At 44.7% G+C, this 282,521-nt stretch overlaps 1 protein-coding gene across 4 annotated transcripts; it reads right to left on the bottom strand.

Moving 5' to 3' along the window:
- Positions 1-39,013: 39,013 nt before the first annotated feature.
- On the bottom strand, positions 39,014-228,634 carry LOC144767955 (cell adhesion molecule CEACAM1-like). 4 transcript variants are annotated; one of them, XR_013598397.1, is made up of 15 exons: positions 228,283-228,634; positions 202,865-203,146; positions 190,125-190,409; positions 184,255-184,497; positions 182,932-183,255; positions 176,375-176,494; positions 171,306-171,330; positions 168,958-168,983; positions 90,937-90,981; positions 79,002-79,037; positions 68,295-68,330; positions 60,640-60,675; positions 45,560-45,604; positions 39,409-39,763; positions 39,014-39,322 (listed from the first exon to the last, which is right to left on the bottom strand). XR_013598397.1 is itself a non-coding variant. In XM_078651306.1 (14 exons), exons 2-14 carry the CDS (start codon positions 203,085-203,087, stop codon positions 39,759-39,761), a joined length of 1,449 nt encoding a protein of 482 aa, XP_078507432.1. In that variant the 5' UTR covers positions 203,088-203,146; positions 228,283-228,634; the 3' UTR covers positions 39,352-39,758. The 4 variants fall into 4 exon arrangements, 2 of the variants coding, with proteins under 2 accessions (XP_078507432.1, XP_078507431.1); XM_078651306.1 differs by lacking the exon at positions 39,014-39,322 and having other exon boundaries at positions 39,352-39,763; XM_078651305.1 differs by lacking the exons at positions 39,014-39,322; positions 39,409-39,763 and having other exon boundaries at positions 43,772-45,604.
- Positions 228,635-282,521: the final 53,887 nt, after the last annotated feature.

The raw sequence follows: 282,521 nt of genomic DNA, 5'->3' as shown, positions 1-282,521 counted from the left end.
ATTTTGCCTTTTTGCGAAGTCAATTTGGCTTGATACATATGGCCCTTAGTCAAGTTGCCTTAGAATGCAGACCACCTCACAACATTCATTCACTGACCAGCACCCCTTCCGGATGGAGACCGAGCTCCACCACCAACCTTACAAAGCTCAAACACACCTCATTGTTTGAACATCTAACAAATGCATGCCAACAAACATACTTCACCACACCCCATACTGGCCTCATTCTGCCTTATGGAATGACAAGTCCATCCGCTTCAAGCCTGCACTCAGTGCTGAGTCTGACCCATTGGACTCTCCCAAACTCCCCCTACTCTTCCCTGCACCATTGAAACATGGAATAACCTTCAACAGCTGAGATTTATAGCCGCGGGACAGGGTCCGTGCATGGACGCCATGCACAGCTGGACCTCCAGCGGTGGACGCTCCTTCACACCTGGAGACCAAAGTCTGGATGAGCCTTCACATCAGGGCCCCCCCCATCACTCAATGACCCAGGAAAGGACCCAAGGCCTGTCTGTTCGAATGAAAAGACCACAACCCAGCAGCTATCACTCTCCAGTGCCTTGAAACCCTCACCAGTGAATAGCCACGCTCTACAAATCCTTGATTGGCTGATAAACTGGTCTACTCACCCCTCTCCCCCCTCCTTGTGTGTCCTACATTTTGTTTTAAATCAGGTATTTTCAGCCAGCCTTTTTAAATAGAGGAGGAAGGCGTGGCACCTGTCGACCAGGTAGAGGCGCCCTTCGCCACACTTACAAACGAGACATTAATTATTCATGCACAACAAGTCATTAAACCCCCTGGTCACTCACCGGCTCCTGGTCCAGTCCCACTGTCTGTAAAGAGTGTGTAAACCCCCTGGTCACTCACCGGCTCCTCGTCCAGTCCCTCTGTCTCTAAAGAGTGAGTAAACCCCCTGGTCACTCACCGGCTCCTGGTCCTGTCCCTCTGTCTGTAAAGAGTGACTGAACCCCCTGGTCACTCACCAGCTCCTGGTCCTGTCCCTCTGTCTGTAAGGAGTGAGTGAACCCCCTGGTCACTCACCGGCTCCCGGTCCTGTCCCTCTGTCTGTAAGGAGTGAGTGAACCCCCTAGTCACTCACCAGCTCCTGGTCCTGTCCCTCTGTCTGTAAGGAGTGAGTGAACCCCCTGGTCACTCACCAGCTCCTGGTCCTGTCCCTCTGTCTGTAAGGAGTGAGTGAACCCCCTGATCACTCACCGGCTCCCGGTCCTGTCCCTCTGTCTGTAAGGAGTGAGTGAACCCCCTAGTCACTCACCAGCTCCTGGTCCTGTCCCTCTGTCTGTAAGGAGTGAGTGAACCCCCTGGTCACTCACCGGCTCCTGGTCCTGTCCCTCTGTCTGTAAGGAGTGAGTGAACCCCCTGGTCACTCACCGGCTCCCGGTCCTGTCCCTCTGTCTGTAAGGAGTGAGTGAACCCCCTAGTCACTCACCAGCTCCTGGTCCTGTCCCTCTGTCTGTAAGGAGTGAGTGAACCCCCTGGTCACTCACCAGCTCCTGGTCCTGTCCCTCTGTCTGTAAGGAGTGAGTGAACCCCCTGATCACTCACCGGCTCCCGGTCCTGTCCCTCTGTCTGTAAGGAGTGAGTGAACCCCCTAGTCACTCACCAGCTCCTGGTCCTGTCCCTCTGTCTGTAAGGAGTGAGTGAACCCCCTGGTCACTCACCGGCTCCTGGTCCTGTCCCTCTGTCTGTAAGGAGTGAGTGAACCCCCTGGTCACTCACCGGCTCCTGGTCCTGTCCCTCTGTCTGTAAGGAGTGAGTGAACCCCCTGGTCACTCACCAGCTCCTGGTCCTGTCCCTCTGTCTGTGATGAGTGAGTGAACCCTCTGGTCACTCACCGGCTCCTGGTCCTGTCCCTCTGTCTGTAAAGAGTGAGTAAATCCCCTGCTCACTCACCCGCTCCTAGTCCGGCCCCTCTGTCTGTGATGAGTGAGTGAACCCCCTGGTCACTCACCGGCTCCTGGTCCTGTCCCTCTGTCTGTGATGAGTGAGTGAACCCCCTGGTCACTCACCGGCTCCCGGTCCTGTCCCTCTGGGCTCCGGTGCTCTCTGTCTCCTCTCTCAGCCTCCGGTGCTCTCTGTCTGTGATGAGTGAGTGAACCCCCTGGTCACTCACCGGCTCCTGGTCCTGTCCCTCTGTCTGTAAGGAGTGAGTGAACCCCCTGGTCACTCACCGGCTCCTGGTCCTGTCCCTCTGTCTGTAAGGAGTGAGTGAACCCCCTGGTCACTCACCAGCTCCTGGTCCTGTCCCTCTGTCTGTGATGAGTGAGTGAACCCTCTGGTCACTCACCGGCTCCTGGTCCTGTCCCTCTGTCTGTAAAGAGTGAGTAAATCCCCTGCTCACTCACCCGCTCCTAGTCCGGCCCCTCTGTCTGTGATGAGTGAGTGAACCCCCTGGTCACTCACCGGCTCCTGGTCCTGTCCCTCTGTCTGTGATGAGTGAGTGAACCCCCTGGTCACTCACCGGCTCCTGGTCCTGTCCCTCGGGGCTCCGGGGCTCGGTGTCTCCTCTCTCAGAGCCTCCGGCTGCTCTCTGCCCTCCACGCCCAGAGCTGGCAGGGAGGCCCCGGGTGAGGGAAGCTGCAGGTTTCTCTCTTCCTTCCTCCTTCACCTTCAGACTTTGACCCACGTGAGCGGCGCTCATGAATCACACACAGAGATACAGACATATATACCTCCTCCCCGGTGCACAGGTGAGTAAGAGTCGCTCATCCCATCCCCTGCCTCCTGACTGACCACCTCCTGACTGGACTGGCGTGTATGCTCTGGCCCTGTGTGGGCACTTTTCCCTGGCCAGGCCCTGTGTGGGCACACCGCCCTGGGTAAGTGCCACTCACTCCTGCCTCCTTATGGACGACCTCCTGCCTGGACTGGCCCTGTGTGGGCAATGCCCTGAGCTGTGAGGGGAACAGGTGGGTGAGAGTCACTCACCCCTGCCTCCTACCGGGTGCTGCCCTGCATGTACGGACCCTGTGTGACCACACTGCCCTGGGCTGTGAGGGGCGCAGGTGGATAAGACTCACTTAGGTACTGATAGAAGTTTAGGAAAACTTGTTTGTATTCTCTTATCTCGTCTCGTGGACTTTTTCCATTCTCTCTCTCTCTCTCTCACTCTCTCTCTTTCGAGCGAGAGAGAGAGAGAGAGAGAGAGTGAGAGAGAGAGAGAGAGAGAGAGAGAGAGGGAGAGAGAGAGAGAGAGAGAGAGAGACTCCAACCATCAGCGCATCACCTGGTTTCACCCACAGTAAGAGTTTCAATCACGTGGTTTTGCTTCCATTCACTTGTATTGAGAAAGAGTGTATATCAATGTGTGTGACGCAGAGCCCTTAGCATTATATACATGTATTATATACTCCAACGGGATGCGGGTGGATGGTCTGGTCCGTTTATTGTCGATTATCGTTTTGCTTTTATGATGGTTGTTTTTGCATGAAGCGCACGTGAGACTTTTTGGCCTCTGAGGCGCTGTGATTTATTTTCCAGCGTAAGTAATTTTGCAATTTTTTAAAGTGGAAACCTCTGCTCAACGCGCTCATCTCAGCCCCTGTGGGTTCTCTGATTCACACTGAAACTTTGAAGTGAGAGAGCTGAGGACTCGGAGTTTCATGATGTGTCTTAAACATATGAGGTTTCTCTATTAATGCCTGGAGCCTGCGATTCCCATTAAACTCACCCTCAAGCTAATGTCTGTAATTTAGAGCAGGCTCCGCCCCTTCCCACAGGATGTTCCAGACACCGGTGCCATTTCTTGCTCTCCTCGTGCACAAAAGACAAACCCAGTGGGAACACCCTCTACGCTGGAACCACAGCCAAACTCCAGAAAAGACTTGAGCGCATACAGAACGCTTCTGCACAACTCATCCTGGACATCCCTCGCCACAGCCACATCTCCGCCCATCTGAGAGACCTGCACTGGCTCCCCGTCAGCAAGAGGATCACGTTCAGACTCCTCACCCACGCACACAAAACTCTCCACGACATGGGCCCGAAATACCTCAACAGCCGCCTCACATTCTACACACCCGCCCGCCAGCTCTGATCCGCCAGCCTCGCCCTCGCCTCCGTCCCACGAATTTGCAAATCCTCTGCCGGAGGAAGATCCTTCTCCTACCTGGCGGCCAAGACATGGAACTTCTTCCCCACCCACCGACTGCTGACCCAGGACCATCTCTCCTTCAGGAAACAACTCAAGACCTGGCTGTTCGAGCAGTAGCAACTCCCCCCCCCCCCCCCCCCCCCCCCCCCCCCCCCCCCCCCCCCCCCCCCCCCCCCCCCCCCCCCCCCCCCCCCCAAGCGCCTTGAGACCCTAGCGGGTGAGTAGCGCGCTTTACAAATTTGACTGATTGATTGGTTTAAACTTTATAAAATGGTTCACTTTGGGGCATACTCTCAAGGAGTTATCACCAAGTTATCGGCACTTTATTGCAGCCAAAGTGTTGATAAATGTATCGCCTTTTAACAAGCTGGTGCTAACAGCCCATATCACCAGTTTACCTGCGATAGCAGCCGCAAAAAACATCGCCACAGATGACACCGGCAACTATCGCTAATCAGATGCAGAGGAGGCGTTCCCGTGCCAAAAGCCACAACAACACTGCTCCGCAACACTCTCAACGACCAGCCAGAAAGGTGATAACAGTCTAATAAATGCGATATGGTGCGTTAGCAGCAAGAAATTAGCATCCGCTCTGACCTGGTGCAAAGTCCGATGACAGCCTGCACCACAAAAGGGAGCCCAGGCCAGAGCCACACCAGAAGAACAACAGATGTCATGGAGCTTTTGAACATGCAGCTCGCACACCCAAGAGGGCTACAACACCCACCACCACCACCTCCAGGACCCCCCCCCCCCAGAACCACCTCAACCCCAGACTACCACAGAGGCAGCACAGACCAAAAAAGCAGACCTATAGAAACGTACCTGCGGCACACACCTACCACCAGAGGGCAACATTGCTCACTACAAGCACAAAAATACACCTATACTCCGCATCCTGACCACCATTGTCCACAAAGGTCCACCTCGGAGAGGTTTATTGTGCATCCTGTTGGTGTTGGAATACACATGATGTGTTAAAATACCCCTCACACACCAAAAGGGCCCTTGGTGTCATGCTTCATCATCGGGGTCTTCCCGCTCGTCTACCGAACCCCAAGGCCGGCAAAGGGGAAGAAACCGAAAAGGCACACAGGTACATTGGAACCAACAAGCAGGGGCACCTCCAGGAGTGTCCACCAGGAGCCAAACGGCATCAACCAGTCGGGGAACCTAGTGGTGAACCTTTCTGATTTACAGCTAACACAAGCCCAAGAAACAGTACTGTCAAAAGGTCTAGGTTTTGTCCCAACCAACAAAATGGACAAATTCAAGATTTGTCAGGAAATGAAGGAGTTCATGAGAAAACTAAAACTGAGGGTCTTTTTTCAGGACTCTGAAAAAGAAAGAACAGACCCTTCAGACACCGGTCTAAAGAAAAAATCAACCTTCACACCTCTTGACTCTACTATACCGACTGAACTTCTCACATTTGAGAAAGCGGTGATGGAGGATCTAGGAAAATTACCCATTGATACAAACACAACCTTCCAAAATATCACAAAATTAGAAAGAGCAGCCCTATTCGAACTTGCAAACAACCAAGACATTGTAATCAAGCCCGCAGACAAAGGCGGAGCAACTGTCATACAGACCTATCATAACTATGACAGGGAATGCAGGAAGTTGCTTGATGATAAACGCAACTATCAAATACTAAGGGAAGACCCCACTGAAGAGGTCAGGATTAGCATCTTGATTATGATCGAGGAGGCCATGGCACACGATTGGCTTTCCAAAAAAGAGAGCGAATTCTTAATTTAGGACAAACCAAAAATTCCATACTTCTACACGATACCCAAGATTCATAAGGAGGCCCCATATCCACCAGGACGCCCCATAGTCTCTGGTATCGAATCAATCTTAGAACCGCTCTCTAAATTCGCGGATGCGTTCCTTAGACCCTTAGTACAGGCTACGAGCACATATTTGAGGGACACTAAGGCTGTTCTCCAATTGATGAAAGACATAACTTTTGACCCAGAACAAGATCTTCTGATGGGTCTAGATGTGGAGAGCCTCTATACAAGCCTCCCCCATCAAGAAACCATCGATATCATAGAGGAGGTTCTTTTCAGCACACCATGGAAGTACCATACACCCAGACAAGTGGTACTAGAGTGTATCTCTCTGACACTGAAAAGAAACTACTTCCAATACGAGGATGCACACTACCTGCAAAGGCACGGCACCAGTATGGGGAGCACTTGTGCCCCCAGTCTAGCCGGACTGTATGTGCATCACCTCGAGACAACCAAGATCCTCAGTGATCATAATCCCTTCAAGAACCACGTAATCACGTGGAAGAGGTACATAGACGATGTACTGGTCATCTGGAGGGGTGATACAAACTCTGTGAATCAGTTCATGGCATGGCTCAACCAACAAGACCAGTTCCTCAAGTTCACGCACACTGTCTCCAAAGAGAACCTGGTGTTTCTTGACCTGAATATCTACCCAGTGGAGGGAAAACTTGAGACGAGCACGCACTTCAAACCAACTGCTAAAAAGAGTCTGCTTCTATTCGACAGCTTCCACCCGCGACATCTTCGAGAGAATTTACCCTATGGGCAATTCCTGAGGCTGAGACGTAATTGCAGCAATATACATGATTTCAAATCCCAGGCAGGGGATTTGGAACAAAAATTGTTGAATAGAAATTACCCGAGAGCGGTTATAAATAAAGGAAAAAAGAGGGCTCGCAATAACTATCGCGAAGCCTTGCTTGAAGAAACTGAGGCAAAGGAACCTGACAAGAGACCGATATGTGTAACAACATATAACACTAACTCCAACCGCATCACCAAGATTGTAAACAAACATTGGAAAATTCTAAACTGTGGTGAACTCGACATTCCAAAACCAATGTTTTCACACAAAAGAGGTAAGAACCTAAAAGACATGTTAGTCCACACGAGACCCCGAAATGCTGGGCTGGCTGCACCCACCAGACTAACATCAGTTGGAGGCCATCATCCATGTGGCTCCTGCATATCCTGCCAGTCCACGCAGAAAAGCCATCTCATCACATTCGCAAACCAAACCACCTGGGCACAACGCCAGTTCACCAATTGCAACAGTCGCAATGTTGTGTATTTAATCACTTGCCCATGTGGTAAAGAGTACGTGGGCATGACCAGCAGACCAGCCAAAATTCGAATGGGGGAACACCGCAGCAACATACGCTGCAAAAAAAACACCACGAAAATGTCTACACACTATCTAAACATGGGGCACAGGGTCGAAGACCTTAAATGGACCATCATAGAGGCCTTTAACAATGACAAAAACCTCCTTGAAAAGGAACAACGTTGGGTGCACAGGCTGGGCACCCATCGATCAGGCCTCAATGACGACATACCATGGTCGCAACTTAATTAAGAAAACCTGTTAACTTAATCCAACAACTCACTAAGCCCCCTTACAACATGAGAACCAAGAACCTTGTATGTGAAAATAATATGATGACACCTTTAACCTATAGATCCTAATTAGATCCTAAGAAGAACCTAAAGGTGTTTGCATCTGCAATTGAACGATGTCTTTATTTCTATATTATTTTTTTGTTCAACCTCAGTGGGGGGTCGCATTTCGATTCCCTTGCAAATGTTATGTCAATATCAGAAAGGTTTCTTTCATCTCCACTATACTAGACAGCGCTATTCGCGCAATTCCGCCTCCTTGATTCTAACACCCATGCGCATGCGCGGACATGACGCCCCCGCGCATGCGCGGATTAACCCGGCCTCCTAGGAGTCAGTTGCGCTTACCGCGCATGCGCGTAAAAGGGACACTTCCTTCGCGCATGCGCGCTCAGCGCTGCGCACACCTCCACTACCTTTGGAGCCACCGATTCCCACCCGTTTACCGACAACATCGCCTCGAACAGAATAAAGGCTTTTGGAGGCATTTCTAATCAATAGCGATCTTCCTTGACACTATACCCCCCACCTAGCGCTCCAGTTTCGGATACTAACCAATGGCCGCCATATTTTCCTTCCGAGCCGCCCTCATTTTTACAAATACACATGTCCCGAGTTAATGGCCATTATTCAATTAAGTTCAGCAATTCATGACCTTCCTCCGACTATAAAAACCTCCGCCCCAGCTCCCTTCCTCACAATCACGGAAGCCACGAACAGAGGAGGAAGCACCACGAGGCTGGAGGTTTAGTAAGTATGGCATAGCCGATCTAGGATAGGCACCAGATCTCTGCTGTCCATACTCATTGCAAAACGAAGGTGTAAATACCTACAGACTCTTTTGTTTCTCTCTCCCCCTTTTTTACTCCCCCACTGCAGTTGGACCTCCAATTACCCATCTGTTCAGTTTTGGCTCATGGGGCATTGATCCCCTACCAACCTAGTATGTATATACCGCTATGCACACTCTTTCCCATGCTGTACTTGATTATGTGTGTAATTGTGTGTTGAACTTAGCTGTGACTGCGTGCCTAGCTAATTTTATCTACAGATTCAATGGATAACCATTCATCTCCCATAGGACATCCAGCAGTATCTGTATGCACTATGTGTATGAGCTTCTTTTTTCCACCATTTCTTTTCACAGGTACCTTTAAGCGAAGCGCTTTGGGATCCGCGCACTAGTAACTCCTGGTTCTTGTTTTTTCAGGCATACAACCAAGCATACCAGTACTAGCTAGGGTGTATAAAATATAAATACACATTGATAAAAATTACTACCTTACAGTTTAGGGTACGTACACGCACTGTGGCAAAACATCTAGTGAGTGACAGGGGGATCTGACCCCGGTCCTGACGAAGGGGCATGGTGCCCCGAAACATGTTGACCCGCACAGGAAAGCTAGCACACTAACCAGCTTAATCTTTCCGACATCACTTTTTTTAATAATACCAGCCAGTGCTTAATAAATACTTTTTCTTTACACTAGGCCAGGTATTTTTTAAATATCACCATATCACCCCTGACCCTACTGACACTCACTCCCACTCACTCACATAGCACCTTCACTCAAAAGGTGCTCCAGCGTAGTCGCTTGTCGCAGCACTGCCCCGTTCGGTAGACGAGCGGGAAGACCCCGATGATGAAGCATGACACCAAGGGCCCTTTTGGTGTGTGAGGGGTATTTTAACACATCATGTGTATTCCAACACCAACAGGATGCACAATAAACCTCTCCGAGGTGGACCTTTGTGATTACTAAAACTTTGACAAGAGGAGGACGTGCCCACCTCGGTGCCTACCAGCACCACCTCTTCCATCCCCTTTTTTGATTTTCTCTCACCATTGTCCACAGGCTGATGGTGCCAACACAGCGGACAACCAACAGCACACCTCAGATAAAGCTGCTGGCTGTGCTGCACCCGTTCGCCACTGGTACCTTCCAAACAACAACTGCCTGAGTCGGATGAGCCACACAGCCAGCCCATCACAGTTCAACACAACTGTCTCGGATGGCAACTTAAGCTTGGTACCCCAGCAACTTCACCTCCCCCGCACTGCGCAGGAAGGGCTGGAGACCAAGAAAGGCATCCACGCCATAGCTGGTTTTCCGCACGTGTTGGTGGCAATTGACTGCACACATGTCCCACTACACTCAACACAATGTTTGCAACAGAACGCACACACACTCCATCAATCAGCAGGCAATAGTGGACCACCAGGGACTCTCCACCAATGTTGTCATCAACTACCCATGCATTGTGCATGATTCCTACATCTTCTGACAGGCCATCATCAACTGGCGCTTCCAGGATGGCACCTACGCAAATGCTCTGCTCGTTGGAATGTACCAAATGAACACACCACACACACCAACTCCACAATCATGCAACTCACAACTCCGGGAATGCACACTTTCCAAAATCATATGCAACATGCCAAACAACATGCCCACCCACCATACACAACAGCGCAACTTACTGTGGGAACCTGGGCCAGCCATGTACATGAGCCATCAACAGCATGGCACCTCAGCCACACAATAGCAGAATGTGGGGAGAGGTGGGAACCAGCCATGTGCAAAGGAAGCAAGTGACCCATGAATGAGAATGTACACAATGCCAAGTGTGGCATTGAGGTGCTGGACAGACTGAAGTATGAGGACCACACACATATCCATGTTGACATGTACTGCTGGTGTTTGGGGTGTACTGGAGAGTGGACGTGACCATGTCACCCCAGCCAGTGGGGAAGCTTGTGGAAATGTAGCTTGTTACGTCCCCACCGTAAGCATGAGCGGAGTGGTCTTGCCCGGTGTACGCCAGGCCAGCGTAGGGGTGTGAATAAAAGGCATGTAACCCTGGGCGTGGTTCTCTTCTGGAATGCCCAACGTCTCTGCCAGGGTGGCGCCTCTCACCCCACCATGAGGCCAATGCCATTGCCGTAAGCAGTGTTGCCTGCTATCCTCTGCGCCTGCTGCACCCCTGGCCGCTGGTACCCGAACCAGTCTTGGCCACCCCTGCGCATACAGGCCTCCCTGCTCACATGCTGACACCGGCGTGTGCCCTAGAGGGCCCACCATGTGCCAGTGCAAGCTCCAGGCCCGAGAGCCTGAGGGATAGGACCAGGTAGCCTCCTCAGACCATCACAGCCTCCGCAACACAGGCCCGCAGTACTCCATTCTCGTTGACGCACTCCAACGGCAGACACTGAGGACTAATAGGTCACACATTTGGAATGAGTCTTGATTACACTATAAAAGAGAAGAATATTATTGATGGATGAGTTTATGTCACTATACTCCCTTTGATGTGGTGCCTCCTAATCTGTGGATAGCATTCCAACCACACGTGTCTGTGGGCCCACGTGGACTACTGCCCTTGGGCCACACTGCGCTCGAGTAGGTCACACATGTGGAACTGGGACTTGATTGCACAATGGCTGAGGACACATTATATGGCAGAGATTAAATCACTATACTCCCTTCGATGTGGTGCCACCAAGTCTGTGCATAGCATTCCAGCCACACATGTATGTGGTCCCTGGCAGACCACTGTCTTGGGTCGACACTGTGGACCAGTAGGTCACACATTTGGAACTGAGTCTTGATTTTCCAATGGCAGAGGTTATATCAATGCAGGCAAGAAGAGGCGTAAGAGGAAGATGCATATCAGTCCGGAGTACAAAAGGATAATCGTTACGGAGGTGATAGAACACTACCAACAACTGCTCTGGTGTCACTAACTCTGTGAATTGCAAGCCAACGACACGTGGCTGTGGGCCATTGCTGACCGTTTCCTCCAGCCTACACAGTGGTCGAGTAGGTCACACAAATGGGACTGAGTCCTGATTTGGCAATGGGCGAGTCTATATCAATTTACCGGCATCAGCACAGACTGCATCTCCTCACAGACCCTGTGCCACTAAGTCTGTTCACGACATCCATGGGCACTCTCTGGTTAAACTTTGGTGGCATCTGAGTCTATGGACTGGGGGTTGTTTTCAACCTCATGCAGCTGATCCCGACTTGGTGGCAGTAACAAGGCAGGACCATTCCACTCCTCCATTTTCCACTTCCGGATAGCTACAGCCCTCTGCATCATGCCCTGGAGTACGCCTTCCACTGTCCTCCGCAACCCTCCGCCACATTCACCTTCAACATCGACGAGGACATCATCTGCCTGATACCCTGCTCAGCACTCCAGGTGCCACTAGCTCAGTGCACCACAACCCATGGACCGTTACTGATTGAGTTTTGTGCTGTGCAGAAGTTACGCAGCAATGTCACCATAGTGAGTGTGGGAGACCTAGAACGATGATGAGGGAGATGATGCAGGTGTACCACACCCCGCTGCTGTTCCATCAGGCATATTCTGAAGGAACACAATCCTAGACAATTCATTCACATGAGCATGCTGAGTTCTGGTGCCCCAAACTCGGTGCACTACAACTCATGGACACTTATGTTTGCATTTTTGTTGACCTCCGTACTTGCCCCGGCTACCACCATGATGCTTCGCAGCTGTTTACGTAATGCTGGTGTTTTCTGTTTCTGTTTTAATTGTGATTACGGTTGAAGTTTTTGGCAGCACCAGGCACTCCGTGCGGGCTGGCTTACACTCACCCCTCACCCATCCAGCACAGGCGTCACTGTACATGTCACCCTAGCAATGAAGGGGCCGGGCGCACATGCCCATAGCCGGTTCCACAAACTATCTGAGTGTGTCTGTGTGGTTAGAATGTATGCATGAGGGCCCTGGGCCCTACAACATTACATTGTGCTGTGTGCAGCAGACGCAACCATGTCACCGCCGGCAATAGGTGTGACCTTGGAAATTTAGCTTTGTCGTCACCCACTCAATGCGTAAGGGGATTGGACTGGGTCGTCGTACCCAGGTCCAGCGTGTGTGTGTGTGTATGATATTAGCGTGGCTCTGTGCGTTTTTCAGACCACAGAAAATGTGCAAATGCCTGTGTCTCTGTTGCAGTGTGGGTATCCTTTGTGGGGTGTAGGTGATCCCTGATGAAAATCAGACACCCACATATGTGTACTATTTCGGATTCCATGAGCTCTGGCGCCACCCACACCTGTTTGGCCACCTCCTTTTGGCATTCTGACACCTGGCATTGGAATGCCATGTGTGCCTTGGTGAGTTGTGAGCTAGGCGTGGTGGCAGGTGCTTGCTGCTAAGTGGTCTCTGCAGGGGCTGGGCTCTCCTCTATGTAGCTTGGCTGCCCTGCTCCTGGGAGTGTGTTGTCTAGGATGTCCATGAGCTGTTGTAGGGTGTCGGTGTTGGAGGTGTGGTGGTCCGCTCCAGCATCATTGATGAGTTGTCTGGTCTGCTCTGGTGGAGTTGTTGTGTGTTCCTCTGCAATGTGAAGGGGTGATGCATGTTGACATTGTGTTGACATGTATGTTGGCACATTGTTTTTGTTTACATGCAGACTGTATGGAAATGTACATTGTGACTGTTTGTGAGGTGCTGGATTTTGATGCGGGACAATGGACATTTGGACTACACGATGGATGTGAGGTTGTACGCGTACATTTCCATCTCACAGTTTCCTGCTATGTTAGATGTTATTGACCTGTTTCTGCTCATGAGCGGAGCCAGTTGTGTCCTCTGTTCTGCATTGTTGGGGTTGCATATTAAACCCCATTGTGGTCAATGTGGATGTGCTGTTCTTGCTATGTGTGTGTGCTGCAGTGTGCCGCGGGTATCAGGGACATGATCCAGAGTCATTGTGGGTGTGCAGTGTGGTACACATCGTTGTGCATGTGTGCCATTGTGCCCATCTCCCCCGTCCCCCCAGTCCCTGGTCTATCCTCACCCTGTTGTTGTTGTGTCAGGTCCTATCGGTCTGTTTCCGGACTCCCAACTCCTTGCACCGTCTCCACACTGTTAACTGTGGCCTCCGTTTCCTCCATCTCCTCCTGTGGCGCTGGACTCCCACCTCTTGTCGCCATTGCTGCCTTCCTGTTGGCAGCCGGCTTGTCCTTGGTTTGGTTTTCACATCATGCCAGCGCCTCTTGGCCTCCTCCATCGACCTCCTCGACAATCTGACAGCATTCACGGTAGTCCAATTGTGGGTCAGTTGATGGTAGTGTGCGGTCATCTCTGTGACACTGGTCTGGTTTGCCTGGGTACTGCGCCCCATCTTCCTCTCCCTCTTCCCCTTGGCCTTCCCTGACCTTGTTGTTCCTTGCTGGTGGTCTCTGGGGCTTGTGGGGTTCGCGTTGGCCTCTGTGCGTGGTCCGGGTGCAGCCATGTTACTACGCACTTTGAAATGTTTTTTGTGTGTTCTTTTTTGTTATTTTTATTGTGCATTTTCCCACCAGACGGGTGGGATTTGCAGGCCTGCTGCTGGTTTTCACTGCTTTTTGTATTGCATTTGGCTTCACCACATCTTTTTTTGTATTCGTATTTTTGCGCCATCGCATTGACTTTATCGCGGACATTTGACGTGTTGTCGAGGGCCTATCGCATGGTGCCTCCGTTTTGTGAATACTTAGTTAACACAGCGTTATTTTTTTACTGCGATAGACTGCGATGTTGAATGTTGCGTTAAGTTAATTTTGCAATGGTTATCACACGTTCTTGAGAATAGTATAGCAACCCTGAACAACCACCAGTCATTTAGTAATAAAAAATGAAGCATGATAAATTGGTGAATGAATAATGCCACAGTGAAATATGGTTGTTGTTTTTAAAGGAATAATGTAATCATAATGAAATGTGTTTAAATATTGTCTTTTATGATTTTGATATCGAAATAAAGACCTTAAAACCTGACCTGAACCTGAAATATGGCACCTTGATGTGGCATTTTAGGTTCTAAACTAAGATTCATTTTCCTGGAGCTGTTTGTAAAGTTGGACACTTTTGAGAGTGTTTCTGAGAGTATGGGACACATTTACTAAGGTTTTGCACCAACAATAACTCACACAAAGTGATGCGAGGCGGCTTAAAGTCTTGCAAACCATTTCCTTCCCAACACAAATGGTATTTTTCACCGTTAAAGTGCCTTTTATCAGGGCACATAGGGCTTTCACGTTTTCCGCCACTTTGCATTAAGGGGGTTCGTTCGGGTGTATCTTGGGCAGAGCAGCACAGCCAGTCATGTGATTTCTCACAAAGGGGTCCATTAGGATGGCGGACGGACAAAGTCCGTCCGCCATCATGTCGGGGGCCGGTACCGTCCGCCACAAGGGCGGAGGAACCGGGCCTCCAATTAGAATGCACCCGCCACAGTGGCGGGTGCATCCCGCATTTTTAACATTGCGGCGGACGGTGCTTAAAGCTCCGGCCGCCGCAATGTAAAAAATGCTTGTTGTGCGTTTCACTGCACAACATGGCAGGCACCACGCGGTGCGGGCCATGTTGTGCTGTGAAACGCATGGGGGTACCATAGGTACCCCCCATGTGCACCCTCCACCCCCCCTTCACCCTGGGGGCCCACAACGGGCCCCCAAAGCAGGAACCGTATGCCTTTTCGGGGCAGCATTGCCGCCTCGGAAAGGCATTCCTCCCAGGCCATCCTAATATGGCTGGTGTCTCTGATAGACACCGCCACCATATCAGGCCTTTTCCACCGCGGTCGCCTTGACCGTGGCGGAAAAGCGGCGGACGGTCTTCCCCTCCGCCACGGTCCCCCCCACCATTGTAATATGGCGGGGGAAGAAAGGTGGCGGACGGGCAAGGATGGCAGACGGATCGCCACCGCCTGCATGGCGGTGGTGATCCGTCCGCCATCCTAATGGACCCCAAAGATTGGTCCAGCAAGACTGGGATTTGCATCAAACAATAATGCCTCCTTGAAGCAGGGGCTACGAGAGGAATATGTTAGTTTCTCCAAGGATTCTACAGATGTTGCCTGTGTGCAGCACAGTGCAGCGCACACACAGTGTGTGGAATGTCTCAGAATGTGTCCAGGCTTAAGACTGTGTACAGGAAGAGTGCACTTCCCGTACAAACAATAATACATCTGCCCCTGTAAATGCGCAAAGAGACATGGGTTTCTGAATCCACAGAGCTCAAAGGTGCACATATATTCCTCAGCATCATCAAGCCTCATTCAGAATCTGCAGAGAACTGTTGAGTCCAGTTATTGAAAGAGCAGGAATGCACGGATTTATCACCTGCCTACTGGCTTGGGCAGGGAGAAGCCTCCCTGGCATTAGGGACTTTTTGTAGTGTGCCCAGAATCCCCTCCCTGTCCACCACTGTGGGGGGTTCTATGTACAGAACAAGAAAGAATGTCAAGCAGACAGCAACAACCTAGTGGTCTCCAATGCATCTGGGGCCTTATTTATGAAGGCCTTGCGCCGCCGGTGCGTCACTTTTAACATGGGAAAAAGTGACGCACCGGCGGCGCAAGGCCTTCATAAATAAGGCCCCTGGTGTTCACAGCTCCAACAACCTGGTGGCCACTCCTGAAACAGCCTGGTGGCCACCGCTGCATCAACCAGGAATCCACCCCTTCAACAACCTGGTGGCCACCGCTGCAACAACTTGGTGGCCACTGCAACAACCTGGTGGCCACTGCAACAACCTGGTGGCCACTGCAACAACCTTGTGGCAACTGCTGTAACAATCTGACGCCGCTTGCAACAAGCTGGTGGAAAATGCTGCACCTGATGGCCACCACTGCATCAATCTGGCGGCCACCACTGCAAAAAGTGCACCCGCCAAACTGGAGATGGCTCTTTTGGCACAGAGATGCCCGGCTAGAGGGTGGGGGGTCGTCATCCGCAGGGGAAGGAGAGGGCCAGTCAGAGCCTGGTGGGCCAGGATGGCGCTCATCAAATGGCTACATGATGCCCTTGTTTGTAGTGTGTGCTAAACAAGTGTGCCAGTTATTCATTATATATTGTGACAATTCGACAATGTGCACCGGTGGGATCTCATCAAAGAAGTCTGGTGAAGGAGATTTAATAAAGTATTTATACCTTCACTCTTCTGCCTTATGTCTGCTTGGACACAACGTAAAGGATATACACTTATGCATTGATCATTTTAAAAACAAATATGTTTTTAGTTCCATAGTAGGGCTCGTAGCTGGTTGTAAGCAGACGTCAGAGCTCACTCAGGGACTGAAAATGTTTTCCTGCAGAGTACCACCATCCTGCCACCGCTTCACTTATTGGTACTGAGGCGTGTGAACATTTACCACTCACACAGACTCCTCTGGTGAAGGAATAATAGACGGATGGTACGTAACAGGTAATCTTGTATTACCACCCCGCGTCCCCTTCAAAGGATCCAGGGGGCATATTATCAAGGGGGGCGATTGGCACTTTACGCCGGTTTAGCGGCTGTTTTCGGCAGCTAAGCGGCGAAAAATCTATCGCCCCATTAACAGCAGTTAGCGACAGCTTGAAGGCGATAGCGAGCGGTTTGGGGCCCGCTTTGCATGTCAGCGCTATTTATCGCTAATGACATGCAAAGTGGGCGTACCCAAACCGTTAGCGACTGAAAGCAGTCAAAAACGTCGCTATCGCCTATTCACAAGGCTGGCCTAGCGATGGAAATATTCCCGCTATCGCCAAAAACTAACGCCTGCTCAGACCAGTTCTTAGCCATGTTATCCAATGGGAGGTGGATAACATGGCTAAGAGCATTTCGTTGCTAATGCGAGAATATCGCTATATTCTCAGAGATATTCTCACATTACGCCGCTATTGCTGGATATTTTAGCTCTATGGAGAAAAACGTTGCTAATAGCATGTTTTCTCCGCTAAAATATCCTGCGATAGGCAGCGATAAAAAAAAGTCGCTAAGCGCATTTTGCGATAATTTTCGCTAGTTGTTGGTAATATGCCCCCAGATTCGCTCTTATTACAGAAGCGAGACCCTCCTTTGCTCCTCTCAGCGTCGCATCCACAGAGATATGACCCACTCCTCCCCTCTCCCCAGCCCCGGTGCGGTATCATACTCCCTAGCGTCACACACACACCTTGGCACTAGAGTTCAAGGGGGTCTCCGTGAGTCTGGCATAGGATTTGCACTGGAAGAATGCTCATTTAGTATAAGATACTATGCTTACACTAACTTTAAAACTTCTTCCCACCTTGTAGGTGTGCTGTACAGTGCAGTACCCATGCAAAGTCAGAAAAGAAAGGAGAAATAAAAGAATTGTTGCCTCGGTCAAAAGGTTGTGATCATTATCACTCTTAAAACACCGCGTCAGCCGGATACAAACCTGCGAATAAACCCAAGATATCTAAACCTGCAAACAGGATTAATTCAGCAATTTTAGCTTCAGTGGAAAACTCCTGAATTATTAACCCCTCCCATGCTCGTGACGGAACCGTTCCGTCACGAACCTTGGGTGGGCTGTGCTGGTGACGGAACGGTTCCGTCACGGCCCGCTCGCCGCACCTGTGGGGCGCGAATTCCGTGCCTGCGCTGAAGGTTCTATTAGGCGGGCGGGGCCGTGACGGAACCGTTCCGTCATAAGCTCAGCTCGCCCGCGGGCCGTGACGGAGCAGTTACATCATGAGCACGGGCATGCCGCGCGGCCCCGCCTCCCCCTTAGCGCTGCGGCGGAATAACCACCGCAGCGAAGGGGTTAAATACCTTTCTGATTTGTATATCCTGGATTATTTGGGCATTTGTGTCTCACTAGTAGAATGCACATTTAATAGTGGGCGAGCCAACAGATTACCCAGACGAGCGAGCCGGAGCAGAGCCGAGGGTCTGGCTCGGCTCGTGGTCCCCGGGCTCGAGCCCAGCTCTGAAAATGTGTGCCATGTAAATCAAACAACAAACGTCATGTACATCATGATAAAGTCTCTTCAAAAATTAGAAGCAAAAAGCCTATTTCTTTGTTGAAGATTTGAAATGAATGCGTCACAATAATGCAATGTACAGAAGTTAGATTAATTCCTGACCAATTCCCCCCACTTCTGGTAGTGCCATTAGTGAACTAAAAGTTAAGGCAGCTGTCATGTGAGCCCTGCATGTCGCCCAGATTATCACAGAGCAACATTATAGTCTAATCCATCAAGCACAAACAGCTGGTATTCCGAACTCATGTATTTCAAAGTGCTTTCGTACCCAATAATGAAAAAATAAGAATGCTAAAATAAAATTATTGCATACAATCACACAATTTATTTGTAGAATCTGTGATAAATCCTGGTTTAATCTCTCACTTTATACAAAGCAGCCTCTTGATGGGTATTTATCTCTTTTTTACATCAAACATGAATACTTACGGGCATATTTACAATGCCCCTGCTGCACTTTTAAGCCACCAAAGTGTCACTTTTGTGATGCTCCAGAGGCGCAGTATGCTGGCCCATATTTACAAGCACACACAAAGCCACCCTGTGTGGCTTTTCATAGCCTTGTAGATATGTAGTAAGGCAATGCCTTACTCTCAGTGGAAGGGTGTTCCATGGGTGATGCTGTGGGTGTTCCACGGGTGTTGCTGTGGGTGTTCCATGGGTGTTGCTGTGGGTGTTCCATGGGTGTTGCTGTGGGTGTTCCACGGGTGTTGCTGTGGGTGTTCCATGGGTGTTGCTGTGGGTGTTCCACGGTTGTTGCTGTGGGTGTTCCATGGCTGTTGCTGTGGGTGTTCCAGGGGTGTTTCTGTGGGTGTTCCATGGGTGTTGCTGTGGGTGTTCCATGGGTGTTGCTGCGGGTGTTCCAGGGTGTTGCTGTGGGTGTTCCATGGGTGTTGCTGTGGGTGTTCCATGGGTGTTGCTGTGGGTGTTCCCACCCAACACTCATGGTTTTTCACGTAGTGTAAACCTGGAGCGGCACCAAAACTAACACCTTACCAAAGCAGTCATAACAAGGAGACATTTTTACATTTCTCCTCATATTTTAGGTTTTGCCTGCACAGCGCTTGAGCTGTGCTCCTGAAATCTATTATGTTTAATATAAATCTTAAAGGGGGCTTTCATCCCACCCTTACTTTTCATTGGTTCATGTGCTTGCCACTTACTTTTCATCCGTTTCTATTAGATGTCGCAAACTATTTCCTGTTGTTCCACATTTGTTTGCTCTTATCCGTTTTTCAAGGTCCAAGTACTTCTTTTCATCTGCGTGACTTCTTTGTGAGACTACTCTCTTAGGTGTGCTTGTACCAGATGTTGAGCCTGCCCCGAGACTCAAACCTGGCTACCCAGCTCCAAGGTGGGCAAATTGTCACCCTTTCTCCACATACTCTGTCCGGCCCCTTCTCTTCTATTTTTGGCACTCTTGATTAGTAATCGTGGCTGGGTCACTTTGCCGCTGGTATTCACAAACCCCCATAAATGTGGCCCCCCTCATAGTCATAGTCATGTTCTGAATGCCCCCCTCGCATCCGTTGCTATTACAATTCACCCTATTGTGTCTTTTGTTGCAGTCTAAAGTTCTCTTTACCATAATTTGTTTTTGAGTGCCACACAAAGTTGTTAAATAAATATATAAACAAATATTAAATATTAAAGCTCATTGTGTCTCATTCTCCGCGGAGGAGGTACAGCCAGCCGCACTCCGGAACCTTACTCAATGCAGCCCCCATTGCTTCAGTAATCGCGGCTGGGTCACTTCACCACCACTTCTCGCGCACCCCCCTTTATGCGGCTCCCCTCTTCATCTCAGCTGCTGGAGGTGTCTTGTTCTCCTCAGAGGAGATACAGCCAGCCGGAGGAGCAGGAGCTGGCAGCTGTGCTGTGGGGCATCGGTCATTGCAAGCGGTTCAACTTCGGTTTCATCTCTATGAACAGTCGCCAAGGCAGCCACCCTCACAACCCTGTTTCATGGTGCAGCAGGTACAATGGCAAAAAGGCCAAAATCTCTAGGAACCCACTGAACGCCTGTTATAGCTCTATGTTGCGTCCAAACAAGCAGTCACAAGCACACTTACCTTGCAGGCACAGGGCTAGTACACAAAATCACATCAGAACAAATCATTGAAATAACTTTAACACCTTAATAATGAATTTACGGGAAACATCCATAACAACGCGGGCATTACCCCGCACTGCTATTACAACGCTGCTATTATAACGCAAGTTGTCACAACGACTTGCGCTGGAGGGCGCTGTAGGATAGGGAATAGTTACATTTTCTATCCAACACCTTCCCTACTGTCAACGTGGGCTGGAGTTGGAATAGAAAATTAAACTATTCCACTATCCAACGCCCCCCAACGCCAGTCGTTGTAACGACTTGCATTGTAAAAACTGCGTTGTAATGGCATGCGGGGTAAAAGCCCGCGTTGTAATGCCGTACAACCTGAATTTACATCTTAATTAATTGCTGTTCGACGTGTTCACACAAAGCAGCACCATGGCTTTTTTATTTTGCGTGCTCAGTAGCACTCCCTTCCTTCTTCATTCACGGCTGGATCACTTTGCCGAAGCTATTTACAAGCCTCCCTCAACATGGATCCCTCTCAATCTATGGCTCATGTTCTCACTGCCCCCCTTGCATTTGCTGCGGTTCCTCCAGATGAACCCTGTTGTATTTTTTGTTGCAGTCTAAAGCTCTCTTATACCTTAATTGTTGCTTGAGTGCCACCCAAAATTGTTAAATAAGTATATAAATAAACAAATATTAAAGCTCATATTGTCTCGTTCTTCTCAGAGGAAGTACAGCCAGCCGCACTGCAGAACCTTCCTCAGTGCGGCACTCCTTTGTTCAGCAATCACGGCTGGGTCACACTTTCAGTCTATGGTGCTGGAGGTGTCTTGTTTTCCTCCTCGGAGGTACGACCAGCAGGAGGAACAGGACCCAGGAGCCGTGCTGTGGGGTACCGGTCATTGCAAGCAGTTCAACTTCGGTTTCATCTCCATGAACAGTCGCCAAGGCAGCCACCTGGATGACCCTGTTGCATGGTGCAACAGGGGCAATGGCACAGGGGCCAAAAGTTTTAGGAAATCCACTGACCACCAATTATAACTATATGTTGCCACTAAGCAAAAAGTCAGAAGCACAGTAACCTTACAGGAACCAGGGCCATGGTTTGAATGGTGCAGCAGGCACGTGCACAGGGGCCAATAGCTCTTGGAAACCACTGAACTCAATTATTGCTATATTTTCCTACTAAACATGGAAGAGGTGTGGCGCCGCGGCCAGGGCGACTGACTCCGGAAGCTGGGGGTCACGGTTCGATCCCTGACACCGGCGGCAGATTAGTCCAGCACCATGTGACTCTGGGCAATAGCTTGCTTAATCTTCCCGACGGCCCCCAGCGCCTAGAGACCCTTACGGGTGATTGTGCGCTTTACAAATGTGGATTATTATTATTAGTCACAAGCGCAGTTACCTTGCAGGCACCAGGGTCATGATTAAAATGGTGCAGCAGGTGCAGTGGCACAGAGGTCAAAAGCTCCAAGAAACCCACTGAACACTGACTATTGCTATGTGTCGCTATTAAACAAGCAGTCACAAGCGCAGGTACCTTGCAGGCATTATGGACATGATTTGAATGGTGCAGCAGGTGCAGTGGAACAGGGGCCAAAAGCTCGGGATGTTTGTCTGCTGAATATTTGTTTTTTTCTTTGTCCCCCCCCCTTTACCTAATCTCCCCAAATTATACGACCAACAGTTACTGCACAATATATTGCCTTGCTCAATAAACAAGGCATGACACTTATAGAGTTGCAGTAACATATACCACAACTGCTCACCAACCTACAATTTACAACATAAAACAGCTTATTAAGAATCACATAAGCGTAACCTAATGCATTTACCAATGCTTGTTTCCCTCTCCACATTTGCTGCATTCTGCAGCACAGATAGAATGAGGGAAACACCGCCTTTGATTGTTTTTATATGGAAAGGTGTCTCTTCCTGCAAAATATAATCATACCAACAACACAGGCATTCTTGAGCCGTGGTGGAATGGTGCCTCCGTTGGCCTTGGCTGCAGTTTGTGCGCGGGCAGAAAGGACAGGACTGCGCTGTATCTTGTAAATATGGTGCATTCCTGCCCTTTTCTTTTGATGTAGGGTAGTGCAGCTAGAAGGCTTGCAGCGCTGCCCAATGCCAAAATATTGGAACTATGCCCCTAAGTTTTAAACTCTTTGTGCACAGATGTGAGAGACGGTCGCAGGCAGAAGCCACCTGCCCGCTTGGCTCGCTATGAGCTTGCGGTTCCAATATGACCGCAGCTGAGTCAGTGCTGGGCCTCAGGTTTGAGCCTGGCTTGAGCTTTCATTGGCTCGTGCGAGCCTGGCTCCTGCTTTCAGTGTCTCGCCCACCTCTATGTCCACTGCTCAGACGCGTTCCCTGGCTCTGGTTAACTGGACTGTTTTTGGAAGATAACGTTCTGTTGTGACGTGGTTCCCTGCATTTTACATTTGAAACAATGCCTGTTTGAGCTCTCAGGAGCCATACCCATAATGCACCGCTCCAGTCAGCCCAGGCCAGGGAAACACCGCTTCACTCCAGTTCCTCATTTCTCTCAGCATCAACTGTCTTCAGACTGTTGTTCTCTGGCGTGAGGCAGATCCTGGGGCCTCATTTATGAAAAGTGACGCATCGCTGCGTGAAAGCAGCGATGCGTCACTTTTCACTGCGCCCTCCTTGCGAGACCAATGATGCGTCATATTTACAGTATGACGCATCATTCCGCAAGGAGTTACAGATACGTCAGTAATTCTGACATATCTGTATGGCGCAAAAGTGACGCATTGCTGGAGTGTGTCACAAAAGTGACGCAACTCCAGCAATGTGTCCTTTCACATAGGGCAAGCCCCATGTGAAAGGGCCTGCGTCAGTCTTACGCCTGCAGTGGGGCAGGCGTAAATTGATGCATTTGTGTCCTAGAAGTGGCGCAGTGAAATCTCATAGATTTCACTGCGTCACTTCAATGACCCTGCCTTGCGTCAGAACGCCCCCCCCTGCATATATTATACTTGGTGCAGGTATAATGTGGCGCAGGGGTTTAAAAAGTGACGCATCTACCTAGATGCGTCACTTTGTAAATATGGTGCAAAAAGGCACATTTTTTACGCGACAGGTGCCTCACAAAAAGTGACGCACCGGCGGCGTAAAAGTGACGCACAGCCTCATAAATTAGGCCCCCGGGATTTGGGTTCCTCTACAGCTCACACTTCAGTTTATAACTCTCTCTTTCCATATAAGGCAGAGTGTTGCCTGTGGGCATTGCCCATGCTTGGTATAATGCTAAAATAAATAGCATTTTGTTATGGTTGGTTGGTGCGCTACTTCCTGTTTCCTGGTGGCTGTGATTGGTGGACACTGCACCCTGGAGGTCTCAATCTTAGGATGGAGGCAGGTGAGGGCCTGTGGAGGGCCTAAATGTAAGACACGGACAGACCTGAGGACAGCTATCAGGCTGTGTCATGTCAGCTCCGAAATGTCCACCCATACTTGGCCTTTAGGTGGCAGGACCTTTCTCCTTCCGGTACTGGAGCTTGCACAAATCTTCAAGATCACCACAAGAGTGCAGTGTGTGTCACCATCTCATCATTTTGCCTGGAGGGGAGAATTACTGCAAAAACTGTTTTATAGAACAATTTTCCCGCAGAATAGTTTTTTGGGGCTTGTATTTTGCAAACCGAATACTGCAGGACATTTTTCCTTAATCTCATTTTCCAAAACTACACAGCCTTGGTAAATTTCATAAGGATTTGTAACTTTACGCACCTTCTTTTGTTTAGCTTCTCTCTTTACACATGTAAAGAGCATGGTTTTTTAAATCCTTGCACCACCACAGAGTGGGAGAAAACAAGAGAACCACAAATGCAGCACCTTTCCCTAAAACTGGGGTCTTGGAATTTGAAAAGCATGAGACAGTGTCTACCCAAGAGAAAGCAGGGGATGCCATTCAAGTCAAGTCAAATAAGTCTTTATTTCGACACATGTCATAAAAGACTAGGGGCCAGATGTAGGTCGGTCGGTAACGGCCGAAAATCGGTATTTTCGGCTGTTACCGACCGGTATTTGAGAAATGGTATGTAGAGCCCTTATTTTACAGAATCGGTAAATTTACCGATCGGTAAATTTACCGATTCTGTAAAATACCGAATCGGTATTTTCACCGATTTGGTAAATTTGAGATGTAGGTGGGACTCTTCTGAGTCCCACAAGCCTTACAGAATCGGTATTTTACCATCAAATTCAATTTGATGGTAAAATACTGATTCCGGTGTGCATGCACATGTGTGCATGCACACCTGTGTCATATGACAGGCAGACCTGCCCTTAGGGCAGGTATGCCTGCCACATGGCACCCGAACCTGTTTTGGGGATGCCAGAGGGTGTCAAAGTGACACCCCCTGCACCCTTGTGAAATTCGGTATTTACCGATTCGGTAAATACCGAATCGGTAATGCCCATTCATTCCTATGGGCTTCAAAACCCATAGGAATGAATGGGCATTACCGGTCGGTATTTACCGAATCGGTAAATACCGACTTTTACAGATTCGGTAAATCCATATCTGGATTTACCTACATCTCCCTCCTTATATTTTACCGATTCATAAATACCGAATCGGTAAAATTCGGTATTTATGAGTCGGTAAAATATATTTACCTACATCTGGCCCTAGACAATTTTAAAAAAAGATACATTTGTTAAAAGCCAGGGACGAGCTGTGTTACACTATGGTATCAAAAACACATTATTCCTACCAAATGGACATGTCTTCTGGTTGTTCCATTACAATTAATTAATTACAAACATTTGACGTCATTGTATTTAAAATAGAAAATATAAAAAATGTAAAATCTAATCAATAATTTAAATTTAAAAGCTTTGAGGTCATTAAACCATTGGCAGCACAGTGATAATAGTACTTACAAAAATTTAAGATGGATATACTTTATTTGTTTAAACGTAACTTTCTCCTTCGTATAGCCCACATCCAATGCAGAAATTTAGAAACGGCAATGCCATTCACTCTGCCTGGCCTTGATAGAGTAGTGTGGCCTCCCTGCTCAACATTAAAGAGAGTACAGAAAGCCACCATCCTTCCTTCCACTCAAGAGAAGAGGAAACCCTCCTACCTTACCTGCCCTGAGAGAATAGCAAAATCAATCCACCCATGCTTTCTGGGGTAAAAGAAGCCAACCCAGCATCCTCTCGTTAAAAACCCAAGCGCAATAGAGGAAGACACTGTACCTTTCCTGCCCTGCGACACCAGCGGACACAATCCACCCGCACCCTCTGTGTTGGGATTAAACCAAACCTCCAACCTCTCTTCCACCCAAGATCAAAAGAGGAGGTCATTCTACCTTACCTGCCCTGAGAGGCTAGCGAGCGCAATCCACAGGTACCCTCTGGGGTGAGAGCAATCCAACCCCTCCTCCTCTCTTCCGCCCAAGAGAAGAGGAAACCATTGGACCTTACCCACCATGAGAGACTAGCAAAGGCTCTGCGCGTGCACCTTCTGAGGATAGAGCAAACCAACCCACCATATATGTCTGGAGCTCTCTGCTATGTGTGGAGAGATCTCCACATACGCTGGTGAATGTTTTTGTAGCACATGTGTGAGATACAAGCAGGAGTGAATGGAAAATGGAGAATAATTATTAATAAATGAATAGTTTAAGTGTCTTATGAGTTAGAAATGATGGAACCCTTTTGACTCGTGGTATGTGTGTGCGCAACATATGTGCACAGATCAATTTCAGGGATGCAACAGGGTGTCCTTTTGACATCCCGGCACCCTTGAAATTGCATTCTCAATTTGCGATTCATTGGGAATCGCAAATTGAGAATGTCTTCTGATTAATTCCTATGGACCTCTAGGCCCATAGGAATGAATGAGTAGGTATTCCTTAATTGCGAGTCGCAATTTGCGAGTCGCAATTAAGAAATATTTAGAAATCGCAATTTTTTTTGCAATTTCTTCATGCATAGCCTTTTGCTATTCCTTATTAGCGAATCCTTATTTTTTGCTAATACGGGAACGCCAATGGCATTGTTGATGCATGTGGGCCTTAGTCCAGAAAATTGAGGTATCAGGGGGACGCAGACCAGCCAGGAGTGCCAAGGATCTGTTGCTGAAACCACCCATCTTTCGGAAGAAGAATACGTATGACAGAGCTTTCTCCGGAGCAGCCCCTAGAATCTGGAACTCACTCCCTCCAAACATTAGGAAAATTCCAAACACTGCAACATTCAAGAGGGAAGCAAAGATCTTCCTAATGAACACGTTCCTTTCTTAGGCAAGACTTTCCATCAGTACTACTCTGGAATCTTGATGTAGATCTTACGGGAAATACACATCGGGACCATTCGGATCGGAATATTGTTACACCTTTGTACACTAAACAGATCCTAAATTTGATATTGTTGAAACTGCTAAGTAAGACATGTACCGGAATCTTATATATATTAACACTGCTATTCCCGTTGCACTCTAACTGTAACTCATGTAACTGTGAAGCGCTCTGATACGCTTGGGTCACGTTCGCGCTATATAAAACTATAAATAAAAATAAGTAAAATACACTGTTTAACTGTTTAGCGGGTGGTGGCTTTATTGTGTAATACCCTTTTTGTGAGGGTGTTGAGCAGTGGTTGTCACTTGAGCATCCTAACAGATGTTGCTGCTTGCAGACAGTATTTCATCAGAGTGCCTCCACGCGTTTTGTTCAGTGAAGAGCTATCTCTCTTCAGGCCGGCGAGTAGAATAACAGGCACTACTAGTGCTGGTAGTTAAAGGAATTGCAGTCCAGAGCTAGGAGGCGCTCATCATGACTTAAATGACCATGCTTCCCTCCAACCCACCACAGTGACAGCTCTCAATAGACAAGCATTGGTAAAAACAAAAAACTTGGTTTGGCCCATGGGTTTAATAATAAGAGTTGTAGGAGCAGTGTATGTGTGCAAGGGCAGTGCCCTCTGTGCATGGTGCGTGGCGCATGAACGGAGGTTGATACATGTCTGAGTGCAGTCATTAAAAGTGGGACACTGCACAGAGGTCTCAGCTGTAAAGCAGTCAGTGACAGGAGATGTGTGAAGAAGACAACAAGGGGTTGAAACAGGAGAGAGGTTTGTGAGTTGCATTGACAGGAGAAAGAGACAGCAGAGAGAAGAGCGGAAGGGGAAACATCCTATACAACAAAACTTTTACAACGCAGTGCTTTTACAACGCAGGTTTTACAACGAAAACCATTACGCTGGGGGGCGCTCTAGGATAGGGAATAGATTTAATTTACTATCCAACACCTTCCCTAGTGTCCACGGGGACTGGAGTTGGAATAGTAAATTAAACTATTCACTATCCAGCACCCCAAAGCACTATGCGTTGTAAAGGTTTGCGTTGTAAAAACTGTGTTGTAACAGCATGCGTGGTAAAAGCATGCGTTGTAACGTCATACATCCGAGCGGAAGACATACATGGCATGAAAACTCTGGAAGGGTGCACTCACCTGATAGAAAAAAGAACAAAAGCAAAGTCAAGTTACTCCATGACAGAATGGGTGCCGCTGGCAGAAAAATGAATTTAAAATGATATTGCAATAAAAAACCCTGTTGAAGGATAAAAACACAATGTAAAGTTCTCCAAAATGTGTTCTGTTTATTGTAAGATAGTTCCGAGAAGGTGCCTGATAGTGAGGAACCAACAAATCACACCAACCATGGGTTGCATGCAATCAAAGGGGAGTGGGGATAACAAGAGGGCAACAAGCAGTGTCAACGCCAATAGTCTTACTCATCATCAATAAAAATGTGTATAAAGTGAAAAGTTTTCACTAATATCTATCAGTATTCAACAGTGTGACATTGATCGTAGAACAGCAGCTATGCCGGGCTTGTCATGGGTCATCTTGGTAAACAATTTACATGTGCTTAATCCGCGTCAGTTGCCCAAAATGTCTGCGGTAGAGAAGCTATCGCTGTGTGTGATGTGTTTTGGCTTGGAAAGACGGGTCGGATTTTTATTGAGGGCGTTGGTTGGCATGGTAATTCTGTGCACAAGAGTGGAGGCATTGTTTTATCTGAAATAATCCACATCAATGACTATTTAATCCTCACAAATAAAACAAAAATGAGGCTGGCTGTATTGGAGAGCGGAGTACACAGGGAAACATGCGATAGGTAACATGAAGGCAGTGAAAGACATATCGAGATTTAGGGATTCAACGTAAAGGAGTACATAACATGTCGGAGCTCAACAGAGCGATTGTGATGCGGCTAGAGCCCCTGGAGCTCTCTGCGTTTCTGAGCCTGTACTATCCAAGTGTGCTGCAAAAGACTAGGGGGCATATTATCAAGGAGGTTTATCTCTGCTTTTTTGGCTTTAAAAGCCAAGAAAGCGGAGATAAGATTATCTCCCTATTACCTAGCTGTCGCTAACACCAGTTAGCGACAGCTAGTTGGAGATAGCGACCATCTCTGGCCCCACTTTGCTTGTCAGTGATATTTATCACTAATGACATGCAAAGTGGGCGTGCCAAGATGTTAGCGACTGGAAACAGTTGCTAACATCGCTATCTCCTATTACCAACTTTTGGGGATATTCGCGCTAAGCGCGAATATCTCCAAAAGCTAACACCTGCCCTGAGCAGTTCTTAGCCATGTTATCCAATGGGAGGTGGATAACATGGCTAAGAGCATTAGCTCGGTAATGCATGAATATCGCGGACTTTTCAGCGATATTCATGCATTGCGCCCGATTTTTATCTCATTTGCGATCAAATACCAAGGTTTATCTGCGATAAAAATCGCCGCAGATCGGCAATACATTTTTGTCTCTAACCAAGCAATGGCGATAATTATCGCTATTGCTTGGTAATATGCCCCTAGATCTGTGCTGAAGCAGCTGTTTTTTTTTAGCATTCATTCAGTGCCATTTTCAAACAATGAGCATTTGATGTTAAAAAATGTAAGAGATGAAGTTTCAGTGACCCAAGAAGTCCTCATTCTGCGAGGTACACAAATTGTTATTCCGGAAAGTCTACGACAATAAGTAATTGATGTACCCCATAAGGGACATCGAGGAATAATTGCCAACAAGAGATCTCTCCGTGTCCGCGTCTATATCCATTTCTCAATGAAAGGGTAAAAAAATAATTAAAGACTTGACAAATATGCAACTGTCTTTCATCTCAAGTCATCCAGGACCCTTTGAATATGCCAGAGTTGCCACATCATGCTTGGGAGAATATTGGTATTGATTTCTTTAGTGATCTTGAGAATGCACATCATATTTCAGTCATTGCCGAAGAATAGTTATAACATACTTTATTTGGTTATTACAACCATCAAAGTGTACATCCAACAAAAAACGGCATCAATTAAAAATAATAAACGCACAGAACATCATTAAGATACTGTATATCGTTTCACAGCCAGTTGGGGGCTGGTAACTGCTTAGCGGGCAGTAATACAAAACAGGTAATACTAAGTGAACCTTTTCTGCAGCACTGCAATTAGAAATTAAGAACTTATCCCAAGACAAATGTCTATAAAACGTAAAATACATAATAACACAATAATGGACTGTGCAATTAAACTAAAAAAATTCAAGAATAAAAACACATGCAAGCAATATTAACAATAATATTAAATTACAGCCCACATTATAGATCATACTAAGAGATAAAGTGACCATGCTTCAGAATCAGTGCAACTGGCCGTACCAGCAGTAAATACTCGCTAAACTGTGAACCACCACCCCTTTGACTGAGTCACTTCAAGGACTAAAGTGATCTGTGCTTCAATATCAATGCAAAGTAAAATCAGCAATGAATGTACATAGATGGTATACAGCAAATTCATGATAAGGTCCTTGCACTAAAACTAATTACAAAAGAATAAAACAATTATTCATAATTGAGGGTGTCGAAGAAAAAAGAGGGCCGTCGAACATTTACACATCGCTTTTTAAGATTACTCTTCATTTGTGACAAACTGCCTCTAAAGATTTGCTGACAGCTAAAATATTTTTAAAAGATGTGTCGGTCCTTAAAATCCTTAGAGCTACCTGATAACGAGAGACCCCCATTTCATGACATAAAGGAATGATCCACACGCGGTGAGGGATAGAACACTCTGGGCAGAAAAAGAGTAGATGTGATTCATTCTCAACACCTGTTCTTTACTCCATTTATGAGTGAATGATCTTAAAGCTACATCCCCATGCGAAATCGTAAAAACAGGCTGTTAGGAAAAGAGGATGGTATAAGAGCTAAATATTCCTAAAAAATTGTAAAAATGTATAACCAAGGAACTTATTGGTCAAGGATCCCATGAGACTTCTAATTATATGATCACCATCAATGTATGCCCAGTAGGTAGTCTATAATACGTTTTTATCCATTTTATTTAACTTTGTTGGATCTACCAAAAATCTAAATAGTTCATTTTTTCTCATCCAGGTGGACACATGTTTGATCTTGGGGAGCGATCTAGCGCCTGGGAGCTTAAAGAACTTTGTCAAGCGAGTCCCTGTAATCAGCAAGGTTTGGAGTACTCAAAAGGCAGACCCAGTAGATGAATTGTTAGTACGGCCACGTTGGTTACTCTTTTTAATCTCAGTTCAAGATACAGCGAGATAAAGGGTGAACTGGATGGGAGGCAGAGTAGATTCATAGCAAAGTTGTTTTCTGCCAGTGTCAGGAGCTGAACACCCATGTAACCCCATATTTCAGCCCCGTATAGTGCAGCCCCTTGTACCTTAGCCGGATATATCACCAGGATTGACGATACTACATGTGACAGCATTCTCTTTTATGTCCTAATAAGGGCTTATCCTATGCTCACTTAGCAGCCTACTTTTGGTAATTTGATCCATCCACTTGAAGCTGTCCTTGAATCGTACCCCTAGGTAGTCAAAGTTATCTACCCCTTCAAGTTCCTCATTCTCTACCTGAATGTCTGATTTTCCAATCTTGATCCCCTTTCCCAATACCATAAACTTAGTCTTGTTAACATTTGATTCAAGGCCTCTGGTCTTGCAAAAGTCTAAAAATGTGTTAACCAAGATGTGCGTGCCGTTGGGTGACTTCGGGTTGAGGAGCGAGTCATCAGCCAACAATAAAATTGGCACCTTTCTATTGTTCAAGGTTGGAGAGTCGTTTACATAGTTTTTTGGAACTTCGACTATATCGTTTAAATACAGGAAGAACAGTGTAGGTGCAAGAACGCAACCTTGACGAACTCCATGTTTGATCGGGATGCGTTCCGTTAGGTTCACCATTTGAACCCCAGCGAACCCGTGTAAAGTTGTACTCAAGCAGTTTACTTAGAAGATGTACAAGATTGCTAGGAACTCCTAAGTTGAGTAGGACCTGCCATAGATTTACAGTTGGGATGAGATCAAAACCAGCTCTAAGATCTATAAAAGCTACATAGAGCTTATCTTCTGTTAGAAGGATACTTTTCCAGTATAATAGCGAACATCTAAAAATCTAATCAATGATGTTAACCTTTGACCTATAGCCAGCCTCGTATGGTGATTTTATTGTATTCATCTCCAACCAGTCAATCAATTTATTCACAATTTGTATGCTAAAGATTTTCTGGGCATTGTCTCTCAGGCTTATCGGCCTGTAGTTAGCTGGGTTGCTACCATCCCCCCTTTTAAATATAGTTATGATCTCAGGCCCCCCTCCAGGATTTGGGTACTCCCCCCCCCCCTGCTGAGTTGGCGTTAGCTAGCAAATTAAAATGAGTTTACCAGATTTGTGGTTCAGTCTTCTTATAGAGGTCTCCCGGGATTTTATCCGGGCCTGGTGCTTTACCCAGTTTAAGCCATTTATTGCACTAACAGTCTCTTCAAGACTGAAGGAAACTGGAGTAGTATCTACTTCAAGCATTGCAAGTTGGGGTACGGTGGGACCAGTCTTAGTATTTGCTCTGCCAAAATCTTTATTCTCATTTACAGAATAAAGAGTGGAAAGGTATGCCACCCATTTTTCAGGAGAAATAATAATGCAGGGGGCTTCACACAACTGGGTTTATTAGCCGCTACTAATTTCCAAAAGGTTCTACTATCCTTGACTTTACAAGCTTCAAGCAGTTCCTACCAGTTGTTATCTTCTCGGTCTCTTTGGCCTGTGTCAGTCGAGCTTTATAAGTACTTCTGGCCATTAACATTTTAGATCTATCACCCTCAAAGGCCAGCCTTAAAGGTCTCTTTGCTATTTTACATGCAGAGTCAAACCATATGTTTTCTTTAGTGTGCGTCTTGTTAGTGACAATCACCTCTTTATAAAAGACCTTTTGCAGCTCACTAAACAGCTGGTTATGCACAGTTAAAAAAGGGATACCAGCTGCTTCGAACCCTTCAAATTGTTCTAAGCAGACAACAAACCGTTTATATAGTTCTGTATATAATTTTTGGTTTGCCAGGTATTTGGCCCATTTAACAGAATGGCGGTTGTTGGTTACAACTGGGGCAGGAACAGCTGTAACCAGAACATTACTCTCTTGTAACAAGGACTCACCAGAGAGAGTCACCTCGAGAGAATTGTGGTCGCTATCACACCTTACATTAACTTCCATATCGGCCAACAGTGGCCACAATCTCACATCAATCAATACATAGTCAATTACACTAGTATTTGTTCCCCTTTTAAAAGTTGGTGGTCTATTAGGATCAGAGATGGTGGGCCTGATTCACAGAACTAACTTAAGACAAAATCCTAAACTTACTACCATTATGGTATTCATAGAAGGCACTTACTCATTGATGAGTAAGTGCCTTCTGTGAATACCAAGATGAGTAAGTGCCTTCTGTGAATACCAAAATGAGTAAGTGCCTTCTGTGAATACCAAAATGAGTAAGTGCCTTCTGTGAATATCAAAATGAGTAAGTGCCTTCTGTGCATACCAAAATGAGTAAGTACCTTCTGTGAATACCAAAATGAGTAAGTGCCTTCTGTGAATATCAAAATGAGTAAGTGCCTTCTGTGCATACCAAAATGAGTAAGTACCTTCTGTGAATACCAAAATGAGTAAGTGCCTTCTGTGCATACCAAAATGAGTAAGTGCCTTCTGTGAATACCAAAATGAGTAAGTGCCTTCTGTGCATACCAAAATGAGTAAGTGCCTTCTGTGAATACCAAAATGAGTAAGTGCCTTCTGTGAATACCAAAATGAGTAAGTGCCTTCTGTGAATACCAAAATGAGTAAGTGCCTTCTGTGAATATCAAAATGAGTAAGTGCCACCAAAATGAGTAAGTGCCTTCTGTGCATACCAAAATGAGTAAGTGCCTTCTGTGAATACCAAAATGAGTAAGTGCCTTCTGTGAATATCAAAATGAGTAAGTGCCACCAAAATGAGTAAGTGCCTTCTGTGCATACCAAAATGAGTAAGTGCCTTCTGTGAATACCAAAATGAGTAAGTGCCTTCTGTGAATATCAAAATGAGTAAGTGCCACCAAAATGAGTAAGTGCCTTCTGTGCATACCAAAATGAGTAAGTGCCTTCTGTGAATACCATAATGATAGTAAGTTTAGGATTTTGTCTTAAGTTAGTTCTGTGAATCGGGCCCGGTGTGCCCATTTAAAGCTTTAAGTCCTCTGCTGGTTATCAACGAGGCTACTTGTCATTCGCTAGTAGAGAGATTTTTCCTCGATGGTACTGTCAATGCAAGAATGCCCCAGTGCTCATCCTCCTCTGTGGTGATCTCTTTTAGAAAAGTACAGGGTTCAAAGGAAGTGTTAAAACACCCCACCACTATTACTTTTGTATCAGGGTGTAAAGTATCCAATGTAATATCTAGCGCTGCTATGATAGGGGATTTATCCTTCGACTGTACTGTTCTAATGTACATGTTAAATAAGGCCAAGGAAAGTCCAGGGGGTCAGCTAACTATACTCCCCATTAAATCCGGGCATTCGATTGCCATAGGAGTTAGGGTGCTAAGTCGACCGCTCTTGACCAAAGTTAGAAGCCCTCCACTTGCTCTTTCAGAATGCTCAGCAGGTTTGGGGTTCACACTGTGGGAGGTAAACCCATTAATATAAGCTTTCTCTGTGACCCATGTTTCTTGGAACATGCACACATTAACATACTTCATAATACACATGAACCAGTCAGGATCATATATTTTTGCATTTAGACCAGCTAGATTCCAAGATAAAAGATTTAAGCTAAGTGGAATAAAAGGATTACCAATGGAGGTAGACTTAAGCCCTGGGCAATCATTCGAACAATAGGACTCATCCGGAATTATAATATGATTGCGCGCCCCCACATTATGTGATTCATTATTACATTCAGCCCCTTCATGCAGGTTATCCCTGTTGTCACTGGAGCATGAGAAGGGCGCTGGACCACATAATGGAGAAATGCCAGATGTGCACTCTAAAGCTCCCTTTGCCAGGTTCTCACCGGTGTGCATGTTGTATTCATTTTGGTGTTACACATCACAAAAGAAGGCCCGGGTTCAATATATATATATTTTTTTTTTTTTGCAGAGTTTTATATAGCGCGAACTAGACCCGAACTGAATCAGGTATCAGAGCGCTTTACATAGCACCAGTTACGTTACATGAGGACACACTATATTGTATCTTTTACCCTATCACGCTATTATCTTCTGTTCGGTGCACTTAGTTTTCACTTTTTTGCAGTAGCTACATGACCGACCCTGACGAAAGCCGTGACACTAATTTAGTTCTACCAGGCACCTGCACTACGAGCATTTTTTGGTTTTAATCCTGACACTAAGCAGCTAAATAAAGGTACTAATATTGCTGACCCCGTAGCCAGTTTTAATCACTTTCAACCACTTGTAACATAGCACTGCACCGTTTTCACTCGCACAGAGCCTTAATGGGGCTTTAGTACACCCACCCTCCCTATCAAAACATCCCTGAGCTCCACCCTCGCAGTGAGGGGGTCGTAGCCCGGGTGAGGACTAGTTCTCTCACGTGAGGAGGTAGCCCCATGATGAAGCATGACACCTCTGGTGTGTGAGGGGAACTGTCCTTAAAAAGGGAACTCCCCAGATATAGACTTAGATACATTGAGTCACATGCTAGACCTCCTTACCAACTTGGACCCGGGACCTCTTTTGTGATGTGAAACTATGAATAGGGAGTTGGCTGCCGCTGGTCCTTAAACCTCCTCTAGCCCCCCTTTGTGATTAATTCATTTTGGTTTTGCTGATGTACAGATGTTATGACCCAAATGAGTACAAGGATATATATATATGCAAAGAATTTCATAGTCAATCAAGTGCCTTCATGGGCAATGAAGGAGCAAAGGAGGAGGTGGTAATGTCCTTGGTCCGCGTGGTGCCTGTCACGTTGTACAGTCAAATGCACAACTTACATTTCTGGTATTGCAATGTTAGAAAATGCAGGATGCCCCCTCCAGTGTGGCGGGCGCATCATATTGGGATGTGCGGGACCGCCGCATGCATTGTGGGTAGTCCCATTTCCCGGGTGTATCGTCCGCCTGCCATGCTAATGACCCCCTTTGTGTTCCAAGCGTGAAAGGAACAGTAAGAACTTCCTGTGGGGAGTCCATGGGCAGAGGAGGTTCTACACAATGGCCAATAGATTGTGTAGGGTCAAAACGATTGTGGCATGGCACATTTGGAATCACGGTAATGGTGGGGTATAGGGAACACAGGGACTTAGTGGGTTGATCTGCAATGCTAGAAGCATTAGAGCTAGAAGGGACAGTTTCATGAGCATTCATACCCTGGATTCTAGAACTTGTCTCACGGGATAAAATAGGAACCTCAGTCAGGGTGGGAGCTCTAGCAGTAGTCAGTGCCTTAAACATGTATGGAATGTTTGGCAATAGGCCATTTCCCCTGGTATTAATTGTAGTGCAAAGCAGCTCTACCTCTACAATTAGGGTGTCAATATCGGCGAGTGTAGTAGATTCGAGTGCTATGACCTTAGGTCTGGTCGACGCTGGTCTTTTCTGTTTTTTAGCATGGAGCCATGAATCACAGTGTCCCCCACCTTACGTTTGCCCATATCTGACTTTAACAAGAGTCAAGAAAATAAATGTGCATTCACAGGAGATGTCTTCATTTAACTTCCGCAGTAGATCACCGATAAAAGAGATGGGGCCCAGCCTCTTCCGGGTGATGACGGGCGAAGATGGGCCGCTCTTGGCCAAACAGGTAAGCAGTGTTGCAGCAGTGTTACAGGGAGCCCTGGGACCGGTAGTCCCACTAGGGCAGTGAGGAGCAGCAACCAGACTGAGAGACCCGCTGGGGCTGTATAGTGATCTGAACATGGAGGGCTTCTCCACAGGGCACACATGCCTAGGGGCGCCTGCGGCCGGCAGGCACTCAGCACCCGTCGGGACTTGAAGGATAGGCTACAAGCAGGGGGCCCTGGGCAAGTCAGGGCTCTGAGGCCAGCACTCCGTCCGCGCACCCAGGAGAGCAGTACAGCAGTAGGCCGAGCTGCAGCCGCAAGTCAGCCGCAAGTCAGCAGAGGAAACTGAGACTCTGGCCAGGGAAGTCATAGGCAGTGTCCTGTTCGACTGCACCACTCCTTGCTCTAACCACCAGCGTGCAGCCTCCAGGATCAATTGCTGCCATGTCAGAAGGCTGGCCAGTCCTCTGTCCATGAGCGGTGAGGCAGGAGGCCCAGGCACCGCTGTGAGTCTGCACAAGATGGCGGGCCAGGAAACATCAGATCTTCCAAGGGGAGCCACAAGCAGCCCCCGGTTCGCCTGCGAGGCTCGCCAGCAGTCAGACTCATCTGTGCATTGCGGTGCACACCACGCTCCCACCCGCAGTCAGGGAGCCACATGGTGGGTGCTACCTGCCCCCGGAAGCAGAATAAGGTTGCCTCCTCTGCCTCATTCGAAAAGGGGCTGTGTCACCAGGCTGCAATCGCCGGACTCCAGGGACCACTGGAGTCACAAGGCAGGCGAGTCAGTTATGGGCCGGAACAGCAAAACAGGTGATAAGAAGCCCCTCTCTCCTCGGCGCCGCTCATGAGAGTCCACCGAACCAATGCAGCACTTGGTGGCCTGCCTCACAGTCTGCTGGCCCACAGTCCAGCACCTCCAGCCACGGTATTCAGCCCCTCCTCTCCTTGACTTTAGAGACAGAGTTTGACCAGTTTCAGACCGTTGCATACTGGAAGAAGTATTCTGGGGGGGCCATTGGTGGAAGAGCTTTCATTCACTAAACATGAAAAGGTCATTCAAAAGCTAGGTGACTTCCTTACGACTTGGTGTGCACCTGCAATCTTGAAATCTGACAACCGACCACCTTTCAGTAGTTGAGAATGTAAAGACTTTCTAAATCACCTCAATATAAAGCATCAAAAAAGCACTTCTCTATGGCCCGAGGCAAATGGCTTGGCAGAATGATTTATGAGTACTCTAAAGAAAGCTGCTTTGGAGAAGCTCGACCTCAAAGATGTTTTAAACCCTACTCTTTGAGCTTATTGTTCAACCCCTCACTCAACGACTGGGGAAAGCCCTGTAAATCTCATGTTCGGAAGAGCCATGATGACTAAGCTGTCCCAATCGACCCAACTTCAGATCTAAGAATGAGGAAGACATTCACACTACATACTTTGGTCGCAATAGAAGATGAAAATATATGCTTACCTGCAACGTTATGCAAAGGACACCGCTTTTACAAGAAGAGATCGAGTGCTGGTTAGACAATGCAGAAGAAGGAAATCTGATTCTCTTTTTGATGTTGAACCCTTTACTATCACCAACACCAAAGGACACATAGTGACTGCCTAGCGTCCTGGAAAGTCTCTCATGAGAGATTCCTCTAACTTTCCACATGTGACCAACATTACTCATCAAACATCAATGTCAATATAAAGGCTGGATCTAAACAGACTGTTGGAGACTGTGTATCTGCTGATAATTCCACCTTAACTGGGCAGATCACTGAGTCCTAGTTCCCGGTTTTCCAGTGAGCGAACAAGACGTGTGATTCAGGTGCCACGGCAATTATTTGAAGAATTGTAATTGCTTGTGTATACAAGTATTTATTCATGTATTTATTCGTATATTTATTTATGTATTTAACTGTTTTTAAAGAGAGACTTTTTTTTTAAAAAGCAGGCTACGTAGTGTCTTGTAATAAAAGAATGCTGGAACTCTTTTGGTTTCCACTGTATACCATAGGCCTTTGACGTAAGCGTTGTAGGCATGAGTTAAAGGCAGGCTTATAATGTTGAGATCTAACTTATACACATTGGGAATAAAGACGTATAAAACAACTCTTTCTGCATGGCGTACTTTTTGGCGAGTGCCTAGGCTGGCAGGATGCTACAGTAATGTACCTTGAGAGACGAGTAATACAAATCTTTCCTACTATGTTACACTACACAACATAACACAACATTACATTATGTTATGTTGATTTTAGTTATGCTATGAGGTTTTGTCTTAAGTACAAACTGCTTATTGCACATAATGCTGCACTAAAGCTGCCACAGGAAGGTTCATCAAGAACCGCCAGAGAAATATATAACATTCTTCTTCTGAGTTTATGCCACTGGGTGTCCATGTGTCTTTCTCAAGAAAACTTCTTCATCACTTCAGCCACCTCTTTCAATTTATTAAAGGACAGGGTTTAAGACTATTTTCATATGCATGTTTTTATTATGTATCTACTGCCATATGTTTGGAAAATGTAGTTCTTCGGTTTTTGAGCTTTTCTTGCATTTATATGTATTGTTTATTTTGCATTTGTCACAGAACATCCATTATGAAGCATAGTGAAAGGGCTGTTTATCTGCCTCTCACTAAGGCTCAAATAATATCTGGGCTCTTGTAAGTGGACAACAAGAGGTGACCAGAGAATATATATATTCATGAAAAAACTAAACCTAGGTGCATCCCATATTCTCATTACCTACAAAGATTTAGTAGAAAAGATAGTTTGTTCTTTCTGTACAAAAGGGTTTGACAAGCAGAAAACATGGAGCCAAAACATAGATTTACAAATTGAGTAGGTCTGTGGCCCAGGTCTTTTACTCTCGAGGTATAACATGATTACAGTCCACAGGAGATACAATGCTGTTTTTCTAAGATTTGATATATAAAGTGTCTATGACAAAGAGTCCCTCATGTCCCATTGGTAAGTTTATGAGGAGAACGATAAGTGTTCCATATCTGGCCCATAATGTGGGTAGTAACCTGCAGTCCCTCATGCTCTCTCGGTGGCAGCACAACGTTCCTTCAGTAGATCGCTACTCTTTTGGTATTCATCAGATGGCACGTAGAAACACACAGTCTGATGATTGGTGAACTTGGATTCTGTGGTAGTCTGGGGACATTATTGCACTGTAGAGGATGGGAATAAGAAGCCTGATCTTCCCCTCTCATCAAGCTGCAGAAAAAACACAAATATCTGTCAGACATGGTTGTAGAAACAGGGTAGACTTTCACAGAACAGTATATGTCACAAATCTCTGTGGACAGTGTAAATTAAAGGTATGGTGAAGTCCATCAGTGGAGTTGAGAAACGTTGCCAACCTTGATGCTGGTTAAGGTAGGAATGGTGTGGTCTTCACATAAATTCACGTCGGATAGGCTTCCCAGAAAATGTATGATTTAGCTGGAGAATTGTCCTGCTATAACATTTTCAAACATCACTTTTTCAATAAAAGATTTATTTGCACAATTGTACAATTTTGCAAAAACTTTGTCAACTATTTCAATTTGCAAAGTTGCTTAAGTTATAAACTGACTTCAGAAATTTGGCCAGCTTTTCACATTACCAACATGTATCAGACATCTTGAAAAATTGGGAGAGATTTAAAGAAATATGTCATACATCTTCATAAAACTAGAGAAATGTTCAAAATCAATATTTATCACACAGCGTCATATAACTGAAGGGATTTTAAAAACCAACATGTATCAAAAACCTTTCTATACCTGCAAGAGATGTTAAATACCAACACATATCACACATCATTAAAAGGTGAGATATGTTAGAAACCAATATGTATCACACCTCTGTTATTCTGTGAGAGATGTTAAAAAATAAAATGTATCACATATCTCCCAGATTCTGTGAGATGTTAGAAAACAATACGTATCACATTTGCCTGTACTACTGAGAGGTACATCACAAATACATGAGTGGATATGTAAACTTCGTTACACGTGTAACACACATCTCTGTATTATTTTAGAAGGACGAATCAGCCATATATATAATATACTGTGATACTGGCCTTTAAAAGCATGAACTAAACATGAAGGATACTTTCTTCTTCGACCCAATTACAGCATATCCCTTAAATAACCCAGATAAACTACATGTATCACACTGTTCAGCTACTACATATGTAAAAGGTTCAGTACTAAACTTTGTAATTTCCAAAAAAGGTATTATTGAGAGCGCTTACATAAGTACACAGATCAGATGGCTATCTTAAACCTTTCTCTGTTGTATGTGCCAAATATTGACCTGTGATTAAAAAAACAAAATGATGATTTGGTGTTAAAGGCTTTAAAGACAGACATCTGTCTCTCCTGGCCAATGAAAAACCCAGCAAAGTGGAAAAAACTTGACCGTGGATATTCTCAGTGCAGTTTTGACAAAGATAGGTGATGAACTTGCTAAACTAAAAACAAAAAACAATTATAAGTATACATAAAAAAACGATTTGAAGAGTAAACAATTCTTACAGTACTCAAATGTGTCTTGTGCGAAAAAAAACATTAAGCTAAATTTAGAAAAATTGCAGAATAAATGTAAAAAATTACAGAAAACAGGTCTTAGAGACCAGCAGGTCCCTGTTTCAGATTGACTTTCCATTAAAAACAGCCAAGGAAACTTTTCAAAATTGGTAAAATACCAACAAACCGTCTAGTCATCCCGGATATTTCTTATAACATGGAAAACTGGGAATTTATCCCAATATTTGGATGACATGATAAAAAACATTGAGCTTATTCTCTTAATTACAAGAACCGTATGAGAAATGGACATATTTCAAGAAGTTACCTCAAACTGACGTGGTGAACATATAGTTTGGCCTTAGTCCATCAGCTAATTTTGTTGCAGCTATCCCTACAAAGTTCATAAATGACAAGTATTTGTTCATTACTCCCTGCCTGACTATCACAACCAACCCTTCAGTAGCCCCTGGCAGCCACAAAATGGGGCAGTTTATCCCCATTCTCAAATGGACATTTATGGTCCACGAAGATCTAAATACCTACTTTTGCCAAGTATCCAACATATCCATCATGGAAAAAGATCTGACAACCCTGTGCTGCAAAGCAGCTTAATAAACCTCAAAGAAAACATCTCCTTGATGATTTTAAATAATGTCTTATGCCACACTGCAGGACTGAGATGACAATGCTCAAATAGTTGATGAGGGACCGTTCATCTAATACAAAGGAGATTTGCTCCTTCTTGTTCCTTCTTACCGGGCAGAAACATTTGAAACAGTCAATGAGTCCTCTCTGCTGCAAGTCTTAAAATATCAGACGGGGATCAGGAGGATAGTTCTGAGATGTTTTAAATCCTATACGTTCAACTGTACCCAATAAATAAATCTGTGCGTGCCATTGAGGGCCTCTCACCTCTTCGAGAAGGAGTCTTCCGTGGATCTTTCCTTCATCTAAAGCTCTTGACTTTGTACATGAATTCCCCTATATCCCTCCTGAGCCAATTAAACATCTCTTTCACCTATCTATGACACATAGTCGTATATCAAACACAGAAAACTGGATGGCAGGAGTGCTTGCACAAATTCTATTGCTCCTTGTCCCATTCCAACCTATTGTTTCCACCACTATGCTTCTACAGACAGACGCCTGCCTTATGGAAACCAGTTCTGACCTTGCTCCTCATGGGACCAGTCCATACCGCACTATTCACTGTAGAAGATCAGATCACATCTTCGCTATCCTTATCACACTAAACTGGCACCCAATAAAGGCCAGAGGTTTATTCAAGCCAATCTACATGGTACGTAAGGCATCCCATGAGGGGGCAGAAGACAATTTGGCACACAAATTAGTCAACACAGGGGTGGTCCTGCTCAACTAACACCCTGACTCTACATCAGGAAACTGCTACTGTTACACTGCTACACTGATATCTGGTTCCGTCACACCGCAGAGGGCATTTACTTCCTCACATGGTGCTTCTAACAATAAGAACCTTTAAGTCTATCCCGATTCTTTTTTTGTTGTTTTGCAGAGATATATTATGTGAACTCGACCCAAAAGTATTGGAGCGGCAGGTACATTATATAAGGACACATTACTTTTTAGTAGTCACGGGGGGATTTAGTGATTTGCCCAGAATCAAGGGATGCTGAGCCGACGCAAAGGCTCAAACCTGCTTCCCTAGATCCAAAGTCGGCAGCTCTGGCCATGAGGCCACATCCCCTCCCCATTCTTGAGATGCATTTTCAGCAAAGGATACTAGGTGGCTACTCTGTATTTGACTGGCAGCCTCAATATAGGTAATGGTGCCCAAGAAACAAAATGGTACTTGTACTCTGTTCAGAACACCACTTATATCCATCCAGGTACGAGTATTCTTTGTAAATTATTGGAAAGCCACTTTTGTGTTTATATACCACTTTAAATATGTTCATAGCTCCAGGCACAGATGAACAGGTATACATGAGGGCTACCTTAAACATTAGGCTTAATCTCCAGCTGTAAATCCCCTCACAGGCAGTCACATATCACCGAAGACCAGCTCACCTCTACCGTCATCAACACCCCACCACCAATTACACAAGGTGCGGCATGCAAACTCCACTACTGGATTATGAACTGTGGAGGCACACTTGCCCCTCTCAAGAAAGCCACAGTACAACAAATCAGGAAAGCAAGCTGGTTCACCCTTGCACTCCAAGAATCCAAGAAGCACTCCTGTCGATGACTTGAAAAGATATGGAGGAACAACAGAACTGCCTACAGAGCAGCCACCACAACATACCACCAACCCATCAAACCACAGAGAAGAAGATCCTCCAGGACAGACTCCTCACCGAATTCCACAACACTAAAGACCTCTTCTCCATCATGAAGGAATTCACCAAACCCAACAGTGAAACAACAGATGTCCCACCTTCCTAAGACCTCTGCACTAGACTCAGCACCTTTTTTTCACATCAAGATTAAGATGATGTACGACAACTTTGACAACCAAGACCTCCGCACCGCTCCAGATCCACCCCCAGGATGCAATACAACAGACCCAGCTCACCTCCACCCCGATAATGACAGAAGACATCCTAAAGACCATGAATACCATCCACTCTGGAGCACCCTCAGACCCCTGCCAACCACACATCTTCCACAGAGCCGCCATGGCCATCACACCTGAATCACGCCAGACTCCCGATATCCCCACATTCCGCAAACATGCTGAAGTCAACCCCCTCCTGAAGGAACCCTCCGCAGACCAGACAGACCTGAAGAACTTGAGGCCCATCTCCCTGTTTCCATTCGCAGCCAAGGTCATTGAAAAGGCCATCAACACCCTGTTAGCAAACTTCACCAAAGCCAACAACGTCCTGGACATCTCCCAATCCGGATTTTGCAGCAACCGCAGCATCAAGATCGCCCTACTCACCACCACTGACGACATCTGTTCCCTCCTCGGCCAGGGCCAAATGGCATCCCTCATCCTCCTGGACCTCTCGGCTGCCTTCGACACCGTCTCCCACCGCACACTATCCACCAGATTCGTCAATGCCGGCATCCACAGAAAGGCCCTCGACTGGATATGCCCGTTTCGCACCAGCAGAACTCAGCGACTCAGATTACCACTATAACTGTCAGAGCCAACATAGACCAACTCTGGAGTGCCCCAGGGATGCTCCCATGGCCCCACCCTCTTCAACATCTAGATGGTGCTCCTCACAACCATCATTAGAAACTATGGGCTCAACATCGTCTCACAGACCGAAGACACCCAGCGCATCCTCTCCCTCATCAACGAATCCAACATCACCAGACACAACTTCCAAGAAGAGAGGAAAGCCGTCACCACTTGGTTGAAGAAGACCTGCCTGAAACTCAACTCTGAGAAAACAGAAGTCCTCTTACTTGGCTTCGCCCCCTCCACATGGGACAACACCTCGTGGCCCCCTCACCCTCGGAAACCCTGCCCACCCCGATGGGCCAAGCACGAAACCTCAGCACCATACTTGACTCATGTCTTACGATGAACAACCAAATCAACGTCGTATTCTCTGCCTGCTTCAACAGCCTCCACACACTCTGAAAAACATTCAGATGGATCCCACCCGAATCCAGAAAAACGGTCATGCACGCCCTCCTCAGTAGCGGACTAAACTACAACAACACCCTCTGCACCGGAATCAAGAAGAAACTACTCCACAAACTTCAGACAATCCAGAATGCGGCAGCCAGACTGATCCTGAACATCCTTTGTCACAACCACATCACCCAACTCCTCTGCGATCTCCACTGGCTCTCCATTGAAAGAAGAATAACCTTCAAGCTCCTCACTCTCACATTCAAGGCCCTCCACAACATCGGACTAGCATACCTAAACAACCGCCTCTCCTTCCATGCACACAGAAGACAACTCCGATCAGCTGACCTCTCTCTGGCCACCACCCCACGCATCTACAAGACCAGAACGGGAGGAAAGTCATTCTCCTACCTCGCAGCCAAGGCCTGGAAAAACATCCCCTCCACCTCCGGCACGTGCCTACACTGCTCCAGTTCAGGAAGGAATTCAAGACCTGGGTCTTTGGATGACTCCAGCACTCAACGGTGCCGCCCTACCCCCTTAATGCTTTGAGACCCTCGCAGGTGAGTAGCTGCGATTCACAATTCCCTGATTGATTGACATGCATTTGTACATCCCCGGACAAACCCCAGCACAAAGTGTCTCAAGCACCAACAACTTACCAAACAAAGGTACTGCCAGAAAAAATAACTCAACAACAAAACTCTGAGCAAGAGGCCCCTAGCATGCAAACCTATTACAGTCTTTATCACACAAGTTCGATAGAGCCAGACTGTAAAGAGGGTGGACATGTTTATCTAGTACTTTGTGAAGCAACCAGCTTGTAAGTAGTAATTAATTTGAACATAATAGAGATTAAAAACAAAGAAGATATGACAAGTTCAAAGTACCCCTTCATGTATACAAAAAAGGCTTTACCTCTGGGTGTCTTCTTCACATTTGTGTTATAATAATCAGACGCAGCTGTAAATAAAAGAGAGAAGCCATCACTAACAAGGCTCCATCATCAAAAACCTAAGCAGTGCCTTGACCCACAGTGCTCTCTAAAGATCTCGGAACTGGATGACATGAGAATGGTTGGGGATGGCCATCTTCATCAACCACACCCGATGTCCTTAACTGATTGTACCATAAGCAATTTCCATTGATTGCGATTGTCATACAACATTGTAAAATACCAAAAGGAACCACACTAACATGAATGTAACACACCGGGGCAATACGATTCTTAAAGCCATGATTGTGACCAGGGTCCTTCTACTTGGACACTGGAAGTGCTGATCAAATGTTTCAGTTGACTACTGGATCACAAATACATCTTCGATTGTCCTACTAAGAAGGAACTTGCTTCGCAGATAGAGAAGACGTGAACAAATATATATGAGGCCCTTACCTGGAACCCTCTAAAATAGACTCTCTTTACAATTCGATACCAAAATTATCTGCATATTAGATGACAGTATTGCCGGTGTTCCTTTTTGTTTTGTAAATCTATCTTCAATCATCTCAATTACAAAGATTTTATTTTAATTTTCATTTTGCTGGATATTCAATCTTTGACATAGAAGCTGTGCAAAGATGGAATACTTTCCACTTCAAGCAGTTTGAGCATTTTCTAGGATTTTGTTTTTTTTATTAAAGAACTTACCGCTATATGTATCAAGCTATTTAGCATTCGCAAAGGCCGAAATTCTGCGAATTTCGGCCTTTGCGAATGCTAATTAGACAAATGGAATGTATCAAACAAGTTTGATGCAAAATAAGGAATAGCAAAATTTGCTAATCCTTATTTTGCGATTGCATTTAAGGAATTGCAAATTTTGCGATTCCTTAAATGCAATGTATCAAACAAATAATATGCCAAAAATGCCATTAAGGATTAGCAAATTACCACCAACTTCTAGTTGGTGGTAATTTGCGAATTCTTATCAAAAAGCTTTTTTGAAAAAAAACAAAGGTGCCATATGACGCCCATACATGCCCTTAGGGCATGTATGTGCGCCATATGCCCCCAAATGTCTTTTTCAGGGGTGCAGCAGGGTGTTCTTGAGACACCCCTGCACCCTTGGAAAAATCCCTAATTTGCGATCAGCAAATTGCTAATTGCAAATTGCACTTTCATTCCTATGGGCCTCCTGGCCCATGGAAATGAAGGGGTAATTTGCGATTGACAATTTGCTAATCTCAAATTAAGGAATGCTAAGGAATCGCTATTGGAAAGCGATTTTGTACATACATACCGTTTTGCATTTCCTAAATAGCGATTCCTTAAAATTCGCTATTTAGGAAATGCAAAATGGTTTGTTGATACATATAGCGGTTACTTAGGAAATCTTTTTTCCATAGAACATTCTCTCTATATAAGTGGACTTTTGCTGCCTGAATCTGATCACTAATTCTTTAGACAGGGTCTTGTGTGCAGCATCAAAGCCATTTATTAAGTTTACTCCTTATGGGCCAGATGTAGGTAATTCTAATTTACCGATTCTTAAATACCGAATTTTACCGATTCGGTATTTATGAATCGGTAAATTAGAAGGAGGGAGATGTAGGTGAATTTATTTTCTGAAATACCGTTTCTGTAAAAATCGGTATTTACCGAATCGGTAAATACCGATTCGGTATTGCCCATTGATTCCTATGGGCCTTGAAGCCCATAGGAATCAATGGGCAATACCGATTCGGTATTTACCGATTCGGTAAATACCGAATCCTGCAAGGGTGCAGGGGGTGTCACTTTGACACCCTCTAGCACCCCCAATACAGGCACATGTAACATGTGGCACACAAACATGCCCTAAGGGCATGTCTGTGTGTCACATTGCACAGGTGTGCATGCACAGATGTGCATGCACACCTGTATTCGGTATTTTACCACCCAATAGGATTGGGTGGTAAAATACCGACTCTTAAGGGCCTGTGGCACTCTTTGAAGTGCCACCTAAATCTCATTTACAGAATCGGTAAATTTACCGAATCGGTATTTTACCGATTCTGTATATTTACCGAATCGGTAAATTTACCGATTCTGTAAATGACATGCCCCCTACATGCCGAATCCAATATACCGGTCGGTAACAGCCAAATTCGGCCGTTAACGACCGGTATTTGCTCTCCTACATCTGGCCCTATATGTGAGTGTTGTTGTCATTTTCCATTTTCTCAGAAGACACATTTTTTTTATAATTCCCAATCCCTACACTATCCCGGGTATCATGTAATATTACTAGTGCAGGTGAGGAGCTGACGGGCGCATCACTTTTCCCATAAATGATCTGCCATATTTGTCACCAGTAGATTTGTATGCTGGAACTGTCAAAACAATATGGAGCACAGTGCCAACAAAATAAGGAGGTGGACGTTTAGACCCTATGCAATTTGTAGGGGCCCAAAGCCAATCCTGAAGAATTTTAAGGGAGTTACATTTAAGGTGTGCTTCCCCAAGGCCTGTGTCTTGAGATCTGACTAGTGTGTGAGTGGCCATCTGTTAAAAAACACAGGGATCTCCTCCTGCCCCCCACCTAGGAGGCTACCTTTCCTTTGGTTTTGAATAATTCCATATACATGGTTATTTGTTATGGAAAACCCTGTGTAGTCCCAGGCAGAGGCAGCAGAGTGAAGAAACATCACTTCCCCTAAGGACTGATGTGTCGAGGACCCTACATGCAACACCTCCATTAACAAGGGACTGTCAAGGTATCTTGCAAACCTGATCCATTTACATTGAGCATGGGTTCCAGTTGCACTTGGTTACTGGTTCCTCTCTTCTTGAATCAAGTCTGGGGTTTCCTAGTTCAGATTCAGATGGTAAACCATCTCAGATAGATGGATTTCCCTATAGTATGTCCCCATCTGTAACGATTGTAACCCTCCAGAATTAGTAGAAGCTTATAGTTTATATGAGTCAAGGCTGGGTTGACTCGATCTCCAGACATATTCTTGTATCAGGTTATCTATTAGCCTTAACATGGAAGCTGGTATCTTAACTGGTGACTTGACAAAGCTTAAGTTCACCCTGGGTGCCAATATCACCTTCATTATTTGGGCCCTACCCGTGGAAACAACGGTAGCATTCCCATTTCACAAATTCAGCTTTCATTGTTCAAGTAGACTTAACAGATTGTCCTTCACTTTAACAGAACAACCCCTACTGATTAGCAGCCCCAGATGTCTCAGTTAGCATGGCAGCAATTTAAAGGGAAAATTGACCAGAGCCCATATAGAGGCATTGGGCATCATAGGCCAGGAGAAGGCATGACTAAGGTCCATCAGGATTGCAATGGTGGCCTCCAGATTACTTATGGTCAGCAGCATATCGTTCAGTTACAGCATGGATTTGAGTTGGTCCCTCATGACCATGCAAATCCTATTGATCTTGGAAGATATTCTGATGGCTATAGCCAAAGCTTCTAATGCCAGCAGATAAAGGAACATGCTCCTACTCATCACAATGTTGTTGGAGATGAACCCACTACAGTGGATCCTTGTTGCAGGTTCTTGGTATAATCAGCATAACATCTCTATACATGTTGGTCCCAAACCAAACTATCTCAGAGTCTGAACAGATACCCCTACTTCACTCGATCAAACGCTTTTTCAACATTGAATAAGAAGATTTTTCTCAACAAGATCTTGTCTTTTTTCCACATAAGAGGTGCAGGAGTGTCCACGCATTATTCCGAGATGAGTAGTTAGGCACAAAACCTACCTGATTGTTTGCAAAAACAGGTGGATAATGATGCCAAGTCATATTGCAATACTGGTGCTAAAATATTTACATCACAAATAAGTAATGATCTTGTAGTAAGCTCCCTTTAGGACCTACTGTGGTTCTCCCTTATTTCAGCCTGTTTACGTGTTTTAGGCCATCTTTGCTTTGCACAGCCACATACATCACATGTATTTTTGTGCCCTGATATGACACTGAGTATGTTATTATCATTCAATCTTCTTGGGATTCAGACTGAACATTTTGTACAAGGTCGAACAACATGATGTCTTGTTTTTCTGTGCTCGGTCAGCAAAACTCCTAACCTTTAGACACAACACAAAGGTACAGCTGCTGTTTTCCAAATGATAGATTTAGGCCCGGATCTCTGTACAGTACCTTTTGTCCATCAATTGTTCTTTTTGCATGTGTCACCCCGAGTGGGACGGATATGCCCAGGCGTTGGTCCTGTGCTCGCCATGAAAGTTTAGTCAAGCTAGCCTGGCTGATGAGGGGTGGTACTCCGAAACCAGTCCCAGGATGCTTGTTTCTGGCCCATGATGAACCTGGCCCGGCAGTTTGGGCTGGACTGCTCCCATGGGGAGCAGGGTCAAGACTGATTTGTATATGGCTGGGTTTAAACTGGAATGGCATGGTGAGCAAACAAAATGATGGATTTAGGCCCAGATCCCTGTATCTCTGTATGTTTAGCATTCTGTCCATCAATTGTCATTTTTGCGTTTTCCAACATGGCATTTCTCTTATCATGTAAACCGTGACTAGCACTTTAGAAAGCAGTGAGGAGAATTCTAGCAGAGAGGAAAGGTATTGGAATAGGCACACCAGCCTTGCGCGAATTGAGATACGGACCACCTAACTACAAATGCCAGGTAAGTGGTCCGGTGCTGTTCCTTTAGATCACCGATACATAGGGTAGGCCAAGACAGTTATATCGTTTACCATATTAGTGATATTCATTGTATACAGCTAGCTAACAATACTGAGTATTTTGCTCAGTTTTATATGTTTTCTAATTGCAGCACAGTTGCTTCATAATTTAGCACATAAGTTTCAATAAAAATAGTTAACTTTCCTTGGGTCTTTCTTTTGTTTATAATAGACATGCATGAGTGAGTGAATGAAAGGTGAGGATCTCTTTCCACGGTTTCCCAATTTACCTATTACTCTTGAAATAATAACAGGGCCAGTAAGTCACTGTGAGCAAGTCTGATGTGGGCCCATTTGTACTGATGTGGTAAAGAGAGTTCGGGGCATATGTATCAAGCCCTTTTCCCATTTGCAAACGGTCGATTCTCAGAATCAGACCATTTGCGAATGGGAAAAGGCCTTTTGGGATGTATCATCCCAAAAGTGCATCACAAATTAGAGAATCGCAAAATGTGTGATTCTGTATTTTGCGATTGCATTTAAGGAATCGCAAATTGCGATTCCTTAAATGCAATGTAGGAAGTACAGAAAAAGTGTGATTCAGCCCTAAGGATTCACAAATGACCACTGTTTCAACTCCATTTTTGTATTCCGTCGCCATTTTGTGTTGCCCTCACTCAGGCAGCTTGGTAAACCGAGTGTTTTTGCCCTTTGTACTTCCACGTGTTAAATAACCTCCCCTTCCTTGTTGTGAAGCCAATTCCAGGAACTAGCCAAACTTACTAAACCTTCTCTAGACTGACTAATCCTTGTCCCAACTATTTGTTGGCCTTCAGTATTCTTTGACCTGCCTTATTTTATCTGTTGGCCTTCGGTATTCCTTCCCCGCATTATCCTATTTTGCAAGTTGACCTTGGAAGCACACAAACATGTCCTGCCATTACTGATTGACCTATAGGTGCTGTCATTGATTGACTTATTGGGTTTGGCAAAAAAACGACTCAAGGGGGACGTTCTGGTTACATGATGCCTTGTTTTGAATGTTTCCCTATTGGCTAATATTTGGTAGGTCTTGCATGTCCATATTAGGCATTTTTCATGCTTGCATGAGCTAGGACTGCCCCTTACTTTTATGCTGAGTTTGTAACCCTCACATATATAAGACCCCAGTGTTCTGTACTCTTTAGACAGCCTCATTCCGTTGCTAAGGCTTCTGTGTGACGTAGTCTCACTCATTTGAGTTTAATAAAGTTGTTATTTTATATTTCAGTTTCTGTGTCAACTTCTTCTTTGTATTAGTGAGACCCCTGAGAAGGAAGATTGATTTCTTTAATTGGCGAGCCAACGTGGACCTCATCAGAGAAGTGACTATTTGAGGGAGTGATCTTGTCAGTAGACTGAAATCTACTGAGGAGGACAGGACAGGACTCTACTAAGAAGGTACTCTGTACACGGAGATTCTGGGGATTCTTTGTCTCTGCAGCCCAGTATATTTCTGATCTTCCTGATTTTGATCCTCCACATGATGTCACTCCTGACTGAGAACCTTTTTGGCGTGGGTATTCTAAAAAAGACCGTTAGGTCATTTAGAACTTGGCAGTTAGAATTTGGACAACCTTTTGATTGGTAAGAGTAAGGTCGTTTAGTAACGCTTACTGTAGCTTTGGAATTTTGGAATTTATGTTGGCCAACTTTGGATATGTATGGATTTGATATGCAAATTGCAATTTGTGTAGGCAGGCAATGAGGAGATTTTTCTCTATCTGATTTTGTTGAACGGTGCACGTACGAAGAGTACCTTGAGCACTACTTTGATTATATTTGCATATTCTGCAATATTTTTGGCATGCCTGTTTTCAAGCTCACATCGAAGAATGTGTTGCTTTTTTGAAAGGTACCATAGTGTGATGTGAAGTAAATTAGCCGGCTCCCCTAGAGGAAATATCTAAATAGGTTTAGGTATAAAAACATATTTCTACCTTGGTGATTTTGTATCCCAGGGAATCAAAATATGACAAAATACAAACAAGGATCCTTTGTTCTGTGAAATATTATGAATGAAGATATGCAGAGCGATTGTTGGTGTTCTGCCAGCCAAAGCTAGTGAATTGAGTGTATTTTGGCTTCTTGGACATACAGCAGTCTGTTGGGCTGTTTTTGCAGTCTTTTGGAACACTATTGAGAAGCGCATCTTGTAAATATGACTTACAACTAGTATTTACAAATGGTTTTGCTTAAGTACAGTCTGTGGGCTGTCCTTTGTTTCAGTCCTAAGCATTGATCTGTGGGTTAAATGTGTGTTTAAATGTCTATGTAGTTTTCCCATTAGTGCAACTTCTGTAAGTAAATAGCGATGGCGCTATTTATGAAATGAATGGCTAAAGTGTGCTGTATTGTGTGTCCTGAGTGTTTGACCCCTTTCTGTTTATGTCTGAAATGAGCTCAATGTGTGTTTGTGGTTTTTCTTGATGTTTTCAGTCTACTAAGAAAAATGTCAGTTGATTAATATTAAGTAGAAATTAAATTAAAATCCAGAAATGAACCATGTGATATGCTAAAATATTTATGCACATGTACAAACTGTTAAATGCTTAAAAAATAAAATTAAAATTCACATTCACTAGGAATAAAAAAGGCCTCACAAACAAAATTGTGTGTTTTGTAGAAAAATAAACTTATAGTATTTTTTACTTACATATATTGTATTAGATATTAACAGGCAAACACTTCAGCTGAAGTAAAATTTTTGCTGAACTCAAACGCATATTATAGAACACGCATTGATATGTCTTAGTTTGAAAAAGACTACTACCGTGCTCATGTTGCAACACTGAGAAGAGCTTTTACTGCCGCTGAGCAAACAGCTGTTGTTTTTGTAGGCTACGAATGGACAGGAATGTTTACTCAGCCAGGACTTCGCCCTCAGTTAAACACGGGTGAAACTTGGAATTTCAGAATAGCGTTTTAAAAAGGTTACAAACATAAGGTTCATTATTTTGTATTACAGGAAGACATTTTATTTAAGGGTTTTCCTCTCTTTAAGCATTTTTGTAAGCATATTCTTGGTTCTGTTGCTAAATAATAATTGTCCCTTTTAAAAAAAAAAAGTGGCGCAACAATTTGTCATGTTTCAAGTTAGGCTTCTGTGCTTAGGCTTATAAATGAATGTGTCTAAAAATGATAGGCAAGGGATGCAGATTGCTTTTATATGTGGAATTATCAAAAATGATTGGGTTTATTAAAAAGAATTATTAACTATGAAAAAGAATTATTAAAAATAATTGCTTTTAAAATTCGTTTTTTACTATTTATAAAGCTTAATATGCATACTGTGACCTCCTAATAATATAATTTCATTTAAGTTGTGTTGTACTGCATAATGAGGACATTAGCATGTGGAATTTCACTTGGCGCAGGCGTAAAAAACTCATTTTTTCTAAGGATTTACATGAGATATGTCTAATGTCCAATCTCTGCAATCTGAAAAGAACATTCCGAGGATGATTAATATGTAACACAATTATAGGATATTTCTTTTTAAGTGCCTCAAATATCTAAGTCGAAATTGGGTAAAAAGGACTATTCAAACATCATTCTTGCCATTTACAATAGCTTTAAAGTGCCTTAGGCTTCAGTAAATGCATACATTTAGGTATAATACAAATTTGTAGGTTGTTCCCATTTGGGGTTGCTTTTAATGGCTCAGTGACCCAATGTGCCCGGTGCAGAGGTTTGAGTTTAATATCACGGTTGAAGGTTCTAACTCTAGCTGGACCTACTGAGACGTTCATTCATTTAAGGTTGATGAACTGAGTACTGTTGCATAGGGTAGTAACACACATTTGTTCTAAAGCTAGTATGTTATGTTATTATGTTCTGCAAATTATTCACAGTAACTGTTTTAATAATCTAAGAATAGAAACAAATTGTAGCCCCTAACAGAAGTAATATATATAACATGTGTTTTTAAATAGGGTTAATTATTGCAGGTTAGAAAGAGTTAGGAAGGCTTTTTGTCTTTGACAGCTGCGGGGTGAGGAGAGAGAGAGGGTTGAGGACGCGAGGCAGATTTTTACCTTGAGGTCAGTAAGGTGGGAGTTAAGAGCGAGTGTAAACAGATGGAGAAATCATTGCTTGGAAAAGCAGGGCCTCAAAGGGGGTGATACATTCGTATTTCTGCTTTTGGAAAATAATGTCCATGTAGTTGCCTTAATTTAAGATGGTTGGTTACAGTTGATATTTTGTGTGTTATGTGAAGTATCAGCAGTATGTTGAAACAAGATGAGTTTTTTGTATAAAAAAAATGTTCGTGTGTTTTTCATGTTTTTGCATTTTGTCCTTCTATGAATTGTTCCTGCTGGTCCTGTGTGTCAGAAGCGACACAGTAAGTTGTATTTGACAGCTGATCACCACTGAGGTGACCTGCTGTCAAAAGGAGGGTGAGGAAAGTAAAAGAAAGTGTAATTTTGATTTTTAAGCCTGACAAATTAAGCAGGCCCGAATATTGGGTTTGGGCTGCAGGTTCACAGTGTATAAAGTACATGACATGGTGTTGTGTGTCACCGTTTATTTACATATGCTATTGTAATTTGTCTATGCTTTTTGTGCTTGGTATAAAGCAAGTATATCTGATGGCTTGACATGTGCGTTTTTTATGCATGTTTTTGTCTTATGTTGTTGCTTCTGATACTATAACAAGTTCTCCTGTGTTGTGAAGGGATGGTCATGACGATGCATATCGCTGCGCAACAGTTGGTTGGACTTAGTCTGATACTAAATTCCACAGATAATGATATTTCATGCTGTGAACATGAGAGACAACACTTCACCAGTGCATGTCTATTTGGCTATAATGGTATTGAAGGAAAATAAAAAGAGATATACAGGATCAAAGTGTGTCACCTGCAGTTAGTCACATTACTGCCCCTTCCCTTAAGGAACAGGCAGCCCTAGATTTATGTATCCTGATTGGACGTAAGGATAAATTATAGATCTGTGACTCTTGTACATGGTGACCTAATTTCTATATTACATTAGTCAGTTTTGTTCTGCTTCCTAAGTAGTGTATGGCTTTGTTCTTTAAAGGAAACCAGGTTTCATTTTTCCCTGAAGAAGAAACTGGAACATTAGCTGAGATTACCGTATATATGGTGTAGCAGCCAGTGGTAGAGTTAAAATTTGTGTACTATTTTGACTTTTGTGTATCACCCATGCTCTTGGTATTGTGTCACAAACTTGACTATCACCCGAGTAATTTCTTGTTCTTCCTATAGATTTTTCTTTTGCCGCTTCTCCCCTGATTGATGTCGCATTGTGCCTAGTTATTGGGGATTTTAGCTGTGTCCTAGTCCCATTTCTCTTTTCCGTATTCCTTTCACCAGTCAGCCCTTTTATTATTGTTGGTGTATTGTTCAGGTTCACACTTCCAGACTGCAGTAATGTACCAGGGACCCCCATATTATGTATAATTCCCTTTTGTATGGCCAGACAGGTTTTTAAGAATTTTCTTTAGGCCTACTACAATGTTTTCCAGTCTGACTGTCAGGGTAGTGATGGACTGGTTAACTGACTCAATACTATGACAAATTTTCAATGACTATTTTAATTTGGTTTTTTACCCTTTTGTTCCTGCTTCTTTAATTTTCAGTGGGATCAGATGTGTTCTAAATCATGGAAATACCAGGACTCTCTAGTTCTTGTCTTTTGTTTCCACATTTTGATCATTAGCCTTTGTATTGCATAGTGCACCTGATGCACAATTATTAAAGGGAGGTATCTACATGTCCCTGATAATCTGTATCATGTGATTTCTCTTTTGAGGTGTTCTAGATAAGGAATTTAGGAACACTTAGACGTAATCATTGAAAAAGAAAAAAAAATGTTTACTCCATTAGACAATGCCACCATGTGTGAGGACATCCATTCAGATAGAATTCCCATGTAACTATCTACCCTTAGATGGCAGAGGATAATGAAGGGTACCCGATTGAAGAGACTAGAAGTACTGCCTTTGAGAATGACAGTGTATTCTAGACCAGAATTGTCCCATGGCGTATGGCCACTCCCTCGCAGATTGCAGGCCACCTGCTTGCAGTCCCATTGTTAAATACAATGAACTGTTTTTGTACTAAATTGAAGGAAACTAACAACTGTGTCACATTTCCTACATCACTAGGTTCTGCGGTGTCAAGTCATAATAACCTGCAGAACATTGATTTAAGCCTAATTCCCATCAGTGACAGCTACAGATGAGGGCCGGACGTCTTGGCCCTACAGTCCCGGCACCCAGAAAGTAGCAAGGCTGGACAACGATCGCCAGCGCGCCGTCAATGGTATCTCCAAAGCATCGTACTTGCTCCATCAGACGGCGTTGGACATCACAAAACCAGAGTTTCAGTGCAAAAGAGCGAAAGAGAAGGATCCCTGTTGTTGATGGCAGGGCTGGTTTGAGGCTTCAGTTTTCTATCTGTCATGTGCTGGTAACCTCTGACAGTGTGCAGTCCCTTGAGCCCCTTGGCTGAGTTTTGGCCACACCCCCCTTTTCTTTGCTCCAAGGGAAGGGCAGTGCACCGGAGGATCCAAGATTGGCAAAAGGCACTACATTGTGGTACCCATGATGAAAGGAAAAATTAAATGAAAGAGCAGCCCAAGCGTCCTCTGACACTAAATAACAAGTGTTGGAGCCTGAAAGTGTTGCTGAGTGTGAAAGTCTGTTGCTCTTTCCCGATTAATAGTACTTGGGTCTGCACGAGATGATCTGTGCCCACGACCAATGAAGAGCACAATATCTGTAGTGTCTGCCGCAGAGGAGAGACACTGGTGCACTGCATTGAGACATTGAGACTTTCGAGTGAGCTGTGAGTGTTTGCCAGGAGGGCACTCCAACGGATACTGAAAAGCACTATTTCCATGGAAGGCCTGAATCAAGAGGCCCAATGCGACAATGGAAGCAGATTTGATGGACGATAGAAGCCTACCAGAGAGGCTTAGAACGGACTTTGGGTATAGTTGTGGTTGTACAAGTGTTTCCAGTGCCACTGTATGAAGTAGGTGTTGGATATGTTCATCCAAAATGGTGCTGAAGTAGTGTTCTGTCTGTACTCTGATAAAGGATATTCCCATTTCACCTAGCAATGAATTAGGATTTGCCTGCGTAATGGCAAAAGGAGGGTCTGAGGTAATTCAGTTTCAACTCCATTTTTGTATTCCGTCGCCATTTTGTGTTGCCCTCACTCAGGCAGCTTGGTAAACCTAGTGTTTTTGCCCTTTGTACTGCCACGTGTTAAATAACCTCCCCTTCCTTGTTGTGAAGCCAATTCCAGGAACTAGCCAAACTGACTAAACCTTATCTAGACTGACTAATCCTTGTCCCAAATATTTGTTGGCCTTCAGTATTCTTTCCCTGCCTTATTTGATCTGTTGGCCTTCGGTATTCCTTCCCCGCATTATCCTATTTTGCAAGTTGTCCTTTGAAGCGCACAAACATGTCCTGCCATTACTGATTGACCTATAGGTGCTGTCATTGATTGACTTATGGGGTTGGGCAAAAACACGACTCAAGGGGGACGTTCTGGTTACATGATGCCTTGTTTTGAATGTTTTCCTATTGGCTAATATTTGGCAGATCTTGCATGTCCATATTAGGCATTTTGCATGCTTGCATGAGCTAGGACTGCCCCTTACTTTTATGCTGAGTTTGTAACCCTCACATATATAAGACCCCAGTGTTCTGTACACTTTAGACTGCCTCATTCAGTTGCTAAGGCTTCTGTGTGATGTAGTCTCACTCATTTGAGTTTAATAAAGATGTTATTTTATATTTCAGTTTCTGTGTCAACTTCTTCTTTGTATTAGTGAGACCCCTGAGAAGGAAGATTGATTTCTTTAATTGGCGCACCAACGTGAACTTCATCAGAGAAGTGACTATCTGAGGGAGTGATCTTGTCAGGAGACTGAAATCTACCGAGGAGGACAGGACAGGACTCTACTAAGGAGGTACTCTGTGCACGGAGATTCTGGGGATTCTTTGTCTCTGCAGCCCAGTATATTTCTGATCTTCCTGATGTCAATCCTGACTGAGAACCTTTTTAGCGTGAGTATTCTAAAAAAGACTGTTAGGTCATTTAGAACTTGGCAGTTAGAATTTGGACAACCTTTTGATTGGTAAGAGTAAGGTAGTTTAGTAACGCTTACTGTAGCTTTGGAATTTTGGAATTTGTGTTGGCCAACTTTGGATATGTATGGATTTGATATGTAAATTGCAATTTGTGTAGGCAGGTGATGGGGAGATTTTTCTCTATCTGATTTTGTTGAACGGTGCACGTACGAAGAGTACCTTAAGCACTACTTTGATTATAATATTTGCATATTCTGCAATATTTTTGGCATGCCTGTTTTCAAGTTCACATCGAAGAATGTGTTGCTTTTTTGAAAGGTACCATAGTGTGATGTGAAGTAAATTAGCCGGCTCCCCTAGAGGAAATATCTAAATAGGTTTAGGTATAAAAACATATTTCTTCCTTGATGATTTTGCATCCCCAGGGAATTAAAATATGACAAAATACAAACAAGGATCCTTTGTTCTGCGCAATGTTATGAATGAAGATATGCAGAGCGAATTTTGGTGTTCTGCCAGCCAAAGCTAGTGAATTGAGTGTATTTTGACTTCTTGGACATACAGCAGTCTGTAGGGCTGTTTTGCAGTCTTTTGGAACACTATTGAGAAGCGCTTCTTGTAACCCTCACATATATAAGACCCCAGTGTTCTGTACTCTTTAGACTGCCTCGTTCAGTTGCTAAGGCTTCTGTGTGACATAGTCTCACTCATTTGAGTTTAATAAAGATGTTATTTTATATTTCAGTTTCTGTGTCAACTTCTTCTTTGTATTAGTGAGACCCCTGAGAAGGAAGATTGATTTCTTCACCACCAACTTCAAGTTGGTGGTAATTTGCGATTTCTTTGAAATATTCACTTTTTTGCATTTTTCAAACGGCCATGTGGCATACATATATGCCCTTAGGGCATGTATGTGTGCCACATGTGCACACATACATATTTCAGGGGTGCAACAGTCTGTCCTTTTGACATTCTGGCACCCTTAAAACTGCATTCTCAATTTGCGATTCTCTATTTGCGAATCGGAAAATGATCATGTCTTCCCATTCATTCTTACAGGCCTCCTAGCCCATTTAAATGAATGGGAAGGAATTCCTTATTTGTGAATCGCAAATAAGGAATATGTTGGATTCACAACATTTTTAGCAAATACTGCATACATTGCATTTTGAGATTCTATAATTGCAATTTGCTAAAAATCGCAATTTGAGAATCGCAAAACTCTTTTTGATACATATGGTCCTTTGTCCCTACATTCTGATGTCCTGCGGTCCCAGGCACAGTATGTTTCCAAACATAATCCCTGCAACAAGATGAGCCATTAGTTGGCAAAATATAGCACATCTCTCCTGAGTTTAGGAATCAGTAAGGTCTATGCCCTGTTAAACTCTGGTAGAAGAGCGCCCTTCTTGCTAGACTGTCCCAAAAAGTGGCACCACAATGGCGCATGTTGCTTTATAAAATTCCAGTGGGAATCTCTCTTCCCCTGGGTGCTGCCCCTCTGTATTCGTTTTATTGTCTCTGATATTTCAGTTTCTGAGAGTTCTTCCTGTTTTTCCCTGTGCTCATAAGTTTTTCTCCTTATGCAGCCAAAGCCTTCTCTGCCAGAGTAGAAGAAATGTCTTTGGTAATCAATGTCTGTAGGTTGTCCTTTGTTGGGATTTGTGTTTACATAGCTGTATGGAGTGTGATTCATTGTCTAGAGCAGTCCTCTTATCTTCAGCCTCCTAGTGTGCCTTGGCTGAGTCTCTCATTAACCTACCTCAAGTGTATACTTTCCCTCCTGCCCACAGTAGTTGTGAGGAAGGAACCCCATTTGAGGTCCAAATATCCACTAAGCATTTCTTGTACCCTCTTCCTCTTGTCTGGGGGCATACATTTCAAGGTGATCTCTCTACTGGTGTGGCTTCAGGAGACACTGATGTCAGGAGAGTTTGGTGTATTTTTTTTTATTGTTGTCTCCCAGTAAGAATACCAATAGGCTAATTGGAAGCGGACATGTTTCTTATTGGTCCACATTAATATAAAAATAACAGGTAATTAGACAAGCTGTACAGAACCCAACAGGAGAGGTCTACGCAAGATGATACTTGTGTCATAAAATGTACCCTCACACCTCCCAAATGTAACCTGCACAGGAACAATTGCAAGACGTAGTCTGTGCATTGTTTGTACTTTGTATCTGTCGACCATTGCTGTCCATATTGAGGTATTCATACATTGAATCATATTGAACTGTCGTCCCCTCAACACCCCGACACCACAACTTCTTGATAGTTGTTTTACCTGTTTTGGGAAACATTGTCTCATATCTGGGCTCAGCTGCAAAAGAAAAAAACACATATTAGAGTACAATCCATTTTAGTGACAGAGAAATCAAGAAGACATTGAAAGAAGACAACATGGCTATTTAAGATGGGGGTGATGAAGGAGAGATAAGTGACATACTTCATATTTTCACTTGGCTTGGATTCCAAAGATTGCCATCATAGTGCTCCAGGGCTGGATGTACTCTTGCGTCAGTGTCCTGAAGATCCACAGGGATACAAGGGATCGTGGTCTTGCCTGAGAAACCAGCCGTCCCTAGTGAATGATCCTTGCTGTGGGTGGATGGAGCAGAAGGTCGTCAGACAAAGGAAGCTTTTATCTCTGTATGAATACCAATGAACTACTTGGACACGGACATGTCTCTTGTTTGGTCTACATGAATCATGTACTCCAGGCTGAATGGTAAAGAAGGTCCAGGCACAAAGGAGGAATTCCAATGGACCTTAGAATTCTATTTTTACTTGCAGTTTTCCGATAGTTGGTGTGGGGACCACCCTGCGATGATAAAATGAGCTTTGAAGATATTGCTTAAGGACTTTTCTTTGTGGTCCCAGTGCTATCAGAATTTGTACAAACAATTAGGAAGCATTTCACACCCGAGGACAAGCCTCCAAGCCAACCTGAAAAGTCACAACCTTGCCGGCCACTTCTTAGAGTCATTTCCCCACTCAGCGCTTTTTATGATAAGTTCAAGACTGCAGCGGTACTGCTCACTGAATGAATCTGATCTCATAGGACCTTTTCAAAGACAAGTTTTAAGCTTGATTGGCCAAAATCTGCAAACTCACAAATATTTCTATTTTTGAAGATAAAAGTTAGATCAACCCTCAACTTACAACTGGACACGGTCCCTAGTGGGTCAACCTCAAGAGAGACATTGAGAATGTTGCTGCTTTCTTGTGTATTTCTCATTGGATAACACTGAGCACATTTCCCAACACTTTCCCATGATACTTTGTGCTCCCCATATCCAGTTTCTTCCATGTTAGTTTTTTGGGGGTATTTTATTTCTAGCTGTGTAACTAACTTAGTCTAGGCCTTCTCACGTTCTTCATTCCTTAAATGAAATATTGTTCGTCTAGCTGTTCCAGTACAGCCATACATTTACTCTGAGATTACATTGCTGCTTTTGACAAGCTAGAAAGGGTGAGCCAGGGATTCCTCTGAGACCACCAGACCCAGCTACACTCTGATGCCTTACACATGTTGGCTTGGAATGAGTGCACTCAGATCTGTGTGGATGGGAGCTTATATATGAGGCTGATGGGGACAAAAGCACAAACCACCAATAATCATTTCCATTTTTAAGTTTACGGGTTCTCTGTTCTCTCACTCAAAAGGGAGAACTCCCGTCAAACAGGGCCAGTTTGACCAAACAAGATCCACTTTTTGCCATCACTAGAAGGTTCTCCCTCCATCTGGCACCCTCAGACACCAATGGACACTAATGCACACCACTTCCAATCTGGAGTCATTTTTGTTCAACACTGGACAGTTAAGTCCAACCCACATTGACGTAAAGTGCCTAAGGTCCGACTCCATCTTATTTAGGCATTGACTCCATCTTGGTTTATGGAGGCTGCCATTTTCCCTCAAACAATGAAAGACACAATTGTTTTCTCCAATTTATGCAGAATGATTGTCATGTCTGCTTGAGGCATATGTCGCCTAACCTTACCTTTCAAAGAACTGTGAAAGTATCAAACCCTTTAATCGATGACACAGATTCAACCTACAAGGCCACATTTATATGGTTCAAATGTCTACTTTCCACTATATCAAGATTGATTACGCACACATACAGACATATAACCAAAATAGTTTAGTCCGAATTGAAGTCCTTTTACCACATATGTTTATACGGAAATGTCTAGGACGTATACCTTGATGTACATTATCTGTGTCAGATATTCTTAAACTTATGTCAGAAATTTCTGATAAGATGGAATATATAATGATGACCACTTGTCAGGGGAGGGTCTTCGCCCAGGTTATTGCCTGAGGTTCTGCCAGAGACGGTCTCATCTACTGCAGGAACACTCACAGATGCTATGTCTAACCTGAAACTGATTCCTGGAGGAAGACTGACTGACTAAGACCGCAGCGTGTGTTCGCCCTTCACAAGGAACCCTGTCTTCGTGCCTCCGCTGATAAAGACAGCCTTTGCTGTCAACGAGGTGTGCAGTGCGTCACTACTCCTAAAGAAACTCTAGAATGCAAGCTGCTCCGCCTTCCATTGTCTCTTTGTAAAGCGCATAGAAACAGACGTTCAGTTGCTAGGCTCTAGATGACATTTTAAAAGACATTTTGAAAATGTTAGAAATATTTGATTCTCATTACATATAACGTGTCTTCTTGCTGTTTTATAATATTCTGTGTAGTTGTTTTAGATGAACTGAGATATAGATTGTTCCCGTAGTAATAAATACTTTTTGCTTAAAAGTGTTCATTCTTCTTAGTACGGTGAGTGTGATACACTGAATAATGAAATAAGGTTTTTCACTGTTGCCATAGTGCCCGGATCCCATTATGGGATTGTTAGTAACCCAAAAACGATACTTATATGTCAATTACACATTGAATAATGTTGTGTGGAGTTACAACTTGTCTTTCACATTCATCGCTGGTGCACTGAACCAAGTTCACCCGTGTCACTCGTGGTGGGAAAGCACACCTTGTAGAGGTACGACAAAGCTGTAATTCATGCAAAGGTGTGACGTTGTGTTGTTTCATTTCACAAAGCACTCATAGTTCTCACATGAACTAATTGTTTGAGGCCTTCCACGCAAGGGTGGATGTCTGAGCTACGCAATAGTGGATGTCTGCATTACCTAAGGGTGATGTCTGCGGTACGCAAGGGTGATGTCTGCATTACCTAAGGGTGATGTCTGCGGTACGCAAGGGTGATGTCTGCATTACCTAAGGGTGATGTCTGCGGTACGCAAGGGTGATGTCTGCATTACCTAAGGGTGATGTCTGCATTACCTAAGGGTGATGTCTGCGGTACGCAAGGGTGATGTCTGCATTACCTAAGGTGTGACGTTGTGTTGTTTAATTTCACAAAGCACTCATAGTTCTCACATGAACTAATTGTTTGAGGCCTTCCACGCAAGGGTGGATGTCTGAGCTACGCAATAGTGGATGTCTGCATTACCTAAGGGTGATGTCTGCGGTACACAAGGGTGATGTCTGCATTACCTAAGGGTGATGTCTGCGGTACGCAAGGGTGATGTCTGCATTACCTAAGGGTGATGTCTGCGGTACGCAAGGGTGATGTCTGCGGAACGCAAGGGTGATGTCTGCGGTACGCAAGGGTGATGTCTGCATTACCTAAGGGTGATGTCTGCGGGACACAAGGGTGATGTCTGCATTACCTAAGGGTGATGTCTGCGGGACACAAGGGTGATGTCTGCATTACCTAAGGGTGATGTCTGCGGTACGCAAGGGTGATGTCTGCATTACCTAAGGGTGATGTCTGCGGTACGCAAGGGTGATGTCTGCGGTACACAAGGGTGATGTCTGCATTACCTAAGGGTGATGTCTGCGGTACGCAAGGGTGATGTCTGCATTACCTAAGGGTGATGTCTGCGGTACGCAAGGGTGATGTCTGCGTTACACAAGGGTGATGTCTGCCTTACCTAAGGGTGATGTCTGCGGTACGCAAGGGTGATGTCTGCATTACCTAAGGGTGATGTCTGCGGTACGCAAGGGTGATGTCTGCGGTACGCAATAGTGGATGTCTGCATTACCTAAGGGTGATGTCTGCGGTACGCAAGGGTGATGTCTGCATTACCTAAGGGTGATGTCTGCGGTACGCAAGGGTGATGTCTGCGGTACGCAAGGGTGATGTCTGCGGTACGCAAGGGTGATGTCTGCGGTACGCAAGGGTGATGTCTGCATTACCTAAGGGTGATGTCTGCGGTACGCAAGGGTGATGTCTGCATTACCTAAGGGCGATGTCTGCGGTACGCAAGGGTGATGGCTGCCTTACCTAAGGGTGATGTCTGCATTACCTAAGGGTGATGTCTGCGGTACGCAAGGGTGATGTCTGCATTACCTAAGGGTGATGTCTGCGGTACGCAAGGGTGATGTCTGCATTACCTAAGGGTGATGTCTGCATTACCTAAGGGTGATGTCTGCAGTACGCAAGGGTGATGTCTGCATTACCTAAGGGTGATGTCTGCGGTACGCAAGGGTGATGTCTGCGGTACGCAAGGGTGATGTCTGCATTACCTAAGGGTGATGTCTGCGGTACGCAAGGGTGATGTCTGCATTACCTAAGGGTTATGTCTGCGGTACGCAAGGGTGATGTCTGCGGTACACAAGGGTGATGTCTGCATTACCTAAGGGTGATGTCTGCGGTGCGCAAGGGTGATGTCTGCATTACCGAAGGGTGATGTCTGCGGTACGCAAGGGTGATGTCTGCATTACCTAAGGGTGATGTCTGCGGTACGCAAGGGTGATGTCTGCATTACCTAAGGGTGATGTCTGCGGTACGCAAGGGTGATGTCTGCGGTACACAAGGGTGATGTCTGCGGAACGCAAGGGTGATGTCTGCGGTACGCAAGGGTGATGTCTGCATTACCTAAGGGTGATGTCTGCGGGACACAAGGGTGATGTCTGCATTACCTAAGGGTGATGTCTGCGGTACGCAAGGGTGATGTCTGCATTACCTAAGGGTGATGTCTGCGGTACGCAAGGGTGATGTCTGCATTACCTAAGGGTGATGTCTGCGGTACGCAAGGGTGATGTCTGCGGTACACAAGGGTGATGTCTGCATTACCTAAGGGTGATGTCTGCGGTACGCAAGGGTGATGTCTGCATTACCTAAGGGTGATGTCTGCGGTACGCAAGGGTGATGTCTGCATTACCTAAGGGTGATGTCTGCGGTACGCAAGGGTGATGTCTGCGGTACACAAGGGTGATGTCTGCCTTACCTAAGGGTGATGTCTGCAGTACGCAAGGGTGATGTCTGCATTACCTAAGGGTGATGTCTGCGGTACGCAAGGGTGATGTCTGCATTACCTAAGGGCGATGTCTGCGGTACGCAAGGGTGATGGCTGCCTTACCTAAGGGTGATGTCTGCATTACCTAAGGGTGATGTCTGCGGTACGCAAGGGTGATGTCTGCATTACCTACGGGTGATGTCTGCGGTACGCAAGGGTGATGTCTGCATTACCTAAGGGTGATGTCTGCATTACCTAAGGGTGATGTCTGCAGTACGCAAGGGTGATGTCTGCATTACCTAAGGGTGATGTCTGCGGTACGCAAGGGTGATGTCTGCGGTACGCAAGGGTGATGTCTGCATTACCTAAGGGTGATGTCTGCGGTACGCAAGGGTGATGTCTGCATTACCTAAGGGTTATGTCTGCGGTACGCAAGGGTGATGTCTGCGGTACACAAGGGTGATGTCTGCATTACCTAAGGGTGATGTCTGCGGTACGCAAGGGTGATGTCTGCATTACCGAAGGGTGATGTCTGCGGTACGCAAGGGTGATGTCTGCATTACCTAAGGGTGATGTCTGTGGTACGCAAGGGTGATGTCTGCATTACCTAAGGGTGATGTCTGCGGTACGCAAGGGTGATGTCTGCGGTACACAAGGGTGATGTCTGCGGAACGCAAGGGTGATGTCTGCGGTACGCAAGGGTGATGTCTGCATTACCTAAGGGTGATGTCTGCGGGACACAAGGGTGATGTCTGCATTACCTAAGGGTGATGTCTGCGGTACGCAAGGGTGATGTCTGCATTACCTAAGGGTGATGTCTGCGGTACGCAAGGGTGATGTCTGCATTACCTAAGGGTGATGTCTGCGGTACGTAAGGGTGATGTCTGCGGTACACAAGGGTGATGTCTGCATTACCTAAGGGTGATGTCTGCGGTACGCAAGGGTGATGTCTGCATTACCTAAGGGTGATGTCTGCGGTACGCAAGGGTGATGTCTGCATTACCTAAGGGTGATGTCTGCGGTACGCAAGGGTGATGTCTGCGGTACACAAGGGTGATGTCTGCCTTACCTAAGGGTGATGTCTGCGGTACGCAAGGGTGATGTCTGCATTACCTAAGGGTGATGTCTGCGGTACGCAAGGGTGATGTCTGCGGTACGCAATAGTGGATGTCTGCATTACCTAAGGGTGATGTCTGCATTACCTAAGGGTGATGTCTGCATTACCTAAGGGTGATGTCTGCGGTACGCAAGGGTGATGTCTGCGGTACGCAAGGGTGATGTCTGCCTTACCTAAGGGTGATGTCTGCGGTACGCAAGGGTGATGTCTGCATTACCTAAGGGTGATGTCTGCGGAACGCAAGGGTGATGTCTGCGGTACGCAAGGGTGATGTCTGCATTACCTAAGGGTGATGTCTGGGGTACGCAAGGGTGATGTCTGCATTACCTAAGGGCGATGTCTGCGGTACGCAAGGGTGATGGCTGCCTTACCTAAGGGTGATGTCTGCATTACCTAAGGGTGATGTCTGCGGTACGCAAGGGTGATGTCTGCATTACCTAAGGGTGATGTCTGCGGTACGCAAGGGTGATGTCTGCATTACCTAAGGGTGATGTCTGCATTACCTAAGGGTGATGTCTGCAGTACGCAAGGGTGATGTCTGCATTACCTAAGGGTGATGTCTGCGGTACGCAAGGGTGATGTCTGCGGTACGCAAGGGTGATGTCTGCATTACCTAAGGGTGATGTCTGCGGTACGCAAGGGTGATGTCTGCGGTACGCAAGGGTGATGTCTGCATTACCTAAGGGTGATGTCTGCGGTACGCAAGGGTGATGTCTGCATTACCTAAGGGTTATGTCTGCGGTACGCAAGGGTGATGTCTGCGGTACACAAGGGTGATGTCTGCATTACCTAAGGGTGATGTCTGCGGTACGCAAGGGTGATGTCTGCATTACCGAAGGGTGATGTCTGCGGTACGCAAGGGTGATGTCTGCGGTACGCAAGGGTGATGTCTGCGGTACGCAAGGGTGATGTCTGCGGTACACAAGGGTGATGTCTGCGGTACACAAGGGTGATGTCTGAGCTACGCAAGGGTGATGTCTGCGCACTAATTAGGATGTTTTCGATGCATTTTATTGCACAAGCTTCATGCTCACCCTCTATCTGCAGGAATCCATCATCTTGTGTACCTTACCCTTGTGACGTTGACCTTCTGGTCTCTGTGAGTTGTGTGGTGAACATTGCTAGTGCTGCGCATGTGGCACACGTGATCACATTCGCACTTCCTGCAAGGTAGGGTTGTGGCTTCCATTGTGCAGCAGGTGCAGTGTGCACCAGTGCTGCAAGGCAGTGGTGTTGAAACTAATGCAGCCACGAGATAAAGCTGCATGATGAGCGCACGTGCAAGAACAGGTAACTAGATGCGCTGCGGATAGGCCAATAAGAGACTGACACAAGATAATGCTTGTGTCATAAAATGTACCCTCACACCTCCCAATAACACCTGCACAGGGACCGTTGCCAGACAAAGTCAGTGCATTTCATTGTGCTTTGTCGCAGACAGTTATTGTCCCCCAAATTAAAGATACTTATGCATTAAATCATACTTAACTGGCCTCCCTTACGACCCCAACACCACAGGTCTTTGATGGTTTTTTTTTCTTTTTTTTTACCTGGCTTTGGAGAGATGGTCTCATATCTGGGCACAGCTGCAAAAGAAAGAGACAGACATCAGTCTACAATCCATTCTTTGTGACAAAGACATCATAAGGACGCTGCTCAGAGGTTTATAGAAGACATCATGGTGGCTGTTTAAGTTAGTGGGGGGGGGGGGTGAAGAAGGAAGGAGAAGTTGGCATTCTTTTACTTTGCACTGTTTCCAAAGATTGCAGTCACGTCACTTCGCCAAACTTAGCAAGATTGCCAGAGAAGATTTTGGCACCAAAAATAACTATTTCAAGAGAATTTCGTCAAACACTTTTTTTTTCTCGAGAGAACTCTCCAAGACTGGCTGTTTGTAAGACTTTCTGCTGCTGGATTACTCCTGGTGGAAGAGGTGTCCGCGCTATCGTATATTGTCAACATTACCAACTTGGGGCATTTCAGAAGTATCACAAAGTGTAAAAACACACAATTATACAGATGTGTCAGGATACTCTTGGTAACGTCACTCATCCCTGCTACTGAGAAAGGAATAAACTGAAATGTAATCTTCAGCTGGGCCGGCTCTCCACCCCCGCACACCCGGGTCCAACCCAGTCGCCTCCTCCCTCCCTCTGCCCTGGCACTGTTCACCCCCACGTGCCAGATACAGCTCCTAGGAGCAGTGAAGCGCTTGAAAGAGGACACAATAGTCCAGCAAACCTCAGATTCTGCACATCGGTTGGCACACGGGTGTGGGGTACAACAGAGAGTAAATGGCACTAGTAATTAATTTCTAATTGTATTTATCCATATTTATTTTATTCTCACTTTTCCTGCATTTCTGCATATTTATTTTTTGAATCTTTAACTCGAGTATTTCCAGTTTTATTTAAGCAATACATATATGCTTGAAAGTCTAAAGGTGTTAGTATTGTAATAACTGTGGTATAAAGAATGGCATAAAATTACCACAAATTATAAAAAATTGCACTTTTCTGAGAATGGCATATTCCATGTGAAGACACCTAAGTATTTGAGGTGTGTTGTGTGTGAATACAGACCTTACAGAGACCTGTGCAGTGTGAAGCACTGAATGAATCTAAGTGGCCAAAGAGAAAGCAGTTGAGACAATGCTGGCCAGTAGTTAGACTGGCAGTGCTGTGAACAAGTGACTCAATACGAAATTGTGTTTATGGAGCAGAGAATGGAGTGAGAACTTGTTAGAGAGTGTGGGTGTATTTCCAGAAACAAAACAAAGCAAAAGAAAAAACAAATAAAACTAAAACTGAGACAGAGTGAGAATAAGAGTGCAGTGGAGAAGGTGAGTTTACGGATGGTTTGCTGATTGAAGCAAGATCACCCCCGTGTAATGAAACTCATGTGTGAGAGGCGGGAGCAGGAGCGCCGGGTGTGAGGAGAGAAGATCTAGAAGATGGTGACGGGTCATGATTATTTGGGAATAAACCTTCTCAATCGAGTCTGCTCATCCAGTGTGAACTAATATTTATAAATACTTACTAATCGTGGGATAAACTAAAATTGTGAAGTTTTTCTGAAAAAGTACAATGTAAAAATGTGCAAAAGCAGTCTAAAAAAATTCAGTTTCTTAAACCAGCGATGAAAAGAAGGCAGAAGAGAAATAAGCTGAAGAAGTAAGAGACGATTTATGTTCTGAGAGAGATTTATCAAATGTATTAAAGAACATGGTGCAAAAGTAAATGCCAAATAGTGTTATAAATTTTGATAATGAGAAATGCTTAAAGTAGATGATTCTTGTTGTGTTTATTTTCAGGCCTCATGAAAAATCATTCTAGAAACATGATCGTTTATGCCTTTAGACTATTGCAAATAGATAAAATGCCTCTAAGTTCAGTTTAAAATTAATGTTTGATTATATCGTTCCAATGTATTCACAATTTCTTCATATAATTTAATAATGCTATGTCTATTCTTTTAAAAATGATGATTTTGTGGCTTTGGAAGCAGCCTTGACACGTGCATTATTTTCTTTTACTAACGAAGGCCTCAAATAATGTATGTTGTCATTTATTTATTCTAAAATGTTGATTTTTTTTTCCCCTATTGCTGAAGTTTCCTTCTGTGATAGAGTATTTCTTTCTATGAATGAGAGCGACAATTTTGTTGCAAATGAGCATGGAAGTGAGCGCGCGGATGTACAAGGTGATAGTGCTTTGAGTTTCAAAGTGCTTCCTATTTCCGGGGTAGTTTAACATTGGTTAAAGGAAACAAAGATGGTTTGTCCGTGGTCCGGATGACTTGGACTGGAGACTGATCATATCACGATCACACCATGAACCCTAACCAATGGAAATGAGTAAACCGTTGAAGATACATTTGAGGTTTTGATTTTAAAACAGTTTCACCTAGATTCATCAAAGACCCGTTTTTCGAGTCTTTAATAGCGATTCATAAGGAATCGCTATTAAGGACTTGCAAAAAGGGATTCATGTAGGAATTGCAAAAAATATTGCGATTCCTACATCTTTCTTATTTGCGATTAGCAAATTGCTAATCGCAAATAAGGATGCGATTTCAAGGGTGCCAGGGGTGTCCAAAGGACACCCTGTAGCACCCCTGAAAAGCAAATGTAGCCAGATGTTGTGCACACACATGTCCAAAGGACATGTGTGTGTGTAACATACCACTCAGAAAAATGCACTAAAGTGCATTTTTCTGAGTTTTCGCTATTTACCACGAAGTCTGACTTCGTGGTAAATAGCGGCAAGAAATAGCGAATTCGCTATTAGAAAATGGTTAATGAATTGCATTTAAGGAATCTCAAATAGAGATTCCTTAAAAGCAATTCCTCGCAAATATGCGATTTCGCAATTAGCGATTTTTGCATTTGGGATGATGAATCCCAAATGCAAAAATTGCACTCGCAAAGGGCCAGATTCTCAGAATCTGGCCCTTTGCGAGCCGTTTTCGGCTTGATGAATCTAGCTGTTTGAAGCATAATTACTCTGTGGAAAGAAACATACAGGGGTTTGGCTCTTTACGTTTTTGCAAGAACTGCTATTGCTGCTGCCGGCTGGCAGGTGATTTTCCTGTGCAAATTTATGGGCGTGACATGCTGTCGGCCAAACCTTTATTCCCCTGACCTGAACTATCCGGATTATTTACAGACTTTGGCCCACTTGCATCAAGGTAAATTGCATTCGCAAACGGTGCGAATCGCAAAATTCGGCCGTTTGCGAATGCAATTCTCAAATTTTGGATGCATCATGCTTTTCGCAATTTTAGGAATTGCAACCATGTTGCGATTTCTAAAATTGCGATTGCATTTAAGAAATCGCAATTTGAGATTTCTTAAATGCAATGCATGATTATTTTTAAATTGCGAATTCGCAATTTGGAAGGGGTAAATTAGCATGAAGTTGACCTTCATGCTAATTTACCGAAAACTTTCAAACATGCACAGTTACATATTTGAAACTTTTAATTTACACACACACACGTCCTTGGGGCATGTGTGTGTGTAAATGGATCTTAAAGTTAAATTTCAGGGGTGCAGGGAGGGGTTCTTTGGACCCCCCCTCCACCCTTGAAATTGCATTCACATTTTGCAATTCGCAAAATGAAATTCGCAAAATGTGAATGCCTTCCCATTCATTCCTATGGGCCTTTTGGCCCATAGGAATCAATGGGAAGGGTTTCCTTAATTGCGATTTGCAAATTGTGAATCGCAATTAAGGAAAAATACCAAATAGCAAAAAAAATTGTGAATTTTTCATGCATTGCCATTTGCGATTTCTAAATTGCGATTCCTTAATTTTCGCAATTTAGGAATCGCAAACGGCAACAATGATGCATGTGGGCCCTAGCTCGCTGTGCATTGATATAGGTTCGTATGAAATCTCAAACTGTATTCTGAATTTGCATATTGTATTTTTCTATTTGTCTCTCTCCTCACGCCATTAATTGATTTGTGATGTATTTTACCTATAACGCATTTGATTGTGATTTTACCTGTATTCATTGAATTAACCAAAGCACTGATGTTCTAATGTATTTGTGTATTGACCATACATGTTCGAAGTTTAGATAAAAGTACCTTGATAAATATACGGAGATTGTCCTTTTTGACGAATGTTTTTTGACATGTTCTTGTTAGACTGATGTCGGTTAGGCATTTTCTTCTTTATAGGTCCTCATGAGGATAATGCATCCGTCTCTATTTATCTGAGTCCCTGTTAGCTCCAATAAAGATCTATCGGAGGACCCCATACGTTCGTAAGTAGTTGTAGAGTTTTTATGGGCCCGAACTCTTTGGGTATAATAGATTTATTTCATAGTTTCGTTCATGGTTCATTCGATGACATTGTGAAAGTATAAAATATTACGACACTTCCGCTGGATCATTGGTCTGTCGTCACAAAGTGCAACGAAAACAGTGGAGATTCTTATTTTATAAACTTCAAGAGGATCTGGATGAAATGGTACAAAGAAGAATTTATAGCCGGATCTGGTAGCTCATTAGACTAATCCATCCAGTTTAGGGCACTGTGTTCAACCTCATTGTCACAGGTTCAAATCCGAACAGGTTCACTCAGCTTTTCATCCTTCTGAGGCCGATAAAATGAGTACCGTTGGGTAGCAAATAACATCTGTTATTCAGCTACAAGACACCCGTTGTAGTGAACGTGCGCATTACAAATACTTATGTTATAATAATAAAATGTCAACGTTTAAGAAAGATGAACTGGGGTTTTTGAGGGCAGAAGCAGGAAAATATGGCATTGTGTATATGAAAAACTTGATGGAAAAAATGAAAAATTGGCTGTGGAAATGAAAGTGGATTTATATAAAAAGAGAATTTGTGAAACTTAGATAAAACTGACTGAATGTGATTTGAAAAAAAACAAAAGGTTACACATTTGCAAGACTATTTAAGAGAATTATTTAATGTGATCAGAGACAGAAAATATAACAAGGTGCAGAGATGATAAGACAAAGGTTTCTGTCAAGTCTGAAAAGTCGAAAAAGAGTAAACGAAAAAGAAATGTGAGTGCGAGTAATTCTGAACATGAGGTAATTTTTAAAAAAGAGTTTCCATTAGGAGAAGCTGTGGGAACTTATGTGCATGTACCCTGGACTCGGCAGGACCTGAGGAACTTAACAAAGACATGTCCAAATCTTAGAGAGGAGACAGAAAGTTGGTCTACGGAAGGAGAGAGGATTGGGACTATCTCGAAGGAACTTTGGGAAGATCCAGAGGGGTTGTTTTTAATTGTAATTTCTCAACATTTGTGGGTTGATTTTAAGACAATAGTACAGTGGCCCGATCACAAACCGCAAAGAGATGCCCCTGTTGAGGTATCAAGCAATCGAGCATTTGAAAAGAAAGATTCCACCGAAACAAGTTCATGGTCTCAAAATGATGAGCGTGACGCAAAAGTCAGATGAGTCAGTACAAGCATATTATGAGAGATTGATGCAGATTTACTGACACCGTAGTGGAGTTGATGATCCAATAAAGAAAGGCATTTTGGGATTTGTTTCAGCTTTTGTGTTGGGATCGCATCCAGAGATCAGAGCGGATATTCAGCAGAGTGTGACGTGCCGGCAAGCTAAATCCGTGAGTCAAGATCCTTGCCTATGTGGAGCGATTGCTGGGATGTGAAAAAGAAAATGACAAAGGAGAAGTTGACAGTGGCTCAGATACAGTTCTTTACCAAAGGTAGTCAAGGAGCATTTATAGTGCCTGGTGATGGTGCCCAATTTGTGTAAATTGGAAATGGCAGAGGTTTTACTAACAATGCTTTTAACACCAATAATATTATGGAAATGAAAACTGGAGCATGTCACTTTTATGGTGATGGAGCGAGGTGGAAAGACAACATTTTGTATACCCCTCGTGAAGTCATTTCCTCATAACTGTAACCTTTATTAATTGTGTGGTGTGGAAAATATTAACCAACATAGTATAGAATGCACACACAAATACACGTGGGAATACTAATCTGCTTGCATGATGAACTATAACTGACTAATTCAGTAATGTCGTCATATTGTTTGCTAATGCAAAGCTTTAAATTAATGAAATGTGGCATAAATGTGCTTTCTGTTTATGTGTTTTGTGGCAAAGATATGGAGATAGGTGCGTATATTACGCATATATGTTGCTTATTTGTTAGGTAATAACTAACAGGGAAATCCTTAGTATGGGGGAGGTAAACAGAAGGGCTATATTTCAATATTTACCATTTATTTGTGTTTGTTTCTAAGATAGTTCCCATTCTGGCTCGTGAGGCCTACTAAAACTTGGAGGCTCTCGATTACTGTGACAGTGAAAGATATTGCGCTGGAACCAAGAATGAATATGAGCTGCCTGCGCCTGAATGGAAGAGATTCAAGGACAGACTACCCTGAAACCCTGTTGACTGCCAAAAAGCTATGGACGTCTTCATTGTTGAACGTGAGAAAGAACGTGAATATAGCAAATTAAGGACATAACTGAGGAAACTTGTACAATGACAAAGGACCATTTAAATTTCGCTGATATGACGGAAGTTTAGGAATGAAATGATGAGGTGATGCTCATCCACCCTCGAATTTGTCCAATCAGAATCTGAGTTCATATTGACAGTTACTTTTTAGATAGATAAAGTTAGTGAAATAGTGTATAAACCCCCCCAACTTTACTTAAGAAAAAACTCCTTTCCGATTTCCTCCTGAGATGCTGTCAGTATGCTGATTTTCCTGAGATGTAAGAATTCTTGAATAAATGTTTGTATTTCTTTGAGTGAGAACTGAGTTTTAGTTGAGGTTATTAGTTAAGGAAGTTAGGAGAAAATGAACTTTGGGAACTATCTGTCTTATGCTAATACTTGTGTCCTGGAACCTAAATAAAAATGTCTATTTCTGAATCTTTGAAATAAATTAATATAACTGTTTGAGATAAAACTTTACTCTTTTAAGGTTATTTTTTTGAATAAAGAAATAAATAAAGCGAATAAACTGTTAGACATACCTAGCGAGGTTTGCAAAATTACAGTGCAACACTCGCTACAAATTCAAACAACTTTGGCGGTTCAGCCCTATCTAACTTACAATCTATCAGGCTACGAAAGATTCTTGCTAACTAGGTTCAGACTAAACATCTTTCATCACTTGGTCACTTTTCGAAAAATTAACACCTGGGAAAAATCGTTAAAACTGTGTCCTTGTGATGAACTTTCTCCTCAAAACGACAATCCATACAACACTGTTTTGTAAATTTTATCAGGATCTGAGGAAACAGTGGTTAATACCGCTTTTAAAAGTCTTTGGCTTACGCAGGTGCCGTCCGGCATTCCTTGCTCTTCAATTTTTAGATGCTGAACCTTTTGCCAAACAGATAGCAAAATTCCGGAAGCTGGTTGTTAAACATAGGCAGAACCTGGAGTAACTGACAATTAGTATAGACTGCTCCTCTTCTATTTTGAGTTTCTTTGTAACCGATAACGCAAGTCCTGGTTGTGTTTTCTACTAATACTGGTGTACTGTACTTTTATCTTGTATTTAACTTGCTGTTTTTTAAGAACAATGTTATTTTTCTGTGTACGCACTTAGCACTTTATACATTTTACATTGTAGCTCTCTTGCTAGGAGTCATACCCTAAGAAAATTAATTGTCTGCTCTTCAAATGATGGAAGCTCAAGAGAACTGTATGGTGCTAATTTTGAATCTGTTATCCTTGTGATATTTTATCATGTTGATCATATCTTTTTAATCGCATTTTTTATGTACATATTGTGCTTTTATGGCTGTCTTTTTACAACCGAATAAACTCTTTGATTGATTGATTGTTTGACATGCTAAGCATTGCTGTTAATAAAAATTAGATAAATGGAGAATTAAGCTGGTCTTGTATTTTCCTACGCCTAATTTTTACTAGCAGATTCATTGACCATAATGGTGGTATGTCTGAATAAAATGTTTTGTCAATAAAACCATGGTAAACTCTTTAAACTACAGGTGTAAATAGTATAAATATTTAGTTTTGATTTAGACACTTCGCTATAATCCAGCAGCTCTCCTTTGAATTTCACCGGTCCTTGAGGTAGAATGGAAGTGTTTTGTGAGTAACTCGCAGTGTTATGGGTCCCACTGATGAGTAAATGTATGATTTGGTACTTCAGGGAACGGTGATATGGTTTTAGAAAATATTTTCCGGAGTAGCGCTGCATCAATGGTAAAGACAACCACTGGAAGGAACTTATGGATTTATTGTTAACCTCTTACGTGCTCATGACGAGCCCAGCTCGTCATGAGTCACAGTGGAGCTGTGCTCTTGACGAGATGAGCTCGTCATAACGGCTGCGCTCCGCCCGCACGCGATTGATTCCCTGCCTGTGCGGGCGAATTAATGAGTGGGCGGAGTCGTGCCGAGCCCAGCTCATCATGAGCACACCTCCACTGTGACTCATGATGAGCTGGGCTCGTCACGAGCACCTCGGCGTTGCGCCCCCTCTCCCCCCTGCGCCGTGGGGGAATTACCCCAGCAGTGAAGGGGTTAATGGATTGCAGCATAAAATGAATCAGATGGTAGAGAATGGAATGATGCTGGCAATGGTCTCAACCCTACTGGCCTCTGTGTGGAACACGCAGAATGTAAGGAAGTCCAAAGTGAATGTAAATTCATCCCTAGTAAAACAACAACTGGTGCAGAATAATATGTTGGGATTTTAGCAAATTTTACAATGCAGCAAAAACATTTAAAAATTCACAATGATTTTCCACAATCTGCAGCTACACTCAGAGCTCTACGGGTGAGTGAGATGCAATGATGGTGCCTGAGAGGGGAGGTGGATTGCATGCTTGGTGCAGTCCTAGAGGTCGACCAGACCGTATATGGATGGTGAGGTGAACACAAACCCTGTATCATTTTTGATTGATACAGGTGCTACCCGATCCACTTTTTGGCTTTGGTGATGATTTTTATTTTGAATAAACCTATAAGCTTTAACTTGGAGCTCTGCTTTGAGTAAGTTCACTTGACGAGCTTGGACTCAGTCTTGTGATGACAGAGATAGTCCTGATCCTACTCAGGGACGCTCTTAATTATTTTAATTAGAGCGCCTGCAATGGTATCTAGTGTTATATTCACCCCACGACATGCATCACTTCAATAAACTCCTATAAACACAGTATCATTTCAATTACAAATAACTGCACATCTGCAGCTGTTTATTAGGACACCTTGTTCCAGTTTTTTATTTTCCTGATTGTCATTCTGTGCAGTTACTGGCCTGGGACTCATCACTGGCCGCACTAAGATCACTCAAAAGAAGACCTTTAAGTTTTTTTAAATAAATACAGAGAAAAGGATGATTTACTACCTGAATTTATCTCTATAAATAAGTAAGAACAGTAAAATTAGAACATTTATTATAGCCTTATAGCCCGCCGTAGCGGGCTATACCGGTTATTAAAGATCCGCTCCTGCGTTTAAAGGCCCGAGCCGAAGGCCAGGGACTTCAACAAAGGACTGGGAATTTAGTAGCCGTTATAGCCCTGCTACGAAGGGCTATAAGGCTATTAGAACATTCTGCCACTAGAGGGCAGAATGTTCTAACAAATAAAACAAAGGCCTCTCGAAGGTCAAGGGGATTTAAATCTCCTTGAGCTCTGAGAGGTCTTTGTAAAACATTGGAATGTTGCTCTGCGGGCCTTTACTGGCCCATGGAAGCATGAAGCGCTCCATTGTCTTCAATGGAGCTCCCAACATTCCAATGTTATAATGTAGCCTTATAGCCCGCCGTAGCGGGTTATACCGGCTATTAAAGGCCCGCTGAATCGTTAAAGGCCCGAGCCGAAGGCGAGGGACTTTAACCAAACAGCGGGACTTTATTAGCCGGTATAGCCCTGCTACGAAGGGCTATAAGGCTATTAGAACATTCTGCCACTAGAGGGCAGAATTCATCTAACAAATTAAACAAAGGGTTCTCGAAGCTCGAGGGGAAATCCCCTCGAGCTTAGAGAAGCCTTTGTAGAACATTGGAATGTTGCTCTGCGGGCCTTTAACGGCCCGTAGAAGCAGGGAGCACTCCATTGTCTGCAATGGAGCTCCCAACATTCCAATGTTCTAATACAATGTAATAAAGGTTCCGTTCTCTTCTCCTCTTCTAATGACAGTGCTCAAGAGGGAGTGAGTGAGAAGACATCTCCACCTTCTGATTTCTGTACTGTGCTCAGTACCAACCATTAGTGGGGCATCCTCTAGAGAAAGGCAATACCTACACGCAGACATTGTACTATCCTAATCACACTTCTGGCCTCTCACGGCAGAGCTCATGTAACACTGCTGTGCCGAAGAACTGACCCTGGATATCCAGGCATCAAAGGTGCAGACAGCGCCCCCACCTTGGCATTAAATCTCCCACGGCACTGAAGTGTCGCACACACTGTACAGTGGGTCATGGGAGGATGTTTCGGCTCACATCTCCAGAGACAACTTGGGCATTCATCTGGATAGGTTCTTAGTCTCCAGTCTCAGGAGGAGCCTGTGTTCATCTGATGTAGCTAGTAATCATACAACAGATTCCCACCACAGTCAATCTCCTTATTGGAACCTGCCCCGGACGGTACCAGCCCTACAGAGAATGATTCTCAGAGGACATGCGCTTCATCAATAGTACTCTGTGATGTCATCACTGCCCCACAAGCCAGATATTGGCCTCAGCCCGTACACAGAGGTACACTCAGGACATAGAAAAGAGCGCCAACTCACCTGTTCTCGTGCCCACGTTGATATAGTAGGGTTCGTCTGTAAAAGAAGGCGTAGTGTTAGACTCTCAAGATGCAACCACGGAATCCAGTGATTAATACCTGAGCTCCGCATCTCATCACAAGGCCTACATCCCATGCAGCAGCATGTTTACAACACATACATGAATCAACTGACCGTATAGGCATTTACCTGTTTTTGCCTCCGAAGGCCAATCACATCAGCCTGAGGCATGTACACGTACACCCCGTGTAACCTTAGGGATGGCTCTGCTGTTTGAGGCTTGCACGAGTAAACCCTGTGTAGCCTTAGGCATAGCTCTGCTGTACGAATAGCTTTGGTATCTGAGACTTGAACCCGTAAGCTCCGTTTAAACTTAAGTATAGCTCTGCTGTCCGAGACTTGCACTAATAAGCCCTGTGTAACCTATGGGATAGCTCTGCTGTCTGAGGCTTGCACCAGTAAGCCCTGTGTAACATTAGCGATAGCCCTGCTGTCTGAGGCTTGAATAAGGAAGCCTTATGTAGCCTTAGGGATAGCTCTGCTGTCTGAGGCTTGCACCAGTAAGCCTTGTGTAACCTTAGGGATAGCTCTGCTGTCTGAGGCTTGCACCAGTAAGCCTTGTGTAACCTTAGGGATAGCTCTGCTGTCTGAGGCTTGCACCAGTAAGCCTTGTGTAACCTTAGGGATAGCTCTGCTGTCTGAGGCTTGCACCAGTAAGCCCTGTGTAACCTTGGGGATAGCTCTGCTGTCTGAGGCTTGCACCAGTAAGCCCTGTGTAACATTAGGGATAGCCCTGCTGTCTGAGGCTTGAATAAGGAAGCCTTATGTAGCCTTGTCTGAGGCTTGCACCAGTAAGCCTTGTGTAACCTTAGGGATAGCTCTGCTGTCTGAGGCTCGCACCAGTAAGCCTTGTGTAACCTTAGGGATAGCTCTGCTGTCTGAGGCTTGCACCAGTAAGCCCTGTGTAAACTTAGGGATAGCTCTGCTGTCTGAGGCTTGCACCAGTAAGCCCTGTTTAGGGATAGCTCTGCTGTCTGAGGCTTGCACCAGTAAGCCCTGTGTAACCTTGGGGATAGCTCTGCTGTCTGAGGCTCGCACCAGTAAGCCTTGTGTAACCTTAGGGATAGCTCTGCTGTCTGAGGCTTGAAGCCTTGTGTAACATTAAGAATACCTCTGCCATCTGAGGCTTGCGCTGTGAGATTTCTGTAGCCCCAGAGACAGATGTGCTGTCTTGTATCCTTGCTCACAAGATCTCTGTAACTGGGAGACATTTGAGAGTTCAGTCAGTAACATCTGAACAACCACAGCAATAGATCCTCTCTCAGAGAACCTACAGAACCTGTGAAACAGATATGATAGCTCTGCTGTCTAGTATCTGAGACCGTAAGGGCGCCTTAACATAAAGGATGGATCCTTAGCTGAGGCGTGGGTCTGATGTCTGAAGCACACGTTGTAAAACAGCTCCCCTCTCTGTGGCAGGAGCCTGTGATATGCCTGTGCCTTCTGAGGCGTGAGCTTCTCAACCTGTCTAACCTACTGAGCAAGTGCTATATTTAAGTTCTGACACCGTGTGTTTTGTATAATGTGATTACAAGCTCTACTGTCTGAACTGGGCAGTCTGTGTCACCTGAGGGAGAGCTGCACTGTCCGAGACTAGAAGATCCCAGTAGGGGGAGCTGTGTTAACTGAGACCTGTTGAATGTCCGAACTCTCAGGCCCAGCCCTGCTCTCTGAGACTTGAGCCTGTAAGACATGTGTTAACACAGGGATTCTGAAACCTGAGCATGTAAGAACTGTGTAAACCAATGGACTATGAGACTTGAGCCTGTAGGATGTGTGTAAACTCAGGGACTCTGAGACTTGAGCTTGAAAGGTGTGTAAACTCAAGGACTCTATGACCTGATGTTTGCAAGATGTGTGTGTAAACTCAGGGACTCTGAGACCTCAACCTATAATGTGTGCAAACTCAGGGACTCTGAGACTTCATGCTGTAAGACCTGTGTAAACTCAGGAACAGCTTATCTGTATATTGAGTCTGTAATATTGGTGTAAACACAGGGAGTCTGGGACTTCAGCCTGTAATATGTATGTAAACTCAGGGACTCTGAAACTTGAGCCTGTAAGACCTGTATTAACTCAGGGCCTCTGAGACTTGAGCCTGTAAGACTTGTGTAAACTCAGGGACTCTGAGACTTGAGCCTGTAAGACCTGTGTAAACTCAGGGACTCTGAGACTTGAGCCTGTAAGACCCGTGTAAAGTCAGAGACTCTGAGACTTGAGCCTGTAAGACCTGTGTAAACACGGGGATTCATTCTCTGTATCCGAAGCCTGTGAAACTAGTAGCATTGCTCCGAACTAGCAAAGTCTGTCTAGTCTCAGAGGTATTTTTGAAGTATGTACCCTCCTATATATGTGTAACCTATACATGTATTCATTTAAAAATAGTCTTTGTTCAATATCGTCAACATTTTGCTTTCTTGACATATATATCACCAACATTATAAAAACAAACATCAACCTTTCCCCTGCTCCATCCAAATATTATCCAGATAGAATTGCTGGCAGAATTTGAGATTGAAAACATTACTCGTCAATCCTTCGTTAATCAAGGAAGAGAGGGGTTTTGTGCAATATGAAATGGGCGGCTGGTGACATTTGAAAGTGGTAGGGCGTAAGTGTTGGATTTAAGTGTTATTTCGTGTTTGGGGAGAAAACCTTCAAGAAACCAGTGGCAAATGGTACATTTTAAAGAAAATTTGAGAAAGAGAGGTTTATTTAGCAATTGTGAAAATGCAGTACTGAAATATTTAAATACATCAAAACCTGCTCCATATCTTACTGCCTTAAATATATTAAACAGTTACTGTAGTGAGCCACTTGTACGATTGGACTTAAGTACTGTGCAAATGAAACGATAAATGTGTTGCACATAAGCAATATGAAGACTCAGCAGCTATAAATAATGAGATCACCATAGTGCAATATATGCCATTGAGAGCAGCTATGCCTCTGCAAAGAATGATTAACAATTAGTTATGGCCAGTGTCCAGGGAATTGAGTTCATTATTGTTGTTGAGTAATAAATGTGGAGTAGTCCTGCAGGAGTGTGTCGACCGAGTGGAAGTAAACATATACAATGAAACACAGCCCCGAAAAATGAAAATCTGGTCTTAAATAATAGATGGTGACATTTACATTAGAAATAATTACATTTGAGTTCCTTAGGATTATAATTGTCAATTAACAATTAAAAACGCACAAAAAGAAACCCCATTTGCTTCATATGTAAATGTCACCATGTAAAATTTAGATCAGCTTTCCGTCTTTTTTTATTTTCGCTCGTCATGCTGCAGCAGGAAGCAGTCACCAGACAAACACATTCCAGCTCACAATTAATGATGTCCACAGTCTTGCCCTTTTATTATCAGAAATGATAAATCGGTTACCAGTTCAAGCACATTTTGTCTAGAAGTGAAAGCATACCGGGGGGAACGGTGTAACTTCACTTCTGGCATGAAACGTCAACTACCGTCTTAAAACAAACATTCAAGGAAAGGCGCGAGGCATTTTTACCAAGGACAAAAGTAATGTGCAAGGGCAGGAGTGCAAATAATAAATATGACGTGAAGACGGATGGTGGCAAAACACCAACACGGCAGCAATGAAACCAAGCGTAGTTGCCAGTGTATATAAGCAGAGCAGTGCAGGACGATATGACTTGGCACACGGCGAAATCCCTATCGCCTCAAAAGAGAGATAAAGATAGCTCCTAACAGAGAAAATATTTATACATCTGCCTTGAGCCGAACTAGTGTTCTAGGAAAAAAAAACACTAAGTGCTGTACAAGTTTCGGCGACCGGCTCCAGTATATCCTGTGATTCTGTGCAAATCACTTATATTGCTGGTGCTTTAAACACATCTGATCTTGATTAATGACCGGTTACTCACCGGTAATATTCATTACTCCGAGTCGTAGCCCTCCCCGTCCCAGTCCTAACTACATGAGCATAGCTCCTCCCACCAGAAACTCCCAAGCAACTTGAAACCCATCCCTTCCCTCCAGGCCACACCCATACCCTGAGGCATATAATCCAGTGACCTGCCAATCAACAACCTGTACCCAACAAGCACAAGAAGCCGAAACAGGGAGGGAGGGATGGGAACCTGGACTGGGACGGGGAGGGCTACGACTCGGAGTAATGAATATTACCGGTGAGTAACCGGTCATTACCTCCTCGTCAGCCCTCCCCGTCCCAGTCCTAACTACATGAGCAGATACCAAAGCAATAATCGGCTTCACTCAGTAGCAAAAAAAACCCAGACTTTATTAAAGCACAGAAAGTCACACCACCGGAGTAGAACGCAACACAGCGTCCCCAAACCCAGCAGAATCAGTCCCCCCAACCACCAAACGATAATGGGACATAAAGGTGTGCGGAGAACTCCAGGTAGCGGCCCTGCAGAATTCAGCCATGGAAGCCCCCTGAAAACAAGCCCAGGAAGCCGCCACCCCCCGAGTCGACCTCCCCTGAACAGACCCAGGAGCCAACACACCACAGGCCTCATATGCAGCACCCACAACCCAACGCAGCCAACGACTGAGGGTAGCCCCAGAAGGCTTAAGACCCTGACCAGCCAGGCCAAAGGTCACAAAAAGGGATTCCACCTTACGAAACGGCCCAGTACGCAACAAATAGATCTCCAGAGCCCTCCGAACGTCCAAACAGTGCAGCCGCACCTCAACTTCTGAAAGAGGATCAGGACAAAAAACAGGCAAAACCCGATCCGCAGAGCAGTGAAAAGAGGAAGGGACCTTGGGAACAAAGGAAGGATCAGGCCGCAGTACCACCCGATCAGGAAAGAAACGTAAAAAAGGGGCCGAACAAAGCAAGGAGCCCAATTCCCCAATCCGCCTAGCCGACGTAATAGCCACCAGGAACAGCACCTTGATCGTCAGAAACCTCAAAGACACCTCCAGCAGAGGTTCAAAGGGAGCCCCCTGCAAAGCCCCCAAAACCAGAGGCAGATCCCAACTAGGAGCAAAGGACCGAATGACAGGCTTCTGAAGGAAGCAACTCCGCAACAAACGGGACACCAGGGGAACCACCGGGTCACAGACCGAACCCCGAAAGGCCCGAACAGCAGCCCACTGAGCCCTCAGGGAGGACACAGCCAGACCCAAGTCAAAGCCGTCCTTCAAAAAGTCCAAGACCAATACCGGATCCACTGCCAACGCAGACCACACACGCGCCGTACACCAAGACTGAAAAGAAACCCAATGCTGGGCATAGGATTTGAGAGTCGAAGGGCGCCTGGACCTCTGAATAAATTCCACCACAGAAGGAGAACACCCCAATGCCACAAGGTTCATCCTCTCAACAGCCAACCCGCCAGCCTCAGGCGGACCAGACACTCCAGAGACAGAGGGGGAAACGACAAGGGACAAGGGACCACTGGCAACCTCCAGCAAGGCCCCACTGCCAACTTCAATAACAGAGGGAACCAAGGCCGCCTGGACCAATCCGGAGCCACCAGGATCACCGAAGCCCGATCCAACTTGACCTTCAGCAGAACACGCGGCAGCAGGGCAATAGGGGGAAAGGCATACATCAGGCCCCCCTCCCACCGGAAGGACAGGGCATCCACCCTCCAAACCTCGGCAGAGCGAACCAGAGAACAAAACGTCTCCCTCAAGGCGTTCCCCGGGGCCGCAAACAGGTCCACCACTGGGACCCCGAACCGGGCCATCAGGCAGCGAAACACATCCTGAGACAGGCACATGTCCGACAGGGAAGGAAACACCCTGCTCAGGCGATCCGCCTCCGAGTTCAAAATCCCAGGCAGATGTAAAGCCCTCAGAGACAACAAGTGAGACTCCGCCCACAGGCCTATACTTTGAGCCAACAAATTGAGGAAAGCCACCCTCGCGCTCCCCTGGCGGTTGATATAACACACCACCACCGTGTTGTCGGACCGCACCATCACATCCCTCTGGAGGACCCAAGGCAGAAAATGAGACAACGCCAACTGAACCGCCTTCAATTCTCGCCAATTCGAGGACATTTCCGCCTCCGGCACAGACCAAAGACCCTGCACAGACTCCTGACCCAAGACCGCACCCCAACCCAGTACGCTGGCGTCGGTTGTCAGGATCAACCTCACCTGGGACACAAAGGGCGAGCCCTGCAAGAGGTTCAGATCCACCAGCCACCAGGACAACTCCCGGGCGATGGACACACCCCCCGGAACCAACAGCTCGTAATCCAGAGAGGCCGGATCCCAATGCTCCAGAAGATGATTCACAAGGGGGTATAAGTGTAAACGGGCCCAAGGAACAATCATCACAGTTGCTGACATCAGCCCCTGAACACGCAACCACTGGCGAGCCGTGGAAGACCGAGCCCCCAACACCTTCTTCAGTTCGTGCACAAGAGTCAGTCTGCGGGGCTCCGACAGGAAGACCTTCCCCAACCTGGTGTTGAACACCCCCCCAATGAACAACAGTTCCTGAGTGGGGTGAAGATGGGATTTCTCCAAGTTCAGAATCCACCCGAACCGTTGAAGGAGACTGCAAACCTCCCGGGATTGTGACTGAGCCTGAAGGAAAGAAGAGGAAGAAATCAACCAATCGTCCAAGTAAGGGAAAACCTGTATACCCTTAGCATGCAACAAACCCACCAAGGGCGCCAACACCTTAGTAAACACCCTCGGAGAGGCAGACAGGCCAAACGGCAATACCTGGAACTGGTAGTGATCCACCCCCACACAGAAACGCAGGAACCTCTGCGAATCCGCGTGCACTGGCACATGAAAATAGGCATCCCGTAGATCGAGAGAAGTCAGGAAATCCCCCACCGACAGGAAGGGAAGAATCAACTGTAGAGTCACCATTTTGAAGGACCGATGAGGGACACACAAGTTCACCGCCTTTAGATCCAGGACCGGACGGAAGTCCCCATTTGGCTTTTGGATCAAAAACAGGATTGAGTACACCCCCCGACCCTGTTGACTCACAGGCACCCTCACCACAGCACCCTTCGACACCAAGTCCCGAACTCCGTCCAATAGAGCACGACATCTTGCCAGAGACCTGGGAACAGGGGTAGCTTTGAACACATCCACCGGAGGAGTCCCAAATTCTATTCTGTAGCCCAGTCATACCACCTGCAGAACCCACAGATCCCGAATGAACTCCTCCCAGACTGGCAAAAAAGAGGTGAGGCGACCCCCAACCGGCACCTTCAAGGAATCCATCACATAGTCACGACTTGGAGGGACCTGCAGAAGAGGAAGCACCTTGTTGACCCCGGGACTTGTGGAAGGAAGGGACACCCCGGCCACGTCCCCTACCACGAAAGGGCTGAGCAGCCATCTTAGATTGAAACGCTTGCCCAAAAGCCCGCTTATAACCCGCAAACTTCCCTTTCTGAGAAGAGCGGACCGGAGCCAACAACTTCTTGTCCTCAGCTGTCTTTTTAATCAAAGCTTCCAACGGCTCCCCAAACAGCTTAGAGCCCGTGAAGGGAATCTTCATCACGGCCGCCTTCTGAGCAGCTTCCGCCTTCCAAGACTTAAGCCACAACTGTCTCCTAGCAGCAACCGATGCACCAGCAGCCGCCGCCGCAGCACTAAGGGAGTCGAAGGACAAGTCAGCCATGAAACGCAATTGTTGTTCCAACATGGACAAAGACTCAGAGGGATCCTCATCCTGCATGAGCTGCGCAGAAATACCCTGACAGTCATTAAGAAGCGACTGAACAAGATAGCTGGTGTAAGCAGCAGACCGAACAGCCAGATTGGAGGCCGCAAAGGACCGCTTCAAGGCCCCCTCAACCCGCTTGTCCCCAGGATCAGAAGGTACCGCATCCTCAGACACCACCAGGCTCTGAGACGCCATACCAGCCAGCAGAGAATCCACTTTCACCACAGCCGGAAACTCCTCCGTGAATCCCTGCAAGGGATACCTCTTAGCCAGAAACCGGGGAAAGGCATGCCTGTCAACATCCTTCCACTCCCCCTCCAGCACCTTCCTCACAGACGTATGAATGGGGAGGCTTTCCGGATCTTTCTTCAGGTAATTGGCGAAGAAGTCTTCAGACTCTCCACCCACCACAGGATCAGGGAATCCCAGATTGTCCCGAACATGCTGCAAAACACAGCGAAGGTCAGCCCCTTGGACAAAACGACCCTTCACCTCCTCATCAGAGTCAACATCCGGATCTACCTCAGCCGAGGCATCCAATTTCTGTCTCTTAGGCCCCTTGGGAACATGAGCCACAAAGGCCGCCGCCACAGCAGCCTCAATCATTTTCTGAATATCCGCCATGGAAGGAGCAGAGGAAGAACCAGCGACCACCTCTCCATCCTCACAGCCGAGCTCACGCACGTCTGCACCTCTACCCTCCATGTTGTAAACAGGAGAACAGAAACCCAGACCCCAAGATATACCCAGACCAATCAAGCAAAAATCCCCAAGGGCCAACCAGGGAACGCCACCTGGACCGGGAGCCAATCCCTACACAGGACCGAAGGCTGTGCTTCAAACCGCCCTATCAGTGAAGACCACCAACCTACAAAAGGAAATGATTGAACAGGGCCCAACTGTAAGGACACGAAGAAACCCAGAAGACCCCGCCCCAGGAACCAGTGAAACCAGAGGTAAGAACTCCCCACCGCCCCAGCAGAACTGCAGGAGAGCAGAGCCTCCAAACCCCACATGACCCCCACAGACAGCAGAGACAGGCCAAGGACAGGGGAAAAACACCATGGGGCCCCACCACAGCACAGCAGGAAGAGGCCAAGACTCGAAATCAAGCCCCATGCAAATCCCTCCAGCAACACAAAAACGGCAATCAGGACCGCCAGTAGAGGGAGCTCCAACTACAAAAACGCGGGGAAGAGAACCTAAGCTAGGTAAGATCAAAGTCGGACTGAACCCTAACATCGGGCCCCCACGGACCAAACAAAGGCAGTCCCCCCCCCCCCCCCTCCCCGCAACCCCAGACACCACCAAGGATTGCAGGAAGCAATAAAAAGGGGGAAAACACGGGCACGAAAGAAACGAGCACCAAGAGTATGGATAGAGACAGAGAAGCCAAACCGGCACGCCCTCGGCGTGCTGAAAAAGCCAGCCACACACCCCCCCTCCCTCCCCGGGAGCACCCGCTAGAGCAGGGAACGAACCCGGAAGAGGGGAGGCTGCAGCAGGGAGACACCACCACCAGGCAGTCCGGACCCCCAACCCCATGGTCCCGCTACAGCAGGGACTCAAAGTAAATGCCCACAAGGTAAAACAAAAACAGGCACAATAGGGGATAAAAACAGGCGCTTAACACCCCGTTTCACACTTACCAGATAGGAGGCCAATTCCAGTGCCCCCCTCGACGAAGTCTGCTCGGAAGTGATTCCGCAGAAAAAACAAACAGGTTGTTGATTGGCAGGTCACTGGATTATATGCCTCAGGGTATGGGTGTGGCCTGGAGGGAAGGGATGGGTTTCAAGTTGCTTGGGAGTTTCTGGTGGGAGGAGCTATGCTCATGTAGTTAGGACTGGGACGGGGAGGGCTGACGAGGAGGTAATGTAGCCCGGGTACTCATGCAATGCGCGCCAATATATTTGGTTCGCGTTTGCTAACTACAAACTCCTGCGTGAACACCATATGGATGCTTAACTGCACGTAAAAATTCCATAAAAAGGTATGTATATTAATGACAGCTTAAAGGGAAAATTCGGCACCTACCAGCCTGTATTCTTTTGGGCCTACGCTGTAACAACACCAATGAAACATGGCTCACTTTCGGCTCCATAACACTTTCAAAAGTGAAAGCACTGGTACCCTTGCTTATGTTCTTGTATTGGATGTAACGACCCAATTGACCAGCTGAAAGGGCAGCGAAAGGACAATATAATATTTATTTACCGTCAGACTCCCGAGGCGAGCTGCGAGCACACAACGACGACGGTCAGGACGACTGGTGGTGGTCACGCGTTTTGTCTTCGTAACTCTCCAGACTCTGCACTTTCACTTTCTTCACTTAAGACTTGAGCTGTTGTTGTGATCTGGCCCGGTTTCACCACGCACGGTGACGTCCCCGACAGCGTAGAAAATGGCCAATCACCTCGATATGGCTGGATAGCCATATCGAGGTGATTGGCAAATTTACAGTGCAGCCGGCAGCCCCTCAGCAGAGCAACCAACGTGCGGACACATCCTGCTGCAGCAGCCAATCCTGGCAACACTGCGCCAGGATTGGGCTACGAGCAGGATACTATCAGCCCATTTATGAGACCGGGGGCCCGGGTCCCTACCTGACTGTGCTTGTGTCTCGAGAAGGGGGGGGAGGGAAGGTCTACTGTGCGCATGCGCGGGCCAGTCAAAGTTTTCACTATTCCTGGATCCCACAAGCGCATTACTGATTTACTGTCCCAGCTATTCTCACTCTGCCTGTGTATGCGCTGCCTGTCACTCTCTCTGCTGCAGCCCCGCCCCCCGGCCACGGCCCACTTCCTACGATGCCCGGATTGTGTCAGGCTTGTCCCGGGGCCGGTAGCGCACAGTGCGCTCGGATTTATTTTTTCATCAGCTGCTGCTGAGCTGACAGCTGCAGACAGCACAGATCAGATCCTTGGCTTTCAATGCAAGTGCGGTCGTCCATGGCTAGTGGGGCAACGCCCGAAAGAGCACATTATCACAGGCATTGGAAGAAGGGTGTTGGGGGTGCTGCTGCAGTACCCCCAGAAATGATCTTCCTGGAGTTCTGAAGGTGAAGGAACCATACAGATGCCTTTATGTTTTGTGTTTATCTTGTCACATTTGCTGCTTGTTCAAAGGCAGAGGTCAGATGTCAGTCTATGTCTTCTGGCAAGTTCCTGCTGATTCAGAAACTGGAGTTTACTTTTATTCCTCTGACTGCAAAGTGAGAGGATTTTGTAAAAGTGACCCAGGGGACAGTGCTGCGGGGCTACAGGGAGGAAAGGAAAGGCTGTAGCGAGTCCATTTATTTCTAACACACATTTAAGGATCAGTTAATGAACCATACACATATTTTAAATTATATCAGCAATTAGGAAAGCGCAAATGAAGCACTTTTTTGTAATCCTGGGGCCTCATTTATGAGGCCTTGCACCAATTTTGCGATTCAGATGCGTCACTTTTTGTGACGCATCGGCGGCGTAAAACATACCTCCTGTTGCGCACTATTTACAAAGTGACGCATCTAAGCAGATGCGTCACTTTGTAAACCCCTGCGCTACATTATACCTGCGTCAGGTATAATGTATGCGGGGGGGCGTTCCCACGCAAAAACCCTCGTAGAAGTGGCGCAGTGAAATCTATAAGATTTCACTGAGTCACTTCTAGGACCCCGTTGCGTCAAAATCTTGCGCCAGCCTCACAGCAGGCGTAAGACTGACGCAGGCCCTTTCACATGGGGCTTGTCCCATGTGAAAGGACACATTGCGTCACTTTTGTGACACACTCCAGCAATGCGCCACTTTTGCGCTTTCAGATACGTCAGAAATACTGACGTATCTGTAACTCCTTGCGACATGATGCGTCATACATTAAATATGACGCATCAGGTATGTCGCAAGGAGTGTGCACTGAGAAGTGACGCATCGCTGCTTACACGCAGCGATGCGTCATTTCTCATAAATGAGGCACCTGAAGTATGATGGGCCACATGTCTCTGAGGAGACAGTCCAATATATCTGCTGACCGCGTGCCTCTGAGGAGATAGTCCGGTTAAAGTGATGGGCCATATGTCTCTCAGATGGAGCACATACACTCCAATGCTTGCCACAGCCTTTTGTTCCATGATTCTCGGATACCACACATCTCTGCTTATGTCAGTGCACTTTGAGAACATGCTAAGAATATTCCAGCTCCATGACAACAGTGAAGGACATGCTGAAAACATGCAAAGTGCTACTTACCTTTGTCACCAACCTTCTCCAAGACCGTTGAATAAAGTGAACCAACTATGAAAACAGAGAAGAAAGTTCAGTTAACATCAGGTCAGACACAACTCCATTGGAGAGCACAGCAGGGGGTGGACAAGGGAATGAAGGGAAAGGGAATCCTGGATTTAGAAAGACATGGAAAAAATGCTACAAAAATACCATGAGATATCTTATGAAGTAAAATCCTTTCTCGGTTGAGTTGACGCATCCATGGTTAGCAGCCCATACAATAGTTGGGTTTAAAAAAATTACTATGGGATTTGTTTAGAGTTGGGTGAACTGAGAGGAATACCATAAGCCGCTGATCCTTCAGCCCCACCAACCTGTGGTTCCCCTGCTCTATTTAGAGTCAGGGAAGTTGCTGAATTACCATCGATGAAGCCTTCACTGGGTGGTAATCCCTCACCCAGAAGTTCATCCGTCACAGAGCTTCTGTGTCACAGCGACACTCATCCTGGCCTATTGAGGGTGACCGGTTATCATTCCCCCTGCCTGTATCAGCTATGCGAGGCATGGCAGACCTGGCCAGGGAAGGTGTCAAATAGCCCAAACATGCAGAAAAAATCTCTCCCCACATGTACTATTTGTTTATAGAAGACAAACCAATAGATTTTTTCTCTGAACCAAAATGTATTGCCATACAGGTGTCTTAAACATGTCATCAGTGCAAAGAGACCCCGGCCAGACAGGTGGGGATCAGTAAATGTGGCGGACGGTCCACCACCAGGGTGACGGGGCTCATGACCTCCATCCCCTGGCGAGACGCTGGGCCGCTCACCAAGGCCCATATAAGGCTCCAAGTCATTGGTGCAAAGAGACCCCGGCCAGACAGGTGGGGATCAGTAAATGTGGCGGGCGGTCCACCACCAGGGTGGCGAGGCTTATGACCTCCATCCCCTGGCGAGAAGCTGGGCCGCTCACCAAGGCCCATATAAGGCTCCAAGTCATTGGTGCAAAGAGACCACTGCTAGACAGGTGGGGATCAGTAAATGTGGCGGGTTGTCCTCCACCAGGGTGGCGGGGCTCATGACCTCCATCCCCTGGCGAGACGCTGGGCCTCTCACCAAGGCCCATATAAAGCTCCATGTCATCATCTACTGCGGTGACAAGAATACAGCTGGATAGCTGAGGAGAAGCACAGCACCGCGGGCAATGGACCCAAACCTCAAGATAGTTATTGATGACCCAGTAACTAATATCAGCACGGCTAACAGGTAGCGGCTGCTTTGTGAAGCTCCATCCGGAAGCTGGGATATCTTCTCTGAAAGTCAGGCTCATCTGTTAAATTATTAGGGATCGGATGACACATTCTTTTTGACTTGTGCTATTTCAAGTCCTTGGTGGTAAGTTAAGGCAGTGCTTGGAAAACAGGATTCCTGAGGTGGTATTTGTGACCAGAACGTTTTGCATGTTTTGTGTGGTCTCTTATTGTGGTGGTACAGGGGTTTTTTTTTCCTTCCAAAAACCTTTATTGGCAACAAATGGGTTAGTACACAGCATGATGTCTACATCCCCGGCAGGGCGGCAGTGCGTAATGTCGTTCATATTCAAGCCCTTAGAGGCTCAGAGGCTTAGAGAAGATACACAGCAGGCCGCCTACAACCACATCGGGCCGGCCACATCAGGGGGGACAATTATCGTAGGTGGTCACAGCAATGGTACTGAACTTTTACATTCTCAATTAACAACAACAGTAACATAGCTTCAATGCCACTCGTTCACCAATACACGCGAGATAAAAACAACTACATTCAACAGTTCCTGCCTCGTAGGTTCCTATATATAATAAGTGGCCCGCTTCCCGCGTCTGTGTTTCAGCAGTCCTGTTCGATCCATCCCAATGACTTCCACTCATAAGTGTTCTCTCTCTCCCAATGTGTCATTCCCAGCGGCGTGGGATTTTGTGGTTCTATCGCTAGTTGTGTCGGGTTAAAGCAGATAGATCTGCAGTGGGGCCCAGATATCGCTTGGGCGAGAAGAGGGCGGTAGCAGTTCAGCGTAGATGTTGAGCTGCTCCTGACAGTATATGAGGTCTCGGAGCCAGTCCTTAAATTTTGGTGCCCTGACCCATCGACAGGCGATTTGATGTTTAGCTAGGAGAAGCGTCAATGAGGTGTAGCGTCGGATTTTTGCAGGTAGTGGTTCCGTGTACCCCAAGAGGGCGGTGAGGGGGTCTTCAGGCACATGTATCCCTGTCATTTGATCTAAGACGAGCATCACTGCTGACCAATACTGGCGAACAGGTGGACAGTCCCAAGCCAAGTGTTTGAAATCTGCCGCCCGTTGTCCACAGCAATCGCAGTGATCATTATCCCTCAGTTGTAGGCGATGTAAACGGGCAGGTGTGAAGTGTAACCGGTGAATGAATTTGTAGTGTATCAGGCGCAGTGGGGAATGCCCCAGTCTGGCGACAACAGAAGGACCACTGTTCCTCGGTAAGTGGATGTCCTAGTTCCCTCTCCCATTTGGATTTAGCTGATGGGGGTGATGTTCACATTCATTTTAAGAAGTGCAATACAATAGTCACACTACATGTGCCGGGGTGGACTGTTGTAAAAGGGCGTGGATGGGGGGCATGTTGGGATGCTCTGATGGAAAACATGAGATGAGGGTCCGCATAACCTGTCTAAGCCTGACATAATAAAACCGATCTAGCGGGGTGGGGGAGGAGGTTCCAAAGAATTCATTGCTGATGCGAAATTTCCCTTTTATATAGAGTTGTCCCCAAGTGAGACTGGATCGTGTGCGTAGTAAGCAACAGCAGCCCCCTTCTTGAGTAACCGGGAGGTCATGTCTCCCTTGGAGGGGCAATAAAGGTGAATATAGCAGGGAGCATTGAGTCCTTCATGCTAGGTCCTTCCAGGCGCTGGTAGTGCATTGAACAGTGGTGGAGGCTAAGTATCTTGGGACTGCGGGGATGCTTAGGTATGCTGAGCATGGTGTGGGGGTCATATAGCCATCTTCCAATGCAAGGTGAGACATATATGGTAGGTAAATAGGCTTTATTCGATAAAATGTTTATCATAAAAGCATTTACAAGATAAAAAGGTTATGAAACACAATTAAAACACAGCTAGAAATTCAACACAGATACTAAAATGCCATACACAGAGAAGAAACCATAAAAGTGCCACATCATATAGTTAAGATAGTCATAGATTTCATGGGTCTAGTGTTCACAATACGCAAGAAAAAGAGATTTCAAGCCAAATATTTCCCCGACAAGGAATAAATACAATAAAACAAAACCATTGTCCCTTGTCCTAAGCGGTTGGGGTCACCTTACGATTTTCCCAGTGCTTTTGTCGGATTAACCAGGCACACCCCAGGTATTTGGCGACACCACTGACTATTGTCAGAGAGGAGGTGTCAGTTTTCAAAATACGTAGGGCCGCAATGTGGCTCATAAAGGCCAGTGCCCTACATACTGGCTTGAGCCACTTTTCTCTCGCATTTTTATAAGCTGGACATGCCAGAAAAAGGTGAGCGATAGACTCCTCAGGGTGACCACAACTCGGGCAAGGTTCCGGGACTCAGTTTGGCCCTTTCCATGATGAGGTTAAGGTGTTAACTTGCAGGGATCCACATCTTATCTTCATATACAGGGACCTGTCCCTTGGTACCTGAATGAAGTCGAGATAGGGTTCCAATCTGCAGATGTTTATGTGCTCGAAAAATCCCTCTGTGAGTTTCCCTGGTTTTTGGGTAAATAGGTCACGTTTCGACACCCATTCCCAGTAAACACGTTTTAGTTCCTGCTTAGAAGGGGGTGTCTGGGAAGCCCAAGCCTCGCTTAGCTCAATAAGGCCAGTAAGGTGTCTGAGGTCAGCCATCCATTTTATCCTACGTCCTGTGTCAATTGCCAACAGTTCGTCAAAAGCCATGGGGTAGTTAGACAGCTCCGTAGACCTCTTTAGGCGAGCCCAAAAAAGCAAGGGACGGAGTCTGGCAATGTCCTGTATATGCCTCCTACCGGTGTCATAAAACAAGGGCTTCAGAGGGGTGGAGGCAGGGAGCGAGGTAAGGGATCTTAAAAATGTATTCTCAGACTTGGATAAATCTCCAAGTGTCTCCATACCCCACAGTTCTGCTCCATAGAGAGCCGAAGGGAGTGCTTTCCCCTCATAAATAGCAAGCGCCGGGGCAACCGGCCTACTCACAGATAGGTTCTGCTCTCTTATGTTAGCCCCGGACATCCGTTTATGGTTTAAGAGCATCTTATCTAAATGGGAAGCCCACTTCATACCTTTCGTAATTCTGATCCCTAAATAACCAAAGGAGTCAACCACATCTAGCGGGACATTGTTTAGGGAGATGTTATTCTCAAAGCGTTTGGAGGGATTGATGGTCATCAGCTTAGTTTTATCGGTGTTGATGGTTAGCCCCTGCTCCTTACAAAATAAGTCAAATCTATTGAGCAGTTTCTGGAGGCCAGCTGGTGACTTGGAAATTAAGAGGGTGTCGTCTGCGAACAAAAGGGTGGGTGTCTTCTCCCCTGCTAGTACGGGGGCATCTGTTGGTTCCTCATTAAGGTGGCCCACCACCCCATTGATGAATAAGGAAAATAGGGTGGGGGCCAACACACATCCTTGGCGTACGCCTCTGTTCACCACGATCCCCTCTGTCAGCTCCCCCTGGGTTCCCCATCTTATCCTTGCATAATTATCGGTGTGGAGTCTTCTTAAAAAATCAAGAATGTAAGGTGGCATGCCCAGGTGCTCAATCACCTTCCAAAGCTTGTCACGCGAGACCAGGTCAAAAGCGGTCCTCAGATCTATGAAAGCCAGGTACAAACTTCCTCTCCCCAAGGTAACTGACTTCCAATAGATCATGAATAATCTGAGGACCTGGTCCATTGTGCCCACTTTCTGCCTGAATCCTGCTTGAAAGTGTGACAGGATATTTCCCTCCTCTCTCCAGGTTCTAATTCTTGAGAGAAGAACCCTGCCAACCACCTTCTGTATCACGTCAATCAAGCTGATTGGCCGGTAGTTCGCAGGGTCCTCTCTGTTCCCCTTTTTAAATATTGGAACTACCTCAGCTCCTTTCCAGGAGTCTGGAACGGCAGCTCCTCTGGCTATCAAGTTCATAACAAGAAGGATGAACTGGGCCCATGGCATGGGGTCGTGCAGAAGCAAGTCCCCGGGAAGACCGTCAGGGCCTGTTGCCTTTCCAGGGGCGATACTATTTATTGCTAACTCGACCTCATGAAGATCAAATCTATCAAGGGCTTCATGTTCTTCGCCAGTTTCAGGGGCAGATTCGGTTATTGGGAGCTCTGGGCAAGCTTCGCCTAGATAGAGGTTCGAAAAGTGCTCATGCCACTGAAGGCAGGTAATGTGGTTTGGCATTGGGTCCTCTAGTTTCCTATCCCTACGAATTATTATGCTCCAGAATAGAATAGGATCCTTCAATAACGATGCTTCCTTCAATTCCTGCTAGTGTGCCTCCTCCCAGATTCGTTTAGCCTCAATCAAGGCCCTCGCATATTTTTTCCTTGCAATCTTGACTGCAGTTGGGTCCTTTAACCTTATGCTGAACCCTATGGCTGCCTGTTTTTCCCTACATTTATTAGAATACCAGGGGTTACTGGGTTTTTTGTGGTCATGTTTCTTGGCAGAATTCCCTTCCAAAATAAAAAACGAACTAAGCCTATCTATCACAACTTGATAAAAGCTCTTAAAATTGGAATTAACCTGCTCCCCCCCCCGGCATCGTAGAATGTCATCAATTCTATATTCTTGGCAACTACTTCCTCTCTAATACTTGATAATTTCTCTTCATGTTGGGAGACTTTGTGACATTTCAAGCGGCGCTTGCAATTGGAGGGAAACACCTCTCTACTTGCCATTATTGGGCGATTGCGTGCCTTGGGTCCAGACTGCTGCCAAATATTATTTAACTGCATGCAGAGTGGATTGTGGTCACTATCTAAAGAGGCTACAACTTCCATATCGATCAGGTCCCGCCATAAGCGAACATCCAGAAAGATGTAGTCTATCCTAGAGGGGGAACACAACCGATTGAAAGTATTTGCGCCATGTTGGTCAGAACGAGTTCTCCCGTTCACGGCCCTTAGGTCATACTCCAACCCAAGGGCATTTATTTGGATAGCACGCTGGGACCTATTTTTAATCAGGTCTATAGTGAGGGGTGGGATATCCCATTTAGCATCCTCTTCAGCGATTCCCTCTAAGTCATCCAAACTCAAGGGTTCAAAGGTTTCATTGAAATCCCAGGTGTTGGACTTGGGCCTTCTGGCAGGGTCACCCCTGAACTTTTTGCCTTGAAATTATAGTGATTTCTGGTCTTTGCGCACTTTGACACTGTGGCGCAGTGTAAAGTGCGTGCTCTCCCTGAGTGCGTGTGTGAGATTGGCCTGCCCTCCCATAGGAATGCATGGGGAATGTCTGTGTCCCTGGTAGTTCCTGGTGCGTGAGGTGTGCATGGTCAAGTTTGGTATGTGTGAACTCGGGGGAGTGAATGCTGCGAGATGGTGTATGCAGCATGTATGTGTCTAGTAGGGAAGCGCCATTTCTAGACATGGCTGTACGTGTGCTGTGAGGGTGCTGGCGTGTGATTGGCTGGAGCTGGCTGGGATGCCAGGCTCCAGGAAGTCTGTGTGGGTCTGCCCCGGTGGTGAGTGGGAGATTAGCGTGATTGATGTGTGGGAAGAGTGTATCTGTGTCCTGGATGGGCTGGGTTTTCCCCACACAATGCTGGCTCCGCCCCCCTGTGGTGTGACTGATGACCCAAGCCCTGCCAGTGAATAGAATGGGTGGTTGGGCCATCAAGAGTGCTCCAGAACCAGCTGCGACTGGTTCTGCCCCCACCCTACACCTAAAGACAAAGGGAAAAGGTGTATAAAAGAGGGGCTGTGACCCCATGAAAATGTTCTTGTTTGCTGCTTGAATCTGCCAGGGGCGTGCTGCTGCTTGGGCCCAGGGGAAGGCTTGCCCCCCCTGGGTCCTGCCCAGCCCCTGGCTTGCTGATGGACCCCTGAAGGACTTTTGTTGCTCTCTGTGCCTGCCTAGCACCTGGGAGCGCTTTGTTGGCCCCCCTAGCGCTGGGGAGCGCTTGACTCTGCCATAGCGCTTGGAAAGCGCTTTTATTTCCCCTCTAGCGCTAGGAGCGCTGTAATTGCTTTTCATAGCGCTGTGGTCACCCTTCTAGCGCTGGGAGCGCTTTATTTGCGGCTAGCGCCTGGGGGCGCTTTCTGTTCGTGGCCGGTGCCCACCCGGCATTTGCCCCGTGGATTTGCCAACTTGGGCGCGGCTGCCCACGCCGCCTACGTGCCTTTTTGTTATTTAATTAGAGGCCGGTGCCCACCCGGCATTGCCCCGCTGGAGTGCCACCTCGTGCCACTTATTTAAAAAGGAAAGCCGGTGCCCACCCGGCATTTGCTGCTGTTCTACGGCCGGGCCGCCGCTCTGCCTTTGACGACCCGGAAGCGGTTGGGCCCCGGGCCCGCCAGGAAGCAGCCGCCGGATGTTGAGGGGCTCCCAGGACCAGGAGGGAGCCCCGGTGGAGGAGGAGAGCCGCCACCGAGCATCAGAGACCCGGTGAGTGTGTGCGGAAGGGAGGGGGCGTCGGGGCATGTTGCCGGTGCCCGCCCCTCCCCTCCAGAGCGAGACCCTGGTGTTGTGAGGCCCGTGAGGCCTCAAGTGATGTCGAGTCCCCCGAGGGGGGACTCCAACTATGCCCGCAAAATTGTGTTAAGAGCCCAGAGAGGCTCTAAGAGGCCAGTCATTTGTTAAGTCCAGCGAGGCTCCCACATTGGCCCACTTGCTGCTCTTGAACCCTGAGAGGCTCCAACCCGGCCTCATGGTTCGTCGAGCCCCGAGTGGCTCTCCAGTTGTTCTGGGGTCCCCCGAGAGGGGCCCCACCTGCCCACATTCGTGACAAGCCCGGAGAGGCTTAGGGTGCCATTTTATTCTACGAGCCTAGAGAGGCTCTTGAGTGTATTCCTGTTCTCGAGCCAGAGAGGCTCCATCATTTGCATAATTGTGCAGAGCCGGGGAGGCTCCCACATCGTTTTTGGTGCTATGGTTTCTTTTCTAGGGACATGTACTGTGAACTGAGGAGTGAGGCGCACTCCTTCATCCCTGGCCTTCCCCCAGCTGCGCAGCACTTAGTGCCAGCTGCAGCGTTTAGGCCCCCTGTTCTGTCCCTCAGCTGCCCAGCAAGTAGTGGGCAGCTGCTACGTTTAGGTCTTGGCGCAGTGGCGCAACCTGGACTTTGTGAGTTCTACGCTAAAGGTTTAGATGCTGTTATGATCTATGTCCTATTGCTTTTGGGTGTTAGGAAATGTACAATGTGTAGTATGTTTTGCGCACCCTGTGTTCTGCACCTCTGAATGTGTTGTTGATACATTATGTGCCCTGTTCCTTACACCGCTGAACGTGTGTTGATGCGTCATGTGTTCCTTACACCGCTGAATGTAGGTTCTGCATCATGTGTTTTGTCCCCAGGTCTATGCCCCTATGTGTATTGTGATACTGAGGTGGTTGTTCTTGCTAGTGCAGGTGGTGCTAGTAAGGTCCTGGTTCCCTGTGTGACCTGTTCCTAGGGTGGTTAGGATTGCGTAGGGGGGACTTACCAGTTACCAGTGGGTACTGGTTTTGTGCTTTATGTCCTATTTTGTGTTACAGTGATCTTCTGTTATAAGTGATATTCCAAGGGCTTGATACTAAGCTTGCCCCCTGACCAGAGTCCCAGAACCAGTGGACTCTATGGTGCCTTCCCTCTCAAATTGATGGGACTTGTCTGATCTCCCTGGGCCCCTGGGGCCTCGCTGAAGTGTGCCTCGCTCGTTCCCCTCGGCAGCTCGTGCCGGCAGCCCGTCCAAGCCTCGAGCAGCGCCGCTCTCCCCTGAGCCGCGCCGCTTCGCTGGGTCGCCCGCATCCTGCCTCCCCCTCCTCTTCTGAGCCGCACACATTGGTCGCCCCAGAGAAACGCTTGTACCGTGCCGGCAGCCCGTCCAAGCCTCGAGCAGCGCCGCTCTCCCCTGAGCCGCGCCGCTTCGCTGGGTCGCCCGCTCAAGCTTACTAAGGAGGTCACTCGCATTATCCCGTGCAACCAGGACGGAAGGTACTGTCTGATAGGCTATGTTCTAAGTTCTAGGCCTACAAGTATTGCATTGTTACTTCTAAAAGTGCTGATTCCTGACAGTGGTCCAGGTGGCCCTGTCTTGTAAATAATCCCTTGTAAATTCTGCCCGTGCCTCTGGCACATTGTAAAGTGTGTGTTTTATCTAATGTGTTTTGGTGTAATACAAAGGCTATTTTTATATAACCTTGTGTGGAGTTTCCTTTGTGGTGGGCCTTTGGGTGTTGTTGCTGGGGTGCGTGCGCAAATACTTAACTTACATCGCCTCCAAGTTTAGCCTTGCTGCTCGCGCCACGTTACCTAGAGGGTGAGTAGGGGTTATCTTGGCGTGTAACTCCCTTGCCCTGACTTGGGGGTGGTGGTCTCTGACTGACTTTGGCGAAAGCCCTGGCCAGCCGGGGATCCCATTTCCAACATTGGCGGCAAGCGGTGGGATAAGGATTTGTGTTTGCGTTGTACCTTAGTAGTAACTGGCCATACCACAAAACTCTGCATTTTAGATAAAAACATTTTGGGGATTATTGTATGGAATTTGCTAAAAATGTCATTTCTGTGGAAATGTGTTTCTTGTGCACTTTGAGTTAGGTGTCCCTAGCTCGGGAGGGTAGATCATCCCCCTAAGTGCAGTGTGTTTTCTGGATTCACCAGAAGGGTGGGATCCAGTGGTGGCAGCATAAGTGTGTCCAGTGCATGTGTCCCCCGTCCCTGCCCTGGAGTAATGGTACCTGTGTCAAGTGTGGTCAGGTTGAGAAGTCAGGGGTGGTAGAAACTGCCTTACCAGTCTGGGGAGGGGTGGGTGTGGATGAATGGTGTGTGGCACTGGACGTGTTTGTAAGTTCTCTGGATGGGGAGCTTGCTGAATGCTAGTTTGCTCAGATACCTAAGTCCTGTGTGTGGAACTTTTCCCAAGAACGTCTGCAGATAGTGGAGCCTGCTTTTTGATTTCTGTGGTCTGTTGAGAGACAGAATTTTGGAGTTGGTAATGTTCTGGGAGGAGAGAGGCATAGGGGATGGAGTGATTCCAAAAGGAGTGTCTGAGGTGTCTTCCAGCCCAGCGTGGTGGAAGAGGTTCAGTGTAGCCCAGCTAGGTCTCGGTGTAGGGACTCACGTCCTGTCTCAAGAGGAGAAGGAGTGGGTGGGACTGCATGTCTCCAGGTGCCCGAAACCCAGTGTCAGGGCCTGGAATGTTTCTGAAGGGAACATCCGGTCGGGGACCTAGGCTGTACCAATAGGTCATTTGAGGAGGATCTTCCAGAGTGTCTGGAGAACGTGGAACCTCTGTAACCAGGGTTCCAGTAGTTCTGGTGGCTGGCAGTACCGCTCCAGTTGGGAGGGTGCAGAAGTCCAGATGGAGGGGTGCGAGGGGGATAGGTTCCTCAGTGGAAGAGCCAGTGGGTCAGGGACCAGCCAGAAGGGTTGTGTCGCCAGTGAGTGACCATGGTGATGCCACTTCTGTCCTGAGTGTCAGGCAGACTTGTACACGACACATTAGTTGTGTCACCCTCAAGGAAGTCCTGGTGCGCCAGGCATCTGACCAAAGAGGTACGTCCCTTGGTTGGGGAGCCAGTAGCCGGTGTTTCCGGATCTGGATGTCAGGACAACTGTATGTAGTGTCCTGAAGTTACAAGAGGGAACTCCTGCCTGAAGAGAAGGAACCGGGTAAGCTGCATGGGGTATTGACCTGCAGTGGTTGCCTTGCTGCTGAAGGAGGAGAGAAAGTCTTAGATTTTTGTTTTCAACTTGTAGAAGTCCTGGTGCGCCAGGCATCTAACCAAAGGGTAGCGTCCCTAGGTTAGGGAGCCAGGTTCAGGTGTTGCCTGTCCTGGACGGCAGGGCGACTGTAGCCAGTGTCCTGGCCGGTTTGTCTTCTAGGGGTACCCCTGTGAACACAGGTGGGGCTCATCTTAAGTGAAGAGACCCTGTGTTTCCCAGAAGGGGTGGTACAGGCCTAGCAGGGATCTTTAGGGTTCTTGGCTGAGTGTTGTGGTACTACCCTGAGAGCAGGTGGGGCCTACCTTAAGTGGAGGGACCCTGTTCTACAGTGGGAGGGTGCAGAACTCTGGAAGGGGGTCAGAGGGAGTCTGACCCCTGTGCATCCGGTGAATGTGAATCCCAGGTGGTAGACCAGTTAAGGGAGCGGTGACCTATCTGTCATGACCAGCCTGGTGTCCTGTAGGCCCCGCACTAAGCCGCGTCTGCCTTCGGCCGTGCAGTCTATGCCGCTCGCCGTCCCCGTCTCGACGCGGTCCGCGAGCCGCCGCCTGTGCCGCATCTGGCAACCCGCAAAGTGCAACGCCTTACTACACCGATCTTGTGCTGGTCTGACTGTGGTCACTGCTGCTGAGGAAGTCAGGTCCTAAACTGGTGGGAGAGTTGTGTTCTGGAGGGTGCTTCAGAAGTAGAGGTAGGGTGGGGCATTCTTGCCCGTGACCTCTGGTCAGCCTGAGGGTGCGGACCCTAGGTTGAAGGATCAGTGGTAGTTTGGAACTACACTGAGAAAGGGAGTGGAGAATGGCTAGTGCAGGCCAGGGGTTACTACCCCCCACTCTGTGGATTGGCAAGGACCAGTGGTATCTGGGTGGCCTAGGGCCTGGTCCTAGCCGTGGACAGCTAAGGAGTACCAGTGGGGTAGCCTAGTTGGGCCTGTGTTTTTTTTAAGGATGTGCTTGTCTTATGGATCAACTTGGCGTAGAACCGGAGGGTGTCCCTGCAGTGCGGGCCCGCGTCCGTGTTCTATCGCCCCAAGCAGGGAAGTCCATCACGGTGGTGATTGGCCTACCCTGCGTTTTGGCTGGAAGGGGGTCGTGTTGGACTTGGGCCTTCTGGCAGGGTCACCCCTGAACTTTTTGCCTTGAAATTATAGTGATTTCTGGTCTTTGCGCACTTTGACACTGTGGCGCAGTGTAAAGTGCGTGCTCTCCCTGAGTGCGTGTGTGAGATTGGCCTGCCCTCCCATAGGAATGCATGGGGAATGTCTGTGTCCCTGGTAGTTCCTGGTGCGTGAGGTGTGCATGGTCAAGTTTGGTATGTGTGAACTCGGGGGAGTGAATGCTGCGAGATGGTGTATGCAGCATGTATGTGTCTAGTAGGGAAGCGCCATTTCTAGACATGGCTGTACGTGTGCTGTGAGGGTGCTGGCGTGTGATTGGCTGGAGCTGGCTGGGATGCCAGGCTCCAGGAAGTCTGTGTGGGTCTGCCCCGGTGGTGAGTGGGAGATTAGCGTGATTGATGTGTGGGAGGAGTGTATCTGTGTCCTGTATGGACTGGGTTTTCCCCACACAATGCTGGCTCCGCCCCCCTGTGGTGTGACTGATGACCCAAGCCCTGCCAGTGAATAGAATGGGTGGTTGGGCCATCAAGAGTGCTCCAGAACCAGCTGCGACTGGTTCTGCCCCCACCCTACACCTAAAGACAAAGGGAAAAGGTGTATAAAAGAGGGGCTGTGACCCCATGAAAATGTTCTTGTTTGCTGCTTGAATCTGCCAGGGGCGTGCTGCTGCTTGGGCCCAGGGGAAGGCTTGCCCCCCCTGGGTCCTGCCCAGCCCCTGGCTTGCTGATGGACCCCTGAAGGACTTTTGTTGCTCTCTGTGCCTGCCTAGCACCTGGGAGCGCTTTGTTGGCCCCCCTAGCGCTGGGGAGCGCTTGACTCTGCCATAGCGCTTGGAAAGCGCTTTTATTTCCCCTCTAGCACTAGGAGCGCTGTAATTGCTTTTCATAGCGCTGTGGTCACCCTTCTAGCGCTGGGAGCGCTTTATTTGCGGCTAGCGCCTGGGGGCGCTTTCTGTTCGTGGCCGGTGCCCACCCGGCATTTGCCCCGTGGATTTGCCAACTTGGGCGCGGCTGCCCACGCCGCCTACGTGCCTTTTTGTTATTTATTAGAGGCCGGTGCCCACCCGGCATTGCCCCGCTGGAGTGCCACCTCGTGCCACTTATTTAAAAAGGAAAGCCGGTGCCCACCCGGCATTTGCTGCTGTTCTACGGCCGGGCCGCCGCTCTGCCTTTGACGACCCGGAAGCGGTTGGGCAGCCGGCCAATCCCGGCGCGGCCCCAACCGGAAGTCCCGCCTGCCGCCACCGGCAGGAGAAAGAAGTCGAGTGATGGCCGCCCGGGACTCCTGTGGTAAATAAATAAATAATACCCTATTTTTGACTAGACTTATAGCATAACAGATAGCTCAATAAATAAGAGTCAAGATTCGAGGTAGTAGGAGTTTCTGCAGGTTTATTACAGCATAAGGACAGGATCAGGACAACCTGCATAGGGTGACCCAGCAGCTGCTGGGGCTAGGTCTGGGATGAGCGCGCTAACATTTAATAACATAACATTGACTTATATACATAGCGCAAACACATAGCATTACATTGCAGTAGGCGTAACAGTGGGTGGAGTAGAAGGCGTGACGCGTAGCAGTCGCGAAAGATAACAGTAAAAAGAGGTGTAACTGGGAGTATACATAGACATGTGATGCGAACGTAACAGAATATGTCATGAATGGGCGGAAACATAGGAGGGGGCTACCTAAGGAGCCGGGACCTCTAACCTAATGGTGCGCGAAAACTGGCAATGACGTATTACTAGGAGAAGCTGGGGGCTACGAACTCTGTGCTAGGAGCAGAGACTAGAGTCTGGAGGGTCGGAGCGACATGTACCTAAACCCTATCTGGTATCTGATGTTTAGGGAACATGTTGATATGAACTAGAAGTCATGAGGGGAGAGGCTAACATGACTCTAAGACTGGACCATGCATTATTCTACATGTAGTGCGTGATGAAGAATACTAAATGACCATTAAATACAGTATTTCTCTAACGTGGAGCCGAGTAGGCTAGACAATGACGGAAACTATTGATGCAGTTCAGTAGCTTAGGAATGCAGAAGAGGAGGACTGAACTGGTAGCAGGAACTATAACATAATTTTGGCAGACTCAGAGGCAGAGCCAAGCTGCACCGGGCACTGCGAGGCAGGAAGTAAGTGAAGGGTCGAGGATACAGGTGGGGGCTGTATCGCTCCTCAGCGAGGCTTTCAGGAGACAGGAGCTGAAAACTGTGGTCCGGGCCCTTTGAGGCCTGGAAACGGGGACTTTATAATTGAATAACGTGCACACTGGGAAACGTGGCAACATTACTTACATAGGCCTGATATTCGTAGTATTCACGAGGACTGGAAACTAACATACTAGAGGTGGACACAACTGTAATTGCGTCTTTAATCAGAAATGGGGAATAACATATGCATATTGGTCATGCACACATAACATATGATGGATGAGGCGTAGGGACACAGAACATGGCAAAATTTACTTTTCCACATTCCCTCCTTGTCACTACGTTTCCATCAGGAAACATCAATATTCATGATACCGTCTATCATTTCATACAGTACCATTTGCTCGTCTCGAATTGTCTTGGAACGGGATTTAGAACGGGGCTTGGGACTAGGAATACAAGAGGTAGCACACATGCTGCAAATCGCAGGGCCACATTGTATACAGAGGCAGCAGCTAAATATGATCGCTACTGCAATGCCTAGAAAGGACAGGACTTTCCATCCCCAGGCGGAAATTATATTCCAGAACCAACCGGACCATGTCCAGGTGCCTGGATCTTGGTGTAACAGATGGGCAATTTTATGGAGTCTGGTTATAGCTGAATAAACAGACGGCGCGTTATTTGGAATGAAAATGCAACAACTAGATCCGAGAATTCTACAGGCCCCGCCCCTATCGGCCAGTATGACGTCAAGGACGAGACGATTCTGTAAAACGACAAATCTCATAGCAGATTGTTCTTCGGTTAGGTTACCTAGAGCAGAGGCAGTCTCATTAACTACAGCTTCAAGGGTTCTTGTTAACCTACGGATCAGTTTACTATTCTGGACAGGTCCTACAAAGAAGAAGAAACCTTTATTGAAATCTGTATACTGTTCTAGAGTAGTTTCAGTATAATCGACAATTGGGGACTCCCTTCTATGTCTAATGTGTACTAGATGTGTGTTTCTGTGATAATCAGATGGGGCTAGGAAAACAGGTGGCAGTAGGAAGGCAATGTAACAGGTTCCCTCCCAATCGAGGGGCAGACGGACATATGCAGTTTGACCACAAATAAAATAAGAATGACGTGAAGCTTTAAAAATAGATTTCCCACTGTCACTATACTTGATAACAGTAGTACATTCACTATGACCTATGTGTATAGAACCATAACTTTGGACACATAATTCGCCTTTGACTGGTAGTACTGAAATAGCAGGTAAGTCTGGAGTAGTATCAGACTGAACATTCAGAACCATGAAATTCGACGAATAATTTCCTAAATTATATACTTCATTTTCTAGATCTAAACCTGTTCTGTGGGGGAGACCTTGCTTGTCTGGGAAGCATGTACTGTTAAGAGAAGACATATCTGTTGAAGATGACGTTAACGTGGACCATGCTCCACACGAACCATTGTGTGAGAATGGATAAGGAAAAAGTGGCAGAACTCCCTTCGGTGTCTGAAAAGGGGGGAGTCGACCACACACCCAACAATTAGTGGCATTGCTGGTCTGGTGTGAATAATGTAACATACGGATAAATGTGTTATTACGCATGGCGAGGCGGTATGCATATTCGTGAGGAGGCAGATCACTAAACGTGTGCTCTACTGTAGCATGAGCAGACATATTTACATGAGGAACTGAAAAACACAGATAGAAAGCATAGCTGGTGCAGGAAATCATTATGCTGATGAATAATATGAAACTCAGAAAAACGATACATTTGAGTGAACTTTGACTGACTCTCTCACTATGGGGGTCTATTTTATACATGTCAGAAACAGTCTAACCGTTTCACCTAGGGGAGGACTTATACAATCAAACTGGCTGACTTATTAGACCTGAGCTTTTGCTTATACTCCTGTTGCGGAGTTTTCTCTAACAAGGGAGGGGTTGTAATAATGTCTGGTGCGGGACAGTCCTTTAAAACAATGTTCTGGCAATCCTTCAAATCCTGGGAAATGTTCTTGGAAATGTTTTTGAAGACTGGCTTCGGTCCTTTGAAAAGTTTTACATGAGAAAGGTGGACCCACCCCTTCCTGCCTTCCAACTTGACGGCAGTTCGGGTGGTCAAGAGGACCTGACGTGGCTCCTTCCAACGTGGTTCCAGCGGACTTGATCTGTCAAAATTTCTGATCATCACCAAGGAACCTGGAACGATCTCGTGCGGTGCCACCTCGGTATTGTCTGGAAATGCGGCGGCAACCTGTGAACGACATGAGTTGAGGGCAGACATCAAGGAAGCTAGGTAATCTGTCAGCATATTACATGAAACATCGGTAATACTTCGGGGTCTAGGAGTACCCCACATATTAGGGGGGCGGCCGAAAACGACCTCATACGGGGACAGACCTGATCTGGAATGTGCGACCATACGCATATAAAATAAAGCGACTGGCAAAGCTACTAACCAGTCCACACCCTTGTCTTTACAGACTTTTGCTATACGGATTTTCAGAGTCTGATTATGCCTTTCGACTAGTCCAGCTGCTTCTGGATGGCGTACACAATGGAACTTCCACTGGTACCCTAACAACAGGGAAACGTGTTTCATGAGTTCGGATGAGAATGGCTGGCCGTTATCAGAATATACGACTCTAGGGAGTCCATATCTAGGGAAGAATTCACGAACCAACTGTTTGGCAGTGGTCGCGGCTGTGTAATCTGGGACTGGATATGCTTCTGTCCATCTGGACAGGGCGCATACAACTACAAGGACATACTTGAAACCTCGACATCGCTCCATTTGAATATAATCCATCTGGAGGACCTCAAAAGGGTGGTCAGGGGGCTGGAAACCACCTTGTTCCACCGGAACACTTTTACCTGGATTAAACTGACAACATATCATACAGGTACGGACTTTCCGCTTGGCTGCAGCTCGTAAATGCTTGTTGAACCAAATGTTCTGGATACTGTCTAACATAGCTTTTTCTCCTAAATGTGCTGGACTATGTGCGGTATTGATAATGACTTGAACCATAGAATCGGGGAGAAACCATGTGGCTCTACCCTTCGTTAACCATCCTTGATCTGTCTGGACCCCTCCTTGTACAGACCATTTCTTGATTTCATCGGGAGTAGCATGTAACTGGATATCTATGACATCTTGTGTAGGGTCCTTAACTGTCATGCATGTAATCAGATCTGGAGTATGTGTCTGATTAACTGGAATGTCTGGAGTCTGTGCTGTAAGCTTGGCTGTGCGGTCTGCTAGATCATTACCTTGGGAAATAATGTCAGTGACTTTCGTATGTGCTTTGCATTTCATGATAGCAATAGATGTCGGTAAATGTATGGCATCTAACAGGGCTTGAATAAGGAGACCATGCTGAATCTTGGTTCCATGAGAAGTCATGAAACCTCTCTCCTGCCAGAGCACTCCGAAGTCGTGTACAACTCCGAATGCGTAACGTGAATCTGTGTAAACATTAACTTTCAGGTTCTTGGCGTGTATACAGGCTTGTGTCAGAGCGACTAGCTCTGCTGCTTGAGCGGACAGAGTATCAATACGATGTGTTTCAATAACTTCAGTGTCGGTAGTCACTGCATACGCGGCGACTAGTTCTCCTGTACTAGTTCTCATACATGAACCATCCACATAAAGTGTCAGGTCAGGATCTGGTAACGGAATATCTGTCAGGTCTTGTCTTGGCTTTGTCGTAATGTTAACTACTTCCACACAATCATGTGTGTCTGGATTTGAACTAACTGATGGTAACAGTGTAGCAGGATTCAGGACGTTGCAGCGTCTAATTTCTATGTGTGGCTGGAACAGTGTCAATTCATAACCTGTTAAACGTGCAATTGTCAAGTGCTGAGTTTGTGTTCGGTTTAAAAGAACTTCTACTGAATGTGGAACTTGTACTGTCAGGGAATGTCCTAAAACTATGGAATCACTTTGTCTGATAGCTAGTGCTGTGGCTGCAACTGACTTGAGGCACGCAGGCAACGCCTGGGCGACTGGATCTAATGTGCTCGAAAAATAAGCACAGGGCTTGTGTTGACCTGCTTGATCTTGTGTGAGAACAGATAATGCTGTACCTTCGCGTTCAGTAACAAAAAGTGTAAAAGGCTTACTGTAGTTCGGTGTAGCTAGAACTGGAGCTTGACATAGGGCTTTCTTTAACTCGTTGAAACTAAGTGTATGTTCAGATGTCCAAGGGAGGACAGTCGATACGGCTGCCTCCTGTGTCGTTAACTGTATCAGTGGCTTGGCTAGAAATGCATACTGGGGAATCCATTGTCTACAATAAGAAGTAAGGCCGATAAAAGCACGTACCTCCTTCTGGGTTCTGGGCTGGGGAAGACTCGCTATTAACTGGATACGGTCGGGTGTCAACTGCCTACCCCTCTTGGACAGCAAGTGTCCTAAGTATACCACTTGCTGGACACAGAATTGAAGCTTCGAAGGTGACACCTTGTGCCCCATCTCGGCTAGAAAATACAGAACTGTAAGTGATGCTCGCTCGCAAGCACGTTCAGAACGGGCTGTGATCAGTAGATCATCGACATACTGGAGCAGGGCAGTGTCAGTTGGCATGTGAATATTGTCTAGTTGTCTCTTGAGTGCTTGACTGTAAATACTAGGGCTTTCTGTGAAACCTTGAGGAGCGCGTGTAAACATATAGCTCCTTCCATTTAAACAAAATCCGAAAAGAAACTGGCTGTCTGGATGAATTGGAACACTAAAAAATGCATTCTTGAGGTCAATGACAGTGAAAAACATGGCTTCGGAATCAATGGCTGTTAACAGGGAAGAAATGTCTGGGACAACTGGGTACTGAGGAATAATACATTTATTAAGCTCTCGTAAATCAATCACTAATCGATATACTGGAGGTGCATTCGGATCAGTACGTTTCATGACAGGAATGATCGGAGAATTACATACATTGGAGTCAGTTTCTACAACTACTCCTTGAGCCATGAGCTCGTCAATAATTTTGGATAAGGCTGCTACAGCCTCAGGTGGCAATCTGTACTGTCTGATTCGGGGTAACACTACACCTGGCTTGAGAGTCACACGATACGGTGTGATTTGCATGTAACCTACATCAGTTGGACCTTGCGCCCATAAATGCTGCGGAACATTAGACAATCTTGAATCAAAATCTCGTAACACATAGTGACCCTTAAAGTCACGTAGGAACAGACGTATTCCCTCTGGGGAACAACAAATAATTGCACCTAATTCTTTCAATGTCTTAATGCCTAATAGATTTTCTGGACATGACTTAGTAAGTAACAGATCAGTAGTACGGGACAATGGACCTACTTCTAGAGTAACTGGCTTTGATATCTCATTAACGATGGGTTTTCCTGAAAATCCAAGGGAAACATTTCTTGAGCCTGAGAGCGGAGCCCCTGGAACTTCGGCGTGACTAATTGTGGTCCTACTTGCCCCTGTATCGATCAAAAATTTTCTATCTTTCCCTAATACTTGGCTGTGAACATAGGGACCTTCTTGGTCTACAGGTATCTCGATGAGAGGCAAGCCTACCTCCCTCTCTAGGCTGTTTCATGAATATGACTGGTACTCTGGATACTCAGACTGTGCATACTGGTACATCTGCGATGTAACATGCTGTGTTGCAGCAATAGGCTGCGGTACTGTAACTGTCTGTTGTGCATTCTGTGGCTGAGGAATCTGTGAAACTTGTTCTTGTCTAGGCGGACGTGGTCTTTCTTTAGTCTTACCAGTAGCTATGTTGTGTTTCAGAACTGCACACTTGTTTATAAAATGACCTGGCTGTTTACAATAATTGCAGTTCCCTTTAACGGGAGCCGCAGGATGACTGGCTTGATTCGGACCCCTCTTCTGACTGTCTTGAGGAATAGATTGTGCAACTAGCACTTTCATTTTCGTGTCTTTCATACGTTTTCTCTCGTGTTCTTGCTCTTCTCTGATTCTATTCTGGTGATACTGGAGCATCTGGAGCATCTGGGACGGAGTATTTGCTTGCCAGGTGCTTTCGACTTTCAAAACTCGGTTTTTAATTTGTGGACTTGAATTCTCGACTAATTTGGTAACGAAAAGATGAGGGTATGACTCACTACTTATCTTGAGACCACTGTTGATACTGAAACATTTCTCGAATCTAGAATAAAAATCGCTAATATCCTCGTCTTGCTTCTGTTTACAGGCTGAGATTGCATCCCAGTCTTCTTTCCTAGTTGTCAATAATCTGGGTAAAACTTGAATCAATAATTCTGGTAATTCTTTACATTTATCTCCAAGACCGGTACCTGGTACTCGTGCCTTGTCTTCAGCTTCTAGAGCTGTCCAATCGATCTTTTTCTCTCCCACCTCCCATTCTTTTTCCTTTAACTTTTCATACACCCCTGCGGGTAGCAGGACCTTTAACATTTTAATGATATCTGGGTAAGTGTATTCTCCCATACGGAGCATGTCTTTTAATTCTCTATGGAACCCCGCTGGATCTTTGTCATGACAGGGAATTAATTTCTTCATTTCAAGGAGTTCCATCTTTGATATCGGAGTGTATACAAATACTCGTTGCATTGCGCCACCCGCCCCTTGGACTGGGTGGACTTCTCGTAGCGGATTCTGTCTGTCTATATAGAATGGTTTACTTTCTGGGGGTGAGACATGAACAAAATGCGGGTTCAGGAACGTTCTATACTTGTGACGCTGTTCTAGAATGACACTAATTAAATCGGTACCTAGACCTCTCCATCTGTACTGGAGTAACTCGTTCAGGATATCATGTAACGGGCCTGGATCAGAATGTTGACCCTCATACAAGGTAATGAGGTGCTGGATCATATACATACCCACCAGTCGTTGCTCGGCTGGGGGCAGTTTCAGAAACATTTGTGCCACTATTTCGTCTGGAAAAGTGGTAGAGTCAGTAATCCATCGGACTGCTGATCGGGCTAGTTCTTGTTCGTGCATGGTACTTAATTCGCTGTAACCGACTCGTGATTTCAGAATGTGATCGGTAGCTTGAAATACTTGTTCTAGAGAACCTCGTTCTGGCGCTGGATGATGAAAAACAGACTTGGGTTCTGGACGTAAATGGCGATCTGGAAATCTGGATTTTCCTACATACGCTATTCTGGCGGGATTCTCGTCTTCCTCTTCAGGATCAGAGACACTTTCTTTCTCGCTTACTTGTGCTGCTTTACGCTGTTCGTGTAACCTTATTATTTCTTTACGAATCTTCTTGTACATACTTTCCATGGCACTAATGGTCTTGTGCTTACCCTCGGCTATATTATCACTCCACCTTGTTAGGATTCTCATTTCGGCGGGATCTTTAGACGGGTAATCTTGCTCCCTTATTAGACAATTGATCAGGAACTTTAATATCATGAGCTGAATCTCGGCTTTCCTTTGAGACATAATCTCGCCAATACTTTCTGGATCATCCCCTGTACGGATGAAACGATATATTCTGTCTAGATCTTCTTTCATATTTGGTAAGGTGACTAGGTACTCGGTCACCCTTCTTACGCGTACGGAATATAAAACCATATTATACTCGCCTGGGACTGTGTCATAGACGCATTCGGCAAGGGCTTGTCTGATTTCTGTAACTGACTTATTACTTTTTGGAGTACGCTGTGATGCTTGAGCATGTAATTCGAGTGCTGATAAACGCTTGTGTGGCGGCGGGGTTTGAGGAGGACCTCCTCCTGCGGCCCCTAGACTAGAATCGTCGACTGACATTCTTCGTGCTTGCAGGGTCGGTAATTGTAACGTGGGCTGAACTTGTATGGCAGGCTGACCCGGGGGTACCGTAACAGGTACTCCGGTGTCTGGAGGAACGGGAAGTGCCTGATTTACAGGGACAGGTGGAGCGCGAACTGGATTTGCATATTCTGGAACTGTGTCGTCCAAATAGGACGAAATAAAAATATCAGCTGCGGTCGGTTTGTGACGTAGCTTGGTCGGAACTAATGGCGGCGGGAAATTACTAGATGCCTCTGGGGTCGCTTTTGGCAAGCCTTCGGCAAGGAGAGGATACATACCCTTAATAAGGGCATGCCTCTGTCTGTCTGACTGTTCGGCTTTGACTTGTTCACCTATCTCGATTAATTCTCTTTCTTGGGCTCGTTCTTGGGATTCTCTACTTAACTCTGACTTTCTGACTTCCTTTTCCGTTCTTCTATGCGCTTCCTTACGCCATAACTCGATGGCATCTTTCTGTGACTGTCTGGCTTTCTTTTTCCATAATGCTTCTTCTACTCGCATGATACATTCGGCATCCCATGTACCCGATACGGGCCATTTATACTTTTCTTCTAACTGTTTGGTATACTCTACCCATAAATCTAGATACAATATGGCGCTTATGCCATGTTTCTGATACATAAAGTGACCTGGACTGTCCCTAGGCGGAACAGGAACGGCTGCTTCTAGCAGACCCTTTCTAGTTTTTAACTGACGTAGCTTGGAAAAGAGAGGCATTCTAAACTTGAATCGGAACACAATACAATACACGAAAAACAATAACAATTTGGGAAAACAATTCAGGCATACCACGACATTGAAAATACATTAAACAACATTATAAATAACAGTTCGAACAGAATACTACCTGAAAATACTGAAAACAGAAACAGAACAGAATTCTCGAGAACGGAACAGACTAGAGTTACTGGATGCACTGCTGTAACAGTACGGAACATACCGGTCCCATAAAGGAACACATCAAGACCCGTATCCACCTAGGTGAACACTTCGTTTGTGGGCTTGGGTACCACCAACCCACGGACCAGGAGTCAATTTAGACTGACCCTGTCTAGACACTACCCCAGCAATGGTACTCACCGGGCAGCACGGAACGGAAGGCCTCGGACGGGACTGGACTACGACGACGAACTTCGGACTTCGGACTTCAGTTACGGGTGGACCTCCGGATACCTCGGACCTTGGACTCTCGGCTTGGGCTCTGGTCGGGACTCGCCGCGTTCCTCCACCGTCTCGTTCGGATGCTGGACCGCCTCCTCCGTCTCCTCCGTGGGCCTGAGGGATACTTGAAGCAGAAATATCTGCACTTGGCCAATATGGTTCCGTCACGACTGCAGAGGGTCAGGGGGTCGGCGTGGCTTCACCGACGCGTGGGGAAAGGGCAAGTCCCTATTCGGGCGCCATTATGTGGTAAATAAATAAATAATACCCTATTTTTGACTAGACTTATAGCATAACAGATAGCTCAATAAATAAGAGTCAAGATTCGAGGTAGTAGGAGTTTCTGCAGGTTTATTACAGCATAAGGACAGGATCAGGACAACCTGCATAGGGTGACCCAGCAGCTGCTGGGGCTAGGTCTGGGATGAGCGCGCTAACATTTAATAACATAACATTGACTTATATACATAGCGCAAACACATAGCATTACATTGCAGTAGGCGTAACAGTGGGTGGAGTAGAAGGCGTGACGCGTAGCAGTCGCGAAAGATAACAGTAAAAAGAGGTGTAACTGGGAGTATACATAGACATGTGATGCGAACGTAACAGAATATGTCATGAATGGGCGGAAACATAGGAGGGGGCTACCTAAGGAGCCGGGACCTCTAACCTAATGGTGCGCGAAAACTGGCAATGACGTATTACTAGGAGAAGCTGGGGGCTACGAACTCTGTGCTAGGAGCAGAGACTAGAGTCTGGAGGGTCGGAGCGACATGTACCTAAACCCTATCTGGTATCTGATGTTTAGGGAACATGTTGATATGAACTAGAAGTCATGAGGGGAGAGGCTAACATGACTCTAAGACTGGACCATGCATTATTCTACATGTAGTGCGTGATGAAGAATACTAAATGACCATTAAATACAGTATTTCTCTAACGTGGAGCCGAGTAGGCTAGACAATGACGGAAACTATTGATGCAGTTCAGTAGCTTAGGAATGCAGAAGAGGAGGACTGAACTGGTAGCAGGAACTATAACATACTTTTGGCAGACTCAGAGGCAGAGCCAAGCTGCACCGGGCACTGCGAGGCAGGAAGTAAGTGAAGGGTCGAGGATACAGGTGGGGGCTGTATCGCTCCTCAGCGAGGCTTTCAGGAGACAGGAGCTGAAAACTGTGGTCCGGGCCCTTTGAGGCCTGGAAACGGGGACTTTATAATTGAATAACGTGCACACTGGGAAACGTGGCAACATTACTTACATAGGCCTGATATTCGTAGTATTCACGAGGACTGGAAACTAACATACTAGAGGTGGACACAACTGTAATTGCGTCTTTAATCAGAAATGGGGAATAACATATGCATATTGGTCATGCACACATAACATATGATGGATGAGGCGTAGGGACACAGAACATGGCAAAATTTACTTTTCCACACTCCCGTGAGCTCGGGAGAGCCCCGGGCCCGCCAGGAAGCAGCCGCCGGATGTTGAGGGGCTCCCAGGACCAGGAGGGAGCCCCGGTGGAGGAGGAGAGCCGCCACCGAGCATCAGAGACCCGGTGAGTGTGTGCGGAAGGGAGGGGGCGTCGGGGCATGTTGCCGGTGCCCGCCCCTCCCCTCCAGAGCGAGACCCTGGTGTTGTGAGGCCCGTGAGGCCTCAAGTGATGTTGAGTCCCCCGAGGGGGGACTCCAACTATGCCCGCAAAATTGTGTTAAGAGCCCAGAGAGGCTCTAAGAGGCCGGTCATTTGTTGAGTCCAGCGAGGCTCCCACATTGGCCCACTTGCTGCTCTTGAACCCTGAGAGGCTCCAACCCGGCCTCATGGTTCGTCGAGCCCCGAGTGGCTCTCCAGTTGTTCTGGGGTCCCCCGAGAGGGGCCCCACCTGCCCACATTCGTGACAAGCCCGGAGAGGCTTAGGGTGCCATTTTATTCTACGAGCCTAGAGAGGCTCTTGAGTGTATTCCTGTTCTCGAGCCAGAGAGGCTCCATCATTTGCATAATTGTGCAGAGCCGGGGAGGCTCCCACATCGTTTTTGGTGCTATGGTTTCTTTTCTAGGGACATGTACTGTGAACTGAGGAGTGAGGCGCACTCCTTCATCCCTGGCCTTCCCCCAGCTGCGCAGCACTTAGTGCCAGCTGCAGCGTTTAGGCCCCCTGTTCTGTCCCTCAGCTGCCCAGCAAGTAGTGGGCAGCTGCTACGTTTAGGTCTTGGCGCAGTGGCGCAACCTGGACTTTGTGAGTTCTACGCTAAAGGTTTAGATGCTGTTATGATCTATGTCCTATTGCTTTTGGGTGTTCGGAAATGTACAATGTGTAGTATGTTTTGCGCACCCTGTGTTCTGCACCTCTGAATGTGTTGTTGATACATTATGTGCCCTGTTCCTTACACCGCTGAACGTGTGTTGATGCGTCATGTGTTCCTTACACCGCTGAATGTAGGTTCTGCATCATGTGTTTTGTCCCCAGGTCTATGCCCCTATGTGTATTGTGATACTGAGGTGGTTGTTCTTGCTAGTGCAGGTGGTGCTAGTAAGGTCCTGGTTCCCTGCGTGACCTGTTCCTAGGGTGGTTAGGATTGCGTAGGGGGGACTTACCAGTTACCAGTGGGTACTGGTTTTGTGCTTTATGTCCTATTTTGTGTTACAGTGATCTTCTGTTATAAGTGATATTCCAAGGGCTTGATACTAAGCTTGCCCCCTGACCAGAGTCCCAGGACCAGTGGACTCTATGGTGCCTTCCCTCTCAAATTGATGGGACTTGTCTGATCTCCCTGGGCCCCTGGGGCCTCGCTGAAGTGTGCCTCGCTCGTTCCCCTCGGCAGCTCGTGCCGGCAGCCCGTCCAAGCCTCGAGCAGCGCCGCTCTCCCCTGAGCCGCGCCGCTTCGCTGGGTCGCCCGCATCCTGCCTCCCCCTCCTCTTCTGAGCCGCACACATTGGTCGCCCCAGAGAAACGCTTGTACCGTGCCGGCAGCCCGTCCAAGCCTCGAGCAGCGCCGCTCTCCCCTGAGCCGCGCCGCTTCGCTGGGTCGCCCGCTCAAGCTTACTAAGGAGGTCACTCGCATTATCCCGTGCAACCAGGACGGAAGGTACTGTCTGATAGGCTATGTTCTAAGTTCTAGGCCTACAAGTATTGCATTGTTACTTCTAAAAGTGCTGATTCCTGACAGTGGTCCAGGTGGCCCTGTCTTGTAAATAATCCCTTGTAAATTCTGCCCGTGCCTCTGGCACATTGTAAAGTGTGTGTTTTATCTAATGTGTTTTGGTGTAATACAAAGGCTATTTTTATATAACCTTGTGTGGAGTTTCCTTTGTGGTGGGCCTTTGGGTGTTGTTGCTGGGGTGCGTGCGCAAATACTTAACTTACATCGCCTCCAAGTTTAGCCTTGCTGCTCGCGCCACGTTACCTAGAGGGTGAGTAGGGGTTATCTTGGCGTGTAACTCCCTTGCCCTGACTTGGGGGTGGTGGTCTCTGACTGACTTTGGCGAAAGCCCTGGCCAGCCGGGGATCCCATTTCCAACACCAGGCTACAATCACATTGGAGTGAGGCGGTGTTCTTGCTAACATACTCTCCAATGTCGATATAACGGGGGGATGTCTGGGCCCCTGGGGAACCTCTAGCGTAGATGTTGAATAGCTCGAGTAGCGGGCCATTAGGTGTACTTTTAATTGACAAATGCAAAATGTCATTAGACTGGCCAAGTAGTGCAGTAATTGCCCAGTTGAGGTTTATTCTTATCCAAATTAGTAACCCCCCTGATGTTCGCCCTTTGCCCGAGCTAGTGGCGGGAATGCAGAATGATGTGTAGCCTGGTTTGTGTAGGGGAGTTAAACTCCAAGTTTCTTGGAAAAGGCATACTTCATGGTTACCCACAAAGCTTTGCCATTCTGGGAGTTTGAGTTTCCTTTCTAGCCCTGCTACATTCCATGATAGTATATTCAGGGGTATCATATTAGAGTTGTTGTTGGTTATTTTCCCTCGAGGAATGGAATATGGTCCACCAGGTATAGGCAGAGCATTTTCTGGAATCGAACAATGTACCAATGGGATTCCAGGATTTGCGGTATTCCCAGGGGAGTCTAGGTCTAGTGGGCTTTATGGGGATAAAATAGTGAGATTGGGGTCGGAGTCCCTTGGGGCTAGTCAATCAACCTTGTTCAGCCCTGAGCTACCTCCCCTTAACCCAGGTTCTACCCTACCCACGGAACCAGCTTCCAACCAGAGGGGCTTATGCCTCAATTGAATTATTGAGTGGTCGGGAGCAGAAGTGCGGAACTCCAATGCCAAAAGATTTTCAGCGAGGAGGGAATCTTTAAGCCTTAACTCGATACAATCTAGGGTTGAGTTCCACAAACTAATTCTCCTGATACCCTGTATATCTTCACATATTATAGACCTACAGCCTCTAACATGGTGTAGCCAATGTATCGTTTTGTTTCGTAGAGAGTCGGTGGATTCATAGCTCTGACCGTCTTTAATTTTTGGCACCTTCATCATATAAACTGTTGCCCTTGGGTCCCTAATTGGATCCCCAGTAAGCATGGGCGGATTTTGCGGATTGGCAATCCGCGAACTTGCGTATTTACGGATTCGCAATCCGCGAAGATCCGCGAACTCTAGCGGACTTGCGGATTTTTCCGTTTTTTGTGTTGGCGCGTGTTCGCGCCGATTTTGGGACAAGTTCGCAATTGCGAACTTACTTTTCGGCTTGCAACGGCCGCGACTATGTTGTTTCTACGTCTGGTTTATCATCACAGGTTCACAGCACCCTCTGTTTCACCACTGCCACCCTCTGGGACACCCATGCCACCCTCTAGTACATCCTCACAGGCACCTATTAGGTTTATTTATTACTGTAGATTATGGTGGTTGAAAAAAGCTAGCACACCTGCCCTTCTTCAACTGCCATCAATTAATTTGTGTTTCATTAATGTGTCAGTAATTTTGAAAGTTCCAGTCTGGCTGGCACCTGCTTCCTTCCTTATCTGTAATTTGCTTTTTGTTGCAGTGAAATTTTTTTTTTACAGGACCTTTATGGTGCTATTCTATGAGCCTGCTGTTTGGGTCATAGCAGGGTCATAGAATTGTTGCAAACTCTGGAGGGGCCCATCAGGAAGCACTACCTTGAATGTTACTAATGTTAAGTTTGAACTTTTGCACCTGCTCATTGCTTTCATTTTAGCTAAAATCGTTTTTTTTGCAATTTCGCGCGTTATTTGGGGCGCGAATCCGTGCGAGATCGATTTCGGAAGCCGCGAATACGTGCGAATACAAAATTGTTTTTGTTGCGACGTGTATGTTCGCGTGATCTTGCGCGTGTTCGCGAGGCGCTTCTAGCTATTCGTTTGCCAAGTTACCCTATCGGTCGTACACGGGCGCGGCCATCTTGTTGGCGTGACGTAATTCCGTTTCCGCCCGCTATGTGTAATCTCGCAAAGTGTGCTGCTCGCGAGTACAAGTTCGCGCGTACTCGCAAGGAAAATCTCGCGCGAACTTACCCACGCGGTCGTGAACGGGCGCGCCCATCTTGTTTCTCATTCATTGCTATGGTTCTGGGCATGCTTTCTCTATCCTCTCTCAATCTCTGCCATCCTTTGCTTGTTTGAAGTTTTTTTGATCTAATTTTACTTATTATCTAACCCTCTATTTTTCTAGCTCTATATTTTTGTGTTTTCTGCAGCTTTTAGTTACTTTTAAACTACTTTTTTAAACTCTTTTATTTTCTTCTTCACTATTCTATTTCTTCTTTATCATTTAAGTTTATTTCTGCCCAGACCATGGTAAAGGGAGCCGGGAAGCACCCTGAGAAGGGGAAGGGTCCCGCACCCCGTGCCCGGCTCCCGTGCGGGCGTTTAAGGGGGGAGCAAGTGGTCCCGAGGGAGATCTTTAGCGCGGAGGAAGTGGCGGCACTGATCTTCCATGTCCAGCGCCGCCTCCCCAAGACGATCCTGGGAGGCGGCAAGATCGCGACCGGCTATGGCATCCGGGAGCGCCGCCAGCGGTGGGAGAAGGTGTGCCGGGCCATGTACAAGATCTCTGGGGTCCGGCGCACATATAACCAGGCCACCCACCGCTGGACCGATGTCATGGACCGGGAGCGGGACTTGCTGGACGCGCTCGGCGTAGAGGTCCCCGGGCTTGGTGAGTAGTAGTAGTAGTACATTTACTACTCTGTTTTATCCTGCTCTGTTATTTGCAAATCTTTGTTCTTTACCAAGAGCAATAATGCTGCCGATTACATTGAGGTAAATTATATTTCAAAATCTTCTATGCATTTCATTTTCAGGTGCACTGCTCTCCTTCTCAGTAGCCTTGCTTGCTACTATGCTTCTTTGTTTTGTATGTTGTGTTCAGAAGCATTTCATTGGCCTGAGAAATTATGTATCAGTGTACTGTAAAGAAAAGAACTGCGTAATGCTAGACAGTAAGGGTCATATTTTCAATTACCGGCGCATCCCTGCAAAGTAGCAGGGATGCGGCAGTAATTGTGTGCCATGCCACCACCACCCATTGGCCCAAAACGTCACAGAAGCCTTACGCATCTGTGCCGTAAAGGCAGCGCATTGCTGGAGTTGCGTGCCAACGATGGCGCAGCTCCAGCAATGCTCTGGGGTACCCTATCTCCCCAATGCTGCATCAAGCCGTACGTCGGCTTCAAGCGCGCAGGGTTTGAGTCATGCATCATTGTCATAAAAATGACTGATTGACATCTTGTAGATTTCCCTCAGCCACTTTTAGGATTCGTTCCTGCGCAGGTACGCCCTCCCTTGCGCCGGAACGCCCCCTGATGGCGCAGGGCTTTACAACGTGATGCATCGCCCATATGCCCATATGTGTTTTTTTTTTAATATATACGCCGCACCAACACCATGGCGAGTCTTTTGTTCTGCCGCTGCGTCAGAAAAGGCACGCAACAATGGAGGAAAATCAGCCGCAACTTCCGCAAGGGACTTATAAATCAGCCCCAACAGACTGAAGTCCAGTGTCCTTCCTTTAGACAGTCACATGGCTATCAGAAGAAATAGTGGCGGTGGTGGCGGGTGGATTGATAGTTTGAGTATTCACTGATCTGCAAGCAGGATGGACTTTGTCTGTCACGTGTTGTGCACTACTGCCTGCAGTGCCAGGCCTAGGCAAACCTCTTTAGTAGTCTGTTTATTGAGTTACATAGGAACTTTCTAAGTCAACGTTCCGCAAATCAGGCAATACGAATAACGTAGTATACCACATGAGATAGATCCCGTGGAATAGTTGTCTATCTATTTGCTATTTTTCCAAAATATGTTGTTATTGTTCTTTTGAAATGTTTGATTTGGTTGAAAAATCTCATCCATGTTTTATGGTTTTTCTTTCTTTCATGTTGTACATCAGCTCCCCCCAAGGGCAAGAGGACACAGGAGGAGGGTGCTGAGGATGCAGGCCAGGATCGGGCAGGCGAGGGCTCCTTTGCTGGCCCCAGTAAGTTTACATTTTACTAAACAGTACCTATTTTTTCCTAGCGTTCCTCATTCGATTTTTTCTAAATCGTCTTTGATCTTCTTGTAGACTGAATATAAATTCTTATCCTGCCTCGAATATGATGACTCCCTGTGGTATTACTAGACTATTTTTATTAGTCTGTCTGTGTAGCTAACTAAGATTGGACATTTGGCAATTCCATTGGACTCCCATTATATTCAGCAATACCTCTATGCACTGTCTCCTTACTGACTAGATAGTGTGGCAGAGTCATTCAGCTCCCGAAGTCACCGATTATAGATCCCCAATGATCTCTAGATTATCGTACGCAGGACAAGAGAGTAGTACGGAGTCACAGCACAGTCAAGAAGTGTCAGAGGCACTCATGCTTGCAAAAATTCCAAAACCTTTAGCTCATCCACTCTAGTCTAGAGGAACAAAAACCACAGAGTCTATTTAAGTGTAAAAGCTTTATTAAAAGTAAACACATTTATTGAAATCTACTTTGTCATAAAACTATTTAACTGTAAACGGAAAAGTGGTTAGTGCTGACGATTAATTGGACACATTTCTTGTGGTCGAGCCGAACTCTCACCTACTTTGAACTTGATCCTGGTCGTGTTCTTAGGACTCAGGAGTCAAGCTTCTGTCTGTTAGGAGAAAAAGTGGTGCGTGTTAAAAATCAAAAGCAAGCATTCATCAGTTGTGCATAAAAGTGCAGCAAGACAACAGCCTTCCCTGGAAAATGGGACATTTTTACTATGGAGTAGACAGTCACAAATTATTACATTGTATTCTGTTTTTTTAACATTTCTCCTAGACCAAATATTATATAGTAGTGAGTGGTGTATTCTAACTTTCTTAAATGTACTTTGTAGGTGTAACATCTGGTGACGGGGCCAGCGCGGAGGTGGCTGATGTGTTGGACTTGGACTCGGAGGCCTCTGGGGAGGATGCGGCGGTAGAAGAGCTGGTGGCCGTTCCTGTGGGGGATCAAACGGTGGTGGCGGAAACAGGTAAGCTATATATTCCTTACTTATTGAGATTGAAGACTGCATAGTGTGCTTTCTGCACGGGTGTATTACAATTACAAATCAACCAGGTAGTAGCCTCCTCGAAATGTACTTCGACTTAGCTGTGAAGTTTTTGGTGAGAAGAATCCCAATAAGTTCTTAGACGAACGTGATGGATGGGATGAACGAAAAGCGAAAGAAGGGTGTAAGTAAGTGGGACGCGAACTTGTATGATGGCTGGCAAAGAAGAACGATATGTGTTTGCTTGGACCCAGAGGTGGCTGGGAAGGAAAGAATATGGTATGGTGCATGGCTGGGTCAATGATGAAGCAAGGATGGGTGGAAGGACAGCAGCCTGGGTGGGTGAAACAGAAACTGTATGTGTGCGTATACTTTGAATGAATGGATGCCTGGAGCATGGTATTCTCTGACTCTTACATAGCAAATGTGTATCTAGAGAGAGTAGATGGTCGCCAGGTGAAGTAAGTGTTACCTTGAAGAGCATGTACCACCGCACCCGCACGTCCGTCCCAGTGCAGGGAAGGCAAGGAAAAGAAATTGTAAATGTGTCCAATACTTCCATGAATAGTAGCAGTACTTTGTATTGCGTTTGCATTCACAGCATATATCTGGTTATTACGGTGGACACTCCGTACCTCTCTTAATAACTTTAGTTTACTTGTAGTACGTCATTCATGTGTGGGTGTATCACTGTGTTCACTCAATATTAAGCAAAGCACCTAAAGTCATCTCATCTGTCATTAAATACGTCCCATGTGAAGTGATAGATAATCAAATTAGTTAGCTTCTTCAGTTTCCTTTTCTAGTACTCATTTGCACTGTAGGGTGAAAGGTAAATTAATTAAGCAGTAGCCCTTGTAACAGAGTATTCTCAGTGCCACCCGTAATAGAAAAGTAATAGCTTCACCACCTGCATGTACTGGACCGGTACAGTAACGCAAGTCTGTCTCCATCATCATGGTGTGCAACTTTTTTTCTCGGGTGCAACTTCACTGTGCTGTGTCCATGTCATTCTGCCGGCTTGCATAAGATAACGTACCCATTTCCCTAAACAAGAGAGAAGAAGAAGAATAAGACTGGTGTACTGTCATAGTCGACTGTAATGGAAGTCCATAGTGGTCGTAGAATTAGTTCATTAAACTACCACTACTGTTAGAGCAAGGATGCAGAAGTGGGAGGGTTACATAGATACTGTCCTCAATAGTTATGTACTGTGCTTTCAATTTGCTACTTGTACTCTGTGACCCAACTTTCGGCTCAATCACTTTGTGTTATTAATAAGGAGCATTGGTTACAGACTATGTCTTTCTTTCTTCATATAGTTGCTCCTTCTTCCAAATCAACAACAAGGAGGGAGCAGGCTAGATTGGCCCGGCAACGGAGGCTGGAGGCCACAGTCGCCGAGTATCGGCGGCTGGTGGCCCTGGAGGAGGAGGAGGACACGCAGTCGAGCGGGGCAACATCTTCGACTGCATCCTCCTCCGTGACTAAACCAGCGGGACCGAGCCGGGCTAAGAAAGCCGACCGCCACCGCCAAGCACCCGAAACACCAGCTGCCCCCCACAGGAGCTGCAAGGAACGCCAACACCGCCTACGAGTCCGCATGTCCAACCTGGAGCAGGAGGTCCTGAGGTATAAGACCTTGGTTAAGGGCCTCCGCTCCGAGCTTGCCACCCTCCGCAAGGAGTATGATGCCCATGCCGCATCATGCACCAGCACCAGCACCCTCCAGTAGTGGAGTGTCCCTTGCCCTTTTTTTATAGACTTTTGGGGGGTGGGATTTGGGAGTTGGGATCGTTTTGGGACGTTTCAGAGACAATCGTTGGGGTTAGGGTGGGTGAGGGAGATTATTTTGTTAGGGATAAATAAATATATTTTTCAACTACTTTATCTGACCATACCTGTTTTTTACTGCTTTTCAGTCTGGTGGGTGGGGGGCGGGGGTGTAACAGTAACTTTGTTTTCCTGAACAGTCGTAGGACTTTAGTAGTACAACCGTCAAACTCTTGTCTACTCCGAAATAATACTCCATTATACTACCTCCCACCAAACGCTTATCTTACCTGTAATTTGTGTTAGAAATTAGGGCTAGGCCCAGGGCTGGCTCCAGGTGAAATGGGGATTAACGTTGTCATTCCTGGGCGGGTGACATTTCCTCATTGCGGTGTTACTAGTGGTGTGACACAGTGGCAGTTGCATGCCTATGGAAAAAAAGAAAACGAAACCTTGTTTGTACTCCTTACTGTAGCATTACAACGGTTACGGTACGATCGAGAAAATAGCAGGTGACAGTACACTAGAACAGTGCCATAATGTAGCCTAACAAATGGTAAAGTATTGCAAGTATAACTAGTACTTGCGTTGAATTTATTTGACATTGGCTACTACTACTAGAAGATATAGTACTGAAGCTGAGTAAGTCTAGAAGATATCCTCGTATTCCTTCACCAGCCTGTTGCTGCTATCACCTTATCCTCCCCAGCAAGTGTGTGGAATTATTGATGTCATTTTAGTCAGACATCAAGCAAAACAACACAGCCCGGGGGAAGAGGGTTAGGGTTTGTAAAATGGATGGGAATGGGGGTTTCTTTTTGGGTAGGTTTTGTTGAGAGAAGAAAAAAAAAGCAGAGCATGGACAAACAATAATTGAAGATACAGAGTTTACAGACAATCTTTGGTTACAAAGTAAAGGTAAGCACATGCAGTCACACTCATAGAATAAAAGACAACAATGGATACTGTATCTGTATTGCGTATGTTGTTGGAGTTGTCCTGTTGAAATTGGTAAGTAAGTTGCATGCAGCAAACAATTCCTCTTATTGGCGGCACTCCTCCATTCCAGCTGACGCTTCGTCCATCAATGTGGTGGTGACCACTGACAGAAGAGACACCCTGTCCACTGCCTGCCTGGCGGATGTTGACTGAAACCCGGCCTGTAATTATTGAACGGAAAACAGGAAGTGCTATTACAATACCACTGATAAATAAATAAAAGGTATGTACGCTGTGTGGTTCAAAAAGTCACACTTTGATGATGCCTAGCAGAAAAATGGTTACAAAACGTACTTTGAAAGTAACAGTAGACCCAAATACAGACCGTGGATTGTATTCAAACCACTTGCCTGCAAGCAAAAGTATCCATAGCCAGCATCGCTCCAACAGTGCTCTACAACAACAGAACCGCGTTGCAATAGAACCCCCCTAAACACATGCAATCCTGCTGCTAGGGCTAACCCTAACGAACCCTAACTTACAAAGTGCCAAAACTGGTGTTTCCTTATGGATTTTGTCCAACTAACTTCTAGCCGGTATTAGACCTTCCCAGGAATGCCCCAGGCAAGACCCGCCAACCCACCCGCAAAAAAACACCCGACACAACACCACCAAACAGCGAAAAAGCTAAATCTCATACTTACAATGTCTCTCGGCCTTCGGTCCAAACGCGGCGCTGTGCAGCTAGGTCGTCATCATCATCATCAATCATCATAACTCCTGTTTTCCACCACGGATTTCCTGAAAAGCAAATGCAATCAAGATTAGACTGTCGCAGCAGTGCTTCGACAGAGACCCCGGCCGCAACCCACCCACGAACAGCAGGAAGCCCCCCAAAACGCTACATTGAGCAAGATGTCTGAAGAAATGGCAAAAAAAAGGCTGTTCCTTATGGATTTTGTCCAAAACACTTGTATCCGGTATTAGACCTTCCCAGGAAAGCCCCAGGCAAGACCCGCCGGCGCCAACCCACCCGCAAAAAAACACGCGACACAACACCACCAAACAGCGAAAAAGCTAAATCTCATACTTACAATGTCTCTCGGCCTTCGGTCCAAACGCGGCGCTGTGCAGCTAGGTCGTCATCATCATCAATCATCATAACTCCTGTTTTCCACCACGGATTTCCTGAAAAGCAAATGCAATCAAGATTAGACTGTCGCAGCAGTGCTTCGACAGAGACCCCGGCCGCAACCCACCCACGAACAGCAGGAAGCCCCCCAAAATGCTACATTGAGCAAGATGTCTGAAGAAATGGCAAAAAAAAGGCTGTTCCTTATGGATTTTGTCCAAAACACTTGTATCCGGTATTAGACCTTCCCAGGAATGCCCCAGGCAAGACCCGCCGGCGCCAACCCACCCGCAAAAAAACACCCGACAACACCCCCAAACAGCGAAAAAGCTAAATCTCATACTTACAATATCTCTCGGCCTTCGGTCCAAAGTAACGCGCTGTGCAGCTAGGTCATCATCAATCATCATAACTCCTGTTTTCCACCACGGATTTCCTGAAAAGCAAATGCAATCAAGATTAGACTGTCGCAGCAGTGCTTCGACAGACACCAAAAATTACACACAAACCCCCGGAACCCCGCCAAAGAGCACCTCAAAGGCAAGCAAGTCAGCAAAAACGGCAAGAAATTTTCACCTCATATTTGGTCCAAAACACTTTTGTCCATTATTAGAGCTTCACAGCAATGGGCCCAAAACCGTCAACTCACCCGCAAAGAAGTACAACACCCCCACAAGTGCTGAGTCTTTCTTCATTGTGCGTAATCCAGCACTCTGCTTGGAGGGAAATCGCAGTCTGGAGGAGGAGGATAGAGGAGCATGTTCTTCAGAACTTGTGAACCTGAGGAATGTAGACTGCGGCACCTTCAAATCAATAAGCAAACAAGTGAAGACAGTTCTGATGATGGTCTTCTTTTTGGGATTAGGTGATTAAAGTTTGAATTAAATTAACTGTGCAAAACAAAGAAAGAGAGACACAAAGCACACAGGAATAAAAGTGAATAAGGACGAAAAAGAAAGTTCTTGATTGATTGTCTCATTTTCAGGGCTCGGTGTCAGGGAATAAGAACAAGATTTCGTCATCATACTCTGCGAATTCAGGCTGGATGAGGTCAGTGGCACCGAACAGAGAAAAAATCCCCTCATCTACGTTGCTGTCCTCATCGTCTTCATGTGGCGTGCTTTCTCGCACTTTGTAATCTGGTGGTATGAGGTGCTGATTCATCTTGATCATTGTCAGCCGCTCCACATTTTTGGGCGATAGGCGGCTCCGTTTGGCAGTTACAATGCCACCAGCAGCACTGAAAACACGTTCAGAAGACACACTTGCGAGTGGGCAAGACAAATAGTTTATAGCCAGGTTGTAGAGCTGTGGCCACAATTGTTTTTTGCCATGCCAATACTGCAATGGCTCCTCATTAAGAAAGACCACTGTTGAGTCATTCAGATAGTCCTGCACCATCGACTCAAGGTCATCAACTGTTCCTCCACTTTGCTTACTTTTTGCTGTGCCTGTGACATTTTTTAGAGAACCATACCCCATCAAACTTAGCCAATCCTCCTCCCCAGCCACTGTTAGTGTTGTCATTGTGTGTGGTGCAGATGATCCAGTTGCCGGTGTCTTTAACGGCTGAGAGGTCACTTGTGCCCCAGCCACAGGTGCAGAAGTGGATTCTTGTGACTGCGGATGGCCTGCTGATGCTGATGCTGATGTACTGGCTTCTCCTTCAATAACCTGCCGTTCTTTTTCAAACCTCTTGGCTGACCAGGCTAACCAATGTTTGTACTTTTGAACATCTGCATCAGCGAAAGGAAAGAATGCGTTGTCTGCCAGCGCCTTTTTGTAGCGTGGATCCAGAATAGTAGCACAAATGTAATGCTGATCTGAGTTGATGTTTTTAAGACGTTCATCACCACGTAGGCGATGTAATAATTTCTCAGACAAAATGAAATGGGTTTTTTTTTTTTCATCTTTTTCAAACTCAGAAGAAACCGCCATCAGTTGGTGCTCCAGTATGCACAACAATGGGATAGCTTTTCCCAAAATACAGTCCTCCTGGCTGACTGCACGCGTGAAGAACTCAAAAGGACGAAGCATGTCTGTCAGGCTTTTAACTATGGCCCATTGCGCCTTACTCATCCGCAGGTCCTCCTTCTGAGATGTAGCCTCTGTCAAGAAATAGTGATCGAGTACCGTATACTGCTCATGCAGACGCTCAAGCATGTAGAAGGTTGAGTTCCAACGTGTTGCCACCTCCTGGATGAGTGCTTTCACTGGCATTCCACGTTGAAGTAGCAGTCTCCGCAGATGCTTCCGGGCCTTAAAAGAATGGCTGAAATGGTTGCACATTTTGCGGCAGGTGGCCATTACCTCGAACGCTGGACTCTCTTTATCACTCAAGAATTTTTGAACTACCAGGTTGATACAGTGCGCCAAACACGGCACTCTAACATGGTGACCCTGTGACATGGCCTTAACTACATTGGCGCCATTATCCGTGGAAACATAACCAATCTTGCGTTTTAGGGGGGATAGCATTGACAACACCTTTTTGTCAAACTCTTCCAAAAGGTTTTCTGCTGTGTGACTTTTCTCCAAGGCAAACATGGCTAGTGTTGCATGTTTCCGAGCAGCTTTGAAAACTTGGTCCGGGTCAACACCTGCGTTTAGCTTTGCTATAACACCTGAAAAAGAGACCCAGTGTGCAGTGATGCACATGTAATCATCGCCTGGGCCACTGGTCCACATGTCTGTTGTCAGATGTATTGTGTGAACAGCACTCTTCTGCAAAGCTGCCCCAATCGCCTGCAGCACATCTTCATGTAGTGCTGGAACCGCAACTCTGGCAAAATAGAACCGGCTCGGAACCTTCCATTTAGGGCAGAGCGTTGCAACTAATTCAAGAAAACCTACCGCTTCTACAAAAGAAAAAGGTAGAAGGTCCACAGCTAGCATTTTAGCCAGCTTAGTGTTATACAGACGCGTCAGTGGGTGGTTGCGTTCATATGGCACGTCTGAAGTAAGCATTGTTCTAATGTTGCCCTGGACCAAGCATTTACGGGCTGATAATGACTTCGTTGACCCAATTTTGCTCGCTGGTGAACTTTTGTGCGTTGGTGTCTCACTCGCTCCAACACTCTTAGTGTGCCTCACATTGGGTGTGCTGCTGACAGGGGTACTGGGTGTAAGGGAAGTGTTTGACACGTCTTCTTCCTGCTCGTCATCATCAGATGAAACATCAACGTTTCCTTGAATTTGGCCTTTCTTGATCGCATCTAGTTGCGCAAACCATTTGACAGTGTGCTGTCTCCTAAGATGACCTCTCTGGCCTCCGGTACCATAGTTGGTACCTGGCTTACCACGACTAACTGCTTGCTTACAAATGGTACAAATGGCAAACTTTGGATTTTTTGGACAAACAGTAAAGAAGTCCCAAACGGGGGACTTGAAGTGTCTGTGGGACATGGAGGAGGCGGCGATACTGGTGGTGGTGGTCATGAAGCTAATGCCAGATGAAGTGGAGGATCTGGATTGCCCAACTTTTGTACGTTTTGCACTTTCACCGCCACTAATTAAGGTCGAGGTTGACGGAGGTCTCTTCTTGCCAGAAAGAAATATGGAAGCGGGACGAGTTGGTGTACTACTTAACTCCAATGATTGTGGTGTTTCCACTGCCTCCTCATCGACAACATCATCATCATCATCACGCTCAGCAGCTCTTCGGGCTAGGGTCAAAATGTCTGTTTGCTGCATGCCCGCTGGGGCTGCAGTGACCTTTATGATGACTGGGTCGTCGTTGGCAGAGTCTTCATCAGCAGCAGTATCCGCCACTTCTTGTTGAGCCTCATCACACTCCATAAGTCTGAGACTTTGGACGAGCTTCCTTTTACGCTTAAGTACCTTTGTTGGATCATGGTGTGCCTCACTCTCAGACGGCTGTGGTGCTGGTTCCCAAGTTTGATCCGTATCATCAGAAGGAGGTGTGCTTGAAGAGGATGTAGACACCACCCTTGATCTCTTCCTTGCTAGGGTTGTGGAAGACAATGAAGGATCATCAGGAGGAGTGGCTTCCTCAAATGATACCTCGCCTTGATTGTCGATTTCCTGATGTGCCCCTACTTCGGGAGGAACAACTATTGTGGGCACTTGTTGTGACCCTCCATGCACCTCTGCATGCGCATCTCCTTGCGCTGCCTCTCCTTCCACATGTACTTGGGCTTGTACTTGCACATGTGATTGTTGTTGCCGCTGTGGTTGTTCAACACTCGTCAGATGAGCTACAACAACCTGTGTTGATTGAGGGACATTGCTGCTGCTTTCTTGCGATGAGCCAACATCACTGGTCGATGGTGATTGAAGAAGTATACTGGCTGCCTCTGCAGCACTCAAGGGCTTGGACTTAAGTTGGCGTGGTGGTGGTGGTGGCACTGAGCCCAATGGAGCGGGGGTGCTGCTGCCAGCTTGGTCCCCAGCAGATCCCGCTGCAGCTGCTGCAGGCATACTTTTTTTTTTACTCACAAAAAAAGGGGCGGGCGGCACACCAGTGTCCTTGGTAACTTGCTTCTTCTGCTCCTTACTGGCACCTTTCTTGCTAGAGGAGCTACGGGTTACTTTTTTTGGGGCCATCTTCTTCAGAGCAGGTCAGCAGGCAGCAGTTGCACGAGTTGCAGAGGGTTCTGTGTCCAGACGTGACGTCGCGTGACGTTATGCTGCACACACCGCTGCAGGACTTCTTCCTGGCACTGGTGGTTCTATTGAGTCTTCTTGTGCACCTAAAAGCAATGGAAGACAGAGGAACATCAGTTCAGTTATACACCCCAAAAAATCGACAAAACACAGAAAAATGAGCACAATCCCATGCCATCCATGATGTTTACATTGAAGACACCCCACAGAAAGACTAGGGACATGCAAGTATGCAACACTCACTACCCCTGGGCATAAGGGATGAAAAGTAGGCAAAATAAGTGCAGGCCTCAGACACTGCCTCTCCTCAAAATGGCCCCCTTACACCCCAAGCACATGTTGCTGCCTGTACCAGCCAGCACTCAAGATGGCCACCACCACCACCCACATAGCCAGTCCACATCAACAGTACACCCCCAAAAAACAGAAAAACAGCCAGAAATCACCACAATCCAATGCCATCCATGATGTTTACATCAAAGAGAGTGAGACAACACCACAGGCACACTCAGTCCATGCACCACCACCACCCCTGGGCAAGCAAAAGGCCACACCAGCAGCCCCCCAAAAACGACAAAAAACAATAAAATAAGCACAATCCCAGCCCATCCATGGCCTCAATTATGTTTAAATTCAAGAAGACACCCCACAGAAAGACTAGGCCCATGCAACACTCACCACCCCTGGGCAAAGGGCCACACCAGCAGGCCCAAAAAAACGACAAAAAACAATAAAATCTGCACAATCCCAGCCCATCCATGGCCTCAATGGTGTTTAAATTCAAGAAGACACCCCTCAGAAACACTAGGCCCATGCAACACTCACTACCCCTGGGCATAAGGGATGAAAAGTAGGCAAAATAAGTGCAGGCCTCAGACACTGCCTCTCCTCAAAATGGCCCCCTTACACCCCAAGCACATGTTGCCTGTACCAGCCAGCACTCAAGATGGCCACCACCACCACCCACATGGCCAGACCACATCAACAGTACACCCCCAAAAAACAGAAAAACAGCCAGAAATCACCACAATCCAATGCCATCCATGATGTTTACATCAAAGAGAGTGAGACAACACCACAGGCACACTCAGTCCATGCACCACCACCACCCCTGGGCAAGCAAAAGGCCACACCAGCAGCCCCCCAAAAACGACAAAAAACAATAAAATAAGCACAATCCCAGCCCATCCATGGCCTCAATTATGTTTAAATTCAAGAAGACACCCCACAGAAAGACTAGGCCCATGCAACACTCACCACCCCTGGGCAAAGGGCCACACCAGCAGGCCCAAAAAAACGACAAAAAACAATAAAATCTGCACAATCCCAGCCCATCCATGGCCTCAATGGTGTTTAAATTCAAGAAGACACCCCACAGAAAGACTAGGCCCATGCAACACTCACCACCCCTGGGCAAAGGGCCACACCAGCAGGCCCAAAAAAACGACAAAAAACAATAAAATCTGCACAATCCCAGTCCATCCATGACCTCAATGGTGTTTAAATTCAAGAAGACACCCCTCAGAAACACTAGGCCCATGCAACACTCACTACCCCTGGGCATAAGGGATGAAAAGTAGGCAAAATAAGTGCAGGCCTCAGACACTGCCTCTCCTCAAAATGGCCCCCTTACACCCCAAGCACATGTTGCCTGTACCAGCCAGCACTCAAGATGGCCACCACCACCACCCACATGGCCAGTCCACATCAACAGTACACCCCCAAAAAACAGAAAAACAGCCAGAAATCACCACAATCCAATGCCATCCATGATGTTTACATCAAAAAGAGTGAGACAACACCACAGGCACACTCAGTCCATGCACCACCACCACCCCTGGGCAAGCAAAAGGCCACACCAGCAGCCCCCCAAAAACGACAAAAAACAATAAAATAAGCACAATCCCAGCCCATCCATGGCCTCAATTATGTTTAAATTCAAGAAGACACCCCACAGAAAGACTAGGCCCATGCAACACTCACCACCCCTGGGCAAAGGGCCACACCAGCAGGCCCAAAAAAACGACAAAAAACAATAAAATCTGCACAATCCCAGCCCATCCATGGCCTCAATGGTGTTTAAATTCAAGAAGACACCCCACAGAAAGACTAGGCCCATGCAACACTCACCACCCCTGGGCAAAGGGCCACACCAGCAGGCCCAAAAAAACGACAAAAAACAATAAAATCTGCACAATCCCAGCCCATCCATGGCCTCAATGGTGTTTAAATTCAAGAAGACACCCCTCAGAAACACTAGGCCCATGCAACACTCACTACCCCTGGGCATAAGGGATGAAAAGTAGGCAAAATAAGTGCAGGCCTCAGACACTGCCTCTCCTCAAAATGGCCCCCTTACACCCCAAGCACATGTTGCCTGTACCAGCCAGCACTCAAGATGGCCACCACCACCACCCACATGGCCAGACCACATCAACAGTACACCCCCAAAAAACAGAAAAACAGCCAGAAATCACCACAATCCAATGCCATCCATGATGTTTACATCAAAGAGAGTGAGACAACACCACAGGCACACTCAGTCCATGCACCACCACCACCCCTGGGCAAGCAAAAGGCCACACCAGCAGCCCCCCAAAAACGACAAAAAACAATAAAATAAGCACAATCCCAGCCCATCCATGGCCTCAATTATGTTTAAATTCAAGAAGACACCCCACAGAAACACTAGGCCCATGCAACACTCACTACCCCTGGGCATAAGGGATGAAAAGTAGGCAAAATAAGTGCAGGCCTCAGACACTGCCTCTCCTCAAAATGGCCCCCTTACACCCCAAGCACATGTTGCCTGTACCAGCCAGCACTCAAGATGGCCACCACCACCACCCACATGGCCAGACCACATCAACAGTACACCCCCAAAAAACAGAAAAACAGCCAGAAATCACCACAATCCAATGCCATCCATGATGTTTACATCAAAGAGAGTGAGACAACACCACAGGCACACTCAGTCCATGCACCACCACCACCCCTGGGCAAGCAAAAGGCCACACCAGCAGCCCCCCAAAAACGACAAAAAACAATAAAATAAGCACAATCCCAGCCCATCCATGGCCTCAATTATGTTTAAATTCAAGAAGACACCCCACAGAAAGACTAGGCCCATGCAACACTCACCACCCCTGGGCAAAGGGCCACACCAGCAGGCCCAAAAAAACGACAAAAAACAATAAAATCTGCACAATCCCAGCCCATCCATGGCCTCAATGGTGTTTAAATTCAACAAAACAGTTGTATCATGCACCCATAACCAACCCTGGTCCTACTGGATACTGTGGCTACCCACAATATAATTTATTTAATTTTCTGAAAAAGTTCCAAAATTGTACTTGCAGCAACTGTAATGCCCCAAACAAACTTACTTGTGAAAGTTGATTTCTAATCCAAAAGTGATCCAAAGACAGTCAAAAAGGCCTCAAATCCAAATATCCAGCAGCACCCACAAAAAGTAATCCTTCCAGCTCCAGATCCAAATGAAAGTGACCAGGAGATGGACAAAGCACTGGGAGGAGCCTGCTGGACAGGAACAGGAAGTTGGAGACTGTGGGGCACTTCCTTCCTCCCCCCCCCCCCCAAAATGGACTCCTTGCAAAAAAAAAGGCCATGCAAATGTCAACCTGAGGAGTGATTCTGATAAAAATCATAATTTTCTGAAGGTTTATCCTGTTTGCTGGTGATTTTCTTGTGCGAAATTGCAAAATCTCTATTTCGCAAGTGCGAGATTGTTCCTTTCCGCCGCAACTACATGTTCGCAATTGCGAACTCTCGCGAGGTGTGCTGTGCAAGGTGGCAAGCCGCGAGTACGTATTCGCGGGCGACGAACTCCCGCGGGAACACGCAGCAAGATCTAAAATGGCGCGTCACTCGCAAAGAAAAACAACTCGGCAAACGCTAAAATGACGGAAAGTGAACGCCGTGCACCACGCCGCGCGCCGCAACCAAGCAAAAAATCCGCCGCGAGCGGATTCACGGATTTTCGACAAATTCGCGAGCGTTCGCGGATTGCGGATTTGCCGAAAATCCGAAAAATCCGCGAGCGGAGCGGATTTTACGCCCATGCTTAATCCCCAGGAGGATTCCAAGTTAGTTGACTAGGGGGCATCTGGTTGTGGGGGATATTACGTCCCCCCAGTACTATAGGTAAGGTAGGTGTTTTGTTTGAGGCTGCCTGCATTTTTCTAACCCCGAGGGCTGTCGCTACTACAGGTGCTGTTCTTCTTAGCTCTTGCACCATCTGCGCAATAGTTTTGCCAGTACCTTCTGGTTTGCTTGATGAATTATTGACAGGAGCTCCCTTGTGCAAGGAGGATACTAGGGGGGCAGGGGTAGTTAATATACTAGGGGGGACTATCGGGGGTATAAGCCTAGAGTGAAGAATTGACACAATTTTCTTTAGTTGTTCCACCTCATTTTGCAGGGTTTCTACTGTCTGCTGTAACCCTAGGTTAATTTCATTGCAGCCACATCTATTTACCGTAGGGTCAGCTCTCGATTCATTACAACTCCATGCTGCCCCCTGAATAGTTTGTCCCTCAGACATATGCTCGAGGATCGCAAATCTATTGGAGCAAGGAATAGGGAAAGCAGTGTCCGCGACTTGGTTACCACCCTCAACCCTAACAATGTCATAAGTTAGCAAGGGGGCCGTTTGAATGTTTGCTATAACATCTCCAGTGGCAGGGTGTATAGTAGGGTTTGTGGTCAGTTGTGCCTTTTTCCTGAACATTGAGGGGATCTTGGGTTGGGAATTATTTAATGCATCATCTTTATGTTGTGCTGCATCCGCTTCTACACCCGCTGCACTAGAACTTAAAATTTCCTCGCATTCTGAAACTATCACATCAATTCTATCCATTACGCAGTTACTTGCCCCATGGATGTCTTTTTTGACCTTTTTCCCTGTCTTGTTTTTTCACAACCACCCCCCCCTTCCATTGTTTTCCTTTTCCCCATTGGACCAATGTAGTCAATAGCCCGTGTGCTCACGTGAAAGGGGGCAACCGAACAGTCACACTTCCAGCAGACAAAGTCAAAAAAGTCAAACAGCCAATGCAGTACCTTATCTGGAGCTCAAAGTCTCAGGGGGGTGGCCCAGCCCAGCCGCGTCCGGCCCCCGACGGCCACAGACGGCCCGCCCTTTGCCCGGGCTTCGACTGGCGCCGCCCGCGCGCGTCCCGCGGGGTGGGATGATCTGATTAGTTAAATACTCCCGGTAGTGGAGGGAGGGAGGGGCTGCTTTACTCCTCTGAGCCCCGCTGGTATCTGGGGCCGGTAGTCCTCGTGGCAAGCCCCCTGCAGCCTCTGGTGCAGCGCCTCCCGCGAAGCGGGCGGCGCAAACAGTATTTCACTGATCCAGGTGGTGGAGGGAGGGGCTGCTTTACTCCTCTGAGTCCCGCTGGTATCTGGGGCCGGTAGTCCTCGTGACAAGCCCCCTGCAGCCTCTGGTGCAGCGTCTCATATGAGACATATATGGAAGGGAATGCATCCAGTAATCTGCAAAATGAGCCTGAGCACATACAGAATAGAGTTCCAAATCAGGTATTTCGAAACCTCCTGCTTCGAAGGGTTGCGTAAGAATAGTCTAGCTCAACCTGGCATGCTTTCTGCCCCACACAAGACAAATCATTTGGGTTTTAATTTCCTTAAAGAAGTGGCGGCTGGGGGCAGAAGGTTTATTCATGAACAGATAGAGTACTTTGGGAAGTATCACCATTACGATCAATGAAGCTCTGCCAGCCATGGAGAGAGGTAATGCAATCCATCTAGGAATTTTGTCAGTGAGGAGGTCGAGCGTTCGTCCATAGTTGGATTGCATTAGTTCCGCTCGGTCTCTAGAGATGTCAATCCCGAGGTATGTGATCGTGTCTGCACACCATTTAATTGGATAGTCTGGTTCGAATTTCTTGGTGGCTGCCGTAAGGGGAAATATCTGGGATTTCCATCAATTAATGTTGACCCCGGAGAGGTGGCCAAATCGGATGAGAAGTCTAAGGATGGGATTAAGGCTTTCATCTGGATTACGCAAATATAGTGTGAGATCATCAGCGTATAGGAAGATCAGAATCTGACGTTCCGGATAGATCAATGCATGGTCTTGGTAGTGTTGTTTGATTTGGGCCGCTAGTGGTTCAACCGCTATGGCGAACAGTAAGGGTGATAGGAGGCATCCTTGGCGGGTGCCCTTAGCTATTGTGAAGGGAGAGGATTGAATCCCATTGACCATGATCTTGCCTGTAGGCCAGTGTATAACAGGTCTATCCACGCCAGGAAAGGAGTAGGAAACCCCATACGCTGCAGCATGAAAGCTAAGTAATCCCACTCTAGGGAGTCTAATGCCTTGGTGGTGTCGAGAAATACTGCCGCAGCATTCATATCGGGATTGATGTCTTGAAGGACCGAAAACAAGGTACGTAAATTATGAGACGTACCTCTGATTGGCACAAATCCCGATTGATCTGGGAGCACAAGGGCAGTCATAAGAGGGCTAATGCGATTAGCGATCAACTTTGCTAGTATTTTAGCATCGACTTTAATTAATGAAAGGGGTCTATATGAATCGCAATACGAGGTGGTACAGGGTTCTGTTATTTTTTTATTCAGCTGTGTTTTTGTGCAGCATTATTGCAATGATATTTCTTTTCATTGTATGGCAGCCGTGTTGCATTTTTATTGTTGTTTTGTAATATCCCCTATTATGTTCCAACTGTGTTTCAATGTTGCTTTGTGTATATTATTGTGTAATGCTCTGTTCCTTTGACAATCACTCCTTTACCACTGCCTAAGGTGGTAAAATACCTCCCCTTTAGAGTTTTTACTACTTAAGACACCAGTCAGCCCAAGACTGTGGCAGAGACTCTCTTAATTTAGCTCTCAAAGGGCTCCATTGATGTGAAGCCACCCATAGGCGACGAGCAGGTGGGTATGTCCTCTGATGGCCATGCGGACACACTGGGCCCTGCTGCATACCTACTTCCCATTCAGACACCAGTAATCATTATGCAACGTACAGGTGTCCCCATTCAAGTGAACACCTACTTCTTGTGGGAGCCAAGCACCTTTTATTTGTTTAGATACAGCGGTTCTGTTGTTTTAGATGTGTCACTTCTGTGTTCTGCAGTTCTGCATTTGTCCCAGCATGCACTGTGACAGCGAAGAGTGGGAAACAAACACTTGGGACTTGAGACTACTTCCCAGTTTGAGCTGTGGCGTAACGAAACTTGAGGGGGGCCCCGAGGAAAGTACATGGAGGGCCTCCCTCCCTGACCCAGTCAGAAGCACTCAGAACTAGGGCATGCCATTTGTGCACAGTGTCGGTGGGGGGCCGTCTGGTGCAGGGGCTAATGTTATGCCACTGAGTTTGACACAGTTTGCAACCTCCCAGGTTCCCTGCATGTGTATGATATACGTCACATTTATCCCAAACTACATCCTGCTCTTTCACAAGGAACACATCCACACACAATGTAGTGTAGTCCCTTCACGGCCAGGGAATGCTATGTGAATGTGTGATTTTTTGAGGCAATTTATTTTTGTATTAAGCCATTGTCCTCTAATACAGGGTTTGCCCTGTGATTCAGATTAACACTTCTCTATGATACAGGGTAACAATGTTCTCTGATACAGGGTAACAATGTCCTCTGATACAGGATAACACTGTCCTTCTGATGCAGAATCGCTCACAAAATAGCCCTTGGAGCTCAGTGAAAACTTATATCAGGGGCATATTTAAGCGGCGATAATTCTAACGCTCTATTAGCAAGCTGTCGCTAACTGATGTTAGCGACAGCTTTTAGGCGATAGCGAGCGGTTTGGGGCCCGCTTTGCATGTCAGCGATATTTATCGCTAATGACATGCAAAAAGGGCGTACCCAACCTGTTAGCGACTGAAAGCAGTTGCTAACGTCGCTATCGCCTATTAGCAAGGCAGGCGTAGCAATGGAAATATTCCCGCTATCGCCAAAAACCAACGCCTGCTCAGACCAGTTCTTAGCCATGTTATCCAATGGGAGGTGGATAACATGGCTAGGAGCATTTTGTCGCTAATGCGTGAATATCGCTGTATTCTCAGCGATATTCATGCATTTCGCCGCTATCGCTGGATATTTTAGCACAATGGAGAAGAACGTTGCTAATAGCATGTTTTCTCCGCTAACATATCCAGCGATAGGCAGCGATAAAAAACACATTTAGCGATAAATATCTCTACTTGTTGGTAATATGCCCCTCAGTGTGGGTAACTCAGGCAGCAGGAGGATGAGGTCACTTGCTGCCCACTTAGCTTACTTCCTGAGCTCACCTACCTCGCTCACTCACTCTAGATCTGGACTCACTGATTCATCCTCTGCACTGTAGGTGCGCTTCCTTCCTTCAGCGCCTCTCAGGCATCTCACTACACCCACCCCATTTATTGCGGCTCCTCAACAGGGGTGACAGGTAATGTAACATACGAAGCAGTGACCAGCCTGCTAGCACGAGCGTGCATAAGGTCCCATGAGCATTGTCTAATAATAGACTTAGGGCCTGATATATATATTGGTGGTATTAATAGTCCATTGCAGGAGTGACAGAGTATACATAGTGCCAAGACTATGGTCCTTCCGCCAAATTTATATGTGAGTGAACCATAGGTTCAATCAAGGCGTTATTAACCCCTCCAACAAACCTGCCTGCCGCAGTAAAGCTCACCAGAGGCTGGCCTGTACTTCCACCCACATAATGTAGATGGGCACCAAGGAACAGTGAAAACTGCTGAATTCTCCATCACCATGGGAGAGGATTCTCATGGTGAGGGGGGTATTTTCTTTTTCATTTCTGAAAATAAATCCCATTTTGGGTCTTTCTTTTTAAAAATTAAAAAAGAAAACCATTTGGTGCTGCTTATGGAGCCCTACACCAAACAGCAAAATGCATTGACAGGAACAGTTGGGAGGAAAGGTTCAGAAATGAATAAAGATGACTGCCAGCATGGCGGTCATTTATAAATATGGCGGCTCTCTTTCCTCCAGGGCGAAGAAGTCATTTACTTAATTGCCCTTGCAAAACTGCAGGCCACCTGCCAAGAAATAAATTTGGACTTTGTTATGGTGTAATAGTGAATGATTGAAAAAGCTCTAGTCTCTCATCTTCTTCAAGAACATTCCTACCACAAATAGGATGATGGAAAGGTGAAGGTATGCGATTGAATCTGCATCCACTCATCATCAGAGGTCACTCTTCAGCACTAGAAACCAGGCACACCTCCACTCAGAGCTGTTGGAATATCCAGCATCTGAGATTTTGAAAGATATCAAGAAATTGGAATAATGATAGCAGGTGAGTTTGGGAAGCTCTCTGGCTGCTAAGGCATCATTAATACATTGGGGAACATGTTTTGTCTCATCCCAGGTGGTAGCTGAAATGAGATGGTTAGATATATAGATGACTAAGGATCCACAATCTCTGTCTTCTATTAATTTGAATAAAACTACAAAAAACTAGAACAACTATTCATGTGTGTTGGCCTTGGATCTTTCTGCAGGGTCATCCCCAGACAGTTTGCCTTCCTCCTCTTATTTTTTACTGATTCGTTTTTATTGGCATTAGCACTCTGTGCACTTTAGCACTGCCAACCAGTGCTAAAGTGATTGTGCTCTCTCATCTAAACATGGGAACATTGGCTTATACCCAATTAGCATATTTAATTTACTTGTAAGTCCCTAGTAAGTGGCACTACCTATGCCCAGGGCCTGTAAATTAAATGCTACTAGTAGACCTGCAGCACTGATTGTGCCACCCACTTAAGTAGAACTTTAAACATTTCTCAGTCCTGCCATTGCAGCCTGCGTGTGAAGTTTGAAACTACCATCGTGACCTGGCAACGTAAACCCTCTAAAACAATGCAGCCACCAGAAGCTGCAAATCCAATTGCACAGCATATCAGCGATTGTATTTCATGTTTTTTTCAATGTTTCTTAAATTGGTATGTTAATTGACAAACACTCATTTTGGGTTGAAATGTTTCGCGCAAGGGATAGTGGGCCATGTAGTTCTGAGACAATTCAGGAAGGTATTCAGCGATAGGATAAGGTTTCGGGGAGGAAGTGGTTTGGTTGATGAGTGTAGGGCAGGATTCATGCCACGGGTCACGGAGCTCAAACGAATAGGAGAAGAAAGTTATTATGACGGCGGTCATGCTTTGTGAAGAGCTTAAATGACAAGGACGGGGAGGAGTTAGGTGTTTGAGTTCGTATTTGGGAATACTCGTCAAGGTTGCAGCATAATTGTAGTATTGCTTTTTAGGGGTGGTGGTTATTATGTGGGGTGAAGACAATCAATTCAAATGGATGCAATGATTATTTTAGAGTTATTATGTTACTGGAATATGATGGAAGCACTGTATGCATTTTTGTAAAATTAGAACTAGAAAACAGAACTGCTTTAAGATATATAAGATTAATAGAGATGTTGTTTTGAACCCAACAGCTATCCCTGATGAAGGGCGCAAAAAGGCCCGAAATGCATTGGAATTTAATGAAAGCTATAGCTGCTTAACATGATTCTAGTGACCCACGTGATGTAGTAAAAAGCCCGGATGGACATAACTGCCTCATTTGAAACAATTGGATCAATGGACAGCCTTATTGTGAACAATTATAAAAAAGTGAAAAAAAAGTTGTGAAAACAATTTGATGAAGTAAGGAAAACCTTGGATACACTTGAATAAATATGGATTCTTTGAACAAGAGTAGTCTTACACTGATTTGCTGATATGCTGTGCGATTGGATTTGCAGCTTCTGGTGGCTGCATTGTTTTGAAGTTTTACATACGTGCATTGAGGCAAAGCATGGCTCTAATCCGCACGCAAATTTGAAACCAACTTCTAAATATGGAGTAAACTATGTAAAAACATGGAGTGCATTGCCATTTCAACTACATTCATAAAGTAAACCCTCTGCCAGACCCAAATCTTGCTTTTTAATACATATAAGTCAACCCTATGGTAGGTCCTGGACAGCCCAGAGGGCAGGGTGCATTGCATCTAAAATGTAGGACATGTACTTTTAAATTTTCCGTTTCCTGGTAGTCAAAAACTCTTAAGTTAGTTTTTCACTAATGCAAGTATTACCTCTTCCATAGGATAACATTGGAATTCTTTAATACATTTCCAAATGCAAACAGGTAACCAGTTCATGTTTGGTGTCTCTGGAATCACAATAAAAAAAATCCAAACTCATTGGTGAAGTTAGATTTTTCATTGCAATTCTAAAAATGCCACTTTTAGAAATTTGGCATCTTCTTGCCTTATCCATTTGGTGCCTGCAGCTGTCTCTGGGTCACATGACTGGGTGTGTCTGACAGTTGGGCTTTTGTATTCCTCCTAGATAGCCACACATAATAGGGAGTTTAGGTGTGACTGGACGGGTCATCACTGGCATGAGGAGAGGGAGGAGCTGGACCCAGCCCCACTTACACTTGAAAAGGCAGGGTCCTACCTCCACACAAAGAGCTGCCTTCTCCCTGTAGTTTGTCTGGAGCCAGGAAGGTGGTGTACCTATGCACCTCAAATGTAAGCCTCTAGAATCTTTTCTCCACTTCAAAGGAACAACTGGGTATAAATACTGGACCTCAGACACCAACTCTTCAGTACACTTCTGGACCTGTGGATACTCTACCAGGAAAAAGGACTGGTGTGCTGCTGAAAGGATTGCCACTCTCATGGACTGCTGCTCTGAAGGACTGCTGCTCTTCTGTGCTGACCTACTGCCTGTTGCTCCCTTGCCTGGTTGAGGATTAGACCTACATCTTTTGAACCCAGAACCCAAAGTGACTCCAACGGCTACTTGGCTGGCCTCCTGATTTGAAGCCTCAGGAACATAACATGATTCCAAAAACTTTTACTTCTGCATCTAGATTCTTCCATCAGTGAGTTTACCCTGCCAAGTGGTGCCACCCGAGTCCTGTACTCCTGGAAGTGGGCTTAAGGTGCTTTGCCAGCTTTTGCGTATCCAGCAGAACCGACACATCTCCTATGCTACGCGGCGTAAACCGAGCAGAACCAATGCATCTCTGCTGTTACATGGATTGGACACATCGGAGCCCGCAACGCCTTCAGAAACGCCATTGTGCAGCGCATCCTCAGTGCAGGCCTCTGCATCCCAATGGCAGCCGCGATGATTATGCCAGACTTAGCTTCGCAAACGTGCAACTCTTTGGAACAGACATATCGCACTTGCTGTGTTTCCCGTATCCTTGACATTGGGCTTTGCTTCTTAAGCCCTGTCGATGGGATCCTCGACGATGACGCAGGCCCCCGCATCGCAGCCTCGCTGCAATTGGAACAGACACATCGCTTTGGCTGTACCACGCATCTTTGGTACAGATCCTCACTACGCTTGGTAAACCCGGATTTAAGTTAAGATACTCTGTTCAGCTGGCCTAACTGGGTCCTTGTAGCCGTCACAGTTGGCCTGAATGTGTGACTTTGTTCTGGTCCGGCGTGACTAGGTTTCAACAGTTGGTGCTTTGTGCTTTTTTGTCAAAAATCTTAAATATTGCATTTATATGGTTCTACTGGTTGGATGTTTTAAATGTTGGTCTTGTTTTTTATACTAAAGAAAGTTTTATTTTCTAACTTAGTGTGACATCTGTTTTTGTGGTGTTTTCACTTTATTTCTGTTTGAAGTGTTGCACAAATACTTTACACAATACCTCTTAGTTAAGCCGGGTTGCTCTGTGCCAAGCTACCAGAGGGTTGAGCACAGGTTAGTTTAGGGTTGGCTTGTGCCTCACCCTGATTGAGGTTGCTGCTTGACCACCACTCACACCCCAGTCAACTAACAACCCAGTTTCTCACAATGTGTAAGATCTGTCTTCCACTCATTATATATAGTGGAATAAATCAATTAAAAATTATGTGTTTTTTTTAGATACACATTTATGTATGAATATATATCTCTTCATTTTAATAGGGTAAAGTGGCGAACATGTAGGCAATGTTAAACAGCTTTGTCTGGGCCTATAAAAGTACAAGGCTGCCTTGGAAGAAATGAAGGGGTACATCAAGAAATTGGGGCTTGCACTGTCACAACCAGTGCTTAATTTGTGCCGGTGCTTTCGGTGTTCAGCACTGGCACTTATTTCATAGGGCCTGGGCTATTGAATTTTCTTCAGCGGGCATTGAGCAGCCCTGCCAAGTAACACCTATTAGGGATTCAACTGATGCATTTTAGTACTGGTGTCGGCATCACCGCACTAAAATGTATTAGTCACGTACTTACATCTAGCCAAATTGCATGTGCAATGAAGACCTGCGGCCTGCACACCATTAAATAAGAAAAGTGCTTCTGTGCATCCATCAATTTGATTTAGCTGCCTCGGAGATCGATCACAGGTGAAGGTGATGGCCTCAGGGGATCTGAAGTACGTCTTTGACACATTGTTTTCAAAATGGCAACCGGATATAAAAGACCAAATCTGCCTTCTTGAGGACCGACCTCAGCATCTAGGACAAGTGGATCCGGTGCATTCTCACCTGGAGGTGGAGACAGAATCTGACGCCGGAGAAATTAAAGTAGGGAACATCCATGACCTTCTTGACATGTGCTGCCCTCCCCTGCTCTTGAAGGGTTGCTGGGGGCTATGCCAGTCATGGTCAGTGACTCCACAGACTACAGCTACATTGACCATCCCAAGGCAGCAGGCACTATTACCCACCACTTTCTGTGACTCCTCGGTAAGTCAAAGATAACGTGGTGATTAATGTTCCTGCTGCAGAGGGATCAGAGTTTTGTTTAGTGCAAGTTTTAACTCACCAGTAGCACAGGGGGTTACCACGTATCCCGCAAAGAATGTGTATTTTGCACATCACAAAACTGTATTTTATGTAAATAGTTCAGTGGGTTAGCGCTTTTGACACAGATACCCTTTGGTTAATTGTAATTCATAAATTACAATCGTAATCCACACAGTGGCCTAAAAACTGTTGTTCGTTAGTTTGGGTAGATATGGATTCTTATTAGTAAAGACAAACCCAAATACGGTGGCAGATTTTAAATCCGGAGTGCTTTTCCAGACCACTTTTACAATATAAGGCCTACCAATGTGGATGACGTAATCCTACACCTTGTAATCCTCATTGTTTATTTAACATTTCCTAGGGTGATTCATTGTCTCTGTTCAATGTGTCTTTGGTATAAAGTGCTTCAACACCCTGCACTGGTATGAGCAGCACTATAAAAACAAATTAAATGTTTGTGAGAGAGGAACTATTGAAAGATAAGGGGCACAGTTGGAGAGTGGTAATAAGGGAATCCATGGAGAAGGAGGCCATTGGGGGATGGGGGGCGGGGGGGAGGCAACACGTTTGTTGCATTGGGCACCACCTGTGCTAATACCAGCTCTGAAAGAGGGAGTCAGTGATGTTTGTCACTGTTCTGTACGACATTGTTCGTTTTGTCTAGTTGGGAAAATGTTGTACTTCGTCAGTCAGAGGAGAAAGTAGGTGGAAGCAGGGGAAGTAGGTGTCACCTCCTAAAAGATTTTTTGAGCACCTGCACTTAATATTTTACAAATTAAGCACTCCACAACCCCCAATTATATCACTGGTGGATTCTCTTAGAGAAGATCAGCTCAAAATATGTGATCATCAAAACAGCACCAGTGATTAATTGGCTTGGAGGCGGAGCCTGTTTGAACCACCCATTTTGGGGAGAGAACCTTGAAGTTATGGGCTTGTGGAGTGATGTTAGATGAGTGGCAGGACGTCTGAGCTACTGTAACAACTAGCCAATTTGAGATTTGGTGGATACTCCAGAGTACTTACAAAATGCCGTAAGCATCTCTATTAGAAAAACCCGGTATACAGCATGTAGAAAGTTAAGGACTATTTGAACCTTATATTCTTGGGAGAAGACACGAAGCACAAACGTACAAAATTTAAATATGTCCGACTCTCTGCATGGGCAGTGGCATGTAATTAGGAGGAAAATAAAGAGAGCAGCCATCTATAGAAGGTTCATTCCGCTCTCCAAGCGAATACATTAAGGAGATAGGTGATGTGGTAGGATCTACTTTGAGAGATGAGAGAGCGCAATTTGGGGAAAATTGTAGAAGTGCACCATATTTACAAGCACGTTGTATTAGTATAGTAAAAATTATGTAGGAGTGTCGAATTTATAGAGTGCAAATACATAAGAGTGTTTAACTAGAATAAGAATACATCTATCAGTGTGAAAACCTAATGTAGAATTGTGTAGAAATGTTAGAATGATGTTGGAATCCTATGTTATGTGGCTGTTGAAGGGGAAAATGTAATTCTGCTAAACGTAGAAATGTGTAGGCCACATGGCAGTTCACAGAGAATACAGGAAGCTGATGCATTTCCACATAATATGGATTTTAATGTTATTATAGTTCAAAGTATTATTGACTATAGAACTGAAGTATATGTTTTATATAAGTTTATATATTCATTGTGTGTAATAAGTTAGAATACTGTTTAGACTAAGAAGTTAAGATTTGCAGAGTGCATAGGCCAGTTTCATGTAATTCTAATAGGCCTGAATAGACAAAAGTCGTTTCTTTGATCTGCATGTGCTCGTTAGAGAAAGGTCGTGTTAGGCACAAACTGTGGAGCCTGCTCTCTGGTTTACGACTTAGAAGATACGGTGGAGGTCGGAATTTGGGGCCCACGGTACAAGTGTCTGTTTGCAGGTGCGAGGGGGTTTTTATCAAGAGAGTGATGAATAGACTTTTGTCTCGGGAACCAGGCACAGGCCTGGAGGAGTCTTCAGGAATTTCCTGGGGGGCACCGGCCTGCCGGAGAGGAGCCTGGGAAGCAAGGTCAACGCTAACGATGGGCCCATAGGAGTACCAGCATGGAAATTGCCGCCAGAACCAACACCACGTGAGGGGCGTCACTAAGGGCGTTTCTATTGGAAATGTGATTTTGTATTAGGGACAGTACCCCTGGGTGAAGTTAGAGCAGATGGTCTGAGGAGCCTAAGAGAGCGGATGGGTAGGCAGATAGGTTTAACTGCGAGAGATCGATTTACAACGAAGACTAAGAGAAGTGTGTGATCTTCTTTGGAAGTCACCACGGCTGACACCTTTTTAGGTTAAGAACTTGTTAAGTAGGGATGTCATTTAGTCTAGTGTAGGGACAGTCTAACCTGAATTTTTCCTTTCTGTAAATGACTTCCAAGCTACAACTTGTGTCTATTCTTGCAACTCTAGTGATTCTGGAATTGGTTTTGGTGATATTCTTCTGCCGATTAAGAACATTTAGAAAATTCCTGTTTGTATTGATACCTGTATATCTTTTGAACCTTATTTTGAGATGTTTGTATCTCCAGTTAACTTTGGCTTTGAAATAAACTTTTAAAACTTATTCTTAGTAGGTGGTTCTTTAGAGTGGTGTAAGTCCTTAACTGTTTGACCTAGTAGTGGGTTGCCTTTTACTCAATGACAGGTACCAACGGTTCAGTCGACCTGAGTTGGGATCTAGATCTATAACTATAGACCAGAAATCCCGCGTTAACAGTTGGTAGCAGAGGATGGTTACCTTCTTGAGGAAGGTGATCTAGACTAGGTTAAGTTTACCCCAAGGTCCCTAGAGATCGAGAGGTGGCCTGCCGAAGAAGGTGCTGACGCTGACGGTGCGAGAGAAAAGCAGCAGAGTCGGACGAGAGTGAGTATAACAAGGGTCATGCGTTGATAAGATTGCGGTGTTTTGTGTTGTATCTGTATTGTAATGTCATGCGGAGTTGAATGCCTGTAGAGTGATTGAGAGAGGGTTGTGAGCGCGCGCAACCTGGTAGACTGGTAAACTGGCAACCTGGTAAACGGGTGAACCGGTGAACTGGTGAAAATCTTAAGTTCGGGGTAGAGCTTAAGTGGTTCGGGTGTATCGAACATCCAGAGTAGTTGTCGACCAGAGTAAGGGGGTCATGAAGTACCATTGATCGCCCGCAGGACCGAGATAGGGGGAATGCAAGAGTGAGTGTGTGGGTAACGGACGCAGGTCGAAAGTTACCGTGTGCAAGTAACCTATCAGAGAAGGCGATTGTCTAGACGTACAAGGAAAGACATCTCGTCAGTTAAGGTGACAATTACAGTTAAACTGTGGACGTACAGTCAAGGAAAGTGATCGCTTGGTCGGAAGTAATCATTTTTCAGAGTATGAATGGGACGCATGCATGACCGCGGAGACGAGCTGAGAAAGGAGGGGAACTGCTGCGAAGGGGGAGAGGGATGTCAGCTAGAGCCGCGCTGTGATAGGGCGGTTGGTGAAACGTCAGCTAGAGTCGCGCTGGGATAGGGCGGTTGGTGTGACGTCAGTGAGAAGCCGCGCTGTGATAGGCCAGTTAGCGAGAACCGCGCTGAGATTGGTGGATTGTCATCAGGAAGTAAACAAACGCGGAGAAAGTAGAAAAATTGTAGGTTTTTGAACATGAAGTGTTTTAAATGTTTGAGAGGGATTTTTAAGAGAAAAAGAAGAGGATCTTATTACGGGGAAGAGGCACCGCCAGAGGGTACACCAGCTTACTATATGGCAACGAATGTTGGGTTGCATACTATACTGTGGCTTGATACTTGGAGTAAGATTACAGAAGGGAATGAGGAACTGACTTTTCCGAAATACGGAACGTTTAGGCTAGAGGTGTTACACCAGCTGAAAGCAGTCATGTCCTCACTGAGACCTTTGCCTAGACCAACACAGTTTTAAGGCCCTTAATGCATGGATCAGGGCGGCGCACGACAGGAATCAGAACAGACGCCAAGAAAGGGTACGGGGATCAGTAAGGGCAGTGCAAGATGCTAAATGGGATGCGGAAGCCAAGAAGTGGAGAGTACAGGCGATTGAAGTGGATAAGTTGTACACAGTGAGAGAGGTTACAGGAGGAAAGAAACCCATAGAAGAGGATGATGAGAGCGAGTCGGAGGACGGCCTAATAAATAGGTTGTTGATAGATAGACCGCCTCCGGACAATAGGGAGACGGAAGGTACGGAGCTCCCAAGGGAAGACAGGGTAGACTTAGAAGGGTATAGGCCACTCCCGATAGCGGATTGGGTACCTACCAAAGATGAAGGGTCACCTCAACATGGTACTGTACAGAAGGTAGTCGGAAGGGTTACAGTGCAGAAGATGCCAGCAACCGAGAGGGTTGAGTCTTATGAATTGCCAGATGCTCTTCAAGTACCCGTTACCATAGGTCCTATACGGTCGATTTATCACCCAGAGAGAGGGAAAGAGGAAGAACAGGTACAGCTAGACAGAGAACGAGTAGAGATGGAAAGAAGGAATAACACGACAAATGCCTGGAGGCAATTGCCAGGACCGATAACGTGGAGCAACCCATTGGATTCAGCAGTGGATCCCGTAACAGAGCAGGGGGGTCAGAGAGGACCGATGGACCTGAGGGGACCACGGACGAAATCCTATAAAGAGCTGAGGGCTGACTTGAGAGAATGGGATAGGTCCACGGAAGCACCGAGCAACAGGTCAAGAGTAGAAGTTGAATGGGGAAATCGAGGAAAAGGGACATTATCTCACTGCGGGGCTAGCGAAAGCAGTCAGGAGTGGGATGGTAAAAGTCAGGAGAGTAGAGGAGTTACACGTCATATTGACGGAGGGAATGGGCAGGAGCAAAGAGGCAGAAGTACGGAGTGTGGAGAGACATCTCGTTTCATTCAAAGTGGGGGAAACCAAAGAACCCAAGAATACAGAGATAGGTTTAGGTGCACTCACCACGCACCTAATGATAACGTACAGCACTGGAATCGTGGGAACACAGGGAACAGCGAGGGATCTTGCCATGTGTCGAGTGATCAGAGACCACCGGCAAATGGTGAAGAAATGGGGAATAACGGAATGCCATACCATGCACCTAGAGAAACCAGGCAGGATGGGAATTGTGGGACTATGGGAAATAGGAAAGTGTTTCACTATCCACCCAGAGAGGATGGAACTGCATGGGTCCTGGAGAGATAGGAGCATGGGAGGACTCCCCATAACTCGCCTGAGCCCAGACGTAGGACTCAGAGCTGTGATGGGAGAGATGTAAATGGACTCTCTAGAGATGGCATACTGAAAGCTGTGGTGAAAGCTAAAAGACTCGATGTGACCAGCTTAAGATCTGATCTGGACAATATAATAGATGGCACATTATCTTTAGAAAGGATTGACTTGTACGAACAAGATGAGTTGCTGTTTATAGCAAAGGACATCACTCGAAAGGCAAGAGCAACTCATGAGAAACTGTCTGAACTGGCAGACAGGTATACGGTAGATTTGTCCAGAACAAAGACATTGCAGGGTAACCATAGGTTGCAGTATTCAGACCAGGACTTAGATGAGAAGAGAACTACAGGATTAAAAACACACATAAGGGAACTGATCACAGGAATAAGAGCATGGAGAGATCTGGACAAATGGGAAGAGAGGTGGTCCAAAAAGGGAACTGTTAGGCGGAGTACGAATGTGATGTCTCCGGAGGGAAGGCTAATGCAGATGGAGGCATTCCCTTTGCGAGAAATAGCGAATGGGAATTATGTACACGTGCCCTGGAGTAGAGGAGATTTGGCCGCATTTACCAACTCATTTCCGAAGTTAAGGGAGAATCCGGTAGAGTGGTATAAGAAGGTAGAGAGGTTTGTCAAAATTTCAAAAGTATTGTGGATTGATATGAACACCCTATTCGACATTGTGGTCCCAGGAGACTTGTGGATAGCATGCAAGATTAGTGTAGACTGGCCAACAGCAGAACCAGAAAGGAATGCTATTACTAATGGACCGTCAGAAAGTGTCATGTTAAAATATGAAAGGGTAATAACTTGGTTGAAAGATAAGGTGCCACCACAAGACATAGATTGGGTAAAAATAGACCGAACAAGGCAGGAACCCAAAGAGACAGTTCATGAGTTTTATGAGAGATTGCTGAAAACGTTCAAACAATACAGTGGACTCGATGTAATGGATCCCAAGGATATAGGACAGTTTGTATCAAAGTTCGTTTTGGGGTTGAGACCTGATATCTGTTTGATGATTCAGCAACATTTAATTTGTTGGCAAAACAAACCATTGGATGAAATTTTGAGATATGCGAGGTATTGCAGTGATGAAATAGATTCTAAGGCAAAGAATTGAAGGAGAAGCTTATGGTGGTGCAGATGCAGTCAGCTGGAAAGGGTGGACAGCAACAACAGGGAACAGGGACGATGGGACGGAAATCAAATGGTCAGAATAAGAACAACGAGGAGAGTCTGAGACCTAGAATAGATTTTGCTACATTGAAAAAAACGACAAAGTGCCACCAGTGTCACCAGGTGGGACATTGGAGACGCGAGTGTCCCTATAACCCTGAAAACGGAGAACTAGAAGTAGAGGAGGAAGTTCAAGAGGTCCCAGTTCAAGGGGTGACCATGTCAAGAAGTAAGGTGGCCAAAGGGGGGACTTCGGCTCCACAAGCTCAGTTCCCGCAGCCACCAAGGATTACGACAGGGGGAAAGATTCATCGACAAATGCCTCTTTTTATAGACGAAGGAGAGTGTTACTACGTTGATCCATTGACGGGACAACGTGTAAGTAGAGAAGAGGACTGTACCCTTGGGGCAGTTCTAGAGGTGGATCAAAGAGGACCGTTTGTTGAGGCTGAAGTGGCAGGGTGTCCTACAACATTCTTGATGGATACTGGAGCTACTCGATCAACCTTGAGATCGGCAGTGGTTCCAGATTTACCAATGTCGGGGGAAACAATTCAAGTGGGAGGAGTAGCAAATAGGAGAATGACTAGCCCTTTGACTGAACCGGTGTCAGTGAAAATAGGAAACTACACCAATGAACACCAGTTTGTAGTATGTGATTCAAGTCCTGTGTGTCTGTTAGGAAGGGACTTATTGTGCAAACTGAACTGCACAATATACTGCACACCTCAGGGGGTGGAGGTACAGACTACTGACGATGATGCTACCTTTAAAGTTACAAATTCAAGAACATGCATAGAACTGTATCCTACCCTGACTGTGGAGGACCTTCCTTGGGACTTACGAGATGCAGTGGCATCAGAGGTATGGGATTTTACTGGAGAAGAGATAGGATTGATCAAAGGGGTAGAACCAGTGAAGATCATGGTAAAAGCAAATGTTGAATATCCTAGAACGCCTCAGTACAAACTGACCCCGGAGACGATAGCAGGAATAAGACCTCTAATTGACTCTATGATTCAACAGGGAATACTGAAGGAGATCGTGGGTAGTCCATGCAACTCCCCGATTATGGCTTTGCAGAAACCTAGTGGGAAATTTAGAATAGTACAGGATCTTCGAAAAATTAATAACATAGTTGTTTCATGTTGTCCAGTGGTACCGAATCCATCAGTGATATTGTTTCAGATACCATTCCAAGCTGAGTGGTTCACGGTGATAGATCTTTGTCAGGCTTTCTTTTCAATTCCATTAGATGAGGAGAGCCAGTACCTTTTTGCTTTTAAACTGGAAAATCGCGTTTTAACATGGTGTCGTATCCCACAGGGGTATACAGAAAGCCCATCGATTTTTAATCAGCTATTGAAGAAAAATCTTGAAAGTCTGGTACTGCCACAGAACTCGGTTCAGGTCCAGTACATAGACGACCTACTTGTTGCGTCAGGAACAGAAGAAGCTTGTAAGATAGATACCATCGCCTTGCTGAACCATTTAGCTGAAAATGGACACAAGGTGTCTCCGAACAAATTGCAGTACTGTCTGACAGAGGTACAGTACTTGGGTCACCGAATAGAAAAAGGAAAGCGCAAGGTGTCACCAGATAGGATAGAGGCGATAATGAAGATGAACGCGCCTACGACACAGAGAGAAGTCAGGATGTTCCTAGGAATGGTTGGTTATTGCCGACAGTGGATAGCTAACTTTTCACTGAAAGCAAAACCCTTACAGAAACTGACGCACAAGGAGGTGAGTGATCCGGTACCATGGGACAAGGAGTGTTTGATGTCTTTCCTACAGCTGAGAGAGGACCTGTGTCGTGCTCCAGCCTTGGGAATGCCAGATTATGAGAAACCATTTTCACTTTACTGCAGCGAAAGAGAAGGTTGTGCTTTGTCAGTGTTAGTACAAACTCATGGAAATGCCCGTAGACCAGTTGCATATTTCTCGGCTACTTTAGATCCGGTAGCCGCAGCGTTGCCCGGATGTCTCAAATCCGTTGCTGCAACAGGTGTCAGCATTGAGAGGTGTGAGAACATTGTGATGGGACATCAATTAGTTGTGTATGTACCACATTCTGTAGAATTGTTAATGACCAGGACCAAGACACAGCACTTGACCAATAGTAGGCTCACGCGCTATGAGCAAGTTATTCTTGCTGCGGAGAACGTGACCCTTAAGAGGTGCTCTGTTTTGAATCCTGCTACATTGATGCCACTTCCTAATGATATAGAAGACGAAGAATGTGAAGATCACGATTGCCTTGATGTGACTGAACTATGCACGAAGCCAAGACCAGATATTGTGGATGAGCCGTTGACTGACCCTGATGAAATTTTCTTTGTTGATGGCTCATGTTTAAGAGATGATACTAGTCGGTTGAGAGCAGCTTATGCTGTTTGCACCATTACTGGAGTTGTGGAAGCCGCTTGCCTGGAAGGAGTACACTTCGCTCAGGTAGCAGAAATCATTGCATTGACACGTGCCTGTATAGCAGGTAGCAAAATTAGAGTCACCATTTATACCGATAGCCAATATGGTTTCGGTGTAGTTCATGATTTTGGGCAATTGTGGTCTCAGAGAGGTTACATGACCTCCTCTGGTTCGCCTATTCGAAATGGAGAATTTGTGCGACTGCTGTTAGAAGCATTACAAGGTCCAGCTGCAATTGCAATTGTCAAATGTGTAGCCCACACCAAAAATACAGATTTTGTGTCACAAGGTAATAGATATGCGGATGAAGTTGCCCGCTACTGTGCGGAGCAAGGATATTCTTTCACGGAGGTGGAAGTAGGTGGGGCACAGGAAAAGACAGAGTTAAACATGATGTTAGAAACCGTTGACACCTGGGAAGATTTGAAGGTAATGCAAGACAATGCACCTGAATCAGAGAAAAAGACATGGGAAACAGCAGGTTGTGTGAAAAGTGAAATGGATTTCTGGGTTTCAGCAGATGGAAGGGCAGTGTTACCTGAGGAATTAGTGAGTCCAATGGCACGACAGATACATGGTCCAGTACACTTAGGAAGAGATGCCATGCTGAGGGTATTTAGGCAGACTTGGTATTGCCCTAAGTTTAGGAATGCAGCAGAAGCAGTCTGTAGGAGATGCGTTACTTGTCAGCAACTGAACGTAGGGAAAAGAACACCAGTTACAATGAGTCACATTGGGAGGTCTGGGGGGCCTTTCAACCGAATGCAATTAGATTTTATAGAGATGCCAAAAAGCAACCGCCTCAGGTATGTTCTGGTGGTTGTATGCATATTTTCCGGATGGGTCGAAGCATACCCTACACGCAGGTGCGATACACTCACAGTAGCAAAGTTGTTGCTTAGAGAGTTGATCCCGCGCTTCGGGGTGCCGACCTCTCTGGAATCAGATCGAGGAACTCATTTCAACAGTGAAGTTGTGAAGATGCTTTGCTCTGCGTTGAATATTGATCAAAAGTTGCACTGTAGCTATCGACCAGAGGCTTCAGGTATCGTGGAGCAGATCAATGGCACTTTGAAGTCCCGAATAGCCAAAGTATGTTCATCGACTTCCTTAAGTTGGCCTGATGCTCTGCCCTTGGTACTCATGAGTATGCGTAGCACACCAGACAGGAGGACAGGTCTCTCTCCACACGAAGTTTTAATGGGGAGGGCAATGAGACTTCCGTCTGTACCGACTACAGCTTTGTTGAATATTACAGATGACCTGATCCTGGATTACTGCAAGGGACTGTCTGACGCCATTCATTCTGTGTCCCTTCAGGTGCAGGCCGCTGAAGTTCCATCTTCAAGAGACCTATGTCACGACTTGTGCCCAGGTGACTGGATCCTATTGAAGAAGCACGTCCGGAAGAACTGCCTAGACGTGCGTTGGAAGGGGCCCTACCAGGTCATATTGACAACGAATACTGCCGTGAAGTGTGGAGGGCTGCCAAACTGGATCCACGCTTCCCATACTCAAAGAGTTCCAGCACCCCTAGAAGAAACAGCTCCTCTCGCAGATGAGAATCCAGCTGTGGACGGCGAACCACTAGAGGGGATCAGTCAAGCTGTGGGGGTGTCGGATGAAGTTGGGAGCGCTACAGATCCAGAAGAAGAAAGACAGGACGACAGTGAAACTGAAGTTGCCACGGAAGGTGAAAGTTGCTCTGAATACGGCTCAGATACAGATCAAGTCCAGAGTGATCAAGAACTGAGTGAGAGGACAAGATACAGGAGAACAAGGCGTGGAGAAGCTAGTTGGCCTGAAAGAAGAAATAGGCCGAGCTTGAAGTCAACTCCAGAAAGAACTCTTGCTCCTATATCTGAAGACTCGGATCTGGAAGAAAGTGCACGAGGACAGGAACAGGAAGGTCTGAGAAGATCGAGGAGAGTGCGAGTGCCTTGCAGAAGATACGCTACTCCTGAGTGGACCTACCTCGCTGCAGATGTCCAGTGTACAGGGATCTGGGAGGGTGAGGGAAGTGACCCTGACCAGTACTGACCCCATCATAACAGTGGAAATAGTGTTGCTGATACCGGGAGTGGAGGTCGAAGGGTTGCTGACACTCAATATCCCCTATCCTCCTTATCTGAGCGGAATAAGAGACATGATTTTTAACAGAATAGATTTCCCGACTTGTTGTCCAAGGAGGTCAATACTTGGGGAGATCCTTCTTCGTTTGGAAATATTAGAGTGCGTGACTAGAGTCGCTGGATCACGTATAATTATGGATTGCTAAAGGACTTTGAAAAAAACTTTGTAAATAAACAGATTGAGAGATAACCTAGCGCCGAGTGGAAGAAGAGATTTAGGGACTTCCATATAGAGGACGGAGAAGGGCTAGGGTTGTCTGTTGCTATGGAACTCAAAGACTGATCTTGCGGAAGGGACTATCAGCTTCCAGGTGTGGTTCGAAAAGAGACATTGTGCAAAGAAAAGAGACATTGTGTTGTGAAAGAAAACCGGAACTACACTGTTTGAGATCATGGAGGTTGGCAACCTGAACCGCAGGACAAAATGCATAGTAGGCACACTTTTAGTGGGAGTGATTTTTCTTATAGTTTTAGTAGTTACTATATCCTATGTAGTGGGACATGAAAATGAAGAGAAAGCAACAAAGGAAGCAAAAATTATATCGATACAGAAACCTACTACTGCTGGTAAAAAGGGGGACAATACAGAGAAAGATAAAGCTTTACTATCAGCAGAGACTCGTAGGTTACATGTAGATGCATCACAGGGGAATTTTAAATCAAATGCATATGCTAAATTGCTTTATGAATATGTAGATGCTATGGAGGCTAAAAATTGTTATGTGTGCATGAAATTGCCAGCCTCTGTAGACGAAGGTATTAGATATCATCATCTTCCATTGACTTATGGAATCACATGTAGTTTGTTGCTGAGCATATTTTATGAACGTGATGGTTTTGAATATTATTTTTCAAATTTTGATTCTGTGTTACCAGAAGTGCCAAACTACAAGCATTTGAATAAGTGGGATTATTATAAGAGTGAAGACAGATTACAGAATTTTTTCCTTCCTTGGAAAACATTAGATACTTCACATGCCCGAAGAAATAATTTGACTTGTACGGTGTCAGAAATTGAGAAAAAGTTTGTAGGACAGGTGGATGCTCGGTATAGGAGACAGAAGATTTTAAAATCTTCAGGTCAATGGAAAACAGATTGGACCGAGGAAGAAAGGTCACACCAACGAAAGGGTAGCAATGGTCCAATAGCTTTAGATCGAGAGAAAAAGGGGAAACTGTGCATACATAGGGGTGAAACCTATTACGAAAATGTGTTTGTGGGAGAAGTAAGTTGTGAACATGCTTTCCAACTAGAATATTATTCAAAAGATTTCCTGAAGGAAATGCAGGTAATCTCAAATGTATATTTTGTTTGTGGAAGAAATGCATACGTGAAACTACCAGATAATTGGTATGGATCATGTTATTTGGCAATTGTCTTCCCCAAAATATACCATGCTGAGGATTTAGAAATCATAGAGGGAGGAACCCGAGCTAGAAAAAGAAGAGATGTCAACACTGAGGAGGTAGTTGGAGATGTATTTGGTGCTGCATTTCCTCTTTTGGGGATAGTACTGAATGACATCAAGATTAGAAGATTGGCAACAGTTGTAGATAGGTTGTCCGCCAGTACTGCCAGATCATTAATGCTGGTGGAGGGAGAGATGCAATCGATAAGGGCAATGGTTCTTCAGAACCGACTTGCTTTAGACGTTCTGTTAGCCAAAGAGGGAGGAGTCTGTAAGGCTTTGAAGGTCCAGGAATGTTGCACTTACATTCCAGACAATTCAAAACCTCTAGAGAAGTACATACAGAACATTACTGAAATACATCATGAGATTGAAGATTTGACAAAAGTAAACGTGTGGGAAAAGGTAGGTCAAGGAATGGGTAAAGTTGGAGGTTGGTTTGCCAACCTAGGAAAGAGTTTCATTTGGTACATACTGAAACCTATCATCATAATAGTGATTTGTGTAATCACATTGTGGGGATTGGTGAGACTGTACCAATGGTATAGATCAAACAGGTTGCAGAGATCCATGAGAGAGCAGGAGAGGAGATTAGCCACGTTGCAGGATAATCAGTACAGGAGTCTGAGGGCTCTGGAAATGATGAAACGAGGGAGTACTGCAACAACTTCAGTTTGACTCAGTTCTTATCTCCGAGACGGTGTTGAGATGGTGATGACTACTAAAAGTCATCAAAGGGGGGACTGAGAGAGCGCAATTTGGGGAAAATTGTAGAAGTGCACCATATTTACAAGCACGTTGTATTAGTCTAGTAAAAATTATGTAGGAGTGTCGAATTTATAGAGTGCAAATACATAAGAGTGTTTAACTAGAATAAGAATACATCTATCAGTGTGAAAACCTAATGTAGAATTGTGTAGAAATGTTAGAATGATGTTGGAATCCTATGTTATGTGGCTGTTGAAGGGGAAAATGTAATTCTGCTAAACGTAGAAAGGTGTAGGCCACATGGCAGTTCACAGAGAATACAGGAAGCTGATGCATTTCCACATAATATGGATTTTAATGTTAATATAGTTCAAAGTATTATTGACTATAGAACTGAAGTATATGTTTTATATAAGTTTATATATTCATTGTGTGTAATAAGTTAGAATACTGTTTAGACTAAGAAGTTAAGATTTGCAGAGTGCATAGGCCCGTTTCATGTAATTCTAATAGGCCTGAATAGACAAAAGTCGTTTCTTTGATCTCCATGTGCTCGTTAGAGAAAGGTCGTGTTAGGCACAAACTGTGGAGCCTGCTCTATGGTTTACGACTTAGAAGATACGGTGGAGGTCGGAATTTGGGGCCCACGGTACAAGTGTCTGTTTGCAGGTGCGAGGGGGTTTTTATCAAGAGAGTGATGAATAGACTTTTGTCTCGGGAACCAGGCACAGGCCTGGAGGAGTCTTCAGGAATTTCCTGGGGGGCACCGGCCTGCCGGAGAGGAGCCTGGGAAGCAAGGTCAACGCTAACGATGGGCCCATAGGAGTACCAGCATGGAAATTGCCGCCAGAACCAACACCACGTGAGGGGCGTCTCTAAGGGCGTTTCTATTGGAAATGTGATTTTGTATTAGGGACAGTACCCCTGGGTGAAGTTAGAGCAGATGGTCTGAGGAGCCTAAGAGAGCGGATGGGTAGGCAGATAGGTTTAATTGCGAGAGATCGATTTACAACGAAGACTAAGAGAAGTGTGTGATCTTCTTTGGAAGTCACCACGGCTGACACCTTTTTAGGTTAAGAACTTGTTAAGTAGGGATGTCATTTAGTCTAGTGTAGGGACAGTTGAACCTGAATTTTTCCTTTCTGTAAATGACTTCCAAGCTACAGCTTGTGTCTATTCTTGCAACTCTAGTGATTCTGGAATTGGTTTTGGTGATATTCTTCTGCCGATTAAGAACATTTAGAAAATTCCTGTTTGTATTGATACCTGTATATCTTTTGAACCTTATTTTGAGATGTTTGTATCTCCAGTTAACTTTGGCTTTGAAATAAACTTTTAAAACTTATTCTTAGTAAGTGGTTCTTTAGAGTGGTGTAAGTCCTTAACTGTTTGACCTAGTAGTGGATTGCCTTTTACTCAATGACAGGTACCAATGGTTCAGTCGACCTGAGTTGGGATCTAGATCTATAACTATAGACCAGAAATCCCGCGTTAACAGAGATGATGGAATCCGCTGTGTCGCCACCAGATGGAAGGTCACCATCGCAGGAGGCAGAGCCTGACTGGAAGCATCAACAGACCTCCTGTGTAACACTGTGGAAGACGCTATGTCGCCACCAGTGAAGGTCTTGGGTGGAAGACATTGCAGGAGTCAGAAGATAAATGGAATTATCAATAGATCTTCTGCATAAACCTGAGAAAGCATCACCCTTACAGGGTATCAATTCTCTCATTATCCCTAGGTTATACAGAATCCCTGCAAAGAGCGTAAAGTTCTGAACACTTTGACGGGGCAAAATGTCCTTAGTGGAAGCGCCCAGATGTCATTGACACACATGTTTTCAGACAGAGTCCTGCTCTTTGATCCTATTGAAGTTCACTCAGTGATAGAATTTTGAAGAGATGGAATTAAGCAGCTCCATAAATATATTCTGTAATTTGTCAATATTTAACTCTGCACACAAGCTCTGTAGCAGGTTCGTCAAGCACACAGCTATCTTACCACCTGATACAGTTGGCCACCTGATACATAAATATTAATAACTTATCAATAACTGCATTATATAATTGAAATAGAGGGATGGCCACATCCTGTTCCAATAGCGCTCCTGTGTAATTGCATGATCACTAGAAATCCATGTGAGGCTGCAACTACTGATGCACTGAAGGCAAGTGTGGGGGAACACTTGATGTCCAGGTGGCCTGAGCACGGATTGCAACTGGCAGTTTTCGAGGGAGCCCTGTGATTGCGCCTACGTATGGTCTGGTCCATGCCATATTTGGGACAGCCAATCATTAAGCGTCTGACTGCCCAGGTTAGTGCAAAGCTGCTCCATCCAGACTGCTGCAACCATGAAAGAGAGGCTGGACATGTGCTGCTGGGTAACAAAGAACTCCATCACAGAATCAGAACCCAGGACCCTGAGAGAGAGGCTGGGCAAGTGCGAGGGTGAACCCGCCCCTGGACACGGTGTTAAAGGACTCCATTACAGACCTAGAACTGAGGAACCAGAAAGAGAGAGGCTGGGCAGATGCGAGGGTGAACCTGCCCCTAGACCCGGTGCCAAGGGACTCCACAATTCCAGTATTTGTAAAGTGCAAGCTGCTCACATCTAAGGGTCTCAAGGCACTGGGGGCCATCAGGAAGTCTAAGTGAGCTACTACCCAGAGTCACATGGTGCTGAGCTGAGCTGCCAGAGCTGAGAATCGAACCGTGAACCCTGTGCTCAGAAGTCAGGCACTCTGGCTGCTGCGCCACACCTCTCCACAGTCTCAAGACCCAGGACCAAGGACCCAGAGAGAGAGAGGCTGGGAAGGTGCGAGGGTGAACCCGCCCCTGTACCCGGTGCCAAAGGGCTCATCACTTTCTCAGAACCCAGGGTCCATGACCCTGAGAGAGAGCATGGGCAGGTGCGCTGATAAACGTGCCTTGCACCTGGCGCTGAAGGACTCCATCACAGACTCAGATCCCAGGCCCTTGGAACCTGAGAGAGAGGGTGGGCAGGCGTGAGGGTGAATCTGGCCCTGCACCTGACACTGGAGGACTCCATCACAGACTCAGATCCCAGGCCCTAGGACCCTGAGAGAGAGAGTGGGCAGGTGTGAGGGTGAACCTGGCCCTGCACCTGGCGCTGAAGGACTCCATCACAGACTTGGATTCCCAGGCCCCAGGACACTGAGAGAGAGGGTGGGCAGGTGTGAGGGTGAACCTGGCCCTGCACCTGGCACTGGAGGACTCCATCACAGACTCAGATCCCAGGACACTGAGAGAGAGGGTGGGCAGGTGTGAGGGTGAATCGGGCCCTGCACCTGGCGCTGAAGGACTCCATCGCAGACTTGGATTCCCAGGACCCTGAGAGAGAGGGTGGACAGGTGTGAGGGTGAACCTGGCCCTGCACCTGGCACTGGAGGACTCCATCACAGACTCAGATCCCAGGACACTGAGAGAGAGTGTGGGCAGGTGCGAGGGTGAACCGGGCCCTGCACCTGGCGCTGAAGGACTCCATCACAGACTTGGATTCCCAGGCCCTAGGACCCTGAGAGAGAGAGTGGGCAGGTGTGAGGGTGAATCTGGCCCTGCACCTGGCGCTGAAGGACTCCATCGCAGACTTGGATTCCCAGGACCCTGAGAGAGAGGGTGGACAGGTGTGAGGGTCAACCTGGCCCTGCACCTGGCACTGGAGGACTCCATCACAGACTCAGATCCCAGGCCCTAGGACCCTGAGAGAGAGAGTGGGCAGGTGTGAGGGTGAACCTGGCCCTGCACCTGGCACTGGAGGACTCCATCACAGACTCAGATCCCAGGACACTGAGAGAGAGAGTGGGCAGGTGTGAGGGTGAATCGGGCCCTGCACCTGGCGCTGAAGGACTCCATCGCAGACTTGGATTCCCAGGACACTGAGAGAGAGGGTGGACAGGTGTGAGGGTGAACCTGGCCCTGCACCTGGCACTGGAGGACTCCATCACAGACTCAGATCCCAGGCCCTAGGACCCTGAGAGAGAGGGTGGGCAGGTGTGAGGGTGAACCTGACCCTGCACCTGGCACTGGAGGACTCCATCACAGACTCAGATCCCAGGACACTGAGAGAGAGGGTGGGCAGGTGTGAGGGTGAATCGGGCCCTGCACCTGGCGCTGAAGGACTCCATCACAGACTTGGATTCCCAGGACCCTGAGAGAGAGGGTGGACAGGTGTGAGGGTGAACCTGGCCCTGCACCTGGCACTGGAGGACTCCATCACAGACTCAGATCCCAGGCCCTAGGACCCTGAGAGAGAGAGTGGGCAGGTGTGAGGGTGAACCGGGCCCTGCACCTGGCACTGGAGGACTCCATCACAGACTCAGATCCCAGGACACTGAGAGAGAGAGTGGGCAGGTGTGAGGGTGAATCGGGCCCTGCACCTGGCGCTGAAGGACTCCATCGCAGACTTGGATTCCCAGGACCCTGAGAGAGAGGGTGGACAGGTGTGAGGGTGAACCTGGCCCTGCACCTGGCACTGGAGGACTCCATCACAGACTCAGATCCCAGGCCCTAGGACCCTGAGAGAGACGGTGGGCAGGTGTGAGGGTGAATCTGGCCCTGCACCTGGCACTGGAGGACTCCATCACAGACTCAGATCCCAGGCCCTAGGACCCTGAGAGAGAGGGTGGGCAGGTGTGAGGGTGAACCTGGCCCTGCACCTGGCACTGGAGGACTCCATCACAGACTCAGATCCCAGGCCCTAGGACCCTGAGAGAGAGAGTGGGCAGGTGTGAGGGTGAACCGGGCCCTGCACCTGGCACTGGAGGACTCCATCACAGACTCAGATCCCAGGACACTGAGAGAGAGGGTGGGCAGGTGCGAGGGTGAATCGGGCCCTGCACCTGGCACTGGAGGACTCCATCACAGACTCAGATCGCAGGACACTGAGAGAGAGGGTGGGCAGGTGTGAGGGTGAATCGGGCCCTGCACCTGGCGCTGAAGGACTCCACCACAGACTTGGATTCCCAGGCCCTAGGACCCTGAGAGAGAGAGTGGGCAGGTGTGAGGGTGAACCTGGCCCTGCGCCTGGCGCTAAAGGACTCCATCACAGACTTGGATTCCCAGGCCCTTGGAACCCGAGAGAGAGGGTGGGCAGGCGTGAGGGTGAATCTGGCCCTGCACCTGGCACTGGAGGACTCCATCACAGACTCAGATCCCAGGACACTGAGAGAGAGAGTGGGCAGGTGTGAGGGTGAATCGGGCCCTGCACCTGGCGCTGAAGGACTCCATCACAGACTCAGATCCCAGGCCCTAGGACCCTGAGAGAGAGAGTGGGCAGGTGTGAGGGTGAACCTGGCCCTGCACCTGGCGCTGAAGGACTCCATCACAGACTCAGATCCCAGGCCCTTGGAACCTGAGAGAGAGGGTGGGCAGGCGTGAGGGTGAATCTGGCCCTGCACCTGGCGCTGAAGGACTCCACCACAGACTTGGATTCCCAGGCCCTTGGAACCCGAGAGAGAGGGTGGGCAGGCGTGAGGGTGAATCTGGCCCTGCACCTGGCGCTGAAGGACTCCATCACAGACTCAGATCCCAGGCCCTAGGACCCTGAGAGAGAGAGTGGGCAGGTGTGAGGGTGAACCTGGCCCTGCACCTGGCACTGGAGGACTCCATCACAGACTCAGATCCCAGGACACTGAGAGAGAGAGTGGGCAGGTGTGAGGGTGAATCGGGCCCTGCACCTGGCGCTGAAGGACTCCATCGCAGACTTGGACTCCCAGGCCCTTGGAACCTGAGAGAGGGGGTGGGCAGGTGTGAGGGTGAATCTGGCCCTGCACCTGGCACTGGAGGACTTCATCACAGACTCAGATCCCAGGACATAGGGCCCTGAGAGAGATGGGCAGGTGCACTTCTGAACGCGCCCGGTACCTGGCGCTGAAGGGCTCCATCACAGACTCAAACAAGAGAGAAAGCTTAGGAAGGGTACAGCGAAGGAGAGGGTTGTGAGTTGTGAACAGTATGTAGTACAACTGTGTGAATAAAGTGCTCGTCCACCCACACTACCTCGTTGAGAAGCCTGTGACTGCTCGCCCTCTCTAACCTGAGAGTCAGGTGCGGAAAGGGTTGTACTTGGCCCAGTTTGCAGACCCATCATAGGAGAGAACCCCAAGATACCAGAGGCAAACGGCCTCAATGCTCACAGTTGAGGCCTAGTAGCCCCTGCCCGCCCTGCGGCTCCAGAAAGGGGTCTGCCAAACCTGCCGAGTAGTTTCCACCATCACACAGGTGAGGTGCAAGTAAAGCTGCAGGGACAGCATCTGCCTCCTTTCTCCACATCCTGTTTATGTCCTGAACAGTCAGGTAAGCCCACACTAGAGACATATGAGGGAGCCCCCTTCCTTTGTGAATACATCAAATGCAGCACTTGTTGAGGCTGTATTCTGGGAGTAATGGTCAAATCCAGAGGGAGCCGGGTGGGAGTAGCGCCTCGTATTTAGTACAACCAGTGGCATAACACAAACTGATGGTCCCTGCTGAATGTGAAGAGAGGCCCCTGAATCTCCCATAGCTCACAGATATTCATTGACTTTGGCCTGAATGGAAGCCCCCTCAAGTGTTGGTGGGCCCTCCTGTGTCAGAGAGGCTGCAGGGGCTTGTGTTACATTCCTCAGTACAGCCATGTGATTCATGTGCTTGCATCATTTCTTGCAAATATAAGCACTAGGCTGGATATTCTATCTATTGTGCCTGTTTGTGGACTGTTGAGTTCTGAGCTTGAGCCCCACAACACTAGCCTCCCTGAGAAGCCTCTGGCAGCTTGCCCTCTCTACCCTGAGAGTCAGGTGCGGAAAGGATAGTATGTGTCCAAGTTTGCAAAACCATAGTAGGACTGACTCCAGAACAGTGGACCTCAACCCCCATTGTTGATGCCTAGTATTCCCCGCCTGACCAGCGGCCCCCCAAAAGGGGCCTAACAACACTGTGATTAGTTTCCTCCATCAGAGAGGTGAAGTGCAGGTAAAGCTGTAGGGACAGTTCTGCCTCCGTTCTCCACATCCTGTTTATATCTTGAACCAGAAGAAGAGCGCCCACTACAGACTAATGAGGAAACCACCTCCCTATGAGGTGTAAACTGTGATTATCTCAATGCTGCACATGTTGAGGTTGTGTATTTTGAGTTAAGTTGAATTCCACTGACCCTGATTCACTGTAAGACTCTGTCGGAAGTTAAGGCAGTAAATGATAGCGATAACTAGTGTGAAGGAAAGCAAACAAATGATGGGGCCTGGTGCTACTGCACATGCTTCACTAATGATAGCTTTGTTTGTGCTGCACTTAGAGGCTGCCACATTGAAAGCTGAAGTATCAGCCAACACTTACTGCATGGAGTACACAGCACATCAAGTGCGTTATCTGTGACATCCTTTGATGGGCGAACAAAGCAAACACAAGATGATGATAGACGGAGCGCTGAAACTTTTCAAACACTCGCCCCAGTTACAGATCTGGGTTGAATCCATCATCGTTCTTTATCTCACGCTAGTGTATGCCATTGGCCATCACCGGACATCTGCATACAAAGGTGAGTGCCAATGCAGAGCAGAATGGACGGATGTATGTCAGTACAACGCGGTCGTTTTCAACGCGGTACTTTACATCGCAGAATTTACAACGCACGTTGTTACAACGACTTGCGTTGGAGGGTGCGGATTTCGGAATCTTATAATTTTATATTCCAACACCAGTCCCCGTAACAGTAGGTAAGGTGTTGGAATATAAAATTACAAGATTCCTTATCCCACAGCGCAAGTCGTAGTAACGACTTGCGTTGTAACAGACGCGTCGTAACTGCACTGCGGGGTAACATACGCGTTGTAAAGGATGTTCCCCGAATGGACAGGAAGCATCAACATGAGGTTCTTCCACGCAAAGTAAGTAGACCTTGTGCTGATCAGAGATGGACCACACACCCCAGCTTGTTGTCAACCAACCACAAGCCGATGTGGCTGAAAAGGTCTCATGTAGTAAGTATCAAGGACTGAATGAGGTCCTAGTGCTGCTGCCCCTAATATGACATCCTGTGCAGAAGTGAACATGGGGCCTATGTCCAACACTCTGAGGTACCCAGAAGGAGACGTGTGTTTTAGAAAACACCCAATACATGCCTAGATATCACGCACCATCAATGCTCATGAATCCACCAACTGCACGGGCTGAAGTAGCCTATGGGGCTGGCAAACTACTTTAGGAGGTAAGAGTAATACCTGCGAACAGCCAATCACAAATCGGATGTAGCCTGACGGCTGTTTCAATCTTACCTGGCAAATAGACGACAAACAGTGGCTCTCCCATCCTATCAATCGGACTTTGCTGATATTAGGCATGGGGTACCCCAGGGTTCTGCAATCAGCCAAATATTATTTAACACCTATATGTGTCCTCTGATCACTGTCATCAAGTCACATAATGTCAGACTCGTTAATTATGCTGACGACACACAGCTTATTTAATGCGGTCTCACTAGGACATTTTCACGCCTGCATGCAAGATACAGTACACTGGTTGAGAAACAACTCCTTGCAATTAAACAGCGATAAAACGGAGATATTATGCTGTGCTGCAGGCAAAGTGCCATTTCCACTTCCAATGGGCTTTTGGCCCATTCCCGCGGGTACACCTCTGATACCAGTTGAAATGGTACGTAACCTAGGCATTAGCTTCAATGATATGCTGAAGCTAGAAACCCAAGTTAACTAGATTGTGGGGAGCATCTTTTCTCTCATCAGAGTACTCTGGAAGATTCTCCTGATGTTACCAACCCAGGCACGAGCACAAGTAGGAAGGAGTGTTATTCTGAGTCGTCTGGACTATTGCAATGTGTTGCTGCTGGAGTCCCCAAGGTATCTGATTGGGAGACTCCGGAGAATCCAGACTGTGGCAGCAAAGCTCGCCTTAATGAGACCACGACGGTCATCCACATCTCTGGCGTTGGTTGAGCTCCACTGGCTCCCTGTGCTACAGAGGATACAATTTAAATCACTCTGTATTGTTTTCAAGGCGCTGCACATAAACCGCTGCAGAACAAGTTTGGCTGGCATGTCCCCACCTGCAGTCTTCGTTCCTCCTCGGCTAACCTGGTAAAAGTACCCAGGATTAAAAGAGTAAAATCGGGGGGAAGAGCTTTCAGTGTTGCAGCAGCGCGGCTCTGGAATGGTATTCCAACTGATCTGAGACAGATGCAGGATTTGTTGAAGTTCCGCAGGAAAATAAAAACCTGGCTATTTCCCAGAGCATAAGCTTTTTGTAGTAACATGGGGCCATATGTATCAAGCAAAATTACATTCACAAACGCCGAAATTCGCAGAATTTCGGCGTTTGCAAATGCAATTTTGCCAAATGGTATGTATTAAGGCAAAATAAGGAATCGCAAAATTTGTGATTCCTTATTTTGCGATTCCTTAAATGCAATGTAAGAAGCACCAAAAAAGTGCAATTTGGCCCTAAGGAATCGCAAATTACCACCAACTTCAAGTTGGTCGTAATTTGAGATTTCTTTGAAAAATTCACTTTTTTGCATTTTTCAAAGGGCAACGTGAAGCACATACATGCCCTTAGGGCATGTGTGTGCGCCACATGTGCACCCATGCTTATTTCAGGGATGCATCAGGGTGTCCTTTTGACACCCCTGCACCCTTGAAATTATTCTCAATTTGCGATTCTCAAATTGCGAATCGCAAATTGAGAATAACTTCCCGTTCATTTCTATGGGCCTCCATAGAAATGAATGGGAAAGTATTCCTTAATTGCGATTCGCAATTTGCAAATCGCAATTAAGGAATATTAAGAAATCGCTAAAAAATTGCGATTTTTTACATACATCCCTATTTGCAATTCTCAAATAGCGATTTCTAAAAAATCGCTATTTGAGAATCGCAAATCAGGATGTTGATACATATGGCCCATGGTCCTTGCAGCACTTTGGTGCCAGTGCGCATGTATCGCAGCGCCAGGATGCCCGTAAATTTACATTGTGCGCATTATAAGTTTGGATAACAATAACTAGAGTGGTTATCCTGGAAGCTGGGGAACCGGGTGCGAGTCTCGGCAACGATGCTCAACATCCTGTAATCCTGGGCAAATTACTTAATCTCCCCGTGCCTAACAAAAGAATGAATGTGTGTCCATCTGTAACGTAACTGGTGCTGACGTCTCTGGTCTAGTTCGCGCTATATAAAACTCTAAAAAGAAAAGGATACAATAACAAAAGAATATGCAGAACCTCCTGTGTCTGAAAGAACTAGTCCTCTGTAAGAGTGTGAATTAAAGAAAGAAAGAAAGAAAGAAAGAAAGAAAGAAAGAAAGAAAGAAAGAAAGAAAGAAAGAAAGAAAGAAAGAAAGAAAGTCAGTGTTGGCAAGATTGAAAGAGCACACTGATGAGCATATATTGAGAGTTCATGTAAGTTGATGTGAAATAGCAGCAGTTAGACGAACAAGGTCATTCCAAAAGGAATTTACAACAGCATTAGCAGGAGACAGGAACTGATACTCTTGGAATGCGCCCTGTGCTTGCATGAAAAGCTTCCTGCTATCACATCATGATCTAAATGCAAAACGCAGTCACTCAATGTGAAGTTAACCAGCGCCTTGAGACCCTCACGGGTGATTTGCCACGCTTTATAAATCCAGATTGATTGACTGATTGATTGATTGATTTAAGGCTGACCCACTGCCCCATGCTGTATGCGGTAGGGGTAGAGGCGAAATGTGAATGACACAACAACAGACCAATGGATGAAGAGAGCTGGCTGAAAGGCTATTTAACTAAGTCTATTGTACATATCATTTTAGCAAAATCAAAATATCTTGGCTAACACCAATAATAATGAATAACATTCCCGGAAAGACACTCCAAAGAAACACAAAGGCTGCCAAAAACCTGCATTCTTTTTTTTGTTGTTTAAGAATCAGGAAATGTTCCACGTCTCTACTTGTCTCTCTGCTTTGCTCACTTCATTAGCCAACATATTTCAACACTTGTCATTAAAATGTTCTATGCTTACACTTTTTTCTTTTTCCAGGTCTTTATTTTTTCCTGTTTGAGTCCCTATTTCCCGTCGCCCCCACCTGTTCATAAACAATAAAAGTGGATGAATACTGTACCTCCCTGGGGTCTTCCAGCGTTGGATCTACAAACAGACACATAATGTTAATTGCTGACTGTTCTCTCTGTAACCATTTCAATCACAGAGCAGAGGGTGAGAGGCTGACAACAGAGAGCAGAAGTACAAGCAGGTGAGAGGAAGGACACACAGGAAAAGGGATCACTGGAAAAACCTCAAGCTTGAGTGATCGTGACGTTATGAGGGTTTAGAGTGAGTGGACGTGCAGCGCTGTATTGATTTATCATTTCTTGTCAACTAGGAGGTATTGTAGTATAATTCACTGAGAAGGTTGATTAATATGATTACTTTGTAGACAAGCATTTGGTCGGATCGTCAAAGGACAGTCGTTAAATTCAAAGGTTTCTACTTCGTCACTTTCAGTCCATTGGGAGGTATTTCTCTACCAGGGAAAGTTAAGAATAGAGAAATAGAGCTGGTGACTCAGAACATGGAAGTATGTCCATTGTCTAGGTATGTGTGTGTGCTTGTGTGTCTGCGTGCATGGATTTGAGTGTGTGTGTGTGTATGTGTGTTTGTGTGCACGGTTGATTAGGTCTGTGGGTTTGAGAGTGTGTGCACGTGTGTGTGTGTGCCTGTGTGTGCGTACGCATGTGTGTGCATTTAAGTGTGTGCGCATGTACGTGTGTGTCTGTGTGGGTGTGCGTGTGCAGCTGAGTGGGTCTATGAGTGTGTGTGTGTGCATGCATTTGAGTGTGTCTCTTTGTGCATGCGTGTATGTGTGCGAGTGCATGTATGTGATTGTACTATTTCATATTGACCTCTAGAACATTAAGGGACAATATATCAAAAAATGAGAGCACATGTGAAGTGTAGATTTATAATTCCTAACTCCACATCTACATACCATGAAGATATAAGTACCACACTGGTAAAGAAATAGAAAATCTGGACTCACTTGTTGATTTTTACGGGCATATATATGACCGTTTTTTTGCAGTCACAAATGGGAAATTGGCCCGTTTGCGACCGCAAAAAGGGTATGTACTAGGCCTGGGTGTAGTTTGCGGAGTTTTGCTATGCAAACTCTGTGAGGTTACAAAAAAACTCTGCAAACTTCCTCAAGTGGTGGAGTGCAGTGTGAACGGCAGTTCGTGCTTGTATTTCTGCCACTCGGGTAGAAATTCTACCCGAGTGGCAACTCGCGCTCACGAACTTACCATTGGTGATCGCGAGCGGGGAAAAACTCCATTGCGAAGCGGAGTTTTCTGCCCCCCATGAGCTCCACAGAGTGCGGAGTGCAGAAAACTCCATAAACTCTGAGAACAGAGCAAAGTTCACTGCCCAGGCCTAGTATATACAAACTCTATTTTGAGAGTCGGTGACTCGAAAAATAGTGTTTGTGAGCCGCTATGAGGAAGGGGTGGGCTAAGGGCGTCCCTTTATAATGGTGAGTCAGAATGGTATGTACCATTGTTTTGTGATCGAATTCGCGGCTGCAAAACACTGGCAGTTTACCAACTACTTCAAGTAGGTAGTAAGCCGCTAGTGAACAGGAAGGGGTCCCCAGGGGACCCCTTCCCCTTTGTGAATAGATGTGAAAATATTTTTTAAGAGCAGGCAGTGGTCCACGGACAACTACCTACTCGTAAAAAATCAACCTGAAATATTTTATTTTTATTTTTTAAATGCATTCTGTTTTCCTTTAAGGAAATTACATAATAGACAAGAAATGCCATGGAAAGTGTGTTTCGCTCGATCAATTAAATACAAGATCTTTTTTAAGTAAACAAACACAATGTTGCATAGAAGTACAGGAAAGCATGGGTTGAAATGAATGAGATGTGTTTGGGTTCATCCGCATGAATCCATAACAAAGTGATGGTGATCTGTATGGCCCCATTGTAATAGGATGTTTGTTAATTATTTAGGAAAGAACGTATGACACAACACCTCATAGATGAATTATTTTACTTAAGGGACTTCTCTTACTGGCTCACCTGAAGTGTGTCCATAAGGTGAGGTCACTTCATTATTAACTTATCTTCACTCCTGGTCCCACTGCCAGGTATGTAAGCATCACCATACAAGAACAGACAACAGTAAGGGGCTGGGGGGCTCCAGCAACGAGCCCATCTCCACAGTGAACAACACATACACACAAATGCACATGAACATACACACACGCGCACACATGCACACACAAGCACACACATAAACACACACACAAATAAGGAACATGGGAGGGAGAGAATAGATGTGTCAGGTCAGTACAGAAAGAATCAGTAGTTTGCACAAGTGAGTGGACCTGAGCAGTGAATGAATACTTAAGTGCTGGACAGGTCACTGCTTCAGCGATCTGTCTGGGTGATTTGTAGAGGCTCTCACCTGTCCTCACTTCTTGGCACTTTATCTGCGGAGAGAATTTACAGGGTTAGAGTTGGATATCCTTCAAGGGCCTGGGAGATGATCAACTAATGAAAAGAACACTCCAAAACAAAGACTACATAACACACCTTGTACAACATACCCTATATACCCACACCCAACACACGCACACACACATTGTGCTGGCACCAAAGAGACACTTTCTAATCATCCTGATATGTCACAAGAATAATAGATCAACCTAGAACTCTTTACATGTTCTCAATCACAGCTTAGACTGATTTGGAACAGATTGAAGAAACTGAAAGGTACTGTGGACTGAAATATACCAAGTTTAATGTGTGGATCCATTTTAAGGGGGCCTTTAGATTAAGGTATTCATGGATAACTGAGATTGAAGAGACATAGGGAACCTGAAAAACAACCTCTCTGTTTTAAGAAGTATCAAAAATTATTAACTTTTAAAGTTCTAGCTAAGCATTTTTATCTAAAAAACTACAATTAAGAGTAAGGCATTGAGGAATACCTAAGGTTGAAGGGACATCAGGAGAGTGAAAGACATACCCTAATTTCCTGTAAGTATTTGAAATTCCTACTCTTCCAATCAATTAATTTTTAAAAATTAGAAATAAGGTTGTTTTACAATCACACGTCGAACTGTGTTTTATTATTCAATTTTGCCACAATAACTTTGTTATTGTGATTTCTGGCTATTCTGTTTCCAATATCCCTTTTTGCAATACTTTCAACTTTTAAATAAGTTTCCTATTTTGCAATATCCCTGCCATAGAAGGGAGTCTGCAGTCCCACCAACAGTGCATTAGTAAACATTGAGGAAGGACATTTGGATTGATTAGGGTAATTGGAGCAGCCTTGGACTCACTGACTTAACAGCCCCTTACTCAGGTATTGGCTCTGTCTCAAAGGCGGTACTCAAGGTGTCGTGCCAGTAGAGGTCTCGGGAGAATGTACCCGCTTGGTCCCACTTTGGTGTCACTCTTCACAGTGCATTCTGGGGTAGGGGGAGTCTGCGCTACTTAACCTCCTCTCACAGGAAGGAAAAGCTGCCCAGATACATCTGACTCCTTAGATTTCTGAGGTTATGGAGTGGACTGGACTGAGAGCTGCTGCCCAGGTTCCAAGGACTGAGATGGGATATAAGGTGGGCGTCCGCTCACATGGAACTCTATCAAGGCAGACCCGCTCGGACCCGCTGCAGTGCCACCCGGATGTGTAGCTGAGCTCCGCCCACTACCCAAGAGTAGGCCGAAGCCTGAGCCCTGCTGAAGCTTCAGTGGTCTGCCCAAACTCTGACCATGCCTTTGTGGAAGCATCTCACCAGCACAGGGAGGAGTGTCAGGAGCTCTCTCTAGCCCCAGGAGAGACCAGAAGAGAGCAGAAGAGACCAGAATCAATCAATCAATCAATCAATCAATCAATCAATCAGAGTATTTGTATAGCGTACTACTCACCCGGAGGGTCTCAAGGCGCTGGGGGGGGGGGGGGTCCGCTACTGCTCGAATAGCCAGGTCTTGAGCTGCTTCCTGAAGGCGAGGTGGTCCTGGGTCAGGCGGAGGTGGGTCGGAAGGGAGTTCCAAGTCTTGGCGGCCAGGTAGGAGAAGGACCTTCCTCCTGTGGTGGCTCTTCGGATGCGGGGGACGGCGGCGAGGGCGTGGCTAATCGATCGAAGCTGGCGCGTGGGAGCGTAGAAGTTGAGGCGGCTGTTGAGGTATCCTGGTCCTTGGTTGTGTAAGGCTTTGTGTGCGTGGGTGAGGAGCCGGAAGGTGATTCTCTTGTTGACCGGGAGCCAGTGCAGGTCTCTCAGGTGTCCGGAGATGTCGCTGTGGCGGGGGATGTCCAGGATGAGTCGTGCTGAGGTGTTCTGGATCCGCTGGAGTCTCTTCTGGAGTTTGGCGGTGGTTCCGGCGTAGAGGGAGTTGCCGTAGTCCAGACGGCTGGTGACGAGGGCCTGGGTGACCGTCTTCCTGGTCTCGGTGGGGATCCATCGGAAGATCTTGCGTAGCATTCGCAGGATGTGGAAGCACGACGAGGAGACGGCGTTGACTTGTCTGGTCATGGAGAGGGAGGAGTCCAGGATGAAGCCCAGGTTGCGTGCGTGGTCAGTTGGTTTGGGTGCGCTGCCCAGGGCGGGGGGCCACCAGGAGTCGTCCCAGGTGGAGGGTGAGGATCCCAGGATGAGGACTTCCGTCTTGTCTGAGTTCAGTTTCAGGCGGCTGTTCGACATCCATTTGGCTACTTCTGTCATCCCTTCGTGCAGGTTGGCTCTGGCGGTGGCGGGGTCGTTGCTGAGGGAGAGGATCAGCTGGGTGTCATCGGCGTAGGAGATGATGTTCAGGTTGTGCTGGCGTGCGATGGCTGCGAGGGGGCTCATGTAGACGTTGAAGAGAGTTGGGCTGAGCGAGGAGCCTTGAGGGACGCCGCAGATGACTTCGGTGGCCTCCGATCTGAACGGGGGGAGGCGGACTCTCTGTGTCCTTCCGGTGAGGAAGGAGGTGATCCACTCTAGTGCCTTCTCCTGGATTCCGACGTTGCTGAGGCGCTGTACTAGGGTGCGGTGGCAGACAGTGTCGAAGGCCGCGGAGAGGTCCAGGAGGATGAGGGCCGCTGTTTCTCCGTTGTCGAGCAGGGCTCGGATGTCGTCTGTGGCTGCGATCAGGGCGGTCTCGGTGCTGTGGTTGGCCCGGAAGCCAGACTGCGAGAGGTCGAGGGAGCCGTTCGTCTCGAGGAAGGCGGCCAGTTGCTTGTTGACGGTCTTCTCGATGACTTTGGCCGGAAACGGGAGCAGCGAGATGGGGCGGTAATTCTTGAGGTCGGTAGGGTCTGCTGATGGTTTCTTGAGTAGAGCGCTGAGTTCGGCGTGCTTCCAGCTCTCCGGGAAGGTGGCGATGTCGAAGGAGGTGTTGATGATGTCCCGCAGGTGGGGTGCGATGACAGTGTCGGCCTTGTTGAAGACGTGGTGAGGGCAGGGGTCTGTCGGAGATCCGGAGTGGATGGAGTTCATCGTGCGGATGGTGTCTTCGGTGCTGATCGGGGTCCAGGCGCGGAGGGTGGTGGTGGGGGGCGGTGGTTCGGTCGTGGCGTGCGTCGGTTGAGTGCTGAAGCTGTTGTGTATGTCCGCGTAAGTGGACTGTCCAACCGTACCATTAAGCTGAAGGGAGACTCTGCCAAGGAGCGCAATCACTCTCCGCCTGCACACATTTCTGGATCTACGTGCACTCTATTCTCCATCTAGCATGGCATTGAACACCAGCATGTTACCATCCTCAGGAGCCTAGGTGATGAAAGAAGTGTCCCCACGCCACACTTAAGGCCCCTGACTTTCACTTGATGTGCAGAAGTCCAGCTACCAGATGACATGCACTGCAAGTAGATGTTAAAGGTTGAGGTGGTGCTTTCAGAGCTGCTCCCTTTTATACAGAAGTCAGAAGCCACGGTTGTGTACAGCAGGAGCTCTGTTCTATATGTAAAAGAGTACACCAGGAGGACACAGCTGTGCCCACACCAGTACACAAGAAGGCTCAGCTGTATGCATAGGTCAGTATACCACGAGGACACAGCTGTGCCCACACCAGTACACAAGAAGGCTCAGCTGTGTACAGAGATCAGTATACCAGAGGAAAACGACTTTAACAGTACACCATATATACCTGAAGAAAAGAGCTTTATTAATACACCGTATAACCGAAGAAAACTGATTGCACCCTTCTTCTTCCAGTCTGAGAACAAAGCATAACAAATACATTTATCTGCACACATACGGCACACATTATACGCAAGCATTTAGACACAGCCTATGGAGAAGCAATCCCAACATCGAGACCCATTATGTATGTATTCACTGAAAAAACAATGGTTAAAGGGAAGTCATAGGTGAAAATGTCAGTTAGAACAAACCATTTTAAACCACTGAAGTTCAACAGTTATAGTTAACTCAAGTAACTATAACTGATACCCTAAATCAACTATGATTTGTGCCCTTGTCATGCACAATGTTGTCATCTATGATGTAATTTCAGATGCTGCAGTGATGCTATCAATGATGTAATCGAACGTGTCATGAGTATTGCAACCCCTGACATAATTAACTGTGCATGGTTTTGGCACTAAACAGGTAAATATAACATTTACAATAAAAACAACATAAAAGGTGTGTTAGAGTCTTTCTTCAATACTCCTCAGGCCACATTATGCAATCATAAGACCAACCACTAGGGGTCCCTGCATTCCCAAGCTGAGGAGCAAACGCTCAAGCTCTGGGAAGGCCTAAATTATTAATAACTTTTCATGGGGTCTGTAGAATGTTCATCTCCATCTGTGCCCTTGGTTGCTCTTCCACAAGGGTTTGAGACTGGTGTAGCAACTGTTGACTCCAACATCATGAACATTGAACTGCAAAGGAAGCAGGCGATGCAAGGGGTGTGCGGACAGGGTGTTAGCCAATGCCTGTAAGATGCACACCAACCTTTAAATGATTGTGTGAGGTTCTTAAATTAGGCTTCACAGAAATAACCCAGTCATGGAATGGCCAGAGGTAGACTGGACCCTAGCTAAGGGGGATATTATAAAGGGCTGGGCGGAATTTGCGTAGTCCCGATACGCAAAGCTCCTCGAAACAGTAAAAAAATCTCTGTGAGCATGCAAACGTTTGGCGAACATGCGGAATTGCTTGTTCCGCCCGTTCGCGATGCTTTTTTCCTGTTCGTGAATGCTGTTTACGTGCTCGGGGAGAAATATCTTGCAAACACGCATTTTGAAAGCACGAACAAGCAAAAAATTCAGCGAAGCTGCGGATTGCGGAAATTTTGGCAATTCCGCGTTCTCTGCAGAAAGCGAAATTACCCAAATTCCGTAAACTCCGTGAGAGGAACAGAATTTACCACCCAGGCCTAGATATTAGACTGATGCCAGCAGACTCTCCTAAGAAGAACCCATTTCCACATGAAAGAAGGAATCCTGCAATCATCTTTTTCAACAAAAGTGCTAGAACTTACACCCGCTGCCAGCCCCTAAAATGTTATAGTCTCATCAAATTCTGATCCCTCACTCACCTTTTGATTTTCTCATGATGAAGAATACGGTGATTCCTATCAGCACCAGCAGGACCACCACACCGATTACAATGCCTGCGATTGCCCCAGCTGACAGCTGGTTAGTGACCGTAGGTGTCTCTGCCAGGAAAGAAGGGTAGAAGACAGTCAGCAAAGACAAGCAAGCGTAAGGGGTTTCTACCAGTTAATATCTGGATGCAACACAAGGACAAGATGTTCAGTTCAGGCTGAGGCTGACATAGAAATCAATAGATTTCAATAAGGCAGAGCACATTTGGTCCATAAAGATGACAGAGAGTATAAGATGTGCAAACTATGAAGCTTTTTTAAGGGATTAGCAAAGTTACAAATTCAAATCATCAAATTAGTTTTAACTCATTAGCCAATACATGACTGCATTAGCCAATAATTTGCAAAGCAATTCAAAATCATATATGTAAAGACAAATATTCTAAAGTTGCCTCAAAAAAAAATCAACAAACACAGTTGATGGACAGAATGTAGAACAATGTCATACATTCACCCCAGTACAAGGATCTGGGCCTAAATCCATCGTTTTTTTGCACTCCACACCACCCTGGGTTAGACACTGGCTATATGCAAATCATCTCTGACCCTGTGCCTCATGGGAACAGTCCAGTCCGAACTACCAAGCCATGTCTTTCCCAGACCGGAATCAAGCATCCAAGGACCAGTTTCTGGCTATCAGCCTTCATCAGCCTGGATAGCATGACTCCAGTGGTGTGGAGAGCCTGGGACTCACGTCTGAGCATACCCAGCCCACTCGGGGTGAAAATTGCAAAAAACACAGTTGATGGACAGAATGTAGAACAATGTCATACATTCACCCCAGTACAAGGATCTGGGCCTAAATCCATCGTTTTTTTGCACTCCACACCACCCTGGGTTAGACACTGGCTATATGCAAATCATCTCTGACCCTGTGCCTCATGGGAACAGTCCAGTCCGAACTACCAAGCCATGTCTTTCCCTTACCGGAATCAAGCATCCAAGGACCAGTTTCTGGCTATCAGCCTTCATCAGCCTGGATAGCATGACTCCAGTGGTGTGGAGAGCCTGGGACTCACGTCTGAGCATACCCAGCCCACTCGGGGTGAAAATTGCAAAAAACACAGTTGATGGACAGAATGTAGAACAATGTCATACATTCACCCCAGTACAAGGATCTGGGCCTAAATCCATCGTTTTTTTGCACTCCACACCACCCTGGGTTAGACACTGGCTATATGCAAATCAGCTCTGACCCTGTGCCTCATGGGAACAGTCCAGTCCGAACTACCAAGCCATGTCTTTCCCAGACCGGAATCAAGTATCCAAGGACCGGTTTCTGGCTATCAGCCTTCTTCAGCCTGAATAGCTAAAATAAATCAAAGCACACTTAATTTCCCATGAAGGTAAGTTCCTACTCAGCTAAGCTAGGAAAGTCTCAGCATGGAAATCCTTTGAAAGGCAGTACTGATAGCAATGTTACTTAAAGTACTGCCTGGGGCCACATGTGGCCCTCCTGACCTTTACACGCGCCCCCGATCAACAGCACCTCTGGGCTGCTGTTTGCTTGATTCAGCGCTAATATTCAAAATATGTTAAATAAACAGGCATACATTTATTTAAATGTTAAATGCTGCTGAACAAAGGAAGTAACTAGGGTGTCCTACAGCAGTTAACTTTTAAGAACGCCTTCATTTTTAAAAACATCTTGCAACAAACCTGTAAAAATATGAGAAATCTCTTCAAATTTCAAAACTTATATTTCAATAACATACAGAACTGTTTCACCTTAGTAAATCAGATTATGTCAGTAAATTGAGATCAGCATATTTTTAAACTGATAGTTTTCAGACATGAGTTTAGAAACCTTTATTCTCCCCCCACACTGAGACCTATGTCAATAGTGAACTAAGAGGCAAGTCAGTTGTTATGTGCACCCTTTGGGTGGCCTGGGCTTCTATTACACATGAACAACAGTATAGGATATTAATGGGCGTGGGCGGAGCTCGTGGAGTTTCACTCGATGGAATGCCGCAGTTACATACAATCTGCAAGATTCCACAGAGCTCTGCGAGTGAGCGAATTTCGGCACGTCACGCTGCTCATGCTGATTTTTAGCACCCAGAGCTTTTTCCGTGCTGTAAAATCAGCGTAAACAGCACAATGCAGCGTGCCAGTACATATTCTTCTTGGGCGGCATTTTTCTCAATGCAAATAGTTGCGACCTTACAGGAGGCTTTCCAGTACCCGAAAATTGCACTAGGGGATGCACATTCTTAATGTTGCCGATCCATGCGCCAAAAAAAACCTCTGCCACGCGAAGCTTGCCAAATCTCTGTGAACTCCGTCGCCCGAGCGGAATGTTCCGCCCATCCCTAGTTATAAAATCAAAAGAAGAAGGCTTTGCACAGTGCACATCTTAAAGTCATGTCTTTTGAGGTCCTATAAAATGTGATAATAAAAAAAAAAGGAGGGAAAGTGAAGCAAACCATTTGCACTAGACCACACAACTTGTTCAAGTGGGAAAGCCAGGGTTGATCCCAGGTTTTCTGTGATCACATTGTCCAATTTAATTCTAGATGCACATCAGCAAGCTGAACACTCTCAGCCCCCCACGACCACATGCCCTGCTGGCATCAGTGAGGCTTATGGTCACACTGCTGACCTAACTTTTTGGCCTCTAGGAAATTATCTGTGAGTACCCTTAATCTATATGACTCAAGTAAAGCTTTGTTAGCAAGTGGGGAAGGCAACTGCCTTAAGCAATTAAAGGCCAAGTAAAGGCATATGCATCCCTAGCGAGAGAGAGAGTCTGAATGGAAAATATGTATCTAAACACTGCAAGCACAGACAAAACGTTTCATCCAAGAAACATTGGGACTTCTTCAGGGCTGTAGAATGCCTAAAATCCAGCTAACCCCATTAAAATCACAAGTATTAGGAAAGATCACACAGTTACATCGAAAGGGCATCATAGCGGTGGCTTTGTTCTACTTTATATTGAAAATAAGAATAAAATGAAGCCTATCATCTCATCTATAAATGTACGTATTTGGACTGAAGTTGTGTATCTTTGGATGCATGTGGAAACATTTCTTAGGGGCCGATTTACAAAACTAACTAAGACAAAATCCTAAACTTACTACTTTTGGTACTCACAGGAGGCATTTAGTAGTCTTAAATTAGGATTGTGTCTTAAGTTAGGATTTTGTCCTAAAGTAGGATTTCGTCTAAAGTTAGGATTTTGTCCTAAATTAGGATTTTGTCTTAAGTTAGGATTTTGTCCTAAATTAGGTTTTTGTCTTAAATTAGGATTTTGTCTTAAATTGAGCTTAACTTTAACCTAAGACAAAATCCTAATTTAAGACAAAATCCTACCTTAGGACAAAATCCTAACTTAAGACTACTAAATGCCTACTGTGAATACAAAAAGTAGTAAGTTTAGGATTTTGTCGTAAGTTAGTTCTGTGAATCGGGCCCTTAGACATGCTAGCAGGCAGAGGGAATGAGGAGGAGCTGTTACTCTCTCTACCAGGGTGAGAGGGTGCAGATCAGCTGGTACTCTGTCTACGAGGGTGAAAAGGAGCCACGGAGTGGGTACACTGTCTCCCATGGCGAGAGAGTGTGGAGGAGATGGTACTATCTCTGGCAGGGTGAGAAGATGCAGATGAGCTATGACTCTGTCTATGAGGGTGAAAGGGTGCAGAGCCAAGGAGCGGATACCCTGTCTACCAGGGTGAGAGGGTACAGAGGATCAGGTACTCTCTCTACCAGGGACAGAGGTTCCGGGGGAGCTGCCAGGGTGAGAGAGTGAGGAGGAGATGTTGCTCTCTCTACCAGGGTAAGAGGGAAGGAGACAATCAAAATGTATGCCTAAATTCTCCTTAAACCTCAGTGGACCATGGACATGGGTCATCAGACTATGGGTCAGCAAAGTACTATCATTTCCATGTATTTTTTTGGTTTCTTTTATTGAACTGTGGGCATCTTGGTGATTAGTGTAACAAGTGAATTAACCCTTCAAATGTAGGGTACAGTGAAAGGAGAGTGCAAGGAAGAAAGTAAACACAAAAGTTGGACACGTCAAGCAAACTGGGGTACAAATCCCCAGTGCGTAAGTGGAACGCATCTCTCAGTGGTGAATGCTCCATATGGTGCAAGCGACAGCTGTCACTCAAATGCAGAATATGGTTTTAATGGGAGCAATAAATTCAGGTCACCCTTTAATCAAACATGGAACAGTCCACCAAGGTGCAAGCACCAGCTGTCACTCAAATGCAGAATATGGTTTTAATGGGAGCAAGAAATTCGGGTCACCCTTCAATCAAACATGGAATAGTCCACCAAGGTGCAAGGGATGTAGTTCATTTGAATGTTTCATATCACAGTACACCCACATACCTAAAATACCAGGCAGCACTGTCTATAGAGCTGAATGTATGCAAGTATGTACGTGGCATATGCATACAGTGAACCTACCAAAAAGACAGCAGAGAGACAAACAAGCCAAAGTCAATAATACATCAGTGAATGATAGGAGATGCAGTGATGTACACACCTTAAATGTTTTTACATTTTATAGCTTGGAGATTCTAGGGGCATATTATCAAGAAAGGGCGATACATTATCGCCGCTTTTATCGGCCGGAAACTGCCGATAAAGCGGCAATAATGGGCTTGATAATATGCTCTATGGAATTCCAATCGAAGCCCATGTTAAATGTCTTCACATCTAACATGGGCTTCGATTGGAATTGGAATGTTGCTGCAAGGAATTGTGGTACTGCATACTCGATATTTTTCACTCTATGAAAAACCTTCCAAAAGATATGAGTACTAGGACATTTATCCTGAATGAATTGCATGTCATTGCTGCACTAACATCTTATATCTTACTTTGAACCATGTTATTGAATACATAATCGTGGATTCACACGTTACAAAATATATTTCTGCTTGTGGTGACTCAACCTTCCACTGTGGAAATGACCTGAACATGCGTTAACTCTAGCACACTATGAAAGAAGTTAGTGCAAGGCTGAAGATCAGTCCATATATTTATCAGCTACTTTTAAGCAAGAACATTGCTTTTCAAGGTAGGGAAACTGCAGTTTTAAAGATAAGGGTTGTCTGAAAAAAAATATTTAAATTTGGGTCAGTTGCTTAGTTTCAGTCCAAAATATCAGTAATTAATTTGTAAATAAATAAGTGCTACGGCCCACATCACGAGACCACAGCATCTTGCACCACACGCCCCTGCCAGCGCTGTCAACGACAGTTCCAACACAACTACTAAACATCACACTCCGACAAGTACGACAGTTCAGACAATTCCAGGCCCCACAGGTATAAGAACTTCTTGGCCGACACGTGTTAGCCAGTTTAATGTATATTGAACTAATAAGCAGCTGTTGTTGTGCTGATCTCTAAATTAGAGTTACATCGCCACCTTGTGTTAGACTGTCTGTCATAAGAGCCAGTTTTGACAATTTAGGGTCGAGCACTGGAAGCCACTGGCTCAAATTAAGCACCACCAAAATGAATGTATTGATCTCGCGTAATGGGTGTTTACGTTTTTACTTCCAACAACAGATTACATTTCAGCGCAATTTTTGTTATTTTAGTTAATTTTAGCTAAGTTGTCATGAGAATTATAGCGCAATTTACTTTCAACTGTAACACGTTGTTATGACCATTAACTTTTTTTGAGGCCACCCTGAACTTTGTACCAATCGCCAAGGACTGGAGATTACTCACCAAAGCCCTTTACGTGCTAGGAATAGCAGTATTTGGACTTCGTAGGAGCTCACTCCAAGACTGTATTTTCTCTCTTTTCTAACAATAAACTACATAAAAGATTGAACTCCAGAAGGGTTGGACTGGGACAGAAAATAGTCCCGGGCACAAAATAAAAGTAGCCTGCATTAGTGAATTAGAAAGCTAAAGAACTGCCCATTTTTGTAAACTTGGGCCCTTTTTAACTTGTAAACAAAGTGTTATGCATGGTACGTATTACAGCATTAATTTGAGCTCGCTGCTGGCAATGTTTGTTTTAATATCAGGGAAATCAACAGTAGACACAGGTCCATCAGAACACAAAACAGACCACAAACAGCAGAAGACCCAGAGACACACTGGCTTAACACACCAGCCCATCAGGCACTGCCCGACTGCCATCTAGGCTAGATCCAACACTGAACCTGAGATAAACTAATGTGTGGGTTTGGCCTTAGTTGGTTTGAGCAGTTGCTGAGGATTCTATTGCCATTTTAAGATGATAACTTATTGCATTGCTACATGAAAACACTTTACTTACCTCCTATAATGATCAAGAGCTTATGTATCTAAAGCCTCCGCTGAGGTGGGTTCTGACCTAATCGTTGCATTGTTATAAGGTCAACCCGCTATAACAGACACAAAGGTAAGTATTAAAAAAAAGGATGCAATGGATACTTGGTAAGACATGGGAGTCAGATCACAGGTGGCCTGCTCAGCTGTCACTCCAAAGCTACGCCATGCTCACTAACACACACCACAGAGAGGGCTCACCTGGCACTCTGGTGATGTTAACAATGAAGGTAAAGTTGGCTGTGCCCATGAGGTTCTCGGCCAGGCAGAAGTACTCTCCATTGTTGGATTCTTCCACCTTGTGCAGGGTCAGCTGAGAGAAGGATACATTGGTGGTGATAGTCACTCTGTTGTCCGGTGTAATAATGGATGATGACCCATTGAGGAACCATCTGAAGGCAGCAGGAAGATGGTCTACCATAGTCACTCGATAACTCAGCTTTAGATTAACCTCCAGAGACACGTCCTCCCCCTCCGTGGCAGAGACGATGGCGCCTTCATTGAAGCCAGGGTCATTAGGTACATCTGTGAGAAGATGTGAGGTTAGTAAGGAAACTTTATGGGCCCGATTCACAGAACTAACTTAAGACAAAATCCTAAACTTACTACCTTTTTGGTATTCACAGAAGGCTCTTACCCATTTTGGTATTCACAGAAGGCTCTTACTCATTTCTGTATTCACGGAAGTTGGGAGTGCTAACTTTAGGACTCCTAAATGCCTCCTGTGAATACCGAAAGTCTTAAAGTTAGGATTTTTCTCAGTTTACGAGTAGTAAAATTAGGACTCCTAACTTTAGGAATTCTAAATGCCTTCTGTCAATCCTGAAAGTCTTAAAGTTAGAATTTTCCTCAGTTTAGGAGTAGTAAAGATAGGACTCCTAACTTTAGGACTCCTAAATGCCTTCTGTGAATACTGAAAGTCTGAAAGTTTGGATTTTTCTCAGTTTAGGAGTAGTAAAGCGACTCCTAACTTTAGGACTCCTAAACTGAGAAAAATCCAAACTTTAAGATTTTCGATATTCACAGAAGGCATTTACGAGTCTTAAAGTTAGGACTCCTAAGTTCTGTGAATACCGAAATGATTAAGTGCCTTCTGTGAATACCAAAATGGTAGTAAGTTCAGGATTTTGTCTTAAGTTAGTTCTGTGAATCGGGCCCAAAACTGTTACATGCACAGATGTCCACAAATACCACTGGAAGGAGACACTTCACATTAGGGAGTGTTTCTATATGGATAAGATCAGAGACATCAGATCATGTTCACTTAAAAGTTAGTCGTGCATGACTAAACTCAAGATTGGGTGCATCACCAAAACTGTTACAGACTGGTAGAAAGTCAAGACCTAGCAATCATCATTGTAAGAAGTCGTAAGGAATATATCAACATGACAACCCTGATCACTATGCCATGACTTATCTTTAAGTATGTGATTCCAGAAGATAGAACATTTAAGGACCAGAAAAGTCAGAGAGAAGAATAAACAGACATCACTCCATGCAGGAGGCATAGAGAACCCATCTTACCAAAGAGCAGAGAGCAGTTCTGGGTGTGGCCTTCCTGGTTGCCATAGCAGGACATTTCTGTCCCGAGCAAGAGGTTGCTTTGAGATATGTTGCCCGTAACTTCATTGGTGCCGGTTCCATTGATTTCGGGGTGCTTCAGGTGCAATAAGGCTGGCGGGCTCCCTCCTGGCCAGGAGCACTGGAGCAGTACCTGGCTAGCACCGCTAGCCTCAGCAGAACACCGGATCTGACCACTGGGTCTCCCTGAAAAGAGGAAGACAAAGAGTAAGATCAGATAATTCTTAATCATTAATATTGTTTCGGATTTTATTACAGGTGGAGCTTCTAAAGCAGGGACAACGTCTGAACTTGCGAGAAGAGGAGCTTGTTTAGCCGGGGTGGAGTCACAGGAGGGAGGAGCGACTCGTACAGCAGGGACAGAGTAAGCTGCCAGAATCTTCATACAAAACACAAAACTTGGAATTCCTCCCCCCAGGAACTGCCCTTACCAGACCTCTGTTTCTGTGCACTCACTGATGCTGCTGGGTAGCACTGTGAACATGCCTCCCACCAGCATATGTAGCAAGGTACGCGTCTCAGGACCTAGCTCCTACAGTATTATCTATCTACCACATGCTTCTAAAAATGCTGGCAAAGTCATTTAGCTCTGTGGAGTCTTCATGAGTAATCTTGTCCCGCTCAAGCAGAGAAGAATGAAGAGAAAGTGATCTGCCCAGACACACGAAGGATCCTAATCAAGAAAAACTACACCATCGACTGATTGAAGGAGATTCGAGACATCCCTCATCACATCCAGTTCAGACAATCCTAGACTGCCAGGAAATCATTAACAAACATGGAACTTGAAACCACTATTACAGGCTATCAGTATCTTGCTTAAAATAGACCTATGGATTCTTTGACATAATCAAAGCCACCGCGCCTACTCCTAATATAGCTAATTCGAATAAGAAATGCAAGAAACTTGACAATTTCGTTGACATTATGGTCATAAACTTCGAAGTGTCCCTCTGTTTCTAATCTAATACCTCCTTGCCTCCTCTAAGCATAAACTAACCTAATAATTGGTCAACCGCCAGACACATATCTCAGACTGAACTTCTCAGGCTTACTGACTAACTTAAAGACTCAAACCACTTTGTGGATCCTTTGCGTGCAAAAGTAGCCAAAGATATGTGGTATAAGTGTGTCCCAACAGTGGTCTGACTACATTAACCTCTCTGTAACTCAAGGAGCATTTCCAGATTGCCTCAATGTTGGGAAAGTGACCCCTTCCTATAATAAACTACTCTCATTATGATTAACTACTTCTGGAAATCTTTTATGGCCTAAATCCTGGAAAACTGTGTAATTAGTCAACTCAAGAAAGAGCAAAGCACCTATGTTACAAGGCAAGGACCCATAGCAGCAAAACCAAAAGGTTGGTCAAGAAGGGGAGCCAAGTGGCAGGAACATTCGACTTTGTTCATATTTCATTCCAAAGAATGGGTTTCCTTTCGGAAGGGCTTCGGGGAAAGCAATGGACTATGAGGACAAATTAATTACACCCCAAGTCAAAATCACAATTTTAAAGGCAACCCTGGGTCCTTTTCCACTGGTACAAGTGGTCGGAGCCCATGCTTAAATGCCAAGAAGATGTTCAACCTACCAACAGAGAGAACAAAGAACAAAAACGCACAAGAATTATGTGGGTACTCCAGATATTCATATTTTTATTTTATTATTCTAATTGTTGTGTAAAGCCCAAGAACATTACAACATTTTTATATAGAGCATGCTTAGGTGGCTGAGAGCTGTGTCAATGGAGGAACAGTAGGTATAAATAAACAGAAGCAGCATATTGCACTAGGGGTAATCCTGTCAGAAGCAAAGAGCAAGGCCATGGATGGATATCGTCAAGACCCTAGTACAAATGTGATTGACAAGTATCTGAAAGGTAAATATTAACATTTTTATGTAAAACACATTATGTGGTTGTACAGAACCCTGTGTTCTCCTTAAAGATGAGAAGTTAATTAATAAAAAAGGGAGAGCTGCAGGCGTCTCAGGGCCCGATTCACAGAACTAACTTAAGACAACATCCTAAACTTACTACCATTTTGGTATTCACAGAAGGCACTTACTCATTTCGGTATTGACAGAAGGCACTTACTCATTTTGGTATTCACAGCAGGCACTTACTCATTTCGGTATTCACAGAAGTTAGGAGTCCGAATCTTAGGACTCCTAAATGCCTTCTGTGAATACCGAAAGTCTTAAAATTAGGATTTTTCTCAATTTAGTAGTAGTAAAGTTAGGACTCCTAACTTTAGGACTCCTAAATGCCTTCTGTGAATACCGAAAGTCTTAAAATTAGCATTTTTCTCAACTTTACTACTACTAAACTGAGAAAAATCCTAATTTTAAGACTTTCGGTATTCACAGAAGGCATTTACGAGTCCTAAAGTTAGGACTGCTAACTTCTGTGAATACCAAAATGAGTAAGTGTTTTCTGTGAATACAAAAATGAGTAAGTGCCATCTGTGAATACCAAAATGGTAGTAAGTTTAGGATTTTGTCTTAAGTTAGTTCTGTGAATCGGGCCCTCAGTCTTTACGAGGAGGATCCAGAGAATTTGGGCCTACAAGGAGAATGTATCACAAGGTCAACCATGTGTCTATGAAATGCAAGGCTTGCAATAGAGGCTGATAAGAAAGTGCTTTAGTTCCTTTTAAAGGATGGCAGGCCGAATGTGGTGTGATTGACAGGAGAGAGTGAGTTCCAAAGCTTAAGCACATATCTCGAGAATGTTCTTTTTTATGTTGAAAGCTGAGGTTTCCAGTAGTAGAGAATAAGAGCTTATCAGAAGCCACCAGAGATCTTTCCTTTCTTGGCCTGATAACTAGAGTGATCAGAGTAGATGAATGTTAGACCTGTCAGCCATAGGGTGATCTTCCACCAGATATTTTGCCATCTCCCCTTCTGTTTTGCTACATTTATCTTTGTTGGCTTTAGGACTTTATGCACTTTACTACTCCTAACCAGTGCAAAAGTGCTTGTGCTGTCTCCCCAAAACATGGCAATATTGGCATATACCTGATTCAACAATTAAATGTACTTTTATACGTTCCTAGTAAAGTGGTAAACTATATATGCAAGGGCTGTGAATCAAATGCTAGTAGTGGACCTGCAGTACTTATTGTGCTATCCAATTAAGTAGTCCCTAAACATGGGCCAGCTGTGCAAATGCAGCCTGTATGCAGGTTTAAACTGCCAATTTGACTTGGCAATATAACCTCCTTGCCAAACCTTAAATTCAACTTTTATTGCATACGTTACCTATAAGGTAGGCTTGAGGTGGTCCATAGGGCAGGGTTCATTGTAGTTAAAAGGTTAGACATGTACGTTTAAGCTTTACACGTCTTGGTAGTTAAAAACTCCTGAATGCATGTTTCACTACTGTGAGGCCTACCTCTACTATAGGATAACATTGGGTTGCCTTATTACATTTGATTGAGAACAGGTGAACATTTTGTGTTTGGTGTCTGAGAAATTGTCATTAAATGCCTCTTTAAAGATAAATTATGTTACAATTTTGAAAATAGCACTTTTAGAAAATTGGTATTTCCCTGGCCTATCTTTATGGTGCTTGCAGCCAGTTCGTTGGCCGCATGACTGGGTGTAGTTGACAGTTGGACTTTAGTCCTCCCAAAAGGCCACACAATACAGGGATTAGGTGTGCCTGGATGGGCCATCACTGTCAACATCGCAGGCAGAGCTGGGCACAGCTCCACTTGCAACTGAATAAGCTGTGCCTTGCCTTCACACAAAAGACCCATCACCTCTGAATACATATTTACAAGTAGTTCATACAATACAGCACAGCACAGCACAGCGAGTTACTGTGCTGTGGTGCATGGACTGGACAGAGCTGAACCATGACATTTTGACCAAGATATGGTGCTGCTCAGCTCTCCGCCTGTGCTGGGGCATTTTTTCTGCCTAGCACCAAACAGGCATACTTGTGTCACGGTGCAGCAATGCCAGATTTTTAATTGTGCAGGAAGGCACATCTTCCTGCACAAAAACAATTGTTAGTAGCATTTTCCTCTTTCTATGTGTGCTGCAGAACGATAAAAGGCCTAGTTTACAACTATTTGTTGTGAAGAGAGAGTTAGTTAGGCTTTGTCAGACTCATGGGGACCCATTCCGCAAGCCACCGCAACGGTAAATGGGAGCGACCGCAAGAGGTGCGGCAGTCCGGCTGTGCCTATTAGGATGCATATTTACAACCCCTTGGGGGCTCGTTGAGGGCCCCCATTGGGTTGGGGGGTGGGTAGCTGCTGTGCATTTGCCTGTCACGTTGTGCATGCAAATGCACAGCGTGCCCGTTTTGTGGTGGGTGCTGAATACAGCACCGCACGCCACGGTGGGGGGAAATGTTAGGCAGGCGGACAAAAATGGCGGGCGGTGGTGATTCGCCCTCCATCCTAATGGGCCCCATGGTTTCCAAATCTCATTTAGAGGTGGAATAACCACACACTGACCACCGATGGACCAATCATTGGCGCCGCCTTTTGTTAATATAAGGCTCATCTGCCAATGGGCCAACATCTTTCTTGCTACACATTGTCTATGCCCAGGTCCACAAAGCATTGCATGGCAGGCCCAGCCAGGACAACAACAATGCCCCTCCTCACTGCCTATCACAACCTTTCGATATTTTTCAAAAATATAATATGTCTCTCAATCAGTCAATCAACCAGACTTATAACGCGCAACTTATGATCTGTGAGGGTATCCAGGCATGGGGGGGGGGGGGCTGCGAAGGCGTTGGTCGAAATGCCAGGCTTTCAGGTCTTTCCTGATTCCTTGTATGGTGGGGGCTATTTGGAGGTGGAGGTGGTAGAGGCTGCTCCAGCACTTAGCAGCCAGAGGCGAGAAGGCACAGCCGCCACTCCGGCTCCTGTGGATGTGAGGCGTGTGAGCCAGGGAGAGGGACGTGGAGCGTAGTTGTCGGGTGAGTTGATGGAAGTTCTGAAAAAGTAGGCAATGCTGAGTTGTCAAGAAACATGGCACCTACTCGTATTTATCTTTGTCAAAGATGGGTGCCTCCAAATAGAGCAGGTTGTCCCCCACCTGGGGAGGCAGAGACCAGGACCTCTGCTGACCCAGGAGCCTGGCAGTGGCCTATGTGGGTATAAAGGATCTGAAGTCATTGTATAATGTGTTTGCTTTGTGAGATAATAGTTAAAGCATAACTGTGATTACTGCAGTAGGTTCTCAGGTCCCCCATTATAGATGTCTTTAATTACCCTCAACAGAAGACCCACTTTCCAGTTGTGTGGAAAAGGCAGGAGGAACAGCTGAAGGATGCAGTGACGACTAATAGTTTCCCTTCACTTTACACCCTGTAAGTAGGCATAAAAATGATGGGTATAACCCACCCTGATAAGAGAATAGAGCATCTCAAGACACAAAGCTTGATTCCTCTAAAGACAGCACTGAAGGGTCTTGGACAATCATAAGCTCCGCCCAGAAACATGCGGAGACAGCATTGGCACACCAATAGGTCCAGCTTTAATATGGTAATGCGTGGAACCACAAACGTGCTTATTTCCTGTTCAATATCTGGGTGAAGAGTTTTTGAATCAACACTGGAAGTCTGTCCATTTTCCCCTAACACCACAAATCTCAGTCCACTTAATTTCTAAGGGCATTGCAATATCCACATAGGAAATGGAAGTGGAAATTCTGTGAGTGGCATAACAACAAATGTTTTTTATGTATGGAAAGCATGCAAACCTCTACAGGAAGGGCCATGTCTTGGCACCTTACACTTTCCAAAATGACCACATATCAAACAGTCAATCATTCAACAATGCACTCACAGGTGATGGGAAGGAGCAGTGGGTTGCTGCTCATGCTGCTGGCGCCATTGGAAGCTGAACAGACAAAGGGTCCGGAGTCTTGTCTGGTCACTGGACTGATGGTCAAGGATGTGTTATCTGCAGAGAGGTGGTACCTGGAGTCCTGGGGGAGGGCGTTCCCATTACTCATCCAGGAGTAGACGGGGTCTGTCCCCTGGGCCGAGCAGGTCAGTACAACAGCGTCTTCATTTTCCCAAAAATATTCAGAGCTCCCATTGCCAGAAAGGGTCACACTGGAGATGGGAACTGGTAACAGAATGACAAGGCATATGTTAGTGGTATCATTGTAACAAAAACATGTGTGCATGCTAGGCAGTAGTCCAAAAAAAGAATGAAACAAGGGTGGAAAGTGACATAAGAAACATTTTAGGGGGAAAGGGGCAGAATGCAGAAGATTGAGAAGTAAATAACTACATAAATGTTCTTCAAACTCAGCTTTCATGGGTTTCTGGGGCATATTAGCAAGGAACCTCGTTAAAATTATCACAGTTTTATTGACAGGAAACTGCCGATAAAACGGCGATAATGGGCTTGATAATATGCGTTATAGAATTCCTATAGAATCCCAGGTTAGATGTCCTGTGTTTGTGATATTAATATATTGTGTTTATCGGACTCCCACCAAAGAGATAGGGAGAAGCAATCCAAGTCTGACAACAATCACAGCAGAAACGCTGTGTAATGAAGGTTACAAAAATGAGTGGACAGCTGAGCAAGAGTCAGTCTGAAACCTCTCATCCTGGAGATGACATTTCATGGAGTTTATAAGCAACAAAAAAGCATGGAGGAGGCTCTCTGGTTCCAAGGGGATGAACTAATGAAGAGAGAAGAGCACACATTAGACAGGGACCTTAACAAGCAGACACACCTGACCTGCAATGGAGAAGGCTTGTGTCAGGAAGCTATGGGGGAGTTCCCAGAGAAACATCCAGGTGAAGATGGGGCCCAGGATAATCTTCATGTGGCTGCAATGAATCACAACCCTAGGACATATTGCTGTGTCATCACAGAGGGGACTGGTACAGGTTATCTGAGATGCTGATACTGAATATGGAAAGAGTCTGGGTTGAGTATGTCCATGACCTGAATGAGTGTTTCTCTGTTTATCTTCAGGGCCATGATGTGGGCTCTAGCTTGGCTCTGTCATCCAGACACACATTTTTGTTTATTAGGAGAGGTGAATGTTCTGGCGCTTTGGGTCCAGACCGTACCCCCATCTCAGGGACGAAGACCAATATCATGTCTTGTGGTGATTTCTTGTTACTGTTCTTTAAGCTCTGTTATAAACCATGGAAGGATGTCTGGTTCCTGGGAAGGGAGACCACTACTGTAGATTCTTAAGAATGGTCTAATAAAAAAACCCAGCAATTTGCACCAAATATCTCCCCTGGATTCGTTGTGGAAGAGCATTGCAAAGCGTCTGCTTGAACATCTCCTTCCTGAAGAGATACTTAAAGGGTCTTATTCTGAGGAAGTAATCGGGATCCAGAGACAATTTTCAGTTTTCAATAAAATTGCATCAACTCAGTAAAAGCTGGATGGGGATCCCGGGCAGCTGGGGCAGGCAGTAATGCACCTTTACAGATCCTGCTTGGTTTGTTGGTGATCCCTCGTTAGTTGGTACAGGATCCAATGCTCTGTCCCTCACCACACCCGGCTCAACCCGTCTTCTTCAATTTGGACTGAGAACATTACATTTAGATGGTGTTCTATCCCATTCCACTAATCCGAAGAAAAGCAAACACACCTTCAAATCTTACAGAAGCTTAGACAGAGAAAATGTAAGTTTTTGTTAAGAAATGGTGGTTTGCCGTCGAAGGATTTGTAAATTCTCCTCCCTTTGCCTGTAAGTGTAAATTTTTTTAGAATTTTTTGTGTTTTATGGATAGATTTTTATCAAATTGTTCCTTACATATTCATTGCATCTTTTTTTACTCAATGTGTATTTTATGATTGTTTGCTTTTGTCAATTTCTTGCAAATGTGATTAATCAAATAATAAAATTGAACTAGGTGTGCACAGCACATAAACAGGCAAGAATTTGGATTTCATTCCTACTACATAAAAACAATAGACCAAATATCTCATTCGTTTTAGTTACAATATACAAAGTTGCTGAGGCTACTGGTCACTCACTACACTATTACTTTATGACAGCACTCAGCCTCAAACAAGGGCAAGATGCACCAACTTACTCCAGTTATCATCCTGTTTCCTCGTTTAACACAAATATTAAAATCCTGACTAAAGCATTGGCAGATAACCACCACACAGTGGCGGCTCCTCGAGGTAGAGCTGCAGGGCGGTGGGCGGGGGGGAGGGGCAAAGTGAGTGGTAGTAAACTCTGGCAAATGACCGAACGGAATTAAGTAAATAAATAAAACCAATCACATTGCGCATGCTGCAACGCCAATCAACGATGCAGCACACACAATGTAATTCGTTTTATTTATATATTTATTTACTTAACTCAGTTCGGCCATATGCCGGAGTTTACTACCCCCCACCCTGCCCCTCCCCTGACGGCCACACTGCCCTGCACCTCTCCCTCGAGGAGCCGCCACTGCCACCACATTATAATCCCCTCCCTGATCCACACGCCTCAGGATGACTTTGATCTTAGCCATTCTCCTGGAAACAAGTTCTGTGCTGTTCAGGAGTATCTTTGGTTACTGAAGGATGTTCTTCATAGTAAGCTGGCTCTGCTTAGATGCTGAGAAGAGATGGAATGAGGTAACCTATTTAAAATGCTGAAGAGGGCAGGCAAAGGCCCTGAATGTATCTCTAACGTAAGGTAGCAAAATGTGACTGTCCCAGTAAACTGTGATAGCTTTCTCTGTGGTACATGTCATATCAAAAGGGGCACTCAGAGCTACTGCTGTTATCCTTGTGCTCACCCTTGGCTGCTGTCAGGATCACTGACAGAATATCGACAACAAAAATGTCACGGTGCAAAAATATCAGGACAAAAATATCGTTGTCCAGAATATCGAATCCTTTCGACTCCCTCTTCCCCACAGTTCGCTCTGCTCTTCCACACATCCCTAGTTCCTTCTCGGCCCAGCACCCACCTACAGATAACCGTCCCCAACAGGGTTTCCAAACTGTCCCTGCCTCTTCCCACTCCTCTTCCTGCCACCCCAGAGACACCCCCCACTCCAGCGCCTCCACAGAGTATGTCCTCCAACTCTCAAAAGGACAACAAACTCGACCACCCAATTTGATCCACCCTTCGCAGCTCCTTGAACCCGCTCAGCCGCCTTCATTCCCCAACAACACTAGAACTTACCCAGATCTTAGAAGGTCGATTTCACGCCATGACACAACGCTTCCTCCTCCCGGGATACAAAAAGGGAACAACATGCTCTACACCAATAGTAATAGACATCTCATCACCGTCACTACACTGGCCGCCCCGCCCCTTGTTGACCTCACCCCTGCATACAACATCATGGCGCTGCGTCTCGCTTCACTAGAAAACTAGTTAGAAACAATTTACCGGGGCCTGACGAAATCCTAACCAACCTCGACAAGGCCCGAAGGCCCCAACAACACCCCATCAGGTCATCCTCTCCTTTCAATTCCTTCCACCACCAGTGCCCCACAAGGCCCGTTGCAATCCCCGTGACTCAGGTACAGAGACCCCCTAGAATGGAGAAGCAGGACTTGTCACAAAAAAAACCTAAGAAACACAGCCCCCGGCACTAGAGCTCAGTTGCATGCAAATACTGATATCGAGCCCGTCTCCTCTAGACCTACTAGGACCGAAGCCGCGATGTCTGACAAAGAAGCAGCCGATCTATCCTCCTCATACGACACCCCCCTTTGACTCCCCTAAATCCAAGATCCAAGTGATCTCAGGTCTCGGAAGAGGCCCTTCGTTCACCAAACTCCCCAGACTGCCTTTCCTCACCTCCCTTCCCAGGGCACCCAAGGAAATGAACGCTAGCACTAAAGAGCTTTCCACCAACTGCATGCTCATCAACTGCAGATCAGCATCCATGCATGCAACCAAACTAGCAGAAGCCATTCTCTCGCAGGACGTTGACATTGCGTTCATCACTGAGACCTGGCTCAATGAGCTCTCCTCACCTTGCTTAGACATGCTTGTGCCCCCAGGTTTTTACATTATCAACAAAAACAGAAAAGACCAACAAGGGGGTGGAGTAGCCATCATCCATAAAGGCAACATCTCCATCTTGGAAATAGACATGGCCAAATACAACACCTTTGAATGCCTTACCGCAAACATAAAGAGCAAAGATAATGGAACACTGCTCTGTCACCTTTTGTATCACCCACAGGGCAACACCTCAGCTTTTAGGGAACAAGTATCAGACCTGATTTCTCACTACGCTCTTGGAGACTCTAACACCTTAATTCTTGGTGATCTTAACCTGCGATGGAATGAAACACATAACCCACTAATTCAAACGCTTTCCAATCTTCTCGATGACAATGATCTAACCCAACATTGCATAGAGGTGACGCACTACAAAGGAGCTACCTTAGATGTCATCATCGCAAACAAGACGCAATTTCGATCGAACTCGTACTCCCCATGGACTGGTCGGACCACTACATGATCGTATTCCATATCAATCAACAAACTCTCTCTCAACCACCGCTGCAAGACCCCCCAAATTGGTCAGAAACCTCTCTCAAATTCCCATGGAAGTCTTTGAAGAAAGGATAAGCTCGCTCCTGCCCTGCCCCAATGGCCTCCTATCCACTACCTAACTCACTACGCTGGACAACTCCAACCTTGAGACTATGCTGGACCAACTTGCTCCCCAAAAGTTGAAAAAAAGCAGAGCCATTCCATCCAGGTCTGACTCTAATGCCGAAAGGAGAAACCTAAGAGCCATAGAAAGAAGCTGGAGGAAGAACCGTACCTCCTTTCTCAGTGAACAACTAAAAACAGTCTGCAGGAAATACAACAATCACATCAAAAACAAGAAATCCGCGTTTTTTTCTCTGCACTGGAAAGCGCAAAAAATAGACCCAGAGAGCTCTACAGCATCATCAGGCAACAATCCTCCAAGCCTGTGACTTCCGCAATTCAGGCGTCCAACGAACTTTGTGACAACTTCGCCAACTTCTTTAACGACAAGATCACTAAGATCGAAATCTCTCTGTACACCATTAACACTCGACCCTCAAGCTTTCGTCCCATCCAGGAACATGAGATAATCACACTGAGCTCCACTTCCAAAGTAGGTCAAGTCACACCTCTGTTGAAAAAACCTGGCCTTGACACGTCGGATTTAAATAACTTTAGACCTGTATCTAACCTTCCCCTTCTATCCAAAATCCTAGAAAAGTGCGTACTCCAACAGCTTCCCCAACACCTGGATAACATCAATCTCTTGGACTCCCACCAATCTGGCTTCAGATAAGGCTGGAGCACAGAAACCACGATCCTCAACATCATAGACGATATCCACCACTCTGATCAATGCTGCTTCCTCATTCTTCTCGACCTATCGGCAGCATTCGACACAGTAGACCACAGACTCCTCATTAGGGCTCTCCAAGAAAGAGGCGGGCTTTGTGAAGCGGTCCTCCAATGGTTTTCCTCATTCCTACACAATCGCACTCAAAAAATAAAAATTAAAAACTTTGCTTCTGACTCCCACCCTATCAACAAGGGAGTCCCTCAAGGCTCAGTGCTCTCCCCGCAACTCTTTAACATCTGAATGGAACCCCTCATCAAACTACTTAGTGCAGCCAACATCCACTTCCATCTCTACGCAGACGATACTCAGATATATCTGGAAACCTCCTCCATCCATGACATTCAATGACGTACTGAATGATGTCCAACACTGGCTTGCCTCGAATCATCGTAAACTAAACCCCAACAAAACCGAGATACTTCTCATTTCAAACAAGGAGGAGAACACTCAAATTGCTGAATGGCTAAAATCCGTAGATGCGCTCAACTGGAATCTCACTCTAGCTGACTAGGTCAAATCACAAGTTCTCACACTAGACCCAAAACTGAACATGACTATAGACACATCAAGAATTCGGCTAAGAGCGCCTTCCTTAACCTTAAACTTCTGAGCAAAATAAAACCCTTCATTCCATCTGTTGATCTCAAACAGGCCACTCAAACACTGGTACTGTCAAGGCTGGACTAAGGGAACGCAGTCCTTTCAGGAATTGCAAAGTCTCACCTAGCTCCCATCAGAACAACTCTGAATGCGGCAGCCAGAATGGTCACCGGAATCAAGAAATTTGACCACATCTCTCCTGCACTCAGCGAACTCAAGTGGCTCCCAGTTGAAATGAGGATCAGCTTTGGAGAAGCATGCCTCACTCATAAAGCCCTACATACTGGCAAACCTGAATACCTGGTGGCCAAACTCAAAAAAGCTGGTCAGGCCAGGAACCTCAGAAGCTCAAACTCCCTCCTTCTCATCCTGCCAAAAACTAAAAAAAAATAAAACTGCGACTCGTTCCTTCGCCGGAAGCACGCCCAAAATCTGGAACTCCATTCCCCCCCCACATCAGAACCATTCCCTCCTTTGTAAAATTCAAAAGCCAACTCAAAACCCTGTTCCTCAATCGTGCCCCAGGGAGGGGATAGGATCACTCAGAGGGGGGAAACAGACATTTAACACCGCTCCATCATCATGTCAGTGAGTCTTCGAAACAGATGTTCCCTCGACTACGAAACTGACCCCTCAACATCGCCATGCACTATTATTGTGTCTTTCTCTTGTCCAGTTTGTTATCTTTGCAATGTATCCTCTGTAAAGTGCTCCAATACCCTCAGGTTAGGCTAGCGCTATATAAAACTTAAAAAAAAAAAAATATATATATATATATATATATATCTTCATAAAGGTAAGTACAAAACTATCGAGAAAAAAATGTTGTTGTTAAAAATATTGTTGTTAAAAATATTGTTTGTATTCAAATGTTTAAAGAATAATAATGTAAAATAAAGTAATTAATAAATATAATTAACAAAAGAAAGTTAGAATTATTAGATCATTGTTATAATTATGAATAATAAATAAGTTGAAACAAATTAAAGATACATATATATAATATATAGATTTACTTAATATTAAAAAATTATTATTATAATACATTATAAAATGTTAGAAACATATTAACAATTATAAATACATATATATATACTTATACCAGTAACATACAAATAATATATATGTATACTAATGTAAAATCTACAAATATTGTTAATCTTTTACAATTACATCTGACACTACATTAACAGCAACAGTAAGGAAAGTGTTGGATAGTGGAGGGGTAAAATGTACTACTCCCACTCCAGGAAGTGCAACAGTAAAGAAAATGTTGGATAGAGGAGGGGAATAATTTACTATTTTCACTCTAGCAAGTGCAACAGTGGGGAAAGTGTTGGATAGCGTAGGGAAATAATTTACTATTCCCACTCAACAGATCGCAACAGGAGGGATAGTGTTGGATAGCATAGGGGTAAATATTACTATTCCTACTCCAGAGAGTACAACAGTAGGGAATGTGCTGGATAGCTGAGTGGATAAAATTACTGTTCCCTCTCCAGCAAATGCAACAGTAGGGAAAGTGTTGGATAGCGGAGGGGAATATTTTACCATTCCCACTCCATCAAGTAGAACAGTAGGGAAAGTGTTGGATAGAGGAGAGGAATAATTTACTATTCCCACTCCAAAGAGTGCAACAGTAGGGAAAGTGTTGGATAGTGGAGGGGTAACAATTACTGTTCCCACTCTAGCGAGTGCAACAGTAGGGAAAGTTTTGGATAGCGGAGGGGAATAATTTACTATTCCCACTCCAGCAAGTGCAACAGTAGGGAAAGTGTTGGATTGCATAGGGGAATAATTTACTATTCCCACTCAAGCAAAATAATTAAAATTAATCAACTAACAATTAATTATTATTTTTTTTTACTTTCCACCATATTCCCGATAAATGACACCACCAATATTGTAAAACATAACACGATTAACATAATTAATTAATTAAAATTAGAAAGCAATTTAAAAACAATTAATAATACATTAATTCACTCTATTAACACTATAAACCAATGTAAAATAAATATTATGATAATAAAATAATATATATATTACATTTTAATTACTTCCCACTCTACTTCCCTATAAACTCACAACCCACTCCTAAAAAAAAACCACAATTAAGATATTTAACAATTAATTATTCATAATTAACCAATTAATAAATGATTAATAATAAATTAATGACCAAAATTAACAATATAAAATATTAAATACATAAATAATAATTATTACAAATTCTTTATTTATTCATTATAATTAAATTACTTCTCACCCTACTCCCTCATAAATAGACAATCCGCTCCTAAAAAAATAACACAATTAAGAAATAATTATCACCAATTAGTACCTAATTAATAATACATTAATACCACAATTAACAATATTAAATATTAAATACATAAATATTGTTTAAAACAAATTATTTATTAAATAATTATAATTAAATTACTTCCCACCCTATTCCCCTATTAACCCTCAACCCGCTCCTAAAATAATAACCCATTTAAGATATTTACGAATTAATTATTAATAAGTAACAACCAATCAAAAACGAATGAATCATAAATTACTACCATTAACAGTATCAAATATTAAATACATAAATTAATAAAAAGTATTTAATTATAATTAAATTACTTCTCACCCCATTCCCCTATAAGCCCACAACCCGCTATGGAACACAAACGAAAATGTAATTAAAATAAATTAATAACTTCAAAAAATTATTATTACATGAATTATAATTAGATTACTTCCCACCCTATTCCTCTATAAATCCACCACCCGCTAAGGAACTAAAACGCAAAAGTTAATAACTTCTAAAATCGTTACAGATATATTAAAAAATAAATGCAATGCTTACTCAAAAAATAGAACACATACATGTAATATACACACTAAAATACATAACACTAAATCAAACAACAATATTTTTAATTATATTTTTGCTAACCATATTAATTACTTCGATATTTTGAAAAACAACATTATTTATCTTCAACTCAATATTCTTGACAATGATATTCTGACTGTCGATATTTTTGTAGTCGAAATTTGGGACTTAATATTACTGCTACTCGATATTTCCTACTCGATATTATGTCTGTTCACCCTGCTGTCATTCACCAATCTCTGAACATTTCTGAAATCCTCAACAATGCTGTTACTAGGGAAGTAGGGTAGACCCAGCATGTTATCGCCCGATATCTCTTATCGATTCATCAGTAAAAATTATGGGCAGGGTCATCCTACTTAGACTCCAGGCATGGCTTGACGATAGAGGGGTCTTATCTAACCTGCAGTACGGTTTCAGAACTAAACGGGGAACCATTGACCAGTGCCTTAATCTGCAGATGTTAGTGGATAAATACACCAGGGCAAAAGATGGGTCGTTATATTTAGGGTTCATGGACTTATCCTCGGCCATTGACCTCGTGAACCGTACTAAATTGTGGCACATCCTTGCCGATTTGGGTCTTGATCGGGCACTTGTAAACCTTCTAGCCGATCTCCACTCAGACCTCCAGGCTTCCGTCAGGGTTGATTCGGGGGGGCGACGTACTAGTCGTTTTAAGTCCAAAAGAGGGGTGATACAGGGGTGCATTCTGGCACCCCTGCTCTTCACGGTTTATGTCAATGCCCTTGAATCCGAGTTAAAGACAGCAACACCGGACATACCACGTATAGGGGAGACCTGTGTTCCTGTCCTCCTGTACGCGGATGATGCGGTGCTTTTGTCCCGCACAGGGCTGGGACTTCAGCGGTTACTAGATGCCTTTGGCTTTTTTATGACTTCATTAGATCTTAAAATAAATGCCAAAAAGTCACAAATTATGATGGTGGGTAAAGGCTTAAGCTGCAAGAAAGCTAAAACTTTCTATTGTAGTAAAGCAGAAATGCAAAGAGTATCGACATTCCCGTATTTAGGAGTCATGTTTGAAGATAAGGGGAGTTGGGGCCCCCAAATAAGAAACAGAAATAGTGCCCTAGTAAGAACATCTTCTGCCATTTTGAGTTTCAGCAGAAGGCTGGGGGCTAGGCAAGTCCCAGCCCTTATGACTATTTACAACGCTAAGTGCGTGTCTGTTGCAACCTATGGCTGTTCACTATGGGGATATGGATCGATAGACTGTCTTCAGGCTTCTGAAAACAAATTTTTTAGATCAGTCTTGTCTGTACCTCAGTCTACACCATCTTATTCGGTTCATTCTGAACTGGGGGCCGATTTTATAGTAGACAAAATTTGAGTGGCCCCTTTAATTATGTGGCTTAAAATTTGGCTTAATAATGAACTATCTTTAAACCAGGCCATTTTGAAAGACTATCTTTTACTTGACAACGCCCACAAAATCAAGTGGTTAACCTATGTTAAAAATGGTTTTAGCGCTCTGGGACGACCTAACCTCTTTTCCTCACCGGAGTCTATATCCCGGACTGATATTGTTAGAATCAAAAGTGACATGCTCATGAGGCTGTCCCTATTAAGAGAGGAAAAGGAGCTGATAAAACCTTTGGTTAGAGCACACCTTTTGGTTGCAACCCCTCCAGGCCCTGAATTCTATCTCACTCTGGTTAACCGCCCCTTTCATAGGTTTTTATTAACTCGTTTCCGCCTAAATATGATTCACCTGATATTAGGTCAGTACACAACTTGGTGTAAACCTGATTAATTTCCACCTTGTTCTTGCGATAGTTTTTCTATCCAAGATACTATACATTTCACCATGTTCTGTGGGCACTTTATAGTGGAAAGGAGGAAGTATCTTATGCCAATCTTAAAAAAGGCAGGGTTTCTGCAAGTCAGACCAGCACTTCTCTATTTGCAGCTGTTAAATCATCCCAGCACTGTCTTTCACGTAGCCAATTATTTGGTGTGTGCGGTGCGCACCAAGAAAAGACTCGTGGAGAATGAGAGATTGGCCACATTGTTGTGAAGCTTTGCACCTTGCACTTTAGTAGTTAAATATTACCATATATCAGGAATTAGGTTGACGGCTGTATGATGATTTTTAAATATTTTATGACATAGTTTTTTATGAATTTAGTGATGATCTTAAAAATCTTTTGCTTTTTTGTTTTGTCTTTTATTAAACTATGATATGTGGTTTTTAAATCTAAAGATGTATATTTTTAACATTGTATAACGTGTGTTTTTTTTTATGTACCGTGCCTTTTTTTTATATTGATTTATCGAGATAAAGATTTTTGACTGACTGACTGGCTGTTACTCAGAAGCTGATGTTCTGCTGAATGTATCTCAACATTCATTCCTTTCTAAGGTTACAAAATCTGCTAGGAAAACTGTGAGGCTCTAACTTGGACCACATTTCTTCTGGACATTCTCTTGTGTGATACCCTTTCATGCAAGTCCCTAAACAAATGAAATATCTGGGTATATTGAGTGCTTGGAACTGCTCAATGTGGTGACTCAAGATAATATTCAGTTTCTCCTGGATTCTCCAGTCAGTGATTTCATTTACTGGTCGAAACTCCTTTTTTCCTTACGGCGAAGGTTCTAGTGGGATTATGGTATCACTCATAATTTACAAGAGCTTTCTCTTGCAAATCAAAGGATTGATCAAAAAGCTTGTGGAGGATGGTGCAAACTCCCAACTGGGAGCTGAGAAATTGAATACCCAAACAGCATCAAGTGACCTGCTACTCTATTGCATAGAGCTACACATATACAGAAAGAAGTCACACACTCATAGACCAACAATGTATACACAAAATGGAATCACTCATACACAAAATAGAGGTCCTCAGAAAGAAGTCACATGTGACGCTCATAGAATGGAATAACATGCACACAGAACGGCGTCACATGTACACATTATAGAGCTACACATAAACAGTAATCAGGCACTCACTCTTAAAAGTGAGTATCACATACGCCGAATGGAGTCAGAGATGCACAGAATAGAGCTACACATAAGCATAAAGCAGCCAAACACTATTAGAAGGGAGTAACACACACACAGAATGGAGTCAGAGATACACAGAATAGAGCTAATCATACACAGAAAGAAGTCCCACACACATTGAATGGAGTAACACAGAATAGAGTTACCCAAACTGCGAATTGAGTAATGGAATCACAGAATGGAGTAAAAATAAGAGCAACTATAGAATATAATATAAAATGGAGTCACAAATACTTAGAACTGAAAGTTACACAGACACACACAAACAAAAAATGAAGTCAAACACACAAAATATAGACTACAGTGGGACATATAGAAATGATTCATGTAAACACAACATTTAGACAAATATGCACAAAGTGTATTTACACATGTACAGAATATAGTCCCACATATACGTTACTGATTAACATATGCATTGAATAGATTTGCACCCACACAGACTCGATTTGCACATGGAATGGAAGTGAACATCAAAGACATTGATTCAGACTTTCATAGAATGTAGTTAAACATATACCTCATTAATTCACCCCCCACAGAATGGAATCCCACTTTCAAAGAATGGAGTTACTCATGCAGAGGAGGAGGTCACACATGCATGAAATGGAGCCACTCATTCACAGAACAGATACACACAAGCACAGCATGGGTTTACACATACACAAAGTGCAAACACAGGAGCTCCAATATCCCCACAGTTACCTTGACATGGCCTCACCTTTCACCATGATATCCAAGGGGCGGCTGGTGCTGCTGCTGACGGGGTTGTGTATTCCACAGGTGTAGACCCCACTGTCGGACGTCATTATTGGCTGGAACTGCAGGAAGGGGCTGGATTCATTGCAGGTGACGCGCTGCTGGTCACAGGTGAGGTTAAGATTATCTTTAAAGAACAGGTATCTCTCCACTGTCTGGTTCCAGGTCTCACACTCTAGGGTCATGTTATATCCATTAAAGTCTAAACCCAAGGTTTTTCCTAAGTTTGGCTGGGAAAGAATATCTGAAAAGTACAGAATAACACATCGATATGTTACTCCAACAGAGATAAATACAATGTGTTGGAAAACACCATATTCTATGTACTATTCCCCCAGCTTTTTTGCCTTCCCTGCAATATTTTCTTTTATGAACCCAGTTTTGTTGCTTTTAGGACTCTTCACACTTTACTCCTGCTAACCAGCGGTAAAGTCGTTGTGCTCTCCTGCCAAACATGGTAAAAATGGTTGGTATACCTTCAATTTTCTTATAAGTTCTAGTAAATGGTACAAGATATACAAAGGGCCTGTAAATGTAATGCTACAAGTGTCTTGCACCTCTCATTGTGCCAAACAACTAAAGTAGCACAGTAAAACATGTCTCAGCAATGTCATTGCGGCATGTAGTGCAGTTTTAAACTGCCACGTCGATCTGGCAAAATAAACCTTTTGCTAGGTTTAAACCTTCCTTTTTAATACTTATAAGTTATTCAAAAGGTAGGTTCTAACAGCACGTAGGGCAGGAAGCTTGGCATTTGAAAAGTAGGACATGTATACTTAAATTTTACATGTGTTGGCAGTGAAAAACCCCCAAAGTCACTTCACAAACTTTATTCGACAATTAAGTCATAAAAGTATACATAAAATATACAAATGTTAATAAAAGGACAATTTAAAAACCATCCAATAAATATTTAAAAAGGTATTAAACTACAATGGACTATTGTCAAATTACAATTAAAAAGTCTAAAATCATTTCGTCAGTATACATTCATCTAAAGGTAGATTCAACATGAATTATCGAGAGTTACCCCCAATATACATAGGCGAATACAGCTTAGTCTTTATATAGTTACCGCTATGTGTTTTGTGCGGATTACCCAAGCCCATCTCAAGAATTTAGCCACAGTAACAGCAATTCTAGGCGTCGGGTCTGTAGCTAAGATTCTCAGAGCCTCATCATGCTTATGTATCCCAAGGAGTTTACATATAGGCTTGATCCACATCGCTCTGGGGGCAATATACAAAGGACAAAAGAATAGAAAATGACTTTGTGACTCTTGTTCCTCCCCACACTTGGGACATCTGTCATTACCATTATTTTCTGCCCATTTTACTGTAAAGGTTCTTATTGGTAGTGATCCTACCCTAAGCTGAAAATAAAGCTTTCTATCCTGTTGTTTACCAATAATGTCCCAATATTGTTCCAGATGTGGATGGGCTTTAATATCCATGAAACGACCAGTTAAGTGCATGTGGAGACCCTCGGACCTCTCTTCAGCAATCACCATCTCCCAATACTTTTCTTTTAGTGATTTGTTACAGGGGAATTGGATCCTCCCATAGTTCCCTCATTCCCAGTTTGAAGAGTATTGATCTAATGGCCTTCAGCCAGTGTATTCTATGACATGGGTCTTTATCCATTATCTCCCTTAGTCCCTGGGCATAGTGCTGTAATTCTTCTGTGGTCCATAAACGGCGCCAGTAGAGTAATGGCCGCAGAAAGGCAAGATCCTGGACTGCCTTTTTTCCAAGATCCCACATTAATGGTTTTAACGGGGTACTTATAGGAACGCTAGTAGCTTTCCGTAGAAATTGATTTTCTGCTAGCGTTAGGTTTCTTAGATCTTCGAAACCCCAAAGTTCGGCTCCATAAAGGGCCGAACCTAAAACCTTCATCCCGTATACTTCCAATAAGGGGCTAATAGGCTTTGTTGTTGAGGAAGTACATTTTCTCAAAAGGATACCTGCCTGCTGGCGGAGTTTTACCACCGAAATATCCAATTGGCTAGACCACCCCAAGTCTTTCTGAAGGGTAACACCCAAATAGGTGAAGGCGTCTACCCGCTCCAGGGGATAACCATTCATGTTGATCACCCCTTTGAAGGGTCTATTAGACCCGCACATTTTACGGCCAGTCAGGACCATATACTTCGTTTTTCCCGTGTTTATTTCTAGGCCCCTATTCAAACAAAAAACTTCAAACCGCTTTAATGCTTGCTGGAGTCCACTCGGAGTCTTTGCAATAATGAGCGTGTCGTCCGCGAACATGAGGATCGGGACCCGCTCGCCAGACATCGCAGGGGCATCAGTCGGGACCAGGGAGAGGAAATCCACAACCCCATTCACGAAGAGCGAGAATAAGGTTGGTGCCATGACGCATCCTTGCCTCACTCCACGCTCCACCGGAAAGGGTTCCGTAACCTCCCCCTGGCGACCCCAACGAACCCGAGCGAAGGTGTCCTCATGCAGGCCTACAATCAGACTCAGAAGTTCAGGTGCAATCCCCATCTCCGCTAGGACTTTCCACAGTATATTGCGAGGGACCAGGTCGAAAGCCGCCTTTAAGTCAACAAAAACGGCATACAAGGTGCCCTTTTCCAGGACCACGGTACGCCAGTATAATAGGATAAACCGAAAGACCTGGTCTATGGTACTTGTTTTTGGGCGGAAACCAGCCTGAAGGTGACTCAAAATATTGTCATTATCCATCCAGGTCTGGATTCTGTCCAAAACTAACCGTCCCATAATTTTTTGTAAACAGTCGGATGTATGACGTTAGCACGCACACTGTTACAACGCGTACCATTACCACGCGGTTGTAACAACGCAAGTCGTTACACCGACTTGCGTTGGGGGGGGCGCAAATTTAAAAAATATAATTTACTATTCCAACACCAGTCCCCGTGGATAGTAGGGAAGGTGTTGGGATAGTAAATTAAATGATTTTTTATCCTTGAGCGCCCCCCAGCGCAATTCGTTGTAACAACTTTCGTTGTTATAACCGCGTGGTAATGGTACTTCGTTGTAACGCGCGCGTTGTAAACGTTGTATACCAAACAGTCAATTAGACTTATAGGTCTATAGTTGGCTGAGAGCGACTTATCACCCTTTTTATACACCGGCACTATTTCTGCCCCATTCCATGAAATAGGCACTTCCATCCCTTGGGCTATGGCATTTGCCAAATACTAAATATATAATCGCCAGCGCCCCTGTTGTTCAGAAATAGGTCCGCGGGGACACAATCCATGCCGGTAGCACGGCCCTCAGTGACCTGGTCCAATGCCCTATCCACTTCACACTGGGAAAAGGTGGGCTCCTTATACACAGTATGGACAAAAGCTTCTTCACTCTTACCATCAGCAATAGCAGCATATTGGGGCTTAAAGTAGTCAACCCAAGAATTACGATCAACATTATTATGGGGACTTTCTCGAAATCCTCCCCTGTCCCATTTAAAAATTTCCCAAAAAAGTTTCGGATTCTTGGCGGAGCATGCCATTTTCAGATCCTGCCACAGGCCCTCTTCCCAAGCCCTTTTAGCGATATTTAGCTTAAGCCTATAATTTGCACGAGCCGATCTTATTGTACCCATATTTTTGGATTTTAGGGCTAGACCCAACTCTCGCCTAGCTTGCCGGCAGGAGCCGTCATACCAACTTTCTGGTTTTTTGGTTTGAATTCTTCTATTTCCTAAGCTGGATTTACAGAAGTAGGTTTTCAATTTTACAAAGAGCCTATTGTGTGCCTCTAATAAAAGATATGGGGAAGATCCATTTTTGATGACTTCCTCCGGTGTACAGTCTTAATATCGAGTCATTTATTTCGAATGGACATAATATCGACTAGAGAATATCGAGATGGCATTAATATCGAGGTAAGTAATATCGATTTATTTTTTATCGATTGTTATGTATGTAAAAAATATCGATAGATAAAATATCGAGTAAGTAATATCGTTAGTAAAAAATATCGATTTGTTTATTAGTTTAAAAATATCGAAAGTTGTGTTATCGACTGTCATGATATCGACTGTCATGATATCGACTCTTAATATGGATATATATAATATGTAATAGTTCAATGTACACTGTTTTAATGTTTAATAAAAACATTTTTTGTTAAAATATATTATTTTTATTTATTTATTTATATAGAATTAATGTTAAAAATAATTAATAAATTAAATTTTTTTTTACATTACTATAATAATTTCTAGGAGCGGGTAGTGGGTTTTTAGGGGAATAGGGTGGGAAGTATTTTAAATATAATTAATTAAATATGTAAATATATTAATTGGTATTAATTAATTAAATATGTAAATATATTAATTGGTATTAATTAATTAAATATGTAAATATATTAATTGGTATTAATATTTAATTAATTGTTAAATTACTATTTAATTAAATATATAATATTTAATTGGTAAATATTTTAATTTAATAGCTTATTTGATAATTATGCTTATTTAAATAATTTATGTCATGTAGCGGGTTGTGGGATTATAGGGGAATAGGGTGGGAAGTAATTTAATTATAAGTAATTAAATATGTTAATTAATTAATTGGTATTAATAATTAAATAATTGTTAATTAAATTAAATATGTTAATTATATATAATTTAATTGGTAATTTATTTTAATAAATTGAATAATTGTTTATAATGTAAAATCTAATTTTTTATGTTATGTAGCGGGTTGTGGGTTTATAGGGGTATAGGGTGGGAAGTAATTTAATTATAAGTAATGACATATGTTAATTAATTAATTGGTATTAATAATTAAATAATTGTTAATTAAATAAAATATGTTAATTCTATATATATAATTATATATAATTAATATTATTATAATTATATATATATAATTATATATATTATAGATACTTATATAATTATATATAATTATATATATAATATATATATATATATAATTAGATATATAATGATATATATAACATATATATATATAATTATATATATATTTATATATATATATATATATATATATTTGGGTAAAGAGGTCGTTTTAGTGTTCAGGGTTAGTTTTCTGTTTGGGTATTAAGGGGTATATGTTGTGTGCAGAGTCAGTTTTCAGTTTTTTGGTAAAGGGGTAATTTTAGGGTTCAGGGTTAGTTTTAAGTTTGTGGGTAAAGGGGTATTTTTATTGTTCAGGGTCAGTTTTCAGTTTTTGGGTAAATGGTTTTTTTTAGGTTTCAGGGTCAGTTTTCTGTTTGTGGGTAAAGGGGATATTTTTTGGGGTCAGGGTCAGTTTTCAGTTTGTGGGTAAAGGGGTATTGGTAAGGTTCAGGGTCAGTTTTCAGTATTTTGGTAAAGGGGTATTTTTTGGTTTTAGGGTCAGTTTTCAGTTTGTGGATAAAGGGTTATTTCTTGGGTTCAGGGTTAGTTTTCAGTTTTTGGGTAAAGGGGTATTTTTAGGTTTCAGGGTCAGTTTTCTGTTTGTGGGTAAAGGGGTATTTTTAGAGGTCAGGGTCAGTTTTCAGTTACTGGTAAAGGGGTATTTGTAGGTTTCAGGGTCAGTTTTGTGTTTCTGGGTAAAGGGGTATTTTTTGGGGTCAGGGTCAGTTTTTAGTTAGTGGGTAAAGGGGTATTTGTAGGGTTCAGGGTCAGTTTTCAGTATTTGGGTAAAGGGCTATTTTTTGGTTTCAGGGTCAGTTTTCAGTTTGTGGATGAAGGGGTATTTTTAGGAGTTAGGGTCAGTTTTCAGTTTTTGGGTAAAGGGGTATTTTTAGGGGTCAGGGTCAGTTTTTAGTTTGTGGGTAAAGGGGTCTTTTTAGGGGTCAGGGTCAGTTTTCAGTTTTTGGGTAAAGGGGTATTTTTATGTTTCAGGGTCAGTTTTCTGTTTGTGGGTAAAGGGGTATTTTTATGGGTCAGGGTCAGTTTTCAGTTAGTGGGTAAAGGGGTATTTTTAGGGTTAAGGGTCCGTTTTCAGTATTTGGGTAAAGGGCTATTTTTTGGTTTCAGGGTCAGTTTTCAGTTTGTGGATAAAGGGGTATTTTTAGGGGTTAGGGTCAGTTTTCAGTTTTTGGGTAAAGGGGTATTTTTAGGGGTCAGGGTCAGTTTTCAGTTTGTGGGTAAAGGGGTATTTTTAGGGGTCAGGGTCAGTTTTCAGTTTGTGGGTAAAGGGGTATTTTTAGGGGTCTGGGTCAGTTTTCAGTTTGTCGTTAAAGGGGTAATTTTAGGGTTCAGGGTCAGTTTTGAGTTTGTGGCTAAAGGGGTATTTTGTGGGTTCTGGGTCAGTTTTCAGTTTGTGGCTAAAGGGGTGTTTTTAGGGTTCTGGGTCAGTTTGGGGTTTTAGGTTAGAGGGGTACAGGGTACAAATAAGGTAAATTTAAATGTCTATTAAATTAGTTAATTTTTAATACATTTTATATACAATATTTCTATTAATATACATTAAACACAATATTATATAATTATAAATAGTTATGTTGTAATGTTATGCGTTGTAAAGGTATTTATTTTGTACAAATATTTGTTGTACATTAAAGTGGTGTAATGGTATTTGCTTTGTTAAAGTTTCGTTGTAAAGGTACGCATTGTAAAAGTATGTGTTAAAAGTTAATACATGTTTTATTTAATTTTATTAAATAGAAAAAAATTGAAAAATAATTTTTAAATTATCTCATAAATTATTGGTAATTAGTTGTAAATTATTATTAATAGGAAAGTAAGATAAATAATGATAGTTATTTAGTATTTTTAAAATATTAAGTATTATGTGAAATTTAATTGGTAATCATTTATTAAAAATATTATATATATATATATATATGATTTTTTCATTAATTTATTAATATATGAAGTATTTACTTTCCCTACTCTTGCACCCACTGGAGTGGGAATAGTAATTAGTATGGGTTCAGTGTCCAGCACCTTCCATGACTTTACAATTGGTGAAATGGGAATAGTAATTTGTATAGTTTTAATGTGTAGTATGGTTTTGTGAGTTTATAATTGGTGCAGTGGAAATAAGAAAACAATTTTTAAATAAATACTTATTATTGGTAGGATAATATAATCAAGTTTTTACATTACATAGAACTTTTATTTTCTCAATATAATTATTGTTATTGTTGTACTTTAAATATTAATACATTTTTAAAAATATTAAAATTTATAAGGCATTTTTAAATAGAATATTTAATATGCAATTAATATTTATATACAATAATAAAGAAGGAAACATACACAGGGTTAAATGCAATAAATGAAAAACTGTTTATTAACATATAAAAAATAATTTGTAAGTAGACATTAATTTTTTATTTATATTGAATTTTTTTAATACACAGTTTTTATTATCCTAAAAAATATATGAAGTACATATATATGTTTTTAGCACATAAATGATATTAACATAATTTTATGTTTTTTACATATATTCACATTTAAATAGTTTCAGAAACAAATTGGTAATATGTACTTTTTATTTAATAACAAAAAATTTAATCAGATACACATTGAATATATTGTCATTGAAAAATATGTACATTTATTTTGTAACAGTAACATTTTTGTTTTTTACCAAGTCATGTTATATTTTTTTAAATTATTATTATGAATATTGAACATATTTATATTATTAATTTTTACATACATAAACACCCCAAATTTTTTTTATATACATACATAATGTTTAAAATAATATTTCCAATTTTTAATATTTAATAACACATTTTTTGTAACAAACTTATATATGCAATTTTTTTAACATATACATTATTTACTAAATGTATTTATAAATCATAAAATATTTTTTAAACTATAACATAACAGTTGAATAATTATTTCAAAGTAATGAATATTTATGAAATAATTTTCTACAATTTAAATAATTATTTACACTTAATATAATACTCTGTGTATTTTTTTAAGTGTTGGAATATAGAAATTAAAGAGCATTTAGCTGTATACAGAGACTACTTTTTAACCGCGTAATGTTACTTAGGCTTATTTGGTGCTTCAACAGATCGCGGTTGGATGCTGCTTCGCGTTAGAGAGGGTAAGTTTGTTTTAATTGTGTTTTATAAGTTAATGAACTTATTGTTAGTGTATGTGTGCTGTGTTTAGGTTTATGTAGGTAGAGTTACTAAGAGAAGATTGTGTGTTCGGTGTTAGGTAGAGTGTACGATATTAGATTTTTACCGCGTTTTTGTTGTAGGTGTGTGAGGTGAGGTAATATGTTTAAATGTTACTAAGATAATATGTTTGATGTATAAATATGTGTTTTTATATATGTATGGGTGTTTTTGTGTGGGTGGGTATGTATTTTATTTTTTCTAGGTTATCGTCGCGTTTCGCTGTTTTGGAGGACTTCCTTCTTTTTTGATCAAAGCTGTGTAACGAGTATTATATACTCTTATTTTTGCACACAAATTTTTGGGATTTCAAGTTTTCCTGGAGCGTTTTTTTTTCTGCATTACTGTTTTTCGGGTTTTCTATCGTATCTCGTGTCTACTGAAGTGGAAAGGAGTCGCTATGGATTTGCTTGTATTTTTGCATTTTTTTTTGGGCTTCCATGGATTGTATGGGTTTTTGGAATGGTGTCGTATGGATTGCTTGGAATTGGATTACGTTTGAAGCTGCAACAGAAATGTAAGTATTTTCAGAACATTTAATGGGTGGGGAAACTGTTTTAAATTTTGCTTTACTTACGTTGTATGTAACACTTTGTAAATACATTATCTAAATACATTTTATATATGTTAATATTATGTATTTGATAATTTAATTGCAAATTGTTACATGTTATAATCAAGGATTTTAGGAAAAAAATGTTTATTTTAACGTGTATAGTTATGTAATGTTTTAAAGAATTGTTTTTGCTATCATTGATAGATATTCTAGTCCTTTGCTAGTTGGATAGAGGGTAACTTGACTTTGGAGTGTGTTATACATTTTTTTAGTTTCTTTGGTGAGTTTAGGTCCGATCAAAGTTACTGATTGCTCCATTCGGAGCTCCTGGTAACTTTGTTCTTTTTGAAAGGATTGTATTAATTTGTGAAGGGTAGGCGTTCCTCGGCCTGTAGTTGCTTGGAAGGCATTGTGCCATCCTTCAACTGCATTGTTTGTTTTTGCTTCCTTATTTAGTGTGCTAAGGTAGACATTCCACCAAGCTATTTGGTATTTGGGTTGTCTTCTATGGCCTGATCTGTGTAGCCTTCCTACCCATGTGTCTTCGAAGTAGTCAAGCATAGGGCTTAGTTTATCTTCGTTTCTTTTATAGTAGGGGCTGTCTATTAATAAGTTATAGTGCTCAGTTACATCTGTTAGTGGAACATAGGCTAGGGCGATGAGTTTTTTAATTTGATAAGCAAATGTGCTATCAGTGGCGTATTGGATACTCAAGGTTGATTTTTGTAGATGTCGCCAGATACATTGATTGAAGTGGTAATAGCAACCTTGTATTGCTGTGTGTGGGTATGTTTTAAGGATGCTGTTTATCATTGCTTTTTCAAAGTCAATGATAATTTTTTGTGGAAAATAGTTGTTAGTATGTTGCTTGACTTCAGTTAGTATTTCTTGATAGGTAGCTTGCTGTTTGTTTGGTAGAAGGGCATAAAGGAATGGAATATTTGCATTTTGGAAATGACCATGGATGGTGTATAATTGATAAAAAGGTTTGGGGCATACAGAAAAAGTACCGTCCATCATCCAAGTTTGGCATTGGGTTAGTTTAGTCATGTTGTTTGCTGTGGCAACCACTATAATTCTTTTATCTTTTGATTTGTTGTCATAGAGTATAAAATTTTCTTTATTGTGAGTTACAGAGAGTTCAGGGGGAATTTGGACTTCTTCTAAAGTTTTTGGTGTGGGAGGAGTAGTGCATGTTGCTCTTTTTTGTCTAGCTACTGTTCTTTTAAGGGATTCAATAGATGGTAATTGGCTAGAAGCATGTTGGGGAAGTACACGTAAATGGTGTTTCAGAATAGCAGTTGTTGGTTCATCAGTTCTAGTACTAGCTTCTTTAAGGGAATCTAGCATTTGTCTAATCTCTATTTCTGTTACATTGGGTGGGTGATTATGTTCTTTAGTATAAGTAACAGTAGTTTCCTGAGTTATAGCTCTACCATAACATTTGTTGGCATAATATTTCGTACACTTCCAAAACACTTTCAAATCTTTTTGTTTCTCTTGAGTGTAGACATATCCCATGTAACAAAGAAGCATTTTCCCTTTTTGTGAATAAATGAATTTAGCTCCTTCAGTCATGATTGTATTGTAGTGCTAGGAGGTAATTAAAAGAGAATGTAATTATATTTTTAGAAAAAATAATGTTCTAATCACATTATACAGTTTCATACATTTTTATTTTACCTGTAAATGTTTTGATGATTTCAAGTCGTTATTTCCAGCTGTTGATGTTCTTCAAACTGTTATTTTCTGTGTATATCTTTTTGTACCTGTGGCAGTTGAGAAAATGTGTAGAAATATTTTATTACTATTTATGATATTTAGATAGACGTTTTTAGCTACTTTCTATTTAGTTACCTATCTATTAAATGTCGAATTTACATTTCTAATATATACTTACTTATTTATATGTAACTTTTGATGTCCAGGTGTTGTGTAGGTCTTCTGTTTTTTCTTTTTGTCTGTAGGATGAGTGCTAAAAAAAAAAACATATATTTGAGGTATTTTGCTTTTAAATATAGGTGTGAGCTTTGAGAGTTACATTTTCGCTGACTAATAATGTAGTTTTAGATATGTGTAGCTCTCTTTCTGTTGAAGTCAATCAGTTTTCTTTCTGAAATCCTGCAGAGTTTCGTCTTCCTTTAGTTAGGAGATGTATACTGCGTTTTTAGTTTGCTATGATCTCGTTTATATAGTATTAGGTTAATTGTTTCAGAAATAGGATTGGTTGTTTAAATTGATAGTCTGTTTTTATTTGTGGATTTGAATTTTTTTCTCTGTTATGCTAATTGCTTTCCTTATATGGGTGACGCCAATTAACGTTTATTGAATGTGTAAGGCCTTATTTTGTATAGGTAATGTTATCTTGATATTTGTAAAGTGGAGGAATATATATAATTAGCTGTAAGAAATGTGTAGCGGGTCGAAACATTGTTTATGTATTATAAAATGTATGTTAGTATTTATTGTGTGTTATAAATGTTATGAAAATATATAATATATTTTATCTATTTATATTAACAATATCTGATTTATTAAGATTCGTATGACTGAATTATTAAATAATAAAGTCATTTATTCTAGGATGTATTAATGGCGATATTTTGAAAAATCGATAAATTTGCTATCTATATTTTTGTAATCGATATTTTGACTGTTGTTATATAAATATGTAATAATCGATGTTTTAGAAATCGATAATGTTGTCAGTCGATATTGTTGTAGTCGTTGTTTTTAGTAGTCGATATTGTGGAATCGATATTTTTGATGTTTGTTGTTTAAGTATAGTCAATCGATAATTTTGTTGTCGATAATTAGTCATCGATATTTTGTCCAGTCGATATTCGGTCTGTCGAGGTTATGTCAGTGATCCACTTCCTCCATAGCCTTTAGAGCTCCTTCTAAGTCCCCCTCGATATTACTTATTATTTACTGATGCTCTATGACTTGGCACCATTTAAGGTGGCGCTCATCATTTGCCATGACCAAATCCAAGTAGGAGTGCCCTGCATGAGGATCAACCTCTATATGGATACCCAGATTAAACTGTGCACTCAAAGGGTTATGGTCACTTTCGATGCGAGTCACCACTTCCATGTCGAGGAGCATAGACCACATCCTAAGAGGGACGAGTAGGTAGTCAATATTGCTTGCCCTTGCACCATTGTTAAAAGTTTCCTTCCCCATTTTGTCTGACAATGTGCGCCCATTGGCAGCTCTCAGCTCGTTTTCCATGCAGAGGCCCTTTAACTGGATAGCAGCCTCGGTCCATTTTCTAATGGGTTTAATACCGAGCTGAGGAACTCCCCACCTGGTGTCCTCCTCCTCCGTTAAATGTATATCATCCAAACCAAGGGGTTCAAAGGTGGTATTAAAATCGCCAGCAATCAGTGACATTATATTATTTGAGGTAGCCTGTAGTATTGTGTCAAGTTTAGCTACAACTTCCGATTTCTTGCCGCCTTGAAGCCCCCTAGCATATACATTTAGAATGCCAATTTCTAATTTAGCATTGAATCTGATTCTGACACCAAGAATATCATTACATATAATAGGGAGCAACTGGATGTTACAATTTAGAGACTGTTTGACCCATATCACTAGGCCCCCCATTGGTCGCCCTTTAGTTTTTTTTACAGCAGGGACAAAGAAATTCAAAAAAACCACTCTGAACATTGGATCTACTGCCCAGGTTTCTTGGAACAAGCAAATGTCAAAGTGGTCAATGAAATCTGCCCAAGTCTGCGAATTGAGTTTTGACCCCAAACCTGCCACATTCCAAAAGACCAAAGATAACTGGCACAACGGTCCATCCAATGTTATGCCCAATTTGCCCCGTTCGGGACATCCCCCTGAAATATATTTTTTATTAGACTGTCTATTCAGGGACTGCTCCACCACTGGGGCCTCAGAAACAATATCACATGTGTTACTTTGGCCAGGCTCAGCCATCCCTTCGTCATTGCTACTCTGGACGGCCACAATCCCTTTTCTAGTCACCATCCCCTCTCTTCCATCCCCTCTCCTGTTACCCGGGATACATTTTTGAAGTTTGGTCTGTCAATCGCAGTCCCCTAGCCCCGATAGGGGTTGGAATCTGTTAAATAACCTTATATTCCCTAAGGGGCATGAGTTGGTTACGGGTCCCTGAGAAAACAGATCCCTCTCAAAGGAAACCGGGATGGGGGGCCCGTAGAAATAAGCTAAAGGTAGTGCTTGTATCCCATTGGACCAATCATTTTGTGGCCAATTACAGATAAAATTAACACATGACTGGTTTCTGAAGTTAATAATGATGCAGTCTCCTGCTACAGTCTTGCATCCCTTGCCTATCCAGCTGACTCTCCTGGCTCCCATAATTTCGCCTTGCATATTAGCTGGCAAAGGGCGATACTTATTTTGGCCAGAATATGCACTTATGTTTTAGGTCTGGATATACTTCTCGTTTCCCTCGGGCTAGAGGAGGAACCCCTACCAGGACTGCCACAAATTGGGCTGATTGGGGAGGGAGGTCAATGTAGGGTAAAGAAGGCTCGCTATGAGCCCTGGTTAAAGCAGGTGGATTTGGCTGTTTATCTTTCACCTTAGTTCCATCACCCAGATTTTTCTCTTTATTCAGTGGGTTAGCTCCCCTCGCTGCATGATTCAAAGCTGACGGAACATCTGTCCTTGACAGGGTACTTTGTGGTGTCCCACTAGCTTGCATTGTTTTTCTCACTCCTATCTCAGTGGAAGGTAGTATGTTAATAATTTGCTCCTTGTCAACAGAAAGAGTTGGCCTTGCTATCTGGCTTGACCTGGTACCACTATTGGAAATAGGTGGGTCATTGTCCACAGAGTTTTTTTGCCTCGCTGTGTGAACACTGCGACTTAGTCCTGCCTGTTCTGGACTGATACCAATGACAGTTCAAGGCACACCAGTCTATTTTCAATGGAGTCCAACCGTTCATGCAATGGGTGACACATTTTCTTAAGAGTACTCTCCAGTCTTTTCCAGAAAGAAGGACCCAGCTCCAAGTATGGGTCCTCCCCCCTATTGTCCAAATGACTTCCCTGCCCACTTCTGTCTGCCCCTTCAACATGCAAGGGAGTGATTGGTAACATCACTACTGGATCTTCAGTTGGGGCATTGCTTTTACAAGATTTTGCCTTCTTCCCTGCAGCAGTCGTTTGTGGACCAGGGCGTTTCCTTTTTGCTTGCTCCCTCCCCTTAGGCTGGATCATAATAGGTTTTACCTGTCCAGCGGATCGAGTCTTAATTTTAGGGGATGGGCTTCTGACTGTATCGCTACTAAGCACTTCTTCTCTCATAGAAGTGTCACTTATGTTCATAATGGTAGCTGATTGAGGGGGAGTGGTAGTCGCCACTCCTGATGGAGGAAGCCACTCTTGTGAATCAGGTGGTAGGTGGATCGGTGATTTGGCGTGTGCCAAGGGGCCCAGGGAAGGCCTTTTATCAGACAAAATATCCAAGGATAGTCTATTTTCAGTAAGTTCAATATCCTTGGCGAGTGCAGTTGATACCCTTATAAGAAAATTGTCAAGGGTTCCCAGTAGTGAACCTCCAGTTGATTTCCTGCTACTAGGACCACCATCTGGAGAGTTAGCCATCCTTTATAGTCCTTATATAGTTTTGCAGAATTACACTGACCTTGGTATTACTGTGGCAGGTGACAGAGGGGTGGCCCGTCCCGTCCTTAACCGGTCTTGAACGGGCCCGCCCTTGGCCCGGGCTTCGCCCGGCGTCCCGCGTAGCTGGAGTGACGCCTGCTTTATGCGCCGCCCGGCGCGATTGTGTGGCGTCTGTCCGCCGCTGAGGGAGCCTGGGAAGTGTAGTTTTAGCTGCCGCCCTCCACACTGCGGCCGCGAAAGGTGAGCACTGCGGCGGCGGGAGTGAGACGAGGTGTGCCGCTGATCAATCCCAGGGTCGAGGGTCCAGAAGCAAGATATGCCGCAAGTAAGTAAGTCCCTGTGAGCGTCCCCCGATCCACCGGAGTGACGCCTGCTTTATGCGCCGCCCGGCGCGATTGTGTGGCGTCTGTCCACCGCTGAGGTAGCCTGGGAAGTGTAGTTTTAGCTGCCGCCCTCCTCACTGCGGCCGCGAAAGGTGAGCACTGTGGCGGCGGGAGGGAGACAAGGTGTGCCGCTGATCAAACCCAGGGTCGAGGGTCCAGAAGCAAGATATGCCGCAAGAAAGTAAGTCCCTGTGAGCGTCCCCCGCTCCACCGGAGTGACGCCTGCTTTATGCGCCGCCCGGCGCGATTGTGTGGCGTCTGTCCGCCGCTGAGGTAGCCTGGGAAGTGTAGTTTTAGCTGCCGCCCTCCACACTGCAGCCGCGAAAGGTGAGCACTGCGGCGGCGGGAAGAAGACGAGGTGTGCCGCTGATCAAACCCAGGGTCGAGGGTCGAGGGTCCAGAAGCAAGATATGCCGCAAGTAAGTAAGTCCCTGTGAGCGTCCCCCGCTCCACCGGAGTGATGCCTGCTTTATGCGCCGCCCGGCGCGATTGTGTGGCGTCTGTCCGCCTCTGAGGGAGCCTGGGAAGTGTAGTTTTAGCTGCCGCCCTCCACACTGCAGCCACGAAAGGTGAGCACTGCGGCGGCGGGAAGGAGACGAGGTGTGCCGCTGATCAAACCCAGGGTCGAGGGTCGAGGGTCGAGGGTCGAGGGTCCAGAAGCAAGATATGCCGCAAGTAAGTAAGTCCCTGTGAGTGTCCCCCGCTCCACCGGAGTGACGCCTGCTTTATGCGCCGCCCGGCGCGATTGTGTGGCGTCTGTCTGCCGCTGAGGGAGCCTGGGAAGTGTAGTTTTAGCTGCCGCCCTCCATACTGCGGCCGCGAAAGGTGAGCACTGCAGCGGCGGGAGGGAGACAAGGTGTGCCGCTGATCAAACCCAGGGTCGAGGGTTGAGGGTCCAGAAGCAAGATATGCCGCAAGTAAGTAAGTCCCTGTGAGTGTCAAAGTCATTTTTCAAGGTTGCAAGGATAGCCTTGCTTAGACTAACACTGGGTTACCTTATCACATTTAATAAGTCATAACTTCAGTTTAGGTACAGTTAGATAAACATGTCCACTTATTTGAATTGTAATTTAAAATCCTAGTAAATAGTGAAGTTGGATTTTGAATATGCACTGCAGCATACAGAAAAGTGATAGATGAAACACTTGAATTAATCTCAGCCGCTGGTCATTATTTGGGTCTACATCCCAATCAATTGTTATCTTGCACACCAAGCCACCTCAGGTTGGAAGCAGCACATGCAAATCAGTCTTGATCCTGGTCCAATAGGAACAGTACAGCCCAAACCTCCAGTCCAGCTCCTTCCTGAACCGGAACACACGCAACCTCAGACTGATTTTACCCTTATTAGGATTCATCAGCCAGGTACAGCTGGGTTCCAGTGGTGCAGTGTGTACAGGACTCATGTCTAGTCATACATATTCTACCTAGGGAGTTGCACAGAAGTATACAAGAGAGTGATGGATGGAATGCTTGAATTCATCTCAGCCACTGGTGAATACTTGGATCTGCATCCCAGTCCTCTGTTATTTTGCACACCATACTCCCTCAGTTTGGACACAACCATATGTATATCATTCTTGACTTTGATCGAATAGGAACAGTCCAGCTCGAACTGCCAGGTCGGGACCTCCTTCAACCAGAAAACAAGCATCCCGAGACCAGTTTTCCTCTCTTAGGGCTCATTAGTCAGATCTAGCTTGGTTCCTGTGGCACAGTGTACACGGGACCCATATCCTTGTGCATATCCATTCCACTTAGGGCTGCACACTGAAGTATTAAAAAAAGTGATTGATGAAATGCTTGAATTAATCTCAGCCACCGGTGATTATTCAAGTCTTCATCCCAGTCCATTGTTATTTTGCACAACATTTCACCTCGGCTTGGACTCCACCGTATGCAAATCAGTTTTGACCCTGCTCCAGTAGGAACAGTAAACCCTGAACTGCATAATGATGGACTGCGGTGTCTGAGAATAATTCACGCATTTCATTCTTCACTTTTTTGTTTTCTTCACTTTTAGAAAGAGGGCATTTTCCTGCCTAAACCAAAAGTGCCTTTCTGCGAGTGTCCAGGGTCACATGGCTGTTAATGTCTCTCCTGGGTTGTGAGATGTGTAGGGCCCTGTGTAGGGCCCTGGGCTTTGCTAAGGGTTTTCCTCTACTGAGCAGGATGGCTCCTTCTAAAGCTTCAAAGGGTACCCTGAGGGCTTTAGCCAGACCCTTCCTGACTTCAGAAGATGCATGTCCTGTCACTTGCAAATGCAAGTTCAGTCCTTAGTTCCATTAGCCAGGCTAAAGCCAGACTCAGAGGAAAGGGAAGGGCTGACCTGGACCAGTTTAGGGTTGGGCACAGGGCGGCTACCCCACTCGCAGGCTGGCCTTGGGCGATCGGATGTAGCGGAGTAGGGAATAGAAGCCCGGCCCACTCTCCGTCTATATTTACCATTGGATTGCGTCATTGTCTTTTGATAATGCTGGCTTCTGATTTATAAATAGGCTTGTTAGTTAGTCCCGTTTTTGTACTACCTCCTCTTCATTTGTAACCTCCCATGGCGACTGGCCCCTTTACTTCGGTTGTTACAAAGTACCTGTTATTTAGACTGTGAGCACTATTTTCTTTTTTTCTTTTGTTCTTGTCTAGCCATCAACATCACTGTTACACCCAAAGTGCTAGAACGCCTCCTTATCCTGTGTGCGTCGTGCCGCTAGGCTCTGCGACACAAGACACAGTAGCCACGGCGCACGGTTGACTTCTCTCGTGGGTTCATGTCAAGTACAGGCAAGCGATTGATGCTCAAAGCGCTATCTTAATGCAGTTACATTGCACTTGTAAAATCGGCCATGAGTGTATTGAACGGTCATGCAAAGGTGGGGGTTGTGGCGTAGGAGGCCGCAGTGAGGTATGAAGTAAATCAGCAGTTGTGTTAGAGTAAATCTCTAAAGGCTGTTGGTGCTGTGAGAAAGAAAGATGGGAGAGAATGTCCCTTCTGGTTGTCAAATGCCTTTGATTTCAATGTTGATCTTGCAAATGTGTGTCCGTCTGTAACACAACTGGTGCTCATGTGAAGTGCGCTGATACCTTTGGGTCTAGTTCGCGCTATATAAAACTTCCCGAAAAATGTCTAATGATCTATGTATGGACATTTATGAGTATTTATGTGTCACGAAGGTCGGTATAAAGCACTGGGGGGCGTATTATCTAGATGTGCGTTATATAACGCACATCGCACATTTCCATATCGTCTGCTATCACTGGATTTTTTCGCCGTGTTAGGGCGTAATTATCAATGCGCAACACGTAAGCGAAATTAAATCCGGCGATAGTCGACGATATGGAACATTAGCGCATGAAAACAAACGTTGTTTTCACGCGCTAATGTGTGCCTTGATAATATGGGGGGGTGGATTCAGCGTTATGATCCACACCCCCATGTTATCAATGCCTTAACAACTGGTCAGAGCAGGCGTTGGGAGACCTGCGATAAACGAGTTTATCGCAGGTCTCCCTCTCCCAACGCCTGCCTTGGTAATAGGGTGCTCCCACCTCCAACCACATTTTACATGTGGTTGGACGTGGGAACGCCCACTTTGCATGTCATTAGCGATGGTTCTCGCTGACATGGAAAGTGGGCTTGAGGCAGGCGTTAGCATGCCCTTGTTAATAGGGCGCTGGAAGTATCGCCGCTTTCTTGGCACAATTCGCCGAAAAAGCGGCGATACTTCAGCTTGCTAATATGCCCCAAGGTTACTGTACAAAAAAGGGAGAGGACAACGCAAGGGTAAGAAAAGTGTTCCCTAATGGCGTCAATCCTGAAGAAATTTTCAAAGTGGTTACATCTCCGCGGTTGTTGCTTGAAAATAAGGTCCTCCTGCATTGAAGGTATGTAACAAAAATCAGTTTGGCGATCTTAGGCAAGTGTTTCTGAGCCTGCTTCAACAATGCTTCCAGACACTCTTAGGTCGAGCATACAAGACCTTTTGTATTTACTTTAGAATATAATTTTTATACACTTATATGAGTATATACTTTGTGGGATCTGGAGATCAGCCATAGGAATTGTCTGCTTCCACTTCAGGACTTATTTTTCTGTTCACCTGCCTCTGTTTAACTGCCTTAATAGAAAACGACCAGCAGAGGTCAGTAAAATAACAGAATCCCTTTAGCATTCTCTGGATTCCAGTCCATAGAAATTGTCTTCCACGAGCACCCGTGGACAATAATATTTTTTTCAAATCTTGTATTCTCAGTCATATGACCACCGAAGGCCCTGATTTAGTATTAAAAAAACGGAGCTTTGGACTATACCATTTCCCGCTGAAAGGCAATATTTCTCTCCATGTGTTCCCATACCTGGCGCGTCCCACAGTTTGATGCTTACTTTCACTCCATGTTAAAGAACAGTAGATGTTTCAGCGCCCAGACTAATAAGCTGCATAGCTAAATAGATATAAGGTCTCAAAGGCGAGAATGTTTGCTTTGCAAAAGCTTGTTTTGCAATGGGAGCAATATCACACGTCCCTCCCACTAAGCACCCAGACGACACTATTCTGTAGACGTTGGTTTTTGCTCCTCATTTCTCTTCAATGCCTGCTGATCTTTCATTTTACCCAGGTGTACCCCACAAGCAGCGGATTTCTGTTACATTGCATCGGAACTGGAGGTTAGGCAAACTAATGGGGGAGCCTAATGATTTGTTGCAGATCACACAATGTGCCAAAGCTGGGGGACAGTCCAGGATCATTGGTTTTACAACTAATAATTAAATGGAGGGGGGTCTTAATACTACTTTTCAGTAATAGCATAACCACGATGGGAATTTCTCATATTCCTGAAAATATTGCTCGTGCTCATATGAGTACAAAATGCAGAAAGGGGCAACGTTGGCATGATATGTTTGATACCAGCTCTAAATTTCTGTTACTTCCGTTTAATATGTTAACACCATTTTCTCTTCTGTATACAAGAAAGAATGCTGAGTGCCCAGACTACCACTTACTAATTATTAAACATGATCTTTACATTTCAGCTGTATACAAATGCCCCCCTTAACCTCTAAACTGTATCTGAAATGTGGCTCTGTGATGGTTTCTTTTATGACACGGTCAGTGGCTGGGTCCCAATGATATGTGGTAAACTCTTGCACAGGCCACCTAATCTGGAATATATTCATGCCCAAATTTTCCAGGGATTATAGCACCAGCATTCTGCTATAGAGGCAAATGTTTCACCTGCACGTTTAACTACTTGACGTAATCCATCATGGCAGCCGTTCATTTGCTCAATGATGAGAATGGAGTAGAGTCTTAGATATTTGGGGCCTCATTATGAGGCCGTGCGTCACTTTTACGCCGCTGGTGCGTCACTTTTTGTGACGCACCAGTGGCATAAAAAAAGCGCCTTGTTGCGCCATATTTACAAAGTGACGCATCTAGGTAGATGCGTCACTTTGTAAACCCCTGCGCCAGGACTAATGTATGCAAGGGGGGCGTATTGACGCAAGAAAGGATCGTAGAAGTGACGCAGTGAAATCTTTACGATTTCACTGCTCCATTTCTATCACAAAAAAGCGTAAATTTCTTATGCCTGCCTCACAGCAGGCGTAAGACTGACGCAGGCCCTTTCACATGGGGCTTGCCCCATGTGAAAGGATACATTGCTGGAGTTGGACCACTTTTGTGACACACTTCAGCAATGCGTCACTTTTGCACCAAACAGATACGTCAGAAATACTGACGTATCTGTAACTCCTTGCGCCATGATGCGTCATACTGTAAATATGACAAGTCTCTTAACTTCAACTTCATCATTGGTGTTGCAAGGAGGGCACAGTGAAAAGTGACGCATTGTTGTTTTCACGCAGCGATGCGTCACTTTTCATAAATGAGGCCCTCAATTTTTTACAGCTTGGAATGACACCTGCAAAATGGTTAGCAACCGTAGGCCTGGTCCAGCTGGTCTTCTGAGCTGCTGCATAATCTCAACAGAATGGGCCAGTTTACAAGAATTCTTAAATTGTGTCTTATGTTCTTAATACTATGATTTACTTTTGTAATAGGAAAGGTGTACATTTGATTAATCTCAGTGGAATTCCACCCGCCACAAGTATGTCAATTCTTTATGTAGGATTTGAGGTAGCACATGCAAATGTGCCAAGAGTAATGAATTAATTTTAAAGTGCTGCTATTACACAATGTAATAGTACTCAATTTTCGACCTCAGAAAGATGAAAGGCTGAGTCATCGGAGCCAGCACTTGATATTTTGATATACAGGTCACAACAGATATCATCACTGAGTGGTTACCTTACTAAACCATGATGAATTGACATATTGCTCACCCCTAATTTGTTTCTGCCTGTCGTGTTTGCTAGCTTTGCATTCTGTAACTTATTTTATAAAAATGTGCTTCAATATCCTAAAAATGCTTAACAAATTCAAGTTCCACTGTGCATGCAAATAGGTACAGAAGTGTAGTGAAAGTTGTCATAAGTTTGCTGTTTTTTTCTATTAATCGTCATATTTTTCTGTTCTGCGTAAAACAAACCGCAGTGACATGTCTAAATAACTCTAAATCAAAGAAAAACAACGACCCAGGCCTGGGAAATTATCGGTTACATAGATTCTCAATATGACATAAATTCTATTCACATAATTCCAGTTTACACCATGCCACATAATTCCACTACACAAATCTACTCCACCCACTCAATTCCACAACTAACAATTCCAATCCAACCCACATAATTAGACTCCACACCACATACATACACTCCATAAAACATGGGTAAAAGACATTCGGCCAGATTGATCAAAGACCCGTTTTGCGAGTCTATAATAGCGATTCATAAGGAATCGCTATTATAGACTAGCAAAACGGGATTCATGTGGGAAGCGCAATATTTATTGCGATTCCCACTGATTCCTTATTTGCAATTAGCTAATTGCTAATCGCAAATAAAGAATAACTCCCCATTCATTCCTGTGGGCCTTTAGGCCCATAGGAATGAATGGGGAGTTATTCCTTTTTTGCGATTAGCAATTAGCTAATTGCAAATAAGATAGCGATTTCAAGGGTGCCAGGGTGTCCAAAGGACACCATGTAGCACCCCTGATATGCAATTTTACACAGGTGTTGCGCACACACATGTCCAAAGGACTTTTTTGTTGTGTAACATGCAACTGAGAAAAATGCACTAAAGTGCTTTTTTCTATCAGTCAGACTTCGTGGTAAATAGCGACCAAAAATTGCGAATTTGCAATGTAAAAATGGTTCATGAATTGCATTTAAGGAATCTCAAATAGAGATTCTTTAAATGCAATTCCTCGCAAATGTGCGAATTCTTTATTAGCGAATTTTGCATTTGGGATGATGAATTCCAAATGCAAAAATTGCCCTCGCAAAGGGCCAGATTCTCAGAATCTGGCCCTTTGCGAGCGCAATTGAGCTTGATGAATCTAGCTGATTGTCATTTCCAACGCCAATAGCTCTAATTCAAGCAAATGCGAGACCGATTGCATTTCTAATGCATGTTAGTTTTTTGGTGCTAACTAGTGCTAAAGTGCATGTGCTTTTTCCCCTAAACATGGTAGAATTGGTTATACCCAAATAACATCTTTAATTACTTACAAGGCCCTAGTGTCCCTTTATGTTCACTGTTGTCAGGGAGAGTGAAGCCAGGCAAGGCGAGCTCAGCATTCTGCCTTACAGAAGGCCATAGGCTGCCTACAGTACATCTGAAGTTTACCAGCGTTAGACAGGGTGGTGTGGCGTGGCACTCTATGTGTTATTAGCATTCTAACAGTCAGAGACCACTTTTAAACACTAACATCCCAGTTTAAAGCTACATTAAGTGAATGAAATTCTTAATAACATATATTGAGGAGTGTAAGTAAACGTATTAGACTTTTTTATACAATTCCTAAATAGGAAATATTATCAGTATGTGCATGCATTTGTTATCCTGGAAAGGTTTTCTTTTATATAGCTTTTGTTTGATAATGGATTATGGGGCATATGTAGTTAGCCGTTTGCGAATCTCAAACGCCGAAATTCGGCGAATTTCAGCATTTGCGAATTGCAAACGGAGTTTTGCTATGTAGGTGCATATTAGCAAAATAAGGAATTGCAAAAATTGCAATTCCTTAAATGCTATGTAGGAGTCAATAAAAAATGTGATTCAGGCTTAACGAATCGCAAAATACCACCTACTCCAAGTAGATGGTATTTTGCGATTTCCTTTAAAAATGCATTTTTTTTTTATTCAAAGTGCCATGTGGCCCTTAGGGCATGTCTGTGCGCCTCATGTACTTACAGGCACATTCCAGGGGTGCAACAGGTGTCCTTTGGACACCCTGGCACCCTTGGAATTGCAATTCTCAAATTGTGATTTTTTTCATAGAAAACAGCAATTTGAGAATGTATCCCCATTCATTCCTAATGGGACACTCATTCCTTAATTGCGATTCGCAATTTGCTAATCGTAATTAAGGAATATTAGGTAACCGCAAAAAAATTGCGAATTATTACCTACATTCCATTTTGCGATTCTCAAATAGCGATTCCTTAAAATTCGCTACTTCAGAATCGCAAAATGGAGATTACCTACACATGCCCCTATATGAGAATCTTCTTTTGGGGAAACTGCATTTTCATACTTCTCTGTAGGAGAGTTCGGGACGGTCTGGCTCAGTCACGTTCACTACAGACCGTGAGTCATGCAGTGAATAACACAGAGGTGCAGTGTGAGCTCGAGGTGGGAACATGAAGTGACCCCCTGGCATGTGCACAAAATTAACCCTGCGCCCGAGAAGCACAAGCAATCTATTTGTAAAGGCAACAGCCCATCATATTTCAAAAATAGAACAGATTATAAGCAGGTAGCTTTCCAGATAAAAAAAACCAGACGTTCATATTCTTTGATTGTAGAAAATGTCCTCTTAATTCCAAACACTTCCGGGCACATGCATCAAAGGAAATTGCATTCGCAAACGGTGCGAATCGCAAAATTCGGCCGTTTGCGAATGCAATTTCCATTTTTGGGATGCATTATGCATTTTGTTGTTCTCGCAATTTAAGAAATCGCAAACTTGCGATTTCTTAAATTGCGATTGCATTTAAGGAATCTCAAATTGAGATTCCTTAAATGCAATGCATCAAACTTTTAAAATTTGCGAATTCGCAAATAAGAGGTGCAAATTACCATGAAGTTAGCCTTCATGGTAATTTGCGAAAACTTTGAAAAATCCACAAAAGTGCATTTTTCAAAGTTTCATTGTACACACACACATGCCCTTGGGGCATGTGAGTGTGAAAAATGTACTTAATGGCAAATTTCAGGGGTGCAACAGGGTGTCCTTTGGACCCCCTCTGCACCCTTGAAATTGCAATCTCATTTTGCGATTCCTTAATTGCGATTCGCAAAATGAGAATGTCTCCCCATTCATTCCTATGGGCCTCTAGGCCCATAGGCATCAATGGGAAGGGATTCCTTAATTGCGATTCTTAAATTGAGAATCGTAATTAAGGAATTTTAAGAAATCGCAATTTATTTAGTGATTTTTTGATGCATTGCAGTTTGCGATTCCTTATTTTTCGCAATTAGGGAATCGCAAACTCCAATGTTGATCCATGTGCCAGTTCATTCTTTAAAATACACAACAGAATTGCTTGCCAACGCATTTCGTCCCACATGGGACTTCTTCAGGGCTCAAAGGATTCAGTATCTGCTGACGATTTTATGAAAGTTCAAATATAAAATTGAGATCAGAAAAGAAGATATAGTAGGAATCGTGTTCCTGATGTTACTATTGCATCGACAAAGCACCATGTAATCAAGCGTTTCAATGTAATGGTTTGGGGATATGTAGATCCCTCCGCATGTATGTGGTCGTCCGGTTCCCTCAAAGTTGCAAAGAGTCCCCTTGGCATGTGCCTAGCATGCTAATACAAGCTATGAGGCCCGTGGCCACCGTTTACTGTCCACCTCTGGGTCGTTTCTTCCCTCCCTCTTTGCCTTTGAGAGGTTGCCTGAGTAAGAGGAGTTTTGTGGAGCTTGGGGATGCGTGATATTTATGTGTGTGGGGGGCGGAGGGCATGTATCCCCCTCCCATTATGCCCCTGGGTGAAGCGTCCATTCAACCAGCTTCTTTAACGGCAGTGCCTTGTGCCCTACCATCCTGTGCCCGGGCGCAGCTCCTCCATAGTGCCCACTCGCGTCTAGGCGCTCTCCCTATCCTCACTCATCACGGGCGGTCAGAGCGCCTTGGCGGTGGGTGCTGGTGTTATTGTCTGCCGGAAGTAATGCTGGGGGTGAATACTGAGTGACTCTCGCCCCTTGTAGGGTAGGAGGCTGGCAGGAGACAGAGCACAAAGGTTGCATAATGCACAGTCCTTCAAGTTCAAGCATAAAAAATAACAAAATTGACGTATCTGTGATGATTTTAATATGTCTTTTTGTGCTTGCTTATATGGTTGTGCTTTGCTAACGGAATAAAGCGTTTTGAACTTGAACTTGCACAGTCCTTCAGGAACTGAGGGGCGATGAGGAGGCATAAACTGTGGTCATAATAGTTATTTGCATATGTCGGACACACTGTGATAATAACTGTGATGCCCTGTACCCTTCAACGTGTGATGCTGGCACCAGCCACGTGATGACCCTGGGAAGAATCTTTACACACGTCACAGCTGATATACAACTCACCGTAGACTCGCAGCCGCCTGGTGGCTGTTGTAGGGTTTCAATTACTGTCCGTGACGCTGACCGTGTAGTCTCCGCTGTAGTTTGTTTTCAGGTCTCTGATCCGCAGGGACCCGTCCGGGAGGGGGGTCTCCCGCCCCGTGTACTGGGGGCCGAGGTTCTGTGTGGAACTAGACATAACGTAACTGAAGATCCGCTGTGTGTCCAGCAGCGCTGCCCCTCTGTACCAGGAGAAGAACAGTACATCCGTAGTGACCGGGGCAGTGAGGGAGGCCGTCTGTCCCACTGCTGCTGTGACCACCTCCGCCCCGGGCCGCTGCCCCGCCGTCCGCTGGGTCCAGACACCGAGGCAGGCTGGAGGGAGGAGAGAAGAGATAACACAGCGAGATGAGAGAACTGAACGTGGGAATCTTCCGCTCTGACCGACATTTCCACGCACTTCACTACGGGGCCCCCTCATGGGCTTGTGAGAAGAGGGGCGTAGATCTTACTCAAGATATGTGCACTTAGCTGGGCCGGGGTCAGCGCACCTTCAGTCAGGGACAACTACAGCTGACCTGGGAGGGGCTAACAGGCCAACCATTGGCGGTGGGGCTAACACTTGAAACAATGGAGGCGGGGCTAAGTCTTGAAAGAATGGAAGCAGGGCTAAGGCCTGAAACAATGGAGGCGGGGCTAACACTTGAAAGAATGGAGGCGGGACTAACACCTGAAACAATGGAGGCGGGACTAACACTTGAAAGAATGGAGGCGGGGCTAACACTTGAAACAATGGAGGCGTGGCTCAAGCTTGAAACAATGGAAGCGAGGCTAACACTTGAAACAATGGAAGCGGGGCTAAGGCCTGAAACAACGGAGGCGGGGCTAACACTTGAAAGAATGGAGGCGGGGCTAACACTTGAAACAATGGAGGTGGGGCTAAGGCCTGAAACAATGGAGGTGGGGCTAAAACTTGACACAATAGAGGTGGGGCTAACACTTGAAACAATGGAGGTGGGGCTAACACTTGAAAGAATGGAAGCAGGGCTAAGGCCTGAAACAATGGAGGCGGGGCTAACACTTGAAAGAATGGAAGCGGGGCTAAGGCCTGAAACAATGGAGGCGGGGCTAACACTTGAAAGAATGGAGGCGGGGCTAACACTTGAAACAATGGAGGTGGGGCTAAGGCCTGAAACAATGGAGGTGGGGCTAAAACTTGACACAATAGAGGTGGGGCTAACACTTGAAACAATGGAGGCGGGGCTAACACTTGAAAGAATGGAAGCGGGGCTAAGGCCTGAAACAATGGAGGCGGGGCTAACACTTGAAAGAATGGAGGCGGGGCTAACACTTGAAACAATGGAGGTGGGGCTAAGGCCTGAAACAATGGAGGTGGGGCTAAAACTTGACACAATAGAGGTGGGGCTAACACTTGAAACAATGGAGGCGGGGCTAACACTTGAAAGAATGGAAGCGGGGCTAAGGCCTGAAACAATGGAGGCGGGGCTAAGGCCTGAAACAATGGAGGCGGGGATAACACTTGAAAGAATGGAGGCGGGGCTAACACTTGAAACAATGGAGGCGGGGCTAAGGCCTGAAACAATGGAGGCGGGGCTAACACTTGACACAATAGAGGTGGGGCTAACACTTGAAACAATGGAGGTGGGGCTAACACTTGAAAGAATGGAAGCGGGGCTAAGGCCTGAAACAATGGAGGCGGGGCTAACACTTGACACAATAGAGGTGGGGCTAACACTTGAAACAATAGAGGTGGGGCTAACACTTGAAACAATGGAGGTGGGGCTAACACTTGAAAGAATGGAAGCGGGGCTAAGGCCTGAAACAATGGAGGCGGGGCTAACACTTGACACAATAGAGGTGGGGCTAACACTTGAAACAATAGAGGTGGGGCTAACACTTGAAACAATGGAGGTGGGGCTAACACTTGAAAGAATGGAAGCGGGGCTAAGGCCTGAAACAATGGAGGCGGGGCTAACACTTGACACAATAGAGGTGGGGCTAACACTTGAAACAATGGAGGCGGGGCTAACACTTGAAAGAATGGAAGCGGGGCTAAGGCTTGAAACAATGGAAGCGGAGCTAACACTTGAAACAATGGAGGTGTGGCTAAAGCTTGAAACAATGGAGGCGGGGTTAACACTTGACACAATAGAGGTGGGGCTAACACTTGAAAGAATGGAAGCGGGGCTAAGGCCTGAAACAATGGAGGCGGGTCTAACACTTGACACAATAGAGGTGGGGCTAACACTTGAAACCATGGAGGCGGGGCTAACACTTGAATCAATGGAGGCGGGGCTAACACTTGAAAGAATGGAAGCGGGGTTAAGACCTGAAACAATGGAGCAGGGCTATCAAGCCAACCTATGGAGGCGGGGCTAACAAGCCAACCATTGAAGGTGGAGCTAACACTTGAAAGAATGGAGGCGGGGCTAACACTTGAAAGAATGGAAGCGGGGTTAGGACCTGAAACAATGGAGCAGGGCTATCAAGCCCACCTATGGAGGCGGGGCTAACAAGCCAACCATTGGAGGTGGGACTAACACTTGAAACAATGGAGGCAGGGCTAACACTTGAAAGAATGGAAGCGGTGCTAAGGCCTGAAACAATGGAGGCGTGGCTAACTCTTGAAACAATGGGGTGGGGCTAGAAAGCCAACCATTGGAGGTGGGGCTAACACTTGAAACAATGGAAGGGGGCTAAGGCTTGAAACAATGGAGGCATGGCTAAAGCTTGAAACAATGGAGGCGGGGCTAACACTTGACACAATAGAGGTGGGGCTAACACTTGAAACAATGGAGGTGGGGCTAACACTTGAAAGAATGGAAGCGGGGCTAAGGCTTGAAACAATGGAAGCGGAGCTAACACTTGAAACAATGGAGGCTGGGCCAACACCTGAAACAATGGAGGTGTGGCTAAAGCTTGAAACAATGAGGCGGGGCTAACACTTGACACAATAGAGGTGGGGCTAACACTTGAAACAATGGAGGCGGGGCTAACACTTGACACAGTAGAGGTGGGGCTAACACTTGACACAATGGAGGCGGGGCTAACACTTGACACAATGGAGGCGGGGCTAACACTTGAAAGAATGGAAGCGGGACTAAGGCCTGAAACAATGGAGCAGGGCTATCAAGCCAACCTATGGAGGCGAGGCTAACAAGCCAACCATTGGAGGTGGGGCTAACACTTGAAACAATGGAAGCACAGCTAATGCTTGAAACAATGGAGGTGGGGCCAACACCTGAAACAATGGAGGCGGGGCTAAAGCTTGAAACAGTGGAGGCGGGGCTAATGCTTGACACAATGGAGGCGGGGCTAAAACTTGAAAGAATGGAGGTGGGGCTAACACTTGAAAGAATGGAAGCGGGGTTAAGGCCTGAAACAATGGAGCAGGGCTATCAAGCCAACCTATGGAGGCGGGGCTAACAAGCCAACCATTGGAGGTGGGGCTAACACTTGAAACAATGGAGGCAGGGCTAACACTTGAAAGAATGGAAGCGGGGCTAAGGCCTGAAACAATGGAGGCGGGGCTAACTCTTGAAACAATGGGGTGGGGCTAGAAAGCCAACCATTGGAGGTGGGGCTAACACTTGAAACAATGGAGGTACGGCTAATGCTTGAAACAATGAGGGCGGGCCAACACCTGAAACAATGGAGGCGGGGCTAAAGCTTGAAACAATGGAGGCAGGGATAATGCTTGACACAATAGAGGTGGGGCTAACACTTGAAACAATGGAGGCGGGGCTAACACTGAAAAATGGTAGCGGGGTTAAGGCCTGAAACAATGGAGCAGGGCTAACAAGCCAACCTATGGAGGTGGGACTAACAAGCCAACCATTGGAGGTGGGGCTAACACTTGAAACAATGGAGGCGGGGCTAACACTTGAAACAATGGAGGCGGGGCTAACACTTGAAAAATGGTAGCGGGGTTAAGGCCTGAAACAATGGAGCAGGGCTAACAAGCCAACCTATGGAGGTGGGACTAACAACCCAACCATTGGAGGTGGGGCTAACACTTGAAACAATGGAGGCGAGGCTAACACTTGAAAGAATGGAAGCGGGGCTAAGGCTTGAAACAATGGAAGCGGAGCTAACACTTGAAACAATGGAGGTGTGGCTAAAGCTTGAAACAATGGAGGCGGGGCTAACACTTGACACAATAGAGGTGGGGCTAACACTTGAAAGAATGGAAGCGGGGCTAAGGCCTGAAACAATGGAGGCGGGTCTAACACTTGACACAATAGAGGTGGGGCTAACACTTGAAACAATGGAGGCGGGGCTAACACTTGAATCAATGGAGGCGGGGCTAACACTTGAAAGAATGGAAGCGGGGTTAAGACCTGAAACAATGGAGCAGGGCTATCAAGCCAACCTATGGAGGCGGGGCTAACAAGCCAACCATTGAAGGTGGGGCTAACACTTGAAACAATGGAGGCGGGGCTAACACTTGAAAGAATGGAAGCGGGGTTAAGACCTGAAACAATGGAGCAGGGCTATCAAGCCCACCTATGGAGGCGGGGCTAACAAGCCAACCATTGGAGGTGGGGCTAACACTTGAAACAATGGAGGCAGGGCTAACACTTGAAAGAATGGAAGCGGTGCTAAGGCCTGAAACAATGGAGGCGTGGCTAACTCTTGAAACAATGGGGTGGGGCTAGAAAGCCAACCATTGGAGGTGGGGCTAACACTTGAAACAATGGAGGCGGGGCTAACTCTTGAAACAATGGGGTGGGGCTAGAAAGCCAACCATTGGAGGTGGGGCTAACACTTGAAACAATGGAAGGGGGCTAAGGCTTGAAACAATGGAGGCATGGCTAAAGCTTGAAACAATGGAGGCGGGGCTAACACTTGACACAATAGAGGTGGGGCTAACACTTGAAACAATGGAGGCGGGGCTAACACTTGAAAGAATGGAAGCGGGGCTAAGGCTTGAAACAATGGAAGCGGAGCTAACACTTGAAACAATGGAGGCTGGCCCAACACCTGAAACAATGGAGGTGTGGCTAAAGCTTGAAACAATGAGGCGGGGCTAACACTTGACACAATAGAGGTGGGGCTAACACTTGAAACAATGGAGGCGGGGCTAACACTTGACACAGTAGAGGTGGGGCTAACACTTGACACAATGGAGGCGGGGCTAACACTTGAAACAATGGAGGCGGGGCTAACACTTGAAAGAATGGAAGCGGGACTAAGGCCTGAAACAATGGAGCAGGGCTATCAAGCCAACATATGGAGGCGAGGCTAACAAGCCAACCACTGGAGGTGGGGCTAACACTTGAAACAATGGAAGCACAGCTAATGCTTGAAACAATGGAGGTGGGGCCAACACCTGAAACAATGGAGGCGGGGCTAAAGCTTGAAACAGTGGAGGCGGGGCTAATGCTTGACACAATGGAGGCGGGGCTAACACTTGAAAGAATGGAGGCGGGGCTAACACTTGAAAGAATGGAAGCGGGGTTAAGGCCTGAAACAATGGAGCAGGGCTATTAAGCCAACCTATGGAGGCGGGGCTAACAAGCCAACCATTGGAGGTGGGGCTAACACTTGAAACAATGGAGGCAGGGATAACACTTGAAAGAATGGAAGCGGGGCTAAGGCCTGAAACAATGGAGGCGGGGCTAGCTCTTGAAACAATGGGGTGGGGCTAGAAAGCCAACCATTGGAGGTGGGGCTAACACTTGAAACAATGGAGGTACGGCTAAGGCTTGAAACAATGAGGGCGGGCCAACACCTGAAACAATGGAGGCGGGGCTAAAGCTTGAAACAATGGAGGCAGGGCTAATGCTTGACACAATAGAGGTGGGGCTAACACTTGAAACAATGGAGGCGGGGCTAACACTGAAAAATGGTAGCGGGGTTAAGGCCTGAAACAATGGAGCAGGGCTAACAAGCCAACCTATGGAGGTGGGACTAACAAGCCAACCATTGGAGGTGGGGCTAACACTTGAAACAATGGCGGCGGGGCTAACACTTGAAACAATGGAGGCGGGGCTAACACTTGAAAAATGGTAGCGGGGTTAAGGCCTGAAACAATGGAGCAGGGCTAACAAGCCAACCTATGGAGGTGGGACTAACAACCCAACCATTGGAGGTGGGGCTAACACTTGAAACAATGGAGGCGAGGCTAACACTTGAAAGAATGGAAGCGGGGCTAATGCTTGAAACAATGGAAGCGGAGCTAACACTTGAAACAATGGAGGTGTGGCTAAAGCTTGAAACAATGGAGGCGGGGCTAACACTTGACACAATAGAGGTGGGGCTAACACTTGAAAGAATGGAAGCGGGGCTAAGGCCTGAAACAATGGAGGCGGGTCTAACACTTGACACAATAGAGGTGGGGCTAACACTTGAAACAATGGAGGCGGGGCTAACACTTGAATCAATGGAGGCGGGGCTAACACTTGAAAGAATGGAAGCGGGGTTAAGACCTGAAACAATGGAGCAGGGCTATCAAGCCAACCTATGGAGGCGGGGCTAACAAGCCAACCATTGAAGGTGGGGCTAACACTTGAAACAATGGAGGCGGGGCTAACACTTGAAAGAATGGAAGCGGGGTTAAGACCTGAAACAATGGAGCAGGGCTATCAAGCCCACCTATGGAGGCGGGGCTAACAAGCCAACCATTGGAGGTGGGGCTAACACTTGAAACAATGGAGGCAGGGCTAACACTTGAAAGAATGGAAGCGGTGCTAAGGCCTGAAACAATGGAGGCGTGGCTAACTCTTGAAACAATGGGGTGGGGCTAGAAAGCCAACCATTGGAGGTGGGGCTAACACTTGAAACAATGGAGGCGGGGCTAACTCTTGAAACAATGGGGTGGGGCTAGAAAGCCAACCATTGGAGGTGGGGCTAACACTTGAAACAATGGAAGGGGGCTAAGGCTTGAAACAATGGAGGCATGGCTAAAGCTTGAAACAATGGAGGCGGGGCTAACACTTGACACAATAGAGGTGGGGCTAACACTTGAAACAATGGAGGCGGGGCTAACACTTGAAAGAATGGAAGCGGGGCTAAGGCTTGAAACAATGGAAGCGGAGCTAACACTTGAAACAATGGAGGCTGGCCCAACACCTGAAACAATGGAGGTGTGGCTAAAGCTTGAAACAATGAGGCGGGGCTAACACTTGACACAATAGAGGTGGGGCTAACACTTGAAACAATGGAGGCGGGGCTAACACTTGACACAGTAGAGGTGGGGCTAACACTTGACACAATGGAGGCGGGGCTAACACTTGAAACAATGGAGGCGGGGCTAACACTTGAAAGAATGGAAGCGGGACTAAGGCCTGAAACAATGGAGCAGGGCTATCAAGCCAACATATGGAGGCGAGGCTAACAAGCCAACCACTGGGGGTGGGGCTAACACTTGAAACAATGGAAGCACAGCTAATGCTTGAAACAATGGAGGTGGGGCCAACACCTGAAACAATGGAGGCGGGGCTAAAGCTTGAAACAGTGGAGGCGGGGCTAATGCTTGACACAATGGAGGCGGGGCTAACACTTGAAAGAATGGAGGCGGGGCTAACACTTGAAAGAATGGAAGCGGGGTTAAGGCCTGAAACAATGGAGCAGGGCTATTAAGCCAACCCATGGAGGCGGGGCTAACAAGCCAACCATTGGAGGTGGGGCTAACACTTGAAACAATGGAGGCAGGGCTAACACTTGAAAGAATGGAAGCGGGGCTAAGGCCTGAAACAATGGAGGCGGGGCTAACTCTTGAAACAATGGGGTGGGGCTAGAAAGCCAACCATTGGAGGTGGGGCTAACACTTGAAACAATGGAGGTACGGCTAATGCTTGAAACAATGAGGGCGGGCCAACACCTGAAACAATGGAGGCGGGGCTAAAGCTTGAAACAATGGAGGCAGGGCTAATGCTTGACACAATAGAGGTGGGGCTAACACTTGAAACAATGGAGGCGGGGCTAACACTGAAAAATGGTAGCGGGGTTAAGGCCTGAAACAATGGAGCAGGGCTAACAAGCCAACCTATGGAGGTGGGACTAACAAGCCAACCATTGGAGGTGGGGCTAACACTTGAAACAATGGCGGCGGGGCTAACACTTGAAACAATGGAGGCGGGGCTAACACTTGAAAAATGGTAGCGGGGTTAAGGCCTGAAACAATGGAGCAGGGCTAACAAGCCAACCTATGGAGGTGGGACTAACAACCCAACCATTGGAGGTGGGGCTAACACTTGAAACAATGGAGGCGAGGCTAACACTTGAAACAATGGAGGCGAGGCTAACACTGGAAACAATGGAGGCGGGGCTAACACTTGAAACAATGGAAGCCGGGCTCACACTTGAAACAATGGAAGGGGGCTAAGGCTTGAAACAATGGAAGCGGAGCTAACACTTGAAACAATGGGGCGGGGCAATCAAGCCAACCAATGGAAGTAGGGCTAACACTTCAAACAATGGGGCAGGGCTAACACTTGAAGCAACAGGGCAGATCTAACACTTGAAACAATGGGGAAGAGCTATCCTTGCAGCCAATACAAGAAAATAGACAGACAAATTGTGCATTTTAAATATAATAACCAAATGTGATCAGATTATAAAAGTAGTTTATAATGGATTTGGCAATAAGACAATCTAGAAGCAGCTTTTGTAAATTTTACTCCAAAACACTTTAAAACAGTTTTGGCAAAGGTATTTCAAGACTATAACCCTATTTACCAATTCTCAAAAAAATGCCTTCCGTCAAATGATGAGGAAACATTTTCAATTTCAGCTGCAGAACAACGCTCGTGTCTGACTGTTGATCCAAGGCACTTTTTCGGAGCATTGTAGCACGTTTGTTTGAGACAGTACTCACATACAGGTCTCAGAACATTGCGGTTGGTGGGCTAACTTGATGTGTGACTGGCAAGTCTCGGGTTTGATTCCTAATGCCTCTTCCAATCCTCCTGAACCTGAATAAATGAGTGCCAGTCAGTTGGCATTATTACCACCTATTACCACCAGTTAATTACTCTGGCAGGAAACTGCGTTACTCAAAATGAAAACAAAATAGTTGCTTTCTCACCATAAATGGAGCAGTTCTCATATGAAATGACTGAGCAAATTCAGGGAGGAAGCCACCAGGCCTAAAAAACTGACAAAAAGGTAAGGTACCGCCAACGATACGCTGATAATTTCTAAGACCCCAAGTGGCTTGCAGAAAGCATTAACAGCTAGATTCATCAAAGACCCGTTTTGCGAGTCTATAATAGCGATTTATAAGGAATCGCTATTACAGACTCGCAAAACGGGATTCATGTAGGAATTGCAATATTTATTGCGATTCCTACAGCTTCCTTATTTGCGATTAGCTAATTGCTAATCGCAAATAAGGAATAACTCCCCATTCATTCCTATGGGCCTACAGGCCCAAAGGAATGAATGGGGAGTTATTCCTTATTTGCGATTAGCAATTAGCTAATCGTAAATAAGGATGCGAATTCAAGGGTGCCAGGGGTGTCCAAAGGAACCCTGTAGCACCTCTGATATCCAAATTTACACAGGTGTTGCGCACACACATGTCCAAAGGACATGTGTGTGTGTAACATGCAATTGAGAAAAATGCACTAAAGTGCTTTTTTCTATTTTTTTCGCTATTTACCACGTAGTCAGACTTCGTGGTAAATAGCGACCAAAAATTGCGAATTCGCAATGTAAAATTGGTTAATGAATTGCATTTAAGGAATCTCAAATAGAGATTCCTTAAATGCAATTCCTCGCAAATGTGCGAATTCTTTATTAGCGAATTTTGCATTTGGGATGATGAATCCCAAATGCAAAAATTGAGCTCGCAAAGGACCAGAATCTCAGAATCTGGCCGTTTGCGAGCGCAATTGAGCTTGATGAATCTAGCTATAAATCTTTTTGAAAACTTCTGCACCACTTGGAGTTTGGAAATAAATGTATCTAAAACCAAGTTCATAGCGTTCAACCCACAAATAACTTTTAAAGGAGGAATACTTTTGGAAAATCGTTTATTGGAGCAAGTGAATGCTCTCACTTATTTGGGTGTGCTGTTGCAGAAAGATATGCGGTGGAGCTGCCAAATTGATGCCACCAGTCTAAAGCTCCGACAGCTGTCAGGTATTTTACATAAAGATTTCAATGCCTCTCTGACCAAGCCATTTACCCCAGTTTTACAAATATATGAAATTAAAGTTGTGAGTTCGGTACTAAACGGGGCAGAACTCTGGGGTCTAGAGAACAGGCCACACCTCACTGCAGATGAAAATCGTTTTTTACAGAATATACCTGCTCTTCCACAAAGCACTCCGACACTGCCTTTGTTGATAGACCTTGGCCGTAAAGCACTGGTTGATCTCGCCAGGTTGCGCCCAATTTTGTATTGGCGCAGAATCTGGAGCACCCCAGAACTGCTACCATAGGCTGAAGGCCTTAGGGATATAATTAAGGCAGACACTTTTCATAAGATTCGCTGGCTTTGTGAAATCAGAGCATTATTGATAAACATGGGCAGGAAAGATTCATGGGAAAACCCCATGAACAATCCAATTCCATCTAAAGAAATTGTAAAAGAAAGATACTGGAATATGCGCCATTATAATACCGACAATAGAGGTGATAGCTCAACGCAATCAGGGCTTTTCTTAATAGTGAAACCCCGACCTAAATTGGAGATGTACCGGGATATTATATCCAAACCTTATGATCGGAATTTGTACTTCCAGTTTAGAGTGGGGACTTTGCCTTTGCGAACCTTCACGGCCAAGTGGGCAAGTGAGGGCAATAGTAAATGCCCCTTTTGCGATAAGTGTGAAGAGTCTTACGCTCATGTTCTCTTTGTTTGCCCAGCATGCGCAGCGCCGTGCAAAGTGTGGTTGGCTCCAATTTGCAGATTGCTGTCTACCAGAACATATAGCACAGCAATGAGGATATTGCGAAATGACACTCTCCCATGCATTGCAACAGCTGTAGCCAAGTATCTGAGCTGGAGGTGGGCTACAAGATCAAAATCTCTTTTAATCAATTGATTTATCAATGTCTGGCCTTTATGTCTGTAGCTTATCCTTTTTAGGTTTCGCCTGGGGCACGGAGCTCCTAGCTCCGCCCCCAGGAGAAAGCTTTAGTTTTGCAGTATGGGGGACTTGAATCCGCCCTCTGTTCCATTGGCTAGCTCCATAAATGGAGGCTAGCCATTGGAACTGAGATCTGTCCGTCATGGCCGGACCAGATTCGTGGGCGTTCCTGCATTTTTTACCCTCTCCACCCTTTTTGCATCGTCATTGGGCGGTGGGCGGAGTTTCGTTTTTTTTGTTTGGGTGTTTGTTTTCCTCATTTCATGCCAACCACGGCCAACGGAAGTAATCCAGGTGAGTGCGTTCCTTTACCCCCCCCCTCCCGCTGTCCGTGTCTTTCCCGCCCCCCCCCGCTGTCCGTGTCTTTCCCGCCCCCCTCCCGCTTCCGTGTCTACATTTCGTGTAATATGCTCGAATAAACACTTTTCAATAGTCCACTCGTCGTTAAATTTTCAGTCATTTTTTATTTGTGGACATATATTGATGTATACCGCACCCATGCATTATCCTCCGGGTCACAAACATCAAGAAATCCGGTCCATTTTTTCCTTGAACTGCCCAGATCCGCCATGCTGCGCTCGTCTGTTTTCGCGTCACGGGTAGGCGGAATCCATGAACAGCAATCAAGTCACAGCCTGGACACGCGTCACTTTAGCAGTAAATTGCAGTGCAGACAATAACAACAACAGAGGCAGCTTTGTTAACAGACACACACAAAAAGAACTTAGAAGTCGTGCTAGGAGCAGCAGGACAAACTGCTGAAGGAGAGAGCTCTAGACGGGACAGCAGCATGTCGCAAACCGAGGGGCCAATGTCGCAGGAGGAAAATTTACAGGGTAAGGGTTTAGATTCCACCCTCCCCCCCACCCTCTGCTTCAGCAGCCTCGTCGTGTCTGAGCAGCGCGTGTGACACGTATATCTTCCTAGAAAGTGTGTTCGATGGATTCTGTTTATTGAAAGAGGCAATACATGATAAACAACCGGGGCAGCCCGTACTAAAATTAGCTTATTAGTGCCCGAACCATGGCGAATATCGTTTTTGGAAGACGTGGAGAGGAAAGATGAATAGCTACGCTGAGTGTGAAACGAAGAGGAGTGCAAAGGTTCTCTACAGGACTCCAGCAGGGGGCCGGGCCCGTAGGATAAACAAACTACATGTGACCGCAGCAGTAATTACAATTATCCTTTGTAGATTGCCTGCTAGTTTGATCTGTGGCCTACCTCCTAAAATTCACCTCTAGAGACTGTACTGTCTCCATGTCATGTATTGCATTTTAAGAACATTTGGCATTTTGACCTGTAGCACTTTACCAGCTGGCTTTTTGAGCCCATATTGACAAAAGCACAACTATAAGCACCTCACTCCCACAGACAGTCGAACATCACAGTAAATCTGTGGATCTCTCTTGCTCTTGACTACCACTTGTTTCTTTTCCTGGTCATATTCTTGGCCAAGTTTTTTGGTCTCTGCGCACACTTATATTTCGAGCGTTTTGTTTTGATTGTACGTGATATTTTGTTTAGCGCTACACGTTGTTACACGATGCCTATTCGTGTCTTATATACAGACGAATTCTGTGAAAGATAACCACCTTTCACTAACTGCGCGCTAATGTTTCACTTGAAACTTTTGAATGTTTCTTCTCCTTTTTTAACAGTTCATTGATGCAAATTCATGACTCCATTTTTTTCATCAATTTCTGTTTTTATTGATTATGCAGTTTACTTCTTGCATTATAACGAGTTAGTCAATCACTTTCTTTTGATTGTCAACATATATCCATTATAGCTCTGCCCAATGCATTTCGGGTCAGGTCATGTGACCCTTCGTCAGGGGCCTGTGAACAAGACGAATACAGGACCTTAGCCAACATCAATATATACAATAAAGTTCAAACATATGCATTAAGGTCATGCAAATGAGAAAACACAGTATTTAGTTAAACATCATGAAATCCTATGTATTGTCGTATTTATAAAGTGGATCTAACCACAACAGTATAATAGGTAGTATAAAGGTAACTTACAGAGCATAACAGTGCAATACGCGGTGTATTGGTGAAGATCAAGAGGGTAGGTGAGGTGAAGCGCATGCAATGCGAAAGACAGGTTTCAAATCGCGCAAAGAGAATCTGGGAGCACTTACGAGAGTAAGGATAACGCATTGAACACGCTCACTTCAGGCGGGTGACTCGGGTAGCAAAGGTCAATGCCGGACGGGTAAGGGGAAGTGGTGTACGGCTGTGTTTTAAACAAACACGCTCAGTTCCGATCACGTGATCGGGTGAACAAAGGAAGTCGAAGAAAGACTTCTCGGGGGTGTTATGAGTAATGTACCAGCTCGAAGTGCAGAATACTACAAGTGATGTTAAAAAAGAAAAGAAAATTATAAACGAAGTGAGGTTAACGAATATGGAAGAAATGAGGTGAACATGTGTTAAGTTTGATCAGTCTGATATACGAGTACCGGTGAACCAAAAGATGATGAAGGAATGAAAATAGAAAACGGACATTAGAATGGACATGAAAAAAATATACACGATGTGTAACCCAGCAAAATAACTTCAATACTGGAAATATACTAATTGTAACTAACATTACGGTCATAAAGATAACATGATAATCAATAATAGTAAATGGTTAAATCAACATTATAAGTGTCGCAGAGGGGATCCTGTACATAAGATGTTGAATCTGATGGGTTCAAGGGAGGGGGTTAGAAAGGTCCTTAAAGATGCCATTTATAGAAAACACGAGTATTCAATCCGGTCATTCATCCCGGATGGCTGCAGACTGTTCAATTTTTTGATCCAGAAATATTCAGCTCTTAGCCTTTGTTTGGTGGGGTCCATATCGCTGCGATGTGGTATAGTCTCCAGTACCGTGAATCTCAGTTGGGAGATTTGATGGTTTGCTTCAGCCCAATGATTAGCCACAGTTGATTTCTGATTATGAAGTCGGATATTAGATTTATGTTCTGTTATCCGTACTTTAATTTTTCTTTCGGTTTGGCCTACGTATAACTTGCCGCATGGGCATTTGATGGCATAAATAGTGTTAGTTGTATCGCAGGTACTGGTGTGTTTGAGATCAATTTCATAGCCTTGGGTAGGGTGTCTTAATTTGTTGCCCACTATGACGTTGTTGCAGTGAGTGCAGTTAAAACATTTACACATTCCTTTGAATTTCTTCATTTTCTTAGGTTTGGTAGTTAGGATTTCTTTTAGATTTTTTGATCTTTGGAACGCAAATGTAATATTGTCATTGTACAGATCCTTCAGGTCTGGTTCCATTTTTATTAAGTTCCAATGAGTGTTGATGATTTTTTTAATTTTCATAGCTTCAGTAGAGTATTTGAGGACACATACTGTTTTTTGTTCTGTTGTGTTGGTCTTGGGTGTGAAAAGTTTTTCTCTTGGGATGATATTAATTCTTTTCATAGATTCATCTAGAACAGTTGTGGGATATCCTCTTACCAGATATTTATTGATTTGATCTTTCATGGAAATTTCCAATTGTTGTGGATCTGAAGTGATGCGTTTCAACCTAATTAGTTGAGATGTTGGTAAATGTTTTTTCAAAGTAATAGGGTGAAAACTTTGGAAAAGTAAACTTGAATTCCTGTCAGTGGGTTTAATGTGGACTTGAGTGGAAAAATGAAAATCAGTGATGTTGACTTTTACATCCAAAAATACAATAGATTCTTTATGAATGGTGTGTGTGAATTTGATTCTTTCATACCTGGTGTTTATGAAATTGATGTTGTTTTCAAGTGATTTTTTGTTCCCTTGCCACAGGAGAAAGATATCGTCTATGTATCTTCTGAATATAATTAGATTCTTGCTCCAATCTGGGTTGTTAAGGATGAAGTCTGTTTCGAATTTAGACATGAAGATACATGCATATGCTGGGGCTCCCCCAAAGCCCATAGATGTTCCGATGCTTTGGTTATAGAAATTCTGTTGCCATTCAAAATAACTGTGGAATAGGGCGAATTGCATTAATTCCAACAGAAAAACTTTTTGACTTTCTTCCATCTCGTCTCTTTTTAATAGGCTCCATTCCAGGGCTTCCATTCCTTTGTTGTGAGGGATAGAGGTATAGAGTGAGGTCACATCTATTGTGCATAGCCAATATTCTTTTCCAGGTGAGAGAGTCACTTCGTTGAGAATTTTAAGAAAATCTGTTGTATCTTTTATGTACGTTTTACCTTCTTGAACAATCGGTTGTAGGAACCAGTCGATATATTGACCTAACGGTTCGGAGATTGAGCCACAGGCAGAGACTATTGGTCTGAATGGTGGATTTTTATTGTCCTTGTGTATTTTTGGTAGCATATACAGTTTAGGTCGTCTTGGATATTTTGTTTCAAAAAATTGATGGGTCTTTTTACTGATGATTTTCATGTCAAGTGCTTTATTAGTTATTTGTTGCAATATGCTTCTGTATTCATCAGTCGGATCAATATCCAGTGGCATATATGTGTTGGTATCTTGCACATGTGCGTTGACACTTTCAAAACAGAAATTGATGAAAAAAATGGAGTCATGAATTTGCATCAATGAACTGTTAAAAAAGGAGAAGAAACATTCAAAAGTTTCAAGTGAAGCATATTCTTGGCCACCCATATGCACCACTGGAGTGAATGTCAACTCAGTAAATGATCCGGTGGTAACCTTGATTAACATTCTTTCTTTCCATTTGCGGGCAATCTTTGAGTCGGAGCTTTACTACCGGCCTAGTCTGAATTTCTTATGGTGTCCGTTTTTAACAGTAGACTCGAGAAAGCACTTTAAATACCCCAATTCAAATATCCTTTTCAGAAAACCAGAATGACGAGACGCCAAGACCTCTACTAATAGAAGATTTTTTGTAATCCAGGGCATAACGAATCCGTCCTTTAAGATGTGTAGCTTTTTTTTACATTGTGATGTTGTGCAAGTTTATTTTTTTTTAAATACACTTTTGGCTGACTGTTGCATTGGATCCGCTGTGAATAACAACATGCAACAGAATGTGAATAATAACATGCAATAAAATGTGTTTTTCTGTTCTCTGACACGATGTTTCGTTACAAATACACTTCGAGCTAATTGAAAATATCTTGCTGTCTGTCGGAAAACCATGCTCGTTCTGTTGTTTCTCCAAATGTTTCGAGTACCTTTGGCGCATCTGACCCTGTTGCATGACATGCTCTAATGCACAACACAATGCTTGCCAGCAGGGTTTTGCACGATGAACACATAAAAGTTACACACGATCGTGCATTTAATGTGATTATAATAGCAGTTGCAAGTGTGTGTGGGGCTCTTGCGTGTGTGTGTGTGGGGGGCTCTTGTGTGGTGTGTGTGGGGGGCTCTTGTGTGGTGTGTGTGGGAGGGCTCTTGTGTGGTGTGTGTGGGGGGCTCTTGTGTGGTGTGTGTGGGGGCTCTTCTGTGGTGTGTGTGGGGGGCTCTTGTGTGGTGTGTGTGGGGGGCTCTTGTGTGGTGTGTGTGCAAATGCAATACGTCTCGCATTTGCGACAGAGTAAGCTATTGGCATTGTAAATGACAATGCCATTTATTTATCTGTTTTCAAAACCAACACATAAATAAAAAGTTTGTCATTTACAATGCCAATAGCTCTAACTTTTCCGAAGGCGAAACCGTTGCATTGTAAATGCTTGTTAATCATTGCGTATGCTTAATTACCTATTGTAATTTTAATTAGGACAGTCCAATTTCTTATCTAATGCTTTATTCTAGATGTTTAATACGATTTTTAATCAGTGTACGATTGATGTGTATTTATTAATCTTTGTATTGTATTTTTTAAATTATTTGCACTGAAACTTTTTGTAACAAACATTTGTTTAATTATATGTATTTGGGTTTTATGACATTCATTTGTCAAATAAAGCTTTTTGGATTGAATTGGTAAGGTACCTTGGAATAACTTTGAAGCACAGTTCTAGTAAAAAACGATATATGTGTTCCTTCAAGCTCCAGAACATATAGAACGTTTTGCTGATGAGTAATGTCCAAGAGAGAGGCCACTCCAACAGAAACAGAAATCCTGAGACTTAAACTATGTTTCTAATTGTGTTCTGAGGTCTTAGCGTTTAAAGTGTGAAACACACTAAAATAGCAATATAGTACAGAGGCAACGCGCATTAGAAAATTAAACATTTATTGCAAATTTCTGCAAAACGCTTTTGAAAAGAATGACCCTATTCTCTATAAAGGTTGTCCATAAAGTCTGTACTAATTATAGCAAGTAGCCTGGCAGAGAAAGATACAACCTTGAATGTGCCACAAGAGCTAAACAAGGTCGACAACAGGTTACCAGTTTTTGGTGGTAACACACGAACAAGCGGTGCACAAAGTAGTGTTCTCATTGTGCAATGCTTTTGCTGTGGTAATATATTACACCCAAAGTCAGATGAATTGTGCTTTTGAAGGACACGGATTAGTGTGGCAGCAGAATAAGGTTTCACAAGCATGTTGGTGCCAAGCTTCGCTAGTTTGAAGATGGAGGACACAGCGATGCTAAGTCCACACACACAGTGCTGGTGTACGGGCTCTGCACTGGCACCATCGTGGACAAAAAACACACAAACTGTATGCTAAAGCAAATTCAACATCTGTCTTACCATGCACTCTGAGAAAGGGGAAACATCCTTTACAACGCAACTTTTACCACGCAGTGCTTTTACATTGCAACTTTTACAACGCAAACCATTACAACGCATTGCGCTGGGGGGCGCTCTAGGAGAGGGAATAGATTTAATTTACTATCCAACACCTTCCCTACTATCCACGGGGACTGGAGTTGGAATAGTAAACTAAACTATTCACTATCCAGCACCCAAAAGCTCTATGCCTTGTAATGGTATGCGTTGTAAAAACTGCGATGTAAAAGCATGCGTGGTAAAAGCATGCGTTGTAATGTTATACATCCCTGAGAAAGTGATCATGGAGGTGTGTTCTTTAGGTGGGAGAGGTATGCCTCTCATTAGACATAAATTATATGTGGAGTCTTCACATAGCTGAGCTATCACTCAGTGTACCGAGAGGACAGACACACATCACCCGCGGAGTCCATCAGATGAGAATAAGGCAACTCCCAAGAGAAAAGCCATAACCCATCGTTTTTTCTCATTTTCTTCTAAGATTTACCACCAGCCAGGGGCGCAACTAGAGCCAGATGTCTGGGGGGGGGGGGATACTCATACTTCCAGCAATGTAGAGCCAAATTTTGAGGTGGGGGCTAATTATTCCAGCAACGTGTCCTTGTATAATGTAACTGGTGTTCATGCAAAGTGCCTGAATAGCTTCGGGTGTAGTTTGAGCTGTATAAAACTGCAAAAGAACAAAGCTTAAAGTTACTTTCCAGGAAATGTATTTTCACCCTGTGGCAGCAGAAGTAATTTGCAGATTTAAGGACAGATAGAGTGGAGATGCAGGGGCTCGAGGAACGAGTGAATAAACAACAAAGCCTCATTAATAAGTTCTTAGAACTGGGGGTCTATAGTTGACTGAGGTAGGTGCCCTAAGTCCAAAATAGGGACCCTTGCTTCTAGTCAGGGAAAGGAGGGACACACTCTCAGATAACCCCTGCTCACCCCCGGTAGCTTGGCACGAGCAGCCAGGCTTATCTCCAAGGCAATGTGTAAAGTATTTGCAACGACACTGCTTTTTCTTTCCTTTAAAGTGACTACGGATTAAGTGATCCTTTAAGTTATTTGCTCTCCTATAGGTTACCGTGGGATGTTGCCCTACTATTCTTTTCACACTACCATCTAGTTGTAAATTTTTTTAATTTCTCCTCAACATTTTCACTATTTGTTTCCTTTTCTGTGAATAGTCCGTTATTAACCTAATCGGTTCAGGGTCCACTTTCTTTTCTTTATGCTTTGGAGCTAGACATTCCTCTTGTGATTTTTTGTTTCGTCTGTCCCAACATTTTCTGGTGGTACCAATATTATATTTTCTTCTTGTGAACCTTTCAGATGTCATTGCGCTATGTTTCTGCCATTCCTCTTCCTCACAACAGATTCTTCGAATTCTGAGCAATTCCCCATATGAGATGTTTGAGATTAGATTAGTGACTGTTGGTGAAAGCTGGTTGCTTCCAGGGTGGCATTAGTTGCTGTGTTCTTTCCATGCAACATCATATGGATTTGACTATCCTTAATATAGATCTCTGTGTCCAAGAATACCACTCGTTGATTACTTATCTCGTAAGTAAATTTCAGATTTATAGTACTAGTATTGATGATTTCAAAGTATTCTTGGGATTCCGACGTAGTGCCATCCCAAATGATTTTGTTCATTCCATCATCATTTCCTGCATTCCATGCCACTTCTTTCTCCCACCATCCCATTGCTAGGCAGGCATAGCTGGGACTGATAGAGAATCCCGTTGCGGTCCCGTTGTTCTGGCGATACACCTCTTCGCCAAATGCAAAAATATTTTCAGTTAGACAGATTGAGGTCAAATCTCAAAGCGTCTGGTTGAGGTCACTATATTCGATGTTTCTCTCCTGTAAAAAGAAGTTACATGCTTCCAAACCCAATGTCATTCCCTATGTTCGTATAGAGGGATAGGACTCATGCCTTTTGCTTAAATGGTGTAAATCTTATATTCCAAACCAGTGGCAAGGGTGCGTGTAAATGGACAGGTGTCGGACCCTTTTGATATTACCCGTGGCACGAGGCCGGGATGCCCTCTGTCGCCATTGCTCTTCGCCATCACGACTGAGCCCCTGGCGGAGAGGCTCCGCCAACACCAAACGCACAGAAGCATAGGATTTACGTCCAGGGGCCTTTTAATCTCTATGTACGCCGATGATATGACTATCTATATGACCAACCCCAAGGATAACTTCGACGTTATAATGAGGGAACTGATCAGATACGGGGGGCTCACTGGGATTCAAATTAACTGGACCAAATCTACGATACTAGCACTCACCGCAGAGACAGAATCTTTTACAACAGAATACCCTATTGAATGGGTGGAGTCGGAGACAAGATATTTAGGAATAACTATAAGTAGATCCACGCAGGACTCGTGGCTGGCTAATTATGGGAAAGTTATAGACTGGATTGACACTAAGGTCCAAAGATGGAAACGACTCCCCCTGTCACTGCTAGGTCGTATAGCAATCACCAAAATGGTTCTGCTGCCTAAATTGTTATATTTATTTGTTAATATACTAATGCCGCTTAATATGCATTTTTTCTGACGACTCAGAACGGCCGTGCTTGAGTTGGTATGGGCCGGCAGACAGCCGCACGTTGCCTGGAATCTGTTGACGCTGCCCTTCGGGCTGGGCGGACTGGCTGCCCCGGACTTCGAACTATATGCGTACAGCACGCAGGCACAGTTTCTGCACTTTTGGCAGCACCCAACACCGTTCCAACTGCATGTGGCGATAGAGATAGACAGAGCTGCGCCAGTCCCGCTAAATGCGGCAGTATACCAGGCCTATAAGCGACCGTAGCAGGAAATTGACACGGTAGAAGTAACAAGATAGGCATGGAATAAAATAGCGAAACGTGCAGGTATAAGGGAACTCTATGCTCCATCCATGCCATTGGGGGGCAATCCACTGTTGACTCCGCTAACAGATAAGGCCACTACTCGGCGGGAGGAAGCGCACGGGTTGGTGGTAGGTAGGGACCTATTTCCAGAGGCCACATTTTTGACACTGCAAGATATGTGCAAAGAGCAGACACCCACAGCATCAGACACACTATTATTCTATCAGCTTAGAGCAGCCTGTAGGGCGCGGTACGCTGACTACCCTCAAGAACCGCAGACTCTCCCAGCATTGGAGAATATCCTATCTAACCCATCTTCCAAGAAACTGGTCACACGCATATATAATGAAACGCAGAAGATTTCCCCCATAGCAAATTACACCTCGAGGGCAGAATGGGAAACTGACACCGGAACACAAATCACAAAAGAGCAATGGACATATTGCTTCTCTCAGCTAGAATATCTATCGCCGAACTACTGGCTTCGGCTAATACATTTTAACTTTTTACATAGAGTGTGCCGCATGCCGGTGCAATTGCATCGAATGGGCCTTTTGGTAGACATAAAATGCTGGAGATGTGGACATCGAGACGCTACATTTATACACCTCGCATGGTCTTGTAATCCGATAGCTCGATATTGGGTGGAAGTGGTCCGGCACATTGGAGACGTTATCAAGGCACAGATAGCGCTCACACCGCTGATTGCACTATTGAGTCATGTTCAAGGGATTCCCGGGGGAGAATCGCAGATTGGTGTCAATGCTATTACTATTGGCCAAGCGTCAGGTAGCGATTCACTGGAAAAAAGCTAGCCCACGTACAGTTAAATGCTGGCTGAACTCAGTCACTTATTGTAAGGACCAACTGACACGATATTGGGAGCTGATGCCGACTAGATCCCGCCCAGTGGATATTTGGGGGTCCTATGTAGCGTGGTTGGAGGAGGGGGGTGTGGACCATTATCTGGCGGAGAATGTCTGATCTGTGCTTTCGGTGGGTGGTCGAGCTGTGTGGGGTGATGGTGGCAGGTGCAATCCAAACTTTGTTAAGCATTTGTTGGAGTCGGTAAGTGCAAAATGTTATACAGGATGAATGTACTAGCTATTCATTGGACAAAACTAGATACACAGAGGCAGAATGTATGTCACTCTCTGGGCGGATGTAGGCAGAAAAGAGTTTGGGGGGAGGGGGGCGTTAAGGCTAAAAGTTTAATTATATGACCGGAAGATGCAAGAATGACACATGTGATATTCTTCGTATTTTAATTTTATGTACAAGGCATTGTTACAGTATTTTTTCTTTTAATGATTATTGTCAAATTAAGCTCGCTGCCAGACCCCCGGGTTGTCGGCCATTAAGCTGTGTACCAGATAGCACTTGTTGATACCCTTCGCTGCCGGCCCCCGGGTTGTAGGCTCATTATTGCTATGTATCGCCTTACAAATGCAATAAATTCAGTTAAAAATAACAAATAAATAAAAAAATTAAAAAACAATGCAGATAGTAGTGTTCACAATTCAGATCGATTCCCTATTGTAGATGACGCAGTCCTGTAAGAAGAGACATTGCTGTAGTGCGCTCTGTCTGCACCACTTATAGGCATTATTGCAGGCTCCGCACACGGTCTTTGTTGGTTCACGCATTGAAAACTGTGGAGCTCAAGTCAATGCTACGTGGCGGTGGGCCCTTGCTAAACGCTCTCTCTGGCCTATACTGCAGACTTCAGTGTTCACATTTGACATTGCATCGGTATTGTAGATACGCAGTTTTGTAGGAAAGAAATTGCTCTACTGTGCTCTGTCTGTACCATTAATACGCATCATTGCAGGCTCTGCACACATTTTTTTTTCTTCGTGTTTTGCAAACTGTAGAGCTCAAGGCAATGTCATGTGGCTGTGGCTCCTTGCTGACTGCTCTCTGTGGCCTACACTGCAGACAGAATTGTTCACAATTCAGATTGAGTCGCTATTGCAGATGATACAGTGTTGATGGCAACAGATATTGCTCCTAGTACGGCCCGCCTGCAGCACACATCATCGCTGACTGTGCACATGCTGAATGCTTTTGAGTGGTTATGAGTGGTTATGAGTGCTTTTGAGTGGCTATGTGAGTGCACTAGAACTGATGGAGCATTCATGATATAATCTTTTTGTGCATTTTTTCAGATCTATTGATAGTGTTTCAGTATAGCACAAATTGTGATTATTTCTGTATTATTACACGTCTACTGTCCCTACCTTATTGCAGCAGAAATGATTAAATCTGTTAATATTGAACTCTGTGTGTGATCCAATGATTACTGTTGTAGTTGATACTAGCAGCAACCATTCCCTGACGGCTTGTTTACACTCAACCCACACGCATCCAGCAGAGACTTTACTCAATATGTGACCCTGGTAATAAAAAGAAGTCAGGCGCACGTGCCCGTACCCACTTCCACTATCTATCTGTGTCTGTGTGTTCATTATCTATGCATGATACTGTCTCTGGGCTGTACTATATCACGTTTTTCTGTGGACAGCGTAGGCAGCCATGTTCCCTCTGGTATTGGAGAACATTTTGGTTATGTAACTTTTAGGTATATGGCTATCACAGGTGGAAGGCTACTTTACAGACCATGAATATTGATGAAGGTGATGGCTGCATGTTGTGTGTATGCTTAGATATGTGTATATTGCAAAAAGTTTAGAAAAAAGCCCTCTATGCAGAAGAGGTGTGTCTCTTGAAATGCAGTACAGATATTGACTAAAATGGGTGGCGTTTTCGAACTGGTACAATGGGAAATGTTATGAACTAATGAAATAATTTTTTTTTTTGTCACATGGCAATCGCGCACTCAGTGCGCAATGAGACCGCACACGATGTGATTTTGAGAAAATATATTTACTATAATATAAGTTTATTACAATTAGAAATATATAAATGTTTAAAATATTTTTAATTATTACTTGCTCTTATATACACTTTAAAGTTATTTAGATATTGTTTTGAGACAAAAAAAAATGGGGGAATGCGTATGCGGCGCGACACCGTACGTCTATGACGTAATGCAGGGCATGGCAGTGTGCATTCGTCGCATTCAGAACACGCAGCTGGCGCGTCCCCATACGTACGTGACATACCGCGCGGCTTGGTAGCGCTTACTGGTCGCATACCACAGTAGCAGCTGGCGCGAACTTATATGTATTTGTTGTTATGCTGGAAGCTTTGCCACAAACCCGTCGGAAACTAAATGTGCATCATTTAAATATGGTGGACAGGATTCGTGTGCTGATGGTGCTTGGTAGACTACCGGTTCGGGACTGTACTTTTCTCCAAAAAAGACAAAAAATTATATACATATTTTTGGGGGAAGATATAACAGATTACATAATTTCTAAAGTTTTAAAAAAGGATAATGGAGTTGCAAAATATTTAAAAAGATTTAGAAAAAATATAGCTTTTATACATATTAAAATATGAAATTATCATCAAAAACCCTATGAAATTCACTGAAGCAACCATAGGTTTTACAGACGTTATAGTTAGGAATTAGCATTTTAAAAACATTGGAAGTCCACTGAAAAAACCATAGGTTTCAGGGACGTTATAGTTAGTTGGACATTTGACTCATATAAAACCAGAGAAATTCGCCAGTTATAGTTAGTTGAGCTAACTATAACTCGCGTGCCCGCAATGCACTGCTGATGACATCACATATTACATCACTCATGACCTGGTCAGTGACATCACTGATGACATCATTGATGGCATTTCAAATGACATCACTGATGACATCACTGATGACATCATCCACGTGATACATTGATGCATCTTCTCACACCCTAATATAACCTTTGATACACCCACTCTAAATTACAGACTGCCATTCTCAAATCATAGACACTCTAACAGCAATAACTACATACACAATCACTGATTCTTAGGTTTACACACACATCCACTTACTCACCCATACAGTCACTCATACTTATGGTCACTCAGTACAGGACTATCATATGCACTCGTACACTTATATGAAAACTCACACACCACCACTCATCCATGGAGGTACTCGCACACCTAGTCAGTCATGGAAATAATTAATCACACTGCCATTTACTCACCTATACATTAATATACACACCAGCTCAATCATACATACAAATACTAGCACATTCTTACGCTCTTATACAATCACTGATACAAGCACACTCTCATCCATACAGCCACTCTCAGAATCACACACTCTCACTAATAGCCATATATATACTCCAACACACATATATACTGCCTTTCACATATGTAGTTACTCACACACGTACCGCTGAGATATACATTCACTCACTAACACACTCATACACACACTTACCCACCCTTACAGTCCATCACAGATGCACTCTTGAAAGCATGCACCCAGTGAATCACCCAGTAACACATCTATGCACAGAGTCACACACACCCCACCCACATAAACACTCAGGTACCCATACAGATACTCGGACAACCAATCTATAACACATATAGACACTCCTGTAGCTATTCACAAACCCATGTAGCCAGTTACACACCAACAGACAGACGGATACAGACATTCACACAGTTTAGTCTCTACCCATGCATTCAGTTAGATACGTTTAATCACTCACTTATAGTCAGTCATGTACCTAGTAAATCATCCATTCAGACACTTATACACCCATTCATTCTTCAATACGCCTTTTCCTATATATATTAAACATATTTAAACTTTACAGAAACACACAGTCACTGGATGATGTCATCAGTGATGTCATCAGTGATGTCATTTGAGATGTCTTCCATGATGTCATCAGTAAATGCTAATTCCTAACTATAACGTCTGTAGAACCTATGGTTTTTCCAGTGAATATATATATATTCACTGAAAAAACCATAGGTTATAGACCATATATAGTTAGGAATTAGCATTTAAAAAACCTTATTTTACTCACACAAAACCATTGAAATTCCATATATAGTTAGTTGCACTAACTATATATCGCGCACCCGCAATCCACTGCTGATGATGTCACATATTACATCATTCATGACATGGTCAGTGACATCACTGATGACATCACTGATGACATCTCAAATGACATCACTGATGACATCACTGATGACATCTCAAATGACATCACTGATGACATCATCTAGTGTCTGTGTGTTTTTGTAAAGTTTAAATATGTTTTACATATTGAAGAATGAGTGGATGTATGGAAGACTGAGTGTGTGGGTGGCTGGCTGGGAGGTGTGTGACTCTGTGCATATCAATGTGTACTTGTATCAGTGATTGTATAAGAGAGTAAGTATGTGTTAGTATATGTGTGAAAAGTATGGTGTTCTGTGTTTAACTGTATAGATGAGGAAATCGAAGTGTGATTGATTCTTCACAGGACTGACTAGGTGTATGAGTGCATATGATAGTGTTGTAATAATGAGTGACTGTATGTATGAGTGATTGCATGGGTGAATGAGTGAATGTGTGTGTAGACGTAGGAATCAGTGAGTGCGTATGTAGTAACTGGTATTGGTGTGTCATGATGTCATCAGTGATGTCATTTGAGATGTCATCAGTGATGTCATTTGAGATGTCATCAGTGATGTCATCAGTGATGTCACTGAAGTATGGTGTTCTGTGTTTAACTGTATAGATGAGGAAATGGAAGTGTGATTGATTCTTTACAGGACTGACTAGGTGTGTGAGTAACTCCATGGATGAGTGGCAGTGTGTGAGTGTCTGCATAGGTGTATGAGTGCATATGATAGTGTTGTAAAGATGAGTGATTGTATGTATGAATGATTGTATGGGTCAATGAGTGAATGTGTGTGTAGACGTAGGAATCAGTGAGTACGTATGTAGTAACTAGTATTGGTGTGTCAATGGTTTCAAAAATTATACTCTGTATTTAACACTGGGTGAAACAGAGGTTATATTAAAATGTGAGGAGATGCATTGTATTGTCACATGAATGATATCATCAGTGATGTGGTCATTGATGTCAAATGAGATGTCATCAGTGATGTCATCAGTGATGTCATTTGAGATGTCATCAGTGATGTCATCAGTGATGTCACTGACCATGTCATGAATGATGTAATATGTGACATCATCAGCAGTGGATTGCGGGTGCGCGATATATAGTTAGTGCAACTAACTATATATGGAATTTCAATGGTTTTGTGTGAGTAAAATAAGGTTTTTTAAATGCTAATTCCTAACTATATATGGTCTATAACCTATGGTTTTTTCAGTGAATTTTCAAGGTTTTGTAAATGCTAATTCCTAACTATATATGGTCTATAACCTATGGTTTTTTCAGTGAATTTCAATGGTTTTTTAATAGCAAATATCAAAACCTTTACAATGTATTCTTCTTTAAATCGAAAAATATTTTTTACATGTTTTTAATACAATTTTTTTTAATTATTTTTATTGTTTCGCTCCCGGTACGCGAACCGGTTAGCTTCCCGTTAGCTCAATTCGGAGCCGCGACCCGGTCCGCGAACCGGTAAACGTTCCGTTTGCGCACCTCTCGCGTTAGAAAACAACATCGTGACGCGTCGCGTCAGCATGACGTTTCGCGTTCTCGCGTGATACGTCATATGACGTGCTACGTTCGCGTACCCGGAAGCGCAGCGGTACGCGAACCGGAAGCGATCCGCGGCGCGGCGCCGACCGCGTAACGTAAACACAGCAGGTCATGTGACTCGGTAATAACACTTTTCATTGGTTCATTTCACTTTTGGTTTCCTAATGATGTAATACTAGGTAATGTGATCTAAAATGAACACTTTTCATTGGTTTAGAACTTTTGCTTTTCCCAAATGATGAAAACCCCTCCTTCTTTCCTCACTCTGACTTTCATCTTGGTGAGAGAAAGACCCTTTATTTACACTTTGACATGGCTTCATTAGTAGCTTCAGCTGGTTCTAACCCACCACCTCCACCAAATCCAAATAAGAGAGGACCACCTGCTGAAGTAATTTTGCAAGAAGAGGAAGAACAGGAAGAGGAGGAAGAGGAGGAAGAGCCAAGGTTTTTGCCAGAGGAGCCCAGGAGGTACAATCGAAAAGAGAATTACATTTGGCAATTCTATAGATTTCCTGAGGGGCAAAAAAAAGTGAATGCACGCTACGTGTTTTGCCGTATATGCGGTGATAGATTGTCAAGGGGAACTGAAAAAAAATACAGTTACGGCAATCACACTATGCATCGGCATATGAGTAGGTGGCACCCAAATAATTATAGTGCTGCCCAGCTACGTGATGAGCAACAAAATCCCCTCCCAATGGCAAGAAGATCGGTTGTTCCAGAGGTGTCGGGACCAGAGGCGAGGGAGATGATCCCAAACATTCAAATGTTGTTTGGGCACGTGAAGCAAGTGTGCGTGCACTGCGGCGATTTCATCTGCTACAGGGAAAGTAGCATCATTTTGATTATGAGAGCTATTCAGAATCATGTTAATGTTTGTCCGAGACGCCCCAAAAAATAAATTCTTTTTTTTTTTGTTGCTCCTGTTGAGCCCTTTACAATGGATCGTTTTTGTTTCCCCCCCCCAAAAAAAAAACCAAAAAAAATATAAAAACGTTCAGAAAATACAAAAAAAGTAAAAAAATGTTAAAAAAATACTAAAAAAAATATAAAACAACAAAAACATAAAAAAAAAAGTTCTTTTCAGAACTACCTCCCCGTTATAAAAAAATTGGTAGAATATTTGGAACTCTGCCAACCTCTATTTCTCTTAGTTCGCTCCCCGGAGCGCTACCCGGTACGCGTACCGGAAGCTAACCAAAAAAAATATTTTTTTTAAAAAAGAACAGTAAGTATAAGGTAAGCAAACAGACAGTTATGTGAAAAGAAAGACAGCTCTAGGGAGTAAACAAGAGATACTGTTACCTACAATCCACTGCTGATGATGTCACATATTACATCATTCATGACATGGTCAGTAACATCATCAGCAGTGGATTGCGGGTAACAGTATCCTTAGTTTACTCCCTATAGCTGTCTTTCTTTTAACATAACTGTCTGTTTCCTTCCCTTATAGTTACTGTTCTTTTTTTTAAAATTTTTTTTTGATCAGTCAGAAACAGTGACATTAATAGAAACAGAGAGAGTGAACAAGAGTGAAGAACTATGGTCCTCCTCAGCCACCCTCAGAAAACCAAGGGGGTCAAGATACATCTACCGTGCCCCCTTCTACCCATTCTGAACATTATTTGTCCTCCATCTTGTATCTTAATTCGACCGAAACACAAAATGGTGGACTCCCGTAACACTGCTGGTTTGCGAACCGGGCCACTTCCCGGGAAGCGGTCCAAAAAAAAAGGTGGGAAAGTAATTCACAGACACTAAGAGTAATAGAGACGGAGTGAGTGAACAAGACTGAGGAACTATGAGAACAGAGGGACTGAGAAAAAGAGTGGAAGGAGTTGAGTAAGTAGGTAATAGAGAAAGGAATGAGGAAAGTAGCAAAGGCAGGAAACTGAGGGTTAAAGAAGTGAAGCAGTGGATCTAATAGTAGGTGAATGTGATAGAAATGTAACGAAAAGAGTACAACTATTTACCTTATAATTGCCGTTAAATTACTCACTTTTTATTTTTATACTTTCAATCTGTGAAAGAGAGAACAAACATTTGAAAAATATTAAAACATGTATTTAAAAATTACAAAAGACAAGGGAAAAGATTGAAGGACAAATAGTTTTTCAACAACTTTGACACTGACAGAAGCTTCTGCTTCTCCAGGTCCCCTACACAGTCCTAAAGATATACATTTTAAACTAACAGTATCTTGATACAGATGAAGTGAGGCCTATCTTAAAACATGGTGCATCTTTTTCATTGCTCTTGTTTCAGAAAAGTGTCGCTTCAGGATTCCAATAACATGTCTCCTATCCAGAGGTTTGTTTGAGGTGAGGTCTACTCAGAGTTCAAGATGAGATTTACACTTGTTGAAGTGTACAGAGGAGATAATATCTGTGAAAGTCTACCAATGAAGTGAGTCATGTCCACTGCACTCTTCAACAAAGTAGAAACCTCCTATGTTTCCCTGGACAGACCTAAACTTGATCTGCACAATGTGATTCGTAATGATAGGAAACACAGGTGATGTAATTGAAATACGTGCAATTTATTTTGCTCATTTCTCAATCACATCACTTGCGTTTCCTTTGCTTAGGTATCTCATTGTGCAGATGTAGTCTAGCATATGAAAGAATACGCAGAAGTGCAGCACTGAATGCAACAACTTTGACACTTACAGAAGCCTCACCTTCTCCATGCCTCCTACTCAGTTCTACATATACATCATAAATGCAAACAGTACAGAATTAATTATACATGTTAAATGGTTTATTTTTGCTGTTCTCAGAATGTATCAAAATTCACTAAATACAGTGACTTGAAGGTATTCATCATGTAACAGCGGGGAAAAAAAACACAATCAAAATGATTGTGTTTAAAAAACCCATACAACATCAGAAATCAAAATTCAGAATTCCTTAAAGTTAACTTACTTTCCATGACGTCCAAGGATGTCCTATGAACAGCTTACACTCTTTTGTGCTGTTATTACTTTCAGCCCGCCACTTTCTGAAAGAAAATCTCCATCGTTTTTAAAAACACGTTACATGCAATAAATGACTTCTTGCTCTCTACCACAATTTTCCACAAGGCCAAATCTTGTCAGAGCCATTGATAACTCTTGGATTTCTTGTAAGCCAATCCCGTCATTTGGCATTTCCGCAACTTTCAGAATTAAAATGTTGAAGATCATTTTCACAATCCTGGAATAGTAATATCTTCCCCTTCTTGCTCAGTCATGTTCTACTTTTCCTATGACACTGATACAAGCAGACTTACACTACCCCTATGACTACTACAATTATTTAATTCTCTACATCACTTTTAATCACAAAGCAATGTAAAACAGTAGACAGCATTGTAGACTTACATTCCCTCTACTCCATGTTTTGATTGGCTGCTTCAATTAGTTTATAAAAAGAAACAGTTTTTCTGAACTCATTCAAAGTGCACGTATTTCTCCATAATGTCCAGTCCTATGGTTAGAAGTTATGTCTCTGAACTACACTTATCCTCAAGGCCAAATTGTGTAGGAGCCATTAGAACTTCTTGAAATTCCACAGAGCACATCCCGAGATTCTTTCCCTAAAATTTTGGTTTTAAAAACACCAGGTAAGAGTTTTTAAGGTCATACGGCAATTTTTTTTTGAAAATTAAAACAGAATCATTGCAGAATGACCAGCCGTTTCTAGACTTTAAATAAGCTGTGTAATGTCCTGATGTTGTTGAAGGACCGTCATGATATATAATTGCTGCAGTTACAAAAGTCCTTCCTGATATTGACAACTGTGAAGCCACAAAATTTTTAATTAAAGTTGTCAATTTTGTTCCATCAGGCCTACATCGTTGGAACATTAAAATGACATACTGGCCATATGTTCGTATAAATAATGTGGACATCATTTCAGATTTACATTGGCTACACTCCATGTTGTGATCAGCTGCTTTTACTAGCTTATTAAAAGAGACTGATTTACTGTCTGGCAAAGTTAAATATATAAATCTTTCTGAGTCTACACTAGTAGTACTTGATACCATACAGTTCTCGCAGTCATGCTGCCATTGATAAGAAAGCCCAAACAGCTGATCTACATCTACACCTTCAGCATGTAATACATCAAGCATATACATTAAAAACTCCTGACAATCTTGCTGAATATTTTGAGAGAATTGTGTTTGGCCTGAACATCTGTCTAACAGATTTCGAATTTCAGACACACTTTCTATGTTTCTTCTATCAGTGGTACATTTCTCTAACACAGAATTTAACAAACTGCAAAATCTTTGATCAGAATTGACCACAATCTCTTCTTTTACATTTTTTAGAGAAAATAAAACATTTACCACTACATTAGCATAGCAGTTGACACCAGAACTGTTTTCAAACTGAAAACCAACAACATCTTCAACAGAATCCTTTTTGTTTCTGCTTGTAATTTTAGGTTCATTGACTTTTTGTCTTTTTGCTACAACCTCCCCAGTATTGTTCTCATTTCTTCGTTTCCGGCCTACCACACGTTTCTCAAACAAAGGATACTGAGGCAAATGTGGCGCATACTCTCTTCTTAACCTATTGTATTCCTTAACACAATTTAGATCCGCACAAATGTTTGTGACATCACACTCAATCAAGTACAATCCCGATAAAGTTCTAACTCGTGACAATGCCACATATGCCATACCCTCCTTGAACACAGAACTGCCAATATTCACCAATGCACTGTCTACGCTTAAACCTTGCGATTTATGAATTGTCACCGCATATTCCAAGCAAACAGGAAACTGCTTACGGCGAACATATAAGTCTTTTACAAGCAAAAATCTAGCAGAACAACGAGCAATTAGCTGTACTTCCTCAATGCCATCAAATTTAATTTTTAAAAATTCAATTCCATCTCTATTTCTGTATTTCACAAAATCAACAACATTACCCATTGATCCATTTACCAGACCTCTTTCAACATGTAAATTCCTTCTTAAAATTATACGGCAGTTCAAGCACACATTCAGAGTCTTTTCAAAACCTGCAGTTTTAGATATACTCTTCTCTAATGAATCCAATTTTGTTTTCAGATTCTCAGACAAAATAATTGTTGATCCCATATGCTCTACTCTATCAATAGCTTCCAGTTTCACAATCTCTTGCTTTTCTAAATGCAACATTTTGTTGTTAAATTTGGCACATTCTGCAAGAGTTGGCATCAAACATATTCCAGATTTCTTCTCAGTAATTTTCTGAAAAATATTCTCAGGCACAACATCTTGTTCTGGATATAAATTTGACAGTAATCGTGCATGTAAAGCTTCTTTCCCATGCTCGGTCACTTTTCCAATTCTAACATCTTGTAGAATAGTCTTGTAAACTTCATCCTTCGCCTGACGCATATTTTCATGCAGTTCAGCATAATTGAAGTTTAACCATATATTGACGTTGCCAATGCTGCCTAGGCACTTCCTGGTATCTTCATGCGTGAGCATTTTGAACACAGGTTGCCCTTTCACTGGTGTCAGCTGCAAAAGATCTCCGAAAACAATGATGTGTTTGCCACCAAATAACACATCATACTCTGTTTTGAGAACTTCTTGCATCCTCAAATGCACAAAAGCAAGCATGACATTGGAAACCATGCTTACTTCGTCAATGATAAGAAGTTTCATTTTCCTCAAGATTCTTGAAACTTCAAAACAAGCATCTCCAGATAGCTTGTGATATTGTAATTTGTTGTCATGCTCCACTGGCAGCATCAGTAAACGATGTAAAGTAATCCCTTTAATATTATGTGCTGCCAGTCCAGTTGGAGCAGTGACAACACAAGACAGCGATGACTCTGTCCTTTCCTGCAAATAGCATGAAATTGCTTTAATGAGGAAACTTTTTCCAGTTCCCGCTTCTCCACTCACGTACAGTCGGACAGGCTTCAACGACGTACATGAGCACTCTTTCTTATCATGACTTAATCCATGATCAATTTGCATGGTAACTTCGTCATATATTTTCCTCTGCTCAACGTTAAGTTGTCTTTCCAAATCTTCTAAGTTAACCGCATCCTCCTGAGCATGTGCCATGGCTCTTTCCACTTCATTCATAGCAGTGGCAGCTTCATTTTCAATAACAGGTCCTCCTAGTGGATCCTGACTCAATGAAGCAGAACTCTGACTGTCCTGAGAACTGTCTCTGGCAATCTCGGCTGCAATCGTTGCTTCCTGCTCAATTTCCGCATTCAACATTTCTACATATTTGGGAAAAGCAGGACATTCTATGGTCTCCTTGGCGGCATTGAAAGAGTCTTCGTAACAGAGGAAATCTCCAAGCAGTTCCTCTTCTGCACGCCAAGGCTTGAAAAGTTGCAAAAGTGCTAAATAGAAAAACTCCTTTTTTTCAGGAGATTCGCCACTCAATTTTCGATGGTTTACCAAGTGGCATTTTCTTTGCTTGACCAGACATCCCTCACTTCCTATTACAGCATACACTCCTTTCTCAGTATCTTCTTTGATGTTCCTCTTGAATATGTAATTTTGCAGAACCTCATACAGACAAACATTCTCGAGGTGACTGCTTCGATTTGGATAATATGTATCCAACATGTTTGTCTTCAAAATGTCGGTACTGTTTGGCTCCTTTTCCGCCAAATACTCAATTTCCCGCACAGGTTTGAGAACTCGATTACGCGTTGCAGCAAGACCAAGACTCGCCCAAACGATACTCCTGGACTTGGCATAGAGACTTGCTGAAGACAACCGGTCAGAACATTCGTACGCTCCGATTTCTCGATGCGACAACATCTTCAGACTGAAACTGTACAACTTCTTGCTGAGGCTCTTTTCATGGGAAATGTCCTCTCACATATCCTTCAATTCTGTCTTCTCTTTTTTGGTGATGTAAGACGTCACATACCGAGCCACAGCCATACAGTTATCAGCCACAAACTGTATATCCATGTTAGCATTCCACATGGACAAAATCACCGGGTTGTAGTCGTTGATGTACTTGGACTCTTCGTTCCTCTTCAAATTGTAAGTGTTTTTAGGTGATTTCTTCATGACATTGTGTCGCAGCGAAGACATCAAACTGTTTACTCTTCCTTTATAAATCACCGGTCGTGGAAAGCCGAAACGACATTTAGTGTAGAACTTGTCCTTGTTTCGGAATTTACGACGGCAGTACTTTCCACATCGATGGCTTTGGAAACGCAGAACTTTTTCTCTTAGGCTTTTCTTCTCCTTTGCATTTGGAACAGCACACGTAGAATACTGTTGGATGAAACTCATCACTGAGTCTTCTGGATCCGTTCCAAATTTAGGTGCATCCTTGATCCACAGCAACATATGTATATGAGGAGCACCTCTTGCTTGGTACTCTTTTCTCCAGAAGAAATCCAACACCTCTCCAAGAGGTGGATTCTTCTTATTCATGATGAAAGACATCATAGCTTCAAATCTATGATTGAAGTACCTACATACATTGACTGGATCCAAAGAGCACAGTTCTCCGGGTGTCTTGAATTCGATGTTATCTACGTTAGCATTTGCCTCTCGTAGAAATTCAAGTAAGTCTTCCCAGCCATACTCGGCACAGCTCAGAGTGAGGAACCATGTGGGAGTACCTAAGTTCCTCAGCATACATTTTAAATCACCATGACGACGGTACCAGTACTCATTAGTACCACGCTGACACGCCATGAGATTAATCAGGTGAGAATCCAAAATACTGTCTTGGACATTGACTTTATCCATAAAGTCACTTGCCGAGATGTTTTGCATGTGTATACCACTTTTCAAGATGTGGTTCACTGCATATGACAGTCCAGACAGATCGCTTTCAAACAGGAGATGAAACAAATAAGGAATGCATTGTCGAAACCTAGCATCTCCTGCATACAATCGCAAAGTCCGGTATTCAGAAGCAGGAATTTGATGAGGTCGCTCATCATATCTTCCTCCCTGACCTGTTGGAAAAAGCTGTGGGAAACACCGAGCTTCCAAACTTTCCTCCCAAACACTAATGGGACTCCCTTTGGCTTGTTTCATTTGAAACAACTCAATAGCATTCCCCATGACTTCCTTGGAATGCAAAGGATGAACACTATAATGTTCATATATTTCTTCACTAGTAGAGGGTTCTACTTTCTCAATTTGACCAGCACACAAATCGCTATCCTCTTCCTCACTTACTTCCTCTTCTGCAACATATACATTCTTATAGTATTTATTATTTTTTTTCAAATACAATGTTGCCTTTTTAACTTTCCTAACATCTACTAAATCTTGCCATATTTTCTCATTCTTTGTCGGAACCCCATTAACTAAGATAACCAGAGGTTCCTCTTCCACTTTTTCTACTCCAATTGTGTTAATGTTTTTCTTCAAATCTAGAGGCAAATAAACAACTCTTCCCTTTAATCCTCTCTGTAAATCTGATGGAGGCAATTTCACTGTCTTTGGCTCCATTCTTACAATAGCCTGAAAGGGATGGATACTTTGAATCAAAATAGATTCATAAGTATTTAAATCCTTCAATTCAGAAGGAATCTCAACCAATTCCAGATTATTATGAACTGCTCTAGCAGGCATCTGGTTTTGATTTAATTTGCAAGAACAATAAGTACACACACGTTGATCCAATCCCAAATCAAAACAATTTTCTACCATCAAGTATGTTGCAAAATCCTTCCATTCACTATTATTTTCCCTTTCACTTTTTGCATATTAATCCACTAACTTAGTCTGATTCTTATAATAAGTGCGTCGACAACACACACAAGTGAAATTCGGCCTCTCACTTGATTTCACCTCAAACGTCGCAATTTCCCTCTGGAAATTATCTGTACTGGAAACATGTACACTATCTTCCACAAGACCCTCTTCTTCTTGGTCAATTTCAACATTCTCCTCTTTACTTCCAAAGTAACAAAACTCAATTTCTTCACATATATTCTTCACATCTATTTCAGAACCATGCAAAAGAGCAGCGCATAATTGTTTAAGCATAATTGCTGGACTCTTAGCATAATACAACATTCTAACTAATTTCCTCACTTTGTTATGATGCACTGCTAGCATCCTGAAATGATGAAAAACACTCTGGCATACTCTCCTGGAAAGACAAGCCAGTGAATGTCCATGCAAACCTGTCACTTCTCTTACTCTGCAAGGATCTAATTCTTGCAACAACATCATTTTCTGCTTCAAACTTTTCTTATTAAATGACCGTACAAAATCACAAAGCAAATTGATGGAATCCTGTCGCACACTGCAAATACTACTACACTTCCAGGTGTACACAGGACCCTTAGCACGTCTTCCTAAAACCTCATTACCTAACACCTCTTCTGCCTCTGTTGTCACAAGTTTTTCTTTTTCAACTGGACAACCATCTTTCACTTCATAAGCACGACCACTGGTGTCAACTGCATGCAACAAATCATTATCCTGGAAATAACTCTCCTCATTAAAAAATGCCTCACAGCTTGAACTATGCATCCATTCTCCAGAAAAAACTTCACAAAAATTACTACGATTAACTATTCTCTTCCATCTACTATTTCTTTTGAAATCAAAAATTGCCTTGTTTAGCTTCCTAATTCTATTGATTATCAAAATAAATAACTTACGTTTAATTTCAAATGCCTGATCAATAACTTTCTCAACTTTTTTTTTTGTCTTATAAAAAACTAGTTTATGTTGACCTTTCTTAATATTTTTTAACAAATTGCCAATTATCCTGTTCCGGAACATTCGTTTACGAATCTCCCTAAACTGTTGTTTCCTTCTACTATCATGCACAGAGTTATCTCTTGCTCTAGCAGTAACATTTTTCATTGGCCTTTCTTTTCCATTTGATTTCCTTCTCGTTTTATGGACTGAAACATTTTCTGTAGTAATATTTTTTTTATTACACATATTTCTTATAAAGTGTTTTGTGCTCTTACCCGGTGCTTTCTTCGTGACTTGACAAATCTTTTTGTTAGAGGACTGCTGCGTATTATTTTTCACCTGCTGTCTTTGACGTTTTGCAGCCTTTCTCTGTCTTTCTATTGTAGGCATGGTGAAATCTTGAAATGATCTGCAGTTGAATCTGTGGAAAAATATAATAAATAATGTTATTAACCATTATTACCAAACAGTAAATCAGTAACAGTGATAACAAGCATTGGAAATGCAATAGGTCTCGCATTAGGAAAGTTTGAGTGATTGGTATTGTAAATGACACTTTTTTTATTTATGTGTTGGTTTTGAAAATAGTAAAATTAATAGCTTTGTCAGTTACAATGTCAATAGTTTTAACTTTCGCAAATGTGACACCTATAGCATTTGTAATGCAATGTGTGTTGTATTTACGTGACTTAGATGTATTGATATTACAAATAACAATGGCTTTTAATTTTGTAAATAATGTGGTGGTGGATGCGGTGGTGGTGCATGTGGTGGATGTGGTGGTGGATGTGGTGGTGGTGGATGCGGTGGATGTGGTGGTGGTGGGTGTGGTGGATGTGGTGGTGGTGGGTGTGGTGGATGCGGTAGTGGTGCATGTGATGGATGTGGTGGTGGTGGATGTGGTGGTGGATGTGGCGGTGGATGTGGCGGTGGATGTGGAGGTGATGGTGGATGTGGTGGTGGATGTGGTGGTGGATTCGGTGGATGTGGTGGTGGTGGATGTGGTGGTGGTGGATGTGGTGGTGGATGTGGTGGTGGATGTGGTGGTGGATGTGGTGGTGGATGTGGTGGATGCGGTGGATGTGGTGGGATGTGGTGGTGGATGTGGTGGATGTGTTGGTGGTGGATGTGGTGGTGGATGTGGTGGATGTGGTGGTGGTGGATGCGGTGGATGTGGTGGTGGATGTGGTGGTGGATGTGGTGGTGGTGGGTGTGGTTGATGTGGTGGTGGATGCGGTGGATGTGGTGGATGTGGTGGTGGATGCGGTGGTGGATGCGGTGGTGAATGTGGCGGTGGATGTCATGGTGGATGTGGATGTGGTGGTGGATGTGGTGGTGGATGTGGTGGTGGATGTGGTGGTGATGGTGGATGTGGTGGTGGATGCGGTGGATGTGTTGATGGTGGATGTGGTGGTGGTGGTGGATGCGGTGGTGGTGGTGGTGGTGGATGGGGTGGTGGATGTAGTGGTGGTGGATGTGGTGGATGTGGCGGTGGATGTGGTGGTGGCGGTGGATGTGCCGTCCCAGAGTGATGTGGCGCCGTCCCAGAGTGATATGGTGGTGTTGTGCGGCGTGCAGCAGTGTGCGGGGTGCAGCAGTGTGAGGCGTGCAGCAGTGTGAGGCATGCAGCAGTGTGAGGCGTGCAGCAGTGTGAGGCGTGCAGCAGTGTGAGGCGTGCAGGGGTGAGAGGCGTGCAGGGGTGAGAGGCGTGCAGGGGTGTGGGAGGGTGAGGGTGTGTGAGGGTGCGTGAGGGGGTGTGAGGGTGTGTGAGGGGGTGTGAGGGTGTGTGAGGGGGTGTGAGGGTGAGGGGGTGTGAGGGTGAGGGGGTCTGAGGGGGTGTGGGGGTGTGAGGGTGAGGGGGTGTGAGGGTGTGAGGGTGAGGGGGTGTGAGGGTGAGGGGGTGTGAGTGAGGGTGTGTGTGGGTGAGGGGGTGTGAGGGTGAGGGGTGTGTGGGTGAGGGGGTGTGTGGGTGAGGAGGTGTGTGGGTGAGGGGGTGTGTGGGTGAGGGGGTGGGAGGGTGAGGGTGTGTGAGGGTGAGGGGGTGTGAGGGTGAGGGGTGTGAGGGTGAGGGGGTGTGTGGGTGAGGGGGGGTGAGGGTGAGTGAGGGTGAGGGGGAGTGAGAGTGAGGGGGAGTGAGAGTGAGGGGGAGTGAGAGTGAGGGGGTGTGAGAGTGAGGGGGTGTGAGAGTGAGGGGGTGTGAGGGGGTGTAGCGGTGTGAGGGAGAGGGTGAGGAGTGTGAGGGTGAGGGGGAGTGAGGGGGTGTGTGAGGGTGAGGGGGTGTGCATTCTGAGGGTGTGTGGCGTGTGAGGGGGTGAGGGCATGTGAGGGTGAGGGGGTGTGCATTCTGAGGGTGTGTGGCGGTGTGAGGGGGTGAGGGCGTGTGAGGGTGTGTGTAAGGGTGAGAGGGTGTGTGTGTGTGAGGGTGAGAGGGTGGGTGAGAGGGTGGGTGAGAGGGTGGGTGAGGGTGAGGGGGTGAGTGAGGGGGTGAGTGAGGGGGTGAGGGAGGGGGTGAGTGAGGGGGTGAGTGAGGGTGAGGGGGTGAGTGAGGGGGTGAGAGTGAGTCAGGTGAGTGAGGGTGTGAGAGTGAGTGAGGGTGTGAGGGTTGTGAGAGTGAGTGAGGGTGAGAGGGTTGTGAGGGTGAGTGAGGGTGAGTGAGGGTGAGTGAGTGAGGGTGAGGGGTGAGTGAGTGAGGGTGAGTGAGAGTGAGGGTTCTGAGGGGGTGTGGCGGTGTGAGGGAGAGGGTGAGGGGGGTGAGGGGGAGTGAGGGGGTGGGTGAGGGGGTGTGCATTCTAAGGGAGTGTGGCGGTGTGAGTGGGTGAGGGCGTGTGAGGGTGAGGGGGTGTGCATTCTGAGTGGGGGTGTGGCGGTGTGAGGGGGTGAGGGCGTGTGAGGGGGTGGGTGAGAGGGTGGGTGAGAGGGTGGGTGAGAGGGTGAGTGAGGGTGAGGGGGTGAGTGAGGGGGTGAGGGGGTGAGTGAGGGGGTGAGGGGGTGAGGGGGGTGAGTGAGGGGGTGAGAGTGAGTGAGGGTGAGAGGGTTGTGAGAGTGAGTTAGGGTGAGAGGGTTGTGAGGGTGAGTGAGGGTGAGTGAGGGTCCGAAGTAAATGGTGGCAGGGCAGACATCATTGCAGCTAGCAAGTCGATCTTGACATTTGTATACTCTCTACTACGACCAAGGCTGGAATTAGTCACTAGTTACAGACCTGAAGACTGGATGTGCTCTCTCTGAACACACTGCAGCGGCAGAGCTGTGAACATCGGCCCGATCAGATCTGCACACAATTTGTCATAGATAGACAATAAGCACATTGCATGGAGAGCAAATGTTCCTTCTGCTGGACTACGAAGCAGTCCGTAAGACATAGACACACACTACATGCTCTACTGCACAACCTCATGAACACACTACAAAGTCCGCAAGAGCTAAAGATAGAGCTAGGCAAACCCAAAGCGCAGCATACATATATCTACGGAAATCTAAGATGAAGCAAAATTAAACTCAAGGCTCACGGTGCCCTCAAGCCACAGTCTAGAACACCATGACTGGGAATCCATTTTAGACGGAGCCATAATGAGCGAGTGGCCAACAGACCCTGTAAGTCCCAGTGGGGTACACGTGTTACTATGGTAATCCCTAAACTAAAGCCACAATAAACATGTGGTAAATGGAGACTATAAACAACAAGCTCTCGGCATTGCTGTGGGGGAGGCGGGGGAGCGGAGCGCATTCCTTTGAAGTGTGATGATATGGGGGGGGGCAGGGGAGAGGAGCGGCCACATCAATGGAGAGCTGATGAAGTGCTAGGATTCCCCACGGCCAGACTGACTTTTGCGTGGCGCGCAGCGTACTTGGGAACACAGCGACATATAGCATGGGACAGAGTAGCAGCGTGAGAGGGACAGAAATGCATATTTTTAGCGCACAGCATGGGCGGGGGCAGTATGTGACAGAGGCAGAGCGTGGGCAGAGTGGGACGCAGCAAGAATGTGGGGTCAGAGGGGCACATAGTATGGACGGGGGTGGGGGATCAGAGGCAATATGTGAAAGGAGCAGAGCGTGCCATGGGGCGGACAGAGTGGTGCACAGCATGGACGGTGTTGGGGGAACGGAGAAGGCAGCATGTGACTGAGAGGCAGAGCGTGGGCAGGAGACAGCGTGGCGCGCAGAGTACTTGGGTTGAGAGGGACACTTAGCATGGGGCAGACTATCAGCGCGAGAAGGGCAGAAATGTTGATTTTTAGCGCACAGCATGGGCGGGGGGGCAGTATGTGACAGAGGCAGAGCGTGGAATGTTTTTAAGACAAACTTAAAGAGAGGGCTAAGCGTCCCGGCAGACCGCGCCCTAATTTAAGCTCGGACAATTTTATAGAAGCAGCCGAGGGCAAGAGACTGCCCGCTGGTAAAAAAAAAAAAACAAGCAGAAAAAAGAAAATGCAGTAAAGAAGGAAATAAATGCAACAAAGAATGAAATAATGAAGGATGCAAGGAAAGATGGAAACAAGAAAGGCAGTAAAGAAGAAAATAAAATGGAGATTGGAAGAAGGAAGGAAGGAAAGACAAGAACATCGCCAAAAGAAACAAGACGGAGGGAAGAGAGGGGAGGGGGGAGGAGAAATGCGACACGGCGGGAAGGGGCAGGCAGGATGACTCAGGGGAGGGGGCGGAGCGGGGCAGAGCGGCATGTGGGTGTGAAGAAGCCGGGCCTTTGAAGTGAAGCTAAGCTTCACTTCAAAGGTGTCGGAGGAATGCGGGCGGCTGTGCACGCGCTTTTAAGCTCAATGCACATGCGCATTGAGCTTAAAAGTCACGGGCACTGCAAGGAATCGCCACGATTCCTTGCAAGTTAGATAAAGAGTCGATGAGCCCCTATAGTCTCGCTTGCTCGATGCGCATGCGCATCGACAGGCGAGACCTAAAAAACGTAACACACTACTTGACATTTTAATTAGAAGATTTTTTAGTCGTTGGCAAATTTACAATACAGAAATACCAGAAAAGAAATGACATTTATATTTATGTTACCTATGCTATTTTATATGTGAATCTGATCTAATTTTATGAGCATATTTTAATATTTTATTGAAGACACTACACATAACCTGTTTTTGAAGGTGTCTTTATTTTTAAATTAAACGTTTTCCTTTTTACTTTTTATTAATTATAAATTTTAAAAATAAATGTTTATATTTCCATAGGCTCAAGCAGGTCAGCTTCCCATCCTATGTCATATAATTCGGACAAATCTGCATCCTCATCACGCTCTTCTTCATCCTCAGGATTTAAATCATCCAATGGATCAACATCCACTGATGTTTCAATTACAAGTTCAATGATGAGGTCAAAATCAACTGATTGCAGATTGTCGCTCATGTTGAGGTTGTCTTTATCTTTAAAGAAAGATAACAACAATGAGATGTTGCAGAGTAAGAGACAAATCTCACAGATTATAATAGTAAAATTGTTTAACAAGAGTAACATTTTGCAGCTATTATTTAGCCATGTCCAGCGATGCTGAGCAGGTGAAGCCTATGTCTAATTTTTCACTGAACAGGACTCATCTGTTCTTAACCTTGGATAAGCCTCACCAACTCTGTGTTCCCTGCACATACTTAAATGTAAAGGGGCAGATTTATGTTAAATGGCACATCCCCAGGCATGCACCAGTTAACGTGCACCACTGCTCTGCCACCCATGGTGTGCCGCATTTACAATCAGATAGGAGAAAACTGTGTCAAAACCCTGCACCTGCTTGAAGCAGGCATAGGTCTTGACGCAACATTGTGGAGATGGTGCACCCCTGAGCCTTGCTGGAGCTGCATCGCACTTGCGATACAACTCCAGCAATGCGCCACCTTAACGGCACAGATGCGTCAAGCATCTGTGCCGTTTTTGCCCCATGCTGCGCCGCATTGTAAATGCAGCACACCATGGGTGGCGGAACAGCGGCGCAAGATGACTGGCACATCCCTGGTGATGCGCCAGTCATCATAAATCTATCCCTAAGCTTCTTATCTTGTTAGAGATGAACTGCCATATGTATCATCAAAATATTTTGCATTTCCTAAATAGCGAATTTTAAGGAATAAATAGCGATTCTTTACCATTCCTAATTTGCGATGAGCAAATTGCTAATTGCAAGTTACCCATTCATTTCCATGGGCTAGGAGGCTCATAGGAATGAAGGTTTAATTTGCGATTAGCAATTTGCTCATCACAAATTAGGAATTTTTCCAAGGGTGCAGGGGTGTCTCAAGAACACCCTGCTGCACCCCTGAAAAAGAAATTTGGGGGCATATGGCACACATACATGCCCTAAGGGCATGTGTTGGCGTCATATGGGACCTTTTGTTTTTTTTAAAAAAAGCTTTTTGAAAAGAATTCACAAATTACCACCAATTTACCACAATAGTTTCCAAATCCTTAATGTCATTTTTTACATATTTTTTGTTTGATACATTGCATTTAAGTAGTCACAAAATTTGCAAATCCTTCAGTGCAATTGCAAAATAAGGAATAGCAAATTTTGCTACTCCTTATTTTGCATCAAACTTGTTTGATACATACCATTTGTCTAATTAACATTCGCAAAGGCCAAAGAATTTTGATCTTTGCGAATGCTAATTAGCTTGATACATATGGCCCCAAGTGAGGCCTGTCTTACGACATGGTGCATCTTTTGCATCACTGCTGCATCGGTTTCATGTGGTACGTTTTTTTTACACCATGACATATCTGCCTAAATGCATCAATTTGTAATGTTGTCGCCTCATAGCAAATCTTTTGCACCACCGCTGCATCATAAAAGTGACGCACAGTGGCACAAAAGAGGCATACACCTATCATAAATCTGTCCCTAGCATTTTAAATGATTAATCCAGGATGACGATAAAGTGTGGCCTATCCAGAGGTTTGTTTAAGGTGAGGCCTACTCAGGATTGCAGATTAAAGTTACGCTTGATGAAGAATACAGAGGAGATAATACATGTAAAGGCCTACCAATGAAGTAAGTAATGTGCACTTTATTGCGCCAGTCATCATAAATGTATCCCTAAGCTTCTTATCTTGTTACAGATGAACCACCATATGTACCATCAAACTATTTTGCATTTCCTAAATAGCAAATTTTAAGGAATAAATAGCAATTCTTTACCATTCATAATTTGCAATGAGCAAATTGCTAATTGCAAATTAGCACCGCCGTTGCATCATGAAAGTGACGCACAGTGGCACAAAAGAGGCATACACCTATCATAAATCTGTCCCTAGAATTTTAAATGATTAATCCAGGATGACGATAAGGTGTGGCCTATCCAGAGGTTTGTTTAAGGTGAGGCCTACTCAGGATTGCAGAATAAAGTTACGCTTGATGAAGAATACAGAGGAGATAATACATGTAAAGGCCTACCAATGAAGTAAGTAATGTCCACTTTATTGCGCCAGTCATCATAAATGTATCCCTAAGCTTCTTATCTTGTTACAGATGAACCACCATATGTATCATCAAACTATTTTGCATTTCCTAAATAGCGAATTTTAAGGAATAAATAGCGATTCTTTACCATTCCTAATTTGCGATGAGCAAATTGCTAATTGCAAATTACCCATTCATTTCCATGGGCCAGGAGGCTCATAGGAATGAAGGTGCAATTTGTGATTAGCAATTTGCTCATCGCAAATTAGGAATTTTTCCAAGAGTGCAGGGGTGTCTCAAGAACACCCTGCTGCACCCCTGAAAAAGAAATTTGGGGGCATATGGCGCACATACATGCCCTAAGGGCATGTATGGGCGTCATATGGCACCTTTTGTTTTTTGGAAAAAAAGCTTTTTGAAAAGAATTCGCAAATTACCACAAACTAGAAGTTGGTGGTAGTTTCCAAATCCTTAATGTCATTTTTTACATATTTTTTGTTTGATACATTGCATTTAAAGAATCGCAAAATTTGCAAATCCTTCAGTGCAATCGCAAAATAAGGAATAGCAAATTTTGAATTAAGGACATTTTAAGTCATTTCCACATGTGCAGTGTTTTCAAATTATGATTTGAAAATCGTTTTTGGGGAAAAGGAATGGTTTGCAAATTTATGACAAGGACATAATGGTGTATGCTTCTCTATAAGGCATTTCACTGTCTCTGATGTCATTTTTCCCATATTACATTATAAGACCTTTCCCCATGGAGCACATTCCTTGTAAATATGCTCCCACCTGTGCATGGCGAATTTAGATTTTGACTGTTTGAGTCACATAGCCATGTTAAAAGTGACCCAAAAAAATTGCAAACGTTTTAAAAAAACACATTCATGTGTCTTAAGGACATTTTAAGTCATTTCCCCATGGACAATGTTTTCTAAGTGGCGCAAAAGAGGCATACACCTATCATAAATCTGTCCCTAGCATTTTAAATGATTAAATCAAGATAACAACAAGATGTGGCCTATCCAGAGGTTTGTTTAAAGTGAGGCCTACTCAGGATTGCAGATTAAAGTTACGCTTGATGAAGAATAAAGAGGAGATAATACATGTAAAGCTCTACCAATGAAGTAAGTGATTTCTACTTCATTGCGCCAGTCATCATAAATGTATGCCTAAGCTTCTTATCTTGTTAGACATCAACCGCCATATGTATCATATAACTATATTGCATTTCCAAAAAAGCGAATTTTAAGGAATAAATAGCGATTCTTTACCATTCCAAATTTGCGATGAGAAAATTGCTAATTGCAAATTACCCATTCATTTCCATGGGCTAGGAGGCTCATATAAATGAAGGTGCAATTTGCGATTAACAATGTGCTCATCACAAATTAGGAATTTTTCCAAAGCTGCAGGGGTGTCTCAATAACACCCTGCTGCACCCCTGAAAAAGAAATTTGGGGGCATATGGCGCACATAAATTTTAACAACATTCCTTTACCTCAAAAACGATTTTCAAATCATAATTTCAAAACACTACACATGGGAAAATTACTTAAAATGTCCTTAAGACACATAAAAGCGTTTTTTGATTGCCTTTCCTGCATGGTTGGGTCACCTTTAACATGGCTATGTAACACAAACATTCAAAATCTAAATTTTCCATTCACATGTGGGAGCATGTTTACAAGCAATTTGCGCCACAGAGAAAGGTCTTACACTAAAATGAGAAAAATAACATCAGGGACAGTCAATTGCCTTATAAAGAAGCATACACCATTATGTCCTTGTCATGAATTTAAAAACAATTCCTTTACCCCAAAAACGATTTTCAAATCATAATTTCAAAACACTGCACATGGGAAAATGACTTAAAATGTCATTAAGACACATGAAAGCGTTTTTTGATTGCCTTTCCTGCATGGTTGGGTCACTTTTAACATGGCTATGTAACACAAACATTCAAAATCTAAATTTTCCATGCACAGGTGTGAGCATATTTACAAGCAATTTGCGCCACATAATTCATAATTTTCTCCTTAAAGCACACTATTCTCTATCTAAGTTAAAGAAATATTCTCTCACCTTAGCAAATACTTTGAGTTTGAAAACAGTCTCAGAAACACACCAATTTGTCTTCAGCAGAGCAAAAGGTATGCACTCCAGAGTCTGCAGCTATCAAAAGCACAGAAATGCTGTAATTCTTCACACATATTTCTCATGTCACCCAATCAAAACTCTTCCCTCACTTTTTTTCAAATGAAAACCCTTCCCCCCTCTGCCCTTTCTGTCTTTTCTGCATGGCAACCACCTCATTGGAAGACTTCTGGTGTTTGCAAGTTCACACAACTTTGTTGCAATTGAACTCTGAACTCTCAGTGCACCTGCATATCCAGTGCATTCTTTCATTTAATGATTTTTTATTGACCATTCAAAATACATCTTTCAAAGAACACATCCGTGCACCCTAACTTTCTGTTTTCAGCAATCAAAATCCACCAATCACTGTTACTGCTTCATGAACACAGAAACTCCACAGTTTTTTTCATTTTAAACTCTCATTTTTTCAACTGCCATTTCATTGCCACACTTCATCTGACTGCAGGAGAACCTTCTCTCACCATGTTTTCTGTCTGGATTGTTGGACATAGTTATATTCACTGGGCTCAAAGGTACGTTGAAAACAGGAAATTACCTAACCTCAATTTACAAGATGTGGAAATTAAGTGGTTTGGCCACAGAGGATTAAAATGTCACCAATTGATACCATTGGTGAAAACCTTTATGCATTTGCCCAAACCTGACCTGTTAATTGTGCACTGTGGAGGTAATGACTTGGGCACTTTGACTGGTGTAGGTCTGGAAATGCTTTTAAAGGACACCTTTGAGCAATTAATGGCACTTTTTCCTCAGACTGCCTTGGTATATTCAAATATATGCCAAAGACAGAAATGGAGGTGGTCAAACCAATTTTGTCCACAAATTGAGAAGTCGAGGAAGCATGTAAACAAATCTGTTTCAGCTTACATGAGAGACCATGGAATGGGCTCCCTGTACAACAATAACTTGCGATACTACATGCAAGATATCTACAGAGGAGATGGAGTTCACTTCTCAGATGAGGGCAACAGAGTTTTCACTCTGAATTTAAGAATGTGCATTGGTACCTACTTATAAGTACCTAAATGTACCATAAAACCAAAAGCTCTTCTCAGAGCTACCCTACATCTAATCACTCACAATTATTATTTTACTCTAACATTTTCACTAATTTTCAACAAAGTACGCTCCCCGGGGCGCTACCCGGTACGCGAACCGGGAGCTAACCTCGCGAAATTTAAAAAAAATTTTTTTTTTTTTGCACATATGGGCCTCCTCAGCCACCCTCACAAAACCTAGGGGGTCAAGATAAGTCTACCGTGCCCCCTTCTACCCATTCTGAACATTATTTGCCCTCCATCTTGTATCTAAAATCGACCGAAACACAAAATGGTGGACTCCCGGAACGCTTAAAGTTCGCGAACCGGGGCGCTCAACGGTTCGCGTACCGGGTCGCTCCCTGGGAAGCGCACCATCAAAAAAGGTGGGAAAGTAGTTCACAGAAAAGCCACTGGAGACAATTTCACCAAATATAGATTAGCTCATACTACATACCAATCCCTACCATTTTCACAAATTTGATTGGAATTCCATTTAGTCATTTAGCCTGTAGACCTCTCTAAATACCCTGAGGTAAATTACTTCACAAAACACATCTGAAGTGTTGGAATTGACAACCAATGAAAATGTTACTTTCATTTTCTATTTTTTTTACCTGACATTTCATTGGTTATATACCTGAATATATATAAAGGAAGAGAAGAAAACACAGCCATTTTGACTACTACTTCTTGCTGTACATTTCAATAGTATTTTCACTAATTCCTTCAACTTCTTTCTAAAGGTAAGTTTTTATTTTTAAAACTGAAGTATATTGTGCACTATAAGTTAATATGGTAAACTTTTTCTGATAGATATATACTATCCCTCTGTAGTAGTTATAGATTTAGAGAGACTTCTCTGTTATAGTTAAGGATGGAGTTAGGCTTCTCTTGTATAATTATGAATTTACTTACGTTAAATCACATACACATTTTTATATTCCTACTTCCACTCTGATACTATACACTGCCCAAAGATAAATTCACTGAAAAAAAATGCCTATCTAAAATTATTCCCAACATTGCCCTATCTCTACTAATATATATTTTTTTAATTCAAATTTCAGGCAAAATGGAAGGCGAAAACCAAGTTTCTTTTGAAATGGACCTGCAAGACAGCAGCCAAGAATTGATTGATACAATTGATCAAATTGACATTGAATTTTTCGATGAAACTTGGGACAATGAACTACTGCAATGTGTACAAGCAGTAGATAACCTCCTTGCAAATGAGGACATTTTACACCCTCAGAGACTACAATGTATATTCCATGATAATTATGAAATTTCTGACAATGAAATGTTAGAAAGTTTAATAAATTATGAAACACAATCACATTAAAAAAAAATGCTTAAAAAATAAAGAAAATAAAAAATAATCAACAAAAACAACAATCAATTAACATACAGCATTTGAAAAGTTTATCATTCATTTTTCATTGCAGTACGCTGCCCAGAACGCTTCCCGGTTCGCGGACCGGGCGCTCCCCACGCAAAAAAAAAAATGTTTTTTTTTGTTTTTTTTGCCCCGCGGGGCCCTTTTAAAACCTCCACATTAAACCTAGGGGGTCAGGGAGGATCTAGTATGCCCCCTTATGGTCATTTTCGCCTTTGTTTTGGCCTCCTCTTGTCTCTCAATCCTACCGAGAGACAAGATGGCGGCCGCTCCGGACTGTTTAGAATGTTGACAGACACCGGAGAGCCAATCAGCTTAGCTACGCGAAGTTCCGGTACGCTTAAGGTCCGCGGACCGGAGCGCTGCCCAGAGCGCGCTTACAGATATATATCTTTTTTTAAACGTTAATTTCTCAAAATCCACTGGAGCACATATATTGAGACCTAGAAAAGGCACATCGGGCTACCAGTCCCTACAATTTTGCCAAGTTTCGTGCAAATCCATTCAGCCGTTCGGGCTAAAAGTGAGGCCAACCGCCCTATGGAAAACTCAATGTTAAAAACACGTTTTGGGACCCCCCTTTTTTCTCGGCCCCCCCTGGACGAACCCCCCCCAAATTTCCAGGGGCTGCTCAGAAACAAAATGTTCCATTTTCCAGAAAATTTCAGCCAATTCCGTCCAAAAACGCCAAAGTTATTAGACATAGAATTTTCAAAAATCCCATAGGGAAAAAATCCTAACTATATATACCTACTGGCGACCGCCAGTAGGTAATGTAGTGTAGCGTCTATTGTCAAAAATGTGTGATTACTACATATGAGGGTTTAATTGTACACTTAATATATGAAAAAAAATCTCAACAATAACAAAAAGAAATAACAGAGGAAGCAATACATGTTATGTTATAGTGTGATGTTTACGCACATGTTGCTTGTTAAGGAATTGAGATATATAACTTGTTAGATACACAAGTATAGGAAAAACTTATAATACTAACAGGAAAGGAGGTCTGGTAATGCAAAGAATCAAAACAGTACGGGAATAATGTACCTATCAGTGTATATGTAGGTTATACATCCTATGAAATAAAAGTGACATTTTTGGTAGAAGGGGTATAAGTGTTGTACAATGCAGACCCACTAATAGCATTTGATTTGCAGGTCTTGGGCACACACAGTGCATTTTATTAGGGACTTACTAGTAAATCTTATATGCCAATCATGGAGCAAACTATCATCATCACAATTTACACAGGGAGCGCTTGCACTTTAGCACTGATCATCAGTGGTAAAGTGCCCAGAGTACCAAACCCAGCAAAAACAAAGTCTATCATACAGTCAAAAACACAGGATGTAGAGGCAGACACACAGGGTAAACCACACCAAGGATGCCAGGTCTAACAACTTCAAACACTTTGGACACATTTTGGGGCTGTCATTGGGACCCCATCTCCAGCGCAGTCCAGCCCAGATTTGTGTGTGTCCGGGAAGCTGCTGCTGCCCAGGCTAAGACACGACGGGAGGAGCTGAAGCCCTTTTAGCCCAATGGGCTTTGCGCTCCTGTCTTCGGTGACGCATGTGCCGAGGGGCGGCAACCCACAGGCTGCATGTTACTGCTATGAGCTTGCTCCTACAGTGTGTGCTGCATTACACAATTGTTTCTAGGTGCCCTGGAGAGGAACACAGAGTTCTAACCCGGATCAGGTTGCAGATCTGGACACCTATACACTCGTGGTTTCATGGCCATGAGTTGTCCTCATGATTGTATTACAGAACATTACTTTGCACCAGTTACACCTCGTTCCGCGTTCATGAGGGCTTGGATCACAGAGGGTCACGGGTAATAACATGACTCTTACAAGCATCTAGTTTCATGGCAATGAGATGTCCTCATGATGGCATTAAAGAACAGTACCATGCATCAGTTACACCACCTTCCTGAGGGCTTGGATTGCAGAGGGTCACAGGTTGTAACACCACTCTTGCGAGCCTCTGGTTTTGTGACCATGAGATAGCCATGAGATGTCCTCTTGATTACATTACAGAACATTACTTTGCATCAGTTACACCATGTTCCACAGGTCTCAGGACTTGAATTACAGAGGGTCAGTGGTAGTAACATGGCTCTAACAAGCCCCTTATTGAGTGGCCACAGATGAGCACCTTTGTCACCTTTGAACAGCTTGTCACACTGGGCAAGAATATCTGACGTGTATCCGAGGAGTTTGTCTCTCATGGCCCAGGAAGAGGGCAGCTTAGTCAATAATGTCGCGGGCTGTGAGTCTGAGGTTTCCTAAAAAGCAACGAGGTGTACGCAACTTAGAAGGTCATGAGGGCTGGCACCAGTGGATGGTGGTTAGTGTTCAGTTATTTAGAAATGGAGGGCCTGGGGGTGGCATTAAAAAAATGTCCACCAAGGGCTGCTTCGGGCCGATGGATTGGCCCAGAGAATGCGTGTGCAGGCAGGCGCCTGCTTTAGAATTAGGCGTTTTCAAACGCTGCATTCTAATTGCTTGTCTATTGGGGGTCCTTTGAGGCAGGTAGGAAGCAACGTTTTCCTTTCGTACCTTCTCATCCTTTTTTATGGATGTTTGAGCTTAACGCTTGGTTTATTTGTTGTTTAAATGATGGCCGAGTCTGCTGCTGAGGTTAGGGAAGCATTGAGAGTGCTTTGCCAGACAGGGAGGGAGGATTATTGGCCCCAGGGGTGCTGGGTCAAACATGGACTGGTTTCTCAAATAAAAGAAGGGCTTCTTCAGATGGGGTTTCTGCTGCTATTTTAGCCTGTTCTTTATCTGACAGCTCCCCTGATACTGGTGAGGTTAAGTTGCGCTGTGGTAATGGTGAGCTTCCTCAGGTTTGGGGAGAGGGAGGGGCAGGTCTTGCACATGCTCAGTCAGAGGCAAACTTCTTCAGAAAGCAGCCTCTCGTAAAGGGGACTGCGCCAGCACAGATATTGGGCTTTTGGTTGACAGTGAGGCAGGGGCGTAACACAGGCCCCTGCAGCCCCCTGCGGTGCGGGGGGCCTGAAACTCTAGGTGGCCCCCTCGGCACTGCACTGTGGCCGGAGAGCTCACGATTGAGCCCGGAGAGGGCCCCCCTGTGTACTGTGCAGGGAGGCCCCCTCAGTTTTCACTACGCCAGTGCAGTGAGGCGATGGCGCCACCTAATGGGGATTTATATATGACTAATGTTTATGTTAATCTAAATTCAACTTGCCTAAATACAACTGCTAAGCGGGATATTCCTATATTTGGTAACAAATTTCATTGGTCAAAAAGCGTTAGTTCTGCGTCTGGTGATATGTCTCTCGCGCCAGTTTTTTTCTTTTGGGATTGGTGAGTCAGCCTCAAGCAGTGTGGTTTTGTCCACTGGAGACACTTTCAAGGTTCGTCTGAAAAGCTATTCTGGTTTAAAATCAGCTATAAGCAGCCAGGTTTTGCCCTCTGATCAGAGTTCAGGGGTTCTTCCTTCATACCTTGAGTTTGGCAGTGTCAGAGATTTGTCAGTTAAGGATAGGGGTGCACCAAAATGGCAGGGCCAATCGGTATGGGTTACTGATGAGGGTAAAAGAATTTCCTTTTCATCTGTCCTGCCTTCAGAGCCTTCTATGTCTGCGAGTTCCAACGGCTTGCAGGCCAACGATGGGACAATACTGCAAAAGGGCATCAGGTGCAGTGATACATCGTTGAACAGGCTAAAGCATCCTGTTCTCTTCCCCAACAACAAACGGTAAATCCGATTGTGGTTTTCCCAGCAGCATTGGCTAACCACAAAATTGCGCAGTTCAAAAAAGCGATGAACTGGAGACATTTTGATAGTGAAATAGGGGATGGGCTTCAGCCATCCTGCAGTAGGGCCTTTCAAGGGGTTTATGATGATGGGGCTGATGAATTTTCTGATCTGGAAGAGGGGTAAATTGGGGCTGGGATGAGGATAATTTTACAAGTTTTTCCAATCCTGCGAGGAGTGTCACTAATAAGATGCCAAATGCTCATATTTTACAGATGAAAGAATCAGAACGGAGTTGGAAAGATTTCAAACGATTATGTTTCTTAAGGTCTTCAATGGAGTCACCATTTGGTCTTTAGACTCAATTGTTTTATGGTCAATTCAGATTTTCTCTGATGCATCAGGGGCCTTTGGCTTTGAGTTCTTCTGGGATGGCAAGTGGTGTGCTGAAACATGGCCAGAGAAGTGGATTACAGAAAAGCGTAGTATAGCATTTTTTGAATTCTTTCCTCTGATTGTAGCATTAACCGTTTGGGGCTCATTGTTGGCAAACAGAACCGTTCTTTTCCATGTGGACAACAAAACTGTTGTTGACCTGGTAATTGGTCAAAAAGCGAAAGATAGACGTGTGCTAAAATAATTACAGAGGTTCATGCTTGGCTGCTTGATGTTCAATATAACGTTTAAGGTAAAACATGTCCCAGGTGTAGATAATAATATAGCAGATGCGTTATCTCGTTCCCAGTGGCAGAGATTCCGTGGTTTGGCACCCGGAGCAGACCCAGTGAAAACTCAGATTCCTCAAGAGGTATGGGAGCTAGCAGATTAAAGATATGGCGATTAGTTGAACACTCTCTTGCTGACAGTACAAGTTTATCTTACAGAAGAGCTTGCATTGAATTCATACATTTAGGTGCGTCTTGTTACAGCGATGATGAAATAGGTTGTATAAATCGTAACAATGATATCTTATGGTTCGTTTTGGACATATTGATAGGAATATGTCAGCCACTAAAATGGCTGGGAAACTGTTAGGCGTTTCTTTCTATGGTAAGTGTTTTTGGGGGTGTGAGCAATCTTTAGGAGCACTGGGTAGGATAATTTTACAAGGTTGGTCTAAAATAATGAAACGCTGTACTCTATTAAGAAAGCCTAAATCTCTTTCCTTACTGGACAACATAATAACAATTTTACAAAGAATTTGCTATTCCAATTTTGAATTTTTGTTGTTCAAACTTTGCATGTTATGGTTAATTTTTGGGGCCTTTAGGGTCACAGAGTTATTGGATAAGTCAACCTCTCAGGGGTTAAAAGTATCTAATGCTTCAACCACAAACCAGCCTCTAAGTATTTAATTGGAATCCTCAAAAATCGATCCAAAAGGTAAAGGGGCTTTGCTCACTTTCAGCTTGATTCCAATTTAGGTCAGGGAACGCCTATTTACGAGAATTTGTTTTGAGCACTAGGACGGTTCTTTTTTAACAGTTTCCCAAATTTTTGCAGTTTTACAGAAAGCTTTACGTATCTTGGTTCTCAACCCCATGGAATTTGGTACACATTCTTTTAGAATAGGCGCGGCTCCAGAAGCTGTTAAAGGTTTTTTTTGTTGCTACAACAGCTGAAATGGTTAGGTCGTTGGTCATCTAATTGCTTTTTAAAGTACGTTAGAGACTTAGACGATTTATAGAT

Source organism: Lissotriton helveticus, chromosome 7 (genome assembly GCF_964261635.1).
Source record: "Lissotriton helveticus chromosome 7, aLisHel1.1, whole genome shotgun sequence".
Lineage (NCBI taxonomy): Eukaryota > Metazoa > Chordata > Amphibia > Caudata > Salamandridae > Lissotriton > Lissotriton helveticus.
The sequence above is the reverse complement of the archived record's forward strand: the minus strand, read 5'-3'. Positions and strand labels throughout refer to the sequence as shown.

Bases quoted from the DNA above. Each gene is read 5' to 3' on its own strand.
- LOC144767955 (XM_078651305.1), bottom strand. From the start codon at position 203,087: ATGACCCTAGAGTGTGAGACCTGGAACCAGACAGTGGAGAGATACCTG. The intron at 176,495-182,931 runs GTGAGCCCTCTC...CTTTCCTGGCAG, and splicing joins TAACATCACCAGAGTGCCAG to AGACACCTACGGTCACTAAC. The intron at 68,331-79,001 runs GTGAGTTGGCGC...TTTCTTTTGCAG, and splicing joins CAACGTGGGCACGAGAACAG to CTGTGCCCAGATATGAGACC.